The sequence below is a fragment of the Anabrus simplex genome, chromosome 7 (genome assembly GCF_040414725.1).
Source record: "Anabrus simplex isolate iqAnaSimp1 chromosome 7, ASM4041472v1, whole genome shotgun sequence".
NCBI classification, from domain to species: Eukaryota; Metazoa; Arthropoda; class Insecta; order Orthoptera; family Tettigoniidae; genus Anabrus; species Anabrus simplex.
In genome coordinates, this window is record NC_090271.1 from 13098964 (window position 1) to 13387321 (window position 288358).

The 288358-nt window shown below is 39.5% G+C and overlaps 1 protein-coding gene across 1 annotated transcript; it reads right to left on the reverse strand.

Moving 5' to 3' along the window:
* Nucleotides 1-11319: 11319 nt before the first annotated feature.
* Nucleotides 11320-208647, reverse strand: LOC136876862 (cysteine protease ATG4B). Its single transcript, XM_067150621.2, has 9 exons — nucleotides 208533-208647; nucleotides 175352-175516; nucleotides 161723-161900; nucleotides 161558-161637; nucleotides 137201-137364; nucleotides 135226-135304; nucleotides 68106-68260; nucleotides 32676-32826; nucleotides 11320-11445 (listed from the first exon to the last, which is right to left on the reverse strand). The coding sequence occupies exons 1-8, from the start codon at nucleotides 208645-208647 to the stop codon at nucleotides 32701-32703; spliced, it is 1062 nt and encodes a 353-aa protein (XP_067006722.2). The 3' UTR covers nucleotides 11320-11445; nucleotides 32676-32700.
* Nucleotides 208648-288358: the final 79711 nt, after the last annotated feature.

The following is a 288358-nucleotide window of genomic DNA, read 5'->3' on the forward strand; positions in this document are numbered from 1 at the left end:
ATTCTCAGTATCTGCTGAATAGTGTTCACCCCCTTCCCCCACCATTGTAGGAATTTGGATTCCGTTTCCTTTTTATTCCTAACATGTGAGTACAGCTTTTTCCATTTCCCTTTGTGGTCATTACCCTCTTGAAGTATGCCATTCATATAATTCTCTTTTGCTTCCTTTTTTCACTATATTTAGTTCCCTCATTAGTTGTTTTCTAGTTTCTCAATTCTCCCTACCCTCTTCCTGTTTACTATTCTACATTTTCTTTTTAATTTTCTTATTTCTCTTGTATAATAAACAGGGTCTGAGGTCATTTTACCCTTCTGAACAGGTACAAATCTCTTCTCTCCTTCCCAAATGATTCCTTTAAATTTAGCCCAAAGTGTATCCACATTACTCCCTTCACTTATCCAACAACTGAATTGCGATTTAAGGTAACTCGCAATTTCTTGTGTTGTGTGACCCTCTTATTAAGCATTTTTGGTACGAGTCCTACATCCATTATTATAGCCTTATGGTCACCCATTCCTTCAATTACCTCAGTTTTTCAACAATTTCCCATGGTTTAACCAAGAATACATCTAGTAAGTTATTGAGACGAGTCGGTTCTTGTACTACTTGTGTAAATCCTCCCTCCCAAATTAAATTATTTGCCAGTTTCTGTTCATGGGATTCACTTGCAGCTCCATTCCATTCAACTTCAGGCAAGTTTAGATCTCCCCCAATCATTATTGTTGTTTTTATGAGTATAATCTATTATTTTCTCAAATATTTCCATGTCTCTTTCCTCTCTTCCAGGCCTATATGTTGCTTTAATTCCTACCTCCTTCATGTTATCACAAACTAATTTTATCCCTAATATTTTCATCCGTTTCATCGGTAAACCATTCATGTGAACAATAAGTTTCTCCCCTCCCATTGTATCTCTTCGGTCTCTACGACAGACTGTATATCCTTCTGGAAATACTTCTTTATTACCCACCCATTCTCTCAACCAGGATTCCACTCCTAATCTAATACTGTAGATCTGGAGGAAATATTAAGAGTTGCTATAGTAGCCCCTGTGTATAAAGGAAAGGGTGATAGACACAAAGCTAAAAAGTACAGGCCAGTCAACTTGACATGTATTGCTTGTAAGATTTGGGAAAGCATTCTGACTGATTATATTAGACATGTTTCGTTTGGTAGAAGAGAGTTTAGGTTTAGGAAAGCTTATTCCACTGAAGCTCAACGTTTAGGATTCCAGCAATGTATAGCAGATATTCTGGATTCAGGTGGTCAATTGGACTGTATCGCAATTGACCTATCTAAGACATTTGGATAGATGATTTTTTCAGTCAAAACTGATCTGCATTTAGGGCAGTCGCCCAGGTGGCAGATTCCCTATCTGTTGTTTTCCTACCTTTTTCTTAAATAATTTCAATGAGATTGGAAATTTATTGAACATCTACCATGGTAAGTTATTCCAATTCCTAACTCCCCTTCGTATAAATGAATATTTGCCCCAATTTGTCCTCCTCAGTTCCAACTTTACCTTCATATTGTGATATTTCCTACTTTTAAACACGCCACTCAAACTTATTCGTCTATTATTGTCATTCCACGCCATCTCTCCGCTGACCGCTCGGAACATATCACTTATTATTACATGTGATAAATATCATTTATGAACCGTATTGATGATATTTGATTGAAATAATAACAATCAGTTATTTTATTAATTCGACCACCTAATCAATAAAATAAATCTTGTCTTTGTTGAATTACATTGACATTGACATACAGGCATCATCAACCATGGTTTTAACCTTGAAATAAAATCAGGTATCTGATTTACACATAAATAAAATAAAATTAATTTATAAAAACCATATCATTGATAAAAACGCCCCTTGTAGGAACAGATTTTATTACTATTACAAAAATCAATTTCCCTCACCAATATATTCTTAAAAATTTTCAACCTTAAATTAATAAGCACTCCCACCTCTTTTATAACTAATACACGCCCTCCCTTCCCCAACCCCATTCAAGTACAACCAATAGACCCATAGCCACACCCACACTAAAACCGCTCCCTCCAACGGCATCCCACCACTACAATACGCGCAGCAATACACTTTCCTCTTTCTCCTCCCCGCTAATAGCTCCCCTCCAAGCACTACAAACAAGCCCATAGTCACACCTTCGCAAGCAGATCCCCCTCCAATACAAAATACACCTATAACACACGTAGTAGGAGCTCGTCAGTCGTCACCGACTTTTAGCTCATAACCTAACAAGTTACCCTTACCATCGTCAAATGGTAAGTGAACACGATTTCCACCTAAAATTTATTACGATTTTTTTCATATAATTAACACCAAGCTTTTGGTTTCCTTTTACACATTCTACTTTTGAACCAAAATTCAACACGTTAGCTACATTCAACTGTCACATTGCATTTTCGACCAGCATGTCAACAAACCTACATGGCTTAACAACGTTATAGCATCATATCAAATGAGATGGTCCATAGAGTTTTAATATCAACATTGTATATTAACCTTCAACTACAACCTCGTACTTCCTCATCAAAGTGAACCACAACATCACGATATGCTAATGACTTTTGACTTTTATCTTACGTAAACAAATAATTGCAGGTCACTTGACCATCTTTCAACATTATTTTATTCAGCATTATGTTTTGAAAAACAGGATTTTGATCGCCATTCTCATTATTATCTAGTTCTAACCGCTAGTCGGTCAACATCATTTTATAGCAATTTTACCACTTGTCTATCACAAACTGTTGCTTTATTCATTTTACTTATAACAGTAGTCTTCCAATGTCACTATTGCAAATACTCACCAAATGTAAACTTCTCACTCATACCATAGTCTTTAAATCCAATATTATACTAATTTATTCCATACGTTACTTTTCTTTCAAGTCTCTTCAAGGTTTTTTATAAATTAGTTTTATTTTATTTATATGTAAATCAGGTGCCAGATTTTATTTCTAGCTTAAACCTATGGCCGATGATGCCTGTATGTAAGGCGAAATATGTACCATTTTATTAACATGTCAATGTAATTCAACAAAGACAAGATTTATTGTATTGATTAGGTGGTCACATTAATAACATAACTTATTGTTATTATTTCAATCAAATGTCACTTAGTCGAACAGCTCGTCTTCTTCCTCCCGGTTCTTCCCAGCTCAAACTTTGCAACATTTTTGTATCGCTAGGCCTACTCTTTTGTCGGAAATCACCCAGAACAAATCGAGCTGCTTTCATTTGGATCTTTTCCAGCTCTTGATCAAGTAATCCTGGTGAGGGCACCATACACTGGAACCATACTTTAGTTAGGGTCTTACCAGAGACTTATGTGCCCTCTCCTTTACATCCTTACTACAACTCCTAAACACCCTCATAACCATATGCAGAGATCTGTACCCTTTATTTACAATCCCATTTATGTGATAACCCCAATGAAGATCTTTCCTTATCTTAACACCTACGTACTTACAATGATCCCCAAAAGGAACTTCCACCCCATCAATGCAGTAATTAAAACTGAGAAGACTTTTCCTATTTGTGAAACTCACAACCTGACTTTTAACTCCGTTTATCAACATACCATTGCCTGCTGTCCATCTCACAACATTATCGAGGTCGTTTTACAGTGGCTCACAATCTTGTAACTTATTTATTACTCTGTACAGAATAACATCATCCGCAAAAAGCCTTATCTCTGATTACACTCCTTTACTCATATCATATATTTAGGAAAACACAAAAGTCCAATAATACTGCCTTGAGGAATTCCCCTCTTTATTATTAAAGGGTCAGATAAAGTTTCACCTACTCTAATTCTCTGAGATCTGTCTTCTAGAAATATAGCAACCCATTCAGTCACTCTTTTGTCTAGACCAATTGCACTCGTTTTTGCCAGATGTCTCCCATGATTTACCATATCAAATGCTTTAGACAGGTCAATCGCTATACAGTCCATTTGATTTCCTAAATCCAACATATCTGCTATATCATGCTGGAATCCTACAAGTTGAGCTTCAGTGGAATAACCTTTCCTAGAACCGAACTGCCTTCTATCGAACCAGTTATTAATTTCGCAAGGATATATAATCAGAACGAATGCCTTCCCAAAGCTTACATGCAATGCATGTCAAACTTACTGGCTTGTGATTTTCAGCTTTATGTATATCACCCATACCTTTATACACAGGGGCTACTATACCAACTCTCCATTAATTTGGTATAGCTCCTTCAAGCAAACAATAATCAAATAATTACTTCAGATATGGTACTATATCCCAACCCATTGTCTTTAGTATATCCCCAGAAATCTTATCAATTCCAGCTGTTTTTCTAGTTTTCAACTTTGGTATCTTATTGTAAAATCAATTGTTATCATAATTTATGTAAATTTTAGTACTTTAGGATCTGTCACCTATTCTATCTGGACATTATCCTTGTAACCAACTATCTTTATACATACTGCTGACTGAATACGATACTCCTTCCTTTTGAAGATCCTCACATACACAGTCCCCTTGTTCATTAATTATTCCTGGAATGTCGTTCGTGGAACCTGTTTCTGCCTTAAAGTACCTATACATACACTTCCACTTTTCACTAAGATTTGTATGATTGCCAATTATGCTTGCCATCATGTAATCCTTAGCTGCGTTCTTTGCTAGATTTAATTTCCTAGTAAGTTCCTTTAATTTCTCCTTACTTCCACAGCCATTTCTAACTCTATTTCTTTCCATTCTGCACCTTCTTCTTAGTCTCTTTATTTCTCTATTATAATAAGGTGGGTATTTACCATTCCTTACCACCTTTAAAGGTACAAACAGGTTTTCACATTCCTCAACAATTGCATTAAACCCATCCCAGAGTCTGTTTACATTCTTATTTACCGTTTTCCACCGATCATGGGCCTGTTCCACGAATGAACTTCGCAACTTTCCAACTTTGCACATTTCACTTTTCAATTCTTGCAAAGTGCGAAGTCTTTCTGTTCCACCATGAACTAGGTTGTACTTTTCGATTTCTTCGCAAAGTGAAAATTCTTTGCGAATGAGTGATCCGATCGAGTTTATTCCATGAGCAAACTGTATAGGCCTAGTACTCTATGATTTTAATGCTTTACTTTTCGCGGCGAACTTGGCGGCAAGATAGTCGTACAATTAAAGTTTATATCATGGGAAAGAAAGGTTATTACAAGAAGCTGGCTGTGTTGGAAATTGTCAAGGAGATACGTGACATCCTTTTTTGACAACTTTTAAGATAACCTCTCAAATGATGACACACATCAATGTTAACGAGAGTACCGTCAACACATCCACACACAGAAGGAAATTCACCCTCCATTAGAAACCCCGTCGCTATATTGAGTGTATTATCAGGCCAACGTACTGTTAGAAAATATTACATTTACTATAACATCTACGACTTTGGTAACAGTTCGCAAATAATTGATTTTGATGTCCCATGCATTGCTGCTACACCGTGCAGCTGGGCACCATTTACTAACCAATGTAAGCATATAAGAATTTGTTCCTTTCCGGAAAGGAATTGACTACTTTTTGTTACATGTTTCAATAAATGATCGATCATTTCAAGAATATAGTCAGCCTGTGTTGGGGTAATACGAAACCACTCGCAAAATTACGTCAAAGTGAGATTATGAAAATTAATCCTGTCTTTGTACGTTCTCTTATTGGATTCTTCATCACTGTCCTCACTTGATGCTAACAAAAGCTCATCACGTCGTAACGTATTTATATCACCAAACCAAATTCTACGCCGAGAAACTAATGTACATACTTGTTAAATAACATATGAAAAGGGAATCATCTCTTTCCAAGACTTATGAAAATTTTCACTTCATTTCTTTACACTTCGCATTTCTGTGCCAATTGAGGAACATAACAGGCTTGAAAAGTGAAAACATTTCTAACTTTTCACTTTTCACTTTGCAAGCTGAATCTGAAAAGTGATGGTGGAACAAAATCTGAAATGAAAAGTGCAAAGTGCAAAGTAAAAAACTGCAAAGTTCGTTCATGGAACAGGCCCCATATTTACTTTTTAAAAACTGCCTCATGCCTCCTTTATCAGCCATATGGGACTGCCTGATAGTCCTACTTTTAAAACCTTCCTTTCTTTCACATTTATTTTTAACTACCACAGAAACAGCATCGTGATCACTAATACCATCGTTTACTTCGGTTTCTGCATAGAGCTCATCTGGTTTTATTAGCACCACATCCAGAATATACTTCCCTCTAATTGGTTCCATCACTTTCTCAATAAGCTGTCCTTCCCACATTAGCTTATTTGCCGTTTGTTGGTCATGCTTCCTGTCGTTCGCATTTCCTTCCCAATTGACATTTCGTAAATTCAGATCTCCCGCTACAATCACATTATTTTCAATGTCGTTTCCCACACAGCTGATTATCTTATCAAATAATTCTGAATCCGTGTCAGCACTACCCTTTCCCGGTCTGTACACTCTAAAGACATCCAGTTGCCTAGAATTTCATGTTTGCCATTTTTTAACTTTTTCATAGCTTAAAAATTCTTCTTTCACCAGAATGAATACTCCCCCTTCCACCATTCCTATTACTTAATTTTATTCTCTTCCTTACAATACTTCTACAGTTCAACACTAACAGTTTTATGTCATCCCTACTCGACTTCCAGTTCTCTGTACCCTTATCACCGTATCACATTATCATGGAAGACTACTGGCAAAAGCGGGTACAGTCAGACTTGACGAAACAGTGACTAAATGGATGGCTATGTTTCTGGAAAATAGAACTCAGAGAATTAGAGTAGGCGAACGTTTATCCGTCCCTGTAATAATTTAGAGGGGAATTCCTCAAGGCTTCTTGGACTTTTTTGTCTTATATATATCAATGATATGTGTAAAGAAGTGGAATCAGAGATAAGGCATTTTCAGATGATGTTATTCTGTACAGAGTAATAAATAAGTTACAAGATTGTGAGCAACTGCAAAATGAACTCGATAATGTTGTGAGATGGATAGTAACTAATGGTATGATGATAAACGCGGTTAAAAGTCAGGTTGTGAGTTTCACATATAGGAAAAGTCCTCGCAGTTTTAATTACTGCATTGATGGGGGTGAAAGTTCCCTTTCGGGGTCATTGTAAGTACCTAGATCTTAACATAAGGAAAGATCATCGCATAAATCACGCAAGATCACATAAATATGATTGTAAATAAAGGGTGCAGATCTCTGCAAATGATTATGAGCGTATTTAGAGGTTGTGGTAAGGATGTACAGGAGAGGGCATATAACTCTCTGGTAAGGCACCAACTAGAGTGTGGTTCCAGTGTACGGGATCCTTACCAGGAATACTTGATTCAAGAACTGGAAAAATCCAAAGATAAGCAGCTCGATTTATTGTGGGTGATTTTCGACAAAAGAGTAGCGTTACAAAAATGTTGCAAATTTTGGGCTGGTAAGACTTGGGAGAAAGGAGGCGAGCTGCTCGACTAAGTGGTATGTTCCGAGCTGTCAGTGGAGTTATGGCGTGGAATGACATCAGTAGACGAATAAGTTTGAGTGATGTCTTTAAAAGTAGGAAAGATCACAATATGAAGATAAGTTGGAATTCAAGAGGGCAAATATTCGTTTATAAGGGGAGTTAGGGATTGGAATAACTTGCCAAGGGAGATGTTCAATAAATTTCCAATTCTTTGTAATCATTTAAGAAAAAGCTAGGAATATAACAGATAGGGAATCTGCCACCTGGGCGACTGCAGTAAATGCAGATTAATATTGATTGATGATGATTGATTGATTGATTGATTGAAAAGTATAATTTTGCCAAATTTCAATTTTGGAGCTAGTCTAGCAGATTGTGCCGCGTTCTTGGTATTGGGGGGAGGGCGGTAAAATTAGGATTTCAGGAAAGTAAAGCCATAAAATATGCAGATGGTCATTATTACCCTTTAAACGGATAGCTGTAAGAAAATTTCGCCAAAATAGTCAATGTACAGACACACGGTCGTTACGATTTTATTTATGTTGTTAGGTAAGTAATCTCAAATTTTTAGAAATTGATTTCCATTAAGGATGGCAGATTTCCATTAATTTTAGATGTGCATATTTTGCGGTAGTGCAAAATCATGGTTTCGGTTTCGGATAAACCCCAGTAAATGTAGGCATTCTTTAATAATATTGGCCCTAAAACCTACCCAAGGACAGGTGGATTCTAAATATCAAGTTTGGTAGAAATATATCTAGTAGTTTTCAAGTCATAAGAATTCAAACAAACAAACAAACAAACAAATAAACAAACAAACAAACAAACAAACAAACAAACAAACAGAATAACAGACAAACCAACACCAAAGCTTAAAAATATGCAGATGGTCATTATTACACCTGAAACGGATAACTGTAGGGAAATTTCGCCGTAATAGTCATTGTACAGACACACGGTCGTTACGGTTTTATTTACATAGATACAATCTCAAATAATTGTAACACTAAAGAAAAGCAACAATTTCCCCCTTTCATTGTTGGATATGCAAGTAGATTAAATGGGGTGATTAAGTAATGATTAAAATACCTAATACCAATGATCTTATCTTGAATTATTATTATTATTATTGTTGTTATTTAATCTGAGACTAAATTGTGCTTGCCATGGGATACAGAACAATACATAAGTGATTTGCGTGTATTTTAATACATTTCTAGGCGTAGGCTTTCAGTGAAATTTTAAGTGCTGGTCTGTCCATACGGACGTCTATTACTACTGAAAATGTTATTATAGTTGTTACAACCTGGGTTTGAAGTTGATTTTCCAATTTGTATGTTTCCCTACACTTTACAATTACAACATACATTATGACTGAATTGATTGAGAGAATGACTGCATGAATTAGTGAATGATTAATTTCAAGGTTGAATTATGGTCGTGCATGAATGAATGAATATCACTCCCCTCACCCATTCTCGGATAGTCACTAACTGGGCAGAGATGAATGAGTGAATGACTTATGAACTGAATTGAGCATTCTATGTCATTTGTAATTTGGTTTCCAATATGGAAAGATCCTTTTGTCTCCGCTCAAGATTTCCTATAATGTGGATATCTTTGCTGCCAATTCATGGACCCTTTGGATGAAGAGCCCTATCAAATGCCTTTTTAGAATCAAAAAACAACCAGACACTTGGACATAGACTGTTCTTAGGTAAAATATTCAGTGTAACACTGTGTCAATATCGCCAAAAGAATTTCTAAGTGCCAGCTGTGTTTCTTCGAGATCTTCTTCACACTTAGTCTTGATTCCGTTATGGACAATACAGAAGAATGCCCCATCTTGTTGCTTCTTTGGCGGCGTAATATTGATACCAGCCAGCCAGATGGAATGTCTCTGGTGCTCAGGAACAGTTTTGCACATTACGATTTCTCACGGTATATTTCATGGTACCTCAGACATGTATACAGCAAGCACTGTAGGTCAGTTTCAGAGATAGAGATTTAAAATATCAAACTGAAATCTTCAAACTTGTGTCCTTATATCAAGCACTACACTATCAATTACACTACTCAGATATTTCTAACATAATAGTGAAAATTCATGAAACATTGGAATATTTATTAACTGCTAAGCCTTAATTGCAGGTCTGGTTAATTCCTGTGCAGCTTCTATGCTATTACCAGTTATAGCAGTATCGTGATCAGAACCTATGGCGGTAATATTAGGTAGGTTGGATGTAAAAAAGCCATAATATGTTGATACTTTTTCATCAGATAGACATTCTTCGTAATGCATAGCCTATTGTGATGTTATACGGTACAAAACGAAATACAGCGGTATGCCTCTTGTTGTGCGACTGGCAGTCTGAATGTGTTTTTGATTTCCTTCCTGCAAAGCCATTATAATATTGGTAAGTTTCAAAGGTATTCCATGACAATGGAATATAATGTTGCCAAACGCTTGTGATGTATAATAACGCAATACAGGCGCTCTTCTTCTGTTTACTTCACATCAGAAGGAATAGCGGGGTTAACATGTGTGCCGGGTGACGATGTAAAGCCTCTCTGATGTCCAATAGAGACAATATAATTCCTAGTACGAGAATAAAATATGTTCTTAATGACATGGCGAACAACGGAACAGATTGAAATTGGGCGCCAAATTCCAAATCGTGACGGATCACCTTGTATGTATATAAGAATATTTCGAGCTTTTTGGAATAAACTTTGCTGGTTCTGAGCAACCTGAAAGCAATAAGCTATCTCGTCCTAGAACGCATGCACTAATAAATGGTCTCCTCCAGGCGCTATGTCCACCGTGATTTAGTGTAGTATTTTAGTCACCTCTTTTTTGCTAATTCTACAGTAAAAGGCGTCAGTTTCGAGGGCTGCAAATAAATTTAGTGGTAGTATTGATAGAACGCAATATTTATTGATTTAACAATTACAACTTCACTACAGTCCTTCAATGTAGGCACTAGCAAAATTCACCTTTTGCCAAATATCGGGAAGCAGCAGGGGACCGTTTGCACAGCGTTCTCTGTTGATGACAACGACGGAGCGGCCTACTGTGTGGAGTAAAGATGCCACGTCAGGAAATCGGCGGCCTCGGATGAGTTCATTCATTTCCGAAAGAGGTCGAACTCACGAGGACTCATTTCTGGTGACGACGGAGAGTGTTTCAAGACCTCCCAATGCTACCGTTGCAATAAGAGCTTGACAATGTTTGTTACATGATAATGTGCGTTGTCATGGAACACGATAGTGTGATCGTCTCACAACATTTTGATGCATTTTTGTCACGGGCAACCTCGATTTTAATCCACAAACACTGATAACCTTTTAGAAACACGTTTTAGAGCGGTGAAATCGACACCCTTCAATTCAATGCCGCTCAGCAAACACACTCTCAACTGGATGCCCGTCAAATGCACACTACACATCGACAACAGCACCACATGGCCGCACCCATATCCTATTTTCGCATGCCCCATCTCTTGCAAATGTCTGGACTACGTTACCACTGCTTTATTTACAGCCCTGGCATAAAGAATTTGCTTTAGAAGGATATCAATATCGCATATAAGTATTGGACACAGAAAAAATATGACTACAGGAAATGTCATGAGATCTCAGCACAAAGTGAACTGTACCTATACGATCTTAATTGTAATGTCGATTTTGAGTTAACTGGTAAAAGCACGTTCATTTCATTTCTTCCAATGTTTTCTTAGTTGCTCTTATTTTAATAAAAGTACTTAAATTTGATGGCTTACCATTATGAAGATAAGACAAATGGGTTTAATTCCTTAATTTTATTGTCTATGTTATACACATTTACATATTTCTGTATCTATATAAAGAATACTTTCATTATTATTGATGTATACTGCAATCTGGATGCCATATTTCAAAGTTAGTCCACCTGAAAAGTAAATAAATACAGAATTAATAATAATGTTCGTCATCTTTCGGTGTTCTATTCTCAATCCTGGTTTTTATGACCCAATATCTCCTTAAACTGAAACTGTTTTTTTCTCAATTGAAATACGGTAGTGTTAATACCGGACACACTGCGAGATATCGAGTGACTGCGATTTGAGCTCTGTCTAGCGGTGTGACCTGGAGTTATTTAACCTGTCATAAGAGCGTGTAAATTAGATGAAGTTTATTATTTTATTTATGCGTTTGGAGTAACTTTAAATCAGTAAATAATTGCATGTGTCATTCATTCGCATCTCCTCTCAGCGTGAGTGGAAAGATAAGTGTTGTGTTTGGCTGCAGTAATCATAAAGTGTAGAATAATTCGTGGTCTTCCGTTTCCTTCGTGACAAGAATGTGTACGTAAATATTGTGTTAGCATACATTCTTACGATGATAATGATATCTTTGTAGTACTTCGTAAACCCTGAGCTACGCGAGTTCAGATATAATACGGTTATTTCTTATAGTACAGCAGTTAAACTTCAATAGCGATGTGATGTTCAAGTAGGTGTGATCTGTGGTTTTGAAATACGAGAATCCGCTATTAGGCAGAGAGGTGCTGTAAAAATAGACCAAATCAACTTAGATCTAAATGAAGTGGGACTTTATATCATTAGGAGATTTACTGGCATGTTGAATAACAAACTTGGCACGATAAAAGGAATGGAGTATACTATCAGGTTGAGCAATGAAGATAAATTATTTGCTATAGCTGCCCCCCGTCGCGTGGCACTACCCTTAAAGCGGAGCTGGACAAGATGATTAAGGAGGGGATAATCGAACCAGCAGAGGAACCTATACCTTGGTGTACCCCTGTGATTGTGGTCCCATGCAAAGACGGTAGGGTTCGGATTTGTGTGGACTTCACACAGCTAAACAAGTATGTGCAACGGCGAGTGCCAGTTACCCTCAGTTGATGAGTCTCTTGGTATATTAGAGGTTGCACATTTTTTATAAGACTAGATGCATTTAAAGGATTCTGGTAGCTCCTTTTGGACCCCAACAGCTATTAACTCAACATTTATAACCCCATTCAGCTGATTTTTTTTCAAGAGTGTGCCCATGAGTTCACATCTGGTTCAAACGTTTTTCAGGGTGAGGATACAATTCAACTCCGTGAAGGAGTCGAGAAGGTACCGTACTGACTACAGTAAATGAATACGGGATTACCCTCAACCCAAATGTGAACTAGGTGTTCGAAAGGTAAAATTCCCAGACCACACACTAGAGAATAATATATCCTACCTGATACTGAGAAAGTCTAGGCAATACAAAACCTTAAACTCCTCTGATATGAGCCTCAATTACGACGGTAACTTGGAATGGTGAACTATATAATGAATATCTTGCCAAATTGACCGCCCCTTAGGGGGTATTGCTGAACAAGAATCGCCAGTGATCTGGACACATGTACAACAGGAGGCATGGGAGAATATCAAATTCTTACATCCCTGACTCTATGGATATACAGGAAAGGCTTACCTACCAGAGTTACAGTAGATTCTACTTCATATGGGCAGGGAGCCATTTTGGAGCAGTTCCATAAAGAGCGTTGGTTGCCTGTATGCTATTACAAGTTATACATCTCAATAAAAACATATTGTATTGAAAAGGTGGATTTTCAAACAACTTTATTTTGAAAATAATGCAGGTTATGCGTATAAATTCGTAAAAATTAAACCACGCTCTGCTACCAATATGCCACTGATACCGCAGTTACACGACACATGGTAAAGAAAACTTAATAATAAAAGTTAAATTACAAGGTTTTTGGACACTTTAAGACAAACGAAGACGGCAGATGAAACTCCATCGAGAAATAAACAAATGAACATCAGGCTGATCAACTTGACAACTAAAGGAAGGATGTGGAGCAGGCGTGGGAACCCTACCAGGGCCATGGGAAGATGTGCGTTGCGGATTTTAAAAAACAACGGTGGTCCCTTGATCTGCAGATATTTCTTCCAAATTGAATTTTAACCAACCAATAAAAGCAGGTTATCATACCCCCAAATCAAACGAGCTTAGATTAATTTACCAAGGGCTTTTTCCTTAACTCAAAAAGGCTAAAGGAAAGAGATACATTAACATAATACAACTTCCGGAATACAACGATTAAAGGTGGGGTGTGAGGATCGCCGAAGTGGATCCGTTCGCTAGACCGGCGAGAAGCGAAAGACGTCGAAGGTTTGCCTCGCTCTCCGGAGGAGGGCGGATCTGGTCCCGGTCCGATCACCAGGTAACCAATCAGGCCACAGAAGCTTACCTCACGCCACCCAGATTCACCAATAAAACCCTGTCATTTTCTCCAACGGAAATATTTATCGAGAACCTTCCATCTTAAGAAACTAGTAAACAACTAAAACATGCTTCTAGAATCGATAGGGGCGGACACCCCCCTGTTCCGAATGTTCACGCCACGAAAGTTTCACAATGTTACACAATATCACCCACCAATAACGATAACAACCCTTTTCAATTTAGTAACATTAATAATAGTTACATTTCCAAACGACTGTCTTCTTTAAGTCCACCAGTCCAAATGCAAAACACACAATTTTTTTCTTTCTACAAAACCTGTCACAGACTTGTTGAAACATATCGGTAAATGGTACCTGACTTGGTCATTCAAGATTACTACTCGCATTTCCTGGAGTTGGTATACGTAGCCTGTTTGACATCCCAGGCGGTTATAGTGTGATTGAAAAATGTGTTTGTGCATCATGGGGTGCCTGTAATTCTCCGTTCAGATGGAGGCACTCAATTTGTGTCTGAAGAGTTCAAACGATTTGCTGTACAATATGGATTTATATGTGAAGTATCGAGCCCCAGATACCTTCCTGCAAACGGATGTGCTGAGAAAGCAGTAGATATAGCAGAGAGCATTCTTTGACGTCAACCTGGGACTTCTCAAATATAGGAACACTCCATTAGAGTCAGGTATTTCACCTGCCGAGTTGCTATATGGTAGAAATATCTCAGCATAAATTTAACCAATTTCGAAGACACGACTTTACAACAAAACTGCGGAACAAACAATATTTTGATCAAAGGAATGGGAAGAAGGTTGACCTACACCAAAGGACATCGTAAAAATCATGTGTTGGAAGGACATACAACTTGTGACAATAAAGTTCAGTGAATAGTCCTGTACTATCAACATAGATGAACAATGCACGACAGTGACCTTACCGTCCTTCGAAATAGTCCCCTCCCATAACTATGCACTGCTGAGATCGCCGATACATGTCCTGGAAACTTTGAAAGAAGGCTTCCTTTGGGATGGTGTTCAAAAGCCTAGTCACGTTTCGTTGGATATCAAGAATATCGTCAAATCGCTTTTCTTTCAAAGCGAGTTTGAGTCGTGGGAATAGGAGTAAGTCTGGCCTCTAAACGTGCCTGCTTCTGATCGTCAGTCAAGTGATGTGGCACAAGAAGAGAACACGTTTTCCTCTTTCCTGACCTCTGGGTAACGATTTGTCACACGGATTCACGGTTAACCTGCAGTCCATCCGCTATCATGCGCACAATTGTTCGCCGATCGTCCGTGATTAATGTTCTCTCCTTCTCAATGTTTTCGTCACTGACGGCGGTCGCCGGTCTTCCGCTACGGGGGTTGTCAGAAACACTTTCCCGGCCTCCTCGAAAACGGGCGAACCACTCGTACACACACTTCAAGGACAGTGCTTGATCTTCATAAACACATACCAGCCTCGCATGCGTTTCTTTCGGTGTCTTGCCAAGCTTAAAACAAAATCGTAAATTGATCTTTTGGTCGTTCATGTTCCTGTTCGCAGTTCAGAACCAACGCACTGTGTCAAACAGGTCTTACACGGCACACACACGATGCTCAACTGAACAGCGTTGGGAGTAGGTGGTCAAAACCTGCTGCTACGCAGGTGCAGCGTTGCGTGTCGCCAGTGTTGCCGGATCGACAGTTCTGACTTCATTCACCGAACTTTATTGTCACAGGTTGTATTTTTAATGTGTCATTGTGTTATCTTAAATGTGTAATATATACGTCATATATCAAGACCATAGTTTTACTACAAGAACAAGTGATTCACATGTGCAAGTTAAATAAGTTTAAACAGACTCTTATATGATCATAGCTTGTTGTATCAATGAGGATACCAATGGCGTATGCTGCAATCAAGACATGGGCTATCACTAGACTTAGGTTACCCAGTTTCGATAGTTGGTTTAGTGAACGTCAAGACTTAAGGGTTTTGAGCTGCAGCTAATAGCCATCGGAGTAGCCTGCTGTGTTAAGGATGGTTCACAAGACCTAGCCTCTGCTACTGCCAATACTCAACACCTGATCAATGTGGATGGTAGCCAACGAATCAGCCTCATCGTACTATTATTTCCCCTAGCTCGGGGACTGGGTGCTTATGACGTCTTCACAATTCATTTCATCAGGTCACCATCAAGCCTTTCCAGAGGCTATGCATTATTGTTATTATTATTTCTTAATCCATTTGTCCTCTAGGGTTGGTTTTTCCCTCGGACTCAGTGAGAGATCCCACCTCTACACTCAAGGTCAGTGTCCTGGAACGTGGGACTTTGGATCGGGGGACACAACTGGGAAGGGGGACCAGTACCTCGTCTAGGCGGCCTTACTCGCTATGCTGAGCAGGGACCTTGTGGGGGATGGGAAGATCGGAAGGGATAGAGAAGGAAGAGGGAAGGAAGTGGTCATGGCCTCAAGGGATAGAGAAGGAAGAGGGGAGGAAGTGGTCATGGCCTCAAGTTAGTTACCAACCCAACATTTGCCTGGAGGAGAAGTGGGAAACCACGGAAAACCACTTCGAGGATGGCTGAGGTAGGAATCGAACCCTCCTCTACTTAGTTGACCTCCCAAGGCTGAGTGGACCCCGTTCCAGCCCTCTTACCACTTTTCGAATTTCGTTGCAGAGTCGGGATTCGAACCTGGTTCTCCGGGTGTGGCAGCTAAACACTCTAACCCCTACACCACAGAGGCGGATATTATTATTATTGTTTTCTCAGTTGCAAACAATAAGCATGGCCAACAATAAAGTTTGTGAAGTTCGCATGAGCCACATAACCACAAATACTTTTCATACTTACTTAAGTTGAAATACCCCTTTGTATGGATTCTTGTTTTTCTCCTCCTGTTCACACTCTAACCGAGTAAGAGGTGGGATAGGCTTACCAATTTTAATTATCAGCAATTTATCTTCATATTTCAGTTGCGAGAATGGATTATCCAACAACTTACACACGGTTCAGCCATTTCACAAAAGTAACATCACAAGGTCACAGTCAAGTTAAACACTATAACTTCAGATAAACTAAAATTGTTCTGAGATCAACTGAAATATACCAATAATTTCCAACTATAAGCAACCCATAAGATGTCCTGCACATGCAAAAACAAACTCGTGATACTGTAGCACATTGGTGAATCCCATCAATTCGGACACTTCCGGAGAACTTTGAGTCTTTGGGCCTTCTCTTTCCACTGCCGTCTCTCTCGTTAACGGCGGCGATTTGACGGACCAAAGCCTAGCCCAGCTCAAGGTTAGGATCCCCTCATTCCCCGCACCATTCCGACATTCGCCAGCAAGCCTCGCGCGGCGGGTCGAGGGGAGTGGGCCGAAGGCCTGGGCTGTGATATTGGTCTCTGATGCCTTGCTCTCAGAAATACGAGCGACGTTCTTTCTCAATACTTTCAAGTTTTGTAAATGGAAGAATGTGTCAGATGCTTACATTACAATAAGATTTAGATATCTATCGTTCTCATTTGAGGCTTGGGCTTCACTGATAGCCTTGGTAGCCCTCAGTATACGTCACTGGAGTGTACCAATGTGATATATCGGGTTTTGGTGATTGTAAATTACATATAATGTCTCTTCCATTCATGATTAAGGCTGATGACTCAATAGAAGGGCTGAAACTAGTCCTAATATATAATGAATAAATAATAACATATAATTTAAAGTATTGAACAGATGGACCTACTTATCTTCGTTTATAGTAATAATACTTTATTAATGGTAATAACATGTTAATAACAAAGGAATGGGGTGCAAAAGCTTCCACCTCTCCAAGATGGAGAGAAGGAAAGTACGATAAGATTTCCCTGGGTGACCTTAGTAGGTAAGGCTTTTGATTGTGTACCACATGATATTATATCTGAATAATTAGCATATTATGGCATTTCTGGAAATGAACATACAATTTTTAAATCATACATATTTGGTCGAACCCAGTATGTGTAGGTAAATGGAGTGACCCTGAAAGAATCTGAGGTGGAATGTGGGGTGTCCATCCTTGGTCCATTTCTCTTTCTGATCATGTTAAATGATTTAGATGAGAATGAACAAACAAATAGTCTTATATGCAGACGACTACTTTTCTGAGCTCATGTAAAAATATAATGAACTATTGTATTGTCCAAACACACATTAGAATAAGCTAAATCATCATTTCAAATAAATGGTTTTGTCTGTAATTAGTAGAAAGCACAAAACCTAATTGTTAACCTAAGAAAATCAAGGGAATGAATGTTAAACTTCTTGAAGTACATCTTGACCCAAAGCTGACATGGAAATACCACGTTAATCATATTTGTTTCAGAGTATGCTGACTAGTATTCCTACTCCGTCATCTGAAGCATGTCCAGGCTGCCCGAGAAGTCCCCGTATCCCTAGTTTTGTTATAGTCCATGACATGGACTATTGAGTTTGTATAATTGGGGAATTGAATAGTTTTTGTATTGTTATCCCTGCTTTGAAGCTCTCAAACTGTGTTTTTTCAGTTGTATTTCAGTTGTGAAGCCATGGCTGATGTGAGCAAACACAGTATATTATTATTATTAGCGTATGGTAACATACACAAAACAATACAAAGATTAAATATAAATGAACAGTAAGCACAAACCATTATATACATAATTATAAGATATACACATAACATTGAAAACAATCATGCAAGCAAAAGGGTTCAAAGATTTAGACCTAAATTCTCTAGCCATTGTATGGCCTCAGCAGAAGCCATCACAAAGTCCTGGCTAGATCCAGCGAATGCCCTTCCAATGCATTCGGTGACGATATGGTCGATAGTCTGTTTAACTGCACCACAGTCACAGGCTGGGGAAGATCTCATACCTCATTTAAACATCATTGAACCACATCTCCCGTGGTTAGTACGGACTCTGTTGAGGGCTACCCATGTCTTGCAGGGCAAATCAAAGCCAGCTGGAAGATTCTTATAATTGAACAATGCCCGCCATTGAGTCGGAGCTACGCTGTTCCACTCTTGTTGCCAATCTGCTTTTGGATTGAAATCCCTCCCAACAAGTTCCTGTGCTGTTTGAATAGGAGGAGATCTTGATTTGAGGCGGCTGAATCTGACGTTAGCATCTTCATGGATGGGGAGATCAGGATTGGTTAATATCTTGCTGTATTCTCTAAACAAGTTGTTCAATCTTCTAATTCTAGGAGGTTCTATGTGGCTGAGCACTGGCAACCAGAAAAGAGGAGTAGATTTTACTGTGCCACTTATGACACGCATTGTTTCATTCAGGACCATGTCCACCTTTTCAGCATGAGAGCTGTTGATCCATACGGAAGAACAGTACTCAGCTGTGGAAAGCACCAGTGCCATAGCTGAAGTACACAAAGTAGATGCAGAGGCTCCCCATGTGGAGCCAGCAAGTTTGTGAATGATGTTGTTGCGTGACCTTAATTTGGCTGCTAGGTTGGTTAGATGTTTCCTGTATGATAGCGTTCGGTCGAGAGTAACTCCAAGATATTTGGGGTTGGCATTGTGAGGGAGAAGACTTCCATTAAGTGACACTTTCAAGGTGATATTCGCTTGCCGGTTATTTAAATGGAAGAAGCAGGTTTCCATTTTACTAGGGCTTGGTTACAAGCACCACGTTTTGAAGTATGTGCACAAAACATCCAGATCTGCATTTAAAGTTCTCTCTATCACATTAGCATCCACATGCTGACTAATTATTGCCAGATCGTCAGCATAAGCAAACTGACGAGAGCTCGTGACAGGTATGTCTGCAATATACAAGTTAAACAGTTACACTATTGAAGAGCGATTGGAGGTGTGTGTTTGTGAGTGCACGAATGACCACAGAGAGGGCAAACAATGACAGAGATAATGAGTGTGTTTAGAGATCACTTTGGCAAGCCGCCAACACATAAAGCTACTCTGCTCGATTGGGAGAAATGTGCTTTTGCTCCAGGCATTGTCAATGACAGGCCATGTAGTAGATGTAAGAAAACGCAGGAAGAAGCGTGTGCCGTTGTCGTTCAATCAATTGAGCAGTCTCGAATTAAATCCATTCACAAAAGAGCAGCTGAATCTCAAGTACTGCATCAACAATGCATGACCACATTAAAAGAGATTTGAAAATGAAAGGATTTAGACCAATGCATGTGAATGAATTATCTGACAATGGCATGAAGCAGCAACTTAGAGCCTTCCATGCATTGTTGGCACAATTTCCAAATGTCGTGTCTTGCTCAAGAGTATTATTTTCTGATGAATGTGCAATTTATTGGTTCACAGAGGGGGAAATGTGGTTTCCTGATGTAAGGAAAAGCCCCATTATGTGCAAGAGTTGGAAAGGAACGCACCTCATGTTACGGTATGGGCCGGGATGTCATCATGTAACCTGTTCAGACCGTATTATTTTGAAGGGTACCTGAATGGAAATTCTTATTTGCACATGTTACAAACTTGGTTAATATCTCAGCTCCAAGACAAGGTAATCATGGATCATGTGTGGTTACAGCAGGAGAGGGCTCCAGCACATTTTGCTATTCAGGTGCGTGAGTTCCTTGATGAACAATTTTGAGGCTGCTGGATTGGGTGTGCCTCACCAATAACCCATTGAAATGACCACTACAAAGTTTGGACATTACCACGCCAGACAACTCAATATGGGGAGTAATCAAGTCAAATGTGGCTCAATGTCAGTACATGACTAATGAAGAATTGCGCCAAAGTGTGAAGGAAGCCTTTTGAAACATAACTCCTGAGTTGCTCCATAAGATGTCAATGAGGAGTTGGAGATGGATAGAACTTTAATTTTTTTAATTTAATTTTTTGTTTTCTTTTTTAAACTTTACACTTTGTTAAGCAAATCAGGAACAAACTCGTGAGCTTGGGTAACAATTTAGGAAAATCAGAATAGTCAACAAACAACCAATTAACAACCTGGGCTTGAAGCTCCCTAATTACAAATGTTACGTGAGCACTACTGCTCCCTTCAACCAGCAGTCAAGGAGATGGATCTCCCAATTTTTACATCAGTGGAAGAGTGTCTTTACATAATTACTTCCTAGGAGACTATTCTCCAAAATTACAAGCTCCAGGCCTATTAAGGCACCTACCTACATTTCACAGAACCAAATAGTAAACACTGTCTTAATCGCCCAACAGTTTGTTTTACATCAAAAGGAAAAGAATGAAATTAAGTTTAACAGGGGTAACAAGTACCCATACTATGTGGCCTTTAGTAAAAGCGAAAAGTTAAAGTTACTGGCTGAAAATCAAAAGCTTAGCAGGCAAACACTTGCACTAATTTAAATTCACATGAAAATACTTAAAATACTATGTGAGCTTATGGCCCAACGTTACAGAGGCTACGGAGGTGACCAGATGGAGAGAAAGTTTACTAAATTAAGAGATGAATTTAAAGGTTACAAAATCATAGTCACCTCAATATTGAGTTGAGAGGGAATACAAGAGGGTACCTCACTCTTTATTCCCTGAGTTTGTTGAGACTTGTTTGAGAATTTACATTAAGAAATAAAAGTTACATTGTGAAAGAAATTTGAAATCTTCCCCTCAAGCTAGCTTTCAAAGACTATCACATTGTTATGCAGAATCTGCTATTACCTTGAGCTGGTGGACCTTCCGAAGATGGACAAGGGAGCCCTTTCCCCCTGCCTCTGCTACGAACACACTCTAAACCTCTTGACTGGAGTGATCACAAAGACAATATGTCCCGAAATGTCCCAGTTTTTATAGCGGAGAGGAAGGTTCCACATTTCTCTGAATTGAAACCCTGACACACCCCCCAATTTTCATTGGATAGTCAAATAAATATAAAAAATTGTGACTGGTTGTATAAATCTTCTCAGTGGTTAACATATTAAGATGACAGGAAGAGAGAGAAGTGTTGATAACTTTAAAACACCAAAAAACAAACTATAAACAATTCACTTTAGGAAACATTGACATACAAATTTTCTTTGAAAATTAATAGTTCATCTTCACCCCAGACGGCGCACATAAGTTGATAGTAGTGACATCTGTTGAGATATGTTCCAACTATTTCCGAAATGAGCTTCAGATTTACTGTTGTAGGTGGCCTTCTACAAGGCACTAGTTTTAAATGCATGGGGCAGGTGTACCTCCAGTACAAGTATAATTGTTTAGTTTCTGCAGAGCTTAAATTTAAGGGAAGTTAGGGAGAGATGCCGCACTTTCTCAAAAAATCAAAAAAAAATCTTAAAATGAATTTTCATACATTTGTTTTTTACCCGCACATTACATTCATTCATTACCTATACATAAACGTCCATCTAACACCTGTCCAATATTTCACTCTAACGTTATAGTGACAATACATCAATAACCTACTCCACTGAAATGTATCACCACTGAGGAGAGTTGCCGCATTGTCATTTTTGTTTCCTAACATTCTCTTCTCCTCCACAGTTAATACGAAGTTGTTTGTAGAGTGTGCATGTTTCATGCAACCACTTGAGACATTTGCTGCGTTGAATCCAGTCACTCTTTGAAGCTGTTCGGTAGTAGTTTTCCCAACACTCCGTGCAGTTGTTGATGTCTTGGTCCAATGTGAGATTTAGTACCGCACTGTCGTTATTCTTTGCTTTCTAGACTGAGGCCGCTATCTCACCATCAAATAGCTCATCAATTGTAATTAAGTAGGCTGAGAGGATCTCGAACCAGCCCTCAAATCAGGTAAAAACCACTTACCTGGCCGGGAATCGAGCCCGGGGCCTCCGCGTAAGAGGCAAGCACGCTACCCCTACACCGTGCGGCCGGTTTATTTAGGATACAGTACAATAACATATGAAGAAAATGGGCATGTAAACCTTGGTAATCATTCTGCAAGATGCAGCATCTCTCCTTCGAAATGACATGGCATCTTTCCTGAATTTGAAGGAGAGATGCCGCAGTCGGTAAGCACAAAGGGCCTGTTTTGTTCGAGGATTCCTTTGTCTGAATTGAGAAGAATAACATCCTCAGATATCACATTAAACAATACATGATATTTATACCTAGCGATTGCAGTGTTGTAATGTGGTCATCTTACCTTCTTAGAATGTTTTCACACCAACTGACAAGGCAAAAATGTTCCACTCCCATACGTATCCACAGCACTCGAGCAACTGGCTTGCTAGCAAGCTGAGTGAGCATCAGGGATGGAGGCATACAAGCTGCGAAGTTGGTGGAGCTATCTGATGGCATAGTAGTGAACAATGGCTTCTGCAGCATCTCTCCTGAACTTCCCATATATTGATAAAGAAGTGGCATGTAAGATATACTGAGGTGTATATACAGTGAAACCTCAATAACACATTTTCCTGCTTAGCACGTTGTAAATTCAAAGTCCTGGTTCTCATTGCATTAAATCTACTGTATATAAAAATACCTCACTTATTGCATCACAAATTTTTGCTATTACCGCTTTGTACAATCACGTTTTGCTAGCCCTGAAAATGTTACTTGTCATCCCTTGTGAAAGGAACGTGATATCCAACTCGGGTAAGAGCCATCGCCACAGTTGCAAGATTATAGAAAGAGGTCTTCAAATCCCAAACTTCACAGGATAAGTTGCACACTTGGGGAGCAAGCCGTTCGCCTCAGGAGTCACGAATGTTCAATTTTGCTTGCCGGTTAGCAGCGAGATTGCTAAATAATACAGTGAGTCTATTTGTGCTTGTATTCCACATTCCATTCAGAAGTAAGTGTATTTTGTGTTGAGTGGTACAATGAAGTGTAACTAATATTTGTTGTATGATACATCTGGATTAGGAACATAATAGTGTGAAATTGACTAGTGTGGTGCATATTTGTCTTGCGATAGCCTAGTTATGGATACAGAAAAAGTTGTGAAATTCCTTACTAATGACGACAAAATTAAAATCTGTCATAAAGAGGAATGGCATCTGCACCTGAAAGCGCGTAGAGGTCGCGAATGTTGAACTCCCACTTTCGAGTTTAGACTCAATCACTCAAGTTGGTAGAAGTTTATTCAAAATGGCGGCCAAAGTAATTCCTCCTAGTCGCACATGTTCGAGTGTAACCTCTAATTCATTGTCTAAGAGTGTGACCAGAAAATAAAGTGCTAAGCAAGCAACAGCGACATAAAGTGATACAGTTGAAGGACATAATGTCTCAAACTTTTGTAAATAACGGTTCTTTTCAGAACCACTCAACAATAGACACTGGATCTTCAGTCTGTATTTTCCAACTAAATATTGAAAGCTTAAGTCGTGCCAAGTGTGAATATCTTAGAAAACAGCTGAACAACCTTGGCATTGATATCGTCAACATTCAGGACACACACTACAGATGAACAGGACTTTGATAGAAGAGGACAAATATTGGGCTATACCCTAGTCGACGCTTTGCACCATCAGCAGTATGGGGTTGCCACCTATGCCAAATCCAGTCTTACAGGAGTTCAAGTTGTTGAGTCAAGTGTAAAGGATCTCATTTTCGCTATAGTAATACAGGTTAATAACGTAACAGTTATTAATGTGTATAAGCCCCTAGCATCAGATGGTCTCCTAGCATTTTGCCAACATTCAGCCATCTCTGCGTTTACACTGGAGATTTCAACAGCCATCATACTAACTGGCAATATGACACAGTTGATGAAGATGGTGAGGCATTAACTCAGTGGGCTGAAATATCCAAACTGCACCTAGTTTTTTGATGCGAAAAACAAGGGCACTTTCCATTATGCAGGAGAAGAGACTACAACCCCGACCTAACATTTGTGTCCAAGGATTGCTTTGATCAACCTCTCAGTATTACACGTACAATATTATCAAGTTTCCCAAACAGCCAGCATCGATCAGTCCTGTTGGAAGCAGGTATGAAGATACCCCTGGTGACCTCAGTACCTTTACCCAGGTGGAATTTTAATCATGGAAACTGGGATAAATTCTCTAAAGATCTTGATCAGAAGCTGTGTGATATAAATCTAGAACCAACTGCCAGTAACTATGATGACTTCGTCAGCTTAGTCATTTCAGCTGCCAAATCGAACATGAGGTTTAAGAAAATATTATGTGCCCGCTTGGAATCCGGAAAGTGAGGCTCTGTATGAAGAATATCAAACAACAGGCAGCCATGAAGTAGGTTCACAGCTTCTACGGACATTAAACAAGAATAGGAGAGAAAAGAGGGAAGCAACGGTGAAAGACATGGACTTTGCAAAATCGAGCAGAAAAGCTTGGAGAGTCTTAAATCGACTTACTGGAAAACATTATTCTAAAAAGCAGTGCACTAACTTGAGCCCAGATGCCATTGCAAATAGAATGGTTGAAGTCACACGAAAACTGTGAAACGTAAGCTCACCAAGCTCAAACTTGGAACAAAGAAGAATGAGGAACTGTCAACACCATTCTCTGTTCAGGAAGTTGAAGCTGCTATCAAAATGCAGAAAACCGGTAAGGCTGCTGGCCCAGATAATATCTACAACAAATTCCTTCAAAATATGGGTCCACATAGTATAAAGTGGATCACTTCTCTTTTTACCTACATCCTTCAGACTAACAACCTGCCAAAGCAGTTCAGACCATCAAAGGTGATCGTCCTTCTTAGAACTGGAAAGTCGGAGCAGAGACCTGAAAACTATCGCCCAATAGCACTTCTCAGTTGCATTTATAAACTCTTGGAACGAGTCCTCCTCACCACTTACTAAAGCTGTAATCCCCCCCAGAGCAAGCTGGTTTCAGAAGAAATTGTAGCTGTACTGATCTAGTTTTGTCTCTTACCACTCACATCAAGGCAGGCTTCCAAAAGAAGTTAAAATCAACACCTGACAAATGCATATGATACTGTCTGGCGACATGGACTAATCCTTAAAGTGTCGAAAGTAATTCCCTGCTTGAAAATTGCAAACCTAATTTCCATCATGCTCTGTGAGAGAGAATTTATAGTAATCCTAGGTGATTCTAAAAGTCTCAAAAGAAAATTAAATACAGTAACGATCTGCCACAGAGATCAGTATTGGCCCCACCTCTACATCCATGACTTACCATCAACTACAGCTACTATGTTCATCTATGAAGATGACATTGCACTAGTAGCTCAAAGCAGAAATTTTGAGGATGGAGAAAGCATTCTTTCAGCAGACTTGGTTAAAATAGCAACATTCTTCAAGTCTTGGCGTTTGATCCCAAGTGCTTCTAAGACCGAGGTTTCACCTTTCCATCTCAGCAACTGACTCCCAAACTATGAGCCATCTGTTTTATTCTTTGGTGAAAAACTAAAGTACAACCCGTTCCCGAAATATCTAGGAGTCCCACTGGACAGAACTCTGAGCTAAAAGGAACACCTCACCAAGCTCTCTCACAAAATCACTACAAGGAAGAACATCCTGCTCAAGCTTTGTGGCAGTTCCTGGGGAGACTCGGCTGACTGCTCACGATTAACAGGTATCAGGCTTGTCTATTCTGCAGCGGGATACTGTGCCCCGGTATGGCTGGAAAGTGCACATGTGCATAAAGTGGATACTATGCGCTGCATAACTGGTACTGTAAAGTCCAGACCTCGCCAGTGGTTACCCGTACTTAGTCATATTCCACTAGCCCACCTGAGGAGAAAGGAAGCCCTGCTGAGAGAAGCAAAGAAGATTTTGTCATCTCCCTCATACCAGTTCACCAGGAATTTGTTACCCATCACCACAACGACTTCGATCTGGGAGACCAGCAAGTGTACTGGCCGACCGACTCTTGAAGGATAATTTTAATCTAAACCAGAGCTGGCGGGATGAGTGGTCAGTTTTAACATCTGGAACAAATGCTCACGACCTAAATCCAACTCAGAAAATGAAGGGATTCGGCCTCCCAAGGAAACTATGGTGTCGCCCCAACAGACTGAGAACTGGGCATGGACACTGCAATTTCTTATGCCATAAGTGGGGTTGGATGGATTCTCCAAGGTGTGAATGCAGTGAAGAGGATCAGACCATGGGCCATGTCACCTTGTGCTACCCTCTTCATGCCTACTTTTGTCAAGTTGTTTCATTTTCAGGTGGTTTCTAAATTTACTTATTCAGAAATTAGTTTCAACAAACTGAAGAACTTCAAAGTTAGAAAATGATACAAATTAGCAAGGAAGAAAGCAAAGAGAGCTCTTGCAAAAGCCTTTATGAAGATCTAGGTACCAAACAGGGAGAAAGAAAATCATTGGGATTGCACTAGAGACAGAAAGGGAAGACAAGATGTATATCAGGTAAACATGATAAAAACAGGCAAGGACAGGATACTGACCATAAGGTACATAGACTGCATTGACACAGTAATTAACACGTTGAGTGCCAGACCGATTTTCAAAGGATTGCCGTCTAGTGCCGTGAGCTAATAACATCGAGTTACTCTCTGGTGCCAAAACGTTCACAGGCTTAACCAAGCAAATGATCGCTGAAATGAGGATGTATTTATGATATATTAGGTTAACTTATTATATATATTAGGTAAAATATTGCAACCCCATATGGGGTCATATTATTTATTTATTTATTTATCGTGTCAGAAGTACAAAGTATTGGTCATTACGAAGTGTACACGTACACGCGCACGCGCACCCATATGGGGTCGTACTAATACAGTAGTTACTGCCCCGACACTCGGTCATACTTACATTTTCCTTTGCAGGGACACGTTATATGCTGTTGATTATGACAGATGTGTTCGCTTGTTAATATTGGAGCCCTAGAAATGTACGATCCCCCATTTTAGGCCATGAAATGTTTGTAAATGACGATCTTCCGATTTTAGGTTAGGAAATTTTCGTATAGAATGTAGTTATATAAAGTAGTGAAAATCATGTGAATTTGTTAAATTAGGATGTAACAGAATATTATTATAAGGACAATTAGTAGTTACGTAATACTGAACAAGTACATAATTTTGCTTGTATAACTTTTAATTTGAGTAAGAGAACCTAGCAGCGATGATTGTGCAAAATGGGAAACCAGTGACTACTGTATATTGTTGAAGACGGTCATAATTGTTGCAACAGCTGGCTTGGAAACTCGGAGTACAGTGGTGATGTGTATGCTGAAGACAGTAGATCATCAATGTGGATGAACATGCGAGATCGATGGTTGTTCTGTACTGGGTTGAAAATCACTGTAACTGTATACTTCGTCTACATCATCATTGTCCGACTTGCTCGATACCGGTATATCGGCCAGACTATCTGCACTAAGTCTTTTACTGCTCGATTTACTCGTAACGACTTAAAAGAGAAAATGAAACTCACCACACTGCACACTTACATAAACAATCCGTGCACAAGATAGACAATGACCTTGTCACCCTACAAAACACTCTTGACGTACCCATATGGGGTCGCGCCAAATCAGGAATTCAGGAATGGAACGTGGACTATGAACGTACTTAAATAGACGACCAACAGATGGCAGGAAGGGACTTTATACAGCTTCAAAACACATACTTACTGCGCACCCAAATGGGTTCGTACAGTTCTCGATTTAGAACGAACGTACGACCCCATATGGGGACGTGAAGTTCTCTCATGTACCCAAATGGGGTCGCTTGGCACTCAACGTGTTAAAATTGACAGACTTCTGGTGAAACTTACGACCTGACTTTTCACTCCATTTACCTTCATACCATTATCTGCTGTCCATCTCACAACTTTGTCCAGATCTTTTTTGCACTTGTTCACAATCCTGTAACTTAATTACTCTATTGATGGTTATGAATTTCATGTTTTTGGTCCGTATTGAACTGAGAATAATATATAAGTAATAATAATAACAACGTAAACGTTTCCACCTTTTCAATACTACAATATATTCACAAAATTACAAATTACACGGTACTAGTTTCGACCCATCTAGGGGTCATCATCAGCCGTATTGGAGCAAAGATCATTTGTGGCGAAATCCTAAGAAAATGTTATTTTAAAGAATAACAAGTGAAAAGAGATGTTATGGTAATAGTTAATAGTACAAGGAATATACATACTAAGAGGTTTTTAACAAAGAATAAAGTATAAAGGATAATCAATAAACACAAACATCGTCCAAAAACTACCCTCAAAAAAGAAATAACCAAACCTCTAACATTTTCCACCTTCACGTTCAACAATGATATCTACAAGTTAACCAACATCTTTAAGAAACAAGGCGTTAAAATAGCCTTCAAAACCAACAATAAGAACATGAATGTTTTATACAATACTTCACACATCAACAAGACCAGCAGTTTTTTAAAATCAGGAGTTTATAGGATCAAATGTACCACCTGTAAAAAAACCTACATCGGGCAAACCGGGAGAAACTTCATTATCAGATACCACGAGCACACTAACGCAATAAAATACAACAGGTTTTCAGCCATCGGCCAACACATGCAAGATTATAACCATAATTTTACCAATATTGAACAAGACATGGACATCCTCGTATTAGCAAACAAGGGCCCTTTACTCAACATAATGGAAAATTACTACATACACCTAGACCAATACTTTAATACCAGTCACAATCTCAATGAAATCTCAGAGAAACCCAACATACTCTTCGATCTATTTATCACTTTCCTCAGAAACAATAATGCAGCCAACCTAAACTCAATCCTAAATTTAATCAGAGGTACTTTTCCAAGACAGTTACACTTTCTCCCGCACCCTTCAGCCCCACCTTAAGCCCTCTTCCTAAGCCATATTTCATTTCAATACAAGAACTTACTGATTTCCATGATTATAATTTTTACAACACCCCATTTATACTTTATTCTTTGTTAAAAACCTCTTAGTATGTATATTCCTTGTATTATTAACTATTACCATAACATCTCTTTTCACTTGTTATTCTTTAAAATAACATTTTCTTAGGATTTCGCCACAAATGATCTTTGCTCCAATACGGCTGATGATGACCCCTAGATGGGTCGAAACTAGTACCGTGTAATTTGTAATTTTGTGAATATATTGTAGTATTGAAAAGGTGGAAACGTTTACGTTGTTATTATTATTACTTATATATTAATTACTCTATACAGTAAAATATCATTGGCAAAAAAGCATATCTGTGATTCCAATTCTTTACTCACATCACTACCTTGTGGAACCCCCTCTTAATAATTATGGATCAGATAATTTTCCTACTCCAAATCTATAAGTTCTTTTTTCTATAAATTTAGTCAGCCAATATCTCTTACTTTCATCAGCGGTCTCGCCTGATCTACCCTATTAAAAGCCTATGATAGGTCAACAGCTATACAGTTTGACCTTCTGAATCTAAAATATCTGCTATATCTTGCTAGAATCCTACATGCTCAGTCTCACAGGAATACCCTTTCGTAAGCTCAAACTGCCTTCTATCAAACCAGTTAGTAATTTTGCAATCACGTCTAATAATATAATAAAAAATAATACTTTCCCGGGCCTTACATGCAACATGTGTCAACTTGACTGGCCTATAATCATCTATTTTATGTTTATCACCCTTTCTTTTGTACAATGGGGTTACTATAGCAACTCTCTGTTCATTTGGTAAAGCTCTTTCAAGCAAACAGTTATCAAATAAGTACTTTAGATATGGCACTATTGCCTTTCATTTATCCCCAGAAATCTTATCAATTCCAGCTGTTTTTATAGTTTGTATCTCTATTATAATAGGTACATTTCAGTTTTGCTAGTATTAGTCACCTCCTCTGCGTGGACATGATCCATATGTCACACACTTTTTCCTGCCTTCAGTCCTTGTCAGTCCTCGACGAGCTACACCAGGAGGGAGGGCCATCTTGACAGATATTCTGTCTTGCTGCGAGGAGAAATCTGGATAGTTAGTTGTTTTGTTTGCTAATGGATTAACATTGCACTAGATGCACAAGAAAGGCAAAAATCATAGTTCCTCTATATCCATTTCTTTTCAGGTTGGAAAGAATAGAAAAAAGTGACTGGATTGGCAGAAATGAAGAGCACTCTTTTAGCACTCCCAAGGCAACTGGAGCTAGTTACTGATGATTGTGATTATGATGATGATCATGAATTCATCAGTGCCAGAATATGTCTTGTAGAGAAATCAGGCCAAAATGCTTTTTGTTGAAATAACTTGAAATATTTTTTCGACATGTTGACTGTTAAGGAGGTGTGAAAGAAGAGGTATTAATAATAGCTAATGTGAAAGACATTGAGAAACTGTGCCTAGGGCAGCCAGGAACTGAAACTGTACCTCTGTGTCTAGCTATGCATTTTTGCTTTTAGAGAATGGCAGGCTGGAGTGCTGTGTGATGGAAGAATAAATGTCCAACTATAAGTGTGCTGTGTGACCTACAGTGATATGTGGAGTAGAGGCTGGAGGTCCTGCTTCGAGGATGAATCATAAGAACAGTGAATCTCCTCTTCCCACCATCTTTCTATCATCACTTTGGTCTAACCCTCCCTGCTCCTCCACTCCTTGCAGCTATCTCCCCCTTGGTCTTCCTCCTGAGATTCTGCCTTCCATTCCCATCTTCTACTCTCTTCATGTGCCCGTACCATCTAAGCCATCTTTTCCTGCAACAATTCCACTTGTGTTAGTTCTTTAATTTTATTTCTTATCTCTCTTTTTCTTTTTGTTTCTCCTTTCTACTTCTCCAAAATGTCATTGCACTCACCTTCCCTTTATTACTCAAGTTTCTGGAACTAATGTCAGTATTGGGATATAATATGGTTGGTATGCCACTCTTTTGCTGTTTTTTTTTAATGACATCTTTACTCTAACTACACAAAGCCACTCAAATTTGTAAGGAATGTTTCTGATTGTCTCCCCTGCTCACTTATTTCCTTATGTATTAAGCTGCCTAGGTACTCGAAGATCTCTACGTTCCTCAATTGTTCCCCACCAACTGTTACGCCAGCTGTTGGCCTATCCTTCTTCCTGGTTGTAAACACCATCACAAAATTCTTTACACTAAATTTCGTACCATATCCTTGTACTATTTCCTCCCATGCATCTAACTGCTCGCTATTTCCCCACACCATCAAATTGTCTGCAAACAATATTGCTTTCATCTTTTCTTCCTCAATTTCCTCTGCCCGTCTCATCATTACATTGCCCATTACTATAACGAAAAGTAATGGTGAGACTGCACTTCCTTGTTTCTAAACCATTATTCTCTTCTCTCTCCTACTTTCACACAACTTGCACTCCCTTGCTGCATCTTCTTTACTTTCTTTATGGTATGGTTCCCATCTCCTTTGCTTTCCAGGGCCTTCTATATCGTGTTCCTCCATACATGATCACATGCCTTTCCAATCTCCAAAATGGCCATCCATAGATATCCATATTCAAAATACCATTGTTGAGGGTGTCTTATGGTCTGAAGCCTTACTGTTGTTTTCTCAGCTCTCCTTCTCCTTTAGCCCAAATCCGTGTCCAGAACTGTTTTAAAAACAGTGACACATTAGAGTGACTACCGGTACTAGATTGTTTTTACTCTCCATTCTGCTTCCTTCTTATAATAATTGCATGTGGTTACTGCAATTCCGATGAGGGTGGGCAGCATTTGCCATGTACGGGAAACTGCATGTTATTGCAGTGGGTGATCTTGTTGTGTGTGGTGTATGAGTTGCAGGGATGTTGGGGACAGCATAAATACTCAGTCCCTGAGCCAAGGGAATTAACCATTTATGGTTAAAATTCCAACCCGGGTGGGAATCAAACCCAGGGCCCTCTGAACCCAATACCACTATGCTGACCATTCAGCCAAGGAGCTGAACACTTCATTTCTTGAAGAAACTTACAATATTCACATAATGTGCAGGAATGAAAATCGTGCAGAGAAGAGTGCTTGGACTGGAAGTGGAAGTGGGGGAAATAACCCGCCAGAACTTGTCCCTGTATAGATGGGGAGGAGGGAATATCTCTGGCTATGGGTCTGCGAGAAAACTTACCACAAATATTTGCTGATCCTTGTTTCTATACCATGTACTGAGGCCTCTTGTCAACAATTTGAAAAAGAGGGAGATCTCCTGTTGTAATCTTCTTCGCCTGCAGTTGTTTACACAAAGAATCAAAGTCACTCTCTGTACAGCAAAGAAAGCCCTGTAATAAGAGATACATCCAATAAGATATTTCAGTGTGATAATTTAAGTAATTTCTTATCACAGATACATATTCTAATTTGAAGCTGCCTCTGTGGATCCGTGGTAGAGTGTCGGCCTCCGGATCCCAAGATAGCTGGTTCGGATTTTTGAAGGGCGGAAAAAAGTCCATTCGATGCTCCATGTCGTACGATGTCGGCACGTAAAAGATCTCTGGTGACACATTTGGTGTTTACCCGACAAAATTCATTAAATCTCAGCCATAGACCCCCAAGAGAGATCCTGTTTACTCTGTCTGCCATCTAGTGGGCGTAGAGTAAAACGGAACGTCGAAATTGACGAGCAGACAGCCAGATGGCGTCAAATCGAAATGTTTGCACACGGTAGCTGAGGCCATACGATAAAAAAAAAATTCTAATTTGATTGATTTTTGAAATCTATAATTGCTGAAGTTTGTGGATGAAGTGGACAGTGCAGTATGATATGTCAGTAAAAATGAAATGGTGTAGGCTTTTAGTGCCGGGAGTGTCCGAGGACAAGTTCGGCTCGTCAGATGCAGGTCCTTTGATTTGACGCCCGTAGGCGACCTGCACGTCGTGATGAGGATGAAATGATGATGAAGATGACACATACAGCCAGCCCCTGTGCCAGCGAAATTAACCAATTATGGTTAAAATTCCCGACCCTGCCAGGAATCGCACCCGGGACCCCTGTGACCAAAGGCCAGCACGCTAACCATTTAGCCATGGAGCCGGGCGATATGTCAGTGTTATTGCTAAATGGATGCCAGGCTGAGTAGTTCAGCTCAAGTCTGGTAGTATTTATTGAAGGTGCACAACTTGTCCCTGCATAGATGGGGGAAAGATGCAGAAGAAGTGGAAATATCTCTGGCTATGGGTCTGTGAGAAAACTTATCACTAATGTTTGCTGCTCCTTGTTTCTATGTCCTGTACTGATACCTCTTGTCAACTGGACTCATCTATGGACTCAACACAAATATTGGTCATTTTGGACATATTCTTGTTCACCCCTTCTCAACCTCCATGCCGACAGTGGATGAACTTGGACTTAAATGACATCCAAATTGTCATTGTTTACCTCCACGACCCCAGAAACTACGGACTGTGAATTAATATTGGTCCTTTTTATTATTTTTATATTTCACCCAGTCCAACCCTATCCCTAAGGCTGCTACTTGTGTCTTACACCCTACAGTCGTGTGTACTAAATTTAGTTGAAAGTTATCCTGGAACATACAAACATACATCCAAAATCTTAGCCATTTCGGGCATACTTTTTCATCTCTCCTGAACCCTCATACTGATGGAGATGAAATCTAGACTTAAATGGCATTCTGAGTGTCACTATTCAACTGCAACCAGAAAACTATGGATTCAATATTAACATTAGTCACTTTCAATTATTTTTACATGTCACCCCTCCTCACCCCTGCCCCAATGGATGCTAGGGGTGTATTACACCACAGTATTTTTTTTTCATACAGTAAGTCATATGTGTGCGAAGTGTACAAAAGTTCGGATGGAGGTATACTGGAACATACATCCATAATCTCGGTCATTTTGGCCATTCTCTTTCAACACTTCTCAACCTCCATATTGATAGCTGCTGAAGTATGATTTAACCATCCAGAGTGTCACAGCTTAACTCGGCTACCTCGTGAACAATGTATTCAACATTAATGTCTGACATTTTCATTTACTTTTATATTTTACCCCAGCCCCTTTCTTGGTCATTTTGTAAACTTTGTTTTTAACCTTTTCTCACCCCCTATGCAAAAGGAGGCTGACCTTGAACTTGTAAAAAATTCGGAATGTCACTATTCATCTCAGCAACCTCAAAAAGAATGGATTCAACACTATTTTCGATTATTTTTATATCTCACCTACTCCCAACTCTGCAAATAACCTCACTCCTTGTGGGTGGGGTTAACTTCCAATAAGTAACCAGAGGAAACCTGACCCCTACAGTATGTAGGGCTGGTTGAAATAACCAATACAACCCGTGGACCAACAGGTAGCCCAATTCCTGGGGGTTTTAAAATACTGGGACACCCTCTCTCCAGGGGTCATAAATATGGAGGGCCCTTGCCCTGGGTTAAGGGTGAAGACCTCAACGGCATCTACGGTGGAGAAGATGGACTTCGGTATGGTGGAGATGGCGGAAGAGGCAACCCATTCTTCTGGGGTGTACAGATGGAACCTACTGCCTTGTAGGACAAGGAAGGCATCCTCAAAGGCTAAGGGAGTAAACCCTGAAAGAAAATCCTCTTATGCGTTAGGCCTAGCAAGTCAGCAGGAGAGTACTGACTGCAGTCGCTTTCAAAAAGAAAGAGAGCCTTGGAAAGAAGATTATAGACTGGACTGACATGTCCTCTCATACAATTGTAAAGTATGATGACTGTAAGGCTGATGACATACAATGTTCTGAAAGGAAACCCCAAATAAAAAAGAGACCCAAATACCGAATTGGAACTATGAACATTCTATCATTAACTGGAAAAGTAGAAGAACTCCTAGACATAATGGATAGAAGAAAAATATCAATATTGGGATTAAGTGAGACCAAATGGAAAGAGATTGGAAGTAAGATACTTCATGGAGGATATAAATTATACTGGAGTGGACAGGAGAAGGTAGCGAAAAATAGTGTTGGATTCTTAATTAACTAAGGGAATGATGCTACAGCTGAAGTTATCTGCAAAAGTGATAGAATCATTAAAATGTTCATGAAACTGGAGAACACTAAGTACACCGTCATACAAGTGTATGCCCCACAGACAGGCTGCAGTGAGGAAGACAAAGAGAAATTTCGGCAAGACCTGGAAGATACAGTTAATGAGGAAATTATTATTATTATTATTATTATTATTATTATTATTATTATTATTATTATTATTATTATTATTATTATTATTATTATTATACGGCACGATGTCGGGTGCTGGAATCCAGGGTGACTCTGTGGATTTGAATTCAGCATCTATGGAACATGGCCACAATATCACGGACGTGGAGCGCACGCATGATACATGCAATAGTAGTATTGAGCAGAATGCGAAAACGAATTTGAGGCCTGATATTACTCAACAGATTATGGAGGATATGTTAAAAGAGGAAGAACAACTGGAAATTGCCAGGGGCCTTTTGAAAATTATTCTTGCAATTCAGCAGAAAAATATGAAGATGGAAATTCAGCAAGGTTTAAAGAAATTGGAGGAAGCCCTAGATGCGGGATCTACGCATAGAAAAGCTTGGAAAGCAACTAGAGCATTAATGCTAAAGGATTTGCCCGTTCAAGGGAAAGTAGAACAGAGCACCACAAACAGAAATGCAGAACAGGATAAATGGGAAACAGCGTTATCCAAGAAGAAGAAGAGGGAACAGAGGCAGAAGAAGACAGATGAAGATGAAGGTACTCAACCTGAATCAGTACCGGTATCTGAAACTGTTAAAAAGAACGAGCAACGGAAACGTTCAACTATAAGAAGCCGCCCTGAAGCCGTACTTATTAAACCGATGAATGGCAAGACTTTTGCAGATATTGTGAAGGATATCCGCAGTAAGGTGGAGCCGGAAGATAGTGGCGCTGGTATTAGATCGATCAGGAAAACTGTATCTGGAGCGGTTCTTCTTGAATTTAATAAGGCCACGGAAAAGGAGAATAGAGAAAATTTTAATAGAGCACTTAAAGGTGCTCTTGGTCACGATGGCGAAGTAAAGGTTTTGACGCCTAGAACTACATTGGAAATTCGGGATATGGACTGTACCATCACTATTTCCGAAGTAGAGGAGACTGTAAGACGAGAATTAGAAAATCCTAATCAAGAATTGAAGGTCTCAATCACAAATCCGAACAGCAGGGGACAAAAGATCGCCATTGTGGAGATAGAAGATAGCGAGGCACGAAAGCTGTTAGACATAGGCAAAATTAAAGTAGGCTGGCTATACTGCGGAGTAAGACGGTGGGCTGTAGTTCCTCGATGCTTTAGATGTCTGTCATATGGGCATCAAGCACGAAACTGTAAAGGATTGGACAGAAGTAAACTCTGCTTTAAGTGCGGGGAAGCTGGTCACAAGGCAGTAGGATGCAAAACGAGTCCACGATGCATAATTTGCACAGATATAGGCGTTGAAGAGTCAAAACGACATCATGCTCTTGGCTCAGGAAAATGTATTGTGTTTCGTGAAGCACTGGAAAAGGCCAAAGAGCAGTGGTGAATGGTACAGATCCTTCAAGCCAATATACACAGGAGTCTAACTGCCAATGATCTATTGACGCAGATGACCTATGAGATAGGAGCAGACATCTTGATTCTTAGCGAACAATATCAAGACAGAGATCAACCAGGCTGGTTTTCAGACAATCTAGGGACAGCTGCGATATGGGTGCCAGACCTTGGAAAATATTCAGTTATAAAACAAGGATGCGGGGATGGGTTTGTCTGGGTTCAAGTTGAGAAGGTAATTTTTGTCAGCTGTTATTTTACCCCGAATGAGGCTATTTCTGACTTCCAGACAAAACTAGATGGGCTTGAAGATACTCTGCAAGGGATGAACACTACTAACCTAGTTGTTGCTGGTGATTTTAATGCTCAAGCAGTTGAATGGAACATGCCTCAAACAGATGGCTGCCAGATTGGGATTAATGGTTATCAATGTTGGTAATGTGACAACCTTTCGGCGACCAGGATGTCAGGGAACTATACCAGACGTAACCTTCGCTTCTGAAAACATTGCGTCTAGGATAACTGAATGGCGAGTAATTGAAGAATATACTGGAAGCGATCACCAGTATATCACTTTTCGTGTACTTCAAGAGACTCCGCATCTAAGGATTACCACGCGCAAGCCAGAAAGATGGAACATAGCTACTATGGATAGAGAAAAATTTCATGAAGTAATACTAAATGGAATGGACTCTATGCCGGATACATGTCACGGAGGCAATAGAAGCATAATTGCTAATAAATGCGTGGAACACACCATGAGACTCCTTCAGCAAGCATGTGACGCATCAATGACCAGAATCAAACAACGGAGAGGAAAGCGTCCAGCATATTGGTGGAATGAAGAAATTGCTGAGTTGAGGAAACAATGCCTGCGACTCAGACGAAGGACACAAAGAGCACGACATAACGATGAAGCTCTCTCAGTAGAGTATAAGACTATGAAGAAAAGACTGCGAAATACAATTAAAAAGAGTAAAGCCGACAAGTGGTGGGAAATGTCTAAGGAAGTGGATGAAAATCTATGGGGATTAGGGTATAAAATCGTTATGAAGAAATTTGGGATGCTGTCAAGCCCTATCATGGATCCACGCACAATGGAAGAAATAGTACACACACTATTCCCTGATCATGCAGAGAGGATTGATGATGAGGCCGAGAAAGAACTAGTTAGTGTGCCACCTTTTACAACTGAAGAACTGATAACAGCAATTAATTCCCTTAGAAATAAGAAAGCCCCTGGACCAGATGGTATTCCAGCAGAAATACTAAAGGTGGCAGTCGAATTGTGTCCTCAACTGCTGTTGAGAATGTATAACCATTGTTTGAAAGCGGGAATTTTCAGCTTTCGTTGGAAGATAGCTAGACTGGTTCTGATTAGTAAAGGGAAAACTGGGGGTTACAGACCTCTATGTATGCTGGACACTGCTGGGAAAGGTTTAGAGAAGCTATTACAACCGAGAATACTAGCAGCAGTCCGATTAGCTGGCGACCTATCTGACCAACAACATGGATTTCGCAGAGGCCACTCAACTCTAGATGCCGTGAAAGAAGTGGTGAAGACAGCAGAACGAGCTCAAATGGGTAATCATTACTCTAGAATGCTGACGCTTCTTGTGACTCTAGATGTTAAAAATGCTTTCAACTCGGCAAGATGGAGTGATATTTTGGAAGCTCTAAAAAAAACTTTCAAGGTACCAGAATATCTCATGTATATACTGCGAGACTATTTGAAAGACCGTACATTGTTATACGACACGGAAGATGGTCAGAGAAGAAAACGGCTCACAGCTGGTGCAGCGCAAGGCTCAATTCTCGGACCACACCTTTGGAATATCATGTATGATGGTTTGTTACAGCTGGAGATGCCAGAAGATGTAAAACTTGTGGGTTATGCTGATGATGTGGCTGCTGTGATAGTAACTCGTAACCTAGAGCTGGCTCAATTTAAATTGAATCAGGTGATGCGACGTGTCAAAGAATGGATGATAAATCACAAGTTAGAACTCGCAGATCATAAAACGGAAATTATCCTCCTGACGAGGAAAGGGATTAATACTGTTGTACCTATGCAGATCGGGCAGATAGCCATCGAAACAACTAGGAGCACAAAATATCTTGGTGTAACGCTTGATACTAAGCTTACATATTGGGACCACATCCAACGGGTAACAGATAAGGCGGCAAAAACCATGACTGCACTTAGTAGACTCATGGGAAATATCAAAGGGCCGAAATCTAGTAAAAGGCGGCTTCTCATGTCGACTGTTCAATCGATACTGAATCGTTAAAAATTGCGAAATATCGGAAAAGAATTGCGGCTGTACAACGGAGAGCAGCTTTACGAATTGCTTGCGCATATCGTACAGTATCAGAACCTGCGATTCTAGTAGTAGCAGCAGTAGCTCCTATTGACTTATTGGCCTTCGAAAGACAAGAAATTTGGCTCACACAAGAAGAGCTAGGAAGGAAAAGGCCAAAGGCTTTGGCTCTTAGTCGCAGAATGCAATGATGGCAAACAAGATGGGAAGATGATTTTAGAGGAAAATGGACTAAAAGATTGATACCTTCTCTGGGCGTATGGGTTGGCCGAAACCATGGTGAGGTGAACTACTATCTCACACAGTTCTTGACAGGTCATGGATACTTCCGAAAATTTCTTCATAGACTAGGGCTAGCAACTAGTTCGGCGTGCATATACTGCGGTGATATCGATGACGTATTACATACTTTCTTTGTGTGTGTTCATTGGCTGCCGCAAAGAAGATGCTTAGAAGTTATGCAGGGAGAAATGACGCCAGAAGAGATCGTGTCAGTAATGCTACGAAGTCAAGAATCTTGGGACCAGGTGGCAGTTTACGTAGAAAATATTCTGCGTCAGAAGAAGAAGGACATGGATGATTACGACAGACAGTAAAGCAGAAGAAGGAAGATGAAGCACAAGATGCATTAAGCACGACATCCGTCCTGAAGTAATGCGAGAGCGGTTTCCGGGGCGGAGATAAACGTTGTGGGAAAAGGGAGTGTGGTTTTTAGTGGGTAAGAATCTCCACACACTTGTTGAGTGCGGACCCTCACAAGCGTCTTATGAAAGATTTTCCACACTCCCTCGCAAAAAAAAGAAAAAAAATTATTATTATTATTATTATTATTATTAAGGCGTCTGTACTCCAGAGGAGAGGCCTCATTATCACCTCACTGGATCACATCCAGAGTTGTAATTTGGGACCTAGTCCCACACAGGTGACACCTTGACAGTCAACCATGGAAGGTCTTTTAAGGAATACTCCACCGGCTGAACCAAGAGTTCAGAGAAGGCAGCATTCGGATACGGTGGGCTGCCACCTGAAAGATACCGTGAAGTCGGAGGCACGGAAATACCCCAGTACTACATACACGAATGAGACAAAATCAAGAATCAAACCAAAACAGATAACATACTTCTCTACACACAACATAAACTCACTCATGCAAACCGGTAAACTAAAAGTGATCACCGACATAATGGACCAACACAAAATTCTTATCATGGGATTACAGGAAATTAGAAACACTGACCAGGATGCCTTGGAATCTCAAGGGTACAGACTTTATAAAGGTATACCCGGGAAGAGAGTGATGAAGAATGTCCCACAATTTGGAACAGGATTTTTGGTCAGCCTTAAAATAATAAACTCAGTTCAAGAATTCAGATCACAGTCTCCACGACTCTCAACGCTCACCTTAAAGGCATCTAATAAAATCTATACTATAATAAATGCCCATGCTCCCACTAATGATAAAAACAACTCCTCAAAAGACCAGGAGGAAACAGGAGAATTTTGGGACCTATTGGACCAGACCATAGATAACATCCCCAAACACCATATAAAATTATTAATAGGCGACTTCAACGCTCAACTAGGCAGAGAAAGAAAATACCGTGACATCATCGGAAAATGGCCAGCACACAAGAAAACAAATAAAAATGGAGAGAGACTAGTTGACCTGTGTAGAAACCATAATTTAATCTCAAAATCTACATGTTTTAAGAGGAAACCTCAAAAACTCAAAACATGGAAACACCCTGACTACACTAAAGGAGAATGGCAACTGGACCACGTCTGCATGGACAAATACCACCACAAAGAGATCTATAACGTCAGAGTCCTCCGAGGAATAGACACAGGTTCAGATCACTACGTAGTTAAAATTAAAATTAAACTCACTCCCCAGAGGAGACAACAAAAGCAAGCCCTTAAAACTAAAAGAAAAATAGATCCTACCCAGCTAATCAACAACAAAAATTACCAGAAAGCAACTGAAAAAATAAAAATCACAGACAAACTTGAAGACTTAGTACACAACCTTAAACAAATTGCAGAAGACCTAGCTCCAATTAAACCACGTAAAAAACACCAATGGTGGAACAGTGAATGTGATGAAACAGTGGAGAAAAGACATCAGGCATGGCTATTACATCAGTCCCAAAAGACAGAAATATCCTATCAAAAGCTAGTAAAACAGAGAAAAGAAACTACCCAAGTCTTAAGAAGAATAAAAAGACAACATCATAAGGACACCCTGCAGTTAATTGAAGAACAGTTCAGTAAAACTAAATCAAGGGACTACTACAAAACCTTCAGAAAGCAGCTCCAAAAATATGAACCCCCGACCCTACTGATGAAGGATGAAGATGGTAAGCTGGCCCATAACAATAAAGACAATGCAGAAATTCTGGCTAAACATTTCAACAAGCTTTTAAATTGTGAGGAACCTACAGAACTCCTTCATTTGGACACCAACACCCCGATAAAAACATCACCAGAAAACATCAATCCCCCCACAATAAAGGAAGTCTACCAAGCTCTGAATAAATTAAAAAACTACAAAGCGCCAGGAGAAGATCAGACCTTTGCGGAAATCTGGAAATATGCAGGAACCTCAGCAAAAGTTGCCCTCCATCAACAACTTGTCTCTATTTGGATTAAAGAAGAACTACCAGAACACTGGACAACAGCCCTCATTCATCCTCTGCACAAAAAAGGGGACAAAACCGACCCTAATAACTACAGGGGAATCTCTCTCCTAGACATAACATACAAAATATTTTCAATAATCATCCTTAATAGGATAAGTTTACAACTTGAGAAAGAACTAGGAGAATATCAAGGAGGTTTCAGACCCTGGAGGAGCTGTCCTGATCAGATCATGAGTCTTAAGTTGATAATGGACTATAACAGGAGAAGAAACAGAGATATGGTGATAACATTTGTAGATTTCAAGAAAGCTTATGATTGCATCCATAGAGAATCTCTGTTTAAAATTTTAAGACACCTTGGACTACACCCCAAATTAATAAACATGATAAAATTGATTCTCACCAATACCAAGTCAAAAGTGAAGTTTAGGGGTGAAACATCAGAGACATTTGAAATTAAAACTGGACTACGGCAGGGAGATGGGCTCTCACCACTATTATTTAACTGTGCTCTAGAAATGGTAATGAGGGAATGGTTTAGAAAATGTCCCCCCAAAATAAAGATTGGCCGAAAAATCAAAACAAATTGCCTGGGTTTTGCTGACGATTTAGCATTACTAGCAGTGGACATAAAAGAAGCAAAAACCCAGATATCAGAACTTCAAAACATTGCAAATAAAATTGGCCTCAAAATATCATTTGAAAAAACAGAAATTATGCCCCAAAAACCAACACAGCTAAAAGAAGTCACCATAAATGGTAATAAAATCAAAATTGTAACTCAGTTTAAATATCTTGGAGAAGTAATAACACATAACTTAAATGAAAAAATCTCAATCCAAGTAAGAACAAATAGATTAGCTAAAGCACAAAAATTAACATGGGATATCTACAGAAAGAAATGTCTATCAATAAATACAAAAATAAAACACTACAACACAGTTATAAAACCGGAAGCTACATATGCAGCAGAAACACTCTTTTACCTGAATAAACAATCAAAGACTGACAGACTTCAGAAAATTGAAAGGAGGATTGGAAGAACCTGTATCAACAAAAAATATCAGAAAGATGGACGGTGGCGGTTAATACCTAACAAAGTCGTGTACAAAGAGCTAGAACCCATTACAGATACTATGCGTAAGAGGAGACTGGGATTCTTTGGACATATCATGAGGATGCAGGACTCGAGACTTCTGAAACAACTAGTACAACACAATCTCGTCTCAAAAAATACCACAACAGGATGTAAATGGATCCGAGAAGTAAGAGAGGATCTGAAGGAAATAGGCCTTACAACAGAAGACACCAAAAATAGGATAAAATTGAATACAAAACTCAAGAATACAAACCTCCGCTTTACCCTTACACAAAACAAACCAACAACACGCACATTTTCAACTGAGGAAAGGGCACGAAGATCGGAGCGTCTGAAGAAGTACTGGGAGGACCGCAAAGCCCGAACAATCCCTTCAAAGAGACCTGAACGACGGACTGACTAAAGTGATCCTATGTGGTCATAAAAGAAGAAGAAGAAGAAGAAGATTATTATTATTATTATTATTATTATTATTATTATTATTATTATTATTATTATTATTATTATTATTATTATTATTGTTATTATTATTATTATTATTGGAGATCTAAATGCGCAAGTTGGGATAGACAGACTTGGGTACAAGAACATCATTGGTCCATATGGATTTGGACAAAGGAACCCAGAAGGAGAACAACTATTAGATCTGTGCAGAAGAAATGATCTTATAATCAAAAATACATTCTTCAAAAAAAGTGACAGTCACAGAATAACAAGGTACAGTTGGGATGGCCAGTATAGAGCATTGATTGACTATGTAATCATGAATAAAGATGGTGGCAGGTACATCACAGATGTAAAGGTCATCCCTAGTGAAAGCATGGACAGTGACCACAGATTGTTGGTAGTAGACTTCAAAACATAAAACTAATGAAACGCAGAAAATTATTATGAAAAACCAAGGGTTAAAACTTGGAAGTTACAAGAAGTCCAAATAAAGGAAGAATACAAATTAAGGATTCAACAGAGTTTGCCGAAGGGTGAAGTAACCAGCGTTAATGAAGAGTGGAAGGCCTTCAAAGACACCTTTGTCGGAGAAGCCAAAAACCTATGTGGAGTTACAAGTTCTATCAAAAGAAAAAAGGAGACACCATGGTGGAACGATAGAGTGAAAACAGGGACAAGAACGAAATGAACAAGAAATAGAAAGACTTCAAGGAGTATACAGGAACAAGAAACTTGCTGTAAAGAACATTGTAAGGGAAGAAAAAGAGAAGAAATGGAATGAGTTTGTAGACAAACTGGAAGAGGACAGTAGAGGAAATATGAAATTGCTATACAGAGTAGTGAAAAGCAAGCAAAGGGATCAAGAGACCATAAAAGGATTAGAACGTGATGATGGAACTCTGGCACAAGAAGAGAGAGAAATTAAACAAGAACTCAAGATTTATTTCGAAAAGCTGCTGAATGGAGGTACAGAAAACATAACAACGGATAGAGGAGAGCCAAGTCGAGGAACCACAACTGAACCACCAATTACATGGCTTGAGGTTGAAAGTGCGCTCAAGAGCATGAAGAAAGGAAAGGCAGTGGGCATAGAGGAACTAAGTGCAGATATGCTGAAAGCAGCAGGAATTCCAGGAATCCAGTGGCTCTACAGACTGCTCAACAAGATATGGGAGGAAAATACTATTCCTGAGGACTGGAAGATGGGCATCATTGTACCTCTGTTCAAGAAAGGAAGCCGGCGAAAATGTACTAATTACTGTGGTATTACACTATTGTCTCATGTCCTGAAAATATTGGCAAAAATAATAGAGACCCGAATCAGAGATATTGTTGAACCAATTTTGGAAGAAGAACAGTATGGTTTCAGACCAGGAAGGTCAACTACAGAACTATTTGCAATTAAGATGCTAATGGAAAAATACTGGGAGAAGAACAAGCCTTTATTTCTGATATTTTTGGACATTGAGAAAGCATATGACAGTGTACCAAGGGAAAGAATTTGGCAATGCATGAAAGAACTTCAAGTGCGAGACAGCCTCATAGACAAAGTGAAAATGTTGTATAGTGGGAATAGAAGTTGTATTCAAGTAGGATGTGGTTTGTCGGACAGGTTTGAAACAAAGAGAGGAGTGCAGCTGGGTAGCTCATTATCACCACTTCTATTTATTATTGTAATGGATGTAGTAATGAAATCTATTAAAAGGAAAGAACATGGAGATATCAAAGCCTTCACATTTGCAGATGATGTTGCGATCTGGAGTGACTCAGAAGAGGAATTGGGAGAGAGAATGCAAAGCTGGAATGAGGAGTTTAAGAAATATGGTTTAAACATCAGCAAGACCAAAACGGTGGTGATGAAAGTGTATGGCGAAGGAGCAGAACCAATAGTCATGTTAAATGAAGCCCAACTGGACAGCGTTCCAGTTTCCAAATACTTGGGTAGCGTTATATCAAATGACAATCTAGTAAAACATGAGGTGAACATGATATAGATGTTGATTCCCATAGGGAATCTGAAATATTTGTTCCGAATGAGTAAATATTGGTATTATGAGGTGAACAATCGAATCAATAAGGCAACACAATTTTACCACCAGGTAAGACACCTACTGTGGGATGAACAAATACCCATGAAAACAAAAATGACATTGTACAAGTCCTATTATACACCAATTCTTACATACAGTCTCGAAACCACAACAGACCAACAGAGATAATTCCAAACTTCAGGCAGCTGAAATGAAATTCCTACGCACTATGATCCAGAAAACCAGGAAAGACAAGATTAGAAATGAGAAAATTAGAGAAGAAGTAGGAATAGATGATTCTCTCCTCAATAAGATTCAGATATCAAGACTGAAGTGGTTTGGTCACATGAAAAGGATGCCAGTAAACAGAACTGCAAGGAAGGAATTTGACAGAAAAGTAGAAGGAAGACGACCCGTGGGAAAGCCACGAAGGAAATGGATAGATTTAGTTAAGAACGATGTACTGCTGAGAGGTCATGATTGGGACAAGTTGGTGGAGGAGGAATGGTACAAGGACAGGATGAGATGGAGGGGGCTCATATACCACACCCGGGAAACTGGAGATGGTTTAGGATGATGATGATGATGATGATGATGACCCACTCCCAACCCCACCCCTAGTGGTGCTAGGGCTGTCATACCTCCACGCAGTCTGTGTCCTAATAGTAAGTCATAAGTGCACCAAGTTTAGTTGAAATCACTCCCGATGTCCTGAAAAGGATGGATTCAACACCAATACTGGTTGTTTTTAGTTATAATTACATTTTGCCCCATTCCTTAGAGTCTCTACGAGTGTCTTGCCCTTACAGCATTTTTCACAGATAGTAAGTAATATTTGCACAAAATTTAGTTGACAGCTATGCTGGAAAATACATACACCCATAATCTCAGTCATTTTAATCATTTTATTTTTTCACCCTTTCTCACGTTCCATGCCAAAGAGGGCTGAACTTGGACATTAAAAATTACTGGAGTATCACTATTCATCTCAGTGACCCTGAAAACTGTGGATTCTACACTATTTTCAATTTTTATATTTCCTCCCCCCTAAAGGTGGTAGGGGTGTCTTATTTCCATGTGACTAGTCTTCTGATAGTAAGTCATATGTGTACCAAGTTTGGTTGAAATCGCTCCAGTAGTACTAAAAACTATGATTCAAGACTAATATCGGTTGTTTTTAGTTACTGTATATTTATATTTCACCCCCTCCCCTGGTGGTTCTAGGGGTGTTTTGCCCCAGCAGCATTTTTCACAGACAGTAAGTAATATTAGTCTAAAATTTAGTTGCTGGAAAACACGTGCATTCATAATCTCGGTCATTCTGATCATTTTTTTAACCCTTTCCCATCCCCCATGCCAAAAGGGGCTGAACATTGACTTTAAAAATATCTGGAGTGTCACTATTCATATCAGTGATCCCAGTGTTACCAAGGTAACGTTTAAAGCCTTCCCCATTTATGTTTTGGACTGGCTATCACTGTGGAAATAAGTGTCACATCATGCTTATCTTTCAAACTAGTTTTCTACGACTACATCTAAGTCATTGGAGGCCATACTCCTAACTTATTATTTCTACTTGCCTAAGACACTCTGTTTATTTTAACTCAGGAACTGGTTGTGTTTCCGGTGTTCTGTGCCAGATGCCGCTGGACTGGTATCTGCCTGTTGGTAATTCTCCTACTGAAACATGGGTTTCTCATTTGTAATTTTCAAAATGCTTACTCCCAAATTTTGGTTATTGTTATTATTTAATGTTTAAAGTAATGTTCTCGGGAGTAATGTGGTGATACTGTTATGTGGGTGATGAAAAACATAAAGAGTTTTGTGTAATGCCTCAATGAGTTCCCACAAGCATTTATTTTTTATTTTTGCTCCCTTATTGTTTCTCTTTTCTTGGGGGGTTATCCTTTCTCTTAATTTTATCTTATTTATTGGGGATTCATTATTCTTGATTTTGCCTGCACCGTTACTATGGCGATGTTTACAAAAAACTTAATGATTGTTGATGATTCATTGACTTGATGTTGTGGGTCGATTTTTCTTTTGGAGCATGAATTCGATATTCTGTGCTATTATTTGGCTGTACTGGGTTTCTTTACTAATTTTTAAATTACCTTTTCCGGTAATCTTGGTTTATTTTTCGTCCTACTTTGAATGTGCTTTTCTTTGCCTTTTTCTGTCTCTTGATTGAAAACTTTTAAAACTTTGACGCTTGTGAAAACTCACGTCATTAAACCTGAATCGGTAATTTAACTCCTGCCGTAGGTCTACTTAAGGTACCAGATTCTTTTCTTTTAATTTTAATTAAATGACGGCCATCTTCTGAATTTTGAGTTAAGTGTTAATTTGTTTCATTTTTCCTAGTAATCTTACTTTATTAATTGACTTCATTACATTGCAGCTCATTGAGCCTAATTTAATTGTATTGTTCTTCCTCAGTTGTTAAACACTCTTCAATATTTTAAAATGAATTTTTTAAACTACATATCTGGTTGGTCTTTCTTTCAATTAGTCGTACCGGTTAATACTGTACCAGTTTAATTCTACGTATTGAACCATTCAGTTCATGGTCAAGTAATATGGATTTTGGCCCAATGTATTGGAATTGTATGAGACCACCATGCAAGCCCTTTGTATAGCATTTTATTATGTAAGAGGATAAGAGATTGAGTGTTTCTCGTGGGAACATACCATCAGAAGCGTGAAGAAAATTCCAGAGACTCATAAAAGGAATTTATTGCCCAAGCGAAGCCTCTTCATAAGTGGTGTTGGACGCTAAACACTGCATGAATCTCGCGGGTTGATTGTAACTTGGAGAGAAGAGGAAGTTAATTTAATATCTCCAGCTACATATGAGATGCACTGGATCTGATAGGAGAATTGCAACCTGCATAATTTCCCGTAAATTTTGATATGCGACACGGCTATAATTATAAATGCATACGTTAAGGGAGATACTTGACACTCTTTGCGTGGTAGAAATTTCCATAGAGACCTCCCACATTGAAGCTTGGTCACGCGGACGCGAGCCTGATTATATATACACGCCCGCCAAGTGCGTCAGTTTCATTCATCGACCGTACTGCTGCCAGAATGAGGTCATCACGCTACATGTCGGCATACAGAACAGCGTCTTTATCGTCGAGCTGCGTACGCCAAGTTCAAGCAAGCCTTGGGAAAAGTAAGTAATTGACATGGATAATTAAGCTGTACAATTGAAATTACTAGCGTTGATCTGTTGCCTAGAGGAAATATGCTGCTGATTATATGCTGTTTGGCCAGTAACTTCACATTACTTGAGGTTCAAATTGTACCAAACGAACGATACATAGGAGTGTAGGCTCAGGTTATCGATTGGGTTAGAAAGTTCGGTCAGTGTGAAAAGCATGTTATGAAACTGCTATTAGGTCTTGAGAGATGAACAATTTGAGGAGTAGGTCTACACTCTGAAAGTGACCTGATTAACCGACCACATTAGATACGGTGGTAGAGGAAACGGGCATCAAACTACGGACAGTGTGTATAGGACATTTCTTTACAGTTTTCCCTACATCATCCTGGAACGAGATACTGCTCATTTACGTCGGTGGAGCGGTAACCAGAGCTGAAGCAGACAAGGCGTCTTCACGGCATCAGGAGTTGACCCAGAACCATCCAGCACGTCTACTCAACACGACACCGAAGTGGCGAGCATTCAACCATCAGGGAAGCTGCAGGAAATGCAACCGCCAGCCAGGATGTCTCCTGCTACCAACTTGTGTGTGTCGTCACCATCTCAGCCTGTCATGATGCAGTAAATCAGGCTGTCCACTGAGGAGCCGTTCCGTAATGATCACCATCACAGGTCAGAGTTTTCCAATTGTAATAAGCATGCTATCATGAATTCCACTTGACAGGAAAATGTTGGCCGTCAGTCAACATGTAAATATCGTAGGAAATTGTCGTGTATTTTATGTCTATGCCCAGGACTCAAACTCAGTTAGGTTAATAGTAGGTTGCTTGTCGTGTGTTCTTTATTAGTGCGATAACCATGGTACTCGGTAGTATTAGGATTGTGTATTTGTTGTATACATTTTCATGTCGGACCAGCACGGTCACAACAGTTAGGTCGACAGTTATTGTTGATAGGGATGTGTCATGTACGTAACTTTTTGGTTTAATATAGTTCATTGAGTACGTTACTTATCCCTTAACTTACTCGGGTTGACGTGTCAAGAGGTGCGGGTCAGAACATTTGAGATATGTGAGTATTGTGTAACCAGCTGACCGTGTGTATCGATGTAAATGAGGGCTTATCATTTATTCATAATGTGTCATATGAGATGTAAATGCCCTGTGTTGGCCAAGGATTAATTGCGCTGGAGATTGCGCCAGAGAATAGTAATAGACAAGCCCATTGTAGGCAGCCGCGATGTATTGTTGAATTGGTAATGATATAAACATGATGGCAAGTAGCCCATGCATAGTAATGAGGATGAGAAGAAAGACAGGTTTCTGAAGCTGCAGTGAGAGCGAAAGACTTCCGCAGTTTGTTTACTGTTCCCCAGCTGGACGCACCGCTATTCACTTTGTTTTGAGGGGTCACCTGACAGTTTAATGCATGTCTATGCCTACAGATGGAGTATAACTTCGATTTGACACACCCTGAGTAGCTAAGGTCTTAAGGTATGCTGTACGACCATTGGAACCCCATCTACCAAATTAACGTTCACATACCAGACGTTACAAAACATGTTCCCCTAATATTTTGAACTGTGTGAATGTGTTTACACTTCTTAATAATATTCATCAATTTATAATTTCTTTTTAATAAAAAGGAGACAAGGGGTCCTGGGAATCAACCTGGGAGCAGTCATTATGAGAGTGAAATGGGAGTGAAATGCGTTGTTGCCAATCATCTGCAACATGAAAATATTGGATTCAACAAGAGAATCCAACTAGCCTCTTTCACTCCAACTCCAGCACATAACCTGCAAGAGGTGCCCCTTCTAAGCCGAGCAACCCAGTGGAAGATTGGGTACCAATCCCAGCGAACAGATCAGTGTTGGGGGCTTCAAGGCTTACAACCTTGACAGTTGACAAATTGTTACTGGTGGGTAACCACCCTAAACTTTTCTTAACTGTTGCAACACGGAGAAAACGACCAACGGAAAAACTACCCCAGGTGGTATAAAATCCACCTCCAGTTTTGATGGGGCAAGCAAGCCTTTGGATTCTGGGGAGCTTGCACCTTCATGTGAGATGAAGAAACGTTTTAAGTTCTTGGCGACCATCAACATCAACTCCCTCCTAGAGACAGGAAAACCAAAACATACACTAGATGTTTTAACTGAACACAACATCCTGATAATAGCTGTACAAGAGACCAGATTCCTTGATCAAGAGTGATAGAATCACAAGGTTATCGGCTCTACAAAGGGCAACCCGGTGAAAGAATGATGAAGAACATGCCTCACTTGGGGACAGGCTTCATAGTCAGCAACAAAATGATCAACTCCATCATCTCCTTTTCATCTCCAAATGGAAGAACATCCACTATAGCTTTTAAAACTCTCAACAAAGCATACACAGTTGATAACTTCCATGCACCTACTAATGAAACCAACAGGAAAGATATTGAAAATGTCAAACCTTTTGGAGGGTACTTGAAGAGACAATGGACTGGATCTCAAAGCACCACATAACTATTTTAATCGGGGACTTTAATGCCCAGATTGGCAAAGAGAGAAAATTCAAGAACATAGTTGGAAATTACCCAGCCCACAAGAGGACCAACAGGAATGGAGAAAGGCTGATTGACCTGTGCAGAAATTACAACTTAGTCCTCAAATCTACAGCTTTCAAATGCCTTCCTAGGAAAGCCATGACTTGGAGATGCCCTAACTCAATGCTTGGGAAATTCCAATTGGACCACGTAGCCATCAGTAGAAGCAACAGTAAAGAAGTGCTGAATGTCAAAGTATTGAGAAGTGCAAACATTGATTCAGACCACTATCTTTCTTTGATCAAAACCAATTTCATCCCTCTTAAAAGAAGCAGAGAAAACCACTGCATCAAGTTGCAAATTCCAAGGTTCAATCCAGCCAAGCTGAAAGATAACAATAACTTCACTGAGACCCTGGCTAAAAACAAAGACAAAAAAGATTGGTCCCAACTACAGAAGGCACTAATAGATGTCTACCAAACTTTTAAATCTCAAATAACACACTACTCAGCCCCTACACTTCACCTTTGGGGAGCTGACGGATAGCTGAAACTGAACAATGAAGAGTGCACCACAGTTCTAGCAGAGTATTTCAACAACCTTCTAAATTCAAAGGAACCTAAGGAGAAACTGCATTTCGAACCACAGAACCAACAAAGGGGGAGATCCAAAAAGCCATTTCAGAATTGAAATCTAACAAAGCAGCGAGTGAGGATGGAATCATAGCAAAGTTCTGGAAATACGGTGATGAGGAGTCAATCCAAAGTATCCATGAAACCATATCTAATATCTGGGTGACAGAAGTGTTACCTAGTGACTGGACCTCATGTACCATCCACCCATTACACAAAAAAGGCAACAAATCAGATCTCAACAACTAAAGAGGGATTTCCCTTGTATCAGTGACGTACAAGATACTCTCTAAAGTATTACTCACAAGAGTAGAGGCTCAACTAGACTCCTGCATCGGAGAGTACCAGGCTGGGTTTCGCAAGTTAAGGTCATGCGCTGAACAAATCCTGAACCTCAAAACCATCATCACTTACAAAAACCTAAGCGCCTCACCCTACGTGGCAACATTTGTTGACTTTCAGAAGGCCTATGATTCAGTAGATAGAAAGTCACTCTTCCAGGCACTTGCTGAACTGGGACTAGATAAGAAAACCTTGAATCTTGTGAAAGCAACTCTTACCAACACTACAGCCAGAATCAAATTCAGAGGGGAACTGTCCCAGAGTTTTGAGATCAAAACAGGTGTTAGACAAGGGGATTTCCTATCTCCAATCCTCTTTAACTGCCTACTTGAAAAAGTCATTCATGAGTGGACGAAAATGCTAAAGGATGACTCTGGATTGAGAATAGGCTACAAGAAAGACAAGTTAACAGTCAGTTGTTTAGCCTTCGCAGATGATCTTACACTCCTGGTGCTGGGCTGAGTGGCTCAGACGGTTGAGGCGCTGGCCTTCTGACTCCAACTTGGCAGGTTCGATCCTGGCTCAGTCCGGTGGTATTTGAAGGTGCTCAAATATGACAGCCTTGTGTCAGTAGATTTACTGGCACGTAAAAGAATTCCTATGGGACTAAAATCTGGCACCTCGGTGTCTCCGAAAACCGTAAAATCAATCCCACTGGGGGACAAAGCAGTACAAAGCACTAACTCCTTCAAATACCTAAGAGAATGGATAACTCCAAACACGAATGAAGATCAGGTTATGAACAGCAGATTCATCAAATTGGAAAGCACCTACCACCTATGTAAGAGTATATACAACCGAGCTCGATAGCAGCAGTCGCTTAAGTGTGGCCAGTATCCAGTAATCGGGAGATAGTAGGTTCAAACCCCACTGTCGGTAGCGCTGAAGATGTTTTCCATGGTTTCCCATTTTCACACCAGGAAAATGCTGGGGCTGTACCTTAATTATGGCCACGTCCTCTTCCTTCCCATTCTTAGGCCTTTCCCATCCCATTATTGTCATAAGACATATCTGTGTTGGTGCGACGCAAAAAAAAAAAAAGGAGTATGTACAAATCCAAATTCCTCTCCCTTAACCTCAAAATCAGGCATTACACTACTGTAGTGAGACCCTCAGTACTATACGCCTCAGAATGCCTAAACATGGTAAGAAAAGGGCAACTTAAAAAACTGGAGCTGAAGAAAAGGAAGATCCTGAGAAAAATTATGGGCCCTATTAAAGAAGAAGGCAAGTACAGAATCAGGCACAACAACGAACTGTACCAACAATTGGAGAGCATTACAACATCTATGAGGAAGAGGAGATTGAACTTCTATGGTCATGACATGAGAATGGACAATCAGAGGCTCACCTCCAGAATCTTCCACACCATCTCTAGAGGGAAAGCAACTAATGGCAAGTGGGCAAGACTTGTCAGAAAAGAGCTTCAAGAATTGGACATTCCTCCCAGTGAAATCTATGACAGGAATAGGTACAGAACGTTGATCAGAACATCAAACTCTCTCCAGTCACTAACAGAAAAAACAGTACGTCCAGGAGGAGGTGTGAAATGGACTCAGGAGCGAAAAGACATTCACAGTGCAAGAATGAAGGAGTACATAGTTGGTCATAAATACAAATACTTTTGATAATGATGAAACTGTGATAGGACTATTTCTTGACCTTTCAAAGGTATTTTATACTGTTGATCATGAAATATTGTTGCACAAATTATATCAAACTGAAGTTAGAGGAATTGTTAACGACTGGTTTAGATCATACCTGGATAAACGATCCCAGTTTGTTGAAATTACACATTGGAACAGTGTCCAACTCGTTGGCTGAATGGTCAGCGTACTAGCCTTCGGTTCAGAGGGTCCCGGGTTCGGTTCCCGGCCGGATCGGGGATTTTAACCTTAATTGGTTAATTCCTACGGCTTGGGGGCTGGGTGTATGTGTTGTCTTCATCATCATTTCATCCTCATCACAACGCGCAGGTCGCCTACGGGAGTCAAATAGAAAGACCTGGACCGGGTGAGCCAAACCCATCCTGGGATATCCCGGCACTAAAAGCCATACGACATTTTATTGTAACAGTAAAGGGCATAATGAGACATATCACTCTCAGGCAAAAAACATAGACTTAAGTATTCCGCAGGGTAGTATTTTGGGGCCTGTTCTTTTCTTGATCTATGTGAATGATCTTCCTCACAATAATCAAGTAGAAACTGCATTTCTGTGTACCAGTCGTGCCGGCATTTACTGGTACAAGTAAACAAGACCAACAGACAGCAAGAAACCTGGAAAAAACTTAACAGGAAGCGGCAAAAAACTTACCCAGGTTCAGAAAGCAGGCCCGAAAACAGAGGTGACTAGATCGAGAACCAAAGAAATACATGGTAGTAAATAGTGGAACACATGAAAGAAAAACTCTGTTATTTTCTTAAAGGAGATAAATAATTTAATTACTGCGACCAAAAATTACATTCGATAATTAAGAAAACCAATGAGTAAAGTTTAAAAGATGCACCTGATAAAAATCTGGAAATTAATTACCTAAGTGATAAATTGGTTAACCAAAACTCTCAAATTAAGTAACACTTGATGAATTGATTGACTAAATTGAACTTTGAAACTTTGAACTTTGAAACAAGAAAATTAATTCAAACTTAACAAAATCAAATCAATTACAATAATTATTTGTGTTAATGTCCATCGACCAATTTTACTGCCCAACAGAGGGCTAGAGTGATTACCTAAACTTCACAAGATTTTACTTGCAAAACAGTAATTCAAACCAAAATCTTTCTTCACGAATTTTGGTATCAACGTGTTAGTAGGTCAAAGAAAGACCACGGGATTCTCTCCAGAACCAGGACCCAATAGTCGCAATGAGGAATTAAATAATATGCACCAAATGCTTTTTCCAAAATCGCAGGGGCACACAAAATGAAAAGACACGAAACAGATCATCAAATGGCCCCGAAATTACAGTGCGTGCACACATTAAATCAAATTGCTGAGAAGGGCAGGGCAGCTCAAGCCAGTAGGAAAAGTTCATGGTTACGAATAATAATTCAATAAAGGGGATGAATTAAGAGCCAAATAACTCCTAACATAATGATAATGGCATGCTCGTCACAAATTAAAATCATGCATCTATCACCATCAAACATAATTCATTATTGTCAAACCAACAATAGCTCCTCCTGGCAACGGTTGCCATAGAAACGTCAACAACATTTAGTGTACCGAAGCAAGGAAAGAAATACAAAAGTGAAAGAAACACAGAAAAGGTAGCACAAACAGAACTAATCCCGATCCATGGAGATAATCTCACGATCTCAAACCTTAAAATTTTTTAATTACATGATTAAATTAATCTTCACAAAACATCTCAAACATAATTTGCAACGGCAAAATAATTTGTAACATTAGTCCAAAAGTATTTTGCTAGGGGCTTTACGTCGCACCGACACAGATAGGTCTTATGGTGACGATGGGATAGGAAAGGCCTAGGAGTTGGAAGGAAGCGGCTGTGGCCTTAATTAAGGTACAGCCCCAGCATTTGCCTGGTGTGAAAATGGGAAACCAGGGAAAACCATTTTCAGGGCTGCCGATAGTGGGATTCGAACCTACTATCTCCCGGATGCAAGCTCACAGCCGCGCGCCTCTACGCGCACGGCCAACTCGCCCGGTCCAAAAGTATTACTCCCACTTGAAACTGTATTATTCATTGTAGTCATTAAACCCAAAGTTTTCGCTTTCTTTTTTCTTTTAATTCTCACGTTCATTCGAAATGAAGATCCTTTGGAAATGGTGATAGTAAAACAGAAAATTTTTCACTTCGAAATGAAGGTTTAGAGATGATGCCATTCAGCTTCATGGTAAAGAGAAAATCGTAGTTCACTTACTTTTGATCCACGTGAAGAAAACTAACGCATGGCGTCAGTTTGGAAAGCATGTTACTTACATTCCATCAGCAAACAATTTAAGCAGGAAAAAATAACGGACGTCACCCCAGAAAAGGATAATAATGAAAAATCAAGAAAATTAAAACACTTCAGGGCCTTAGCCCATATTTATAGCACATCATCCGGGCATATCTAAATAGAAAAATGCCCAATCAGAGAGCCCACGCACAAGGCTTCTAGCCATCTTGGACCTTGACAATGCACTCAGGCTACGCAACAAGGCAAGCCTGTTGTAGACACCGGTAGATCAGCCTCGCTCTCAGGTTGGCCTGAGGCGGACCAATAGACAACAAGAAAATCGTGACTTACATCAAATTAAAACATTTGAAGTACTCTGCGGACGGACGAAATACAGATACAATAAGCGACATTAGTCGCACAGTACATAAAATAAAACAGGTTCCCAAACAGATATAAATTTCAAGGGTGAGTCACCAAGTGTTTGGGGAGAAAGGCTAAAATTGTGTCCCACCTGTGACATCTGTATGCTGATGATACAAACATAATTAATAATAATCCTAACCCTATATCTATAGGAACTGCAGCAAATACAGTCCTGTCTAGGTTAGAATCATGGTTCAGGAGAAACAAATTAACACTGAACTTAAAAAACCCAATACATGGAATTCAAGGCATGACAAAACTGCAAAAAAAACATAACCTTATATTAAATGCAAAAGCAATTGAAAATACGTTGACCACAACACTTTTAGATGTCCATATAGATGAAAAATTAAGATGGGATTGTCATATTAATAAAATAGGGAAGTCTCTGAGTTCTGTTTGTTTTGCCTTGAGGATTTTGTCTAACAGTTGCAGTGAAGAATATGTTAGAATAGCATATATTGGATATTTCCATTCAGTCATCACTTATGCTATTGGTCTCTGGAGCTGCTACATATCAAATCTTGATTTTATTTTATCTTATTTTTCGAATACAGAAACGAACTATCAGAATTATATGAGACGTAACAGGTTAGATCATTGCAGACCATTATTTAAGAGACTAAGGATACTCCCAATACCAAGCATATACACCACGCAATGCATTCTACATGTGAAAAAAAAACACTTCAGAAAGAATTTTGACAATCACAGTTACCAGATGTGAACAAGAAATAATATTTTTATCGAGCACAAGAGTAAAACCATTGCCTTCAGACAAGTAGACTCTATTGGAATCAGATTGTATAATATGCTTCCAAATAAGATTAAAGATATTAGTCCTGTCAGTTCATTTAGCGCAGCTTTAAACAAATCTCCTACTGAGTAGCTGCTTCTGTAGTACAGAAGAATACATGATGAAGTGCTGGTAATGATGCTATTAATTATTGACTTGTAAACGTTCTTAATATCTAGTATATATCTTAAACATATGTTAATGTCATATTGATTATGTACATACTATTAACACCACACCAATAGATTTTTATTTTTATTTTGTCTTATAAATATTGGTTATTAATATTATTTATTATTTAAAAAATTAAGATGTGCTGTCCTAACATTGAGGTATTTGGTGTTTCTGATTTTTCCTGTTTCTTCTTTTTCAAAATGTTCATTATTGTGCATATATTATTGTTAGTATTAGGAAATCACTCGACAACTCTTTGGCATATTTCAAAATATGTAATTGTACAGTCTATGGAAGCTAAATAAATGAATGAATGAATGAATGAATGATATTGGTTAAAGAAAAAAGCTGCTAGAGATAAGAACAACGTGGTCTACAGTAGGCCCAAACGGAACTAAATAAAATAGGAGACAAGAGCAATCCGAATAAGGAATACCTTTCTTGGACTGCACAAACAAGATTCTGTCCAGAATCCTGTATGGTAGGATTAAAGAACAACTAGAGCGAGAATTAGGTGACTACCAGGGAGAAGCCACATGGAACAAATCATCATTTTAAAATTGAAATACCGTATTGAAAATCTTAAGAAATTTAGGTTTCAACCCACAATTAAATTGATAGAACTCACCTTCAACATCATCGTCGTTTAACTGTCTTCAGTTTCCCGGGTGCGGTGCAAGAGCACTCTCCACTTATGTCTATGCAGTACACTTCTTCTTCTTCTTCTTCTTCTTCTTCTTCTTCTTCTTCTTCTTCTTCTTCTTCTTCTTCTTCTTCAACTTTACACAATTCCACTCCTCTTCCTTGCAGATCATCTTTAATTTGGGAAATCCATCATGTCCTTGGTTTGCCCCTAGGTTGCTTTCCATCCAGATCTTTCTCAAACCATTTTTCTGCTACCCTCTTCAGATCCATCCTCTTCAAGTGACCAAACCATCTCAATCTTCATGTTGCTAGAATTTCACTGAGTGGTTTCACTTGGATGTCTTCGCTGACTTGTTCATTCTGGATCTTATCTCACCTCATTTTCTGCAATATTGACCTCAGGAATTTCATTTTTGCAGCCTGGAGTCTGCTGATATCCCTTCTGTTGATGGTGCAAGTTGCCAGACCATATGTTGTTACTGGTACAAAGTAGGCCTGATACAAAGTTTTCTTAAGGAGTTTGGCTGTCCCCCTGACTTGATGGTACAAATGAGTTCCTTTTTGAATCCTGTTGGTGATTTCATCTGAGCAACGGCCATCTCGAGTTAATAACCAATCCTCATGCCATACGAAATAAATAAATAAAATCTCGAGTTACAATGCTGATCAACTCCTGCTACCTTCTTTCCACCCAGCATAATATTCACACTTCTTCTTTGGCTTCTAACCTTCATGGCTACCATCTTCGCAGAGCTAATTTTTAGGCCAAACTCCTTTAAATTGGTTGTTCCAGGCATCTAGTTGCTGCTGTACTCTATCCTCTGTGCAACCCCAAATCACCACATCATGTGCGAAAGCCAATGCCTCGAAATCAGTACCAACAGCAGTGGCGACAATTCACTGCCTTGTTGCACTTCTAGAAGTAACAAACCAACCTGAATATCCACTCCCTATTTGGACACAGCTCTGACACCTTAACCAACACAAATTCTAAAGTCAAATTCAGAGCAGAATTTTCTCACCCATTCCTCATAAAAAACAGATTTATGACAGGGAGATTGCTTATTTCTTTGGATATATAATGAGAGAACAGTTCTAGGATAACCCAAAGAACATCAAAATTGAAGTTTAAACTGACTGGGATTCACTGATGACCTTGCTCTCCTCTCCAACCATGTTCAGAAACCTGATAACAAGTTAAATCACTACAAGAAATCAAAATCATTGACAAATTTTTATATTTAGGAGAAACAATAACATAACAAATTTATGTTATTGCTAAAGGGTATCGAGGGTAAGACCAGAAAGGATAGAAATAGAAATGAAGAGATATGGAAGAGGACAAGAATCTTGAAACTTCAAGACAGGATAGAAACAACAAAGCTAAAGTGGTATGGGCATAAGGTAAGAATGGGAGAAGATAGTGTGCCAAAAAAAGTTTTTTCAGAGAAGTTAACAGGAAAGAGACCATGAGGAAAACTCCGAAAGAGATGGACAGGTTCAGTGTGGGAGTGCATAGAGAAGAGAGGCGGAAAACCAGAAGATGTACTTAAAAAAAGGAGAAGAGTGGTGGAGAGACAGGCAGCGATGGAGGTCCTTGATTCACAATCTAACCCGGGAAGCTGGAAATGGGAAATGAAGATGATGATGATGAATAAAATATAACCTCAATGAAAAGCATTTATGGCACTGACCACAGCACAATATATCACCACGAACACAGGCAATAGGAAAGGCCTCTCAATAGCTACGAAACTAAACCACTACAATAAAGTTACACAACAAAAAATAACATATGCAAGTGAAACCATTTTCAAAACAACTAACACAGCGGAAATAGACAGAATACTCAAAACTAAAAGAATAATAATCAGAATGTACAAAACTTAAAACTAGTAAGAAAATAGACACTGGAAACTAGCTACTAATGAAACAGTCTACAAGGAAATGGAACTGGTAATGAGGACAATCATTAAGAAGTGACTATCATTCTTTGGACATCTACTCAGGACACCAGGAGAATTATAGAAATACAGTACTATGAAACAGTAACAGCAACAGCAATAGTAGATGGAGTACAGAAATCAAGGAAGATATGAGTGAACTACAAATTACAATAGAAAACTTTAAGAACAAAACAGAAAAAGTAAAGAAACACACACACAACAGATGGCCAATGGGATGGTTGATTTGAGATGAAGAAAGGAAGTTATGATCCGAGAGAATGAAAGTATTGAGCTGACAGGATAGTGAAAAACCCTCTTTATAAAATTTAATAAAATGGTCCACTGAAGGCCATAAATAAATAATAATGATAAAAAAACTGTGATTTGATGGAATTTGATGTTCTTTTAAGAACAAAACTTGAATATTTTCCACATATAATCTGTTATTTAATGTTTCCTTTTTCAGGTATTATTTAAATTTCTGTTATCTTGAATTAGTTTTCAACAGACTGACAGTTCATCTTGGAAGCACAACTTCAAAAGTAATGGGTAAGTACTTAGCTATACCAGAACAACAGCAATAGAAAGACAAATTAGAAAGATAGAAAGCAGCAATGAATCAAGAACTTCAGAAACATATGGACAAAGTGTAAAGAGGAACAACAGGACAATAATGGGACAGCATAATCATCAGTGGGGAAAGAGTCAACGAAAATTTAAATTTAAATTTAGGAGATACATGGTTATATGTAGGGAGCCTTCTCAATGACATGAAAGAAGAAACACTCATCAATTTTCTTCAGAAAAGTGGGTTAATGGACAACATCCAATGCAAAATGCTAGAAACAAGAAGAAGCAAATCATTTAAAATTGCTCTCCTGTTATACATATTTCGTATGGAACAAATGATCTACATTATTTAACACAAATATGTACATAATAAATTAAAAATGAATATTAAGATTCTTCAGCCAGGAAAGTGCTGGAGCTGATGCTTTCATGAACTCTTCCCAAACACCTGTGAAGCTACGCTCTCTACACTCCTGAATGATGTGGTTCATCGTCTGTTCTTGAGCTCCGCAGTCGCAAGCAGGTGAAACTAGCCATCCCCATTTGTGCAGCATTGCTTTGCACCTAACATGACCAGTTCGTACACGGTTTAGTTGGCACCACGTAGCTCTTGGTAGATCAGTTCCTGGAACATGCTGGGAAGGATCATCTAATTGGATTTGAAGAGATGATGAGAAATCTCTCCACCCTTTCTTCCAGACTTCACTAATGTTGAAAGGCCCTGGCTGCTTAATAATCTTATCATCCCAAATAGGTTTCCTGGATTTTAGACGCATGGTTGGTGGATTACTCAATACCAAGTGAATTCGAAGGTGTTTAAAGTCAGGCTAGATGTAAGTTTTCCAAGTTTGAGCAGCAGCTTGTTGTCTTCTCAGTTGTGGAGGAGGTATACTTGCCACAACCATGGCACAGGGGTTGGTCTTAATGTGCCCGTTACGATCCTTAAGGTTTCATTGAGCTGAGTATCCACTCTGTGGACATGAGCACTTCTATACCATACCAGTGCACAGTATTCGGCAACAGAGTAGACCAGTGCAAGGCTTGCCATATGAAGAGTACTTGCATCAGCACCCCATGTTGTGTCGGCTAGTTTGCGAATGATGTTATTTCTGGTCCTAAGTTTTACTGCAGTATTCTCGAGGTGTTTTCAGTAAGTCAGGGAGTGGTCCAGAGTAACTCCCAGGTATTTGGAGTTAGGATTGTTTCTCACCCTTTTTCCGCAGAATGTAATGTTCAGCTCTTGTTTGGAGAGTCTATTGTTAAGGCGAAAAGCTGTGACCTCTGTTTTTGATGGGTTTGGGCAAAGTCTCCATTGTTTGAAATAGTTTTCTAGTTTTTGTAGATCCTATGTTAGGATTTCTTCTCCTTCTTCAAGATAGTTAGTTTGAATTGCTATGGCAGAGTCATCAGCATAGCAGAACTTATTCCACCTGTTCCACTGTTACACCCCTTCTCACATTCAGGAGTTCATCTAGGTAATCCTTCCATCTTTTCCTTATCCCCTCTGGGTGTGCCGGTCATGCTATTATCTCTCCTTTTTTACTCTTTCACCTCCTTTGTGTAGACTCTTCCTTCTTACAAGTCCATATATCTTCATTTTACCACTATACACATCCTCTCCCAACTCTGATGTAACTCCTTCCCAGCTGTTCTTCTTTTCTTCACTTACTCCTTTCTTGCATCTTCTTTTCATTCCCTGATACTTCCATATTATTCCTAATTCACAATCGCCATGCTTTTTTATTTTTCACTGCTTCCTTTACTTTCTTTTTCCACCATGTAGTCTCTGTTTCAGCTATTCTGTCACAAGCACTCCCTGCACTTCTACAGTCTCCATCTCAGTTCTTGGCACGTGATGTTCCACTTTATATTCAAATTTTCCTTTTACTTCCAGATCGCAACCCACTCTCCTAACAGTGGGTCAGCGTGAGCGGGTACAGAGCGAGTAAGTAATACTAATATCATTTCAATTTAACTCAAACACACACACAACAATTTCTCATTCTTTCTTTCTTTTTTCTCAGACACCTTCAATGCATGTTTTCATAAACCAAGGCCATACCATCACCATTCTACATCAACAATAATGATGTAGATGTTGATTCCCATAGGGAACCTAAAATATTTGTCCCGAATGAGTAAATCTATAATACCAATAACGGACCATTATATTGGTATTATAAATTTACTCATTCGGGACAAATATTTTAGGTTCCCTATGGGAATCAACATCTACATCATTTGATGGCCAGGCAGGCATCAATTTTTTAAAATGAGACATAGCTCTCATAGTGCATTGGCACTGCTGGTGGCTTCAAGTAGCCTATGCAGTGGCCTCCATGGTATGCACTAGCCTTGCATCTTGGGTGGTGTGCTAAGTACCAACTGACGAGCCTAACTTAGCACACGAGGGCGAAACGCAGGCAACCAAGAATGAGTTAGCTGGAAAATTTATAATGTCCAATAAAGGACCATTATATTGGTATTACATCAACAATAGTCGACGACGGTTACAACTGCATCAGCAAGTGATCCATAATGAAGGATGTTCCCCCAGCTCTTCTACCAACTTAAATCTACTAATAAGTTTATCCATCTATCCTAAAACACTGCAGGAACATGTAAACTAAACCAGCAAGTTCTAAATAATTTCAATGTCAAACATATTCTCATTTCAACTATGTCTTATATCAGGTTGTTTAAATCAGGGCCGACAATCAAGTTCCGTGTTCCACAAATACATGGTAATAATTCTAAATTAGACCCAAGACCTCTCTGTAATAGAAAGCATCTCAAGCCAATGTATAATTTCAACTGATTACCAAACATTTCTTGTGATTGTGTGGTCATATGTTAACAAGTTTTGTTTTTGTTTCTTCACATATTCCAGTTGAGTGTGGCAAGACCGCTTGACGGGTCTGTGCCGAGTTGCATGGATGCACGACAGCATTTTTACTCATATCCAAGAACGTTAAAGTGTCATGTATTTCATATCTGTACATAAACTTTCAATCAATGTGTATATTCTCAACTACGATAGTGCATTTGTTTCCAATTGATTGTAGCAGGACCAACGGTTCTATTCTAATTCCACTAACACATGACAAATTTTTTGAAACCAAACCAAGAACTTTTGGATGCCAAGTGGTTTGTCTTTGTACATTTAATGTATATATGTTTCAACTAGTTTAATCAGTTGGAGGCAAGACTGTCAAGCCCAGGAACATACTTGAAATGCCAATTCTTTCATATCGTAAGTGTGTTTTCAACCAGTGTAAGAAATTCCAGTATTTCCGTATCTATGAACGCGCGACAGTCTAGACCAGAACCATGTCTTTGTACATTTGTTTCAACGTGTGTGTATTTTATCCAGTTTTTTAAGATAGAAACAGAACTGTCAAGTCTCAGAACACTCTTAGAGAGCCAAGGTTTCATATCATTATAAGTGTCCGTGTCACGTGTTCAACAGTGAATGTGTTTCCAGTGTTATGTGTTCCATGAACACAGGACAGTTGGCCAGAACTACGAACATATTAAGTTCCATGTGCTGCTTGCCATGCATGTGTTGCATTTCAAAGTAATGTCTTGCAACCCACTGATGTTTTTCCAGGCTCCAAGGGAGTCAAAACCAGTCTTCTTATAATTTAATGTATTTTACAATGTGTTGAATGGTGGAACATCCCTCAAACTCTGCCTTATTAGTTAAACATCAACATGGAAATGAAGATCATAACCTACGGCAGCCATACAGTGGCGTGGAAATGACAACAGCTTTGTACACCATGAGTTTGGTATGCAGTTTTAGGTCATTATTCATGAAGACTCTGTGTATTAACCATCCAAATACTGCATGAGCAGCCCCAATTCTTTGATCAACGTCTTGTTCACAGGTACACTGTTTAGACAAGATGCTTCCAAGATATGAATAGTTATCAACCTGTTCAAGTGTTGTGTTGGAGATACTGAAGTCAGGAAGTGTTAATCCTGGGACAGGTTGCGCAAGTACCTTTGTTTTTTTTCGCATTAATGGCAAAGTGATCACATGCAGTTTTAAAGTAGTTGACTGACTGTTGTAGTTCTGCAGGTGTTAGAACAGGAGATGTGGTGTCATCGGCATACTGCAGTTCTGTCACCCGGGTAACCAGAGTACGTCTTTGTGAGCGAAGTCTTGCCAGATTGAAAAGTCCTCCATCAAAAGGAAATTTAATCTCCACACCTAAGTTGTTTGCAGATGATTCATGCAGCATAGCAGCCATGTACAGTGCAAAGAGTGTAGGAGCAAGCACACAGCCTTGTTTCAATCCACGAGTGATTGGGAACGGATCTGATACTGAGTTACCATGAAGAACCTGTCCAGACATGCCATCATGAAGAGTTTGAACCAATTCCAAATAACATTCAGGACATCCAAAATGTCTCAATACTTTTCACACAGCAGATTTTGGTGCTGAATCAAAGGCTTTTTCCAGATCATAGAAAACTAAATACAGAGGCTGCTGTTGTTCTCTGCATTTTTCCTGGAGTTGTCTAGCACAGAAGATCACATCTGTTGTGCCTCTGGAGGTTCGGAAACCACACTGAGACTCAGGCAAAATCCTCTCTGAGATAACTTGGAGCTGGTTTAATAGAATTCGTGTGAGAATTTTACCTGTAATTGACAAAAGCGATATACCACGGTAGTTTCCACATACACTACGATCACCTTTCTTGATGGTAGTGGTGATGGTAGCATTCTTCAAGTCATCAGGTACTTCTTGAGTTTCCCAAATCAAGAGGATGAGTGTGAAAAGTCTAGTCTTCAAGGGTATACCTCCATTTTGAATCAGTTCCAGAGTGAAAAGTGGTGGCAACAGGGGCTCTGGTTAAGAAGCAGCAGGTCGTTATGCTACTTAGGTTCCAAAATGGGTAAAAATAAATAAATACAATGTAAGTTGTAATCTTATACCATTTGTATAGTATTATTTGAAGTAATTCCACATACTGTATATGAGTTGACTGTGTTTGTAAGTACAGGATATATTATAAATAGAATTTTGTAAACAATATAAATTTATTAAGGATGAGCTGTGCGTTTAATAGAAAAAAAATTTTAGCATAAATTGTATAATATTGTATGCTAGGAAAATTTTATTTTCTCTTGTTAATTTAAAATTTAGTGCTAGACAATAATGTATTTTAGTGTATCATTTGCCACCGAGGTAGCCTAAGTTCCAAGAAATGTGATTTCTTCACATTGGAAGATGAATCTTGAAGATAGGATAGGTGGGCTTCCCGTTTGGCATTGATCAGACAGTTAATTTCTTCATTATTTTCATCAAACCAGTCTTGTCTCTTTTTCCTCACAAAACCAACTGTTTCCTCAGCTGACTCAGTGATGACCTTCTGAAGCATGGCCCATTCCTCATTTGTACTATCACTGCTGACTAGATGACTAGCCAGTTTGTCTGAGATTTCGTTTCTGTAATCTGTAGCAATGGATTCAATTTGAAGTTTAGAAGTATCGAATTTCTTTCCGGGCAGGTTGTGGATGGATCTTTTTGGTTTGCAACAGATTGAGATTCGCAACTGGCAAAAAAGGACCTTATGATCTGTCCAGCAATCATCTACGTTTCCTGCGGTCCTTGTAACAAGGACATCTTTTTTATCACATTGCCTGGTGACGATATAATGAAGAATGTGCCAGTGCTTTGAGAGAGGATGTATCCAAGTGGTCTTGTAGTGATTAGGTAGGCAGAACTGAGTATTAGTAATGAAGAGTTTATGTTCAGCACATAAACCAAGGAGCAGTAGACTATTGGCAATACAGATGCCAAGTCCATGTTTTCCCATCAAATTGCCCCATAATTGATCTTTACCAACTCTGGCATTGAAATCACCAAGTAGTAAGAGTTTGTCTCTGGGTGGTACTTTGGTGATGGTAGTGTTCAGCAGGTTGTAGAATTGGTCTTTAGCTTCTACATCAGCATCCAAAGTGAAAGCATATGCAGAGACGAGTGTCACAGATTTGCACCAGAGAGTGGGATTCGGAGAGTATTAATTCTTTCAGTGACTGCAGTTGGAGTTAGGTGATAATCATTCACCAATGTTGTCTTCACAGCAAATCCCACACCATGAATGCAGTGTTCTCCCTCATCTTTTCCCTTCCAGAAGATTGTGTAGCCTGAGCTGAACTCTGTAAATTTACCTTCGCTGGACAGTCTGGTTTCACTCAAGGCAGCAATGTTAATGTTCATTCGTCCAAGCTCATGGGTGACAAACGCTGTTCTTCTCTCAGGTCTGTTATTGCCTTTCATATCAAGTAGGGTTCAAACATTCCAGGTTCCTATAATCAAAGTTTTGGTAATCTTCGTTTTTTGACCGCATCAGGGGTGACCTGCTAGGTGCAGCCTCCCAGCTGGCTGAGAATGTGACTACCGATGTTTAGCCCACATTTTCTAGGGCCTTCCCCATTCAGGGTGGGCAGCGGTGATCCTAAATAGGCCTGCCCAAACACAGATGCAGGACCGAATTCCTGAGTAGTCACGAGGTCTCAGAAAGACGACCATCACACATCTGCTGCCAACATGCAGGTCCGAACTAGAGGCTTCCAGTTTCGCCTGAAAACCTGCCTCCACCATCCTTATCCCATCGCCATTGGACTTGAGTTGAAGGGAGTGACAGCAGGAAAAAGTGCCACAAGCGGGATTTTGTTTAAGGTGTAAGGAAGTGACCCACACACTATGATCTCGGAACAATACCCTGCGGCACAAATGAAATGGGACATGCAGGTTCTAGTACCACGACTGAAACAGACTGCCGCAGACTCGAAATACCATTGAGTTGTGCCTCCATAGCCAGTCCATCTGGCATGACCTCATCCACCTCCATGACCGATGAGAAGCACAAAATGGAGGTTCCTCTGTCCATTTTGCGGTTGGGCCAAAGACACAGATGAGGGATTCCAGTGTCACTTTCTACATGGAGGGGACCATCACCCCACCCAAAGGGGCTCATCTGCCCGAAGCCCTTGGCCCCTACAGGGGTCAAGTTATTTACCGCCACTCGACACTTGGCATTAGCTGTTTTTACAGCTGGTTGCCAAGTCAACTAACCCTGCTCCTTTCCCATTCTGGACTTGGGATTGGACAATGGTGGAGTTAGATGGACTATATTCCTATTATTTTCTTGAGGCTAGTGACATACATGTTTTGTTGCTGTCACTGCTTGCAAATTTAGTTCTTTTTGATATTTTTTTCATTATAGTGATTGTGTTGTGTTAAAATCTGTATCAACGTGTCAAGTCACGTTACTTGTTTTTAAGTCTCAATAAGGAGAAGCCTTTTCTAAGAAAGTGTTCTTAGGAACAGACTTACCACAGCCAAAGAAGGATCCATTTTTGAAAGTTTTCTGCGCATTGCATAATCACAGTGGTATGTTTCATCAGCTGCCACTTGTTCCCACGTACTCTTATCTCCGACTCTGGCAGAGTTCTGCGTAGTATGTGGATCAAAGAAAAACACTTCGTCACCTGTAACAAGAGATGAGCAGACAACTGGAAGCTGGGATTTTATTTAAAAACCTATTGAAGTTGAAAAATATGGATTACTGTAATTTATTATCACTTGGGACCCATTTACTTCTTTATTCTTGTGTAGTTTACTCTCGCAACTTATGCCCTCAAGTTAAATGTTCTTGTATGTCGAAAACCCAAGTAGAGGACCTAGAACTTCATCTGCCATATGGGACTAGGAACATGGCCCTTGAAGAATTCAGGAGTAAGTATATTAGCAGAGGTACATGATTACAATACAAGCTCAAGATAAATTAAATACCAAGCTGAATAATAATAAGAGTTTCTAATCTACGTTCCAAGTTAACTGGGTGATTATATTTACCTTTCTATCCATTACAAAATACAACAAAATTTAATTACAGTAATTATCATTCACAGTAAGGTTACAATATCAAAAAATATTTTTAAAGAAGCATTTTATTGATATATAAAATTATTAAATTGAGCAGTACAAGAGTTAATTTGCTTCAAAGAGAAAGTGAATGTGGAATTACTCAAGTAGTGCAATGTGGCCAATAAAGTTAACAACAACAACAACAACAACAACAACAACAACAACAACAACAACAACAACAACAACAACAACAACAACAACAACAACAACAACAACAACAACAACAACAACAACAACAACAACAACAACAACAACAACAACAACAACAACAACAACAACGACAACGACAACAACAACAACAACAACAACAACAACAATAATAATAATAATAATAATAATAATAATAATAACAATAATAATAATGATGAATATGGCTGCCAAATGCAAGATCTAGTGTGGTGTAAGATCATCAAATATCTATATATAAAGGGAACTGTGCTTTGTTAGCAGCTTCCTGGCAGTATTTATGACACTGTGGCATATGTTTACTGCGTGTGAGTGTTGACTAGTGAATCTGTGATCATTTGATATTGATTTTTAACGTAAGTCTATTGTGTTTTTATGGCATAGGCAATAGTCATCTTGTTTTGCCCTGAATCCATAGACAACATTACTAAGAGAGACACTCGATATTATTATTTACTATATTTGCATTGCCCTAAGTGTCAGCCATTTTGTTCTATCTGCCATTAATGCCATGGAAACTATGACAAAGAGGGAAACTATGCATGCTCTTATCGACGTTGCCAAGGAACTAGAGTCTACACCTGTTGACACCATTAAAATGGACATATTTTTGACGGCATGGAGTAGACTGTACAGCCAGCGACTCCACGCCGAGTGTTAGGTGGCGAGAAATAACCTGACACCCTCAGGGAGCCAACGGCTTCGGGCGGATGAGCTCCTTGAGGAAGGGAGGTGGTCCCTCAGTGGAGGAAATGCCAACTGGAATCCACTGAAAACCTGATGTCGGGCAGCAGCGCCATCAGTATCGACTTGATGCACAGAGCAATTCATGCTCGAGATGGGTCAAGAGCGGGGAGCCTCAAGCATCACCAGAATGACTGGTTTTTCGGTTGTGGTACTGCGGTGTGGAAGAGAGAGTGACCTCACTACACTATTATTCCCATGAACACTATCATGATAGCTGCTTTAAATGGATCTAATTCGGCACTTTTGCGGTTCCAGGCTGCAAAGTGTGAAATGTGCTACTGGGCATGTGCCAGTGGTGGCTCGTGGTGATAGAAATGGGTGGGGCACATTCAACGAATTAGGAACACTAGGAATTAATTAAATCAATTAAATTAATCTTAAACTAATCTGCCATTGAATATATTATTCATTGTACAATTCCTCTGTATGAGCCTTTGGCTCGTTGTAATTAATTAATGAAATAAATATCTATCTATCATCTACCTTCTTATTTCTTGTAGGTTCTATTTTTATCTTTGAACGATTTATGCTAAGCTCTGGTCTTGGTCAGCCCATTTCTTTAGCTAATAATCTGTTTTCGTAATTAAGAGATGTTGTTTGTAAGTAGCTCACTTGATTCATTTTAAAAACACTTATGCTCACAGAGGAATACACTCAAATACATCACACTAATCTTCACACACTTTTCAGACTTACAATGAACATTGACACCGATGGACACGATTAATCTAACAGACGTACAAGGTAAGCACAGGTTTGCTACAAACACTACCTTTGCGCGCGTTAATAATAAATATGCCGACAAGAAAGTGTAGCTGGATGCTATCTAGTAGGCTGTAGGAGAAGTAAGTTCAAAATACGAACCAGCGCTGAAGTGTCACGTCGTAGAAATACTGTGACCGGATCAATGGAATTTGCCATTATCCCCTTCACCCCTCACAGTTCGCAGAATGAGGGGATAATGTTCAGGTATAAGAACGAGTCGGTCCCATCCAGGATTAGACCTTTACTATGTTGCCTAGTTTAGTCCAGGGCTGCTAGAACAAGAACAACCATGGTGAATCATAGCCTCTTGAACTCACTGAAGGTGGTCGTGACAGTAATTGTGCATAATGTTTTTCTGATTTTTATAATAGTTTTAATCGGTGGAGGGGCACGTGACCATGTGACCTAAAGGCAGAACCGCGCCTGGCATGTGCATGTAGGCAACCAGCCTGGAAATGCGAAATTTGCGACTGGAAGAACAAAGCAGAATGTGAGAGGACTTTTAGCTTCAGGAAAACTTCTCCTGATAATACAAGAGCCGGAAAGGTATAATATAGGAGTGGCTGGGCTAAGTGAAACTCACTGGAAAAACAATGGCCATTTTAGAAGTGGTAATCATTGGGTCTACTTTTCTGGAAATGAAGAAAAAAGCTGTGACGGGGTCGCAATTGTGATCAATGACAAACTGAATGGCCTAGTGAAAGGATATACACCTGTTAATGATTGCATTATAACACTAAGTCTCAAATGCAAGCCACTTTCAATCAACATCATTCCGGGTTATGCCCCAACAGCGGATGCGTCTGATGAAATGATCGACCGCTTCTATCAAGATCTTGATGCTACTGTTTCAGCTTTTCCAAGCAGAGAAATAACTATTGTTATGGGAGACTTCAATGCCAAAATTGGTTCAACACAACATGATGAGCATGTCAGAACATCGATAGGAAGATACGGAATTGGAAAAAGAAATGAACGGGGGAACAGGCTTCTTGAGTTTGCAATTCAAAACAGGTTCACTATAACTAATACAGTCTTCAAGCATCACATACGGCACATGTACACATGGACATCCCCTGATGGTCAATATAAAAATCAGATTGACTACATATTGATCAGTTCAAGATGGAGGTCTTCTGTAATGGACACCAAAACCTGTCCAGGTGCAGTATGTGGCAGTGAACATCAGCTTCTTAGAACAGAAATAAAAATAAAACTTCAAACACCAGTTAAAAGATCACACAGGATATCACAAGTAGTTAATATGTCGTCATTCAAGGAATCATTGTCGCTAAGAGCCTCCATATTACAGGATCCAGTAACAACTGCAGAAGGGCTGTGGAATGTTACTAAAAACTGGATAGAGTCCTCTTTGAATGAATCTCGAGTACCAAATACTAGAAGGCAACAGTGAATCTCTGACTTGACCCTTCAGCTTGTAGAAGAAAGAAGGTGCCTTAAAAAATCTGGCATTAACACTAAAGAAAAAAGAGAGCAAATGTCTGATCTTGATAGAAGAATTCAATCTTCTTGTAGAAGAGATAAAAATAATTTCCTTAGTAACATTTGTTTTGAGACTGAAGACCATGCAAATCAAAACCACAGCAAGGATCTTTTTGACAAAATTAGAATAATCACTCGAGAATTCAAACCATATTCCTGGAATATACAGAACTCAAAGGGGGATGATGTTGTGGATATAGAGAATGTTCTGGAAACATGGAGATTGTACTGCCAGGATCTGTACAGTGAACAATGTAATGCACAAGACCAAGTGAAGATAGACAAACAGTCAGATCCTGAACCTGACATCCTCCGAGATGAAGTAGAAATGGTTTTGAAAATGCTGAGAACTGGAAAAGCGTGTGGACCTGATGGAATAAGTGCAGAAGTCTTGAGAGCTACAGATGATGCAGGAATTGAAATGATGTTGAAAATCTGTCAAGCAATATGGAATTATAGAAGATGGCCCGAGGAATGGGTACAGTCAATCTTTGTCCCAATCCACAAAAAAGGATCGAGGAAAAAATGTGAAAATTATCGCTTAATTGCTTTGATTTCACATGCCAGTTAAAGTTATGCTTCATATCCTGCACAAGAAAGTCCAGGCATTCCTAGAGTATCAAATTCCTGAAGTCCAGACTGAATTCATGAAAGGAAAAAGCACTCGAGAACAGATCTTAAGCCTAAGACAAATCATAGAAAAAGCTAGAGAATTCAATGTTCCGGTATACCTGTGTTTTATTGATTACCAAAAGGCCTTCGATACTGTTAAATGGAACCATCTTTGGAAAATTGTGGATGACATGGGTTTGCCACTCCATTTGATTGATCTCATCAAGTCCTTGTATAAGGAAAATACAGCCACTGTGAAGATTCAAAACAAACAGTCTCAGCAGTTTCGTACAAGGGCTGGAGTCCGCCAGGGATGTATCCTGTCACCGTTACTTTTCAATCTCTATGGTGAATATGCAATGAGAACTGCATTAGATGGCTGGGACAAAGGGTTTTCCATTGGGGGATGCAAGATCAACAACTTGAGATTTGCTGATGACACCACTTTGATAGCATCATCTGAAGAGGAGTTGACAGAGGTGATCAAGAGAGTAGAGGAAGCAAGCCTAGAAATTGGATTACGCCTAAATCGACAGAAAACCAAAGTCATGATTGTTGATCGTAAGAACAACAACAGTCCACATATCAAACAGATTGGAGGGTGTGAAGTTGTACATCAGTATGTATATCTAGGCTCCTTACTATCCAATTCTGGTGGTTCCAAAGATGAAATAAAATGAAGAATTGAAATAGCAAAGGTAGCGATGATCCATCTGCGGAAGATCAATACAAAAAAGAAGCTCGTTGAATCTCTAGTCTTTTCAGTCTTCTTGTATGGTGCAGAGACGTGGACCATCCTCAGATGTGATCGTGAACAGAGAAGAAAGCTTTAAAATGTGGTGCTGGAGGAAAATGTTAAGGATTCCTTGGACAGCTCATCGCGCGAACACATCAATCCTGAACCAACTTCAGATAAAAGTTTGTCTATCGTGTAAGGTGTCTCAGCGGATTGTACACTACTTTGGACATATAATGCGCCGATATGGTAGTCTTCAAAAGCTGATTGTTGAGGGCAAAGTCCAGGGAACCAGACAGCGAGGATGAGTACAAATGCGATGGATTGACATGGTGAACGGTGCAACGCCCCTAACAATTGAAGTAAATGACAAGGGTCATAGGGACATGCACGTACAAGACAAATTTCAAAAGAGCAAATAATTCATGATAAATCAGAAAAACACTTCAAGGATATGGACAAGAGGAAGCAAGGAAGGGTGCTGAAGCCTACCCATTAGAGAATAGAGGTGTAGACCCAGGAAATTGCGTAGCAGACACACAAAGGAAATAACACCAAGATTTTCAAAAATATAAAATAAAATATAATTAATAAATAATAATTTACATTACACTAAATTATGAAAAGAAAGAAAAATTCTGAAAATAATGATAAGGTGATAGAAGAATAATAAATTCACATTAAATAAATAATCTGCATGTAAATAAGGTTAATTCTGAAGTATAAATTCATTACATTCCCCCCAGCTACACTGGTGCACCAGCTCCTTACCTTACACATTTTAAAAATATTTACATGAAATAAAATTTAATATTAACACCAGAAAAATAGGTTGTATGGCAAATCAAGGGCCTCTGACAGCACCCAATGGAGGTTAAGTCCCCACAATACCCACATGTGAACACAAATCTCAGCCTAATGTCACCCCACAAGATCTACATAATAAGGAGAATAGCCCAAATAAAAAAAATAATATAACATAAAATCGCAGAAGCAGAAGAAGGCTAGGGCGATAAACAAGACGCCCAAAACATATTAAAATAGAAAGGGCCAGTTAACTTCATAACACCGATATTGAAAAACAAAGTATGACATGAGAAGAAAAACAATGCATTGTCATCCACATGGAGTACGAACAAAATGCTGTTATCTCGGCCGATACAAGACGCAATAATCATCTGTTACATAACGGCCAAGCACCAGAGATAAAACAACAATGGGAAATGAGATAACACCAGAGCCCAAACATCTCGCGCTAGGGCTGCCCAAAACCTTTGACTTAAACCAGCAGATGTTACAGTCATTGTTGAAATATAATGTTAATACTACGCGGGATTACACGGCTCTAATTAAGTAAGTATCACCTTAAACACCCGCAATAGAAATAAAACAAGGAATAGCAACCCAATCCAATAAATAATTACCCATGAGAAAAAAAAATTTATAAGGTTGATAATAATAATAATAATAATAATAATAATAATAATAATAATAATAATAATAATAATAATAATAATAATAATAATAATAATAATAATTGTACCGGGCGGTACACCTCCACTCCGCTAATTTAAAATGTGCGCCTGTGGAAACTCCTCTGCTGGAGGAAGTCTGAACTTTATTTACCCTATTAATTTTCTAGTTTCTCAGAAGATGTCACCACCTGGAAATTTTTGAGTTTGTGAACGGTGTCATTTTCGACGTACTTTTGTTTTGCTTGAAGTAAGAAGTGTGAACTTTCTCTTCTAGAGGACACCACTGAAAAACTACAATAGTGCACCCTAGTGGGAAGAAAAATAACTGTTCTTTGGAGAAAATTTTATTTCAAAAGTTTGTTCTTTGTTAAATTTCTTTCTGTTATTGTTTAAGTTGGCTGTATACCCCTCTCTTTCCCCTTGTTTTGTATTTGACCAATCCCGAATTTCTGTTATTAATTTCTGACCAATCATTGGTATCTTCCCCCAACTTGAATATGTTTCTATACCCTAGCCAATAAAAAGTTTGTGGGAGGGTGTTTTCTTTCCCCTAACACCTAGAACCTTCCGCGAGAGGATATAAACTGCTGATTTTTGGGTCTCCGGGCCACTTCTGTTCCATCTTTCAGTGTATTAAGTACATAGCAGGAGGCGGGAAGCGCCTCTTTCTCCGGCAGCGGTCAACTATAAGGTAATGGCCGATTAATATATTCTTTCTTTGCTAGCTCAGCAGTTTAACTCTCGGGGCGGGTGCGAAGCGTTCCACCATGTAACCTTTTCCTAAAATGTAAATGTAACTACTCTTTTCATCTATTCTCTTGGAAAGCTACATTCTGGGATAGAGAGTGCTAACCCTCTCGAGCTCCCATTCATATTGTTTTGAGGTGAACTTATTTTTTTTCAACCTATTCTTCGTTAATGTAAAACAAATTGTTCTCTTCTTAAGTCACCTCTTTAGTATGGGATTAGCCCTTGTATTAACGGCCTAGCGCCAAGTAGGTCTTAATCTAGTGTATTAGGAGTGCAAGTTCGCCTCCTCTCAAATTGTTATTTTAGAGGTCATTTAATTAACATTCTTTTCGTTTAATAGACCTCAGTAGATTGGGTATTTTACCCCTGTGTTTATGTCTGTTGAAGACAGCTTGAAGGTGGAGTTTGGTGTGGCCTGGGAGAGGCTAAAATTTGAGAGCGAGTGGCTCTTTTGAAAATTGTATGTTGTATGCCTCGAGGAGGCTTTTCAGTGTAATTTGGAGCAAGGGCTCCTAGGTATGAATGGGGTTTTCTGCCCCTCTGTTAAAACTTGTGTTTGGGGTAAAACTGAGCTGATTGCCCAAGCATTGTGAACTCGGGGCGCGAAGCCCAAATTCTGTAAATATTGTAACTACCTTATTTTGACTTGCTATTCTGTACCTGCCATGCTTGTTACTTATTTATTTTGAAAAGAAAATATAACCGTATTAAATTTTAAATTTACTTTACGGGCACTATAATTTCGTAGCTTGAGATCCATTCACACCCGCACCTTCTTTCACCTCTACCTACCGCTAAAACACGGTAACAAGTGGTAGCAGAGCGTGGTTGAATGGGTCTCAATTTAGCCCCTTTTGACGGCTAAACATTGTTTGTTCCGAACTCTAACTATTTTCCCAGTTGCTGGAATTTTTTGAGTTTTTCAAAATTGTTCTGTCACCATGCCCGGCCCTCGCGATGTTCTCCATCTTAACTATTTGCGCAAGGAGGAGTTGATCTATGAATTAACTATCAGAAATGTGCAATCTGGAGGCACGGTTGCAGTAGACACTAACAAGCTTAGAGAGTCCCTTGATTTGCCCATTTCCATCCCCAATTTGGGAGAGAAAGAAATTGATGACTCTCTTTCCACGATCGTCGAGAATATTACTGGGCTAGCTTCTGTAGTTAGTTTTTTTGATGAAAATGATCCGTCTCCTAATCAAATTAAGCGTGTGCAAGGCAGGCTATATCATTTTTCGAATAGGGTTAACGATCTGTTGTCTCTAAAACTGAATGACGTTCAGAGGAAGGAAGCTAGTACGCTCCTGGAAAATATTTCCGAATTATCTAGTAAGGTCACTCAATTGTTAACTGGGGAAGTTCCTCCCAAATCTGATCAACCCACCATAGTGAATGCAGGTAGTGAGGAAGCGCCTCCCAAGGGAGAAGTTAATAGGATAACCGTTGCTGCTCAAACTATCCCTGCCCCATTGGACAACGAATCTGAACGTCGTGCATCTTTGAGTAACATCCGTTCTGAATTAACTTCCTTGCCATTGAAACCTTTACCTACTATGTCACCCGGGTTTAGCAGCTTGCCTCATCCATTGGCAATGTTGCTCAGAGGTATCTCTAAGTTTTCCGTTAATACCACCAGTGATGTAATTTCTTTTTTAAGATTTCTAGTTGAATTTCAGGATCATGCCCTTGTGTTTTCTCTTTCTCCATGTCAAATTTTGCAAATTATCTATCCGTATGCTATTGGTATTCTCTCAGATAAAATCGTAAGAGCCATTGCCGAGCAATCATCTATTGAGGATTTCCATGCCCATTTGCTAGCTAACTTCATCCCGGCTAGGGCCAGGTCCTCCCTTATTCAGAAGTACTATTACCGTGTACAACGCTTGGATGAAAACTTGGCTGATTTCATACAGGACATTAAGTTTTATACTAGGGTGTTTGCTCTTCATTTCCCTGAGGATCAGATTGTACAAGCTATTGTGGAAGGGATTTCACCACCCTACAGGTCATATTTGTGTTTCGCAGCGTGCCCGCAAACTTTCTCTGAACTTGAAGCGTTGGCCGTCTCAGCGGAAGGAGTTAGATACGCCGATTCTTTGCGTGTCGCGAAAGAACCCCCGCCTTCCTTTAGTAATACTCGGCCTCCACCTCGCCGACCAGTCAATCCCCGTAAATGTTATGCTTGCGGGTCGCCTGACCATCTGCGCCACAAGTGTCCACTGATCAAGTCAAGTGGGACAAGGAATGGAGCCGGGTCATCACAAGGCTGTTTTAAGTGTGGGGCCTTCTCACATATCGCCAAGAATTGCCCAAACTCAAATAGCACCCCCTCCTGCTCAACTTCTGGTGCAAATTCCACCTATGCCAATACTAAAAAGTGACTAGTGGCTTCGGCTGAGTCGACTAATCCATCTTCCCGAGACTCAGCCCCTAGTAAACAGGTTGTAAATGCAGAGAACGATCAGCCTTCAAATTCATCTTTTGAATGCCCTAAAGAATGTCTTAGGATTGCGGCGGATACCCCCGCACCTGTTCCTTTTCTTAAGATCGAGTTAAATAACGAGCCTATAACAGCTCTCTTAGATTCAGGCAGTGTTTGTTCGATTATTTCGGCTGAATGGTATTCTAAATTGAAAACGGTTTGTAAACTTCCTGACTATGTCTCTTCTCCTGTTCAATACGTATCGGCTAATTCATCTCCATTAGAAATTCTAGGTTCCTTACTGGTCAAAATTCGTATTTTTAAGTTTACATGGAAAGTTAAATTGTTTGTGGCCAAGCAATTGTGTTGCCCCATTATATTGGGAGCTGACTTTATTTCTCACACTGGTCTTGTGCTCGATCTCCAGTCTAGGTCGTGCACATTCAAATTTGCTTCTAATTGTAAAATCCCACTATTAAAGTGTAATTCTGTGTCATGTTCTTCTATTTCGCCTACCCAGGATGAGATGTTGTTAGACCTTAGACATCTACCTGAGGAGCAGGCTGATAGTATTCGCAAACTGTGTCTGTCGTTTCCCGAGGTGTTCTCTGATACTCTTGGTGTTACTGACCTTATTGAATACAAAATTGAGGTCACGGATTCGATTCCTGTCCGTTTTCCACCTTATAGGCTATCTCCACCTAAAATGAAGGCTCTGAAAGAAATTATCGATCAGATGTTGAAGGATGGTATTATTAGGCCCTCTAAGTCGGCGTATTCATCGCCTATTTTTCTAGTCCCGAAACCCCAAGGAGGCTTCAGGCCTATCATTGATTACAGGGCTCTCAATCGGAAGGTGGTGTTGCAATCTGTGCCCCTTCCTGACCTACATTCTTGTTTTTCATGGTTTCGTAAGGCCAAGTTCTTCACCATCTTGGACTTGAATCAGGCCTATAATCAAATTCCCCTTGCCGAAGAGTCTAAACACCTTACAGCGTTTGCCACGGACTGGAATTTATATGAATACAACCGCGTACCTTTCGGGCTCCCCACGGGGGCAGCTGTGCTCACTAGGCTACTAGATAGGGTCTTCTCCGACATCAAATTCGAGTACTTATATCACTACTTAGATGATGTCGTCGTATTTTCAGAGACTTTTGAAGAACATCTAGATCATCTGCGAGAAGTTCTCGATCGCCTTCGTAAGGCTGGGTTAACTGTTAAGTTGTCCAAGGTTGCCTTTGCTAAGCCCTCTATGTCATTCCTAGGGCATATTGTGTCACCCGATGGTGTAGCAGTCGATCATTCTAGAACACAGGCCATCCGTGATTTTAAACCTCCCAAGGACATTAAAGGTATCGCCAGGTTCATTGGTATGGTGAATTTCTTCAGGAAGTTTATTCCTAACTTCGCTAATAGAGCGGCGCCCTTAAACCTTCTTCGTAGGAAAGGCATCAAATTCGAGTGGGGACCTTCTCAACAAGCCGCTTTTGAAGACCTTAAATTAGCACTTTGTAATGCCCCTGTACTTGCTATGCCTGATTTCTCGAAGAAATTCATTGTCCAAACCGACGCATCGTCGTCGGCGGTAGCTGCAGTCCTTCTCCAAGAGACTGAACTAGGGAGGCGCCCCATCACCTATGCATCTAGGACTCTCTCGGCTCAAGAAGCAAAGTACTCCATATATGAGCTTGAAGGTTTGGCAGTCTTATTCGCCTTAGAAAAGTTCCGTCTCTATCTGGAACACGTCAAATTCGACCTGGAGACAGATAATCAAGCCTTAAGCTGGGTCTTAGGTAGACCGCGTCGTACTGGTCGTATAGCCCGTTGGGCCATCCGTATTTCTGCCTTCCAATTTGATGTTAGACATATCAGAGGTATCGAAAATGTTGTTGCTGATGGACTCAGCCGTATGTTTTCTAACGACGTCGAGACCCACGAACCGGTCGACAGTTCATCACCTTCCGAGTCCATACTATCTGAGGTTAATGCCATCCTAACAGATGCTCCCATGCTTTTTAGGGATATCGAGAAATACCAACGTGAAGATCCGACGCTGGCTCCGATAATGGAAACCCTTTCTTCTGGGGAACATGTTGTCCCTTATGTTCTGAGGAATGGGGTTCTATGTTGCCCTTCGAGGCATGATAAGATGATGAAAGTTGTTGTTCCAGCTGTTCTTGTACCTATGATCTTCAAGTATTATCATGAGACCCCATTAGGAGGGCATCTTGGTATCTTTAAAACTCGTGAAAAAATTCGTGATATGTTCATCTGGAAAGGTATGGACGGTGAAATCCGTGAACTAGTAAAAGCTTGTAAATCCTGTTTGCTTAGTAAACCGACCATGTCCACCAAGGTAGGCCTCTTGTCTTCTCAGCAAGCGTCGCGCCCCATGGAACGCCTGTATATTGATTATGTAGGACCCTTCCCCCAGTCAAAGGGTAATGCCAACAAGTTCATCTTTGTGTGTGTAGATGGTTTTACCAGATTTTCTTGGTTATTTCCGACTAAGCTGGCTACCGCTCAGTCCACCATTACTTGCTTAAATTCTATTTTTGCTTCTTTTGGTCCGTGCCAAAAAATGGTATCTGATAATGCTAAGGCTTTTACATCTAATTTATTTCGTAAATTCTGTTTTGACTTGTCCATCTCTCATGTAACTACTTCGGCTTATTACCCTCAACCATCTCTGGCTGAACGGGTTAACCGTAATCTCAGGTCCGCACTTATTGCCTATCATCATGAAAATCCTTCCAGGTGGGACACGTCCCTGCATTGGATAGCTTTTGCTTTGAATTCGGCGGTTCATGAATCTCACAAGTTTACTCCAGCTTCTTTGATGTTCAAGTTTGTTCCCAACACGCCGCTCTCTAACCTCTGGTCTCTGAGTGACATTCTACCCGAGACAATAGATCCGGACAACATTAAAGATCTTTGGAAGAAGGCTAAAGCCAATCTTAAAGTGTCTCATGAAAAGGTTAGGGAAAGGTATGATCGTGGACGGAGACCCACCCCTTTGAAGGTAGGTGACCAGGTTATGGTCAAGAATTTTGTTCCCGCGGGCAAGCTTGCCCCCAGATTTCATGGGCCATGCATCATTCTCGATTTTCTTACTCCGGTTACATTGTTAGTAAGCAATCCAGCCACCGAGAGGATATCTAGGGTTCACCTGTCCCAGGTGAAACCGGTGTAAATTTGTTTCAACTTGCTTCATATAATTTGATAGGAATATGATGGTTATATTTTTTTTTTTTTTGAGTTCCACTCTTAAGGCATTCTGCTCCTTCTATTTTATTTTATATGTAAGCATTTCTTGTAAACCTCCCCCGATTGTTAAACTGCCATCCTGTCCTTGTCACGGCCATTACCACGCTCCCGTCTCCTGCTCCACTACACACAGTGGCTGGCTTAGATGAAATGCCATGGATATCTGCACGCCGCTGGCCCCTCAATCTCTCTACATGCCTGTACCCTCAAAAGAAAAATGATGGTCCAACACAATTCTGCCGCCTAGCTTTAATGTTTCAGTGCCCCCGCAGCCACGCGGCGCTGTGCCGCGGCTGGGTTCGAGGACGGGCCCCCTCGGCCCCAGCGAGGACGACATGTGCACGGCGAGCCGGAGCTCTCCTCCCGGCCAAGGCTGATGTGCGGCGCACGACCTGCTACTTGCCCGCAGCCTGTATATGTTCACCGCGGGTGCGGCGTGTTTCAACACCTCTGCTCCCCTCATAGTGCGGGCGAGCGGTATCTCAGGGTACTTGAGGGGTCCGAGCGGCTTCCTTTGGACGCAAGCTGTAACGGCCGGTCTGGCCATCCAACTTAGCCTACATCAACTACATAGACATTCCTGTTCAACGTTAATACCGTTTCATGGGAATTCAACAGCAATATTTGGTGGACATTGCAAAATTTTTCTTCACTTTTAAGTATTAAAAGTTTATCCTCAGAATTCAACTACTACAAACAGAAAGACTTTACTTCACTTGCAACAACAAAATTTTGAAACTGAAACAAACCAAATTAAGAAAATCTCATAAATGCTTCTGCAATCTATCTTCATATTCACATCATAACTTGGAACTTGTTTCAAACTGACTTCATGTGTCATCCCTCGTGGAACTTTTGGGGGGGGGAGGTCTGTACCGGGCGGTACACCTCCACTCCGCTAATTTAAAATGTGCGCCTGTGGAAACTCCTCTGCTGGAGGAAGTCTGAACTTTATTTACCCTATTAATTTTCTAGTTTCTCAGAAGATGTCACCACCTGGAAATTTTTGAGTTTGTGAACGGTGTCATTTTCGACGTACTTTTGTTTTGCTTGAAGTAAGAAGTGTGAACTTTCTCTTCTAGAGGACACCACTGAAAAACTACAATAGTGCACCCTAGTGGGAAGAAAAATAACTGTTCTTTGGAGAAAATTTTATTTCAAAAGTTTGTTCTTTGTTAAATTTCTTTCTGTTATTGTTTAAGTTGGCTGTATACCCCTCTCTTTCCCCTTGTTTTGTATTTGACCAATCCCAAATTTCTGTTATTAATTTCTGACCAATCATTGGTATCTTCCCCCAACTTGAATATGTTTCTATACCCTAGCCAATAAAAAGTTTGTGGGAGGGTGTTTTCTTTCCCCTAACACCTAGAACCTTCCGCGAGAGGATATAAACTGCTGATTTTTGGGTCTCCGGGCCACTTCTGTTCCATCTTTCAGTGTATTAAGTACATAGCAGGAGGCGGGAAGCGCCTCTTTCTCCGGCAGCGGTCAACTATAAGGTAATGGCCGATTAATATATTCTTTCTTTGCTATCTCAGCAGTTTAACTCTCGGGGCGGGTGCGAAGCGTTCCACCATGTAACCTTTTCCTAAAATGTAAATGTAACTACTCTTTTCATCTATTCTCTTGGAAAGCTACATTCTGGGATAGAGAGTGATAACCCTCTCGAGCTCCCACTCATATTGTTTTGAGGTGAACTTATTTTTTTTCAACCTATTCTTCGTTAATGTAAAACAAATTGTTCTCTTCTTAAGTCACCTCTTTAGTATGGGATTAGCCCTTGTATTAACGGCCTAGCGCCAAGTAGGTCTTAATCTAGTGTATTAGGAGTGCAAGTTCGCCTCCTCTCAAATTGTTATTTTAGAGGTCATTTAATTAACATTCTTTTCGTTTAATAGACCTCAGTAGATTGGGTATTTTACCCCTGTGTTTATGTCCGTTGAGGACAGCTTGAAGGTGGAGTTTGGTGTGGCCTGGGAGAGGCTTAAATTTGAGAGCGAGTGGCTCTTTTGAAAATTGTATGTTGTATGCCTCGAGGAGGCTTTTCAGTGTAATTTGGAGCAAGGGCTCCTAGGTATGAATGGGGTTTCTGCCCCTCTGTTAAAACTTGTGTTTGGGGTAAAACTGAGCTGATTGCCCAAGCATTGTGAACTCGGGGCGCGAAGCCCAAATTCTGTAAATATTGTAACTACCTTATTTTGACTTGCTATTCTGTACCTGCCATGCTTGTTACTTATTTATTTTGAAAAGAAAATATAACCGTATTAAATTTTAAATTTACTTTACGGGCACTATAATTTCGTAGCTTGAGATCCATTCACACCCGCACCTTCTTTCACCTCTACCTACCGCTAAAACACGGTAACAATAATAATAATAATGATAATAATAATAATAATAATAATAATAATAATAATAATAATAATAATAATAATAATAATAATAATAATAATAATAATAATAATTTTTCTTTTTATGAAAACTTAGTGCAGCATAGCATTAGTTCGAAACATGGACAAGAAGGCCAAAAAACATGAAAGGATGCCCGAAAACCAAACAGAGAATCACAACACCAAACACCAGGGCAAACACAAATACCGCAACATCAGCGATAGATACAAAATTTTAAAAATAGTAACCGCACTCGCCTCCAGGAAATAACACAGAAAACTTACACATATATGCAGGTAAACAAAGAATACCAAGGAAAACAAAGTTACACAAAGGCAAGGGCGAAATTTTAAAAATTACGCAGACAATAATGACCTTCACAGCAACACATGACGTTCACTTGAAACTAGAACGCAATAGCACCAAACTTAGATAAAATTCAAATCATAGTTAAAAACACAACCTATAATATAAATAACACACCCCAAGAACACAACATTAACACAAATAAATTAGAACAGCGTACTTTTAAAGAGGTCATATGACTGAGTAACCGACGTGTTTCGAACCAACACTAATACACTCACTAGTAATTATGTAATAAACTTACATTCTACACCACACAACTATACTAATATAAAAGAAGAATATTAAAGCAAGTACAATCCCCTGCTGGGGCAGTTATACATCCTTAGCCAATACCCGAAAGTAAAATCATAGTTTCATGTGTCGGTAAGCACGCCATTATTGAGCAGTCAACCTTCCACACTTGTTGAAACCAACCAGTCAACAGAGACACTCCGATCAAGGCCACAAGGGGTGACACTGTCCAACATCACAGCATGCCCTGGTGGGCTCTGTCAAAGCACACCTTGTAATCCAGCTCGCACATAGATAGCACAGGAGTACCTATTGCTATCCACAATACAATCGACCCCACTAGATATAACTTGCAGAAACGTTACGCGCTGTCATGTCCCAATAGCCGTACATCCAATGAGTAGTATTACCATCCACTAGTCACATAGTGTTGAATTCCAGTTCCAAATAGATAATGGCAATATTATGAATGATGATATCGGCACATTATCAATAAAGCAGAGTCCAACAGTAAAATGCTTAATCCACAAAATGTTATTTGCGCGGATAGTTCACAAAATTTAATAAGTGTTGCGTAGACAGTTGATAGTCCAAGTATACGGCACAAGTAGCGTATTTTGTTAATAACGCTACAACGGCCCCCTAAAGAGGTCTCTCAGAGCAACCACATTAAAAGCTTTAGATAGGAAAGAATGGTGGAGTATGGTTCATCGGCTAGAGGGCTTAATATTATGATAGTCACGACACCTCAGTCATGAGGCAAAATAAAGAACAAGAAGAAGAAGAAATAATAATACCTCCCCTGTGAACCATGTGACTTTGAAGCAGTTGGGAGCCTTTCGTGTCCCAATGAAGCAGATAACCGAGCTGCAGGTACAACCATATCAGATGGGTATCTGTTGAGAGACCAGACTAAGGAATAGTTCATCAAAAGGGGGGCAGCAGCCTTTCAGAAGTTGCAAGGGCAGCAGTCTGGATGATTGACTGATATGGCCTTGCAATACTCAACATGGCTTAGCTGTGTTGATACTGCTACACAGCTGAAAGCAATGGGAAACTACAGCCGTAACTAACTCCCGAGAACATGCAGCTCTCTCTGTATGGATGATGTACTGTTGATGGCTTCCTCCCAGGGAAAATATTCCGGAGGTAAACTAGTCCCCCCATTCGGATCTCCGGGTGGGGACTACACGAGAGGGGGTGATCATCAGGAAGATGGATACTGTCATTCTGCGAGTTGGAGCGTGAAATGTTAGAAGTTTGAATTGTTGTGGTAGATTAGAGAATCTGAAAAGAGAGATGGATAGACTAAAGTTAGATGCAGTTGATACAAGTGAAGTACGTTGGCAGGAAGAACAGGATTTTGGTCAGGTGACGACCGAATTATCAACACAAAATCAAGCAGGGTAAATGCAGGAGCTGGTTTAATAATGAATAAGAAAATAGGGCAGCAGTTAAGCTATGATGACCAGCATAGTGAAAGAATTATTGTCATCAAGATAGACACCAAACCAATGCCCAGCACAATAGTGCAGGTCTATATGCCTACTAGTTCAGCGAATGATGAGGAAATTGAAAGAACATATGAAGAGATAGAAGATTTAATACAATATGTAAACGGTGACGAGAATCTAATTGTGATGGGAGACTGGAATGCAGTGTTGGCCAAGGAAGAGAAGGTAATAAAATAGGAGAATTCGGATTGGAACAAAGGAACGAAAGAGGAAGTTGGCTGATTGAATTCTGCACTGATCATAATTTAGTCCTTGCCAATACTTGGTTCAAACACCACAAACGACGGCTGTATACATGGACAAGACCTGGAGACACTGGAAGGTATCAAATAGACTTCATTATGATTAGGCAGAGATTCAGAAACCAGGTGTTGGATTGCAAAACTTTCCCAGGAGCAGACATGGACTCTGACTACAAATTGTTGGTCATAAAAGGCCATCTGAAGTTGAAGAAATTGAGGAAAGGAAGGAATGCAAGGAGATGGGATCTAGACAAGTTGAAAGAAAAGAGTGTGAGGGATTGGTTCAAGGAACATTTTACACAAGGACTAAATGAAAAGACTGAAGGAAACACAATAGAGGAAGAGTGGAGAGTCATGAAAAATGAAGTCAGTAGGGCTGCTGAAGAAATGTTAGGATAGAAGACAAGGTCAACTAAGAATCAAAGGATAACTCAATATATACTAGACCTGATTGATGAATGATGAAAATACAAGAATGCTAGAAATGAAGAGGGCAGAAAAGAATACAGGTGATTAAAGAATGAAGTGGATAGAAAGTGCAAGGTAGCTAAGGAAGAATGGCTGAAGGAGAAGTGCAAGGATGTCGAAGGCTGTATGGTCTTGGGAAAGGTAGATGCTGCATACAGGAAAATCAAGGAAACCTTTGGAGCTAGGAAATCTAGGTGTATGAATATTAAGAGTTCAGATGGAAAGCCACTTCTAGGGATAGAAGACAAAGCAGAAAGATTTAATTTAATTTATTGTTGCTACAGGATTTTCATCCCAAGTACAGCAGCGTTCTTTGTGGTACACTGAGAACTCACAAATAATTATTACTTAATATTACCTAGTCTACAGTAACTTAAATCTATTCTAAAGTAATCTTAATCTAATCCTTTTTTCTGAAAACTGAACTACTTTCTATACATTCTACATTGCCATAAGAACAAATTTTAACTACATAAATAAAAGTATCACAATTAATAACAATTACACAGTATACAGTCTACAGCATTAACATTTGGAAACATAAAAAAAAAAAAATCAAAGAACAATACACTGCTTATTATGACATTAACAGGCCGGTGTGATGCTCCATTCTGACTGTGGGATCAATTACATGGCCTTTCCTGCTGTCATGAATTCTTTTAAAAATATTGTTATGTTTGTACTGAAATCAAGAGCATTATTTTTCCCAGATGCACTGTTATAGATACTACATAGTCGGTAAAGTGGTGAATTTTGATGGGCAGATGTTCTAGCTTTTTTATTTAAAAATGTTAAATGACATCTTGAATTTGGGCATGGCACATGGAAATTCAGGAGGGAAAGGAACTCAGGATTATCAATTTGTGAATTTATTATTTATATATAAACTTTGCCGCATCTTTCTGCCTTCGTTCTTCTAAACTCTCCATTTCTAAATTTAACAAAAGCTCGTTGTACAAAACCATTTGAGGATATTGAGATGTTCTTTTAAAATGTAAATATTTCATGTATTTCTTTTGCACCCTTTCAAGTTGATACACATGTATTTTGGACCTAGGGTTCCAAACCACACTTGCGTATTCCAGTTTTGACCTGACCAAGGTGTTGAACAACTTAATACACGTTTTTACGTTTTTAAACGGTTTCACATTTCTTATCACAAATCCTAAAGTTCTACATGCTTCAGTGACCACTTCCTGTACCTGAGGAGTGAAGGTCAGCTCCTGGTCTAATAATACTCCAAGGTCTTTCCATTCTATTATGGTTCTCAGGTCATCGCACCCTAACTTGTAAGTGTAGAGGGAGGGTGCTTTACTTCAGGTGAACGACATGGACACACATTTTGGAATGTTTAGATATAACTTATTTTTTATCGCCCAGTCCGTTATGTTATTCAGGTCTAACTGGAGATGTATATTGTCGCTAATTGTTGAAATGGCTTTGAAAACTTAGTAGTCATCAGCATATATTAGGCAATCAGATTAAATAACTTGATCAGGTAGATCATTTATAAATGCGAGAAATAATAACGGGCCCAAATTAGACCCTTGAATTACTCCTGATTTTACTGCATATTCCTTAGAATTAAATCTTCTATATGACACATATTGGTTCCTTCCACTCAGGTAGGAAGAGAAGAAACATAACAATGAATGAGAGAACCCTAAAGTATATCATGATTAATTTTGCCGAAAGCTTTCTCAAAATCCGTAAATATGACATCCATCTGATCACCGCTCTCAAGAGCTGTGGATATCAACTGCGTGAAATTGACCAAATTTGTAACTGTAGATCGTTTTGATAGAAATCCATGCTGTTTTTCTGATATGTGATGGTGACGCCTTATGTGATTCGATATTTTAAGATATAATACAAATTTAAAAATTTTCGTCACTGCTGATAATATGGATACCGGCCTGTAGTTATTAATCAGCACGGGTTCTCCTGATTTAAATATTGGGCACACTCTTGACACTTTCCATAAGGATGGAAATTTAGACGTTTTGAATTTTTTTTTTTTTTGCTATTTGTTTTACGTCACACCGACACAGATAGGTCTTTCGCGACGATGGGATAGGAAAGCCCTAGGAAGTGGAAGGAAGTGTCCGTGGCGTTAATTAAGGTACAGCCTGGTGTGAAAATGGGAAACCACGGAAAACCATCTTCAGGGCTGCCGACAGTGGGGCTCGAACCCACTATCTCCCGATTACTGGATCCTGGCCGCACTTAAGCGACTGCAGCTATCGAGCTCGGTTTTTAAAAATTAAATTGTAAATGAAGAGAAGGGGGTACTTAAGATGCTCCATGCAACCTTCAATTACATAAGGTGGAATTTGATCAGGCCCCGCAGATGACTGGTTTAAGTTTCTTCATCGCCATTTCAACCTCTTTTATGTTTATAGCGCTGATATTTAAACAGTTTGTATTAACACATGAATTGCTTGGATAAATATATTGCACCATGTCTGGACCATGTACAGAATAGAAGAAATTTACACATCATTCTGCTATATTCTGATCGTTATCTAATATTTTATCCTCGTACTTGAATGCATTGCAATTACCATTATTTTTATTTTATTTTTAACATAAGCCCAAAAATATTTTGTATTACTTGATATATCTTGTTCTACTGATGCTATATACCTTTTATAAGCTGATCTTATCGCCGACTTTACTTCCGACCTTAATATATTAAATTATCTATTGCAATATTCTGAAGTATGCTTTTGTTTTCTAAAGTATCCTTTTTCTTTTATTGTTTTTATTATGTCATCCGTAAACCAAACCGGATACTTCCTAGACTTTGCCTTGTATGTTCGAGGAACCGATTCGTTTATCGCTGAGTATACGTTCGTGTAAAAGCAGTCTACTGCATTATCGACAACAGTGCATTCGTATAATGCTCCCCAATTTATACTTCCTAGCTCAGTGTATAGACATACAAAGTCAGCTCTCCTGAAATTGTAAGCTGTTTGGGAGACTCCATAGCCTTTTCTATGATCTGAAGTGATCTGGAGTTCTATTTCCAGGGCGGGGTGGTGAACGTCTTCAGACAGTATGGGATCATCGCTCTTTATGCATGCTACGTTTGTTACTGACCGACTATTTAACACTAAATCCAAAGTTCTATCATTACAATTTGGAACAGAGTTATATGAAGCCAAATTGTATACGTTCATGAAATTTCTAAGCTCCTGTGTTTGTCTATTTAAATTTAGACCTGTTTTGTTATTACATATTAATGGTATGTTAAAATCTCCAGCAATTATTATATTGCTGTCGTGGATCTCATAGTGAGATTCCAACCATCCAAATACCTCCGAATATATCTCTAACTTTGAAGAACTGTACCGCAAACACACCAGACTTTCCCTTTAATGAGTAATTTTAGAAGCAATCCTTTGAAACCTCTCGTTACTTGCTCAACTTTCAAGACAGATAATCCGCTCTTGACTGCCGTGAGGACACCCCCCTCCCCTCCCCGTCCCGCCAATGGTTCTATCGGCCCTGTACTGCCCACTGTTGACCTCCCTGTCATACACACTAGAGTCAAGCCAGCTTTCACTTAAGATAAAAGTGTCTGTATTACTACATAATAGGTTCTCATTGAATATATCTAATTTTGTTTTCAGTCCACGTACATTTTGATAATAAATTATCAGTTCTATTTTTATCGTCACCCACTAAATCTTTTTTAGACCAACATTATTAATAACAACAATACGAGAACCTTGATTTTTACGCGTTTTTATTGTTCCATTTCTTACCCATAAGAAGCATAATCCTTTTCTCTTCCCTTCTGACATGCTGCTGCCAGCAATTTCCTCCTCTCCGGAGCCAGACTCTCGTTGACATATACCGTGTTGTCTCCAGGTAGCCCAAGGTGTCTTGTGCTCAGATTCCTCTTCACTCTACGACGTTCTATGAAGCTGTCTTTATCAAATCTCCAAACTTCACAATAATTGCACTGTTCTCTTGATTCAGTTGCTTTGGTAGACGGTGGCATGCATCCACCATACTGACCGTCACTTCCATGTCGAGCCTTTCCTACCTGTTTCACAGTCTCGAGCACATTCTCATTTCTACACTCTGGAACATTTTGTATTTCAAGGGTGTTCCGTCTTGAATACTGTTCTGACTCCGTTACCCGATTCTCTAAAGCCTTCACCCTAGAGCGCAATTGAGCATTCTCCTGTGTACGAAACTCAATCTGAGCCACACATTAAGCTATGTCATTCTGCTGATTTTTTAGTAGACACACATTGTCATCCAGTTTGTCATGACATGCATTCAGTGACTTCCCCAGATCAGTTTTTCTCTGGTGCTGTCCTAATTTAATGGCTTGTACTTCTTCCCATAACTTATTTAAAAGTTCAATCACCTCACTTACCGAATACGATGGATGGCAGGAACATATCCAACAGTTGTATCAAGGTAAAGATGTAGATGATTTGGTTCTGGAACATGAAGAGTCTGTTGATGCTGATGAAATGGGAGACCCAATTTTGAGGTCAGATTTTGACAGAGATGTGAGAGACCTAAATAGGAACAAGGCACCTGGAATTGATGACATTCCCTCTGAATTACTGACTGCCTTAGGAGAAACCAGCTTGGCACGGTTATTCCATTTAGTGTGTAAAATGTATGAGACAGGAGAAGTGCCGATTTTCGGCAGAATGTTGTTACACCTATTCCCACAAAAACCGGTGCTGACAAGTGTGAAAACTACCACACCATTAGTTTAGTATCTCATGCCCGCAAAATTTTAACATGTATTATTTACAGAAGAATGGAAAGACAAGTTAAAGCTGAGTTGGGAGAAGATCAATTTGGCTTCAGAAGAAATGTAGAAACATGTGACGCAATCCTGACTTTACATCTGCTCCTAGAGGATCAAATTAAGAAGGGCAAGCCCACGTACATGGTGTTCGTAGATCTAGAAAAGGCATTTGATATTGTTGATTGGACCAAGCTGTTTAAGATTCTTAAGGTGATAGGTATCAGATACCGAGAACGAAGAATTATCTACAATCTGTACAAAAATCAGTCTGCAATCATAAGAATTGTGAGCTTTGAAACAGAAGCAGCAATCCAGAAAGGAATGAGGCAAGGCTGCAGTTTGTCCCCCTCCTTTTCAATGTTTACATAGAACAGGCAGTAAAAAAAATCAAAGAGGAATTTCAAAAGGGAATCACAATCCAAGGAGAGGAAATCAAAACCTTGAGATCTGCCATTGATATTGTTATTTTATGTGAGATTGCAGAAGATCTCAAGAAGCTGCTGAATTGCATAAGACCAATTTCATGCTTTTACCCGTATTGACTAGAAGTAAAAACACGATGACAAATAGTCTTAGTACTGCAACAAGTGCAACGAAACAAAAAGGCATGAAACAAAGGGACACATTCATCCTTAACTTTGCAGTATACAACACATCACGTCTATGTAATAATTCTGACGCCCCTTTAAACCAAGCTTAATAAAAAACTGACCAGTAAATACAGGCTGACTTAAATCAGTTGAAGATTGTGATGACTACAAGTATAATGCATACAACAGAGTATAAACATCCAATGAACCATCCCTTAATAATGACGTAGATCTCAATTAACGAAAACACAATGGAAAAATACTGTAAGTTTAACCTTTTTCCTTTTACTATTTTCGTATGAACATTGAAACTTCGATAAATACACTAACAGTGTTTGGAAAAATCAAGAATCAAATGAGAATTAGCCAAATCTTTCAATTTAATTGGCATATTTACTATGACTTGGACATCAATATTATGTTATTAATGTCCAGTGCATTAATGACACATTTTAATTGTCAAATTCTCTTGTTTACTTTTTAAGTACTGGTGAAATTTTATCAATATTATGTAATTAACATCTAGTCTATTAATGAGACATTTTAATTGTCAATATTTCTTGTTTACTCTTTAAGTGTGTTGGCATTTTATTGTGTAAAACATTTTTAATGTGCAAATTTATTGTAAACAGGACTTAACGAATGATTTAACCTTGAGACAATCGTTGAAGATGCTCGATACAGCGAGTGAAACATGTACCAATTAACGTTTGTATTGTAATGTCCCTTTAGGACAATAAACATTTTATGTATTTAATTGTGAGGCTAATAAATACGAGAATTGTAAATACTAAAAGCTGCTGAATGGTATGGATGAAGTCTTGGGTAAGGAGTACAAGATGAAAATAAATAAGTCGAAAACAAAAGTAATGGAGTGCAGTCGAACGAAGGCAGATGCTGCAGGAAAAATTAGATTAGGAAATGAAGTCTAAAGGAAGTAGATGAATATTGTTACTTGGGTAGTAAAATAACTAACGACAGCAGAAGTAAGGAGGACATAAAATGCAGACTAGCACAAGCAAGGAAGAGCTTTCTTAAGAAAAGAAATTTGCTTACTTCAAACATTGATATAGGAATTAGAAAGATATTTCTGAAGACTTTAATCTGGAGTGTGGCGTTATATGGAAGTGAAACATGGGCGATAACTAGCTCGGAAAGAAAGAGAAAGGAAGCTTTTAAAATGTGGTGTTACAGAAGAATGCTGAAGGTGAGATGGATAGATTGAATCACGAATGAAGAGATACTGAATCGAATCGGTGAGAGGTGATCGATTTGGCTAAATTTGACGAGAAGAAGAGATAGAATGAGAGGACACATCTTAAGACACCCAGGACTTGTTCAGTTGGCTATTGAAGAAAGTGTAGGCAGTAAGAATGGTAGGGGTAGACCAAGGTATGAATATGACAAGCAGATTAGAGCAGATGTAGGATGCAATAGTTACATCGAAATGAAAAGGTTAGCATAGGATAGAGTGGCATGGAGGCTGCATCAAACTAGTCTATGGACTGATGACTCAAACAACAACAACAACAATAATAATAACCATTTTTATTTATTCATTTATTTACTTATTTATTTTTCAAGGTACCTGAGGTAAAGTTCACTGTGGTGCAGTACATTCTAATATTGTAATGACTATAGAGTATTTATAAAATAAATTAATACACTCAAGTAATATAAGCTGTAACATCAAATCAGTCCAACAATAATTTTGATTACATGAATAGATGGAAGTACTACATATTACACATACATTAATATCATAAAATATTAATACCGGTAGACCTATATCATATAAATATTATCGTATGTTATCAGGTTAAATTGTTGTTTTGATTTATTCTTAAATATATATATATTTGTATACAAATTGATTTTTTTAATGTTAAGGTTTTCTGTTTGAATTACATTGTTTAAATGTTTTGTAATGATACACTGTAAGAAACTGTCTGGCCAGGTTCAACGCCGAGTATATGAAAGTAAAACATGACAAGATTAAAAGGACAAACAAGTTCAAATACATAGGTGAATGGATCCAACTCATTGGACTGGATAAAGTGGCAAACAAGGCAAGAGCCAGAAGATAAGATCTGGCCTACAAGCTAACATAACGGGCAATATCCGACATTGTAACTCAGTAATAAAACACCCCAGAGTGCCTGATTTTAAATAAAGAAGGGCAGCTGCAAGAACTCGAAAAGAAGGAAAGGAAGATTCTGGGACCACAGAAGTCTACTGATGGGACTTGGAAGAAATGAGGAGCTCTATAAGGACACAATGCGGACACCGTGTAATTCCATTCAGCCTACATGTTTACAAACTAGCTGGGCCAAGTGGCTCAGATGGTTGAGGTGCTGGCCTTCTGACCCCAACGTGACAGGTTCAATCCTGGCTTAGTCCGGTGGTATTTGAAGGTGCTTAAATACGTCAGCTTTATGTCACTATTTTTATTGGCACATAAAAGAAATCCTGTGGGAGAAACTTCCGCCACCTTGGCGTCTCCAAAAATGTAATTATTATTATCTTCACATACTGTTGACTGAATGCTTCTGCCTTCTGTAAATCCTCAAGTATACACTCCCCATATGCTTCTTGGAACCAGTTTCTGCCTTAAATTTTCTATACATACCCTTCCACCTTTTGCTAAAATTTGTATGACTGTCAACTATGCTTAGCTGACTTATTCACTAGATTCAATTTCTCCTTACTTCCACATCCATTTCTAACTCTATTTCTTTCCTATGCACCTCTTTCTTAGTCTCTTTACTTCTGTGGTACTATATAGTGGGTATATACCTTTAAACCTATCCCACAGGCTGTTTACGTTTTTTTTAAACATTTTCTACTGTTCGTAATTACTTTTTAAAAATTCCTTCATCCTAACCATAAGGTTCTGCCTAATAGTCGTACTTTTTCAACCTTCCTTTCTATCACATTTACTTGTAACTGTGACAAAAACAGTTTTGTGGTCACTTATACCATGGGTATTACTTCAGTTTCTCCATAGAGCTCGTCTGGTTTTACCATTAACACGTCCAGAATATTATTCCCTCTAGTCGGTTCTGATTCAGCTGTCCTTCCCAGATTAACTTATTTACTATTTGTTGGTCATGCTTTCTGTCATTCGTGTTACCTTCCCAGTTGACATTTGGTAAATAGAGATCACCCACTACAATTACGTTTTTTTTCCATGCTGTTTCCCATAAAGCTTATCAAATAATTCCACATCAGTGCCAGTGCCACTCTTTCAAGGTCTGTACACCTGTAAACCTCGTTGCCTATTTTCTTTAGGGGCCTGTAACCTAAGTTTGGACAGAACAGGACAGGACAACAAAGGACACCATCTGTAATCTTCAGTAAGGCTATTTCAGTAGTGTCATTTTTTTAAAGCCAGACTGAACCGGAAGTACTGTAGAAGGTTATGTTTCAAAAAATTAGAATTTTGATATAAAGGCCAAGAGGAGACAATTGCTTCTCCTAGTGCACCGTCACTGCATTGTCCTACATAAGAGGCTTGCATTGGTGTCTCAACGGTGCACTAGCCGCCAGCATCTTGGAAAGGTGTAGCAATCCAACTGATGAGCCCAATGCTACACTGGGGCAAAACGCTGGTAATTTTACGAGCGAAAATGCTTAAGGAGGTTAAATGCTTTTAAGGTTATGTTTGTTTATGGATTCTATTAGCTGTTTTCAAGGACTTTAGACAACGCTGCAATTATTGAAATGGGGCAGTATTCAGGAAAGGAGTTCTTCATTAGGGGAATTACCAGAGCTGCTTTCCACCATGTTGAAATGGTTCCTGTATGTACGTGCATGATGATTGGGAATATTGCATCTAAAATATTGTTTAGAAGAGAGATTGAAATATCATCGCTGTCTTTGGCATTCGAACTGATGGAAAGTCGTAATGGATAATAGCATGAAACGTGAAAGGCGGACGTGTGGTATTTGTTGTTTTAATATTTCAATGATCAAGTTGTGTGTTGTTATGGGATCTGTGTGTACTCTTTCAGCATAGAAAAATGAATTTAGCTCATCTGGTGAAATATTTGGTTTGGTGGATCTGTTGTTCGGTTTTCCAATGCTGGCTGAACGCAACAGAAGCCAGGTGTTCCTTAAATTGAAATATCTGGCAAGTTGCTGAAAGTAAAAAAAATATTCTTATTTCTAATAGCTTGCTTCATTTTATTTCTCTGGACACAGTACTGTTCAAAATTTTCAGATGAGGTGTTACGTCAGAATTGCTGACATTATGCATCTCGAAGGGCCATCATCAATCTCATTTTGTCCGTTAAATAAACTGCAGGTTTACGTGTAACCACAGCCTTATGTACTTGAGCATGCTTGTAGTAAAGTCTGTGTAGAATGAAGTTAAATCTTTTGACTTTAGAGCCAAGGTCATATATGAATAAAATTTCATGCCATGGGAAGGCACACGTGTCTTGTAGGAGGAGTTGCATGTTAAATGCGTTTTGTATCTCTATAGGTTAATAGGTGTGCATTGTGGAACTCAAACTGACTATGCCAAATAAATGGTCATGATGTGATATACCCAAGACTGGGAACTGGCCTTGAGTCAGAATTTTGTCAGAGTTATTTGTTATCATTAGATCAATGAGGGTATCGGAATAGTTGTAGTTGAGTGAACGTGGTTAGTTGGGTTTAGGGTAAGTACAGTCATGTTACAGGATTTAAATATGATATAGATGTTGATTCCCATAAGGAACCTGAAATATTTGTCCTGAATGAGTAAATTTATAATACCAATATAAATGGTCCTTCTTCTTCTTCTTGTTTCCGAATTTGGCCGCCTATGGACCGCATTGAACTTAAGGCTTTCTCTTCTTCTTCTTCTTCTCCTCCTCCTCCTCCCAGAACCTCTTCATTGTTTCACTTCTGATCTTCCTTTCTTTCTCAGATATGACCAGTTTGGGTCTACATTTTGGTGGTTTCTCCTGGAATGTTTTGATGCTGTCCACTCGATTTCTAAATTCTTTTCTGTCTTAGGATTTTGCCACAAATGATCTTTGCTCCAATACGGCTGATGATGACCCCTAGATGGGTCGAAACTAGTACCGTATAATTTTGTAAATTTGTGAATATATTGTATTGAAAAGGTGGAAACATTTAAGTTATTATTATTATTACTTATATATTGTTCAATACGGACCAAAAACATGAAATTCATAACCATCAACCATATTCACTGTAAGTCCACTTTCTATTGCATCTCTTTTTACCTCTTCCACCCACTTCGTCGAAGCTTTTAGTCCAGTGATGTACTTGAATATTTTCTTAGCCATTTCTCATCCATTCTTTCTAGATGCCCATAGAATTTTAGCCTTCATTTTCACATGGTGACAGTGATTTTTTCGGTGTATTTATAGAGGTCATCTTTTTTTCTATTCCTCCACTCCCCATCAGCATTTTTCTGTGGTCCTAAAATTTTCCTTAAGATTCTCCTCTTTTTTTTTTTCGAGATCTTGAAGCTCACCCTTTTTATTCATTGTCAGGCTCTCTGAAGCGTAGAGACCCTCTGGCTTTACCACTGAGCTGTAGTGTCTAAGTTTCCCCTTGTAAGATATTGCTCTTTTGTTGTATCTGTTCTGGGTTAACCTGTAAGCCAATTCTAGTTTTCTAATTCTTGCCCTAATCGCCTCTTTATCCAATCCATTAGGTTCTATCCATTCCCCTAGATATTTACAGTAGAACCTCGATAATTCGAAATCGGTTAATTCAAAATCTCGCCTAATTCGAAGAAGCTCTCGTTCCCCGAAGCATGAGGTATGGTTTTGCATGTTATTTAAGTAGTTTAATTCAAAATACGGATAATTCGTAATTCGAAGAACAATGTCGGTCCCGTTACCGAAATTCAGACTTTTAATTCGAAACTGCCTTTTTATTTTGAAAAAAAAAAGTATTTTACAGAGAAATTTAAATTCAAAATTTCTCCACGTCATGAAAGAACGCGTCTTCCGGAACGTGCTGGGGTAACTGCGCACCTTCACCTACTTCGGCGTGTCTACAGTGTTTCATATCTGCTATATTCGAGCAGAATTGTAATTATTTTTTATTCGGCGTTTTAAAACGCCACAATATCACGTAGCAGGCAGTGTGCGGAGAGGTAGAATCTGCAAACACTGGCGATACCGACAGATGGCGAAAAAGCGTGGCTTATAGCCTATAATCAATTCGTACGCACCAAAAATTATTGTCAGTGCTGATGAAACTGCATTTTAAAATTTTTTTTTTAAAATGCTGAGGCCAAATGGACTTATGGTTATAAAGGAGAGAATTGCCAGCCGGGAAAGGTACTGTGTTGCTGTGCAGTGGACTCGGAAGCGAGACTTCCTTCCCCCGTCATAGGAAAGTTCGAAAAGCCACGATGTTCTAAGGGCGTCGGGCACTTTCCTTGCCAGTACAAAGCATGTAAAAATCCAAACAGTACAGTAATCCAAGAAATAAAGCATTTGCACAGGGGCATAATTTTTCCTCATCTTTGAATAGTGTTTTTCTTCCATTCGTTGCGTGAGGTTATGTTTGCCATTATTTTATACAAGTGCATTATTTGAATAATGTAAATGCACTTTGTTGGATACATTTCTGAAATAGTCTTTTTCACGGCCTTTGAAAAGTTTTAACTGAGAATCAAGGTGATTGCATGCATGAATGGGTCTTAGAAGTGCCATGGCGGAATATCATACAACTATAGTCACTGTACTGTTGTTGTAATGTGGACAGAAGCGAGAGACTTTCTCTCCTCGTCATAGGAAAGTTCGATAAGCCGCGATGATTTAAGGGCGTCAGGTACTTTCCGTGCAAGCACAAGACATCTAAAATGCATACAGTACAATAATCCAATGAATAAAGCACTTGCACAGGGGAGCCAGTATAGATTTCTTCTCGTCTATGAATCATGTTTTGTTTCTTTTGATTTCATCGCGTGGGGTTATGTTTGCCGGTGAGTTATCCAAGTGCATTATTTGAATACTGTAAATGCACCTTGTTGGATACATTTGGGAAATAGATTTTTTCCCATAGCATTTGAGAGCTTTAAACTGTGAATCAAGGTTAATTGCATGCAGTAACAAGTCTTAAGAATATATTGTGACGCCGCAGGGGTTGGCATTTCCGAAGTATGTGTTGGCGGTTAATTCAAAATCACGTAATTCGAAGTCCAATTTTTGCGTCCCGACAACTTTGAATTAACAAGGTTTTACTGTAAATTTCTTAGTTCTTTTTACAGTACCATGCTTCACTTCTAAGTGTCTCTCCCCTTGATGTCCATATTCCATGTATTCCGTCTTCTCATATGACACTTTGAGACCAGTTTTCTCAGCGATCTCATGTAGAGTATTCAGCATAATTTGGGCATTTTCTCGGTTGTGAGCCAAGAGTGCAAGATCATCCGCGAAAGCCAAACACTTAATTTCTAAGTTCTGTACTTTCCTCCCTAAATGTATTCCCTTCATTCCTTTCACTTCCAAGGCTTTTTCCCACGTTCTAATGATTTTTTCTAGAACAATGTTAAAGAAAATTAGTGATAGGCAGTCCCCTTGTCTGACTCCTGTTTTTATTTCAAATGGTTCAGAAATTTCACCGAAGAATTTGACTTTTGAGAAAGTTTCTGTCAGGGTTTGTTTTATTAACATTCTTGTTTTCCTGTCAATTCCAAATTCCTCTAGGACGTTAAATAGAGTCTGACTGTCAATTGAATCATACGCTTTCTTAAAATCAACAAATATTACCACGGTGTTCTGGCTTCTCAAAGCTCTTATTCTGAGAATGCTCTTCAGGTTAAATATTTGTTCTGCGCATGATCTTCCTTTTCGAAAACCAGCTTGGTACTCACCAATGAGATGGTCTGCTTGTTCTTCAACTCTTCTCAATAGTACTTTAGAGAGTATCTTATATGTTATTGGGAGTAAAGAGATGCCTCTATAGTTATTGATGTTCGTCCGGAGATCTTTCTTGTGAAGTGGGTGTATAAGAGCACACTTCCAATCACTGGGGATCTTTTCATCTCTCCAGATTTCCCCTATGACGGCGTGGATTGCTTTTGATGCAGTTTCTCCTCTGAACTTCCACATTTCTGCAATAATTCCATCTTCACCTGGTGCTTTGTTGTTTTTAAGCTCATTTATTATTTCTTTGATCTCTTCTAGACTCGGTGGCTTGGAATCTTGGTTATCCTGTGATAGATTTTTCGTATCCAATCTTTCCACAGGTTCTGCACAATTCAGTAACATTTTGAAGTAATCTGCGGGAAATTGACAATTATCTTTGTTGTTCGTTACTACACTACCATCCTCCCGCTTGAAACACAAACTTGATGGCTGGTATCCCTGTAGTTCCTCTCTGAAGGTTTTGTAAAATGCTCGAGTGTTGTTCTTTCGAAAATCGTCTTCTATCTTATCCATCCTACTTCTGTCATAATTTCTTTTCTCCGATCGTATGATCTTAGATGTTTTCTTCCTCTTTTCCCTGAAAGTTTCCCATCTCTCCTCGGTTTTGTTGGAATGCCACCTCTTCCATGCTTGTAGTCTTCTGTCCAAAGCTTCATCACACTTTCCATTCCACCACCTGTGTTTTCATTTCCTCGCTGGATTCCCCAAACCTTCAGCTGCTTTAAACATTGAGTTTTTGATATCTTCCCAGCTGTTCATATTCAGCTTCGACAATTTTTCACAATATGTCCCTTTGCTTTGTTTCAGAGTATCTGCATCAATTCTAAGCTTCCTCTTGATTCTTTGTTTGGGTTTGTTTGGTTGGAATCTTACTTTAATCTCCGAGAGGTAGTGGTCCGAATCTATGTTTAAGCTTTTTCTTACCTTAACGTTCAAGATTTCCCTTCGGTTTCTGGTCGTAATAGCAACATGGTCGATCTGAAACTCCCCCAGCAACGTGTTAGGAGATGCCCATGTTTTTTCTTGTTAGGGAGTGCCTTGAAGTATGTAGACATGAGTTTCAAGTTAAAATATCTGCAGAAACTGATTAATCTTTCACCATTTCTGTTTGTTCTGTTATGTGCTGGGTAGTCCCCCACAATTTTCCTGTACCTTCTTTCTTTACCTATCTAAGCACTGAAATCACCAACCAAAATTTTCACATGGTGTTGTGGAATTTTGGATGTTGTGTCTTCAAGAATTTACCTAGGATCGTTACATTTGCGTTGATTTTTATTGCCGGTTTTCCTTTGTAAATTCTATAGCCATTAGATTCCATGTGATTTTCATCAAGGTATCTTGTCTCTTGAAGTGCAACTATGTAAGTATCTCTTTCTCTCAAAACATCAGTAAGTTGTTTTAATTTTCCAACTTTTAGGAGCGTGTTGATGTTCAGTGTTCCGAGCAGATGTTTTTGCTTGGTTCGTATCTTCCTTGAGGAGGTTCTGGGAAGCTCCGACTCTTCCCTGCATGACGTTCCAGGCTCTCCAGAATCCAAAGGCCTGGTTGCACCACTCACGGCGGTGGGGGATTTCCGTTTCCGGCTGCCCCTGGAGTAGTCTTTCCTGAAGGTGTTTCCATCATGCCTTACGTTGAAGTTAGTTGGGAGAGTAGGCATTGCCTGCTCCTCCGAATTAAAACTGAGGTTGTAAGCCCCAGAGTTTGGTTCTTCCGCCCTCTAAACCATTGGGAATCTTCCTCTTCTGCTTTAGAGACCGTTGACCCTTTTCTTTTGCCTCAGTTGATCCGCGGGTGTTTATTTGGAGGAACCTTATTCACACCTGTCCTGCATATCTAAAGGAACCTCCCCTATCAGCCATAGGGATGCGCCATGTTGGGATTGAGGCTCCCCCATCCCAGTATCTTATGTAAGATCATATCCAACCTCTGGTTGGTTCCTGGAGTATGTTTGCGGCCGTACCTCTGGAGGACAGACGCCTCACATTGCTTGTCTTAAAGATGGCTGACATTATGGGCCGGCTGTTTGGTCTAAACAACGCCAAGAATTGAAAGTAGAATGCACATCTTCTTGTGGTTTCTATGGTAGCGATGGCAAAGAAACAAAATGGGTGCCAGTTAGGGCAGATAGTTTAGTCAATGATATCGAGTGACTCTCTAGATTGTGTTATCTATGGAATATATAAAGCAATGAATAAGATGGCTGACTCTTAAGGCATAAATATCAATAGTAAATATGAACTAAAACACTATGAAAATAGAGTAAATTCACTAGATAACACTACCACAAACTTGGCACTCAAAATGAATTCACAAATACAAATATAAATGGTCCATTATTGGACATTATAAATTTTCCAGCTAACTCATTCCTGGTTGTCAGCGTTTCGCCCCAGTGTGCTAAATTGGGCTCATCAGTTGGTACTTAGCACACCCACCAAGACGCATGGCTAGTGCATACCATGGAGGCCACTCTGTAGGCTGCTTGGAGCCGCTAGCAGTGCCAATGCACTATGAGAGACTTTGTCTCATTACCAAAAATTGATGCCTGCTTGGCCATCAGATGATATAGATGTTGATTCCCATAGGGAACTTGAAATATTTGTCCTGAATGAGTAAATTTATAATACCAATATAAATGGTCCGTTATTGGACATTATAAACTTTCCAGCTAACTCATTCCTCCTGGTTGTCAGCGTTTCGCCCCAGTGTGCTAAGTTAGCCTCATCAGCTGATGGGTGTGCTATTTACCAACTGATAAGCCCAACTTAGCACACTGGGGTGAAACGCTGACAACCAGGAATGAGTTAGCTGCAAAATGAATAATGTCCAATAACGGACCATTTATATTGGTTTCAAATATGTTAAGCAACTATCTTGAGCAATGAGCTAGAATAACATAGAGGGGCTGTATGCCTGACATCAGCGCTCCTTGCGGAGGCAAGTTCATAACGGGCAGTCACGTTTTGAGTTGTCAAAACAAGGCGAGTTGGCGTGAGAACGTACAATCCGGTGCGTGGCAATCAAACATTGTAAGTTTTAAGAAATGACAAGTTAGTTTCTCATCTTTAAGATGCCATCAGCGTATTGGAGTGAGGTGTTGCGTATGTACAGTGATTGATACTGTTCTATTTTTTTCTGCTTTATGATAAGTGATGATTTCTTGGTACCTGTTTATCTTTCATCATTGAGAGTTCAGTTTTGTGGCCATCTGTTGTTGGTGGTGTATAATTCATTGAAGTTTGATATTCAGATTCTTTTTTCTTTTTTCTTTTTTTTCTTGTAATGGTCCTGAAGGCTACGTGTCATGCTCTGCTTCATGTGCTGGGGGCATTGGTTTGGTCTAGGCCTATTTCAGTCAAACGTACACAAAGCACTGTATATATTGTGATATTTTCTAAGTGTTTATTGTAGATGTCAGTCGCATTAATATTTAAAATTAGGCTACACTTCATAATGGACAACTTTCAAGGTTACCTTTCAGCTAGTACTGACATTCCAGTATGACATGGTAATGGGGAAAGGTGATATGTTCCGTACATTATAATAAATAGTTATATTAAACAATTATAGTGGTACTCATAGAGATGCAATACATTTAAAAATAGGGTCAGAATGAGGTTGTAACCTATTGTAGGTCTCTTTTGTTTTAAGGATTTCCGTCATAAATACAGCCAAGCAGAGTAACACTCTTGGTCCATTTTTGTGGCCTGTTCATGTATCGTTGTGATGTGAGCTTGCACTCGAACCCCACAAACAGCTGATCCTGAGGTTGGCCTCGACATAACATGGATGAAGTGGCGCTATCGCACTCTTCGATTATGAATCCTTTAAGCTTTTGGCTAACGATCTTTAATTTTGCACTAGTGATTCTATAATGCATCTTTGTCATTTGAAAAGCCACGCCCCCTTGCTTATATGTACACTGAAAACATGGTGGACGTTCATTCAGTTAGCTTCAGCCAAGTACTGCTTCTGCCTCTATGTTATTCTAGCTTGTTGGTCTTGAGTCGTACGTAGATACAAGTATATTCATATTGAATTCGCCGAACAGTATGCCATCTCCATAGGCTGATAATCATCTTAGTAGGCTATCTTCTAATTCCAAGAGAAAACAGAATATTTTAAGACTCTTATATTTATACGGGGGTGCCTAACTGAATGAGGGGGGTGTGTGTGTGTGTGTGTGTGTGTGTGTGTGTGTTCAGTCAGATTGTACCAAAATAATTTCTCTGGGCATAGAGACACCACTCTATCCTACTTACTGATGAGGTTACTTCTCCATGGGCCATCATTGCCTGTACAGCTTTAATAATCTACTAGCAAAATACTCATGCTTTGCTACTGTTCTAAACTGAAAGTTATTCAAAGTTTTACCTTTTTGGATGTCCACTATCGGCTGAGCCTGTGAAATTCACTGTCAGTTCATATGTCAAATGATTTTGTAAGAATGATTACTTATTTTCTGATCTAACACTCATTTGAACCCAGTATAGAAGAATTGGAATGTTTCAAACCTTATCTTATTTAACATCTAGGACATAAAAGCGGCCATCCCGTGAAATTTTGATTTTGTATGTTGAACAAAAGAGGAGGAATAAATGATTTGTTTAGGGAGTGAATGTTTTAAAATATTTATTAACATCTAGGATATAGAGACTATCCTTCATGTAAAATATTAAGTTAGTACTTGAAACGATTTTGGAGGAAGGATATTGTGTTTTTGAGAGTCAACCACCATCTAAACCCCTTAGGGGGAAAATATTTTGAACTATATGATATCTTACACCTGAGACATAAAAGAACCTTCTCGTAAAATTGCAACTTTATACGTCAAACAATTCTGGAGGGATCATTAATTTTGTTTTCGGAGCTAACCCTATTTAACTCTTTAATTTTTAAAAATATTTCCAATTTCACACCTAGGTTTTGAAATATATACCACTATTTGGAATTTTGTATTTGTACGTTAAACTGCTTTGGAGAGAGGAATGAATATATTTATTTTTGGATCTTAACCCCCATCGAAAGGGGGGTAGCAGCCTTTCGGTAGTTGCAAGGGCGGCAGTCTAGATGATTGACTCATATGGCCTTGTAATAATACTCAACATAGCTGTGTTGATACTGCTACATGGCTGAAAGCAACGGGAAACTACAGCCGTAACTACCTCCCGAAGACATGCAGCTCTCTCTGTATGAATGATGTACTGATGATGGCTTCCTCCCAGGTAAAATATTCCGGAGGTAAACTAGTCTCCCATTCGGATCTCCGGGTGGGGACTACAAGAGAGGAGGCGATCATCAGGAAGATGGATACTGACATTCTGCAAGTCGGAGCATGGAATGTTAGAAGTTTGAATCGTTGTGGTAGGTTAGAGAATCTGAAAAGGGAGATGGCTAGGCTAAAGTTAGATGTAGTGGTATAAGTGAAGTACGTTGGCAGGAAGAACAAGATTTTTGGTCGGGCGACTACCGAATTATCAACACAAAATCAAACAGGGGAAATGCAGGAGTTGGTTTAATAACGAATAAGAAAATAGGGCAGCGGGTAAGCTACTACGACCAGCATAGTGAAAGAATTATTGTCGTCAAGATAGACACCAAACCAATGCCCACCACAATAGTGCAGGTCTATATGCCTACTAGTTCAGCGGATGATGAAAAAATCGAAAGAATATATGAGGAGATAGAAGATTTAATACAATATGTAAAAGGTGACGAGAATCTAATTGTGATGGGAGACTGGAATGCAGTGGTAGGCCAAGGAAGAGAAGGTAGTACAGTAGGAGAATTTGGATTGGGACAAAGGAACGAAAGAGGAAGCCGGCTGATTGAATTCTGCACTGATCATAATTTAGTCCTTGCCAATACTTGGTTCAAACACCACAAACGACAGCTATATACGTGGACGAGACCTGGGGACACTGGAAGGTATCAAATAGACTTCATTATGATTAGGCAGAGATTCAGAAACCAGGTGTTGGATTGCAAAACTTTCCCAGGAGCAGACGTGGACTCTGACCACAACTTGTTGGTAATGAAATGCCATCTGAAGTTGAAGAAACTGAAGAAAGCAAAGAATGCAAAAAGATGGGATCTAGACAAGTTGAAAGAAAAGAGTGTGAGGGATTGTTTCAAGGAACATGTTGCACAAGGACTAAATGAAAAGGCTAAAGGAAACACTATAGAGGAGGAGTGGAGAGTCATGAAAAATGAAGTCAGTAGGGCTGCTGAAGAAATGTTAGGAAGGAAGAAAAGATCAACTAAGAATCAGTGGATAACTCAGGAGATACTAGACCTGATTGATGAACAACGAAAATACAAGAATGCTAGAAATGAAGAGGGCAGAAAAGAATACAGGCGATTAAAGAATCAAGTGGATAGAAAGTGCAAGGTAGCGAAGGAAGAATGGCTGAAGGAGAAGTGCAAGGATGTCGAAGGCTGTATGGTCCTGGGAAAGGTAGATGCTGCATACAGGAAAATCAAGGAAACCTTTGGAGAAAGGAAATCTAGGTGTATGAATATTAAGAGCTCAGATGGAGAGCCACTTCTAGGGAAAGAAGACAAAGTAGAAAGATGGCAGGAGCATATCCAACAGTTGTATCAAGGTAGTAAAGATGTAGATAATTTGGTTCTGGAACATGAAGAGTCTGTTGATGCTGATGAAATGGGAGACCCAATTTTGAAGTCAGAGTTTGACAGAGCTGTGAGTGATCTAAATAGGAACAAGGCACGTGGAATTGATGACATTCCCTCTGAATTACTGACTGCCTTAGGACAAACCAGCATGGCAAGGTTATTTCATTTAGTGTGCAAGATGTATGAGACAGGAGAAGTCCCATCCGATTTTCGGCAGAATGTTGTTATACCTATTCCCAAGAAAGCCGGTGCTGACAGGTGTGAAAACTACCACACCATTAGTTTAGTATCTCATGCCTGCAAAATTTTAACACGTATTATTTACAGAATGGAAAAACAAGTTGAAGCTGAGTTGGGAGACGATCAATTTGGCTTCAGAAGAAATGTAGGAACACGTGAAGCAATCCTGACTTTACGTCTGATCTTAGAGGATCGAATCAAGAAGGACAAGCCCACTTACAAGGCGTTCATAGATCCAGAAAAGGCATTTGATAATGTTGATTGGACCAAGCTATTTATGATTCTGAAGATGATAGGGATCAGATACCGAGAACGAAGAATTGTCTACAATCTGTATAAAAAACAGTCTGCAGTGATAAGAATCGAGGGCTTTGAAAAAGAAGCAGCAATCCAGAAAGGAGTGAGGCACGGCTGCAGTTTGTCCCCTCTCCTTTTCAATGTTTACATAGAACAGGCAGTAAAGGAAATCAAAGAGAAATTTGGAAAGGGAATCACAGTCCAAGGAGAGGAAATCAAAACCTTGAGATTTGCCGATGATATTATTATTTTATCTGAGACTGCAGAAGATCTCGAGAAGTTGCTGAATGGTATGGATGAAGTCTTGGGTAAGGGGTACAAGATGAAAATACACTGACTGACAGAGCAAATGCAACACCAAGAAGGAGTGGTCAGAACTTTATGCCAATTGCAGGGTAGACTGACGTCACTGAGGTATGCTCATGATGTGAAATGCGCCGCTGTGCTGCGCACGTAGCGAACGATAAATGGGACACGGCGTTGGCGAATGGCCCACTTCGTACCGTGATTTCTCAGCCGACAGTCATTGTAGAACGTGTTGTCGTGTGCCACAGGACACGTGTATAGCTAAGAATGCCAGGCCGCCGTCAACGGAGGCATTTCCAGCAGACAGACGACTTTACGAGGGGTATGGTGATCGGGCTGAGAAGGGCAGGTTGGTCGCTTCGTCAAATCGCAGCCGATACCCATAGGGATGTGTCCACGGTGCAGCGCCTGTGGCGAAGATGGTTGGCGCAGGGACATGTGGCACGTGCGAGGGGTCCAGGCGCAGCCCGAGTGACATCAGCATGCGAGGATCGGCGCATCCGCCACCAAGCGGTGGCAGCCCCGCACGCCGCACGCCACGTCAACCGCCATTCTTCAGCATGTGCAAGACACCCTGGCTGTTCCAATATCGACCAGAACAATTTCCCGTCGATTGGTTGAAGGAGGCCTGCACTCCCGGCGTCCGCTCAGAAGACTACCATTGACTCCACAGCATAGACGTGCACGCCTGGCATGGTGCCGGGCTAGAGCGACTTGGATGAGGGAATGGCGGAATGTCGTGTTCTCCGATGAGTCACGCTTCTGTTCTGTCAGTGATAGTCACCGCAGACGAGTGTGGCGTCGGCGTGGAGAAAGGTCAAATCCGGCAGTAACTGTGGAGCGCCCTACCGCTCGACAACGCGGCATCATGGTTTGGGGCGCTATTGCGTATGATTCCGCGTCACCTCTAGTGCGTATTCAAGGCACGTTAAATGCCCACCGCTACGTGCAGCATGTGCTGCGGCCGGTGGCACTCCCGTACCTTCAGGGGCTGCCCAATGCTCCGTTTCAGCAGGATAATGCCCGCCCACACACTGCTCGCATCTCCCAACAGGCTCTACGAGGTGTACAGATGCTTCCGTGGCCAGCGTACTCTCCGGATCTCTCACCAATCGAACACGTGTGGGATCTCATTGGACGCCGTTTGCAAACTCTGCCCCAGCCTCGTACGGACGACCAACTGTGGCAAATGGTTGACAGAGAATGGAGAACCATCCCTCAGGACACCATCCGCACTCTTATTGACTCTGTACCTCGACGTGTTTCTGCGTGCATCGCCGCTCGCGGTGGTCCTACATCCTACTGAGTCGATGCCGTGTGCATTGTGTAACCTGCATATCGGTTTGAAATAAACATCAATTATTCGTCCGTGCCGTCTCTGTTTTTTCCCCAACTTTCATCCCTTTCGAACCACTCCTTTTTGGTGTTGCATTTGCTCTGTCAGTCAGTGTAAATAAGTCCAAAACAAAAGTAATGGAGTGCAGTCGAACAAAGGCAGGTGATATAGAAAATATTAGATTAGGAAATGAAGTCTTAAGGGAAGTAGATGAATTTTGTTACTTAGGTAGTAAAATAACTAACGATGGTAGAAGTAAGGAGGACATAAAATGTAGACTAGCACAAGCAAGGAAGAGCTTTCTTAAGAAAAGAAATTTGCTCACTTCAAACATTGATATCAGAATCAGAAAGATGTTTTTGAAGACTTTCATGTGGAGCGTGGCAAACATGGACGATAACTAGCTCAGAAAGAAAGAGAATAGAAGCTTTTGAAATGTGGTGTTACAGAAGAATGCTGAAGGTGAGATGGATCGATCGAATCACGAATGAAGATATACTGAATCGAATTGGCGAGAGGAGATCGATTTGGCTAGATTTGACGAGAAGAAGAGATAGAATGATAGGACACATCTTAAGACACCCTGGACTTGTTCAGTTGGTTTTTGAAGGAAGTGTAGGTGGTAAGAACGGTAGGGGTAGACCAATGTATGAATATGACAAACAGATTAGAGCAGATGTAGGATGCAATAGTTACGTAGAAATGAAAAGGTTAGCACAGGATAGGGTGGCGTGGAGAGCTGCATCAAACCAGTCTATGGACTGATGACTCAAACAACAACCACCCCCATTTAACTCTCTGAGGCATTAAATTTGTTTCAAACCTTTTGTCATTGAACACCTAGGATACCATTTGAAATTTTAACTTTGTAATTAAAACGGTTTCATACAATTGCATATTTTGGTCATCATTCCTCACCCCCAGTCAAGAACCATTTAGGGTTTATTGTTTTAAGACCACTTCTTATTTAAAATCTAAGAGAGAATTTTATGATTATAAAGGGCAGCACCGATCTCTGATAAAAATCGAGATGAAACTTCCATTATTATTTAGGCCTAGTATGTGTATTAAGCTTGTGGAATTTAATTTTTAATTTGAGAGGTTAAAATCTTTAAAATTTAGACATTCAACATGCGTGAGAATACCTAGGTGTCATTAATGGTATACAGTCTCAGAAAATGTCGTGTACTAAGCTTAAGATTATTTCAGTTAAAACCCTGAGTTTTACAAATAATTTTTTTGTTTTTGGCAATAAAGAAAAGAAATCCAAAATTTGGTTGAGTACCTTGGCTGTTGTGAAGACTTAGTTTTAGATCTTCAACATCTACAGGGTCCCAATCAATATATATATATATATATATATGAAATATTTTGAATTATATCATATTTGACACCTATGAAATCAAAAGTTCTTGTAAAATTACAAAGTCATATGACAAACAGTTTGGAGAGATGAATAATTTTGTCATAAGTCTGCACTCCCCCAGCCAAAATCCCTTAGGGGTGTATCGTTTTAAGACCTGTTAATATTTAAAATCTAAAATGTATAGGAGCAACCATCATGTGTAATTTTAACCTCATATGCCAAACAAGTTTGAGAGAAATTAATATTTGTGTCATCAGAATTCACCCAGTTAAAACCCCTTCTCTGGAGCCTTCTCGAAATAGCTGATATTGAATCTAAGACATATAGGAGCAACAGTCATGTGAAATTTCAAACTCGTATGCCAAATGGTTTGAGAGAAATGAATGTTTTTGTTTTTGGATATTAACCCCCACTGAATTTTGATGCTAAATTTGTGTTATTTAACATCTAGTTCATAAAGGAGCAATCATTGAGTGATGTTTCAGTTTTGTTTGGAAAACAGTTTCAGAGTAATGTATATTTTGGTTTTCAGGGTTTTACCCTCATTTCATCCCATTAGAAGTGGATTCTTTTTAAACACATGCTTAGTGGGTGTCTACTTCTTCTTCTTCATGTGCCATATCCTCGCAGAAAATATTCCCATTTTCAGAAACGTCAAACCAACAAGTCATAATTCAGTTTTTCATAATATTCACAGCATCTTTCCTCAGCAGCTATCCTTTTCCCCACATCCTTCAGCCCCGTCTTAATCCCCCCTTCCCCTCCCCCTCTCCTTCACGATCTTCCCCTCCCCACTCTCCTTCACAACCTCTTGCCTTGCCCCACCCCTCTCCCCCTGTCCCGCCTCTTGCTCCTTGTCCGCCCCTTCCTTTTCCTTTGAATCTCACAACAGTTAGTCCGAAGCACACACAACAATAGGCCACACACTCTCTCCTTTAATTCATTAATTTAATTTAATCTAATTTATTAGGTTAACTTCACGGGCACCGCAATGAATTGCAAATTTATACCAGACACAATGTATCTGTTTTAACCACATCTTCATGTGCCGTCCTGATAATGTTCAACAACATTTCAGCATGATTTAACAAGCACCACAAGAGCATCTCATTTTATTATGATGTTGAAACACCATCTAGCAGTTCTACGTCAGCGGCGTCCAATGACTTGCATACGGCTAACATCACTCAATTAGATTTCGTGATCGACTACGGGATCAACATTTACCAGTTCCCATTTACAATTGAGTTAGTAATGATTAGCAGTGTTAGAACTAATAATTCTGTGAATATTAATACAGGAAAGAGTCTCAATGATGCGCATACTCAAGATGCAAGAATTTAGTACCTAGTTATTTTCAAATTTACTCATAATTTCATCCTAGTTTTTAATGTCAATTTGTATACGGTATATTTGTTTCATTTGTTTTATGTCATTTGTGTGCATGTACATTTGTTTAGTTATTAGAAGTTTTACATTGAGGCTGAAGATGGCCAGACCTGGCCAAAACTAGTTCCTAGTTAATGTAATTTAGAATATTGCATATTATAGTATTGAAAGGTGGACCATTATGACATTAATTTAATAATTATATTGTGATTACAATTCAATACGGATCAGAACCATGAAGTTTATATCCTATGATTATGTAGAATAGTTTTGCCTGCGCATTGCTATACAGTCAGTCAGTCAGTCATTGCCTTCTTATTTAGATATAGATAAGTTTCATAATAAAAATGCTTCAACCCCTATTTCACTTCTTTTCAATCCCCCCAAGTGGATTTTCCAGAAACAAAGAAATAGGTCTTCATATTTATTTTTAAAGGAGATCCCAAAACCCAAACTTCATATCTCTAACATCTTCAGTTTTATGATTTACAGTAAGTATGCTCATAAAGATAGTTCAACTCCTTTTTCACTTCTTTTCACCCCCTCCCCCTTAAGTGGAACTTCTGAAGACAAAATAATACGTGTTTCTTTATTTTTAAAGGAAATTCTAGTACCAATTTTTACATCTGTAACATCTTCGTTTTTTGAGATATATGTATCCTTATAAAGAGAATTCATCCCATTTTTCTGTCCTTTCCACCACTCACCCCACCATGTGGATTTTCCAAAAACACAAAATGTTACGTATTTCCTTATTTTTAAAAGAGATTCCAAATACCAATTTTCACATCTGTAACATCTTCAGTTTTTGAGGTACGTCTCTTCATTAAAAAAAAATTCAGCTCCTTCCTCACTTCTTTTCACACACCCCCATTAAGTGGATTTTCCGAAAACAAAAAATATGTGTTTATTTTTAAAGGATATTCCAAATTTTAACTTTCATGTCTTTACAGAAACATATGAGTAACAACACACTAAAGGTTTCCACCTATTCAATACTTCCATGGCTCAGGCGGTAGCGTGCCGGCCTCTCACCGCTGGGTTCCGTGGTTCAAATCCCTGTCACTTCGTGCGAGATTTGTGCTGGACAAAGCGGAGGCGGGATAGATTTTTCTCCGGGTACTTCGGTTTTCCCTGTCATCATTCATTCCAGCGACACTCTCCAATATCATTTCATCTGTCAGTCATTAATCATTGTCCCAGAGGAGTGAGACAGGCTTCAGCAGCCGGCACATTTCCTATCCTCGCCGCTAGATGGGTCTTCATTCATTCCATTCCTGACCCGGTCAAATGACTGGAAACAGGCTGCGGATTTTCATGCCTTTACACTGTTAAGTATTTGATATGTAGATAACCTCATTTTAAAAATTAACCCCTCCTTTTCACCTCCTTAGCGATGGCATATGCAAAAGCCCTTCCTTAGTGAGCACCTACACTGTAATATAAATGTATCCCCAAAATCTCATTTCTTTATGTCCAGAAAATTAGGGTCGGCAATGATGAATCAGTCAGGACAAGTTATTTTATATATATATTGTACCAGGAAGGCATAGGCCCTGGCACATATGTGTTGTAAAATCTTTATTCATGAGAGAACTTTTAAAGATAAAAATTTCATAATGTTCCGTATTGAAAAGTATCACAATGAAATTGAAATAATACACTGAGTGGCACGAAAAACGCAACACCCAATAAATGAAGTGTAATTATCTATTTAATCAAAGTGAAGCACTTCAACCATTGTTTTTAGACGGGGTATGCTATTGGCGTTGCTTTGCGAGTAAACAATGAAGCGTTGATTGTTTACTGCACTAGCCTCAATTATTTTTTCCCGTGCAACCTCGAAAACACATCGTTGGATGTGAGCCAATAATGTTTTCCCACTCTTGTAGCGCTTATTGTTGTACCTTTAATTGTTCCCCTTTCAATCACACGTGTTGGATCTTTCTGTGATTCTCTTAATCAGCTTTCTGGAGTAAATATGACGTTAAGCCTTGAACAAGCTGCGAAAGCTGTTGCTTTGGTGGAAGATGGTCGCAGCATGCATTACGTTGCAGAAGTGTTGAGTACTACACCTTCTACAATTTCCAGAACCGTACAAAGGTACAGGGAAACTGGAGGCTTTGCAAGGAGACCAGGATCAGGCCCGAGAAGAGCAACATCGGAGAAAGATGACCACTTCTTACAACTTCAAGTTCTCCGCAACCGTCACACCACCGCTACTGAAGCACGAAATCGATTCCACCAAGTTTGAGGGGTCAATGTTAGTGAGAGAACCGTTTGAAGAAGACTGGAAGAAGCCAATCTTCAGTTCAGAAGACATGCTACAGGACCAGAACTCACCAGAGAGCATCGCACAGCTCGACTGCATTTTGCAAGGGAACATCTTGGCTGGACAGTACAACAATGGGATCAAGTGTTGTTCACCGATGAGTCGTGATTTGGTCTCCGATCACCTGATGGAAGAGAGTGTTACGATTTTAGTTCTTTAGCACAGATCAGTTTTAAAACACGTTTTCTCAAAAAAAAGGAGAGGAGAGTCTCCCTCAATCATATGACAGAGCACAATGTTTATGTGTCAGGCCAAGCAGAGTAACTGGAAACGTGCACGAGGCAGTGCGCAGTAGTCGTGCAGAACACAAAACAAGGCCCTTCCCCAGAGGTATTCCGTAGTAGGAGCATAGGAATGAAAAGGGGACACCAAACAAATAATAAGCCCAAGGGATCAGGTTTTAAGAATCATGACATATATTGTAACAACATCAAAAGAAAGCTTATAAACACGGTACATAGCAATTAAAACTCATAATCTTTGGTATAAGTCAGGTACTGGAATAGTAGACATGTTAGAAGATTAAGTTAAGAAAATAAGGTGTATGTACAAGTGCTTTGTGAGAATTATAAACAGATGACAAGATTCAAATAGTTACAATGGTATCAATATCGTAGCAAGGACGTACCCTGAATATACTTCAAAAAAATATTACTAGTGGAATGATACATTCAGTAAACATTGGGATAGCAATGCGAAGAAACCACCACATTGATATTTCACAATATTTAATCCCCCGAAAACAAATTTCATTTAACTAGAAGAACAAGTTGACATTAATTTTAAAACCATAAAATAGAAGAAAAGTTATGAAAATTCGCAGACCATTACTAATCTTTTAGTGCATTATTAATTTCTCATAGAAGAAGAAGAATAGGAAGCAACAAGGGCATACACTGGTAGAAGGAGAGGTAGGGAAAATGGATAAAGAAAAAAACAAAACACAGGTAAGGGCATTAAGGGAACAGGCAGGGATCAGGCTGCAAAACCCCGTTGAAGGTTAAGTTCATTTCAACACACGATGTAAGGTTCGAGCTCGCTTATTGGTCCGCCAAGGAAAACTCCCCAATCACAGTTGTCAACGTTCACAGAAATGAAGGAAGTGCTCCATAGAGTAAGTAAAGTCCAAAAGGGACCGAAATTTTAAAAACTTGATATTTGTAACAAAGTCTGTGAGGAGCTAGAAAGAATATCCACATGAATATGTAAACTAAAACATGAGTCTGCTCACCCAGCGAGATGTAGAAGGTTCCCACACAGGTTAAATAAGTCAGCACGGACCAGCCGCGGACAATGTAAAACTCCCACTGCTTACAATAGCATAATGCACACACCTGATCGCCGATCAAGGCAAAACGGCAAGTTTATATAGGTCGGAGAGCCAGGCGTGGAATGTGCGGGAACAATGATGACGTCAGGGGGTGGCGGAGAGAGGAAAGCAAGCACACACACACAGTCGTGAGGCAGACAAGGCAACGGATGGATGGTAAACGTAGCAGTCCAATGTCACTAGCGATGAATATGCACGAGGTAAGAAAACATATATATCGGGAGCATGTTACAAGAGAGGGTCTGAAGAAGGCCAGGGGAAATGTATTCCCCTTGCACATTCTCATCCAGGACGCCTTTTCACGGGGGTTTTGTGAGGGTGTGGGCAGGAATCAATACAGCTGCAAGGACGGATTTAGTCTTCGTGGAGCATGGGAACCTTACCGCACATCGGTATGTGGAGGAAATCCTTCTAGAGCATGTTGTGCCTTTCGCTCCATTTATTGGTGATGGTTTTACACTAATGCACGACAATACATGCCCACATGTTGTGAGAATTGTGCAACAGTTCTTGGATGAAACAGAGATTCATGCTATGGTTTGGCCTGCTCGAAGCCCTGATTTGAATCCCATTGAGCATGTTTGGGACCAGCTGGGGAGAAGAGTCTGTCAGCGCTATCCAGAGGCCCTACAGGACCTACGGAACGCCCTCCTGGAAGAATGGGAGATGATTCCTCAACAGAACATTAAAGCATTAATCAGGAGCATGCCTGAAAGGTTGAATGCCGTCATTGCTTGCAAGAGGTGGCAATACACGCTTTTGAAGATGCGAACAGAGGTCCTCGAGATAGTCTCTGAGGTCTGTGAAGTGTGTAACATTAAAACAGAGTGCATTACCTTTATGAGCTTATTCCCAATTTCCTTGAAATGTGCATCTCTCGCTTAATTTGTTCAATTTGTTTATAATCGTCTTTTCTTTTCATTGTTAGACCATTAGATGGGACCTACGACAATATTCCATCATAAGATGGTGGATTAGTGTCATAAATTTAGAATAAATTTCAGTTTTTGAAAGAAATTGAGGTGTTGCGTTTTTTGTGCCGCTCAGTGTAAATAAGGTAGTTCAACCTATTAAATACAAATAAATACAAAATGTAGTGTTACATTCCTATTTAATTATAAGCAGAAGCGGTACCGGTTTCGACCCCAATCCGGGTCATCATCAGTCGAATAAAAAAAAATTTCATGAGAGAACGGCTAAGTTACGATGTACGAACAGCTGTGCGACAGAACGTTCTCATCCATACTGCACTGCGTGAGGAAGACAGCATAAGAGGGGCAAGGTCGAGTGACGTCAGCACCGCATGCATCTCACCTCCCTGCAGAAATGTCTCGAAACAATTTTTATACTTCTCAATGACTTAACCAATAAATATGAGACAAACACCAAATTGTAGCTTACATTTTAAGAGTATAACATTGCAAATTTGAGATTAATCCGCCTAGTGGTTTCAAAGATATAACGAGTTGAAGTTTGGGAAGGATATCCACCCCTCTGTCGCCCGACTCAGAGAGCTACTACCAGCCGGATATAAATAGGTCGACGACCCGAGGGTATAGTCAGTGTATCTTAAACTCTACGACTCATGACTACACATCACTATGCTCCGTCGTGCTTCGCGAGAGATATGAAAGTTACACTCTAGAACTTAGAATTTGTGCGAGGTCGTCGCAAGTGAAATTTCAACCGCGTCATGACGTGTGAAATGTTATAAAATTTTATCTGACTGAATCTTCATTGTATAAGATTTATGAGTGTCTTAACCAAGTGAATTTACGATAGAGACTGTGCATTGAAGTATAATTGAGAAGTCAAGTGATTCATTTACAAGTTGACTGTATTATGAACTTTGCCATTGACAGCGACAGCATACTAGGACATTGTGCGTGATAAACTGAACTTTCAATTTATGACAATTTAATTAATTCTGAGAAGCATTTCTTGTGTACTATTACGATTGTGAACTGTGTGAAATACCATTCCACTAGAATATTCAATAATTGACAGGACTAAATGTGACTATTTTTCACATATTTTCTTGAACTTTCGATTATTACCATGAGAAACTAACTAAATGTTAAGGATATTTTATGGAAATATTAGGTCATACAAATTCGCGTGATGCAAATTCAGTCACAAAAACCTCTTAATCTATGAACATTAGTATTGAAGAGACTGTTCTAGGAGCGATATTAATAGCATTTTCTGGAGTGTTTCATGGACTGTGATGGTTACTCTACAAGTGAATTTAAGACATAATCAGTGACTGTTATGAACTGTGACAGTGTTCAATTCATGTTCTATAAACTGTGAGTGAAAGACTGTGCTTTCCATTTTGAATATGACTGTAGGTCATTACTGCATTAACTTGACTTATGGATCACACTGTAGCATAGACTGTGATATTCTGAGTCACGTATTTAACATCGTAAAACAAAAGTGAGAATACAAACTGTGCATTAAGACTTATGTCAGTGTATAATGCAACTCTTTAACGATAATTAAGAGTTCTACAACCCATTATATTGTGCCAATTGAACTTTCCGTGTTTTAACATTTCTCTTTAAAAGAACATCGGAAATCTTGGCGAAGTGTCGTGATATTACACTGCGTAGCATGTCATCTCCAGCGTGGGATCATTCGTGGTTTCTTCAAGTGTGTTTTTGATGAGGGATTGATTATGATTTCGATGAGGGATGATAACGTGGTGTCTTCATTGGATGAAACTTGTCACGCTGCTGGTGTCGAGTTCGAGTCTTGGCTGCATGCTGCAGAAAGTTCCAGTCATCAAGCCGCAGGACAGTACTTCATCAATCCTTATAAGCAGATTACAGGTGTGATATAAGTGTTTTTCATATATTTTTTGAGTGAGTAATTCCACTTAGACACTAACTGACTTTTAACAAAGCAGTCAATCATTCATAGTGCTACATTCGTCAAAAGAAAAGTGCTTTGTGTGGATTCTAATCCTACTGTTCCTAATAATTGTAGGAGGTTATTAAAAAAGGCTTCAGGTCTTATTTTGAACTACAGATTTTTTAAAATTGGTGTAAATTGAAGTCATTTCATTTAGATGAACTATAGGACTTGCCATAAAACAAGTGCACTATTTTATTTTCTTGTAAAATTGGTTTAGATGAACTGTAGGAGTTACAGCAAGTGATTGAAAACATTTATTTGAACTATCAAATTATTAATGGAAGTGTGTGTTAATATTATGTTTAAAAATCTTAGAAAAACTGTAGTTTTGCATCACAAGTGATGGACTTAATTTCTACGCAATCTAGAAATTTGGTTAACTGAAGTTCTACGTACAAAGTGTTATTTTGGAATTTAAATCTATATAAGAGATCCTAGATGAACTGTAGGGTGTTTAAGATCTTGGAAAATTGGTATTCATTTCAGTATACATTTTAAACATCAAGTGGATGTCTCAGAATATAATAGTGCCTATATTCCATTTTTGCATTCTGGAGAGACAGATTGAAAATTCAATCTTGATAAATCAACCGCAGGGTGATTTACGTGAAAATATCAATAAATATTGTCCAAAAAGAAAAAAAAACTTAGTTATCATCTATTATTCGCCCTGCGAAACTATCCTTCTCTGTACCTGCTCCAGTAAGTAACCGCACACTACCTGAGATCCTTCCCATGCTCTGGCCCCATAATCTTTTCCTGGTACAATATATATAGATAAGAAGATACGGTATATACAAAAATGAATGCCTGTTTGTCTGTCTCAAATGGACTAAAAAACTACTGGACCAATTTTGCTGAAAATTTAACAATTTTTTCATATTACTCCTGTTAGGGTTTAGGAAGTGGTTTGAATGAAATCCAATGGAGAGTTTTTAATGAGTAATTTTATGTAATGAATTTAATTGCAAAGCCGCACCAAGACTGGATCGACTTGATGGACAGATTATTACTAGGCGGCAGCAGCTTACGCTATGTTAGTGTAGTCCAGTAAGAAATGCAGTATATAGGAGGATGGAAACAAGCTACCATGTTATATAAAGTACCTTCCTTGCTGGGAAGTTCATGACCATGCCTGTTGTTTGGAAATAGCAACCCAACATGCTGTGATCGAGATGTACTTTCATGTCACAGGACCAACTCTGATAGGTCTGCCCAGTTTGAAGAATGTAGCTATGTATTAGATGGGAAAAATATTTAAGAAACTGTGAAAAATGTAGAGTTATCACCCACTCCTAGCAAAGAGCAACTGGACCGGGCGAGTTGGCCGTGCGCGTAGAGGCGCGCGGCTGTGAGCTTGCATCCGGGAGATAGTAGGTTCGAATCCCACTATCGGCAGCCCTGAAAATGGTTTTCCGTGGTTTCCCATTTTCACACCAGGAAAATGCTGGGGCTGTACCTTAATTAAGGCCACGGCCGCTTCCTTCCAACTCCTAAGCCTTTCCTATCCCATCATCGCCATAAGACCTATCTGTGTCAGTGCGACGTAAAGCCCCTAGCAAAAAAAATTCCCAATGAGCAAAGGCAAGTACGTAACATAAAAAATAGAAGTATGTGGATTATGAGTATAAATTCCACATCTCCTCCTAAACCACTGGAGCAATTTCAACCAAACTTGGTACACTAATGACTTACTTCTGGAGACAAACACTGGGGTAGGGAGGGTAAGTCACCCTTAGCACCTTAGGAATGGGAGTGGGTAGGGGTGACATATAAAAATAATCAAATCTTCGGGGTCGCTGAGATGAACAGTTACACTCTGGATATCGTTAAAGTCCAAATTCAGCCCCCATTGGCATAGTGAAAATGGAAATGTCCAAAAACGACCAAGATTATGAAAATATGTGTGTGTATGTTCCAGCATAGCTCTCAACCAAACTTGGTACAAATGTCACTTACTATCTGAGAAAAAACATTATGGGGCATGACATCCCGAACACCTAGGCGTAGGGGTGAAATTTAAACATAATCGGAAACGACCAATGTTAGCGTCGAATCCACAGTTTTTGGGGTTGCTGAGATGAATTGTGACACTCTGGATGCCATTTATGTCAGTTTTCAACACCAATTGGCAGAGGGGGTGCGAAGGGGTGAAAAAGAAAGTGTCCAAAAATGACTGAGATTATAGACTTATGTGTGTATGTTTCAGAATAGCTGTCAACCAAATCTGACATACATGATATGACTTACTATCTGAAAAAGTACTGTAGAGGTAAGACACCCTTAGCATCCCTAGGAGTGGATGTAGAAAGGGGTGAAATATAAAAATAATACAAAATGACCAATATTAATGTAGAATCCATAGTTTTCGGGGTCACTGATATGAATAGTGACACTCATGATGTCGTTTAAGTCCAAGTTCAGTCCCCATCGCCATAGAGGTGAGAAGGGGTGAAAAATGAAAATGTCGATAATGACATAGATTATGGATGAATGTGTGTATATTCCAGAATAGCTCTCAACTAAAATTGGTACACATTTGACTTACTTTCTGAAAAATTACTATGGGGGGGATAACACACACTAAGCTCTGCTAGGGAAGGGGTGAATTATAAAAATAAGCAAAAGCGACTGATATTAATGTCAAATCCATAGTTTTCGAGGTTTCTGAGTTGAACTGTGACACTCTGGATGCCGGATAAGATATGCTTCACCTGCAGTGGGAATGGAGATTGAGAAGGGGTGAAAAAAATGTAAAAGTAACAGAGATTATGGATGTATGCGGGTATGTTCCGGTATACCGCTTAACCAAATTTGGTTCACATATGACTTACTATCTGAAAACAAATACTGTGGGGTTTTGACACCCCTAGCGCTCCTAGGGGAGGGAGTTAAAACAACCTATGTTAGTGTTGATATCAGGGTTGCTGACTCTCCAATTACAGTTTAAGTCAAAGTTCAGTCCTCAGAGGCATGGGGTTAAGACGAAAAAGAATGTCCAGAATGGCCGAGATTATGGATGTATGTGTATATGTGTTCCAGCAAAGCTCTCACCCAAACTTGGTACACATATGACTTACTGTCTGAAAAAAAAACTATGGAGGTAAGAAATTCCTACCCCCACTAGGGTTGGGGATGACATGTAAAAATGAGGGTTGAGGCTCTGCTCATGGGGAATTCCATTGTTAGATATGTGGGGAAAGTGTGTGGAGGAAAGGGAACCAGGGTAGAGTGTAATCCAGATTAGACTGAGACAGATGTTGAGGAAAGTAGAAGAGAGGGAGGAGGGGAAGGAGAAGGTGGTAGTGTTTCACATTGGTACCAACAACTTAAGGCAAGCTGGTATAACTACCAACATAGTTGGAGATGTGTGGGATCTGGTAAATGCAGCACGGGTGAAGTTTAAGGAAGCGGAGATTGTTATCAGTGGAATACGGTGTAGGAGGGCTACTGACTGGAGGGTGATTGGGGATTTAAATGAGACTATGGTGTGGGTATGTGGGAAACTGGGAGTGAGATTTCTAGATCCTAATGGGTGGGTAGGAGATGCTGATTCAGAATTATTTGATAAGATAATCAGCTATGTGGGAAACAATATGAAAAGGAATGTGACTGTAGCGGGAGATCTCAATTTACCAAATGTCAATTGGGAAGGTAATGCAAATGACAGGAAGCATGACTAACAAATGGTAAATAAGTTAATATGGGAAAAATAGTTGATTCAGAAAGTGATGGAACCAACTAGAGGGAAGAATATTCTGGACAGGGTGAACTTACCAAGAGAGATGTTCAATAAATTTCCAATTTCTTTGTGATCATTTAAGAAAAGGCTAGGAAAACAACAGATAGAGAATCTGCGACCTGGGTGACTGCCCTCAATGCAGATCAGTAGTGACTGATTTCAACTGATTGAAAACCAGATGAGTTCTATAGAGAAACCGAAGTAATAGATGGTATCAGTGATCATGAAGATGTTTTTGTCGTAGCTAAAAATAAATGTGATAGAAAGGAAGGTCTTAAAAGTAGGACTATTAGGCAGTACCATATGGCTGATAAAACAGGTATGAGGGAGTTATAAAGAAAAAGTAAATATGGTCGTGGGAAACGGTAAATAAAAATGTAAATAGACTGTGGGATGGGTTTAAAGCAATTGTTGAAGAATGTGAAAACAGGTTTGTACCTTTAAAGGTGGTAAGGAATGGTAAAGACCCACTATATTATAACAGAGAAGTAAAGAGACTAAGAAGGAGGTGCAGGTTGGAAAGAAAGAGTTAGAAATGGCTGTGGAAGTAAGGAAAAATTGAAGGAACTTACTAGGAAATTGAAGGGAAGTATAATTGGCAGTCATAAAAATTTTAGTGAAAAATGGAAGGGTAAGTATAGGTACTTTAAGGCAGAAACAGGTTCCAAGAAGGACATTTCAGGAATCATTAAACAACAAGGAGAGTGTGTATGTGAGGATCTGTAAAAGGCAGAAGTATTCAGTCAGCAGTATGTAAAGATTGTTAGTTACAAGGATAATGTCCAGATAGAGGGGGTGACTAATACTAAAAAAGTATTAAAATTCACCTATGGCAGCAACGACATTTACAGTAAGTTACAAAGTTGAAAACTAGAAAAGTGGCTGGAATTGATAAGATTTCTGGGGATATAAATTGGTTGGCATATAATACCATATCTGAATTACTTATTTGATTATTGTTTGTATGAAGGAGCTATACCAAATGAATGGAAAGCTGCTATAGTAGCCCCGGTGTATATGGAAAGGGTGATTCACATACAGCTAAAAATTATTGGCCAGTCAGTTTGACATGCATTGCATGTAAGCTTTGGGAAATCATTCTTTCTGATTATATTAGACTTGTTTGCAAAATTAATAAGTGGTTTAACAGAAGGCAGTTAGGGTTTAGGAAAGCTTATTCCACTGAAGTTCAATTTGTAGGATTCCAGCAAGATATAGCAGATATCCTGTGTTCAGGAGGTCAAATGGACTGTATTGCGATTGACCTATCTAAGGCATTTGATAGGGTAGATGATAGGAGACTACTGGCAAAAATGAGTGCAACTGGACTGGACAAAAGAGTGACTGAATGGGTGGCTAAGTTTCTAGAAAATAGAACTCACAGAATTAGAGTAGTTGAGGCTTTATCTTCATTTTGCACTTGCTTCAGGATTTCGACTCATCACTAAACTGAAGGTTTTAGTTCGGCTGATGATCATTCCCATTCTTTCAAATTCTTGTTGCCAAATATCTAGTTTAGCTTGAACTTCTGATTCTCTCTCACTCCGTAAGCATAACATCATCAGTAAATACACGTGCATTTCTCAAGGCAGTATTATTGGACCTTTATGTTTTCTTATATATATATAAATGATATAAGTAAAGAAGTGGAGTCAGAGATAAGGATTTTGCAGGTGATGTTATTCTGTAGAGAATAATAAATATGTTACAAGATTGTGAGGAACTGCAAAATGACCTCGATAATGTTGTGAGATGGACAGTAGGCAAATGGTATGATGATAAACAGGGTAAAAAGTCAGATTGTGAGTTTCACAAATAGGAAAAGTCCTCTCAGTTTTAATTACAGTGTTGATGGGTTGAAAAGTTCCTTTTGGGGATTACTGTAAGTACTTAGGTGTTAAGAAAATGTCTTCATTGGGGTGATCACATAAATGGGGCTGTAATTAAAGGGTACAGATCTCTGCACATGGCTATGAGGGTATTTAGGGGTTGTAGTAAGGATGTATGGGAGAGGGCATATACGAAGGTTGGAACTTAAATAGTGGCAACACTGCTGCAGAGACGCTATGCAACGGAATGTAATATTATTGCTGACAGCACACATTGGTTACATACCTACCTTATCTCAGAGCAAAGGGACTCGCCCTTCCCACACAACCTGCGTGTACACAAGCGAGAGAGAAACAGTCACTTGTGAGCTGGTGGTCTAATGTAACGTTGTCACTATGTTTTCCAAACAGGAACAATGGAGCTGGATCAAGATTGAATGTGCCAGAGGTCGTACAGCACAACAGTGTCATCGAGGTCTTCAAGAGCCTTGCGGGGAATCTGCATTGCCTTATGGAATAGTGGCGTGTTGGGTAAAAGCCTTCAACAATGGTTGGCAAACTGTGGCGGACATTCATCGGGCAGGTCGTCCCATGAGTGAAGAAGTGCATGCTCTTGCAGTGATCAAAAGCAGGCGATTCATAAGCATTCGCTTCAGAACTGTTGCAGAGATTCGACAGGCAGTAGACCGCTCCATTCGCACCATCAACAGAACAGGCTCTGCTAAAGGTATCCTACGACTTCCACATTGCTGGCAATGGGTTATACACAATGCTAGTGACTACACTGAAGGAAAGGTTGCTAACATGTATCTCTTTTGTATCTGTTGTAAATAAATAGTTGCCACTATTTAAGTTCCAACCTTCGTATGTCGCTGGTAAGACCTCAAATGGAGTTTGGTTCCAGTGTATGGGGTCTTCACCAGGATTACATACTTGATACAAGAACTGGAAAAAATCCAAAGAAAAGCAGCTAAATTTACTACAAAAGAGGTGCGTTACAAAAATGTTGCAAAGTTTGGGCAGAGAAGGCTTGGGAGGAAGGAGATGAGCTGCTCGACTAAGCGGTTTGTAATTCTAATATATCACACATAAATTTATTAAAATCCACCTATATTTTAGAATTACATAAAATTCAATACGGATCAACCATGAGATTGATTACATTTAATAAACGGTATGTTCCGAGTTGTCAGTGGAGAGATGGTGTGGAACGACATTAGCAGATTAATAAGTTTGAGTGGTGTCTTTAAAAGTAGGAAAGTACACAATATGAAGATAAAATTGGAATTCAAGAGGACAAATTGGGGCAAATATTCATTTATAGGAAGGGGAGTTAGGGACTGGAATTACTTACCAAGGGTGATGTTCAATAAATTTCTAATTTCTCGAAATCATCATCATCATCATCATCATCATCATCATCATCATCATCATAGGGACGTTAAGCCTTGAGCAGACACCATGGTGCTATTTGACAGGAGTAGGCTATGTGCCGGCGCCGGGTTTCACCCTCTCCCTGCTATCATATATCACGTCATTCATTTCATCTCATTAACTCCTCTGATGAGGTTGATGTCAGGAAGGGCATCTGGTCATGAAAACCCGCCACGATATATTCATCTCACCTCATACCCGACCCTGTAAGGAAACGGGACAAGCGTTGGACAAAATCATCATGATCATTATCATCATCATCATCCAGCTCTAGGAAGCCGGGTGCAGGTGTTTACGAGCCTCTTCCAGTTTACATAAAATCAGCTTCATGGTCCGTATCGCACTTCAATAGATTCACAATTAAGTATTTATTTATTTTCCACCTAGTCGATACAATGATTGCTTAAGGCAATTTTTAATGGTCAAAAGTGGTACATGTTTCGTATATTATCAACATCTTCAGCCACATAACACTGTTTAGATGTAAAATATATAAAATTGACAAAGTAATGCTTTAGAGGAAGTGTCCTTAAAATTAACATAAGATTGACAAGATTAAAACAAACAAATAACTCAAGAGAAAATATATAAATTATTTCTACAATAGAAAGCAGTCGTCAAGGAAACACTTGTACAATATTCCATATAGAAATTGTCCTAATAAATATTCTTTTCTTAATAATTCATGAAAAAAGATCAATTTATAAATTAAAAATTATACAATTTATAAGTAATTATCGAAATGAAGAAATCCTGATATCACAGTGCGGCTCTTATTATTAACGTAGATGAAAATATAACTAATTCCTAGTTGTCAAATCTTATTAAGCCTGCTTTCCTTAGGAACAGTAACTCCTGTCATTCTTTCACAGTTTTGCGCCGGGTGTAATATTGATGATGCGTTCTTCCTTGCTCTTGCACCTGAGGAGGTGGAGGAGCGGGGGATATAGGTGTGTCAAGAATTTCCTTGCTGTCACTTATAGCTTCAACTGAGGAGGAATAAGTTGTAGGGCTATCTGTAGGTGGAGAAATTCCAATTCTTTTTTCTTGATCCTTCTCAAGCATTTTCAAATATACTAGAATTTGATAATATAATGGATTCTTATATTCTACAGCCTCATTAAGGTTATCATTTTTCTTTACAAGTTGGTCTAGATGAATGTACAGGTCTTCATATGTGTTCATTAAGCTGCCCTTTTTTAACTTTTTTATGATGGTCAGGTCTTGTTCTATATTGGTAAATTTATGACCTGTGGCAGTCATGTGTGATCCCATTGCTGAGAATCTTCTATGTTTTTCAGCATTCACATGTTCCAAATATCTAACTTTAAAATTGCGGCCAGATTGTCCTATGTATGTATTCTTACATTCAAAGCATGTGAGTTTATATATACCGGAATCAAAAAATTTATCTTTTTCCGAGAGATTTATTGTATCATGGTTGAAAATACTATGTTTCATGTTGTTATTGGTGGAAAATGCAATTTTGAAATTTTTTCTCTTAAATAAATTTGTTATTACATGAATGTTTGGATTATTATATGTGAACTTGATATATTTTTCAGTTTTACTAGGTTCGACTGCTAATTTAGATTGTTGCTTCTCCGAAAATTTATTAATTATTTTATCAATCATGTTATTGTTGAAACCATTCAAGAGGGCTTGCTGTCGGATAAACAACAGTTCTTTATTCCTTTCAGATTTGGATAAAGGAATACTAAACGCTCTGTTAACGTAACTATAATATGCTGATCTTTTCTGTGCCTCAGGGTGTAACGAGTTGTTCTTGATAGTGGTCAGTGTGAAAGTGGATTTTCTGTGTATTTTGAAAGAAAATCCTTTTTCTTCTCTTGTTGTGACTATGTCCAGAAAATTCAGTGATTTTTCAACTTCTTCTAAAGTGAATTTTATATTGGAATCCAAATTATTCAATATATTTAAAACTTTATTGCTATCGGTGAGTCTGTTATTTATTATAGCGTAAACATACCGTGTCCAAAAATCCAAACCCTCTATTTGATTAATAATTTTCGTGTGTTCCAAATAGTCCAAGTATATATTAGCCAATATTCCTGATGCTGGGGCTCCCATTGAGAGTCCTTTTTGTCGGTAAATTATATTATTAAACGTAAAATAATTTTGATTTAACACGAATTTTAAAACATTAATAAAATCTTCAATTTCTAATTTGTTCTTCGTTAAATTCTTCTTAATGATTCTGATAGTGTCTTCTATTGGAATGTTTGTATACATGTTGGTTATGTCAAACGAACATGTCGTGTGAGATGATCCAAGTTTAAAATCTTTAACTAGATTGCAAAAATCCACTGAGTTTTTGATAGGTGTTTTACAATGAAATACGTATTTACTTGATAAGAAATTATGTATAAATCTAGAAGTTTTATAAATGGGGCTATTTTTGAAATTTATGATAGGTCTAATCGGTTCTCCCTGTTTATGTAATTTCAGTAGTGCTCTCGCAGTCGGGAGTCTAGGGTTCATATTTATTAATGTTTGCACATCATGTTCATTAAACAAGAAAGACGTGCTTTTTAATAATTTTTTAAGATCCCTCTGAATACGTGATGTTGGGTCTTTATCAACTGTACTAAACGAATTGTTATTAAAAAATGTTTCTGTTTTTTCAATATAAACATTTCTATCTAGGGCTACAACTGTTCCTCCTTTATCTGCTTTTGTGATAATTAAGTTATTTAGTTTGATTTTTTGTTTCAAGTTATTAACCGCCTTGTTGGCGCCTCGAAGTGATTGTAAACCTTTTACTAAAATAGGAATTTTCTTCTTAGCTTCATACCTTATGTCATTCTGTAAGTCTACAGGTAGATTCTGTATTGCTGTTTCTGTTTCAGCTAATGTGGTGATTAAATCATAACTTTTGTTTGAACTTGGCCAATTGAAATTAGGGCCTTGACTTAAAATAGAGGTTTCTTCTTCATTAAATTCTATCTCAGACAAGTTTTTAATTGGAGGTGGATAAACACTATTTTAAGTGTGTTCTCTATTTTTTCATTGATATGTTTCTGGAAAGAATCCCATTCCAGAGGAAGCAAGTTCAGTGGTGCTGAGAGGTGCGCGAAGTACATTTTCTCATTAAGAAGTTTCTTTCTTTTATACATAAATTGAATTTCTCTTTTTAAAAACTCAGTGGATTTTTGCAATCTAGTTAAAGATTTTAAACTTGGATCATCTCACACGACATGTTTGTTTGACATAACCAACATGTATACAAACATTCCAATAGAAGACACTATCAGAATCATTAAGAAGAATTTAACGAAGAACAAATTAGTAAGCATACCAGAAATTGAAGATTTTATTAATGTTTTAAAGTTCGTGTTAAAACAAAATTATTTTACGTTTAATAATATAATTTACCGACAAAAAGGACTCTCAATGGGAGCCCCAGCATCAGGAATATTGGCTAATATATACTTGGACTATTTGGAACACACGAAAATTATTAATCAAATAGAGGGTTTGGATTTTTGGACACGTTATGTTTACGCTATAATAAATAACAGACTCACCGATAGCAATAAAGTTTTAAATATATTGAATAATTTGGATTCCAATATAAAATTCACTTTAGAAGAAGTTGAAAAATCACTGAATTTTCTGGACATAGTCACAACAAGAGAAGAAAAAGGATTTTCTTTCAAAATACACAGAAAATCCACTTTCACACTGACCACTATCAAGAACAACTCGTTACACCCTGAGGCACAGAAAAGATCAGCATATTATAGTTACGTTAACAGAGCGTTTAGTATTCCTTTATCCAAATCTGAAAGGAATAAAGAACTGTTGTTTATCCGACAACAAGCCCTCTTGAATGGTTTCAACAATAACATGATTGATTAAATAATTAATAAATTTTCGGAGAAGCAACAATCTAAATTAGCAGTCGAACCTAGTAAAACTGAAAAATATATCAAGTTCACATATAATAATCCAAACATTCATGTAGTAACAAATTTATTTAAGAGAAAAAATTTCAAAATTGCATTTTCCACCAATAACAACATGAAACATAGTATTTTCAACCATGATACAATAAATCTCTCGGAAAAAGATAAATTTTTTGATTCCAGTATATATAAACTCACATGCTTTGAATGTAAGAATACATACATAGGACAATCTGGCCGCAATTTTAAAGTTAGATATTTGGAACATGTGAATGCTGTAAAACATGGAAGATTCTCAGCAATGGGATCACACATGACTGCCACAGGTCATAAATTTACCAACATAGAACAAGACCTGACCATCATAAAAAAGTTAAAAAAGGGCAGCTCAATGAACACATATGAAGACCTGTACATTCATCTAGACCAACTTGTAAAGAAAAATGATAACCTTAATGAGGCTGTAGAATATAAGAATCCATTATATTATCAAATTCTAGTATATTTGAAAATGCTTGAGAAGGATCAAGAAAAAAGAATTGGAATTTCTCCACCTACAGATAGCCCTACAACTTATTCCTCCTCAGTTGAAGCTATAAGTGACAGCAAGGAAATTCTTGACACACCTATATCCCCCGCTCCTCCACCTCCTCAGGTGCATGAGCAAGGAAGAACGCATCATCAATATTACACCCGGCGCAAAACTGTGAAAGAATGACAGGAGTTACTGTTCCAAAGGAAAGCAGGCTTAATAAGATTTGACAACTAGGAATTAGTTATATTTTCATCTACGTTAATAATAAGAGCCGCACTGTGATATCAGGATTTCTTCATTTCGATAATTACTTATAAATTGTATAATTTTTAATTTATAAATTGATCTTTTTTCATGAATTATTAAGAAAAGAATATTTATTAGGACAATTTCTATATGGAATATTGTACAAGTGTTTCCTTGACGACTGCTTTCTATTGTAGAAATAATTTATATATTTTCTCTTGAGTTATTTGTTTGTTTTAATCTTGTCAATCTTATGTTAATTTTAAGGACACTTCCTCTAAAGCATTACTTTGTCAATTTTATATATTTTTCATCTAAACAGTGTTATGTGGCTGAAGATGTTGATAATATACGAAACATGTACCACTTTTGACCATTAAAAATTGCCTTAAGCAATCATTGTATCGACTAGGTGGAAAATAAATAAATACTTAATTGTGAATCCTCTTCCAGTTTGTCGTGTCCATCCACAGCTGATGTTCTACCTTTGTTGCCAATTTACGTCATGTTTGGGAAGGTCTTTGAAAATTTGCTTTTCCCAACTATCACAAGGCCTCCCTTTGGGTCTCTTACCAACAACATTCCTTTCATAGTATGCTCTTGGGGTCCTAATTGGAGTCATATTTCTTGTATGTCTATACCATCATAATCTACTTAAGTCTAAGATTTCCAACAGTATATATCAATGTTTATAGTATATATATAGGGTATATATAGTATATATATATATATATAAATGTTTATAGGATATATACTTCAATTATATTTGTATTATATATTTACATGCCTAGAAGCATATGCAGGCTTGATCATTGAACTATTCACTAAATTTCATCAGCATTTAGAAGCACAGTGCCCGACATTACGTATGTTATGCTGTTCTTCAAGCACTTGCATCTTACTTCATTTAAGTGACTTACCTTCGACTTCTATATAATTTTAGAACTTCAAATTTATTAAATTGTATTATAACTTCATGCCTAGCAGTATTTTCAGGCTTGTTCACTAAACTATTCACCAATTCTCATAAACATTTTGAAACACATTGCCGGACATTACGCATGTTATGCTGCTCTTCAAGAACTTGCACCTTGCTTCATTTAAATGACTGATCTTCGACTTCTTCTGGATTTTAAGATCTTACATCGTGCAGTGCTAATCCCTATAGTGTTATAGTGCTTTTTGAACTGTTTTTAGTGTTACTTATTGTTTTCCTATGCATTGTTTGATATTTTTATTTAATCGGCTGATGATGACCCAGAATAGAGGTCGAAACCGATACAGCTTTTAATCAAATAAGAATGTAACATTACATTTCTTATTTTCCTTGTATTGAATAGGTTGAACCACTTTATTTCTTGTTTTCAATTTAATTGTGATACAGTTCAATATGGAACATTATTTTTAGTGCTTCAGGATTTCGACTCATCACTAAACCATAGTTGTTTTACTCGAGCTATAATGTCATCTGGCACTTCTTTACGTCTCAGACATTCCCATATGTGCTTTCTTGGTACATGATCATATGTCTTCTCAATATCCAAGAATACAACTATAACCGTTTTATTCTTATCCCAGTATTTTTCAAAGAGCATTCTTGTTGAAAAAACGAGGTCTAGCGTTGATCTGTTCGTTCTAAATCCATGTTGTTCTTCCTCAAGTTTAGGTTCAACAAATTTTTTTATTTTTCTCTCCAGGATGGTCTCGTATATTTTTAACCCATGAGATAGAAGGGTTATGCCTCTATAGTTGTTACACTTCTTTTGGTCATCTCTCTTAAATAGTGGAATAATCACTCAACTTCCCAAATTTTATTTAGTACTCTGTACAACCATTGTATTCCAGGTTCTCCAAGTGCTTTGATCATGTCCACACTGAACTCATCCAATCCTGCCGACTTGCTGTCTCCACTTCCAGCCAGGTCAAACTTTCTACACTATAATTTACAGCGTTTAGAGGGTCATCTTGTGTGTCGTCAGTTGTATTACAGTTCAGTAAGTGATTGAAATAGCTACTGAACTCCTGTAATATTTCATTTTCATTTCTAGTTACCTCTCCGTTTGGAAGCTCTACTATTTATTTATTTATTTATTTATTATTTATTGTATGGCATATACATGAACAGTACACTAAATTACAGATTCATATCTACATTATTTACATAGGTGTGTCCTCATCCCAAGGACGGCAGCTAATAACACTAACCGTTACGCTACGGAGGTGGACACATAGGTGTGTGATAGTACTGTTATCATTTCTTTTGTTTTGAACAATGCTATACAGGAGCTTCTTGTGTTTGTCTTGCCCTATTCTATTGGCAAGATCTTTGCATTTCCATTTCTCAATGTCAACTATTCTTTTGACCCTTAATCTTTTTTCTCTGTAAAATGATAGTTTATTCTCGATTTCACTTGAAAACATTTAAGAAAAGGTTAGGAAAACAATAGAAGGTAATCTGCCACTGTGCAACTGCCCTAAATGCAGGCTTATTGATATAAAATAATGAAAAATAACCAATATTAATTTCAAATCCATTGTTTATGTGTCTCTGAGATGAATTGTGATGCTCTTAATACCGTTTAAACTTACGTTCAGCCTCCATTGTGACGGGGGCTGAGATGGGGTGAAAAGTAAACAATCTAAAATAACTGAGATTAGTGTTGAATGCACAGTTTTTGTGGTTGCAAGGCTGATTGGTAATAGTCTTAAAGACAGTTGAAATCGTGTATACCATATCTATAGCGCGACGGGTAAGTTCATACATATTATTTTTTGAAAGGATCAAATATTTACTGGTTTTACTTGAAAATGGAATAATTTAAAACTCGAAATTGAACACATATAAATAACTCTAAAACTACACAATAGATTATAAAATATTGATCATAGTCATCATCATCATCCTAAACCATCTCCAGTTTCCCGGGTGTGGTATATGAGCCTCCTCCATCTCATCCTGTCCTTGTACCATTCTTCCTCCACCAACTTGTCCCAATCATGACCTCTCAGCATTACATCGCTCTTAACTAAATCTATCCATTTCCTTCGTGGCCTTCCCACGGGTCGTCTTCCTTCTACCTTTCTGTCAAATTCCTTCCTTGCAGTTCTGTTTACTGGCATCCTCTTCATGTGACCAAACCACTTCAGTCTTGATACCTGAATCTTATTTAGGAGAGAATTGTCTATTCCTACTTCTTCTCTAATTTTCTCATTCCTAATCTTGTCTTTCCTGGTTTTCTGGATCATAGTGCGTAGGAATTTCATTTCAGCTGCCTGAAGTTTGGAATTATCTCTATTGGTCAGTGTTGTGGTTTCGAGACTGTATGTAAGAATTGGTGTATAATAGGACTTGTACAATGTCATTTTTGTTTTCATGGGTATTTGCTCATCCCACAGCAGGTGTCTTACCTGGTGGTAGAATTGTGTTGCCTTATTGATTCGATTGTTCACCTCATGTTTTGCTAGGTTGTCATTTGATATAACGCTACCCAAGTATTTGAAAACTGGAACGCTGTCCAGTTGAGCTTCATTTAACATGACTATTGGTTCTGCTCCTTCCCCATACACTTTCATCACCACCGTCTTGGTCTTGCTGATGTTTAAACCATATTTCTTAAACTCCTCATTCCAGCTTTGTATTCTCTCTCCCAATTCATCTTCTGAGTCACTCCAGATTGCAACATCATCTGCAAATGTGAAGGCTTTGATATCTCCATGTTCTTTCCTTTTAATAGATTTCATTACTACATCCATTACAATAATAAATAGAAGTGGTGACAATGAGCTGCTCTGCTGCACTCCTCTCTTTGTTTCAAACCAGTCCGACAAACCACATCCTACTTGAATACAGCTTCTGTTCCCACTATACAATATTTTCACTTTGTCTATGAGGCTATCTCGCACTTGAAGTTCTTTCATGCATTGCCAAATTCTTTCCCTTGGTACACTATCGTATGCTTTCTCAATGTCCAAAAATATTAGGAATAAAGGCTTGTTCTTCTCCCAGTATTTTTCCATTAGCATCCTAATTGCAAATATAAGGTCTGTAGTTGACCTTCCTGGTCTGAAACCATACTGCTCTTCTTCCAAAATTGGTTCAACAATATCTCTGATTCTGGTCTCTATTATTTTTTCCAATATTTTCAGGACATGAGACAGTAGTGTGATACCACGGTAATTAGTACATTTTCGTCAGCTTCCTTTCGTGAACAGAGGTACAATGATGCCCATCTTCCAGTCCTCAGGAATAGTATTTTCCTCCCATATCTTGTTGAGCAGTCTATAGAGCCATTGGATTCCTGGAACTCCCGCTGCTTTCAGCATATCTGCACTTAGTTCATCTACGCCCACTGCCTTTCCTTTCTTCATGTTCTTGAGCGCATTTTCAACCTCAAGCCATGTAATTGGTGGTTCAGTTGTGGTTCCTCGACTTGGCTCTCCTCTATCCGTTGTTATGTTTTCTTTATCTCCATTCAGCAGCTTTTCGAAAGATCTTGAGTTCTTGTTTAATTTCTCCCTCTTCTTGTGCCAGAGTTCCATCATCACATTCTATTGCTTTTATGGTCTCTTGATCCCTTCGCTTGTTTTTCACTACTCTGTATAGCAATTTCATATTTCCTCTACTGTCCTCTTCCAGTTTGTCTGCAAACTCATTCCATTTCTTCTCTTTTTCTTCCCTTACAATGTTCTTTACAGCAAGTTTCTTGTTCCTGTATACTCCTTGAAGTCTTTGTATTTCTTGTTCATTTCGTTCTTGTCCCTGTTTTTGTTTCTCCTTGTCCAGTGCCTTCTTTATTTGGTTTCTTTCTTTCACCGCTGTTTTCACTCTATCATTCCACCATGGTGTCTCCTTTTTTCTTTTGATAGAACTTGTAACTTGTAACTTCACACTTCATTAACTGGCAATACAAATCTTAAACATTCAAAAACTATCCAGGCAATGCCAGGCACTACAGCTAGTTATAGATATATATTACCTTTTCCAATTTAGGTAATAGTTCTGATCATGAAGTTATGGTTAAGAAGTCATGGATAAGAAGAGCAAGTGCATCCTTATAACCAAAGTTAAAACAATTTTCTTTAAATATTAATTTGCTACACCTCTACACAGTTGTCTGGATTTATCAAATACAGTACAGCGATTTTTTTATTTGAATATTGCGATACATCTCCAATGTTAATAATCTATAGCCTTGCAACCCCAAAAACTGTGTATTAAACAATAATCTCAGTTATTTTAGACTATTTACTTTTCACCCCATCTCAGCCCCCGTTATAGTTGTGATCTATAATCTATAGCCCCGTCGCAATGGAGGACGAATGTGGGCTTAAACAGTATCGAGAGTGTCACAATTCATCCTAGAGACACATAAACAATGGATTTGACAAAGGTAAAAAATGAAGAAAACTTAATCTTTACCAAGTAAGGACATACACTATTTTCCTAATTTTTCATCTTATGATTTTCTTTACACAGTTTACTTCAAGAATACTACCGTACATATGTCAAAACAAACTGAAATAGAACTGGACCATTATTTAACACGTGTTCATTACGTATGTCATATAAAGTCTTCTTGATGTCATTGTGTTTTTCCTATTAAATGTTCCGTTTCATGTTTCCATCTTTATACAACTTGATCTCACACATCTTTGTTCATCACATGTTCCACTCAACTTGCTAAATACGTACTCACCTACACAGCCAAAGAAGTACAAAGCATGGTTCGGTGTTCCGCCAAGCATCCCCATACTGTGTTCGAGCATGAAACATCGCTGAAACATTTAAAGGATATTAAGTGATGAATATAATTCAGTAGAAATGCAGATCATAATTCCACATGTGATTGTTCCATGAGCAATACAGTTTTAAAAAACTTAGAAATTAGATACGGTAATTATTTGATAATACTCGTATGATTACAAGTGACAGATTTCAATTGGTCCACCTTTTCAATACAGTGAGACTATTCAATCCCACATTGGTTCATCCTCAGCTACTGATAATTGTTGTTAGACATCTTAAAAGTCTTTAAAAAAAGTAGGTGGTCACATAAAAACTCGTAAGAAGAAATATTTCAGACTAAAAAAAAGACACCGCATGTTTTTATTAAAGTTTTAAATGTTTATGTTGTTTTCCTCATATCATTTTTATTATTTTTCTATGTGACCACGTATTTTTTAAGACTTTTAAGATGTCTACAATAATTATCAGTATGAGGATGATGCAGTGTGGGTCAATGTAAAATATGACTATCAATTAACTGTGTGACTGTACTGAAAGGAGGACAATTAAAATAATTTCTTTTTAAGGCAGATTTAATGTAAAAAAATAAGACTACAGTTGTAAGAACAATGAGTAGCCACTCAATCTATTGACCAAATTTTTGTACATTTTCCAAGGATTGTTTCTGAAGGTGAGAGGCATTGGAAATATTACCTGGGGTGATAATTTTATAAAAGTCTGTAATTTGCATTGTAAGGAAACTATTAACTAACCATGGTTTTGGACCTTTATATGGAGGTGGGTCACATTGACAATGAGAACAATGCCCAAAGGTTAAACAAACTTTCATGGCAATCATAGGCACCAGTATTTTCTGGTGGTGATGATTATTCTTTTAAGAGAAAGTTCCTTCAGAGCATAAGAGGACTGATGTGCCATTGAAATGCAAAGAAACCCTTTACAAAAATTACTTTGTACCAATCCTGATATACGAAGCAGAAACGTGGGTAAAAACCAACACCCAGGGAGCAAAATGGCATGGATGGATCATGTAAGGAATGGAGATGTAGGAGAGAGGCTCACACCCAAAAGAAGATGGTTGGAGCAGGTGAAGGCAGACCTGCAAAGAAGAAGAAGGACAAGAAGAAGAATACGGTGATTGAACAGAAGTAGTGGAAGAATAAAGCTGATGAAAGTCATTGATCCACAACCTGACCTAAACTTTATTGGAGAAGGAAAAGAATATAATTGTCCTTTTAATTTTGTTCCTAACTATATTTAATCATTATACCTTCTTTTTGTTCTCAATAAATGTACAGCACTTAGAAAACAAGGAACTTCTTTAAAATCCTGAACAATGTGCAATACTGTACTGTACTTAATTTGTTTTGATAGAAAATTAAGTAACTTTTTCACTACATCTTTGTTTTAATAATTCTCTAATCTGATAACAGTTATAATGTTAACTAATAGAGGATAGTCACTGGCTGCTTTGTTAAAAAAAAAAAAGAGACTAATTTAAGAGGATCTGAATGCTTCATAGTGGTAGGAACTGCAACTCCCACTGTGGATCAGTCTCAGCCTTCAATGAGGTAGTTGTGGACACTCTGTGTTATATGATGTTGCCATGACAATGAGGTAGTTGTCGACACTCTGTGTTATACAATGTTGCCATGTAAAAGATCTCATGTTTACCTGAAAAAATTGACTAAAACTCAGCCACAGGCAGTGTTCCTATTGTGATACAGCCTTGTAGGTCTTGGCTCTCATTTGGATGAGTGGAGCTCAAACAGGCCTCAGATCCTGACCTCACAGTGAATCAAACCCACAACCTCTGTGTAAGAGGTAGGCTTGCTACCACTTGACTATGGAGCTGGCCTGTTAAATTATACAAGTAATAAAAAAAAAGAAAAAAAAAAGAAGAGAATATGAAAAATATTTCTCACCTTTAATAGCTCTAAGTAGTGTGGAAGAATGTTCTTCATTCCCAGGCGAAGTGGTATAATTAGCAGCAGAGGACTCCAGGGACCTCGAGGTGGAGGTTTGAATTGACTGTGTCTATGTTTTGCAGGTTCTGGTTCTGTAGGTTGTCTGTTCTTGCAATCATGCTCTGTGGAAACAGAGGTATGCTGAACATAGTGCAAACATATCCTAGACAACTAAACAAAGACGGGAAGAATTTGATTGATGTGTGTTACTTCTAGTAGATATTTTTGAATTTAGGGCTCATCTATAGAGTGTTTAGAAATGTGATGGATTCTATTAACTGTTGATAAATTTGACCATAGTAGACATGATAGACATGATATGGGCTTGTCAAGGAAACAAGATGAAACTCTTTAAGTTTCGCAGAGAACGCCTTCTTCTCTTGGATGTTCTAGTAAAAAAGAAACCGGACGGCTCCTTTTGACATACCATCTATCGTAAGCCTACTTAGACAAATTGCTACCTCCATGCAGATTCTCACCACCATCCTGGGCATTCTCACGACACTCACCACGCACCACGAGAGCAACATGAATTTGTGAGCCATCAAATATCCAGGAGATGGACACACTCCAAGTCACGTTCAAGGGCAATGGCTACAACGATGTACAGATTCACAGAGCCCTGCATCCCAGAGGGACAACTAAACAAAGCTCACAGAAAGAAGAAGTGAAGGGAACTGCCTACCAGCCTTACATTCACAATACTACAGACTGAATTGCTAAGGCCCTCCGCAAGCACAATATAAAAACCGTGTTTGGCACTGTCACTAAAATTGCTCACAGCTTAGGTAAAAGCAAGGACAAAGTGTTCCCACTATTACATCCTGGGGTGTACAAAATTTCCTGTCCTTGCAGCAAGGTATACATTGGCCAGACATGCCAGTCCATTGCGACTCCCATCAAGGAACACCAAAGAAATATCTGTCTCAACCAGCCAAACAAGTCAGCAATAGTTGTCGGGTCAAGATGTCGTGTTCCAAGATGTTTCAGCTCTTACACTAAACACTACAGGTCTAGGATTATACGGGAAGCTGTGGAAATATGTAAAAATCCTAACAATTTCAACTGGGACACTGGCTATCAATTAAGTAATATGTGGGTAGTTCTCTTCCCTCTCCTTTCTATATTATTATTTTGTTTCGGAGTTTTCCAAATTTGTACATTTGTCATCACCAGTTGGTTAATTCCAAGCTGTGTTCATAATGTGTGTACACTGGTTATGTCTCACATCATTATCATCCTCTCATTTTCTCCACATACTTCACCTCTCTTCTATTCTATCCTGGTGCCTTTTGTTGCATTTATTTTATTTTATTTCATTAGTTTCTATTTATTTCTTCTGCCACATTTGTCCCTGATTCGTCTGATGTCCTTTCTGTCACTCCTCATGCACACATGGTGTAATAGAACATGGAGCTGTAAATCTGTATGTTTTCTAATAATAATAATAATAATAATAATAATAATAATAATAATAATAATAATAATAATAATAATAATAATAATAATGGCCTTCTCTAAGGCCATCTATGTACATCTATATAAACAAACTTGAAGTGGTGCACTACAAGATACTTCGGTCTTCAACTGTAAGATGTCTCTACCTTAGCTTTAATTGCTCCCCTACTGGGATATACTGTAATTATTTTATAAAGAAAATTGTATATTTGATGTTTGTTAACCTGGTTCTTTGGACTTTTTTTAATGTACTAAAGTTGTCAACACTTCAACTGGTTCCTTCTTGATTGTAATCAACCCATCTGATTTTGGATATATCTTCTTTACTCAATTAAAACCAGGGGTGTATATAGGAATCTAGCTTATCAGTAAACAGTTCTGGAAGCTTCCCCTAAAAGTACGGTACTATAAAAGCAGGGGGCTTTAGGCCTGTATTGTCTTAATTGCTCCAGTGATATGAGCGCAGCGTGCCCTAGGGGTGGCAGGGGCATGGCCTGCATGAGGAAGGCCCAGCAACTGAAGGTAATGGCAGAATTTTCAAAGATATGTGATATCTCCTGCAGATAGTGTGAGGGGAAGGTTTCAAGTTCTTTTATTTAATGTAAATTTCTAAATTTGGTGGTTTAAATATAGAATTTTCAGGAAGTCTGAGGACTCTGTTTTAATCCCTACTGGGAAATTTATAAGGTAAGGGAACCAAGAGTGATTACCCTCAGTTGGTTCCCATTCAACTTGGCATGGGGTGACTAAAGTTTTCATTCCTCTACATTTCTTAAAACTTATTTGGCAATAATGTTTCTCATTTAGTCACCCCGTTGTAGTATAGGATAAGCCTCTGTATCGCTGGGCCATAAGCCCAATCAGGGTTTTAACTATTTCTAAAAGGAGGGCAAGTATTTCGCCTTACAGCCTTTTGTTTATGGCCAGTCATGTACAACCTTTTCTTTTTACACTAAGGCCACTTAGTATGGGCAATTATGCCCCTGTACATTTATTTTGGTGTGTAGAGCTTTTCTGGTGTTAGTTCCCTTTGGCAACAGTGAAACCTGTAACTGTTGAACAATAGATAAGCCCACATCAGGGCAACTTGGTGTAAATACTTTAGTGCGCCATAAGAAATTGATGTCTCTGCAAGGCTGGACTATGGTGTAGTTGGAGTGTAGACTCCTATCAAGTGTACTTTTCTGGAGCATTTCTTGCTCTTATAAAATATTGTACCTAGCAAGAGTAATTTGGTTCTTTTCTGTGTAATTTAACAATTTGTAATTCCCTCAAGTTTTTGTACCCGATATTCGGACTTCTAAGTCCACTGTATTGTTAGAGCTGATGAGCTCATTAATATTGTTGCTATTCATTCACACTTTCTATTCCTCAAATTTTAAATTACAACAACAACAAAAAAAGGAAAGAAATAAAATTTCAAAATTTGTTATATTAACTTCTGCTGTAGTTAATTCCTTGTCCAACCACAAAATATCTCAACAATAATAATAATTACATAAATTACCCTTAAATCGGGTAATAATGTAAAACTTTTATGTGTATGTTCAGTCCTCAGCCCGAAGGCTGGTTGGATCGTCAACATCTTCACTATCAGCTGTCATATATGGCCTAGCCATCAGTGGAGAGGCATACTAGGGAAATAAGGAGTGAGATAGTTTCCCGTTGCTTTCTTCACCGACTCAGAAGTTGCTATTAAATATCAGTCTGCCAAGCCCACTAAAATGCATGCATCTACCGACCCTATGAGCAACATTTTCATAGCATTCATAGCAGGGACTAGCTGCATAAGGAATGGCATTACCAGCATCGCTCATACCTCAGTCATTTTCATATTGTCAAAGCCAAGGATAAGACTGAAACAGGTCAATGAAAGTAACAAATTTGTTCTAGCCTATACCAGAAGACATAGTGCATTGTAAACACTAGGACCCACCAGCAAAGGCATAACACTTTTATACCCAAGTAAATTATAGCGTACATTTACATTTCAGACTTAAGTTTTCATAACCAAACATGGTACATCGTCTCAGTTTTCAGAATTACAGGCAGACACATCACTCAATAAAGAAACATATTTATGTGTTTCCTTTCTTTCTCATACCCACAATCCTTTCTAACTTTACAGGGTTAATTCAATTCTCAGTTATATAGTTTGTACCTTGGATTGAATCAACTATCCATTACACTGTGCCGGCCCCGTGGTGTATGGGTAGCATGCCTGCCTCTTACCCGGAGGCCCCGGGTTCGATTCCCGGCCAGGTCAGGGATTTTTACCTGGACCTGAGGTCTGGTTCGAGGTCCACTCAGCCTACGTGATTAGAATTGAGGAGCTCTCTGACGGTGAGATAGCGGCCCCGGTCTAGGAAGCCAAGAATAATGGCCGAGAGGATTCGTCGTGCTGACTACACAACACCTCGTAATCTGCAAGCCTTCGGGCTGAGCAGCGGTCGCTTGGTAGGCCAAGGCTCTTCAAGGGCTGTAGTGCCATGGGGTTTGGTTTGGTTTGGTATCCATTACACTAAAGAGACCTATGTGCAACATATTTACAAATATAGTGTCACCTTGTAGTTTGGGGAGATAATGAAGGAGAAGTACAGACACAAGTTGATTTATGGAATGAGAAGATAAGAAATTTTGGAATGAAGATTAGTACTGCGAATCATGACGAGAGGTAACCATGTGGATGAGGAAGTATCCCAATCTTAAAATTATGCTGAAAGATATTTCAGGTCTAGTTGGCTCTGCATTTACCAAGTTGTGCAGAATGGAGCTTGCTCAGTCAGCATATTCCTGTTGTGGCATCTATCCCCTGAACTGGAATATCTTCAGCGACTTAGATTTCTACGCGTCCTTGAAAGAGTTGTCGCCAACAGCTGCTAAAATTCCTTCCAATAGCCAGCTTCCTTCAATCCAGGCATCATCTGAAGCACAACCAAGTACAAAAACATTCAGTCCTTCAGCTTCACCATGCATAGCATCCACTTTCACGGCCTCTAGGAATGAAGATTCAGCTGGGCTTAATCAAAATAAATCTCCGAGTGCAACTCTGCTTCAGGAAATTAGTCCTCTTCCAAGTTACACTATTGAAAATGTAAATCTGAGGAAAAGGCATGGAGACCAGAGTGAAGTTCTAACCTCCACCCTTTTCAAACAAAAGAGTACAAAACTCAGTGCTGTGAGAAACGAAAAAATCTGCAAGAAATGGTGCAACCAAAGGAGGAAGCTTGCGAATGTACAAGCAGAGCTAGAAAAAAAAGTAAAAAAGACTCTGACATTTGATTGTGAAAAGACTGACTGCATCATCTGTGGGGAGAATTTTAGTGAAGACTGGATTCAGTGCATCATGTGCAAGGGTTGGATGCAAGAAAACTGTGCTAATCTTGAAGAGGATTCCCTTTATTACAAATCTGACATTTGTGTTAGAAAGTAATGTAATGGTACAGTGTAATAGGAAAATAATACAACAATACTGACAGTGTCCGATACCGTGTGCCATATTTTTAAAATTATGAAAACTCAAGTGTTTATAAATACTAAAATTTCATTCCTGCCATTACTTGTTGTGGATTAAAACATTGCCCCTATTTATTTATTGATTATGTGAAAAGTTCAATCTTCATACTTGTGATCATTGGAATTATCAATACGAGACATGGAGCTACTAGATTATGAGATGGGTATGTGTCGAGAGAGCAGACTAACGAATGGTTCATTGAAAGTGGGGTAGCAGCAATTACAGCTCTCCGATAATTAAATATGATAGCCGAGTAAATACCCAAAGGGAGCGATCATAGTAGTGCAATGCGATCAATAATATCACAGCAGAGATTAAAAAAAAAAAAAAAAAAGGCGCAGAGAACTAGGTCCGATGATTCGTTCAATTGGGGCAAACAGGTAATGTTTCGAAGTTAAACTCGTTGTGACCTATTAAAGTACACTGAACTAGGGCCCAAAATGACACGTGTTAAAGCGAACAAAGGGGTAAGACAGTCACACAATAGCCCATCTCAAAATTTAATGTGCCAATGAACAAGTCATTATTCAAATGTCAAGGAAAAACAAAACGAAACAATCCAAATGAATGGCCATAATTGCCTCGCCACCAAAGTTTCAAACATAGACCCACACTCTTACCATAATTTGCAAATCCATCACAAGGTCCCAAGAAGAAACAGCTTCGATAATGAAAAATTAAATATATTCACAAAGCAGCCTTGGAGACGCATTACAGGCCAAGAAATACCTTCAAAAATAATATGTATATATAGGGGCGATTCCAATCAAACACAAATACTCTAAGGTAGATCATCTTATTAAAAGAAGCAGCATAATCAGCAAGGCTGAGGCCCAGATGACTCATACCAGTAACGCGACCAAAGTCAAAACCGACTAAAGCCGCACATGATAAAAGAAAACAAACATCCTCTCATAGGATGATCATAGCCAGACGGTAAGTATCGTAAAAAAAGAAGTAAAGGGCATAGACCATCAGCATAAAACTTGGAAACAAGCAAATAAAATTACAGATTCTCCACGAATCAATGAACAACCCCCTTTGAATCTTTTATAGATGTCATAATAATGCAAGGAGGCTCCCTTAAAATCCTTTGCCATGATTTTTGCCATAGCAGCCTGAACAAGGAAATATATGAATTTAAATTTCAAGAGGCAAAAGAAAATGGGTACAAGTTGGAACTCCCGCACCATCTTGGAACAACAATGATAAGCTCGTTAGTTAACATAATTTCCACGATAAGATAATGAAAACAGAGTCCACACATCCAAGCAAACAGTGAAGTCAGTCAAAATAATATATTATACATAAAAATGCAGGAGCATTTCACAGCCTTTCGGAATAATTGATTCCTATGGCCTTGTAATAACATTTAACATGGCTTAGCTGTGTCGATATTGCTATGTGGCTGAAAGCAACAGGAAACTACAGCCATAGCCAACTCACAATGACATGCAACTCTTTGTATGAATGAATGAAGTAGTGATAATGGCTTTCTCCAGGATAAAATATTCTGGTGGTAAAATAGTCCCCCATTAGGTCCTGCAGATGGGGACTACACAGGAGGGGCAATCCAAGACCAACCACAATACAGTACCTCAGACCTTAACCGACCTATCAAAACTGTCCATAATGGCGGCAACTGGAGTGCTAGCATGTGTGTTTTGATTTGTGTAACTTGTCTTGTTACTAAATATTTATGAAAATTTTATTATTATTAATCGTACATTATATTTATTTATGGTCGTAAAAAGGCTATAGATACTCTTTCAGTGTTGTAAGAAGCTGTTTGTTCTCAAAGAGAACATTATCGGTGATGATTAGGTTAATGTTGATTTTCATTTTCTTTTCTGGAAGTATTTTCTTTATTTTTAGTTATATATGCATTATGTTCATAGTTTAATGTGCTGTGTGCCTGGATGTAAGTAAGAGCTTCAGTGTTCCCGTTTCCAAAAGACCTAGTATTAAGGCAAAAATGGGTTAAGAGCATTCGTAAGGAAAACTTCGAACCAAATGATAGGCCTAATAATGTTGAGTGCTTTAATCATCTTGAAATCAAATTTATTGTTAGGGAAGATATTATATGTCCATAGAAGGTGGTGATCTAATTTGAGTGCCGTGCAAACTTCCAAAGTTAAAACTAATGATGCCTATCCTAGCATTTTCCCCTATCAGTCAACATACTGGTACCTTGCTATAAAGAAAATCATATCAGTCTCAGAAAGATCCAGAAAATCATGACCAAGATTTATGATTTAGAGACTAAAATAATCTTAAACGGTGATACTAGAATGATGTGATTAATTTTCAACATTTTATAATGAACGTGCATAAACTAAACCATCAATTCTGGTAACTTTTGAGGGGAGTAGCCTACTATCTACTGCAGTTTTTTTTTTTTTGCTAGTTGCTTTACGTCGCACCGACACAGATAGGTCTTATGGCGACGATGGGACAGGAAAGGCTAGGAGTTGGAAGGAAGCGGCCATTGCCTTAATTAAGGTACAGCCCCAGCATTTGCCTGGTGTGAAAATGGGAAACCATAGAAAACCATCTTCAGGGCTGCTGACAGCGGGATTCGAACCCACTATCTCCCGGATGCAAGCTCACAGCCGCTCGCCCCTGACTGCACGGCCAACTCGTCCAGGGCAAGATGTATGATACAAGAGAAGTACCATCTGATTTTAGACAGAATGTTGTTATACCTATTCCCAGCAGTGTGAAAAATACTGAACCATTAGTTTCGTATGTACCGAGCTCGACAGCAGCAGTCGCTTAAGTGCGACGAGTATACAGTATTCGGGAGATAGTAGGTTCGAACCCCACTGTCAGCAGTCCTGAAAATGGTTTTCCACGGTTTTCCATTTTCACACCAGGCAAATGCTGGGGCTGTACCTTAATTAAGGCCACGGCCGCTTCCTTCCTAGTCCTAGCCCGTTCCTGTCCCATCGTTGCCATAAGACATATCTGTGTCGGTGCGCTGTAAAGCCAATAGCAAGAAGTTTCATACGTCACGCTTGTAAAATTTTAACTCGTATTATTTACAGAAGAATGAAAAGACAAGTTGAAGCTGAGTTGGAAGAAGATCAGTTTGGCTTCAGAAGAAATGCAGGAACACGTGAAGCAATCTTGACTTCACATCTGATCTTGGAGAATCGTATTAAAAGAAATAAGCCCACATACATGGCATTCATAGATCTAGAAAAGGCATTCGATAATGTTGATTGAACCAAACTATTTGAGATTCTGAAGATGATCAGGATCAAATACCAAGAAGAAAGAATTATCTACAATCTGTACAAAAATCAGTCTGCAGTGATAAGAATTGAAGACTACGAAAAAAAAGTAACGATCCAGAAAGGAGTGAGGCAAGACTGTATTTTGTCCTCACTCCTTTTCAGTGTTGAAATAGAATGGGAGGTAAAGGAAATCAAAGAGGAATTTGGAAAGGGAATCACAATCCAAGGAGAGGAAATTGGAGATTTGCTGATGATATGTTATTTTATCTGAATCTGCAGATGATCTGGAGAAATTGCTGAATGGTATGGACAGAGTCTTGGGGAAGGAGTACATACATAAGTGATCTCAGTGATGGCAATTTACTCATTTCGGATATTAATATTAGAACTAAAATGAATACACAAAGGAATTACGTAATGCAACCTACAAAAGACTATGTCCCATCTATGGAAAAATACATGTCTCAAATACTAGGAATATTGTAAGTGATGATTATAGCTCTGCTATCATAACAAATTAATTATTTTAAAGATAGAACTGTTTTAGTTAAAAATAAAAGTTCAAATCCAAATAAGAAAGTTAGACCCTTTTGCCCATAGTTTAATACAGAGCTGTTAAATTTAATCAGACAAAAATATATTATATTATAAACCTAGCAAGATACCCGTGCTTCGCTACGGTATTATACTGAAATTTATAATTGAATGCTTATTGTTTTAGATATATAATCCGCCGAAATTTGCGAACTGACTCGTTTTCTGCGAGAACCCACCAAAATTCCCGATCTGACTGGTTTTCTATTATTTCACGGCACGTTTCCTCCCATTTTTCAATCTTCCTTTCCAGCAATCGATTTCGTACTTCCCGGGCTAGGCTCAGGTATTCCTCCCGGTCAGTTGGGTCCGTAAATCTTTGCCATATTTTCCTATAATCGTTTTTAATATGGATAAAATCCTTCAGGAGATCCGGCGTGGTGTCATATTGGGTGCCTTGGCGACACTGAACCCGCGGCCGGACTGCATTCTTAGTCATTTGTCCAGGAGCCGTTACCAGCGGGGTCCGCACATTTGACGACGGTCCGGAATATTATTATTATTTTTATTATTACTATTATGTGTTGCTGGAATGGCTGATGACAGGGAAAACCGGAGTATCCGGAGAAAAACCTGTTCCGCCTCCGTTTTGTCCAGCACGAATGTCACATGGAGTGACCGGGATTTGAACCACAGCACCCAGCTGTGAGAGGCGGGCGCGCTGCCGCCTGAGCAACGGAGGATACTTATAAGTACATTAATAACAGTACAATCAATTGGATACACCCCCTTCTACACCCAACCACCGTTAAGTTTATTTACCGCCACCCCCCCCCAAAAAATATTAAAATAATGCTTGTTTCTTTATGTTTAAGGGAGATTCCAAACACCAATGTTCACGTCTATTACCTTCAGTTTTGAGATATAAGTATCCCCATAAAAATAATTTACTTTTTTCACTTCATTTCACAATACTCCCCCCCCCCCCCCCGAAGTGAATTTTCCCCTCAAAAAATACTTGTTTCTTTAATAGTAAAGGATCTTCTAAATACCAATTATCACGACTCTAACTTCTTCAGAGTTTTTGATTTATGTGTCCTCATGAAAGGAATTCAACTCCTTTTCACTCCCGCCCTCCAAGATGGTTTCCACACCAAATGCGTTTTTCTTTGTTTTTAAAGGAGATCCAAATACGAATTTTCACGTCTGTAACAACTTTATATTTATTAGATGTATGTATTCTCATAGAATTAAGTCAATTAATTTTTCAATTTTTTCACACACACCCCCCGCCTTCAAGGGATTTTCCGAGAATACGTGTTTCTTTACTTTTAAAGCAGATTGCAAATATCAAATTTCACGTCTGTAACATCTTCATTGAGATATCAGTAGGCTAATTAAAAGAATTCAACACCATTTTCAGTCACTTTTACACCCCCCCCCCCCTTCCACCTGAGTGGTATTTCCGAAAACTAAAAATACACGTTTCTTTATGTTTAATAGAGATAAAAAAATACCATTTTTCACTTCTGTAACATGTTAAGTTTTTTTAGATATACTGTAAAAATTCTCATTTTAAAATTTCACCCCTTTTGAGTTCCCCTTAAGCGGAGTTTCCAAAAACAAATCACCTATGTTTCTTTACATTTACAGGAGATTCCAAACACCCACTTTTTATGTCTGTAACATTTTACGTTCCCAAGATATTCTGTGGATATAGTCTTTCAAAAAATTCACCCCAATTTGTCACTCCTGTTTAACCGCCATTAATTGGATTTTCCAAAAACTAAAAATACGTGTTTCTTTATTTTTAAAGGAGATCCCAAACACCAATTTTCAGGTCTGTAATATCTTTCATTTCTGAGATATATGTATCCTCATTAAAGGCATTCAACCCATTTTTCACCCTTTTACACTCCTCCTATTAGGATTTACAGGAAACAAAAAATACATGTTCCTTTATTTTTAGAGGAGATTCGAACTACCAAGTTTTACATCTGTAAATTTTAAAGTTTTAAGGTGTAGACACACTCATTTTAAAAAGTTCACCCCCCCCCCCTTTTCACCCTACAATATTTGGATTTTCCAAAAACGAAAAAAATACGTGTTTCTTTACTTTTAAAGAAGATCCAAAATACCAATTTTCAGGTCTGTAATATCTTCAGGTTCTGAAATATAAGTAGCCTCATTAAAGGCATTCAACCCATTATTAACCCTTTTACACCCTTCCTATTGGGATTTTCCGAAAACAAAAGAATACGTGTTCCTTTATTTTTAAAGGAGATTCTAAATACCAATTTTTACATCTATAAACTTTAAAATATTTGAGATATAGATATACCCATTTTAAAAAATCACTCCCTTTTCACCCCCCCCCCCCCCATTAATTGGATTTTCCACAAACAAAAATATGTGTTTCTTTATTTTTTAAGGAGATCCCAAACACCAATTTTTAGGTCTGTAATATCTTCAGGTTCTGAAATATAAGTAGACTCATGAAATGCATTCGACCACTTTTTTCACCCCTTTTCACTCCTCCTATTGCGATTTTCCGAAAACAAAAAAATACGTGTTTCTTTATTTTTAATGAAGATTCTAAATACCAATTTTTACATCTGCAAACTTTAAAAGTTTGGAGATATAGAATCACTCATTTTAAAAATCCCCCCCATTTTCACCCTTCCATTAATTGGATTTTCCAAAAACAAAAAAATACGTGTTTCTTTATTTTTAAAAGAGATCAAATGTACCAATTTTCAGGTCTGTAATATCTTCAGTTTCTGAGATATAAGTACCGGTATCCTGATTAAAGGCATTCAACCCATTTTCCCCCATTTTCACCCTTTTTCACCCCTCCTATTGGGATTTTCTGAAAACAAAAAAAATACGTGTTTCCTTAATTTTAAAGAAGATTCTAAATACCAATTTTTACATCTGTAAACTTTTAAAGTTTTGAGATATGGAAACACTCATTTTAAAATTTCACCCCCCTTTTCACCCCCTTAGCGACGGAATATCAAAAAATCCTCTCTTAGCGAGCACCTACATCTTAATATAAATATATCCCCAAAATTTCATTTCTTTATGTCCAGTAGTTTTGGCTCGGCGATGATGAATCAGTCAGTCAGTCAGTCAGGACAAGTTATTTTATATATATAGATTAAAAGACAACAGATGAGATTTTGTATGGTCTGGCTATATTTCACAGCAGTTAATTCAAGATTATAAAAACATACATAACAGGGTTACTAGAATGAAAAGAGATCTAGAAAACAGATATTATATCATTAGGTTAAACAGTACAACTAATCATTAGAAAGTTAAACATTTAAACAGCTAACAACAGTAATAATGAACTACAGTTGAAAGTAAATGATAAGTTGGTGAATAATTCAAGTCACTATTGATGACTATTCCACTAATATACCTAGATATGTCTTTAGCTAAGAACATTCCTCAATCTAAATACCCTCACCTCGAACCCGGCCCATCTAATTCCTTATTTTTAACCCCTACTAATGAAAGTAAAATTTTGAAAAAAAATTGATAATCTTAAAAATAGTTGTATTGTAGACTGTTTTGGTATTAGTAATATTCTTATGAAGAGACTCTAAATTTATATCATACCCACAAAGTTAGTTAATAAATCTCTATCAGAGGATAAAGTACCAGCTAAACTTAAAATTTTCAGAGTTGTACCAGTCTATAAAGGCAAAGATAAATTTAGTATTATTAATTATGGAGCAGTCTCGGTATTACCTTCTTTATCTATGATTTTAGAACAAGTGGTTAAAGAAAGATTATTAGATTTTGTTATATACTGTAATACAGGCTCTTTTTCTTATTGAAAGCGACTGAACTCAATACTCTCCTGCTGACCTGCTAGGCCTAATGCATAAGAGGATTTTCTTTCAGGGTTTATTCCCTTACCCTTTGAGGATGCCTTCCTCGTCCTACAAGGCAGTAGGTTCCATCTGTACACCCCAGAAGGATAGGTTGCATCTTCCGCCATCTCGACCGTACCGAAGTCCATCTTCTCCGCCGTAGATGCCGTTGAGGTCTTCACCCTTAACCCAGGGCAAGGGCCCTCCATATTTATGACCCCTGGAGAGAGAGTGTCCCAGTATTTTAAAACCCCCAGGAATTGGGCTACCTGTTGGTCCACGGGTTGTATTGGTTATTTCAACCAGCCCTACATACTGTAGGGGCCCCCTATCCGCCACCTGGGGACGCGCTCTGTAGGGGTCAGGTTCCCCTGGTTACTTATTGGAAGTTAACCCCACACACAAGGAAAGAACATGGAGATATCAAAGCCTTCACATTTGCAGATGATGTTGCGATCTGGAGTGACTCAGAAGAGGAATTGGGAGAGAGAATGCAAAGCTGGAATGAGGAGTTTAAGAAATATGGTTTAAACATCAGCAAGACCAAAACAGTGGTGAAGAAAAGTGTATGGGGAAGGAGCAGAACCAATAGTCATGTTAAATGAAGCCCAACTGGACAGCGTTCCAGTTTTCAAATACTTGGGTAGCGTTATATCAAATAACAACCTAGCAAAACATGAGGTGAACAATCGAATCAATAAGGCAACACAATTTTACCACCAGGTAAGACACCTGCTGTGGGATGAGCAAATACCCATGAAAACAAAAATGACATTATACAAGTCCTATTATACACCAATTCTTACATACAGTCTCGAAACCACAACACTGACCAATAGAGATAATTCCAAACTTCAGGCAGCTGAAATGAAATTCCTGCACACTATGATCCAGAAAACCAGGAAAGACAAGATTAGGAATGAGAAAATTAGAGAAAACGTAGGAATAGATGATTCTCTCCTCAATAAGATTCAGATATCAAGACTGAAGTGGTTTGGTCGCATGAAGAGGATGCCAGTAAACAGAACTGCAAGGAAGGAATTTGACAGAAAAGTACAAGGAGACGACCCCTGGGAAGGCCACGAAGGAAATGGATAGATTAAGTTAAGAACGATGTACTTTTGAGAGGTCACGATTGGGACAAGTTGGTGGAGGAAGAATGGTACAAGGACAGGATGAGATGGAGAAGGCTCATATACCACACCCGGGAAACTGGAGATGGTTTAGGATGATGATGACTGTAATACATGTTTTTATAAATTTCAATATGGTTTCTTACCTCACTTGAGTACCAGTAATGCTATTGAGGACTACAACAAGCCTTAGATTCAGGTATGTTAACAACTGGCTTATTTAGATCTTAAAAAGGTTTTTGAAACAGTTGTTCATAAAATTCTATAAAATAAATTTGAAGCAGCAGGCATTAGAGGTTCTGCACTGGATTTGTTTGTTGATTATCAGTCTCTAACAGGGAGCAGTTTGTAACATGTAATAATACTGAGAGCTATGCAAATACGATCTCACTTGGTGTTCTCAGGAGTCTGTGCTAGGGCCTTTATTGTTTTAAAAAAAATCTATATTGAGGATATTGGTAACTTAGGTTAAATGGAAGACTATCGATTTTTGCTGATGACACTAATATTTTCTATATAGGCTTTAGCAATCATGAAACTGAACATACTATGCAGCAGGATATTATATTATTTGAAACATGGCTTAATTCCAATTGATTAACCATTAACCTAACCAAAACAAACTACATAATATTTTACAAACCTTTATATGCATTGAATGTGGATACAAATATGTTTTTCTTCAATCATAGAGTAATGAGAGTGCGGAATACTAAATTTTTAGGACTGATTATAGATGATAATCTATTGTGGAGTAATCAGGTGGAGACTACCTGTAATAAAATTATCCCTGTGATCGGTATCCTTAGTGGATTGAGATATAAATTCTCTCGTGGGATGTTCAGGGGTATTTACTATGCTCTTATTGAAAGCCACATCTCTTATGATACATGTCTGAGCATGCTGCAGTAAAGAATTACCAGTAGTTAGAAAGGTTATGATAAATGTAAGAAATTTATTTCTCTTCCACCTATTCAATACAACTCAATATGTTAGAGTTAAATCCTCATTAAAATAAGAATTGGTACATGTTTTGTCGTTTCCTATTTGGCATCATCAGCCATATTATTACCTCAAACCATATGAGGTACCTGGTTAAAATCAATCTAAAATCTACTACAAAATTGAATATATAAAAAAAGTACCAAACCGTATCAGGTACCTGGTTAAAATCAATCTAAAACATACATACATACATTATCATTATAGACTGTTATGCCTTTCAGCGTTCAGTCTGCAAGCCTCTGAGAATTTACTAAACGTCGCCACAATCCTTGATTTGCAACTAGTGTTGTGGCCTCATTTAGTTCTATACCTCTTATTTTTAAATCGTTAGAAACAGAGTCTAACCATCGTTGTCTTGGCCCCCCTCTACTTCTCTTACCCTCCATAACAGAGTCCATTATTCTCCTAGGTAACCTATTCTCCTCCATTCGCCTCACATGACCCCACCACCAAAGCCGGTTTATGCGTACAGCTTCATCCATCGAGTTAATTCCTAAATTAGCCTTTATCTCCTCATTCTGAGTTCCCTCCTGCCATTGTTCCCACCTGTTTGTACCAGCAATCATTCTTGCTACTTTCATGTCTGTTACTTCTAACTTATGAGTAAGATATCCTGAGTCCACCCAGCTTTCGCTCCCGTAAAGCAAAGTTGGTCTGAAAACAGACCGATGTAAAGATAGTTTCGTCTGTGAGCTGACTTCCTTCTTACAGAACACTGCTGATCGCAACTGCGAGCTCACTGAATTAGCTTTACTACACCTTGATTCAATCCCACTTACTATATTACCATCCTGGGAAAACATACAACCTAAATACTTGAAATTATCGACCTGTTCTAGCTTTGTATCACCAATCTGACATTCAATTCTGTTGAATTTCTTACCTACTGACATCAATTTAGTCTTCGAGAGGCTAATTTTCATACCATACTCATTGCACCTATTTTCAAGTTCCAAGATGTTAGACTGCAGGCTTTCGGCGCAGTCTGCCATTAAGACCAAGTCGTCAGCATAGGCCAAACTGCTTACTACATTTCCACCTAACTGAATCCCTCCCTGCCATTTTATACCTTTCAGCAGATGATACAAGTTAACTACAAACAGCAAAGGTGAAAGATTACAGCCTTGTCTAACTCCTGAACCAAGAACTCATTCTACCATCAATTCTCACTGAAGCCCAATTATCAACATAAATGCCCTTGATTGATTTTAATAATCTACCTTTAATTCCATAGTCCCCCAGTATGACGAACATCTTTTCCCTCGGTACCCTGTCATATGCTTTCACTAGATCTACGAAACATAAACACAACTGCCTATTCCTCTCGTAGCATTTTTCAATTACCTGGCGCATACTGAAAATCTAATCCTGACAGGCTCTCTCTGGTCTGAAACCACACTGGTTTTCATCCAACTTCCTTTCAATGACTGATCGCACCCTCCCTTCCAAGATGCCAGTGAATACTTTGCCTGGTATACTAATCAATGAGATACCTCGATAGTTATTGCAATCCTTCCTGTTCCCTTGCTTATAGATAGGTGCAATTACTGCTTTTGTCCAATCTGAAGGTACCTTACCAACACTCCACGCTAATTTTACTACTCTATGAAGCCATTTCATCCGTGCCTTCCCACTATACTTCACCATTTCAGGTCTAATTTCATCTATTTCTGCTACCTTACGACAATGGAGTTTATTTACTATCCTTTCCACTTCCTCAAGCATAATTTCACCAACATCATTTTCCTCCTCCCCATGAGCTTGGCTGTTTGCAACACCACCATGGTGATTTCCTTTTACATTGAGAAGATGTTCAAAATATTCCCTCCACCTCTCCAGTGATTCCCTGGGATCTATTATGAGTTCACCTGAATTACTCAAAACACTGTTCATTTCCTTTTTCCCTTCCTTCCTAAGATTCTTTATTACTGTCCAGAAAGGTTTCCCTGCTGCTTGACCTAGCCTTTCCAGGTTTTTACCAAAATCTTCCCATGACTTATTTTTGGATTCAACAACTATTTGTTTCGCTTTGTTTCTTTCATCTACGTACCAATCCCTGTCTGCCTTGGCCCTTGTTTGGAGCCATTTCTGATAAGCCTTCTTTTTACGTTTACAGGCTGCTCTCACTTCATCATTCCACCAAGATGTTCGCCTTTTCCCATCTTTACACACAGTTGTTCCTAGGCATTCCCTTGCTGTTTCTACTACAGCATCCCTGTATGCCACCCATTCACTTTCTATATCCTGAACCTGCTTACTGTCTACTGTTCGAAACTTCTCACTAATCATATCCATGTACTTCTGTCTAATTTCCTCATCCTGGAGATTTTCTACCCTTATTCGTTTGCAGACAGATTTCACTTTCTCTACCCTAGGCCTAGAGATACTTAGTTCACCACAGATCAGATAGTGGTCTGTATCATCGAAAAAACCCCGGAAAACTCGTACATTCGTAACCGACTTCTTGAATTCGAAGTCGGTTAAAATATAGTCTATTATGGATCGGGTACCCCTAGCCTCCCTTGTGTAGCAGTGAATAGCCTTATGCTTGAAGAATGTATTCGTAACTCCTAAACCCATAATAGCAGTGAAGTCCAACAAACGTTTCCCATTCCCATTAGCTTCCATATCCTCCTCACATTTACCAATCACCCTGTCGTATCCTTCAGTTCCATTTCCAACTCTCGCATTGAAATCCCCATTAGCACTATTCTATCCTTGCTGTTGACCCTGACCACGATGTCATTCAATGCTTCATAAAACTTGTCAACTTCATCCTCATCTGCACCCTCATATGGTGAATACATGGACACAATTCTTGTCCTAATTCCTCCCACTGACAAATCTACCCACATCATTCGCTCATTTACGTGCCTAACCAAAACTATGTTGCGTGCAATGGTATTCCTGATAAAGAGCCCTACCCCAGACTCTGCCCTTCCCTTTCTAATACCCGTCAAGTACACTTTATAATCTCCTATCTCTTCCTCCTTATCTCCCCTTACCCGAATATCACTTACTCCTAGCACATCCAGATGCATCCTCTTTGCTGACTCAGCCAGTTCTACCTTCTTTCTTCCATAAGCCCCATTAATATTGACAGCTCCCCATCGAATTCCATTTTGTTCGCCAAGTTGTTTCCAAGGAGTCCCTCGCCTGTCAAATGGGAGTGGGACTCCATTACTCCCATAGGTCCAAGGCTTGCTTAAAGTGTTCTGAGCTTGGTAAATTCATGAAGCAGGATGCTGCCCTACTTGCATATAGTCCAAGTGAGGATCTCTCCTCTAACGGGTTATGGACCACTGGTGAATTTTGTAGTCCTAGCCGCCTGAGCACAAGGAGGGCCACGACTCAGAATATGTCGGAGATGCCCACTCCCATTCCATAGCAACTGGACTCTCAGGACCACTTACTAGGCCACTCAGCCGTTGCCCATGGTTCACGAACTAGGACGTGACTACAGTAACCCACAAACATGAATCTACTACAAAATTGAATATATAAAAAAAGTACCAAACCGTATCAGGTATCTAAAATCTACTACAAAATTGAATACATTAAAAAACTTCACTTAAAAAAGCTGTCATTATATGAGTAACTTGATTTAGGTACAAGTGAAAATTAACAGTACTGATGGCCTTGAGCCATGGTCAATGTTGAATATGAATGAAAGTTTTGTTACAAAATGATGGAAGTGAGTATAGAACAATACAAATGATTATATATCAACTAATAAGGAAATGCACTCCAACACTGAGCCATTTTTCGTAATATTGGACCTTAGCATCTGTACTTGATATAGTCTTATTCAAAAGTAGTGAATAAGTTCTAATTTTTTAGTTTGTAACAACCCCACAAAGACGTTATGTTTATGTCATAGTTCTACTTCAGCACCTATGTTGAATTATTTATTAGAGAACAACTTAATGAGGCTGTTGAAATGTCATTAGACCATCTTCTTCTGTTGAGCAATATTCTGTGTTGATAGTGAGCCTAGCGCAGAAAGACGTTCTTTCATGTCGTAATTCTACTTGAGAACCTATGCTGAATAGTTAATTAACAACTTAAGGAGGACTGCTGAAGTGTCATTGATTATCTTTTTCTGTTGAACAATATTCTATGTTGATGGTGTGCTTCTGTTGTTAGGGTGTTCAGATGTTGGTTTACAAGTTGAAAGGGGCTGTCAAACTGTGGTATAAGTTACTAATGTTAAACTGTCCAATGTATACAAGCTCTGAAAGGAAGGAGAAATCCACAATTAATTAGGTTGAGAAAAAGAAAGAAAAAAAAGGAGGATTTACGCGTAAACTTTCAGCCTGTGGTGTTAACGCTTACCTTTAATATTGTTGGACTGTTGTCTTGTTATTTGAGAGGTTTTTGAAATACTGGCAGTCACTAACATTCTGCTCCTCATATTGTAAGTGTCTCGTCTTGGTGGAGGGGGAGTGGACTTGAGAAGGCTTGCGGTTGCCACATGGGGAGGAGTTGTGTGCATTCGGAGAGGAGGAGTGGCGTGATATGTTTATCGGCTTAGTGGGAGAGCTTATTGATATTGTCTTAAAATCATCGAAAAAATGTTTGTCTTGAAGATTTAACTTATTAAACAAAATTATTATTTGATCATATAGAGGGCTTTTGTTGTCTATTGGATCATTTAGGTTTTTATTTATGTTGTATTTCTGGTCCAAGAAAATGTACAAATTCTCGAACTTGGTCATGAGTCTGAATTTTTCAATTCTGTATCCTACTGTAGATTCTACTGTAGAATTGGAGTCTAACAACAGTAAGAAATTGAGACGAAGCTCCCTTCCCAAACATTGACCAGCAATCAGCTTCAAAGTTCTGCAATAGACTCAATTTAGGGCACATTAAGCAAGCTCAAAATAAATAACAGCCTACCTGGAAGGAGTGAAAGAAAAAACATTCAACAACAATTTGAACAGTGTCATGAAGCCAATCATTTTTAAAACCTTTTAACCGGAAGACAAACAGACATTTTTAATGTAACAAAGTGAAACTTTTAACAACTATTCCAATGAATAGATATAGTTTTTAAGTTGACCAACTATGTAATCATCCAGTCTCATTTCATTAACCCATTAATCCCCACAATGTTTTAACATCATTTTAATTTAATTTGTATTCAAGTAGTCTTTAAGAGGATCAATGTACTTGCAAATAATGTGTTCAGAAACTTAGCGATTCACCTAAGCTTAACAACAGCTGAAGATGTTCCCAAGTGAGAACGAAACATGTGCTGTTTACAAATAATAATTTGCTAAAAAGCAAATAAAAAGTATCAAAAAGGTGGAAGATTTTCAATTATTGTAACTCTCTGTGAGGTGAGGCATGGTCAGTGAAATGAATCCTCTCTCTCATTATTCTTGGTTTTCTAGACCAGGTTCTCCCTCTCACCCCCAGATATCTCCTCAATTGCAATTACTTAGAGTCACTTAGGTTGAATGGACCTCGAACCAACCCTCAGGCAGGTAAAAATTCTTAACCTGGCCAGAAAACGAACCCTTGACTTCCGGGTGAGAGGCAGGCATGCTAAACTTGGCCCACGGAGACCGGCATTTATGTAATGATAGAAGACTGTATGTGATTAAAAGGTTTAGGAAATAAAGTGAAAAGTAAATTGAAGTATGATATGGGTGGAGAATAGGACGGAAAGACATGTTTAGGTCCAAGAAGTTCCATGAAAAAGACAGGAGGTTGAGGAATGTCGTCGGGTTCATTGGGAAAAATTTCCACAAAATGTTCTCCTGAGACATCATCAACATCATCATCTTTGTTGTCACGAGTTTCATCTACCACCATATTCACAGTAGCTTTAGAGCCATTAGATACAAATAAACGTCTCTTCTTTAGCTGCGGTGATTCTGGGCTTCGTCGCTACTCTCTGAACTAAATTCACTATCGCTCTCCGGTAAATCATCCGCGTTAACTTCACATTGTTCCAAATACTGCATTAATTTATTGTCATCAATATCTGCTGAGAAAATATCACATGAACCACTTGCCATTTTGCTGTCATAAATCCACTCACTGCAAGGAGCAATCTCTTACTAACTGGTATTTGTAAACACCGGAAACGACACTCTAACACCCGTCTTAGAACTGCCAAAGCAAGGTCAGGCACACAATAACGTGTAGCCCCTTTACTACAGGTTGTCACACAAGTATGCACATCACTATAGGTTGCCTCAAAATTACGTACATCACAGAATTTTAAGCTGGCTCTGGAAACTTCCGATTGGATTTTTAAAGGCCGATCTGATTGGCTTTGGCAATTTAAAGGGCGGTTGCTCGCACAACCCCCTGGCTCCAAGAGGGTTGAGATACAGAGGACTTGTTCAGTTGGTTTCTGGGGGCAGTGTGCAGTAAGAATGGTAGTGGTAGTGAATATGACAAACAGATTACAGCAGATGGAGTAGTACCAGTATAGGGTGGGGTGGAGAGCTGCATCAAACCTGTCTACGGACTGATGGCACGACAACAACAACAACAACAACAACAAATTCACTGCTATCTTTGTTCTGCTTCCTATGAAAACATTGTTGATGACTTCAACAGAAATATTTCCTATTAAATAGAGATTTTCTGAATATTCTTGACATCTCTCCAGTAAAATGTCGTATGGATTTTAGTGCCAGGATATCCAGGTGCAGGTCTTTCTATTTGACGCCCGTAGGAGACCTGCGCGTCGAGATGAGGATGAAATGATGATGAAGACAACACATACACCCAGCCCCTGTGCCGTAGGAATTAACCAATTAAGGTTAAAATCCCCGACCCAGCCGGGAATCGAACCCGGGACCAGCTGAACCGAAGGCCAGTACGCTGACCGTTCAGCCAACGAGTGATTCCCTAGGATTTACAATGAGTTCAACTGATTTTCCCAATACACTATTCATTCAAGAAGGAGAGAAGTTCAGGGACCGCAACTGGTGGAGAAGCCTCGTTTGCCGACCCATCGCTTAAGATGGAACGACGTGGGATATGTACTATTCATTTCCCTTTCCTAAGATTTCAAGTGACAAAATCATCCATTTCCTTGAATACTGTTTCTAAATGCATGTAGATAATATATCATATCAATCTTTATCAGTTTATGTGTTCACGATGTCATATTGATTTTGTATGTTACTTTAGTTATTTGCTTGACTTGAAACACAAAAATCTATAAAACCCAGTAGCTTACACATTTTTAACATCCAATTAATAACATTTATAACATCAAAAATATCATTTCCATTGTAAAATGCTACAAAATCCTAGATGCTAACATAACTAATTGTGGAAAATGCTAAAGATTCTGCACTAATATATAAATGCACTAAAGCTCCTTGTACCGGGCAGTACACCTCCACGCCGCTAATTTAAAAATTGCGCCAGGTGAAACTCCTCTGCTGGAGGAAGTCTGAACTTTATCTACGCTGTTAATTCTTTACCTTCTCAGAAGATGTCACCACGTGGAAAATTTTGAGTTTTTGAACTGTGTCATTTTTGATGTGTTTTTGTTTCGCTTGAAGTAAGAAGTGTAAACTTTCTCTCCTAGAGGACACTACTGAAGATCACCAATAGTGCACCCTAGTGCGGAGTCAAAGAACTATTTTGTTGGAGAAATTTTTATTTCAAATGTTTGTTTCTTGTTAAATTTCCTTCTGTTATTGTTTAAGTTGGCTGTATACCCCTCTTTTTCCCCTTGTTTTAGGTTTATCCAATCCCGAATTTCTTTTAGTAATTTCCGACCAATCCGATGTATTTTCCCCCAACTTGGATATGTTTCTGTACCCTAGCCAATAAAATTATTGTGGGCGGGTGTTTTCATTCCCCTAACGCCTAGAACCTTCCGCGAGAGGATATAAACTGCTGATTTTTGGGTCTCTGCGCCACTTCTGTTCCATCTTTCAGTGTGTTAAGTACATAGCAGGGGGCGGGAAGCGCCTCTTTCTTCGGCAGCGGTCAACAACAAGGTAATGGCCGATTAATAACTTCTTTCTTTGCTAGCTCAGCAGTTTAACTTTCGGGGCGGGTTCTAAGCGTTCAACCATGTAACCTTTTTCTAAAATGTAACTACTCTTTTCATATATTCTCTTTTAAAATGACATATCGGGATAGAGAGTGCTTAACCCTCTCGAGCTCCCACTCACATCGTCTTGAGGTGAACTTATTTTTCTCAACCAATTCTTCCGTAATGTAATGTAAATTGCTATTAAGTCACCTCTGTAGTATGGGATTAGCCCTTGTATTAACGGCCTAGTGCCAAGTATGTCTTAAGCAAAGTGTATTAGGAGTGCAAATTCGCCTCCTCTCAAATTGTATTTTAGAGGTCATGTATTAACTTTCTTGTCATTTAACAGACCTCAGTAGGTTGGGTATTTTACCCCTGTGTATACGTCCTTGGAGGACAGCTTAAAAGTGGAGTTCGGAGTGGCCTATGATAGGCTTGTATTTTAAGGGGAAGTTGCCCTTTATTGAAAATTGTGTCTCTGCCTCAAGGAGGCTTTTGGGGTGTAATTGGAAGCAAATGTTTCTGGCATGTTTGGGGGTTTTCGGCCCCTTTGTTGTATGGTGTTCATTGTAAGGTTGGGCTCATTGCTCAAGAATTATGTTACTGACTTTTGAAGCCCCAAATGGGGTACCTATGTAAATGTATTTTTCAATCGTGTTTCGGCTACTAAGTACCTGTTCTATTTGTTGTTACCTAATTTTGAAAAGAAAATATAACCTTGTTAAATTTTAAAATTAATTTCACTTTAGTAGCTTGAGACCTATTCACCACCCAGCACCTTCTTTCATGCATAACTACCACCAAAACACGGTAACACTCCTATCATTCTTACATCATCCAACCTGCAATGGTTTACAAGGTCTGTTCAAAAATAACTGAACTCTGAACAGTTTATCTGTAGGTTAATTAAAATTGCTCTCCCCTCTTGTATTAATACATAAATGTCTTTACTTATGGAAGGCAATTTGGGGAATTTCGCACAGTTCTGTGTGCGATTTCAGTTCGATCTCTTACTTTGACTGAAATTTTTGTCCTTTCAAGGTGAATTTCAGTTTGGGGAATAGGAAAATATCTTCTAAGTGGTCAGGTGAGTACAATATTGTTTGTGTTCTTCAAAAATTAATGAATCATATGTGAGCTTGTGGAAGCTCCAGCTGTTTTTTCTCCACAAGTCTGGTTTTTTTCTCTGAAACGTCTCAAGTCTTTGAGATAATACAAGTAGTTCTCCATTTGATCCTCAGGTAAGAATTCATGGTACACAACCAGTGATGTCAAAAAATGGCTATCAAACACACTTTCTCGTTCAACCTTACCATTACACTTTCTATGGTGTCTGTAAACATTTTCCGCTCATAGTATTCAGACGATCACAACACACTCGCAAACAGCTGCTGAGTGATAACTAATTATTTTGGAAAAAGCTGGAAGAATACTGTGGTAGTTTTTGAACAGACCTCATACATTCAGAATAATTGAAAAAGCCTGTCTAATTTCTATAGAAAATGCATGTAAGTTATTAAATACATACTGATTTCATTAATGATGACCGTGTTATGGAGAGCCACATGAACTACAAACTTGGTCCAGTACTCATGAAGAGACAATTTTCTGAAATAAAATATTTCACATTTCAACACAAAGAAGTTACAATTCACATAGTCATCTGTAAGTACAGTACAGTATATGGTCTTACTTGAGAACCTGAGCTATATTGTTGGGACTAAACCACTGTCCAACTTTCTTGCCTTCCTGTGTTCCCATCATTGCAATTTGATGGACCGAATAGCGCTCCATGAAGTGGTCTTCAAACAAGTGAAGAATTTTTAAGTAAGTTTGATCTTGAGTTTCTGGTGTCCATATCCAGTCTGCACCTGTGAAGAAAATATCAGCTGGTAACAGGACTGTAAAACATTGAACTGTATGACTGCATCAGAGTGAGGCTCAGCCAGCTCCCTAACTTGGAACATGAGAGCACCTTTGGGGATGGCTGGAAAGGGTCAGGGGGCAGCAGACTTCTCATTGTGCAGCTGTTGTCAGCCAGTTGTCAGATCATAGTTTCTCAAACATTGTCTCCATGTATTGAAAAACTGGTTCATGAAAAGAAGGATTTCAAAAATTAGGAAGAGCAAACTCTAGTAGCCACGGAAGTGACAGAGTAATGTTTTACTGCATGTTTCGTTTTATGTTTCATGCGATTCAGCTGAACAAATTTTTAATTTTTTAAATTTACTTACAGGATGTAACATTTGTTAAAAACTGACATTCACTGCATAATTCACTTTATGTTTAATTTCTTCTTCCTCTTCCTCCATTTTAGCTGACTTTGGACCACATTCGTTCAATTTCAGTTGCTTCTGGGCTTTGATCCACCACTTCTTCATTCTTTCTCACAGCCATCTCTTCCTCTCTTCCATCCATGCTGCTTGGGTCCAGCATCTTAGAAACTCCCTGTTGCTGATTTCTGATCCTCACATTCCCATTTCTTTCAAGTCTTTCTTCACCTCCTGTAGTTTTCCTTACTGCCTACTTGATCAGTCTTCTCAGGTCCATATGAAGAATATAGCTCTCCTCTTTTGGATGGTGTCTGAGATCTTTTCTGTCTTGAGGTACAATTCTTTATTTCTGTATGATCCATCCTCTGTTCTATGGGGTCCCAGTCATCCACCAGTTCCAATTTTTTGACCAATACTGATTTTGTACGTTTCAAACATTCAGCTCCATATAAGACTCCTCGATGGATCACTGTCTGGTAATGTCTGAGTTTGGCATCGATAAAAATCTTCTTGCTGTAGGTGTTCATAATTAGTTAGTAAACGACAAGTTCATCTTGTTGATTTTTTATATCAGTTCCTCTCCCAGATATTTAAATTTCTTCTCTTTCTGAATCTTTTCTCCCTCTACTGTCATAAATCCAGATGCTGTTTTGATGTTGATCATGTGCTGTGTCTTCTCATAGAAGTAACGCTTTGTGTGAAATGCTGTTCATTGTAAAGGAAGATACCCATTTCACACACAACACGTCATCTTTGGCCTGCCTTACTTGCTTGTTCCTGAGCTCCTCTGTTGGTTCTGACAGAACCCCAATGACATCTGTAAAGGTGAAACAGTCAACTTCAATTCGTATGTTCTTGTATCTCCTTTGTATACCACCTATTCCTTGCAATTTTTGGTGCCACTCTCTAATCACTTCGTCAAGAGCTTCCACACTCCCACCCTAATGCTAAAAAAAGAGCCGTGTATAGTATGATCCATAAAGCCCTTAACATCCCATTATCTCCCAAAAACCTCAACAAAGAAATATACATCACTCACAGAATAGATAGCAATAATGGTTAGAATATGAAATTTGTAACATATAAACTATGCACAGTAGAGCTTTCCACCTATTCAACACCAAGATTCTACTGTGCATAATTTATATGTTATTCGCTGTTCAATACAGACCAACAACATGAAATTCATAACCCTTGATAGGAAACTTGTGAACAAAATTACTTCTAAAGTAAAACACAAACCCAAGTCTAACCTAGTTAAAGAGGACAAACCCAAAATAAATATGTCCACCTCCGTAGGGTAACGGCTGGCACTATTAGCTGTCGTGTTGTCCTCAGGGGCCCGGGTTCGATTCCTGGTACTGCCAGAAATTTAAGAATTGCAGGAGTGCTGGTACGTGGTTAAAATTGTACATGCAGCTCACCTTCAATGGGGGTGTGCCTGAAAAGAGCTGCTCCACCTCGGGACGAGGACATGAGTTTACTTTACTTTACTTTCAATAACACCAGCACTTACAATATTAACAATTTATTCAAAAGACGTAATTTCAAAATAGCATTTAGAACATTTAACAATAATTCTTTTATTTTTCATAATTCTATGTCAGTTAATAAATCGAACAAATATAAGCACTCAGGTATTTACGGACTGAAGTGCATCAACTACATATGTAAAACAGGCAGAAGTTTCAACACCCATTATATTGAACTTACAAATGCAGTAAAACATAAATGCATAATGAGGCAGCATATGGCTCATCACTGTCAGATAGAGAGGATCTCATGGTCACTACACCACAGCAGTCTGCTTGGTGTTCACTCATCACTGTGAGATAGAGAGGATCTCATGGTCACTACACCACAGCAATCTGCTTGGTGTTCACTCATCACTGTGAGATAGAGAGGATCTCATGGTCACTACACCACAGCAATCTGCTTGGTGTTCACTCATCACTGTGAGATAGAGAGGATCTCATGGTCACTACACCACAGCAGTCTGCTTGGTGTTCACTCATCACTGTGAGATAGAGAGGATCTCATGGTCACTACACCACAGCAATCTGCTTGGTGTTCACTCATCACTGTGAGATAGAGAGGATCTCATGGTCACTACACCACAGCAGTCTGCTCGGTGTTCACTCATCACTGTGAGATAGAGAGGATCTCATGGTCACTACACCACAGCAATCTGCTTGGTGTTCACTCATCACTGTGAGATAGAGAGGATCTCATGGTCACTACACCACAGCAGTCTGCTTAGTCATCACTCATCACTGTGAGATAGAGAGGATCTCATGGTCACTACACCACAGCAATCTGCTTGGTGTTCACTCATCACTGTGAGATAGAGAGGATCTCATGGTCACTACACCACAGCAGTCTGCTTAGTCATCACTAATCACTGAGAGATAGAGAGGATCTCATGCTCACTACACCACAGCAATCTGCTTGGTCATCACTCATCACTGTGATATAGAGAGGATCTCATGGTCACTACACCACAGCAGTCTGCTTGGTCATCACTCATCACTGTGAGATAGAGAGGATCTCATGGTCACTACACCACAGCAATCTGCTTAATGTCCACTCATCACTGTGAGATAGAGAGGATCTCATGGTCACTACACCACAGCAATCTGCTTGGTGTTCACTCATCACTGTGAGATAGAGAGGATCTCATGGTCACTACACCACAGCAGTCTGCTTAGTCATCACTCATCACTGTGAGATAGAGAGGATCTCATGGTCACTACACCACAGCAATCTGCTTGGTGTTCACTCATCACTGTGAGATAGAGAGGATCTCATGGTCACTACACTACAGCAGTCTGCTTAGTCATCACTCATCACTGTGAGATAGAGAGGATCTCATGGTCACTACACCACAGCAATCTGCTTGGTGTTCACTCATCACTGTGAGATAGAGAGGATCTCATGGTCACTACACCACAGCAATCTGCTTGGTCATCACTCATCACTGTGAGATAGGATCTCATGGTCACTACACCACAGCAATCTGCTTGGTGTTCACTCATCACTGTGAGATAGAGAGGATCTCATGGTCACTACACCACAGCAGTCTGCTTAGTCATCACTCATAACTGTGAGATAGAGAGGATCTCATGGTCGCTACACCACAGCAATCTGCTTGGTGTTCACTCATCACTGTGAGATAAAGAGGATCTCATGGTCACTACACCACAGCAGTCTGCTTAGTCATCACTCATCACTGAGAGATAGAGAGGATCTCATGGTCACTACACCACAGCAATCTGCTTGGTCATCACTCATCACTGTGATATAGAGAGGATCTCATGGTCACTACACCACAGCAATCTGCTTGGTGTTCACTCATCACTGTGAGATAGAGAGGATCTCATGGTCACTACACCACAGCAATCTGCTTGGTCATCACTCATCACTGTAAGATAGGATCTCATGGTCACTACACCACAGCAATCTGCTTGGTGTTCACTCATCACTGTGATATAGAGAGGATCTCATGGTCACTACACCACAGCAATCTGCTTGGTGTTCACTCATCACTGTGAGATAGAGAGGATCTCATGGTCACTACACCACAGCAATCTGCTTGGTCATCACTCATCACTGTGAGATAGGATCTCATGGTCACTACACCACAGCAATCTGCTTGGTGTTCACTCATCACTGTGAGATAGAGAGGATCTCATGGTCACTACACCACAGCAGTCTGCTTAGTCATCACTCATCACTGTGAGATAGAGAGGATCTCATGGTCACTACACCACAGCAATCTGCTTGGTGTTCACTCATCACTGTGAGATAGAGAGGATCTCATAGTCACTACACCACAGCAGTCTGCTTAGTCATCACTCATCACTGAGAGATAGAGAGGATCTCATGGTCACTACACCACAGCAATCTGCTTGGTCATCACTCATCACTGTGATATAGAGAGGATCTCATGGTCACTACACCACAGCAATCTGCTTGGTGTTCACTCATCACTGTGATATAGAGAGGATCTCATGGTCACTACACCACAGCAGTCTGCTTAGTCATCACTCATCACTGTGAGATAGAGAGGATCTCATGGTCACTACACCACAGCAATCTGCTTAATGTCCACTCATCACTGTGAGATAGAGAGGATCTCATGGTCACTACACCACAGCAATCTGCTTGGTGTTCACTCATCACTGTGAGATAGAGAGGATCTCATGGTCACTACACCACAGCAATCTGCTTAGTCATCACTCATCACTGTGAGATAGAGAGGATCTCATGTTCACTACACCACAGCAGTCTGCTTAGTCATCACTCATCACTGTGAGATAGAGAGGATCTCATGGTCACTACACCACAGCAGTCTGCTTGGTGTTCACTCATCACTGTTTGATAGAGAGGATTTCATGGTTACTACACCACAGAAGTCTGCTTAGTCATCACTCATCACTGTGAGATAGAGAGGATCTCATGGTCACTACACCACAGCAGTCTGCTTGGTGTTCACTCATCACTGTGAGATAGAGAGGATCTCATCGTCACTACACCACAGCAGTCTGCTTGGTGTTCACTCATCACTGTGAGATAGAGAGGATCTCATGGTCACTACAGCACAGCAATCTGCTTGGTGATCACTCATCACTGTGAGATAGAGAGGATCTCATGGTCACTACACCACAGCAATCTGCTTGGTGTTCACTCATCACTGTGAGATAGAGAGGATCTCATGGTCACTACACCACAGCAGTCTGCTTAGTCATCACTCATCACTGAGAGATAGAGAGGATCTCATGGTCACTACACCACAGCAATCTGCTTGGTCATCACTCATCACTGTGATATAGAGAGGATCTCATGGTCACTACACCACAGCAATCTGCTTGGTGTTCACTCATCACTGTGAGATAGAGAGGATCTCATTGTCACTACACCACAGCAATCTGCTTGGTCATCACTCATCACTGTGAGATAGAGAGGATCTCATGGTCACTACACCACAGCAATCTGCTTGGTGTTCACTCATCACTGTGATATAGAGAGGATCTCATGGTCACTACACCACAGCAATCTGCTTGGTGTTCACTCATCACTGTGAGATAGAGAGGATCTCATGGTCACTACACCACAGCAATCTGCTTGGTCATCACTCATCACTGTGAGATAGGATCTCATGGTCACTACACCACAGCAATCTGCTTGGTGTTCACTCATCACTGTGAGATAGAGAGGATCTCATGGTCACTACACCACAGCAGTCTGCTTAGTCATCACTCATCACTGTGAGATAGAGAGGATCTCATGGTCACTACACCACAGCATTCTGCTTGGTGTTCCCTCATCACTGTGAGATAGAGAGGATCTCATGGTCACTACACCACAGCAGTCTGCTTAGTCATCACTCATCACTGAGAGATAGAGAGGATCTCATGGTCACTACACCACAGCAATCTGCTTGGTCATCACTCATCACTGTGATATAGAGAGGATCTCATGGTCACTACACCACAGCAATCTGCTTGGTGTTCACTCATCACTGTGATATAGAGAGGATCTCATGGTCACTACACCACAGCAGTCTGCTTAGTCATCACTCATCACTGTGAGATAGAGAGGATCTCATGGTCACTACACCACAGCAATCTGCTTAATGTCCACTCATCACTGTGAGATAGAGAGGATCTCATGGTCACTACACCACAGCAATCTGCTTGGTGTTCACTCATCACTGTGAGATAGAGAGGATCTCATGGTCACTACACCACAGCAATCTGCTTAGTCATCACTCATCACTGTGAGATAGAGAGGATCTCATGGTCACTACACCACAGCAGTCTGCTTAGTCATCACTTATCACTGTGAGATAGAGAGGATCTCATGGTCACTACACCACAGCAGTCTGCTTGGTGTTCACTCATCACTGTTTGATAGAGAGGATCTCATGGTTACTACACCACAGAAGTCTGCTTAGTCATCACTCATCACTGTGAGATAGAGAGGATCTCATGGTCACTACACCACAGCAGTCTGCTTGGTGTTCACTCATCACTGTGAGATAGAGAGAATCTCATGGTCACTACAGCACAGCAATCTGCTTGGTGATCACTCATCACTGTGAGATAGAGAGGATCTCATGGTCACTACAGCACAGCAGTCTGCTTAGTCATCACTCATCACTGTGAGATAGAGAAGATCTCATGGTCACTACACCACAGCAGTCTGCTTAGTCATCACTCATCACTGTGAGATAGAGAGGATCTCATGGTCACTACACCACAGCAATCTGCTTAGTGTTCACTCATCACTGTGAGATAGAGAGGATCTCATGGTCACTACACCACAGCAGTCTGCTTTGTGTTCACTCATCACTGTGAGATAGAGAGGATCTCATCGTCACTACACCACAGCAGTCTGCTTGGTGATCACTCATCACTGTGAGATAGAGAGGATCTCATGGTCACTACACCACACCAGTCTGCTTGGTGTTCACTCATCACTGTGAGATAGAGAAGATCTCATGGTCTCTACACCACAGCAATCTGCTTAGTGTTCACTCATCACTGTGAGATAGAGAGGATCTCATGGTCACTACAGCACAGCAGTCTTCTTGGTGATCACTCATCACTGAGAGATAGAGAAGATCTCATGGTCACTACACCACAGCAGTCTGCTTGGTGTTCACTCATCACTGTGAGATAGAGAGAATCTCATGGTCACTACACCACAGCAATCTGCTTAGTGTTCACTCATCACTGTGAGACAGAGAGTATCTCATGGTCACTACAGCACAGCAATCTGCTTAGTGTTCACTCATCACTGTGAGACAGAGAGAATCTCATGGTCACTACAGCACAGCAGTCTTCTTGGTGATCACTCATCACTGAGAGATAGAGAAGATCTCATGGTCACTACACCACAGCAGTCTGCTTGGTGTTCACTCATCACTGTGAGATAGAGAGAATCTCATGGTCACTACAGCACAGCAATCTAGTTAGTGTTCACTCATCACTGTGAGATAGAGAGGATCTCATGGTCACTACAGCACAGCAATCTGCTTAGTGTTCACTCATCACTGTGAGACAGAGAGGATCTCATGGTCACTACACCACAGCAATCTGCTTAGTGTTCACTCATCACTGTGAGATAGAGAGTATCTCATGATCACTACAGCACAGCAATCTGCTTGGTGTTCACTCATCACTGTTTGATAGAGAGGATCTCATGGTCACTACAGCACAGCAATCTGCTTGGTGTTCACTCATCACTGTTTGATAGAGAGGATCTCATGGTCACTACAGCACAGCAGTCTGCTTAGTCATCACTCATCACTGTGAGATAGAGAGGATCTCATGGTCACTACACCACAGCAGTCTGCTTAGTCATCACTCATCACTGTTTGATAGAGAGGATCTCATGGTCACTACACCACAGCAGTCTGCTTAGTCATCACTCATCACTGTGAGAGAGGATCTCATGATCACTACACCACAGCAATCTGCTTGGTGTTCACTCATCACTGTGATATAGAGAGGATCTCATGGTCACTACACCACAGCAATCTGCTTGGTGTTCACTCATCACTGTGAGATAGAGAGGATCTCATGGTCACTACACCACAGCAATCTGCTTGGTCATCACTCATCACTGTGAGATAGGATCTCATGGTCACTACACCACAGCAATCTGCTTGGTGTTCACTCATCACTGTGAGATAGAGAGGATCTCATGGTCACTACACCACAGCAGTCTGCTTAGTCATCACTCATCACTGTGAGATAGAGAGGATCTCATGGTCACTACACCACAGCAATCTGCTTGGTGTTCACTCATCACTGTGAGATAGAGAGGATCTCATGGTCACTACACCACAGCAGTCTGCTTAGTCATCACTCATCACTGAGAGATAGAGAGGATCTCATGGTCACTACACCACAGCAATCTGCTTGGTCATCACTCATCACTGTGATATAGAGAGGATCTCATGGTCACTACACCACAGCAATCTGCTTGGTGTTCACTCATCACTGTGATATAGAGAGGATCTCATGGTCACTACACCACAGCAGTCTGCTTAGTCATCACTCATCACTGTGAGATAGAGAGGATCTCATGGTCACTACACCACAGCAATCTGCTTAATGTCCACTCATCACTGTGAGATAGAGAGGATCTCATGGTCACTACACCACAGCAATCTGCTTGGTGTTCACTCATCACTGTGAGATAGAGAGGATCTCATGGTCACTACACCACAGCAATCTGCTTAGTCATCACTCATCACTGTGAGATAGAGAGGATCTCATGGTCACTACACCACAGCAGTCTGCTTAGTCATCACTCATCACTGTGAGATAGAGAGGATCTCATGGTCACTACACCACAGCAGTCTGCTTGGTGTTCACTCATCACTGTTTGATAGAGAGGATCTCATGGTTACTACACCACAGAAGTCTGCTTAGTCATCACTCATCACTGTGAGATAGAGAGGATCTCATGGTCACTACACCACAGCAGTCTGCTTGGTGTTCACTCATCACTGTGAGATAGAGAGGATCTCATCGTCACTACACCACAGCAGTCTGCTTGGTGTTCACTCATCACTGTGAGATAGAGAGGATCTCATGGTCACTACAGCACAGCAATCTGCTTGGTGATCACTCATCACTGTGAGATAGAGAGGATCTCATGGTCACTACAGCACAGCAGTCTGCTTAGTCATCACTCATCACTGTGAGATAGAGAAGATCTCATGGTCACTACACCACAGCAGTCTGCTTAGTCATCACTCATCACTGTGAGATAGAGAGGATCTCATGGTCACTACACCACAGCAATCTGCTTAGTGTTCACTCATCACTGTGAGATAGAGAGGATCTCATGGTCACTACACCACAGCAGTCTGCTTGGTGTTCACTCATCACTGTGAGATAGAGAGGATCTCATCGTCACTACACCACAGCAGTCTGCTTGGTGATCACTCATCACTGTGAGATAGAGAGGATCTCATGGTCACTACACCACACCAGTCTGCTTGGTGTTCACTCATCACTGTGAGATAGAGAGGATCTCATCGTCACTACACCACAGCAGTCTGCTTGGTGATCACTCATCACTGTGAGATAGAGAGGATCTCATGGTCACTACACCACACCAGTCTGCTTGGTGTTCACTCATCACTGTGAGATAGAGAAGATCTCATGGTCTCTACACCACAGCAATCTGCTTAGTGTTCACTCATCACTGTGAGATAGAGAGGATCTCATGGTCACTACAGCACAGCAGTCTTCTTGGTGATCACTCATCACTGAGAGATAGAGAAGATCTCATGGTCACTACACCACAGCAGTCTGCTTGGTGTTCACTCATCACTGTGAGACAGAGAGTATCTCATGGTCACTACAGCACAGCAATCTGCTTAGTGTTCACTCATCACTGTGAGACAGAGAGAATCTCATGGTCACTACAGCACAGCAGTCTTCTTGGTGATCACTCATCACTGAGAGATAGAGAAGATCTCATGGTCACTACACCACAGCAGTCTGCTTGGTGTTCACTCATCACTGTGAGATAGAGAGAATCTCATGGTCACTACAGCACAGCAATCTGCTTAGTGTTCACTCATCACTGTGAGACAGAGAGGATCTCATGGTCACTACACCACAGCAATCTGCTTAGTGTTCACTCATCACTGTGAGATAGAGAGTATCTCATGATCACTACAGCACAGCAATCTGCTTGGTGTTCACTCATCACTGTTTGATAGAGAGGATCTCATGGTCACTACAGCACAGCAATCTGCTTGGTGTTCACTCATCACTGTTTGATAGAGAGGATCTCATGGTCACTACAGCACAGCAGTCTGCTTAGTCATCACTCATCACTGTGAGATAGAGAGGATCTCATGGTCACTACACCACAGCAGTCTGCTTGGTGATCACTCATCACTGTGAGATAGAGAGGATCTCATGGTCACTACACCACAGCAGTCTGCTTAGTCATCACTCATCACTGTGAGATAGAGAGGATCTCATCGTCACTACACCACAGCAATCTGCTTGGTGTTCACTCATCACTGTTTGATAGAGAGGATCTCATGGTCACTACACCACAGCAATCTGCTTGGTGATCACTCATGACTGTTTGATAGAGAGGATCTCATGGTCACTACACCACAGCAGTCTGCTTGGTGATCACTCATGACTGTTTGATAGAGAGGATCTCATGGTCACTACACCACAGCAATTTGCTTGGTGATCACTCATCAGTGAGAGATAGAGAGGAGCTCATGGTCACTACAGCACACCAGTCTGCTTGGTGATCACTCATCACTGAGAGATAGAGAAGATCTCATGGTCACTACACCACAGCAATCTGCTTGGTGTTCACTCATCACTGTGAGATAGAGAGGATCTCATGGTCACTACAGCACAGCAGTCTGCTTGGTGTTCACTCATCACTGTGAGATAGAGAGTATCTCATGGTCACTACACCACAGCAATCTGCTTGGTGTTCACTCATCACTGTGAGATAGAGAGGATCTCATCGTCACTACAGCACAGCAGTCTGCTTGGTGTTCACTCATGACTGTTTGATAGAGAGAATCTCATGGTCACTACACCACAGCAATCTGCTTGGTCATCACTCATCACTGTGAGATAGAGAGGATCTCATGGTCACTACACCACAGCAATCTGCTTGGTGTTCACTCATCACTGTGAGATAGAGAGGATCTCATGGTCACTACACCACAGCAGTCTGCTTAGTCATCACTCATCACTGTGAGATAGAGAGGATCTCATGGTCACTACACCACAGCAGTCTGCTTAGTCATCACTCATCACTGTTTGATAGAGAGGATCTCATGGTCACTACACCACAGCAGTCTGCTTAGTCATCACTCATCACTGTGAGAGAGGATCTCATGATCACTACACCACAGCAGTCTGCTTGGTGATCATTTATCACTGGGAGATAGAGAGGATCTCATGGTCACTACACCACAGCAGTCTGCTTGGTCATCACTCATCACTGTGAGATAGAGAGGATCTCATGGTCACTACACCACAGCAGTCTGCTTGGTCATCACTCATCACTGTGAGATAGAGAGGATCTCATGATCACTACACCACAGCAGTCTGCTTGGTGATCATTTATCACTGGGAGATAGAGAGGATCTCATGGTCACTACACCACAGCAGTCTGCTTGGTCATCACTCATCACTGTGAGATAGAGAGGATCTCATGGTCACTACACCACAGCAGTCTGCTTGCTGTACACTCATCACTGTGAGATAGAGAGGATCTCATGGTCACTACACCACAGCAGTCTGCTTGGTCATCACTCATCACTGTGAGATAGAGAGGATCTCATGGTCACTACACCACAGCAGTCTGCTTGCTGTACACTCATCACTGTGAGATAGAGAGATGGTCACTACACCACAGCAGTCTGCTTGGTCATCACTCATCACTGTGAGATAGAGAGGATCTCATGGTCACTACAGCACAGTGGTCTTTTTGGTTGTTACTCATCATGTTGAGATGGAGAGGACTGAAATGAAAGAGAGGATGTTCTTAAGGATGATTCTAGGACACATCAAAATTCTGAAGGTGAATATCACGTGACGTTAAATGAAAAAATTAGAAAAGCTGTCTCCTGTTGTCTTATGTTCTACAGTCATGTGTCTCGAATGCCTAAGATGGGAATACCGTGTAGGATTTTTTATCTTCTCATGACTTTGGACAACTGCAATGTGGGAGAAGCTGATACACTGTTTCATGACAGAAAGGAGTTCAGGATGTGGGAACACTGGATAAAAGATCTTCTAGAAAGAGTGAGAAGACGACCTGGTGCAAACTGATCCGAGGGCCACTATCAAGATGAAGGAGTACTGGCTGACATGTGTTAACTATGGTCATAAGAGACAATTAAAGGAATGTTTAAAAACAAAACATTGTAACAACCAAAACAATGGTAACAATAACGCCATTGTTCAGAGCTGGTGTAGCTCTTTTCAGGCTCATCTCCAATGGAGGTGAGCTCCATATATCTTTCTGACATTATACTAGCCCTCCTGTTAATCTTAAATTTCTGGCAGTATTGTTAATCAAACCTGGGTCTCCATAGATAACAACTAATAGTGCTAACTGTTATACTATGAAGGTGGACATAGTAATGGAGTAGACTGTACTGCCATCATCTCAATGCCACGGAGGGTGGGATGATAGTCCCCACTGGAACCTACTCTATGTTAGGAGCAGCCTAATGAACTGCTCTAAAATGCTTTGTGAGAGTGACAACTCCAACATAATCTTAACCAGAAAATGAAGATGTTACCCATAAATCAGCTTCAGAGAAAGCTATGGCTTTCACTAGAGGCAACACGCAGTTCTTTGCGCTGGTTGAACTCTGATAGGTGGGCTAATAGGAGAGAATGCCATGAAAGTGGCAATGACCCTGAAGAGAGGACTGATCTCATAGGGAAGGTTGGATTAGGGTGTCTAGGTAACAGTTACCTCATGCAGGCATTTTTATTTGGTGCTGCATAGACTACCTGCACGTCAATTTTAATGTTCTGTTTTACTCTTCCACCATGGCAGAGAAAACGGAATTCTGATGAGCGATCTGTGGCCAGAGATCTTTTACATGCTAACATTTTACTAAGTTTTTTTCTTTTGTTAAGACTAATTCTCTTATAAGTAATCTATTGAGTCTCATAATTTATTTTGATTGAATCGCACTTGTCAACCTTCACAAGTGTTCCTTAGAACCAGTTTACATGGAGATATTTTTTAAGCCAATTGTATTTTACTGGTATATTTTAACAGTTCAATGACTCTACTATGTTTACGGCTGACAGTGAGTAAAGTAAGTGACATCAAGCGTACTTTATCAAGTTTTGTATTTTTGCCTCTTGTAACTACATTGATCGGACAAAAACGGGCATTCTTGTAATTTTTTCATCAATTTTTTAGGCGGTCATATTGACAAGTGGACTGGACTGCTCCTTTAATCAACCAGAATTTAAAAATATTTCATGCTCATTGCAGAATGATATACTCACCCATGTAATATGTTGTGTATGCTCGAGCGAGCATCATTTGTCCACATCTCAACATGCATCCCCAACCTCTATCTGATGTGTACGTCGTCTCACCAATTGGATCAAAACCTCGTCGATATGTGAACCATAATGTGGAACGAATGTGTGCTCGAATTACTTTGATATCTGAAAGAATCGTGCTTTATTTCACAAATAAACAGCCAGAACTATTCAAGTACATGTAACATGTATGAGATACATTCATTTTTATTTTTCTTTATTTATTTATTTATTTATTTATTTATTTATTTATTTATTTATTTGGGAAACCAAAACAGCCGAATTACAGAGTTCCACAATGAAAAATATATTTTCAATGGAGTAGCAGAACACAAACATAAAAAGAACAAGTGAAAGAACAATAAAGAAAAATAATCTAATGATAAAAATAGCGGAACAAATTTAACAACTAATGAAATAACTGTAGAGACACAACAATTAACAACAAAACATAAAGACAAAATAAAAGAACGAGGAAAATAAAGAGTGAAAGTAAAACGAAGAGAAGTACTTATAGCTAGGCAGAGTAAGATACAGATATGACACAAAAGTAACGGTATACTACAGTATAGGTTAAGTTAAGGAAGAATCTATAAGGAGGCATACGAAGAAAAAACATTCAAGTTCCTGTCAGAAGATAAAGAGTTAAGGAGGGTTGGAATGTGGATAAATAAAGTTCTTTGAACAAGAGAGAGGTGAGAATATGGAATATGAAGGAGTGGATTTATTCTGGTTTTGTGAGTTTGGACACGTAGGGAAAAGAAAGATGCAGTTTCAGGAGAATGAAATAAACCGTTAACAGCATTATATAGGAATCTAAGGTCGACTACTTTCCAGCGAGTAGATAACGGGCGAAGATTTAATTTATCCAGTATCTGATCACTGCTCGACTTTCAACAATCAGATACTCTGACTCTAACAATGGCATAGAAGAATGACTGCACAGGGTCAGTGTGATTCAGATTAGTGGGTGAAGAGGTAGACCAAATGGGAGACATGAATTGAATAATCAGTAGGATGCAAGATACATAGTAGGCTGGTAGGCTCTGAGGGCGTGGATATCATTTATGTTAGAAAACCCATACAACAAACTGAGAAGTGACATGACAATCCATACACACAATATTTCATTATTACACTATTACCATACAGCTATGAGGGAGACAACAAAAATAAAAACAGACCCGAGACATCTCCTGCTATGTAACCTATTCCTTGCTCTTCTTCCAGTCATTTCCAATGGCAATCTGCCTCAGATCTTCACGCATATAAAGTCTTCCTTTCTTGGATGTTCTAGTATAATGTCCGATAACGAACCATTTATATTGGTATTATAAATTTACTCTTTCAGGACTATATCATTCTTAGGACATACCGTCTATCGTAAGTCTACCCACACAAATTGCTATCTTAATGCAGATTCTCACCACCATCCAGCACAAAAGAAAGGCATTCTCACGACGCTTACCAAGAGGATATAGATGCTGATTCCCAAGGGATTCTGAAATATTTGTCCCGAATGAGTAAATTTTTGGTAAAGAGACAAAGTCTCTCATAGTGCATTGGCACTGTTGGTGGCTCCAAGTAGCCTACACAGTGACCTCCACGGCATGCACTAGCCAGCATCTTGGTAGGTGTGCTAGGTACCAACTGATGAGCCCAACCTAGCACACGAGGGCAAAACGCTGGCAACCAGGAAGGAGTTAACTGGAAAATTTATAATGTCCAATAACAGACCATTATATTGGTATTATACTCACCAAGAGGGCGAGACGAATTTGTGAGCCATCAAATATCCAGGTGGAGATGGACACGCTGAAAGTCACGTTCAAGAGTAATGGTTACAGTGACTTACAGATTCACAGAGCCCTGCATCCCAGAGAAATGACCAAGCAAAGTTCACAGAAGGAAGAAGTGAAGGGAACTGCCTACCTGTCTTACATTCACAACACCACAGATCAAATTGCCAACATCCTCCGCAAACACAATATAAAAAGCCGTGTTTGGCACTATCACCAAAATTGCTCACAGTCTGGGTAAAACCGAGGACAAATTGTACCCAGTTTTACGTCCTGGGGTATACAAAATTCCCTGTACTTTCGGTAAGGTATACGTTGTCCAAACACGCCGGTCCATTGGTACTCGTATCGGGGAACATGACCGAAATATTCGTCTCAACCAGCCAGACAAATCAGCAATAGCTGAGCACGCTCTATCGTCAGGTCATGATGTCGTTTTCCAAGATGCTCGAGCTCTTACCCACACTAGACACTACAGGTCCAGGATTATACGGGAAGCTGTGGAAATACGTAGAAATCCTAACAATTTCAACAGGGACACCGGCTATCAATTAAGTAATATGTGGTTGCCAGCCATTAAGGATTTACTTAGGTAGTTCCCTTCCCTGTCCCTTCATTATTGTAATTTCATTTCAGTGTTTTCCAAATTTGTGCGTTCCCCTTCCTCAGATGTTTCATTCCCGGCTTGTGTCAATGTCATACTTTCATATGTGCGTACACCTGTTATGTTATGTGATCCTCTCAGACTGATTTTGATTGTTCCATCAGCTTCCGCTTTGAACACTAGTGCTGTACCGCATCTGGGGAGCCATCTGGTGATGAATGAACATACCTATTCCACTTCTATTATACCGTTTAAATTCAAACCTCATTGTTTGAGAAGCCCTTCTCGTGGGCAGTCAAGATTATCTTCTGTGAAACAAAGAATTTCACCTTATTTCTTGTCACAGCATAAGCCTGAAAGCCTATATTATGTTTACAGTATAAGTATGGGCCATGAAATCATCGATGGCGACATAGCTGGAGATGTTTGGGATCTGGTTTTAAGTTTAAAGGAGCAGAGATTGTTATCAGTGGGATACTGTGTAGGAGGGATACTGAATGGAGACTAATTGAGGATTTAAATGAGTCTATGGAATGGGTATGTGGGAAATTGGGAGTGAGATTTGGAGATCCTAATGGGTGGCTAGTAGATAGGGATCTACACTCAGGTGGCCTTCACTTGAATCGCAATGGTAGATATAAGGAGGTTTGTTTGGAAGAGTTATAAGGAGGTACAATCAAGGAAATGGGGTGGACCAGGGAGCAGTGATGACAGTATAGTTTCTTACAATTTGTTTTATGTCACACCGACATAGGTAGGTCTTATGGCAACGGCGGGATAGGAAAGGCCTGGGAGTGCGGCCATAGCCTTAATTAAGGTACAGCTGGGGTGTGAAAATGGGAAACCACGGAAAACCATCTTCAGAGCTGCCAACAGTGGGTTTCGAACTCACTATCTTCTGGATGCAAGCTTACAGCTGCACTCTCCTAACCAGATATTGTAATAGGAATTGAATCATTGCTGAGAAGTGAAATTTTGGATTACAAGATATTAGAATCATTCTGTATTGACGCTTTTCACTTTACAAAGGAAAAATTAAGTGTATCTTCCTCATTCAATACATCATATAATTCCATTATTAGATGAAGTAATCAAATTCAAACATGTTTCAACTCGTTTGAGCCATCTTCAGTGAAAAAAACATAATACAAGCTAAAAATGTGCCATAAAACATAATGAAGGAACAAATGAAAAAACAAAAGAGAGACATGACGGAAATAAAAACAGCACAATATACAATATTTACATCATCATATGGAGCAATAAACAACTTGCTGTGATAAAATTCACTGAGAAAGGGGGTTAATACAAAACATAATTGAATCTAAAATCTTCACAACTTATAACACAGATATTATTACACAATACAATATTCTATTAATCATAGCAATAAGTTCACTAACTCAGGCGTTTATAGACTCAATTACAATAATTGTGACGCATTTTATGTCGGTAAAACAGGTAGGAGCATACAGCATGTTAATGTCCATGGGACAGCACATGGGTGATACTAACAACTATAAGTTCACCAATATCGACCAAGACATCAAAAGTCTCTAAGTTACAGAAAAAGGCCCGCTACTCAATATTATGGTAAATTTTTTTATCCATCTGGAACAGATTTTCAATCCTAACTTCAATGTAAATTAAATTTCAGAGAAAGCAAATATTTTATCTTTTAATTCCTATCTTTAGTAATAATGTTTCAGATAAAAATAATTCTTTCTTTTATAATCTTTTTAAATTCCCCTCTCAGCAGCAGACTTTCTTTTCGCATCCTTCAGCCCCACCTTAGACATCCCTTCTTTCCTTCTCCCCTCCCTTCCTTATCACCTCCCCTCCTCTCCCTATCCACTCCTTTGTTTCCATGGCCTGCTCACTTCCTCTAGCATGTCGGTGTTTTGTACTGTATATTTCACTGTAGAGGTGAGTCTCATGAATAATTTCTCTCTTGTTTAATTTCTTCCCTGTTTGTTTATTCATTCCTAATTCTGGCTATCATTTCCAGATTTACTTCATTGCCTGACGTCCTAACTCAATATTATGACAAGAAGATCACAACCATAAATTTTGTTGTTATATATATTTTAATGTTATAATTATTCCTGCAACATTGTCTTTACTTTATATATGTATGTTTTAGTTATCACATGATCTGTTTACTTTTTATTTTGGCTGACGATGGCCACTGAGTGGCTGAAACTATTTATGTAATATTATTTACTTGATATATTGTATGGAAAAGGTGGACGCACTTGGCAATTTATTTCTTATTTTTTATTATTTATTTATTTATTTATTTATTTATTTATTTATTAATACATCCATAACAGGGTATATCCCCAATTACAATGGATGGTACAAAATACATTCAATATATAAATGGTACCTATATGCACAAAATAATATATAACAATTAAAAAACCAAGACTGCCATGACTAAATTAAGAATAATTTAAACACATTTTCAATAAAACATACAAACATATAAAATATTAAAGTTAAAGAAGATAAAACAAATTAGCAAAGAAAAAAGGAACATATTCATAAGAATAGCAAATACACAAACACCTATACAATGGAAAAATAATAGTGGCATTACATACGTCATATTTCAGTGCTGAATTAATTTCCTCCAATAAATTATTCATTATAATGTAAATATTGTTTTAAAATTTTCAAAAATAAAGGAAGCGATAAAGCAAAATCTATTTGTCTGCTGTCTGAAGATATTCTGTTATGTACTTCACACATTTTTACAACAGGTGAATTTTTATGATGTGAGGTGCTTGAGAAGGGGCAGTAAAATGTTTGTTTCAAACGAAGATTTACCCTCTTGGTATTGAAGTTGATTCTTTTAAGAAACTCTTGGCTATCTAATATTCCATTAACTGTCTTGTAAGAAATATCTGTTGAGCTAATATTCTACGTGTACTGAGCTGCATTAAACCAAATTCATTTAATAGAGTTCTATAAGAAACTCTTTGATGAATGATAATCGGTTATATTTTTAAAAATATAAATATCGCAAAAACTTGTTTTGTATTTTTTCTATCTCGAGAATACTGAAGAGCACACACTACACATGATGACTGAATGTTTCGAGCTGTCAGTGGTGAGTTGGCATGGAGTTTCATTAGTAGAAGAATAAACTTGAGTGGAGCTTTTAAAAGTAGGAAAGATCACAATATGAAGATAAAGTAGGAATTCAAGAGGACAAATTGGGGCAAATATTCATTTATAGGACGAGAAGTAAGGGATTGGAATAAATTATCAAGGGATATGTTTGATATATTTCCAAGCTCGTTGAAAAAGCAGTAAACAATTATAAATACGAGGTAAACAACTGACAGTGAATCTGCCACAGATCATTGATGACTGATTGATGATGGTTGCTCCGTGAAAACTGCTCCCAAGTAGGCCTACTTGAATGCACAGACCCCCCACTGGTATCATCAGAAGTTGTTTCCTCTTGAGAAATATGATTTCATACTTTTTCTCGGGTCTATTTTATCATTTTCCTTGTGAAATGGGTAGATTATTGCTGTTTTTCTGTCTTCTGGGATATCTTTCTTGGCTCATATATCGAGGGTTTAAAGTCATACAATTTTAACTCTAGAAAACACCATTTCAAGTTACAAACAGGTTCTCATAGACAAAAATCACCCCTATCGGTTGTAAAACTGACACACTCTTGGGGTCAATAATATAGAAAATAGCAGAATGTTAATACCAACAAATTTTCATTGTTTTATTGTCAGACAACCTTATCTAGACATATAGTTTTTTGACAATGAATTAGAAGTTCATTAAATGGCATGTAGATAGCATTCTTTGACTTTGTTTGTACAACACAAAGTTTTGCTAACTCAGCTTACTGAACTGAAGCAATTGCTTTGGCCGTTCGTTGACAGATCGATGTCCATCTTTATGTAATTGAATGTTACAGAGCATCTTAGAAGAATTGCCTTCACAGCATCAAGCAATATTACTGTAACTATTATCAACTTTATCTTCAGCTACAGATAGATTGACTTCTGCAGGTTGCCCTATACCTCTAGACAACGGAGATATAACATAAATAATAATAATAATAATAACAACAACAATAATAATTGTTCCGAGGTATCTGTGGAACAGCAGAGGTGAAAGAAGGTGCGGGGGTGAACAGGTCCCAAAATACGAAATTAAAGTTAAGATAAAATTTAACAAGATTATATTTTCTTTTTAAGATTAAGAAATAACAAATAGAACAGGTACTCAGTAGCCAAAACACAATTCGAAAATGTACAATTACAATGATTACAGGATTTGGGCTCCGAGAGCCAGACACCTAATTCTTGAGCAATGAGCCCAACCTTACGCTATACAAGTTTCAACAAAGGGGCAGGAGCTCTTGCTCCCAATTACACAGCAAAGCCTCCTCGAGGCATACAGAAACAAATTTTAAGAAAGAGCGACCCGCTCTTAAGTTCAAGCTTATCAAAGGCCACACCAAATTCAACATTCAAGTTGTCCTCCAAGGACACATACACAGGGGTAAAAATACCCAACCTACTGAGGCCTATTTAGAGAAGAAACAGAAATATTACATGGCCTCTAAAATACCAACTTGAGAGGAGGCATTCTTGCACTCCTAATACACTTTATATAAAACCTACTTGGCACTAGGCCGTTACTGCAAGGGCTAATCCCATACTAAAGAGGTGACTTTTAGAAGGAAACAATTTACATTACGTTAAGGAAGAAACGGTTGTGAAAATAAGTTCACCTCAATGCAATATGAGTGGGAGCTCGAGAGGGTTAAGCACTCTCTATCCCAATATGTAGTTTAAAAGATAGAATAGATACTAAGTGTCTTTACATTTTAAGGGAAAAGTTACAGGGTGGAAAGGCTTTGGACCTGCCCCGAGAGTTAAACTGCTGAGCTGACAAGAAAAGAAGTTATTAAACGGCCATTACCTGGTAGATGAACTGCTGCCCGAAGAAAGAGGTGCTTCCTGCCCCCTGCTACGTACTTTACGCACAGATAGATGTTACTGAAGTGGCCTGGAGACCCGAAAATCAGCAGTTTATAAACCCTCGCGGAAAGTTCGAGGCGTTTCAGGAATGAGAACACCCTCCCACAAGAATTTTATTGGCTAGGGTTAAGCAACATATCCAAGTTGAAGAAGATACACCTGATTGGTCATAAATTAATTAAAGAAATTCGGGATTGGCTAAATTTAAACCTGGAGGGAAGGAAGGGGTTAATATTGCCAACATAAACAATAACTGAAATAAATTTAACAAAGAACAAACTTATGAACACAAAATTTCTTCAAAAACATAGTTCTTTCACTTCGCACTAGGGTGCATAATTGTATTTCTTCAGTAGTGCCATCTGGAAGAGAATGTCCACACTTCTTACTACAGGCAAAACAAAAATACATCGAAAACGACCCAGTTCAGAAACTTCAAAATTTACAAGTAGTGACATCTTCTGAGAAACTAGAAAATTAACACAGTAGATAAAGTTCAGACTTCCTCCAGTAGAGGAGTTTCAACTGGCGCAAAGTTTGAATTAGCGGCATGGAGGTGTACCACCCGGTACAGACCCCCCCCCCAAAAGTTCCTCCAAGGGGAAACACAGAAGAAAATAAGGTCCAAGTTATGATGTTGATATAGAAGTTAATTGCAGAAGTATTTACCAACAAATTTTCTTAAAATGATTGGATCCAGTTTCATAATTCTTTGATTACTATTGATGTAATGTCTTTGTGCTTGTAGAGGTTGAAATCAGAAGGGAACTTTTAGTTTTTAAAGTTGAGGAAAAATTTTCTAAGTCCACCAGATATTGCAGTTGGATTCAAAACTGTAGTAATTGTTGATGTTAACTGTCCATGTAGCTGATTACATATATCCAAGGTTGATTAAGTTAGACGGCCAGACCGACCGCTGCTGCTTGTGTCCAGAGGAGGCCGCTCAGACCCCTCAAGTACCCTGAGATACCACTCGCCCGCACTATGAGAGGAGTAGTGGAGTTGAAGCACGCCGCGCCCGCGGCGATCATGCACGTCGCGGGCCAGTTACAGGTTGTGCGCCGCACATCAGCCTTGGCCAGGAGGAGGACTCCGGCTCGCCGTACACTGGTTGGCCTCACTGGAGAAGGGCGGGCCCGTACCCTGCCTCAGTAGCGGTACGGCGCCGCGCTGCTGCGGGGGCACTGAAACATTAAAGCTCAGATCAAAAATTAGATGTATGGCTTTTCAGGCGTTTGCTCTATTAACCAGCATTTCGTCTTAGGTCTGACACTAGACTCGTCAGAGTGGGATGTGTCAGACCCTACCCACTTATGCTGGGGTGTATGCAGGTGAACTTATCAGAAGCCTCTTATGTGGCACAGTCTGATAACTGCATACGGGAGATAAAACTCCACAATGGAATTAATGCCTGCCTAGCAATTCCAAACGGTAATTCTAAATTCCCATGGAGGGAATTAGATATTTTTCCACCAATAGAGCATATCAAAAATCAGATCAAAAATTAGACCTAAGACGAAATGCTGGTTAATAGAGCAAACGCCTGAAAAGCCATACATCTAATTTTTGATCTGATTTTTGATATGCTCTATTGGTGGAAAAATATCTAATTCCCTCCATGGGAATTTAGAATTACCACATTAAAGCTCGGCGGCAGAATTTTGTTGGACCAGAATGATTTTAGGGTACATTCATGGTGGTGGAACTGAGGGACCAGCGGCGTGGCGATATTTATTTAATTCCCATAAGCCACAGTTTGTAGTTGAGCAGGAGACGGGAGCGTGGTAATGGCCGTGGTAAGGACAGGATGGCAGTTTAACTGGTCGGGGAAGGTTTACAATAAATAATTACACACAAAGGAAATAGATTCCAAGGGCAGAAGGCCTTAAAAGTGAAACCCCTCAAACAAAAATATAACCTTCATATTTCTTTCAAAATTATATGAAGCAAGTTTACACAGAAATTACACCGGTTTCACCTATGACAGGTGAACCCTAAATATCCTCTCGGTGGCTGGATTGCTTATCAGTAAGGTAACGGGAGTAAGGAAATCGAGAATAGTACACGGCCCATGAAATCTGGGGGCAAGCTTGCCCGCGGGAACAAAATTCTTGACCATCACCTGGTCGCCTACCTTCAAATTGGTGGGTCTCCGTCCACGATCATATCTTTCCCTAACCTTTTTATGAGACACTTTAAGATTGGCTTTAGCCTTCTTCCAAAGATCTTTAATGTTATCGGGATCTATTGTCTCAGGTAGAATGTCACTCAGAGACCAGAGGTTAGAGAGCGGCGTGTTGGGAACAAACTTGAACATCAACGAAGCTGGAGTAAATTTATGTGATTCATGAACCGCCGAGTTCAAAGCAAAGGCTAACCAATGCAGGGACGTGTCCCACCTAGAATGATCTTCGTGATGATAGGCAATAAGCGCGGACCTGAGATTATGATTAACCCGTTCAGCCAGAGATGGTTGAGGGTAATAAGCAGAAGTTGTCACATGAGAGATGGACAGGTCAAAGCAGAATTTACGAAACAGATTAGATGTAAAAGCCTTAGCATTATCAGACACAATATATTGACACGGACCAAAAGAAGCAAAGATTGAATTTAGACAAGTAATGGTGGACTGGGGGAAGGGTCCTACATAATCAATATACAGGTGTTCCATTGGGCGCGAAGCCTGATGAGAAGACAAAAGGCCTACCTTGGTGGACATGGTGGGTTTACTAAGCAAACAGGATTTACAAGCCTTTACTAGTTCACGGATTTCACCGTCCATACCCTTCCAGATGAACCTTTCACGAATCTTTTCACGAGTTTTAAAGATGCCTAGATGCCCCCCTAATGGGGTTTCATGATAGTACTTGAAGATCATAGGTACAAGAACAGCTGGAACGACAACTTTCATCATCTTATCATGCCTCGAAGGGCAACATAACACACCATTCCTCAGTACGTAAGGGACAACATGTTCCCCAGAAGAAAGGGTTTCCATTATCGGAGCCAGCGTCGGATCTTCACGTTGGTATTTCTCAATGTCCCTAAAGAGCATGGGAGCATCTGTTAAGATGGCATTAACCTCAGATAGTATGGACTCGGGAGGTGATGAACTATCGACCGGTTCATGGGTCTCGACGTCGTTGGAAAACATATGGCTGAGTCCGTCTGCAACAACATTTTCAGTACCTCTGATATGCCTAACATCAAATTGGAAGCCAGAAATTCGGATGGCCCAACGGGCTATACGACCAGTACGACACGGCCTACCTAAGACCCAGCTTAAGGCTTGATTATCCGTCTCCAGGTCGAATTTGACATGTTCCAGATAGAGACGGAACTTTTCTAAGGCAAATAAGACTGCCAAACCTTCGAGCTCATAGATGGAATACTTGGCTTCTTGAGCCGATAGAGTCCTAGATGCATAGGCGATGGGTCGCCTCCCTAGTTCAGTCTCTTGAAGAAGGACTGCAGCTACCGCCGACGACGACGCGTTGGTTTGGACGATGAATTTCTTCGAGAAATCAGGCATAGCAAGGACAGGGGCATTACAGAGAGCTAATTTAAGATCTTCAAAAGCGGCTTGTTGAGAAGGTCCCCACTCAAATTTGATGCCTTTCCTACGAAGAAGGTTCAAGGGCGCCGCTCTATTAGCGAAGTTAGGGATAAACTTCCTGAAGAAATTCACCATACCAATGAACCTGGCGATACCTTTGATGTCCTTGGGAGGTTTAAAATCACGGATGGCCTGTGTTCTAGAATGATCGACTGCAACACCATCAGGTGACACAACATGCCCTAGGAATGACATAGAGGGCTTAGCAAAGGCGACCTTGGACAACTTCACAGTTAACCCGGCCTTACGAAGGCGATTGAGAACTTCTCGCAGATGATCTAGATGTTCTTCAAAAGTCTCCGAGAATACGACGACATCATCAAGATAGTGATATAAGTACTCAAATTTGATGTCGGAGAAGACCCTATCTAGTAGTCTAGTGAGTACAGCTGCTCCCGTGGGGAGCCCGAAAGGCACGCGGTTGTATTCATACAAATTCCAATCCGTGGCAAACGTTGTAAGGTGTTTAGACTCTTCGGCTAGGGGAATTTGATTGTAGCCCTGATTCAGGTCCAAGATGGTAAAGAACTTGGCCTTACGAAACAATGAAAAACAAGAATGAAGGTCAGGAAGGGGCACAGATTGTAACACGACCTTCCGATTGAGAGCCCTATAATCAATGACAGGCCTGAAGCCCCCTTGGAGTTTCGGGACTAGAAAAATAGGTGAAGAATACGCCGACTTAGAGGGCCTAATAATACCATCCTTCAACATTTGATCAATAATTTCTTTCAGAGCCTTCATTTTAGGTGGAGACAGCCTATATGGTGGAAAACGGACCGGAATCGAATCCGTGACCTCAATTTTGTATTCAATAAGGTCAGTAACACCAAGAGTATCAGAGAACACCTCTGGAAACGACTGACACAACTTACGAATACTATCAGCCTGCTCCTCAGGTAGATGTCTAAGGTCTAACAACATCTTATCCTGGGTAGGTGAAATAGAGGAACATGATACAGAATTACACTTTAACAAGGGGATTTTACAATTGGAAGCAAATTTGAATGTGCACGACTTACTCTGAAGGTCGAGCACTAGACCGGTGTGAGAAATGAAGTCAGCTCCCAATATAATGGGGCAAGACAAGTGCTTGGCCACAAACAATTTAATTTTCCATGAAAATTTAAAAATACGAATTTTGACATATAAGGAACCTAAAATTTCTAATGGAGAAGAATTAACCGAAACATATTGAACAGACGATGAACAATAGTCAGGAAGTTTACAAATAGATTTCAATTTCGAATACCATTGAGCCGAAATAATTGAACAAACACTGCCTGAATCTAAAAGAGCTGTTACAGGTTCATTATTTAACTCAATTTTGAGAAAAGGTACAGGTGCGGGGGAGTCCGTCGCAATCCTAAGACATTCTTTGGGGCATTCAAAAGATGAATTTGAAGACTGAATTTTCCCTGAATTTTCGACCTGTTTACCAGGGGCTGAGCCTTGGGAAGCTGAATTAGTCGACTCAGCCGAAGCCGCTAGTCACTTATTATTAGTGACATTGGTGGAAGTTGCACCAGAAGTTGAGCAGGAGGGGGTGCTATTTGAATTTGGGCAATTCTTGGCGATATGTGAGAAAGCCCCACATTTAAAACAACCTTGTGATGAACCAGCTCCATTATTTGCCCTACTAGATTTGACCAATGGACATTTATTGCGAAGATGGTCAGGCGACCCGCAAGCATAACATTTACGGGGTGTGACTGGTCGGCGAGGTGGAGGCCGAGGATTACTAAAAGAAGGAGGGGGTTCTTTCGCGACACGCAAGGAATCGGCGTATCTAACTCCTTCCGCTGAAATGGCCAATGCTTCAAGTTCAGAGAAGGTTTGCGGGCACGCCGCGAAATACAAATATGACCTATAGGATGGTGAAATACCTTCCACAATAGCCTGTACAATCTGATCTTCAGGGAAGTGAAGACCAAACACCCTAGTATAGAACTTAATATCTTGGATGAAATCTGCCAAGTTTTCATCCAACCGCTGTACACGATAATAGTACTTCTGAATAAGTGAGGACCTTGCCCTAGCCGGAATGAAGTTAGCTAGCAAGTGGGCGTGGAAGTCTTCAATAGATGATTGTTTGGCAATGGCTCTTACTATTTTGTCTGAGAGAACACCAACTGCATAAGGATAAATTATCTGGAAAATTTGACATGGAGAAAGAGAAAAAACAAGAGCATGGTCCTGAAGCTCAACTAAAAGCCTTAAGAATGAAATTACTTCACTGGTGGTATTAACAGAAAACTTAGAGATACCTCTGAGCAACATTGCTAATGGATGAGGCAAGCTGCTGAACCCAGGTGACATAGTAGGTAAAGGTTTAAGTGGCAAAGAAGTTAATTCAGAACGTACATTATTCAACGAGGTACGGCGTTCAGACTCGTCCAATGGGGCAGAGGTTGTTTGAGCTCCAACGGTTTTCCTATTGACTTCTCCCTTAGGAGGCTCTTCCTCGCTACCTACATTCACCGTGGTGGGTTGATCAGTTTTGGGAGGAACTTCCCCAGTTAACAATTGGGTAACCTTACTGGACAATTCAGAAAGATTTTCAAGAACCACACTAGCTTCCTTCCTCTGAACGTCATTCAACTTCAGAGACAACAGATCGTTAACTCTATTAGAAAAATGAAATAACCTGGCTTGCACACATTTAATTTGATTAGGAGAAGGATCATTTTCTTCAAAAAAGGTAATTACAGATGCCAGCTCAGTAGTATTGTCCGTGATCGTGGAGAGAGAGTCGTCGATTTCTTTCTCTCCCAAAGTGGGGATGGAAATGGGCAAATCAAGGGACTCTCTAAGCTTATTTGTGTCTACCGCAACCGTGCCTCCAGATTGCACGTTTCTAATAGTTAATTCATAGATCAACTCCTCCTTGCGCAAATAGTTAAGATGGAGAACATCGCGAGGGCCGGGCATGATGACAAAGCAATTTTGAAAACAACCGGAAAAATCAAAAAAATTCCAGCAACTGAGAAAAATGTTAGAGTTTGAAAACAAGGCAATGTTTAGCCGTCAAAAGGGGCTAAATTGAGACCCATTCAACCATGCTCTGCTACCACTTTTTCCGAGGTATCTGTGGAACAGCAGAGGTGAAAGAAGGTGCGGGGGTGAACAGGTCCCAAAATACGAAATTAAAGTTAAGATAAAATTTAACAAGGTTATATTTTCTTTTAAAGATTAAGAAATAACAAATAGAACAGGTACTCAGTAGCCGAAACACAATTCAAAAATGTACAATTACAATGATTACAGGATTTGGGCTCCGAGAGCCAGACACCTAATTCTTGAGCAATGAGCCCAACCTTACGCTATACAAGTTTCAACAAAGGGGCAGAAGACCCCAATCATGCCCAGGAGCTCTTGCTCCCAATTACACAGTAAAGCCTCCTCGAGGCATACAGAAACAAATTTTAAGAAAGAGCGACCCGCTCTTAAGTTCAAGCTTATCAAAGGCCACACCAAATTCAACATTCAAGTTGTCCTCCAAGGACACATACACAGGGGTAAAAATACCCAACCTACTGAGGCCTATTTAGAGAAGAAACAGAAATATTACATGGCCTCTAAAATACCAACTTGAGAGGAGGCGTTCTTGCACTCCTAATACACTTTATATAAAACCTACTTGGCACTAGGCCGTTACTGCAAGGGCTAATCCCATACTAAAGAGGTGACTTTTAGAAGAAAACAATTTACATTACGTTAAGGAAGAAACGGTTGTGAAAATAAGTTCACCTCAATGCAATATGAGTGGGAGCTCGAGAGGGTTAAGCACTCTCTATCCCAATATGTAGTTTAAAAGATAGAATAGATACTAAGTGTCTTTACATTTTAGGGGAAAAGTTACATGGTGGAAAGGCTTTGGACCTGCCCCGAGAGTTAAACTGCTGAGCTGACAAGAAAAGAAGTTATTAAACGGCCATTACCTGGTGGCTGAACTGCTGCCCGAAGAAAGAGGCGCTTCCCGCCCCCTGCTACGTACTTTACGCAGAGATAGATGTTACTGAAGTGGCCTGGAGACCCGAAAATCAGCAGTTTATAAACCCTCGCGGAAAGTTCGAGGCGTTTCAGGAATGAGAACACCCTCCCACAAGAATTTTATTGGCTAGGGTTAAGCAACATATCCAAGTTGAAGAAGATACACCTGATTGGTCATAAATTAATTAAAGAAATTCGGGATTGGCTAAATTCAAACCTGGCGGAAGGAAGGGGTTAATATTGCCAACATAAACAATAACTGAAAGAAATTTAACAAAGAACAAACTTATGAACACAAAATTTCTTCATAAACATAGTTCTTTCACTTTGCACTAGGGTGCATAATTGTATTTCTTCAGTAGTGCCATCTGAAAGAGAATGTCCACACTTCTTACTACAGGCAAAACAAAAATACATCGAAAACGACCCAGTTCAGAAACTTCAAAATTTACAAGTAGTGACATCTTCTGAGAAACTAGAAAATTAACACAGTAGATAAAGTTCAGACTTCCTCCAGTAGAGGAATTTCAACTGGCGCAAAGTTTGAATTAGCGGCATGGAGGTGTACCACCCGGTACAATAATAACAACAACAACAACAACAATAATAATAATAATAATAATAATAATTCATACCAGCGATAAAACAGATAGATGTCCTTAAGGAATGCGTTGAGAAAACTGAATTACAAATCTCATTTGTGAAGATCAACTTTATTTGCACTATATTTGACATTCAATCGATCAATCAATCAATCAATCAATCAATCAATCGATCAATCAATTGATCAATCAATCAATCAATCTATCAATCAATCAATCAATCAATCAACTGCAGGAGGCAGATTGTTGTTTTCCTAGCCTTTTCTTAAAATGATTGCAAAGAAATTGGAAATTTATTGAACATCCCCCTTGGTAAGTTATTCCAATCCCTAACTTCCCTTCCTATAAACGTATATTTGCCCCAATTTGTCCTCTTGAATTCCAACATCATCTTCATATTGTGATCTTTCCTACTTTTAAAGACTTATTCATCTACTGATATACTCCCACACCATATCTCCACTGACAGCTCGGAACATACTGCTTACAATAGAGTTAAAGTAATGTATCATTAATGCCCACCTTTTCAATACAAAATATACAGAGTTTAAATTACATAAATGCTTAGGGACTAGTTACGACCTAATATTAGGACATCATCAGCCTAAAGCAAAATTAAAACATAAATACCAAAGAAATCAAACAATGTAAAGACACATAAGGTCTCGTAAATGTACATACCATGTGAGATATTGAGAAAAGAATTATAGAGACGTGCAGCACTATGTTAAAAAATAACTCCATGACAGAGATTCATAAAAAGTCCAGTGCGCATTAAGAAGATGTTAAAGATAGGAATCCTTGAGTTGCTGGATAAGGAGATTAGTATACGCTGGCTCCTTTAAGATGCTGTTATCCAACTAAAGAACAACTGAGCCAAAGTCACGTTGTTTATTTACGATTAAAGTCCAGTGCGTCGTACAGCATTAAAAAGTTGTTAGGGATGGATATCTTTCAGTTGTAGGTCAAGGAATTCAGTAAATGCTTGCTCCTTAAATGTGCTGTTGTACATTCGAAGAACAATGGAACGAAGTTACATCGTTTTTCAAGATATTCATAGACGTAAAAACACATAGATGCTAGAAAGGCTCTTCTGTTTTTTGGAACTTGAAGGAAAGCGATTGTTGCATGTGGAGGCTTAAGAATCCAGAGATGCGCTACACTATGTTAAAAAATAGAGATCCATAAAAAAGTCTAGTGCGCCGTATAAAAGTAAAAAGTTGTAAAAGTAATCCTTAAGTTGCTGGTCATGTAAATCGAAAAAGGCTGGCTTCCAAGCGATGCTGCTGTTAATTCAGAGATCAGTTGAAATTGTAGTAACATTGTCTTCACAAGATGTTTATAAACTTGATATACCGGTATATGAGGATGCGAAGTATGATGCTAGAAGAAAGTTCTTCTGTTTCTAGAATCTTGAAGGACGATGGATGTTACATGAGGAGGATTAACATACAAGGATTGGGGCAAAAGTCATGGCAAATATTTTTTTCTTGTAGATATGTGAACGGATCACAAACGTATATGTGTCGTGTGGAAGTTCTGCAGGCATAGTATGTTTGCAGAACGACAGACGGCTCTGTGATAGCTGGTAGTAGCGCAGCGAGGGCTGTGAAATCAGTCAGTTGGTGAGTGTTGTGCGAGATGGAAGTAACCCTTGTTGAGCAGCGCGCTTACATCAAAATAGGGAGAAATGTGATGCAATGTCACAGTGAATTAGTGGAAGCCCTTGGAGATAATGCCCTACCATACCATACAGTAGCATGGTGGGTAGGAAAGTTTCAGCAAGGACGTGTGTCAACCAGTGATGAGCAACGTTAGGGATGACCTGTCAGTGTGCAGACTGACGTGGCACGTGCCGTCATTGAGCAGCTCCTGGATGAAGACAGACGATGGACGCTACTGGAGTTAGAAAGGGCAAGTGGCATTGAGAAACGCACCATCCACAGGATATTGCATAATGAGCTGCAACTGCGCAAAATCGCATCGCGGTGGATACCGCATGCAGTGACGGAAGTTCAAAGTTGGGTGCGCTATGCAATATGCTCTGACCACCTTCATGCCGGCAACAGGACGGCGATCAATTCTTGTCATGAATAATAGCCGGCAATGAATTTTGGGCCAGGCCATACGAACCAGAACTGAAACATCAGTCCGCGATGTGGCGACATGCTGGATCACGAAGGAGGCACAATGTCCGTCAGAATCCTTCCTGAGTCAAATGACGTCGGGGGTGGCTCATTGTTTGCCACCTTGTTCCACGTGGCAGAACAGTGAGCGCACAGTACTATAGGGACTTCCTGGTGCGACAGGTACGACGTGGCGTTCGGGAGAAATGTCCGGATCTTGTGGAAAGTGCAATAATCCTGCATGACAATGCAAAACCACATAAAGCAGAGTGTGTAGGGCAGCTACTGGGACGCTGAGGATGGGAAGAATTGGAGCACCCACCGTGTGTTACGATATTTCAGTGCTATTCATTGTCCACACATGTAGTTAACACTTTGTCCTTTCATCTGTATATGTCACATTTTCTAACCAGACTCCTATGTTCAAGGAAAAAAATAGTTGCCATGGCTTTTGCCCCAACCCTCGTATATTAACATATATGGAGTTAAAGTGCTTCTTGAACTACTTTTAGTGAAAGACTAATTCTTTACTTGTAGTTTTCCCATGCATTGTTTTATAATTTTATTTAATCGGCTGATGATGATACAGAATAGTGGTCGAAACCGGTCCCGCTTTTAATCAAATAAGAATGTAACATCCTTGTATTTCTTTATTTCTTGTTTCAATTTAATTGCATTTGAAACTTGGCAATAATTTGTCCGTCCCTTAAGACACTTGTTATTCAAATGTTATCAAAAATAATAAAAACGTAATCTTAGTAACACCTTGTTCATATAAAGAACTTGTAGAAATGTGTGTTATATATCTCATTGCACAAGTGGTCTTAAAAGGCTTGTTGTGTTCGTTAAAATTATACAATGATGTATTGAATAAAATTATAAAGTAAAAAACGGTTAACAGTAATTGGTTGGCCTTCCGTCTTCTCTACTGATGTAATACATGTGAACTAAAATTTCTCAGTTCAATTGGAAGGATTTGAATCAACCTGAAGCTAAATCAAGACAAAGAAATTGTATGTGTTAAAATATAATGGACCTGGACAAGCTAAAGGGTGTGTAATTTACGGTATATGTGGCTCACCTTGGACAGCGTGTTGAGAAGCATCAGTTTGGGTGAAGGTACGGACTAAAACTGATGGATGGAGTGTAGTGAGGTAGGTTATATCTGGAGGGGAGAGGTGAAGGGGAGGAGCGGGTTGGGGGAGAAGTGGGTTGGAGGAGGAGAGGACAGGAGGAGGAGTTTAAGGCGGGTCCTGTGAACAGTGTGGTAGAGGTTTGTAACGTGATAGGGTATTGTGTATCGCGCTAAATATTGACCATCTATTTGGGAGATCAATACATCTAAAAACTTTAATTATAAAATCAAAGAGAATGTTAGTTTTTTCTGAGATTTCGTTTGGGTTCGAATTGGAGTTAAAGAACTGATCCAAGTGAATGAAGCATTCCTCTGTGACGTCGAAAACAGGGCCTTTATTTACATTCATAAGAACCTCTAAATCCTGTTTTATGTTACTGAAGTTATGCTTGAAATCTTGAATGTGTTGTCCGACTGCCGAGTATCTGTTATGTTTTATAGCATTTACATGCTCCGTGTATCTGATTTTGAAGCTCCTCCCGATCTGTCCGATATACGAGGACTCACAGTTTTGACATTGGAATCTGTAGACATCCGACTTTTGATAAATGTCAGTTTTATTAATTGAGCTGGTATTTCACTCAATCAATCACTACTGATCTGCATTTAGGGCAGTCGCCCAGGTGGCAGATTCCCTATCTGTTGTTTTCCTAGCCTTTTCTTAAACGATTGCAAAGAAATTGGAAATTTATCGAACATCTCCCTTGGTAAGGTATTCCAATCCCTAACTCCTATAAACTTCCTACAAATGAATATTTGCCCCAATTTGTCCTCTTGAATTCCAGCTCTATCTTCATATTGTGATCTTTCCTACTTTTAAAGACACCACTCAAACTTATTTGTCTACTGATGTCCTCCCGGTATGTAATATACTCTTTACCCAAGACTTATGATGCCGTATAGATCTTTGTTAACTTGTATACTAATAGTTAAATGAGAACATTCTTACTTGTTGTTGACTGTAGTTTTGAATATAGACTAATTATTGAAGAATATATGGTGAAGAATATTCTCGATTTTTGCAGTATGAGAATACAAGTTAACAAAGATCTATACAACAACATTCAATTATGAACTCTTTATAACTCCTTCAACAAAATTACGGAGACCGCGAACCCACTACGTAAATAACGAGACTAATGGATTAGTTGGATCCAACTTTATAATCTACATAGCGCCATACTACAGTTAAATATCACGACTTTTCAACAAGAAAGTTTCAATGTCATCTCAAGCAGCTACTAAGTTCCATTAACCTTCTCTCCAACATGTAAATCAAGTTGCTTCCAGCCAAATTTCACTCGAACTTTGATACGGCAACTTTAGCCATAGACCTTCTTGTTATTATGTGGTTAAGGCCTAGTTTGTCTAATTTATAAAATCATTTTTTAAAATTACTAGTGTAATATCATACCAACTTAAAATTTTTTCTTCACAAACATTTTAAATGAAGTTTTAATTGTAAATTATTATTTAAGAACTCATAACAATTTCTCACATTGTATAATTTCACTCTAATCATATATTCTCATTTTATATTTTTTACCATGACAATCAGGATCCTGATTTTTATCTTTAAGTATGAGTGTAAAAAGGCTGATGATGCCCTTTTAAAGGGTGAAACATGTCCCTTCAAATTTTAATTTAATAGGATGTAAGTCCTAATTTTGTAAATTCTATTGTATTGAATAGGTTGATCCTAATAAATTTTAGTAATATCTTAAATTGACCTACATTTCAATACGGACCAAATATGAAATTTGTAACATGCTACTCTTTTGTCGGAAATCACCCGGAACAAATCAAGCTGCTTTTCTTTGGATTCTTTCCAGTTCCTGAATCAAGTAATCCTGGTGAGGGTCCCATACACTGGAACCAAACTCTAGTTGGGGTCTCACCAGAGACAAATATGCTCTCCTTTACATCCTTACTATAACCCCTAAATACCCTCATAACCATGTGCAGAGATCTGTACCCTTTATTTACAATCATATTTATGTGATTACCCCAATGAAGATCTTTCCTTATATTAATACCTAGGTATTTACAATTCTCTGAGTTCTATTTTCAGTCACCCATTCAGTCACTCTTTTGTCAAGTCTAATTGCACTCATTTTTGCCAGTAGTCTCCCATGATCTACGGTACCCTATCAAATGCCTTAGACAGGTCAATCGCGATCCAGTCCAATTGACCTCCTGAATCCAGGATATCTGCTATATCTTGCTGGAATCCTACAAGTTGGGCTTCTGTGGAATAACCTTTCCTAAACCCAAACTGCCTTCTATCAAACCAGTTATTAATTTCACAAACATGTCTTATATAAACAGAAAGAATACTTTCCCAAAGCTTACATACAATGCACGTCAAACTCACTGGCCTGTAATTTTCAGCTTTATGTCTACCATGCTTTTCTTTATATACAGGGCCTACTAGAGCAACTCTCCATTCATTTGCTGAAGTTCCTTCATGCAAACAATAATCAAACCAGTACTTCAGATATGGTACTAAATCCCAACCCATTGTCTTTATTATATCCCCCGAAATCTTATCAATTGCAACTGCTTTTCTAGTTTTCAACTTTTGTATCTTACTGTAAATGTCATTGCTGTCATACGTAAATTTTAATATCTCTTTAGTATTAGTCACCTCCTCTATCTGGACATTATCCTTGTAACCAACAATCTTTACATACTGCTGACTGAATACTTCTGCCTTTTGAAGATCCTCGCATACACACTCCCCTTGTTCATCAATGATTCCTGGAATGTCCTTCTTGGAACCTGTTTCTCCCTTAAAGTACCAATACGTACTTTTCCATTTTTCACTAAAATTTGTATGGCCGCCAATTTTCCTTGCCATCATGTTATCCTTGGCTGACTTCTTTGCTAGATTCAATTTCCTAGTAAGTTCCTTCAATTTCTCCTTACTTCCACAGCCATTTCTAACTCCATTTCTTTCCAACCTGCACCTCCTTCTTAGTCTCTTTACTTCCCTGTTATAATATAGTGGATCTTTACCATTCCTTACCACCTTTAAAGGTACAAACCTGTTTTCACATTCCTCAACAATTGCTTTAAACCCATCCCAGAGTCTGTTTACATTTTTATTTACCGTTTTCCACTGATCATAGTTACTTATTAAAAACTCCCTCATGCCTGTTTTATCAGCCATAGTCCTAATTTTAATATCTTCCTTTCTTTCACATTTATTTTTAATTACCACAAAAACAGCTTCGTGATCACTAATACTATCTATTACTTCGGTTTCTCTACAGAGCTCATCTGGTTTTACCAGCACCACATCCAGAATATTCTTCCCTCTAGTTGGTTCCATCACTTTCTGAATCAGGTGCCCTTCCCATATTAACTTATTTGCCATTTGTTGGTCATGCTTCCAGTCGTTCACATTACCTTCCCAATTGACATTTGGTAAATTGAGATCACCCACTACAATCACGTTCCTTTCCTTATCATTTCCCACATAGCTTATTATCTTATCAAATAATTCTGAATCAGCATCTGCGCTACACTTTCATGGTCTGTACACTCCAAAGACATCAAGTTGTCTATTATCTTTAGAGATGAGCCTTACCCCTAGAATTTTGTGATTGACAATATCTGGTAAGTACAATATATATCTATTAAATTACTTAATTCTATTCCTTTCTTTACAATACTTCTACAGTTCAGCGCTAACAGTTTTATGTCATCCCTACTTGATTTCCAGTTCCCTGTTCCCTTAACACCGCTCCCTAGGCCAGCCTGTTTCCCTGAATGTACCTCCCTATAACCCTTCTAAACAAATTTCCTAACTTATATGTACCACTGCGGTTTAAGTGAAGGCCTTCTGAGCGCAGATCGCTATCTCCTACCCGTCCATTAGGATGTAGAAATCTCACTCCCAGTTTCCCACATACCCACTCCATGTGTTGTTGTTGTTTGAGTCATCAGTCCATTCACTGGTTTGGTGCAGCTCTCCATGCCACCCTATCCGGTGCTAACCTTTTCATTTCTACGTAACTATTGCATCCTATATCTGCTCTAATCTGCTTGTCATATTCATACCTTGGTCTACCCCTAGCGTTCTTACCATCTACACTTCCTTCAAAAACCAACTGAACAAGTCCTGGGTGTCTTAAGATGTGTCCTATCATTCTATCTCTTCTTCTCGTCAAATTTAGCCAAATCGATCTCCTCTCACCAATTCGATTCAGTATCTCTTCATTCGTGATTCGATCTATCCATCTCACCTTCAACATTCTTCTGTAACACCACATTTCAAAAGCTTCTATTCTCTTTCTTTCTGAGCTAGTTATCGTCCATGTTTCCCTTACATACAATGCCACGCTCCACACAAAAGTCTTCAAAAAATTTTTTCTGATTCCGATATCAATGTTTGAAGTGAGCAAATTTCTTTTCTTAAGAAAGCTCTTCCTTGCTTGTGCTAGTCTGCATTTTATGTCCTCCTTACTTCTGCCATCGTTAGTTATTTTACTACCCAAGTAACAATATTCATCTACTTCCTTTAAGACTTCATTTCCTAATCTAATGTTTCCTACATCACCTGCCTTCATTCGACTGTACTCCATTACTTTTGTTTTGGACTTATTTATTTTCATCTGGTACTCCTTACCCAAGACTTCATTCATATCATTCAGCAACTTCTCGAGATCTTCTGCAGTCTCAGATAAAATAACAATATCATCGGCAAATCTCAAGGTTTTGATTTCCTCTCCTTGGACTGTGATTCCCTTTCCAAATTTCTCTTTGATTTCCTTTACTGCCTGTTCTATGTAAACATTGAAAAGGAGAGGGGACAAACTACAGCCTTGCCTCACTCCTTTCTGGATTGCTGCTTCTTTTTCAAAGCCCTAGATTCTTATCACTGCAGACTGATTTTTATACAGATTGTAGATAATTCTTCGTTCTTGGTATCTGATCTCTATCATCTTCAAAATCATAAATAGCTTGGTCCAATCAACATTCTCGAATGCCTTTTCTAGATCTACGAATGCCATGTACGTGGGCTTGTCCTTCTTGATTCGATCCTCTAAGATCAGACGTAAAGTCAGGATTGCTTCACGTGTTCTTATATTCTTCTGAAGCCAAATTGATCTTCTCCCAACTCAGCTTCAACTTGTTTTTCCATTCTTCTATAAATAATACGTGTTAAAATTTTGCAGGCATGAGATACTAAACTAATGGTGCAGTAGTTTTCACACCTGTCAGCACCGGCTTTCTTGGGAATAGGTATAACAACATTCTGCCGAAAATCGGATGGGACTTCTCCTGTCTCATACATCTTGCATACTAAATGAAATAACCTTGCCATGCTGGTTTCTCCTAAGGCAGTCAGTAATTCAGAGGGAATGTCATCAATTCCAGATGCCTTGTTCCTATTTAGGTCACTCACAGCTCTGTCAAACTCTGACCTCAAAATTGGGTCTCCCATTTCATCAGCATCAACAGCCTCTTCATGTTCCAGAACCAAATCATCTACATCTTTACCTTGATACAACTGTTGGATATGCTCCTGCCATCTCTCTGCTTTGTCTTCTTTCCATAGAAGTGGCTTTCCATCTGAGCTCTTAATATTCATACACCTAGATTTCCTTTCTCTAAAAGTTTCCTTGATTTTCCTGCATGCAGCATCTACCTTTCCCGGGACCATACAGCCTTCGACATCCTTGCACTTCTCCTTCAGCCATTCTTCCTTCGCTACCTTGCACTTTCTATCCACTTGATTCTTTAATCGCCTGTATTCTTTTCTGCCCTCTTCATTTCTAGCATTCTTGTATTTTCGTCGTTCATCAATCAGGTCTAGTATCTCCTGAGTTATCCACTGATTCTTAGTTGATCTTTTCTTCCTTCCTAACATTTCTTCAGCAGCCCTACTGACTTCATTTTTCATGACTATCCACTCTTCCTCTATTGTGTTTCCTCCAGCCTTTTCATTTAATCTTTGTGCAACATGTTCCTTGAAACAATCCCTCACACCCTTTTCTTTCAACTTGTCTAGATCCCATCTCCTTGCATTCCTTCCTTTCTTCAATTTCTTCAACTTCAGATGGCATTTCATGACCAACAAGTTGTGGTCAGAGTCCACGTCTGCTCCTGGGAAAGTTTTGCAATCCAACACCTGGTTTCTGAATCTCTGCCTAATCATAATGAAGTCTATTTGATACCTTCCAGCGTCTCCAGGTCTCGTCCATGTATACAACCGTCGTTTATGGTGTTTGAAGCACGTATTGGCAAGGACAAAATTATGATCAGTGCAGAATTCAACCAGCCGACTTCCTCTTTCGTTCCTTTGTCCCAATCCAAATTCTCCCTCTGTACTACCTTCTCTTCCTTGGCCTACCACTGCATTCCAGTCTCCAATCACAATTAGATTCTCGTCATCTTTTACATTTTGTATTAAATCTTCTATCTCCTCATATATTATTTCTATTTCTTCATCATCCACTGAACTAGTAGCCATTGTTGCTCATGTCCGTAGGTTTAACCTTAAAGTGCCCTACACGTGATCCCCGGGTGGTGCTAAGCGAGCAACAGCAAACAGACGACCAGACATATTTCTTTCCTGGTCAAGATACAACATTAATGAACATGACTTCATTATCCAAAGGTCATTTTCAGGACCAAACTACTACTACTACTATTAATACTACTAATACTGCTACTACTAGGAGGAGACTGGGACTTACTGTCCGTATTTGCCAACTTAATATAGAAGGCATTAGCCGATCCAAGAGTGAAGCGCTGTCTAAGCTGCTACTTTCTTATGAAGTTGACTTAGTAGTTATCCAAGAAACTCATGCTGCAGATGATCAGCAGTTGAGAACAAGAGGAAAGATTCCAGGATATGATCTTCTGGGAGCTACCTATCATCAAGCGTATGGTAATGCCACCTACGTACGCTCCACCATAGATAATGCCTACCTTATCTCTTCCAGTACAAGCGAGGATATTCATGCTGTTGTTACTCGAATAGGTGACACTGTAGTCTCAAATATCTATAAACCACCGAATGTCAAGTGGCCTAGTCAAGTTTTAGATGTGCATCCACACCCAGCTGTCTATGTAGGAGACTTCAACAGCCATCATCAGGAGTGGAATTACAGAACCAACAACGACAATGGAGAGGCGCTAATGGGTTGGGTTGAAATTAATGACCTTTTCCATGTTTTTGACGCCAAGGATCGAGGTACTTTTAGATCTGCAGCATGGAGATTAGAGTATTGCCCTGACCTATGCTTTGTGTCTAGAAACAAAGACGATAAATCCTTACCAATCATCCGGAAAGTGCTCACAGACTTTCCTCATAGCCAGCACCGACCAGTCCTCTATGAGCTTGGAATGCAGATTCCTCTAGTTTCAACTACCCCACGACCACGCTGGAACTTCAGTAAATCTAACTGGTCTGCCTTTACAGAGGATCTTGACAATGTTTTGCGAAAGATACCACAAACAAGTACAGGATATGAGAGATTCGTGGGAGCTGTGATATCTACAGCAAAAAAGCACATCCCTAGGGGCTTTCGTAGAGAGTATATCCCTGGATGGAGTGAGGAAACAGATAATCTTTATCAACAATACATTGATAGTGGTGATCACGAAATTGCAGATCAACTTTTACATAGCTTAGATTCTGCAAGAAGACAAAAGTGGATCTCAAAAGTTAAATCTCTTGACTTTACAAAATCCAGTCGTGAAGCTTGGTCCCTTCTCAGGAAGCTGGGGGATGGAAAACCCAATACACAAATGAATTCAGAAATTCACCCAAACAAAATTGCATCTCATATAGTCACGACATCCAAAAGTAGCAGGGATAAAGTATTCACGAAACGAATAAAGAAGAATCTGAAAATCCTGAAGGACAGTGTCCCAGATACATCAGAGTACTCCAGACCTTTTACTGAGAATGAGATAACTATTGCAATTGCTGATATCAAGCCAGGCAAAGCACAAGGTGTGGATGGTATTCACCCAGAATTTATCACTCATTGTGGGGATAGAGCTAGAGTAAGGTTGTCCACCTTCTTCACGAACATCCTACAGAGTGGGCAATTGCCAAAACTATTCAAACAAACAAAGATCATAGCCATCTTGAAGAAAGGCAAAGCCAGCGATATACCAGGGAGCTTTCGACCTATTGCCCTGCTTAGTGTGACATATAAATTACTAGAAAGGCTCCTTCTCAATAGAATTGGCCCAGAGATCCTCGAGAAAATCCCAGTGGAGCAGGCAGGATTCAGACCGAACAGAAGCACTACAGACCAAATAATGTCTCTCACAACTTACATAGAAGCAGGCTATCAGAGAAAGCTTAAGACATCAGTGGCTTTTATTGATCTGACAGCAGCCTATGATACAGTCTGGAAGGATGGCCTACTCTTCAAGTTTCTGAAAGTGATACCATGTAAGACGACTGCCCAGCTCTTGAATAATATGCTAAGCCAAAGACTTTTCCAAGTACATATGGGGAATACCTGTCTCCTTGAAGCAGCAAGCCTGAGGTTGTTCATGTATCTCAGTATGAAGGCCATGACTCTCACCAGCCGTGACCAAGAAGAAAAGCGTTGGACGAAATCTTCAAGGAAATGACTAACAACAAGTAAGCAAACAGCTGGTTTCCGTTGCTCTGGTACATCAGTGAGTTCGGAAGTTTTCTTCATGTCGCTGGCAGGCCAGGTTGATGGTGGCTGGTAGTGCCAGGATGGTCCCGCCCGCCATAACAGATTGTCTTGAAGAAGATGTGGTTCAATCCCTCTCGAAATGATGTCAGCTGGATTGTCCTGTGACGTCACATGGTTCCACTGTTCTACAGATGAAAGTTGTTGCATCTCAGACACTCGGTTACCAACAAACGTTCTCCAAGATGCGGGCTCTCCTGCAAGCCAAGCTAGTACTATGGTAGAATCAGTCCAATAGTAGTTTTGTTCAATTTTGAGGTTAAGTGCAGTTTTAACCTCATCCATTAATTTTACAAGTAGTAATGCACCACATAGTTCAAGTCTAGGGAGGGAAATCTGTTTCAGTGGTGCTACTCTGGATTTGGAGCTTAACAGCACTACTGTTACATTATCCTTGACATCTATACTCCGTAGGTAAACAGATGCTCCAAAGGCCCTTTCTGAAGCATCAGAGAATCCGTGTAACTCATATTGTTTAATCCCCCCGTTTCCCGTCACTCTTTGAGGGATGCAAATGTCGTTGAGTGATGGCAAATACGCATGAAACTGTTCCCAAGTAGTTAATAGCTCAGGAGGCAAACTCTGATCCCAGTCCACTTTCGCCTGCCATAAGTGTTGCAAGAAAATTTTACATTTTATTATTACTGGACCTAAGAGGCCCAAAGGATCAAAAATGGATGAAGTGCAGGATAACACACTACGTTTTGTCCAGGTTGTGGTCTTCTGGGTGTGACTGGTAGCTACAAACTGGAAGATGTCCTTTAGAGGATGCCACAGTAGTTCCAAGGCCTTAATGGTACCCTGTTCCTTGTCATCCAGACTCCAAGGCAGTTGTGATTTTTGGTGCTCAAAAGGTATGTGCTCTTAAAGAGTGGGATGGTTAGCACACCATTTATGAAGAGGAAAGCCTGCGCTACTGAGTAGTTCGATCAGCTCTTGTTGCAGACTGAGTGCATCTTCAATGGTATCTGCTCCACTCAGAACATCATCAACATAGAAGTCTCTTTGTAATGTCTCCGACGCTCTTGGGTATTGCAGTGCACAATCGTTGGCAAGTTGTACCAGGCATCTCATGGCTAAAAAAGGCGCTGCTGAGGTACCATAAGTTACAGTGGAAAGTCGATAAATCTGGATAGGTTCATTCGGAGATGAACGCCATACAATGCGTTGCAGATCTTGGTCATCAGGATGAACTAGAATTTGCCTGTACATTTTTGTTACATCTGCAGTGAAGGCATACTTATGTGTTCTAAATCTGAAGATGATAGAATACAAGTCTTCTTGCACCGTAGGTTCAACCATCAAGATATCGTTCAGTGAGTAGTTACTAGTAGTTTTAGCAGAGGCGTTGAAGACGACTCTGACCTTAGTGGTAGTGCTGGACTGCTTAATTACAGCATGATGCGGCAGGTAATATGTTGGCTTATTAGTTTGCGTTGTCACAAGTTCCATGTGATGAAGATCAGCATATTCTGTCATGAACTCAACATAGTCCTTCTTCAAGTCTGGTTGGCGATGTAACCGCTGTTCAATTTGACTGAGGCAACGAGTGGTGTATTTAAATAAATCCCCAAGTTCCTCATGGTGTGGTTTAATTGGCAGTCTTCCGGTGCTATCCCTAGTAGTGTTGTTCACAAAGTGTTCTTCGCACTGACTTTCTTCCTTAGAACGCAGGGGAGACATCTTTACTTCCTCTTGTTGCCCAAATCGTTTGATCTGTATGTGCAGTTCATTGCCGTGCACAAGACAAGACATTACTTTCTTGCTGGTAGACTTTTGAGAGTGTGGTGGTATCTTGCCTGATAAGATCGAACCAAATTCAGTGTCCTGTAGTACAGGATGATTTTCTCTCGTGAGTTAACCATGACGCAGTATGTCAAAAAACACAGAAGCCCCCAGTAGTAAATCAACTTCACCTGGTGTACTAAATTGAGGATCCGCCAAGGGAATGTCCTGTGGTAGCTGCCAGTCAGACGTGTCAAGCAGCACTGTAGGGAGCTGACCAGTTATGCGAGGAAGTACAGCACAAACAATAGGGGTAGTGTAGTCTGTGACCCTAGATGTAACTTGGATTTGACAAATATGTGATGATTCAGTTGCCTTAGTATCACTAATTCCCCTTATAGGCATTGAGTGCCAACTCAATTCAATCCCTAAGCGATCTGCCAAACGCCTGGACATGAAATGCATTTGAGACGCACTATCAAGTAGAGCTCGGCACTGATGTGCATTCCCACGTTTGTCTGTGACCACTACGAGAGCTGTTGACAATAGAACTTCTACATGAGTATAGTTGCTCTTCACAGCACAGTAGGTTTTGCTGCTGAGTCTGGTTGGTTTCTTATGTTGTAGAAAGTACTCTGCTCCTTGTGCAACCGAGTATGATGTCTATTATTGCAGATTCGACAATTTCCTGAACTACACTCCTTTAAAGTATGATTAGCACCCAGACAGTTAAAGCAAAGTTTACACTTCTTGGTGAAATCTATTCTATTTCCAACGCTGGCTTCACGAAACTTAGGGCATTTTTTTTAGGGTGTGAAAAGCCTTAAAAAACTCACAATGAGTTGCTGTTGTGACAAAGGACTTCTTACTGCTCTTATCACCACCATGTTTGGATACGACCTGTTGCTTGTCGCTTTGGTGTTTTTTGGGGTTGATTAGCTCCAGAACTTGACAACTATTCTCCAAGAAAGCTACTAAATCCTTCAGGCAAGGTAACTTCTTATCTGAGGATTTAACTTCCCACTGTTTTTTTGACCGAGGCTGATTCGATCTAGCACTAAGTGAGATAACAAAATTTCATGCAGAGGCACATCTATTTCCATTACTTCAATAGCGCTCAGGTTGCTCAGCAGTTGATTTAGTAACACACTTAAATCCTTAGCTGATTCTGTTTTAACTGACGGAAGATCTAGCCTTTGTTAACGTGTAGGTCTACAATCAATTTGGGGTTATTATATCTCTGAAAGATTAATTCCCAAGCTACCTTGAAATTGCTTTCAGTGACAGGCAAGCTTTCAATTAATTTATGAGGTTCTCCCGATAAGCATGATAGTAGGTAATTCAGAAATAATTCCTGTAAATTTTGGCAGTGAAATTGTAGGGAGTCTTCTTTCATGTATGCTACTGGTATTTGAAGAACTAGATGTTGCGGGGGAAGTTGCATTCGAATTTGCATTCAACAGAGTTTCCATCTTAGATTCTATTTCTAGGATGAGTTCTTCAGTGGATTCCCTATCTGCATCATGAACTTCTTCGGTATCGCTAATTTCTAACTGGATTTGAATATCGTTGTATTCCTCCTTACTTGAACATGGCAGCTTCTGCCTAACTCGAATATTATTCAGATTTGAGACTTCATTAAATGTACTGACAAAACTAGCTATACGCTTTATACGAGACTTAATAACTGCTCTCTTTTTTATGAGACCTCTTCGCTGGACAGGATCCATGGTGAAGGATAACAAGAAATAATGGATATATTATAAAGGACTGGGAATGCCAGACTACTTACAGATCAGGAGGATGTATCCTTCCACAACAGCACTGCGCAGCTGGGCTGCACTCTGGTGGTCACTTCTGGAACTACTGCCATGGATCTGGATTACTACTCCTTGGAATCTCCACCAATTGGGTTGACAAGACTGTATTCGTCCACGCAAGATGGCGGCAACACACGCTTCAATCTCGAAGTTTAAAATGAATGAGAACTGTATTAGAACTCATTTAATCACATCACAACTCACAGTGTTTCATGTAGAAAATGATTGTGAATCACATACACGGCACGTTAGTTGAAGTCACTCATTTGTACCTTACTGCGCAGTACTTAGCACGTGGGTGGTTGTAAGTTTGGAGGTAAAACGAACACATTCGTACTTACACAAATGTAAACACTTGTCAATAAACTGTAATCACTAATAGGCCTAAATGCGCAGATTATGAGATGTAATATCGTCACATCGGGCACGTTTTCGAGTTGCTTACTCATGTTGAACGAGGCCTAGCTCTTCCCACAGTCCACGAAATGTACTTCATTAAGTGCAAAGGGAAGGCCAATATAATGTACATTACATACTTCATTTATTCACAAAACTATTTACACTGTACAAAATATACATTAGGACGCCATGGTCCATGATGTAGCGCACAAACACAATACTGTTACCCACGCTCGTCCAAGTCTCGGAACTCACTGACGCCGGTGAGGCGCGTGACTCTGCCCCCCTTCCACTGGGGCTGTAGCAGTCTGATTGTGCTGACCTCTGACGAAAAGAAAAATACATGGTGTTCAACACTTGTCTACAAAAAACAAAAATGGATAAAATAAGGAATGTGAATATCCGACAACAGCTTGGATTGGAAAGAAGCTTGCTGGAGACTCTAGAAGTGAAGAGATTGCAATGGTATGGTCACATGAAAAGAATGAACCCTCACAGGACTCCTCGAACATACTTTGACGACAATGTTCCTGGGAAGAGACCAAGAGGAAGACCTCGTGATGTTTGGGGAAAACACATAATGAAGTACCTTGAAATTAGTGATGCGAACTGGTGTCTCATATATGAGCAGCATCTGTGGATAGATAGAACAAACTGGAGGAGGCTCGTACACAACCGCACCCGGCTTGCTGGAGCAAAGAAATTATGATGATGATGATGACGACTGACCTATGGTTCAGCAGCCTGGACGTTGACTAAGCGGAACCAAAGTAAGATACAAGCAGCTGAAATGAGGTTCTTGAGGAGTATACAGGGAAAGACAAGGCGAGATAGAATACAAAATGAGGAAATAAGGAGAAGCATGGGAGTGTGTATACTTCAAGAAGAGATTGATATAGCAAAGCTAAAATGATGAGCATACCGGGAGAGAGAATACCAAAGAGAACATTCATGGATACAGAGACTGGAAAGAGGCCTAGGGGTTGGCCTAGAATGAGATGGAGAAGCTCTGTTATGGACTGTTTTGCAAATAGAGGAGTCGATAGCAATAAAGTCCTAGAAGAGGAATGGTGGAAAGATCGAGTAAGGTGGAGGGCTTTGGTACACTACCCTACCCGGAGAGAATCTGGAAAAGGGAATGGATGAAGAAGAATATCTCTCAACTTAAAGCAGCAGTAACAAAATAAATGTAATGATACATGTTTTATTTCAGTTTCAGTTCTATATTTAGAGATAATGTTGTTTGACTGTAAACCGTCGATATTCCCTATCACTCTGATCATAATCACACACAACATATCAAATTGCTTCTCACAAAAGAACAAAAAAATATGTTAATGTAAATGGATCTCACAGAAATTTCATAACCATTAATTTCCTACATGCACATCAAGCAAATGCTCAGACCATACCTTTATTAAGGCTAAAGCCATTTTCTTCCCAATCCTATCCCATCATTGTCAAAAATCTATCTGAGTTAGTTAGACATCAAGCCTCTTGCAAATAAGAGTTACTAGACTACACGAAATTCCCATGGACATCCAAAAGTAGTGTTCTTGTTTGATAGAAGGTACATTATATAAACTAATGAAATAATCACACTTACCATGTGGAGGTTTGTACTCTTTCCCAAGAATCCAAATAGTCTCCTTAGTTTTGGGAATATCATCAGGTATTATTGCACCCTCGTACGGCAAGAATGCCTCAAGCATGACATCCATCTCTAGTTGATTTCAATTCGAAACATTCACGCTGTTATGACAAAAGATAGAGAGATCAACATTATAATTATTCTCTCCCTTGTCATTTACATTCAATTCAGCTGGTAGGTTTATAGATATATCAATATATATCAATATGAGTGTTAGTCAAAATGTAAATTTTTTCCACTGTTTTGTAGGTGAAGAGGTAAGAACAATGTTTTATTTTTGACATAATCACCAAAGCTATTCAAGCATTTGTCATAGCGGAAAATAAGTCTCTCGTATCCTTGAACAACTGCTCGCTGAAAACCATTTCATCAACATCACGTTTGAATTCTGGCCTCTACTTAATGGGAGTAGCGGAAGTATTAAAAGACTATTTCTGTAATTGAGTGGCATTTTTCAAAAAACTTACAATTCTAGTTAAATATAAAATAATTCCAATAATTTTGGTACCCAGATTAGATTAGATTTGTCTAAAGTTTCAAAGTTAATGGCAAAGAGGTGAGATTTTTCAAAATATGTCAGTTATAATTTTAATGTTATGGGGCGAGTTGGCCACGCAGTTAGGGGCGCGCAGCTGTGAGCTTGGATACTGGAGATAGTGGGTTCGAATCCCACTGTCGACAGCCCTGAACATGTTTTTCTGTGGTTTCCCATTTTCACACAAGGCAAATGGTGGGGCTGTACATAAATTAACTCTCTTGGTGCCAGGCTGTAGTGCGAGCACCTGCCCTTTAAATTGCCAAAGCCGATCAGGTCGGCCTTTAAGAACCCTGTCGGAAGTTGCCAGAGCAGATTACATCGGCCGGCTTAAAATTCCATTTTGAGGCAACCTATAGTGATGTGCATACTTTTGTTACAACTTGTAGTAAAGGGGCTACACGTTATTGTGTGCCTGACCTTGCTTTGGCAGTTCTAAGAGGGTGTTATAGCTTTCACAAGAGTCGTTTCCTGTGTTTACCGGTCTGTAAGAGATTGCTCCTTGCAGTTAGTGGATTTGTGACAGCAAAATGGGAAGTTCTTCACATGATATTTTTTTAGCAGGTATTGATGACGATAAATTAATGCAGTATTTGGAACAATGAGAAGTTAACGCGGATGATTTATTGGAAAGCGATAGTGAATTTAGTTCAGAGAATAGCGATGAAATTATACCGGACACACCCGTGGAATCACTGCAGCTAAAGAAGAGATGTTTAATTGTTTCTAACGGCACTAAAACTACTCTGAATATGGTGGTAGATGAAATTACTGATAACGAAGATGATGATGATGATGATGATGTCTCTGGAGAACATTATGAAATGTGTCCCAATGAACCCGACAACATTCCTCAACCTCTTGTCTCCTTGTCCCTCTGTCTGATTCTCCACCCGTATCGTACTTCAATTTACTTTTCACTTCCTCTCTGCTAAACCTTATAGTCACATATATTCCTCTATCATTATGTAAATGCCGGTCCTCGCGGGCCAAGTGTAGCATGCCTGCCTCTCACTTGGAGGTCATGGGTTCGATTCCCGCCCAGGTCAAGAATTTTCGTCTGGTCCTTGAGGGTTGGTACGAGGTTCACTCAATCTAAGTGACCCCAAGTGATTGCAATTGAGGAGATATCTGAGGGTGAGAGGGCGACCCCGGTCTAGAAAACCAAGAATAATGACAGAGGATTTGTCTCACTGACCATGCCTCACCTCGTAAACTGCAGGTCTTCGAACCGATCAGCGGTCGCTTGGTAGGCCAAAGCAAATCAGGGCTTTAGTGCCATAGATTTCTTAATTACGTATATTCTGTTGTATTGTAAAATTATTTTTCAAATAGATACTAGAACCGAAAACGAGAAAATGATTTTGCTGAAAACAAAAACTATATCAACTATTATTTTCTATTTTTGAATAATTCAGAATTATTTTTATACTATGTTTTCCGCACGTAGACAGTTTCTTGTTAGTATCTGCCATACATCAATACATATACGCAACTTTTATTGGTGAGTAAGATTGTCTTGTTTTTACTAGTGACATATGTTTGAATTTTTATTTTTTGTTTTTATTTTTCTCACTCAAATTAGTTATTCTATAGAATTTTATTTAGAAATACATTATACATAATTATGTATATTCTTTTGTATCGTAAATGATTTTTCAAAGTAGATAGAGAGAGAAAGTGCAAAAATGTTTTTCTCTTCCTAAAAATAAACGATATCGACAACTATAATATCAACATTAAAAGGTTTTTGACTCTCTATATCACTCTTAATCAGTTGTTTATTCTATGTAGTCGATATGTAGAAAAGTTCATGCTGGTATTTGCTATACACCGGTAGATATACACGAAATTTAAAATACATGTATTTCCTCCACTGAAAATGGCCTGGCACTTTACAGTAGTAGAGTGGAGGCGGAGCTCTGGCCTCTTCTAGCTGATGGTGAGCGGCCGACCAGATCGGCCTCTGGGTCCAAGAGGGTCAAGGCCGCAGCTACTTCCTTCCCATTCCTAGGCCTTTCCTATCCCATCGTTGCCATAAAACCTATCAGTGTTGGTGCAACGTAAAACAAAGAGAAAAAAAAGAAAATCTATTAGGCATACTGACTGCATTGTAGGAGAATCTAAACTAAATCTAAAGGTTCAATTGCCATCTCTCTGGTTGTAACTCATGTATTGGTATTTCAGTAAATGAATGAAGTATTTTTATTTCCATCTCACGTTGCCAATTTGCTGGTATGGTATTCTCACTAAATGTTCACACAGGCACACACATGAACACACATATACTCTCTCTCACATGCACACATCATCATCATCATCATCATCATCATCATCATCATCAAATCCAGATCTCATCCAGCTAGATCATTTCTAATCTGATCAATTCATCTCTTCTTTGGCCGACGTCTTGAGTCGTGGTGGTGATTATTGTTTTAAGTGGAAGTACGACAAGGCAACCATCGTCTATATAACACTAATCAGAGAGAAAAATTGAAGGCATCTCTCACTTCGAAAAATGAAAATATCGGCCAAAGGAAGACAAGGGTCAACAACAGCATGAAAATGAAAGACTCCCTAGGCCTCGGAGCCTAATACTGCCGGGGTCGGAAAAGAACAAGAATTGACCAAGGGAGGTCGGATAGGATAGATGAAAGTGAGAAGCCAGGCACAAGTAAGTGGAAGCAATGCCAAGACTCAGCTAAGGGCCCCGTGGTTGCCAACCCACGCTCCCAAGTTCAGAGCCCCTGGGGCCCCTTCTAGTTGCCTCTTACAACAGGCAAGGCATACTATGTGTGTTATTCTACTGCCCCACCCACAGGAGGAAGCGACCTTTTGATCTTTTGCCTTCAAGTCTCTTCTCACACGACACTCCAGATGTTCCTTGTGGGTCCTTTCTTTGAGATGACCAAACCATTTCAGCTTGGTTTCGATACAGATCTCATCAAGGTTTTATCTCACTTGGACAACATGGCGTATCTAGTTTCCTATTTTCTCCCTCCTTGTTTTCTGAATCATAAGAACTTCATTTCGACTGCGAGTGGAAGTGAAACATGGATGATAACTAGTTCAGAAAGAAAGAGAATAGAAGGACCATAGGCAAGGATAGGAATTGTGCCACCTGTCAAGGCAGTATTATTGAACATTTTCATTTTCTTATATTCTTCTTCTTTGTTTTGCCTCATGACTGAGGCATCATGACTATCATAATATTCAGCCCTCTAGCCGATGAATCATACTTCGCCATTCTTCCCTATCTAAAGCTTTCAACGTGGTTACTCTGAGAGAACACTGTAGGGGGCCATTCACCATGTCAATCCATCGCATTGGTACTCGTCCTCGTTGTCTGGTTCCCTGGACTTTGCCCTCAACAATCAGCTTTTGAAGACTACCATCTCGGCGCATTATATGTCCAAAGTAGCGTACAATCCGCTGAGAGACCTTACACGACAGACAAACTTTTATCTGAAGTTGGTTCAGGATTGATGTGTTCGTGCGATGAGCTGTCCAAGGAATCCTTAACATTTTCCTCCAGCACCACATTTCAAAGCTTTCTATCCGTTCACGATCACGTTTGAGGATGGTCCACGTCTCTGCACCATACAAGAAGACTGAGAAGACTAGAGATTCAACGAGCTTCTTTCTTGTCTTAATGGTGGTGATGTTATTTTTCCAGATCTTCTGCAGACGGATCATTGCTACCTTTGCTATTTCAATTCTTCGTTTTATTTCATCTTTGGAACCACCAGAATTGGATAGTAAGGAGCCTAGATATACATACTGATGTACAACTTCACACCCTCCAATCTGTTTGATATGTGGACTGTTGTTGTTCTTACGATCAACAATCACGACTGTGGTTTTTCTGTCGATTTAGGCGTAATCCAATTTCTAGGCTTGCTTCCTCTACTCTCTTGATCAGCTCTGTCAACTCCTCTTCAGATGATGCTATCAAGGTGGTGTCATCAGCAAATCTCAAGTTGTTGATCTTGCATCCCCCAATGGAAAACCCTTTGTCCCAGCCATCTAATGCAGTTCTCATTGCATATTCACCATAGATATTGAAAAGTAACGGTGACAGGATACATCCCTGGTGGACTGCAGCCCTTGTACGAAACTGCTGAGACTGTTTGTTTTGAATCTTCACAGTGGCTGTATTTTCCTTATACAAGGACTTGAGGAGATCAATCAAATGGAGTGGCAAACAGATTTTATCCAAAATTTTCCAAAGATGGTTCCATTTGACAGTATCGAAGGCCTTTTGGTAATCAATAAAGCACAGATATACCGGAACATTGAATTCTCTAGCCTTTTCTATGATTTGTCTTAGGCTTAAGATCTGTTCTCGAGTACCTTTTCCTTTCATAAATCCAGTCTGGACTTCAGGAATTTGATACTCTAGAAATGCCCGGAGTCTCTTGTGCAGGATATGAAGCATAACTTTACTGGCATGTGAAATCAAAGCAATTAAGCGATAATTTTCACATTTTTTCCTCGATCCTTTTTTGTGGATTGGGACAAAGATTGACTGTACCCATTCCTCAGGCCATCTTCTAGAATTCCATATTGCTTGACAGATTTTCAACAGCATTTCAATTCCTGCATCATCTGTAGCTTTCAAGACTTCTGCACTTATTCCATCAGGTCCACACGCTTTTCCAGTTCTCAGCATTTTCAAAGCCATTTCTACTTCATCTCGGAGGATGTCAGGTTCAGGATCTGACTGCTTGTCTATCTTCACTTGGTCTTGTGCATTACATTGTTCACTGTACAGATCCTGGCAGTACAATCTCCATGTTTCCAGAACATTCTCTATATCCACAACATCATCACCCTGTGAGTTCTGTATATTCCAGGAATATGGTTTGAATTCTCGAGTGATTATTTTAATTTTGTCAAAAAGATCCTTGCTGTGATTTTGATTTGCATGGTCTTCAGTCTCAAAACAAATGTTACTAAGGAAATTATTTTTATCTCTTCTACAAGAAGACTGAATCCTTCTATCAAGATCAGACATTTGCTCTCTTTTTTCTTTAGTGTTAATGCCAGATTTTTTAAGGCACCTTCTTTCTTCTACAAGCTGAAGGGTCAAGTCAGAGATCCACTGTTGCCTTCTAGTATTTGGTACTCGAGATTCATTCAAAGAGGACTCTATCCAGTTTTTAGCAACATTCCACAGCCCTTCTGCAGTTGTTACTGGATCCTGTAATATGGAGGCTCTTAGCGACAATGATTCCTTGAATGACGACATATTAACTACTTGTGATATCCTGTGTGATCTTTTAACTGGTGTTTGAAGTTTTATTCTTATTTCTGTTCTAAGAAGCTGATGTTCACTGCCACATACTGCACCTGGACAGGTTTTGGTGTCCATTACAGAAGACCTCCATCTTGAACTGATCAAGATGTAGTCAATCTGATTTTTATATTAACCATCAGGGTATGTCCATGTGTACATGTGCCGTATGTGATGCTTGAAGACTGTATTAGTTATAGTGAACCTGTTTTGAATTGCAAACTCAAGAAGCCTGTTCCCCCGTTCATTTCTTTTTCCAATTCCGTATCTTCCTATTGATGTTCTGACATGTTCATCATGTTGTGTTGAACCAATTTGGCATTGAAGTCTCCCATAACAATAGTTATTTCTCTGCTTGGAAAAGCTGAAACAGTAGCATCAAGATCTTGATAGAAGCGGTCGATTATTTCATCAGACGCATCCGCTGTTGGGGCCCGGAATGATGTTGATTGAAAGTGGCTTGCATTTGAGACTTAGTGTTATAATGCGATCATTAACAGGTTTATATCCTTTCACTAGGCCATTCAGTTTGTCACTGATTACAATTGTGACCCAGTTACTGCTTTTTTCTTCATTTCCAGAAAAGTAGACCCAATGATTACCACTTCTAAAATGACCATTGTTTTTCCAGTGAGTTTCACTTAGCCCAGCCACTCCTATATTATACCTTTTCAGCTCTTGTATTATCAGGAGAAGTTTTCCTGAAGCTAAAAGTCCTCTCACATTCCAAGTAGCCACATTCTGCTTTTTTCTTCCAGTCGCAAATTTCACAGGCTGGTTGCCTACATGCACATGCCCAGTAACACATTTCACACTTTGCAGCCTGGAACCACAAAAGCGCTGAATTAGATCCATTTAAAGCAGCTATCATGATAGTGTTCATGGGAATAATAGAGTAGTGAGGTCCCTCTCTCTTCCACACCGCGGTACCACAACCGAAAAACCAGTCATTCTGGTGATGCTTGAGGCTCCCCGCTCTTGACCCATCTCGAGCATGAATTGCTCTGTGCATCAAGTCGATACTGATGGCGCTGCTGCCCGACATCAGGTTTTCAGTGGATTCCAGTTGGCATTTCCTCCACTGAGGGACCACCTCCCTTCCTCAAGGAGCTCATCCGCCCGAAGCCGTTGGCTCCCTGAGGGTGTCAGGTTATTTCTCGCCGCCTAACACTCGGCGTGGAGTTGCTGGCTGTACGGTCTACTCCATGCCTTCAAAAATATGTCCATTGTAATGGTGTCAACAGGTGTAGACTCTAGTTCCTTGGCAACGTCGATAAGAGCATGCATAGTTTCCCTCTTTGTCATAGTTTCCATGGCATTAATGGCAGATAGAACAAAATGGCTGACACTTAGGGCAATGCAAATATAGTAAATAATAATATCGAGTGTCTCTCTTAGTAATGTTGTCTATGGATTGAGGGCAAAACAAGATGACTATCGCCTATGGCATAAAAACACAATAGACTTACGTTAAAAATCAATATCAAATGATCACAAATTCACTAGTCAACACTCACACACAGTAAATATATGCCACAGTGTCATAAATACTGCCAGGAAGCCGCTAACAAAGCACAGTTCCCTTTATATATAGATATTTGATGATCTTACACCACACTAGATCTTGCATTTGACACCTATACAAATGATATGAGGTAAGAAGTGGAATCAGACATAAGGCTTTTTGCTGTTATTCTATAGAGTATAATAAATAAGTTACAAGATTGTGAGAAACTGCAAAATGACCTCGTTAATGTTATGAGTAGACCTGGGATTTTAAGGCAAATGCCTATTTCGTTCCTTACAAAATAACATGATTTTTGTTAAATATGTTGACAATTCATGATAAATCCCTTACATTAATAGAGTTTTATGGTGACCTAAAATGCCTATTTGGACCTTACTATTTTACTGTCTAAAATGCCTATTTTCTACATTTAAAATAAAATTCAACTTCTGTAATTTTTACAATCACACAATGGACATCCCTGGAACGAGCAGAATAGCAGAGGGTGGGTTTTTCACAGAAATGTGTTCTTCCCAGACAGCTGTCACCAAAGGAATGTTGAGTGAAGCGTGGAGGTGGAGGTTTAGCTCAGAAGAACAACGAGCAGGTCGTAAAGGACGTACTGTGTCGAGTGACGGGGTGAGGGGGAGGATTATCTAGGAAGAACAAGGAGCATGTAGCAAGAAGGGACATAGTGTGTCAAGTCGCCAGTGAAAGAACATCTGTTTAAGTGAATATAGTTCATCATGCTTAAAACGAAATCATCTAAGAGTGCTCTTATACAACAATGGCTTGTACAATTTCCAGGGATGACTTTTGATGGCAAGATTATTTTCTGTCAGTACTGCAATAAACAGGTATGTGCATATATCTTAAATTTCATATTAATCTAAAACTAAGGTTTTGATATTGGTTCCTCTAATTAATTGTAGAGACCTAGTCCAGGCGACCTGGGTTTGATTTCCGATATTGACAGTAATTTAGAAATCTATGAGGTCTGGAACGGTGTTGACCCAGCATCGTGAGGACACCTGAGAAGCTACAGTGAGCAGGGGTCACGGAGGCAAGGCAATACGGCTGAGGGATGTATCGTACTGACCACACACCACCCAATATCTGCAGGCCATGAGCTGGGGAGCAACTGTTATTGAAAGCCAAGGCCCTTTGAGGACTGTAGTGTTCTTGTTCTTAATGAACTTTATAGAGTAATGATGGCTTCATTTAAATAGTTCAAAATTACACATTTTATTCAATAGCTCACCTTTTCTATTCATCATCTTAGTTTCTAATTGACATCACTTTATTGTGTTTTAGATTTCACACGAGAAAAAATGCCACCCTCGGCAGCATGTAGATACTGCCAGTCACAAAGCGAAAGCAGCCATGAAAAGTAACATTAGACAGACTCTGCTCACACAAACTATATCTCCTACAACCCATAATGGTTTCTATGCCGATATGTGTAGAGCCCTAGTTGCAGCAAATATCCCCTGGAATCCTGTGCATAATCCTGTTTTCAGAGATTTTTTACAAAAATACACCAAGCAGCACATCCCATCAGCATCTACATTAAAAAAAGCTACTTAGATATTTGTTACAATGGGGTCATTTTGTCAATCAGGGAGGATATTGGGGAGTCTTGCATATGGTTATGTGTGGACGAAACCACCGACTCTGTGGGCAGGTACATTGCTAACCTTATAGTAGGAAAACTGGAACCCAATCAGGCATCTACCGCTCACCTTCTTTGCTCTAAACAGCTTGAGAAAGTCAATAGTCAAAGCATTGCATACTTCATCAACAAGGGGTTGCAATTGTTGTATCCTGGAGTGTTGATGATTCTAAAGTCCTTCTCCTCATCTGCGATGCTGCTTCCTACATGATTGCCACTGCACCTCTCCGGAAAACTATCTATCCTTCTTTAATTCATGTTACTTGCATGGCCCATGCCTTGCATAGACTCGCAGAAACAGTTAGGGCCGAGTTTCCTGCAGTAAATACTCTTATTTCAACAATGAAGAAAGTGTTCTGTAAGGCTCCATCAAGAATAGCCATCTTTCGAGAGAAACTCCCCTTGATTTCCCTTCCACCACAGCCAATCATCACCCGTTGGGGTTCCTGGATGGAAGCTGCCTTGTATTATGCAGAACATCTTGAGGAAATCATGACTGTGATAGGCAATTTGCCTTTAACGGACAACTCTGCATGTGTGTCGTCTGTCAAAGAGCTGTTAATAAACTTAACCATGATAGGTTAATATTGTGTTTGGTCCGTATTGACTGGTCTGAATATATAATATAACTATTTATAATAGTTTATTTAAATCCGCCTTGATCAATACACTCATTAAATGAAAGAAACACTATTTATTAAACCATACACGTTTCAGAAAATCTCAACCATTCCCTTCATCAGTGGTTAGATCAAAGAATAACACAATATGACACAATCTTTTGTTTTACAATTTGAAGGAGTATTGTGTCCCAATACATCATATCAAAGAGTAAAGAGAACTTATGAAATATTATAAAAATGATCAATACATACAATTCTCATTCAGAGACATTGCGTATATTGAGGCAAATTTTTCATTTCTTCCAGTCACCATTACAAAAATGGAGGAAAAAGGAAAGTCTCAAACAGCAATTTTCTCTAATAGAGGAAGCTGAGAATAACATACAAAGTGCTAGGGGCAAGGTAGAGGATAAAATAAGAGACAAGTGGTTTAGTGTACTGCAGAAGAACCCAGGTTATTCAGTGCTGAAAAGGGTACATAAGGTAATGGATGGGGAAAAGTAGACTTACCAAGTGAAATTGAATTGAAAAATGTAGGTAAGTTTCCCTATGCCCCTCTAACATCTGTGAGTGTGGAGCGCTCTTTTTCTGATTTCAAAATGATTTTAACAGACAAAAGACACCGCCTTACTGTGGAAAATTTGGAGAAGATTATTGTTATGTACTGTAAAGCAAACTACAAATGAAAGTACTGTAGGAATGTTCCTCACAAATAATAAACACATACTCCATTTGCGTTTACACCATTATTGGATGCCTACAGTGCTGTAATTGTGTACAGTGATTTTAGTATTAAGGTTTTAGATCAGTACTGATGATATATCGTATAATCCATAAGTTGTTTTGACACACAACTTTTTTATATTGTTTTTTATAAATGTCTTTTTTATTCTGTCCTAATTTTGCAGTTATTTTGGTTAAGAATAGGGATATCACGTTTGTTAAAGTAAAAGAGTATCACGTTACAGTTTAAGTGTATATTGTAATATTTTAAAGTCTATTACCTGCCTATCCACACATTTTAAAAACATATGCCTATTTTCTTTTTGAAAGCATATTTACTTGTTTTAAAAGCCTATTTTAGGCATCTAAAACTAATTTTTTTAGAGCCTAAAATCCCAGGTCTAGTTATGAGATAGACAGTAGGCAATGGTATGTTGATAAACGAGGTTAAAAGTCAGGTTGTGTGTTTCACAAATAGGAAAAGTCCTCTCAGTTTTAATTACTGCATTGATGGGGTGAAAGTTTCTTTTGGGGATGATTGTAAGTACCTAAGTGTTAATAAATGGAAAGATCTTCATTGGAGTAATCACATAAATGGGATTGTAAATAAAGGGTACTGATTTCTGCACATGGTTGTGAGGGTATTTAGGGGTTGTAGTGAGGTTGTAAAGGAGAGGGCATAGAAATCTCTGGTAAGATCCCAAATAGATTATGATTCCAGTGTATGGGACCCTCACCAGGATATCTGATTTGAGAACAGGAAAAAATGCAAAGGAAAGCAGCTTGATTTGTTCTGGGTGATTTCCAACAAAAGAATAGCATTACAGAAATATTGCAAATTTTAGGCTGGGAAGACTTGGGAGAAAGGAGACGAATTGTTCAACTAAGGGGTATGTAATACCAATATAGTTGGTCTGTTATTGGGCATTATAAATTTCCCAGCTACCTTTTTTTTTTTTTTTTACTCATTCCTGGTTGCCAGCATCGCCCCAGTGTGCCAAGTTTGGCTCATGCGTCATGGTGGGTGTGCCATTTACCAACTGATGAGCCCAACTTGGCACACTGGGGCGAAACGCTGGCAACCAGGAATGAGTTAGCTGGAGAATTTATAATGTCCAATAACGGACCAACTACATTGGTATTATAAACTTATTCATTCGGAACAAATATTTCAGGTTCCCTAGGGGAATCAACATCTTTATCATAAGGGGTATGTTCCGAGCTGTTAGTGGAGACATGGCGTGGAATGACATTAGTAGACAAATAAGTTTGAGTGCTGTCTTTAAAAGTAGGAAAGATCAGAATATCAAGATAAAGTTGGAATTCAGGAGGACAAATTGGGGCAAATATTCATTTGTAGGAAGGGGAGTTAGGGATTGGAATAACTTACGAATGGAGATGTTCAATAAATTTCCAATTTTTTGCAATCGCTTAAGGAAAAGCTAGGAAAACAACAGATAGGAAATATGCCACCAGGGCGACTGCCCTAAATGCAGATCAGTAGTGATTGATTGATTCCTTTACTGATGGTTGGGATGTCTGCGTGAACAGGGAGGTGAGGATTTTTCTGTAGTTTTATGTATTCCGTACAAGTGCTTTCTCCTGCCACATAGGAAGAGGTGGTATGTGGCCACGACTGGCTTGCATTGAAATATCCTGTAAAATTTTGAGGCAATTTTTACCAGAATTCTGGACATGGTTACTCTTAACACCTGGTTGTTACCCAAACCAAAACCCAACGACACTGCTGTAATTTCGAAGGCGTATTGCTGTATTTTACTTAAAATCAACAAGTAGGGAAGTCATTCAATCATAATGCCTTGAAGTCAAGTCCAGAAGCCGTTTGATGATGTGCGTTTTGATGGGACGGACCAGCATATATACACAAAAAACAAAGAAAGAAGATGCCAGGTGATGAACTGTTCTTCAAAACGTTTGGCATTCTGCAAAAGTGACACTTTGTTTGAAATGATTTGGACTATACCATTCAAAGTAGACTCATTTATTTCATGGGTATTAACCCAGCCTGGTCGACAACATATTTCTAATGTTATAGGGCAAAAGACTGGGGACATTAAAATTGTTTTATGGTTTATTTGTATATGAAATATATGTATGCCTCGGGATGTACAACTAGTTTATGGATTTATACCTTATTTCATATAATATGGGGTGGGAAATTATTATCCCACTGACCGTTCCAGATAGGTAATGTTTGTCTGTGGGTAATGGGATTATTATTATTATTATTATCCCACTGCCCACACACAAACATTACCTATCTGGAACGGTCAGTGGGATAATAATTTCCCACTTAAAAATATATATGACAATACACTCATTGTGTATTATTTACTTTATTGACATCAATATAATACAATAATATAACATATTACATGGCCTATGGAATAAAAAAATATAATGAAAGCATGATTTACATAATGCAACATTACATTTCATGCATATCATGTTATTGCATTTCTCCTTCTGCTTGGTAGCCTACTACACTGTGCACAGTGAAGATATGTTTTTATTAGCTCAGGTAGATGGCTGCCAATATCTGATAATCTCACTGTAGTTTTGATCGTTACTTGTCCATCAGACCTGTTTCTCTTCCTTCCACACCCATTCACTGGGGAATAGCCAGGGCGTTTCTTGCTTGAAAATGAGTGACCTAAACTTCAGGTGTTTGTCTTCTCTTTCATTTCTGCTTTGTACACTATGTATGAAAGATAACATGAACCTATAAGATACTATGTATAGGAATTCCAAACATAATAGGTTGTGTGGGTTGAACATTGTTTTTGCTTACCAGAGTACTGGACATGGTCTTCAGCGTCCAAGTCTCCACCTTCCTCCGAGTCCACAACTTGTTCTTCCGATATTTCATCCAACCAGACTTGAATCTTCACTTCCTTACCGGTATTCAGAGTAGTAGTAATCAGCCTACAATTAGTTCCAAAATAATACTGTATTACAATTATTTTTATTACTATTATTATTACCAAGCTACTAATAGGGAAACATGCTCTACCTATGTTTATAACTTGAAACCACTTATTAGGGGGACTAGATTGCACAAACACTAGTCCAACCAAAATTAGGCCTAGATCTTACATAAAACCCAAGTACTAAGTGCAAATGACTATAACATCTTTGCCTGTCATCATAAGGAGAAACTTAAAACAGTTTTAGAATAATGAACTGTAGTAAGTTTGAAAAATGTGTAAATAATTTTGAAATAGCATCTTATCACCATTGTCCCATTTTAGCACTATTGTCCCAGGTAAATGATTCCATAACAGTAATTTCCATTATCTTTGGCCAAAGAAACCTCTCATAGTAAGTAATTAAGGTAATGTAGCAACCAAACATAGCATTACTTTAAGAAATTTGAGTTTATTTCTTAAGAACACACTTAGCTGAACGAATTTATACACAAAATGAAATAATTTGCCTACTAAGAATTTGATTTAACTCAACACTTAGGCCTACATAGGTTGACATATATTGTATTCCTAGGTACCGGTACTTCAGAAAGGGCTGCTACAAATCAATAAAATGAATTAAATTACCTATCTAAACAAAAAAGAACAGAGAATGCTCTAGAACCTAGATCACATAAAATTATCTAACTTTGGCACTTGAAAATACCCCTCTTGGAAAGTAGTTTTGGTGGAGATGTTTTTCTTACAACTAACGACCAGAGTATACCTTCACATCTTTCTTCTGAGGCCACTTCCAGCATTTTCTAGATTTCTCCATACAATCAACTGTAGGGCCTTTGACCGAGTCAATCTTCAAGATCAATCCAGGATATTCCTGTTCGTCATAAATGGCAGTTACAAAATTGCCCACTTCCAGAACAGCAGATAGGTCTACATTTTGGAATAGTCTTACATCAGTAGGCTCTTCCTTCTCACAATGCTCATCTTCAGAGATCTGCAATTCTGATGATGAATCCTGAACACTGAAGTTATCGGCAGCAGATTCAGAGTCTGACGAATCAGAAGTCTCTATTAATTTTCTGGGCCTTCCCTTCTTTTTGGAGATAGAACGGTCTTCACTTGAGACAGAGGCACTAGTAAGAGAAGATGCAGGTGAAAATTGCAAGAATATCAGACAGATACTCTTCCCTGGTGGGAACATTTAGTTTTCTGCGTTTCCTCTTCTCTGTTGGTATCTCGCACTCATTTCTCTTCTGGATCAGGTGTTGTAAGAAGTGTCGCTGACTTCCTCTACTGAAACTTCTTCAGTTGGTAGAGAATTCAAAACAGAATTCCTACTCCACATTTAGGGAATCCAGATATCAAATTATTTCTCTTATCATTCTGCTCCATCTCTGACATTAGCTTCTCCAAAAGTAGTGGGGACACATCTTTAGGCAGCACCTCATATTTCTTTCCATTTGGTGCATCCTACCACTGCCTCAAAATGTTTCTCCAAGCTTTCTTCACAGCAGTGAAGTAAGCCACATCGAGTGGCTGTGTGAGGTGCGTGGATCTTGGAGGCAGACATACAAATTTAATGTTGTTTTCTTCACACAGTTGCAATACATCAGGATTAATGTGCAAAGAAAAATAGTCACCAATCACTAATTTTATTCCTTTTTGTTTCTTCAGTCATGGTAACAGAAGTGTCCTAAACCAATCCTCAAATGTTGCAGCATCAAACCATGCACGCTTTGATCGATTGTAACAACATCCTGCAGGCCCACCTTCCGTCCATGTCGTCCACAGATGTTCAGCTCGATAAACAACATATTATGGTGGCAACAGTTCCCTGACAGCGTTGCCCCAAAGCATAACAGAGGTCGAAGTTTTTGAGCTGTTCATAATTTTCTCGACATATTTCACTCCCTTCTTGCAAATCACGTTTAATGTGCCTGGATTGTCACTTAGATTGGTCTCGTCATAGTTCCATGTGTTTTCTGGGGGCACATTCTTACTGAAACCTCTAAGTGATCAAAATATTCATTAATCACGGTCGTGTCCACTGCTGCTCTCACACGTTTAATGTTACTGCAAAGTCTTGCGGTAAGTTCTGCTTGGCGTCTAAGGAATGATTTAATAAATTCATAGCCAGGTATATTGTTTCTGAAGCATTTGACAACAAGACCTTTCTTGTCTAAATAGCCTTTAATAATAAATCTAAGATCCTTTTCAACAAGTGGGAAGCCAAGTGATGTGATTTACAAACATTTTCTCTTTCTCGGGACTAAATACTCTTGGATGACCATGTTGCTTCACAAATTTCCCTTTCAGTTTGTTTTTTAAGGTGCTTCTAGTAATTCCGTAGAGATTTGAAGCAGTTCTCTGACTCTTTCGGCCTGATCTAATTTCTTCTCAATACTTTTCTAGATCTTCTGTCGTATAATTGGCATAATTTCTTGCCCCAATCTTCCTTTGATATCCACGAACCATATTGCTTTCATCTACACTGTATTAATATTATAAAGAGGAAAAATTTGTATATTTGTTTGTAACGGATAGACTCAAAAACTACTGAACCGATTTTAAAAATTACTTCACCTATAGAAAGCTACATTGCCAGTGAGTAACATGGGCTGTATTTTATTTTCAAAACTATTCAAGGGGGTTGGGGGGGCCATGGGGGGAGATATAAAAATAACAGGCTAATATAGGCGAAATATTGAATTTGTCGTACAAGGACGAGACAAAGCTCATTTTAAGCCCCTTGATGCAAATAACAAAACTTGGTAAGCCCTATGGGCTCGAATACCATGTCTTAAGGCCCTAAAACCAACCGTTATGGAGATATTGGCACCACACTACCCCTGCTCTAGGAATGGGATAAAGAAATGAACTGCCGTAACCATGGCAATGTCAGCTCCAGGATTCTACAGCACTGAGATTATGCATGTACGTTTGGGCATAGCTGCCAACCAAAATTGGTACACATATGACTTACTATCTGGAAAAAATATACTGTTGTGTAAGACACTCATAGGACTCCTTTGGGTAGGGATGGAAAGGGGGTGAAGTATAAAAATTATATATATATCAATGTCATTGTATGTATGTAAGTATGTATGTACAATATCTCCTCCTAAACCACTGGAGCGATTTCAACCAAATTTGGTACACTTATGACTTAGTATCAGGAGACAAACCATGTGGGGGTAAGACACCCCTAGCACCCTTATGGGCAGGGGGTGAGGGGAGTAAGTATTAAAAATAATGTAGAATAATATTGAATCCATAGTTTTCGTGGTCACTGAAATGAATAGTGACACTCCGAATTTTTTAAAGTTCATGTTCAGCCCCCTTTTGGGCGAGGGTGAGTGAGATATAAAAATAATCGAAAATAATGTCGAATCTACAGTTTTCGGTGTCACTGAGGTGAAGGGGGGCAATGCAGATTTTTTATCTCTTAGGAGTGAGGGGCGACAGGGGTACAGTCTCACTGACAGTTGAAATCCTGTACATCGTATCTATAGTGCAACGGCTAAATACATATAGTTATCACTTATTCATTTTTGACAGGATCAAATACTTCCCAATCAATTCGAGCTTCCATAAGGACAAAGTTTTACTCGAAAATTAAATAATATAAAACTTGATAATTCTAAAACTACATAATAGACTGTAACATATCAATCTGCAAGTCAAAAAGGAATTCTATAAAAATTCATTTCACACATAATTAACTGGTAATACAAATCTTAAAGGTAAACATTCAGAAAGTATCCGGGCAACGCCGGGTACTACAGCTAGTCTGCAATAAATTAAGAAATTAAAATTACTTGCAAAATGACCTAAGCAAAGCTCAAATTGCTTCTGAGTTACTTGGGGCTTCTTTGGCTCAGGACAAAGCAGCGGGCCAAAGTAGCCCCAAGTAAGGTGGAGACCGGCTCACTATATGATCAGGTCTTAATAAGTAATAAACGAAAAATATTAATTAATATCATCTTCACAGCACATAACGACGGGTTTAGAGGATTGAATTGTCTACTTACCAATTTTCTCCTACTTATGTGAGTCAGTTTATAAAACAAAGTAGGAAGCCAACATAAAACATACTTCTTCTTGGTTGTTTGTGAACAGTAGCACTGCACTCTGGTGGATGATGATGGAAGCATTTCAAATATCACAAAACCTCAGTGGTGCTCACACCTATGGCTTAGATTAGGTATTACGTGTAAAGGTTGTGGTATATGTGTGCAATAAAAATAAATAAGTTTTATTTTCCTGTGGGCCAAAGTAGCCTCATAAGGGCAATGTAGCGTCAGTTGACGGTACTGGTATTCTGAATGACACAACGGATGGATCATTATTATATTTGTGGCACAAATAGATTTGCTCCTTGAATAAAACTTGACAACCTACATCTCTGAAGTACATACTAACCTTTAGAAACCTTCTGTCTTCAGTATTTCACACCTTCTTCCCACAAACACCGTTTCACTGCAGCTGAACACAATGAAACTGCCACCGCACGGACGCTAGTAACCACTGGGATATATATTTCCCACCTAGTGATCTAGGTCAGACGTCATCATGTTGCTCTAGGGAGCTAGTGTTACTTGCTCCGCTCCGGATAGGTGTCAGTCACGTGACAAGAGAGCAGTGGACAGGCGGGTTGCATACCGTGGCGGTACTGTACTTGCCGCTCGGAAATGTTACCATATGAACAACAGCAATGAAATGCATACCGGTACATAAATAAATCATCTCTGAGGAATTATCGAACATTATAAGATAGAGTTGCATAGGGTAATATTAAATGTGTTATTTTTAAGTTTTTCTAGTAATGCTATGCTTTCCTGGCCTTCATATTTATCATACTTGTTGGAATGACATAAGGAACAACAGTGCTGCAGATTAAATTTTTTATGTGATTCAATATTTTATTACATATTAAACATTTTGTGTGTTATTTCTTGAAGTATCAAATACTCTTCCCAAGAAGGTTTGAAACTTGTTTGCATCGATGACATAGGCTGTGCTCAACTCTCTTCCATAGTAAACGCAACATTTGCCGACTAGGCTTGAACATTGTGTGGTGTGAGGATAAAGGCGGGAACACACTAATGTCAAGTTCAAGCACATTGTGTCGCAATCTAACCTGTCCAGAAATATGAGCTATAACTTTGCACCACTGACCTTCAGTGCGTACTACGTCACGTACTTCCCCTACTTGCTCACTAAGCTGCTCTCGTTCATCAAGGGCAGGGAGCAAACTGGCTCCGAGGGCATTTCACTCTTGATTGATGATGCCTGATCTAGGTGGCAGTAGCGATCGGGTTATTAAGTTTGAAATGAAACTGCACAGCCCTCTTACGCTAGCAAGTGGAACTGCATGCTCTGAAACACCTGGGAAGATTATCCCTCCCAAAACCGTTACGTATATACGAGGTGAGAAGATAATATCCCAAAGACCTATAAAGAGTTTGAAATCTTACTTGGGGTGTGTCTCAGAGGAGAGATGTGTTCACTACGATGTCCAGGAACCCACGATCCTGCCCCAAGAAATACATTTACTTTTATAACCTAATGACGAATATTACACGTCATTATCATTTCCTATTGCCCAATGTAAAGTCGCACATGATCTCATTCCTGTCAATAATGTTGATCATAATTCGTTACCAACCTCAGCACAATAGAAGCGCAAGAAAATGTAACACTAATGTGCTGTTGTCGTCCTTATATCACGGGTCTTGTTCAGATCCTATTCTAACCATCCGCACAGCGAGAACAAGTCTTCACCAATCCTATAACAATAATCACCACTACCAACTATCCAAGCACCACTCACTCATTAGTTCCTAAGTATAGAGGTTGGCAGCACTGAGCACCACTTGACAACATCCTTCCCGAGAAGGCCGTGAGCGCTTCGAGCATACAAATAGATAGAAAGGGCGCTCTCTATGTTTCTACTGGCAAAGCATGGCACCAACATCAAGCTCCGAACGATCAGCGATGTAGAGCAAAACAAAGCAGTCTTCCACAAGAAGAAATGTTTTGAAATCCTGATTTAAGTGTGCTCCTTATGATTAATTGATTTAAACTATTGAAGATGGAGATAAATGCAATTCCCTTGGAATATTTCCATCCCTTTTTTTATGAAAAGTGTATCATTATATATGTGTGATATTCTGATGTGTTTATGCATCAGTTAAGTGATACGGTGACATGAATAGGTCTCACGTTGTTAACATATTTTAGTTACTTGTCTCCTAATTTCACAAGTTTAACTTTTCTCTGTAATATTTGTCTGAAATAGTTATTTCTAAAATATTGTCACAGTGCTGCAAATAATAAACTCAACAAAACATACCGTAAACTGGGGTGAATAGGGACAACTTTTTCAGTTTTTCCTATATATCTTAGCAATAAATAACTTAGTATTGAAAGTTATATTTTGTAATGTCCCCTAGATTGTTCATAGCACATAACATAAATCTGCTTCTCCCTTCCCCTGAACATATATATTTACATATATTCATGTCCCTACTCACCCCAGGTCGGGGTGAAAAGGGACAGGTGTTTACTTTTATTGTAATCCCTATTCAGCCACACAGAGGGGTGAATAGGGACATCATTTACCTCCTTAAAAATAAATTGTCAACATTTATTACAAAATTAAAAACACAAATATTAATTTTAAACCTTTTGCTGTCATTTTAATGGCACAAGGACACAAATTACAAATTCTGAAAGGATGGCTGACCTAAAATTAAAAAAATGATTTTCCAAATAAAGCAGTCACTTTGAAAGTAGGTTTGGCTTGAAGGTGTAATGTTCTCTTCGCACAGTTGGTGGCTTTAAAAAAGCAAGTTCATCAGCTTTTGAGAATTGGTATTCATCACGCACATCAGAGAACATGAAGACATCTGGACATTTGGTTGAGTGGCGAAGAAAAGTGCACGGCATTTGTCCTTTTCAAGTTCTTGTAGAAGCATTCCAATGAATATCTTCACACCCTTATCATAAGAAAATTGGACCTTGACCCAGTCTCCTTCCTTCAGATCGTTTATTCCTTCAACTGCTTTCTCCACTTCACCATCTTGTCCTTCTTCATCACTCGAGTCTATTTCATTTTGAACAGATTCTTGTTGTTCTGGATCATCTTCATTAGCTTCCACAAAATCACCCACCTAGAGTCACACTCAAATTTTCAGATAAACATATTTATTTTGTACATTTTTCATCTTGTCCCTATTCACCCCAATTTAATGGAAAAAATATGCCTCCAACAAAAAAAAAAAAAAAGAAAGAAAGAAATAAACAGCTGATTTCAAAATAAAGGTACATTAACATCTATTATGTGAAAATACGCACAAAAACACACCCAAATGAGAATAGTATTGCAGTAACACATCAGTCTAGCCACAAGCTGATATCAGTCAACATTTTACACAGTATGGAAATTCTACGAAAATTAACATCTCATTAGTAGGTCTGCCGACACAAGAAATGAAATATTACAATTTTGGCATCAAAACATATTGTAAACAACAGATTATCCATCTTAAGTGCACTGGTACTATCACCAAAGACCAAAACACAAGTAAGCTGCTTAATTCAATTTAATTTTCCCAGTTTTTGTCCCTATTCACCCCAGTTTACGGTACCAATAACCTTCATTTCTAATAATGCCGATTTTATGCTGGTTAACCTTTATAAATCAAGAAACATGACCAATAATAAGGCAATCATCCTATAATAATTATCATCAAGGAAACTTTGAAATTATCAATACTTAATGCTGGTGATAACCTCAAGGTTGTGTTGTTAAAAAAAAAACAGCTACCCGGTATCACCATCATCAACACTTATTCACAGACCTTCACATTGAGTTTACTGATACTGATACTGCCTGATGATAATAACCGGTATTGTTTTACAGGGCCTAACATCTAGGTTATCAGCCACTATCAGATATCAATACTGTAAGCACACACACCAAAAGTTGTTAAACTGTTCTAAATGCTCAGGATATAGCCTATCAAACTATAACTGAGTTAATTAAGCCTAATCAGATGTAACATTGTCCTGGTTCATGGCTAAATGGTCTTGTCTTGCGGATATTTATTTGGGAACCAAATACATTCTTTCCCAGTCACGAGTCCAATGAAATTTTTTCACTTGTATCACAACAGCACACGTTTACATCATTAATAACCAGTTTTAGCACGATTACACTTAGATATATAAACTGAACGAAGCACTATGATATCGTGTATGGCTAAATGGTTATAGCATGCAGGTCGGGAATTTTAACCATTCTTCTTCTTCTTCTTCTTCTTCTTCTTTGTAGGATTTTCTTGGGCGCTGCTGAAAAGCAATTACCCAATCGCAACACTTATTATCATAAATCTTCAAGAGAAACAGACTGAGGTTTACGTATGAGGGATAGAGTTGTTCAACACTTGTAGAAACACTCGGGTTACAGGTCGAGAACGTGACGTCAGCATATGTTATAGCAAAGTGATTGGGTTACAGTTATGTAGAGGAGGATGCGAGTTAAGAAGCTCATAAGACTCACTAGAGTAGAACGCAGCCCAGAAGGAGTTTTGAAGAGGGTTGCGCAGTAACATTCGCGTGCTTTGTATTATGACCTGTTTTCCGCTGAGCCAATAGAATCATTTCAGTAAGAGGTGCTTGTTTGTGCGGGTCACGAGTGAATGTGCTCGAGTTTTATTTGTAAATATCATAATCAACGAATTTAGGGAACTATTTGCGTGTGTACGATAGATCCAGGAAGAGCAAAAAGACAAGTATTCCATCGAAAGGCGAGGGAAATAGTATTTAAAATGTATTTGTATTTGGTAAGCATGCAGCAGCAGGCGTTCATTGGCGGAGAAGGTGAGGAACGCCATGTTGCCACGCTTCAAAAGAAGACAGCACTCGCGTGTGGTATCGACCTGCAAACAGCACAGAGGATAAAATAAGCTTCGGAAATAAAAATAATGCGGTGTTCAGGTCGCCAGAGAAGAACCCTTAGAGGAAGAAGCCAGTGACGGTCCTCGATGATTTCATTAAAAATGTTCTGCGTACAACAAAATTTGGTATGTATAAAAACGGCGAATATCCTACGGCATTGAAACTGGACCGTCCATTTACCTTCCTTAATATCTCGAAAATTTTCCTCAACACATTATCGGGATTTGATGTTAAAAATTAATTTGGACTTTCACGAAACTTTTAAGCCCACAAAAATATAGGTCATCGCTTTGGAATTAAAGATATAACTGGATAAAAAATGTTTACACATAACATGCTGTTATGAGTAGCCACATCGGCATCACCGCAGCTCATACTTCTGTCTCCCTCTGCGCAACGAAACCGCCTTCCGGGCTGCATTCTACTCTAGTCAAAATAATTTAGAGTTTAATATGACAATTATCCAAAAATTCTTGAATAGCAAGAACAAGTGAAGGTGTAGGCGAGCGACCGTTGTGGGTACTTGCATTTTTTGTGAGTGTAAAGTGTGGAAAAAACGTTTTTTTGTAGGGCGAAATGGGAACATTGAAAGAATATGTGAGTAATGTCGGCCATACTATTATTACATGAACACATGGGTGAATCCGCTAACTTTAATTTGAATTTATAAGCCGGAGTTAGAGCATGATTAAAGAGTAATCTGATAATTGTTGTAATATGTCTTCGTGAATATTTTGTTGTTGAAAACCATGGGAGACTAGCAATACTTGGTTGCAGCTGATAGTAATATTTTCATTTGAGTTTCGCCTATTGTGTCCAGTAGAGATGGGGAATCTGATTCTTTTAGAAGAACCGATTCATTTGAACCGATTTACTAAAAATGATTCGTTCATTCCAATACCACGTGACGGGGAGCCGAAAGCGAAACCATGGACTCAGATGAACCATTCCGTTATGTTCTTTATAACTGCTACTGCTTTACATGTTTATAGGTTACAAGAAGTGAAGTGTTCAAGGTATAATAATAATAACTGATAGCATTTTATCAAGAGTAATATCCTTACAGTCGAAAAATGCTACACAACTGTCTGACTAATCCTTTCCAAACTTAAGTAGCTACCGTTCGAAACTATACGAGAATCGAATTTGAAATTTGTAGTAGATATGAACATTTTTGTGGCCATGTTTCACGCGTTAGCTCACGAGAACAAGAACGTGAACGGGAACCTTGAAGTAGTGGTGGGTCGAACTAGCTCTTTCGATGGAGCTAGCTCATTCGCTCCCGCTCCCAGCTGAGAGTCGTTCAAAAGAGTCGACTCTTGGGAGCGGGAAGGTTGGAGCGAGCCGAGGAAGTCGGCGCTCTCCGCCTCCAGGTTCATTCGTTCTTCCGGTCTAGGGCAGACGGCTCTGTATGACTACCGTTCGCTCTTCATGACTTCCGGCCGCTCTTTATGAGTTCGGGAACGAACGAGATAGCGCAAATAGTTTACATTTCCCACAACAGATAGCAACACAATGTCCAATTTGGCACGCTACTTTTGGAATAAAACAAATGAACAACTAAAATATGCACTGCTGGCAACATTGACAATTAATCCAACGATAAAGTTTTATATATATAGTAACGAAGAAATATATCACAAGTATACAGTATTAATGGATGACATCCGTATTTGATGACATCTAATATTACTTTGCCAAAGTTCCATTCTTCTTAAATGATATCTTTCAAAGCTGAATGCGCCATACGAGACGTATATTCGAGATATTGGCACTACTTACACGTTAATAAAGTATTATTTGAATGTAATGCCATGTAAGTTACTGTGATAGATATTAAGGCATGAGTTATTTATTAATTAGAGCCCAAAATAGTGTTATTTTACATTTTATATACTACTCATGACTCCAGTTTTTATTTGAAGGAACGAAGTAGCGCGAGATAGTTCACGTTTCTCACAACAGACGGCAACACAATATCCAGTTTGGCACACTACTCTTGGAATAAGACAAATGAATAATTAATATAAACATTATTGGCAACATTGGCAAATAATCCAGTGATAAAGCTTTGTATACAATAACGAAGAAACGTATCACAAATATACAGTATTAATGGATGACATATATTACTTTACCTAAGTTCCATTCTTCTTAAAATGCTGTCTTTCAATATTACATGTACCATACGAGACGTAGTAGTGCCGTTTGGTCGCATGAATCTACTGCAATTTCCTGTTCACATAGTTCACATTTCACTCAACAGATGTCATCAGAATATTCTTGGTTTCGACTGGTGATACAGAAAGTTTTTCGTTGCACTGTCCACGTTGGAAGAACAGATTCTTTCATTCAATAGTGCAGTGTAGGAAACATGCGATCTAACGAAAATAATGGAAAATACTATCAGCACAAAAGTACATATAACCACGTATAGCATCTATTACTACGTTCTGTATTGTTTTCTTTTTTCGCGTACAGTATGTTACACACTCTTCCAATATTTTTTCAAGAACGAGTACACCGTAGGAGACGTATATGTTTGACATACAGTATTGACACTCCTTACACGATTACACTACTTCTTCCACCGTTTTTCCCACACGTGTGGGGTCGTGGGTGTGAACTGCTTCGCACATGTGGAGTTGGCCCCCATTTTACGGCCGGATATCCTTCCTGACTCTAACCCTATGTGGAGGGATGTAATCACTATTGCGTGTTTCTGTGGTGATTGGCAGTGTGGTGTGTTGTCTGAATATGAAGAGGAGAGTGTTGGGAAAACACAAACACCTAGTTCCCGATCCAGAAGGATAATCAGAAGAGATTAAAATCTCCGACTTTGCCGGGAATCGAATCCGGGACCCTCTGCACTGAAGGCCTCAACGCTGACCATCCAGCTAAGGGGTCGGACTCCCTACACGACTACACGTTAATAAATAATTAATTCAAAATATACTAGCCTATATTTTAAAGTCAAAACTAGCGTTATTTTATATTTTCCTTAATTCGATTTAGAACTACGGTATATCATTTTATCCACTGCACCGTAAAACCAAATGATGTTGGCAATATGTTGATTCATAGCTATGACCGCATTTAAGAAATAGGTGAGGATTTGTCAGAGTATTTCTTAATTATTTAGACAGAATAAAACTACGCCCTTTCTACTTGCCGGATGGTATATTCAATATTCTGAATAGTGACTGTTGTTCGTGCATAGTTTAAGATAGTTAACTCGAACTTAGTGTCATTTATTTGCTCTTAATCTACTGGATCTACAGTACATCCTTCATAGATTATGAGTGACTGGTACGTATTGCTCAATGACATGTTTACTTCATTTTCTTGTTTCGTTAGGTAGCAGGCTGCCAGAACTATGGCACAAATAACATACATGGCCGACAGACCACAACCACTGGCGCACTGAGTGCGGGAAGAGGCTAGTCTGGGTAGTCTATAAAAAAAAGCGGCATCTGTATGTCACGTGATTATCTGAAGCATGGTATTGGCTAGAAATAAACGAGAGTCGATGTGACGAGCTAACTCTTTCTTGGAGTTGCAGTTGATAAAAGAGTCGGCTCGTACTAGCTCTCAAGGAGCAAGGATGGAGCTAGCTCATACAAGAGTCGACTCGTACTTGAACGACTAGCTCTCAAGGAGCGAGGAGGGAGCTAGCTCTTACAAGAGTCGACTCTCAATGTCCAGTGAGTCGTTCAAAAGAGTCAGTTCGTTCATGAACGACCCATCACTAACTTGAAGTAAACTTAACCTAACATTTCGCAACGAGCTGGAAGTTGAGTGCATATTAAAGTTCCGAGAAGTGTGCGACTTGAAACTACGTGATAATTTCTTATTTTAAAAAATATTTTTTCCTGTAAGGTTAGGTTAGGAGTATTTGACTTGTGGACCGGACTTTTAGTTCAGGTTAAATAAAAAATAACAGAGTCGTTCTTCACAAGTAGTCATTGATTCAAAAATGGTGGATACCCGATTTGGCGATATGAATCAGAACGAACGAGGAACCAAGGAACGAGTTGCCGCTGCCATCTCTCGATTCAGATTTCGATTCACAAACGAGTCGATTCATTACGTTCACTGAATCAAGACCAACTACAATATATCAGACCTTAACCGACCTATCGAAACTAACCATAATGGCGGCAGCTGGATTGCTAGCCTGCGTTTGTTTAGTGTAAGCCGTGTTGTTACCAAATATTTACGGAACTTTGAATATTATTAATCTACATTATACTGTATTTATAGTCTTAATAAGGTTACAGATACTCTTTCAGTGCCGCAAGAAGCTATTTGTTCTCAAAGAGCTTATTTATTCCAACAATATGCTGATGAGGTTAATGTTGATTCTCGTGTTCTTCTCTGAAAGTTTTTCTTAATTTTTAGTTACCGGTACCTATGCAATATGTTTATAGTTTAATGTGCTGTGTGCCTGGATGTAAGTAAGACCTTAAGTGTTCCCGTTTCCAAAAGACCTAGTATTAAGACAAAATTGGGTTAAGAGCATTCGTAAGGAAAACTTCGAACCGAATCATAGGACTAACAATGTTGTGTTGATTAATCATTTTATCATTTTTGAAATAAAATGTATTGTTATGGAAGACATTATATACCCATAGAAGGTGCTGATCTAATTCGAGTGCCGCGCAAACTTCCGAAGTTTAAACTAATGATGCCTATCCTAGCATGTGCCTTATCAGCCAACGTACCTTACTACAAAGAACATTAAATCAGTCCCAGAAATCATGACTAAAATTTATAATTTAGAGACTAAATTAATCTTAAACGGTGGCGCAAGAATGATGTAATAAATTTTCAACGTTTTAAAATGAACATGCGTAAACTAAACCTAACCCCATTTCCCGTGGAGTGAACATGAGGATTGTGTTCTTTTATACAAAATACAATTATGCCATCAATCCTGGTGAGTTTTAAGCTGACGAGTGCTTTAGATGGTCAAGTGTATCATACAAACATCGCTTGTACCTGCTCAACAGTACAGGTGGATTTTGGAGGGTTGAAATTTTGTTGGAGAAATTTGTTTGCGTGTTTTACATAATGGGTTGTGGTTAATGGTGGTGTTACATTGTATTCCATATAAGGCTACCGTAATAATGTTCTTACCGGGCGAGTTGGCCGTGCGCGTAGAGGCGCGCGGCTGTGAGCTTGCATCCGGGAGATAGTAGGTTCGAATCCCACTATCGGCAGCCCTGAAAATGGTTTTCCGTGGTTTCCCATTTTCACACCAGGCAAATGCTGGGGCTGTACCTTAATTAAGGCCACGGCCGCTTCCTTCCAACTCCTAGGCCTTTCCTATCCCATCGTCGCCATAAGACCTATCTGTGTCGGTGCGACGTAAAGCCCCTAGCAAAAAAAAATAATGTTCTTTATTGACATCTATATATCGTATTTGCTGACCGGAGATTCATATGTGAAATATTTTTATACTCTCTGTCTGTTTCAACCTGACGTTGATACAATAATTCTCCTTTCGTTATTTTCCCCCTCTGAAATTTAATTTAAACTTACAATACGCTTTAACGCTACTTTTGGTGTTTAATTATTCATATTTTGAGTTAGTGAGTTGCATTTCATGACGTTCGACTTGTGATATTTTCTTTAGGTGACTCGAAATAAACATGCATAACCTTTCCCTCAACCTCTCATATCGCACGCCGATGTCCGCCATGTTTATTCTGGATTACGGTCTGATGTAATTGTAGTTGGTCTTGACTGAATCATGATTCAATCGTTCAGTGCAATGATTCGTTCATTTTGAATCACTCGTTCAGAATCTCCCCATCCCTAGTGTCCAGTTGTGCTGCCATTTTTGTTGAATAACAAGTTTAATAATCGGCGTGAAATCTATGTAGGGAAGGGCTATGGAAGCATTTATTCCGGTTCCGGATGCAGCTTGTTTTGCCATTTTATCAGCCTTATCATTACCTGCGTTGTTCGAATGACCTTTTATCCATGTTAACGTTATATCAGCGCCATTTTCATCGAGTTCAAATAAAAGGCGGCGAATATTGCAGACGTACCAATTTTTATAGGACTTATGTGACATTAAACTTTGAAGCACACTTAAGGAATCTGTAAAAATGATCGCTTTGGAGACTTGGTTATTTTTTAGGTATAGCAAAGCTTGTCGTATAGCGAAATCCTCAGCAGTAAATATTGAGGGAGGGTTTGGAAGTGTGTATTGCTCACAGACGTGTAACTGCGGAATGTAATATGCGGCCCCTGTGCCCACATTTTGTTTGGAACCATCTGTATATATTATGAGAGTAGGACTGAGATCATTTATCGTCATTTTAAGTGTTAGTTTAGGTATTTCAGAAAGTTGCATTGTGCTGTTATTAAAGGAAATGTGCTGAGACACTACAATATTAGGTTTGTAGTGCATAATATTGTATGGCATTGTATTGTATGGAAGCGAAATATTTTGTTGAATGCTAGTATGATATTGACACGTCAAGTTGAATGCGTCTAACAAAGCAGGAGTTCGTGATTGCTGTTGAGAACGTTGCCGATATTTCTCCAGTAATTGTAGTTTGGGTAGGATGTCTAGCTAGCGCCATGCGGGGCAATAAAAATTTAGAAGTTAATACAAACGGCGATAGTGGAACGGCATGTCACATGTTTCAACAAGTAACGCATTAGTAGGGGAGGATGGTAAAGCGCCTATACATAATCGGAGTGCTCGATGCTGAATTACGTTGAGTTTGTGAATAAGAGTGGAGGAAGCAATATCAAAATAAAAGGATCCATCATCTAAAATCGAGCGTATTGTATGCCAATAAAGTAATAAAGCCGTTACGGGATCAGCACCCCAGTTTCGTCGAATTGTTAATTTCAATATATTGGTAAATTTTAGAGTCTTTTTTCGAAAGGTACTCGAAATGGGGTTTCCAGGACAGTTTATTATCTAAATATATACCAAGATACTTGTGCACCCGGACTATCGGAATTGTAATATTTGCAATTCTGAAAGAGTCTGTAATTTACTTGCGTTTATGCGTGAAAATCATGGCCACATTTTTGGTAGAGGAAAGTTCCAAACCATGCTCGTTTAACCATGCTTTAGCAGTAGTTAATGCTCGAGTAATATTAGTTCTGCAAACTTCCAGACTTTCATGAGAAGAATAAATGACTATATCATCCACATATAATAGTATTCGTGCATCACGTATTACGATACCTTCTAAATCCTTTAAGTACAGAGCAAATAATAGGCCTCTTAAAATGTCGCCCTAAGGAAACCCGTTAGATGCGTATCGTACGTTAGACGTAGAGGTTGGGCATGCGAGTTCCATTCGCTGAAAATATAAAAGATGGTGGAGGATTTTAATAAAATTAGCAGGGAGGTGTAAGTTATGAAGTTTCGACAGTAACATGTGTATGGGCACGTTGTCATAGGCAGCTTTAATATCAAGGAAAACAGCAATTGTTCCATGTTTGCGTTGTTTTGCTAGCACCAAATCCGTTAATAATATATTAATGGGACCCGCTGTGCTTCTCCCTTTTATAAAGGCATATTGATAGACGGGTAGCAAATTGTGATAAGGGAGACACCATAAAAGCCTTTCCAATAGAATACTGAGGAAGACCTTTCTTAAACATGACCCTAAACAGATTCCTCTATATTCGATGAGATTGGTAGCCGAATTTTTTGGCTTCGGTATGGGCACAAGCGTAAATGTATTCCATGCAGAAGGAGGAACATCGGAGTTTAGTATTTGATTGTAATACGCTATGATGATTGCATGTGCATGGTAAGGAAGATGGGAGATCATTTTATAGGTAATATAGTCCGGTCCAGGAACAGAAGTAGGTTTCTTTTGGAGTATGTTAAAAAATTCTGGGTAAGATATAGGTTGGGAAAGTGTGAGAAATTTATCTGGAAGAGGCACTGTAGTATACTAGTGAAATTCTTGAACAACAAAATCCGGCGTTAATGTGTCGTAAAATTGGGAGATGCTTGCGAAGTGTGGTTGGTCGAGTGTATTGCATCCCATATGAGCTAGTTTTTTATAGCAGCCCAAATATCCTTAATAGAGGTGTTTCTATTGAGGGTGTTAATAAACCATTTCCAAGATTCTCTTCGCCTTTCGTTGAATACTTTTCTCAGGTGGGCAGTGTACTTTTTATATTGCAAATAATTAGCAGGTGTGACATTTTGGTTTAAACTTCTGAGCAGGCTGCGTCTTTGTTTCACCATAGCAGCGCATTGCTTATTCCACCAGTGAATATTAAGATGATTGTGAGGCAAATTTAATGCGATTTGAAATATAATCATGAAATAGGCCAAAATCAAAATCTTGGAGATTCCGTGTTCTACACTGAAGTTGTAAAACTATGTTCTGCGGATGGAGTTGTGTTATAATGTCAATAATTATAGGAAAGTGATCACTTAGATGAGTGTCTTTGTGCGTGTACCACATTGATTTATGGACGATATTTTCGGAGCAAATTGATAGATCTACTGCACTATTAGGGTTTCCGGGTGGAGATAGCCGCGTAGGGGAGCCATCATTTAAAATAAACAAATGGTTATTTAAGACAGCATTAAGAATATGACGTCCTTTTGTTGTGATATCGACACATCCCCAGTCAATGTGATGTCCGTTGAGATCACCTGCTATTATTAAACTGTCTCGGGCTGAAAACTGTGAAAAATAGTGATGCCATTGAAAGGCGCTGCCTTGAATGGAAGGCGGGCAGTAGAGGTTCACGATAAGGAAATGTTGCACTCTCACAGCCAAGGAGTATGTGTCAGGAATCGTGTAAGGTAGCAAGACGTTAGTGTATGGTATTTGCGACTCAATTAAAGTGAGTACCCCACCGTAGCCACAATCATCGAGTCGTTCAACATTATAATCGCGGACGGAAAAGGTGGAGTCAGGTTTTAACCATGACTCTTGTAATATAATAATATGGGGATGATATTCTTGGATGAGAAGTATGAATTCATGCTTCTTTGGAGTAATACTTCTACTGTTCCATTGCAGTATGCGCATTCTCCTCTACTAAAAACTGACTAACTTTGTTAAAGAGGATTTTTAATAAATGAGCCCATTGAGGCTGTTCACCCAGAACGTCTGCTAATCGCTTGAAGTCTTGCAGTATTTCTGCTTGAACATTCTTTATTAATCGCGGGAAAATGGGGCGATCAGATGAAGTCTGAGGACCTTCTGTAGGGGAAGCTGTGATGGTTGACTGTTCCACTTGCACCTTTGGCGGTTGAGTCTGTGAAATAGATACCCGTGGAGCATAAGATTGCGTAAGATCGCGTGATAGCCTGCCCTATCAAAGCCTGGCAGGGGAGCTGGTCGAATTAGTCTTTGAATTACTTCAGTAAATTTTCGTTTACGAGGAGTCTCACGTGGAGACGTCGAAGTGCTTGTACTAAGCTGTGGAAATAGATGTGGGACGCTAAGGGGGGAAAATCCTGTCGGATGGAGTTTTTCTTGTGCTTCCTGGAAGGAAATATTGTCCACACACATCATGGGCTTGACTGCGATTTTTTGCTGATGAACTTCACATCTATCGGATCCTACACTGTGATTTAGCCCACAATGTAGGCATTTACATATTACATCAGAACATGTGTGACTTTCATGATTCTTAGAGCAGTTAAAGCATCTCGGGTATTTTGTTCTGCAGTTTTTGGCTGTATGCCCATATCGTTGACACTTCCCGCAGATAATAGGGCGAAAAATGAATGCCTGAACCTCTAGTATTACGTGAAAAATAGTAACAAATTCTGGTAAAGTTTGGCATTTGAAGGTTAATTTTATCGTTCCCGTAGGAACAAAGTTAGCTTCTCCATCAACTGACACACGTCGGTTGAGCCGTTGGGCTTTAACTATAGGAACGGGGGATTCAATGTACTTAATAATGTCCTCCTCAGTTAATTTCCTATCGACTCCCCGAAATAATCCAATGCGATACAAGCTGGAGTCCTGAATGAACGCTGTAAGTTTATGAGAATTCAAAATGGGGTGTTTGAGAAAAATGTTGGCATTGTTAGTTGAGTCAAATAGAATTTGAATACGCTTTGCACCTTTCGGTTTGATAGATTTTATACCGACAATTTTACTATCGTAGAAGAGCCTACCAAGCGCCATGGGATGAATATTTCCAGTGTTTTTCTCATCAGCTGACTCAACATAGATTACGTACGGACCGCGATGTCCTGAATAGTAGTAAATCGGATTAGTTATAACAATCTCATCAGACTGTATATTGGATAAAGTGTTTTCACCACCGAGAGCAGATGTGATGACACTATTATTGGTTGACCGCACTGTTTCTTCATGATCAATATTACTAGAAATGTCCATGTCCGGTTAACGGTTAGTACCACCACCCCCACTATCGAAGAGAGCCATACATATACTGTAACGCTTGCACTATAGAATACTGCACTTGACGCACACGAACCAATTAGGAAAGTGGAACCGCACACTACCACTGTTCGAAGCGAACTGAATTTTAACCATCATTGGTTAATTTCCCTGGCACGGGGGCTGGGTGTATATGTTGTCTTCATCATAATTTCATCCTCATCACGACGCGCAGGTCGCCTACGAACGTCAAATCAAAAGACCTGCACCTGGCGAGCCGAACCCGTCCTGGGATCTCCCAGCACTAAAAGCCATACGCCATTTCATTTCATTTCAGATGTAACATTCATAAAACTACCCTTAAAATGTACAGTACAATATGATGAAAGACAGGAAGCTATGTAGCCCACTACAACTCACCAAGGTGTTCCGGAAATTCAAAAACCGTTGGTACTGATCCTTTAAGAAGAAATTGATGGCCAAACTTCTCTTTGTCGAAGCGGCTAGATTCAAAATGCTTTGAACAAAGTTTACTAAATTCTGATGGCTGAAAACCCTCTCCCTTCATATTCCTGACCCATTTCTTCCGCATTTTGGGGTCTGAAGGGAAACTGAAATAAGTGAATAACAGAATCAGTTATACTTAGTGGGTGATATCCAGCAATGTATCCCACAACAACCCATTGTTATTCCCCCTCTCCCAACATTTATATCTTACGTTAAATACATGTTATTGTTAATTCATTTGAGTGGCTTGGGAAATATTGGCCATCATCCCCGTATACTTAGGTGTTTGTTGAATTTGTCTCATAACCTTGTGTGTATAACTAGTTTTAAAGGTCTAGGATTCGGGTAGTGGTAGGGCTTCAAACAAGGTACAATCCCGGTATTTTCCTGGAAGGAGTATGGGAAAAGTCGGGGAAAACCACTACTCTAAGGATGGCCACTGTCAACACCGGGATTCGAACTTTCTGACTTTCTGACTTGTACTCGTTTTCTCTGGCAGCCTAAATACCGTATGAAATCAAGACAGTGACTTTTCAATTACAGATTTCAATCCTTACCTGTGGAAATATATTTTGCTCGCCTTTTCAAATCTCTGACTGCTATTGTAAGCAGAGTAAGATATGACCATTTTTGCTATATTCCTTCAGACTGGTGTATTTCACTTATCACATCAACGAAAATATGTGTTTTTTAATGTTTGTAATATATTAAAATTGTATAGAAAAAGTCTGGTTTGTCGATAATGAATCCCTGAAATCTCTCCGCTTACGCCGATGGCCTGCACAAATTAGGATAGGTGCCCATCATCAGCTGATTTGTATCTTGGCGCCGTGTTCTGCTGGCAGCGCCCTCTCCATCTATTTGTATGCTCGAAGCGCGAACGTGTAAACCACGGTCGACTTGATGCGTCGCTCTAGCTACGCAGCGAGGGATCCAGTCGGCCGTGGTGTAAACAAACGACAGTCTTCCTCTTCTTCTTGAAGGTTATGAGCTCCTATCTTGTCTTGTCCTGTCTTTATAATTTGATGGGCTTCGCGTAATAGCGGTGTACCCAGTCACAGATCCTATAATAAAACTCAAAGTATGGATTATGAGCTCTTATATTTCGCCAAATACAGTAGAGACAATACGCGACACTCAGCGAGATATCGAGTGACAGCTTTTAGAGCTCTCTCTAGTGGATTGACCTGAGAACTACTGATTCTGTCATAAGAGCACGTGTGTTTGTGTGTAAAGATTTTGGTGTTATTTATGCGTTTTCAGTGAGTTGACATGATTAAATAGTAGCGTGTGTCATTCCTTGATATCTCCTCTCAACATGAGGGGAAAGTTAGGTGCTGTGTCTGGCAGCAGTAACTATGAAGTAGAGTAGAACGCGCGGTCTTTCTTCAGTTTCCCTCGTGACAAGAAAATGTAAGCAACATTGTGTTTGCATGTATATTCTTCCAGTGACAAAGAGATTTTTATAGTACTTCGTAATCTTCTGACCTGCTCGACCCATATTTTAACTGGCTTAAAATGTAATACGCATATTTTATTGTATAGTGCAGCAGTAAACAAACGAGTGTGGCTGGTTGTGTTCCAAGTTACCCCATTTGGAATGCCGTACGGTAATGCGTTGTCAAGCACTGAAGAAAATATGGATAATTTAAGAAATGTACATATTTTGTTGAAACAATATGATAATGCAAATTTGCTTCACCCTAATGTAATGGCATTATGACAAGCACTGCTTATAGGGAAAGTTTGAACTGTGCTTTGAACCACGCCACAGCCGACTGTATGTCTAATGTACTACAATGTTTGCATTGCAACCAAAATCATGTAACGGGTTCTGCAGAGTTCCAGGTACATAAGAGACAAGTAGACATTAAGAAATTATTGTGTAACGAGAATATATCATTTTCTGAGGCTGCTTCTCGTCTATATCCCACACACATTGCTTCAAATGATACTCTTCAAACTTCCGCCCCCTCCCTACTCATGCATCTCCAACTACTGTTGAAGCTCTAATGTTTTCCTGCATTTCGCAGTTTTGTTCCTTCAGAACGATGTAACGTAAGATCCCATCGGATCAAGTGAAGTGGAAGTTTACTCAAGTTATTGTTAAAGATTTGCCTCCTAAACCAACCCCAGGTTATGTTAGAATGGACATATGCAACTTCTTCAGCACTATCATCTACCTCGGCAAGTACGGATTCGGTATCAGAAAAATCCCAATTCCTCTAATCAGCCTCTCCCATCTACATCTCGACAACTCATACCCCAGCAACCAGCACAACAAGCCGATTTGCCAGTTCCACACAATACTCGAAAGGAACAGGTCTTACATTGTCTTCATACGCTCATGTTGCTACTACCACCCTTACTTAAGGATCAACCCAATATGTTAACTGGCGAATTCCGTGATAGCCCACCAGCTCTTTTTTTCGCTCAAGACAATGAAAATTCTACAATGGAATGCTAGAAGTATACGAAATAAATATCATGAATTGAGAATATTATTAAAAGAAACAACACCGTCCATAGTAGTACTGCAAGAAACTTGGCTTGCACCCGATAATACTCTTTCTATGCCTTCTTTCCGTATTGAAAGGAAAGACGGCATTGGGTATGATGGAGTAGCCTTCCTCATACATCAATCGTTATCCTATCAACTCTTTCATCCACAATACCAAATACCACATACATATGTCCTTGGTATCATATACCACAATATATATGTCATAAATATATATAATGCCCACCAGATCACTATAGCCCATATATGCAATGGCATCAATTTTTTCAACAATTCCCCGATACTATACAGCTTTTTATTCTATGTGATATGAATATTCACCATACCCAATGGGGTTTCAGGGTTGATATACCTAGGGGTACTCACTTCTTGAACTCCCTTCATCAAAGTAACCTAGTTATTCTCAATGATGGCTCCTCGACTCGACTCACCCCACCTGGCGCACCTCCAAGTGCAGTTGATATCTCACTCTGTAGTTATACTATCGCCTTCACAACTACATGACGTACTTTAAGTGACACCCATAACCGTGATCATTTTCCAATCTTCATAACATATGGTTACGGATCAATCTTGCAACCCCCTTTGGCCAGTAAAGTAACTAGTTTCACACGTTCCTTACATAATTTTGATCCCGCGGTGGTCAAGACGTTCACGCTCCAACAATTCGAGTTACATCCTGCCGACAAGATCAATTTTAATACGATTTATCACATGATGTATCAGTATCTGGAATGTCATCACCCTTTTAAACCAACATCTGACACAACGTCTCACAATATCGCTGGCCTCAGATGGAGGAATGCTGATTGCCATCAATTAATACTTAAAAGGAAGAGACTTTTCAAATCTGTAGAAAAATACTAACCCGCTCGAATTATGTTAGTCTGAAACATCATATAACTACACTCCATCGCATATTTGACCACAAAACGACGTCAAGCTTGGCAAACGTTTATCAATTCATTTAATAAACATCTATCCGTATCACGTTTGTGGAACGCGGTCAGAGTTCTGACGCGCGTCTCCACACTAATCCCTCGCCCTTTCATTGAGCCCGACATATTAGAAAAACTCCTTAGCTCATTAACTCCGAATACGGTGGTTCCACCGTTTATACCAGAATGCAACTCTTCTGCACGCTCATCTACGGTCTTTCTACAGTCCATCACCCTGAGTGAGCTCACAGTTACAAAAATGTACGACGTCCACACTGGGTCCAGACTACATTAATTACATGCTCAAAGCACTACCTTATGAGGCCTTACAAGTAGTTGTTAACCTCTACAACCATTTACTACAAACTTCCACCCCTGTAGACGAATGGAAAATATTTTTCCTAGTACCTGTTCCCAAACTTCGTTTACCGTTGAACGATGCCAAAAATATTCGAGGATTAGTATTAGCATCTTGTATACGTAAGACATTTAAAAAATAATGTTTCAACGTTTTGTCTGGTACTTAGAATATTACGCATTAGTCCCCAACCACCAGTATGAATATTTTAAAGGTCGCAGTTCTCACGATGCCATAAATATCCATATAACCGACATATTATTTGCGAAAACACGCAAATACCATACTGTTGCCATGTCCCTTGATATCCGCGGGGCGTTTGATTTAGTCCCGTTACATATGTTATGGGCCTTCTTATCACGAAAAGATATTCCAATTTCCTTCATCAATCTACTACGCAATCTCTAGACAGTGCCCGTAGTTAAATTACAAAAATAATGAACAAAGTGCAGAATTGGCTATGAGCCCATGGCTTATCCCTATCTCCACCTAAGTGTTCTGCACCCATTTTTACTCATAAACGTAACTACAACTCAGAACCTCTAACTTTTGCCTCGTATGAAATACTGATAAATACACAGCATAAATATCTTGGTAATGTCCTAGAATTAAATTTAACTCGCTATGTGAATTATTTCAGAAATACGGCTGCTACATATATAAAACTGCTCAAAGATATTACTCGTCGTTCACGGGGGCAGATCTTACCACGGCCAAGTCAGTGTACTGCGCTGCAATACGAGCGCTCCTAGATTATTGCTCACATATCATTGATTTTGCCAGTCCCTCAGTATTTAACACCCTAAACACCATTCAACATCAAGCTCTTCGTATTTGTTTTGGTGCATCACCATCTACACCGACGAATGCTTTGCAATCTGAAACGGGGGAGCCACCCCTCCACATTCGCCGACAATATCTTGCTTCAAAGTACCTACTCCGACGTTTTATAACAGTATCTAATTCTATTGTCCCAAAACTGCAACTACTGTTTGAACGTTACACCTCTTCTAATATGCGAGGTAAACGAATCCCTGCTCTAATAGGTGCATTTCAACACGTATCAGCACTACAAACAAATTTCGAAAGGAGTGCGCCCCCCCCCCCCACTATACCGTATCGTATGAAGTAGTAAAATACTCCCCAACAACTATAAAAGCTATCTCTGCTCGTTTTGATATGCTCCCGTATAGGATATCTACTTTTTCAACAACCTCTAAAATATTTTAGTATCTCCTATTCCAATATTGGCCATAATTTCTATATAATTTCTATATAATTTCTATTCTTAGAATGGCGTGGAATAGGTGCTGCGTTTTATTATGAACGAACTCAGCACATTGAGCTATGTAATCTAAACTCATATTTCTCTATCTTCTCAGCGGAACTCATTGCCATAAGACAAACACCGCTGTATATAAAAAAGAATCTCTTCCAAATGCAAAATATCTTCACAGATCTCTTATCAGCGTTACAATCACTAGCGTTCTCTAAATTCACTCTTAATTGGTATGTTTATAATGTTAAGCAGCTACTATATGAACTACATACATCTGGCGTACATATTACGCTTATATGGATTCCGACTCATAAAAACATTCCGGGTAACGAAACAACGGATAAATCAAACAAAGAAGCTTCAATGCTCACCACCCCTCCCATAACATTTATGGTTCCTGTAACTGATTTAATTCCGGTGCTCAAGAGCAATCAAACATCAACATGGCAACAGTTCTGGAATGAATCCGCATGTATAAAAGGGAAATTCTATCACAGACTCCAACCTTCCCTTCCTACCACACACTGGTATAAAAAAAACATACACAAGGCGCCATATAATTAATATCATTCGTCTACGTTTCAACCATGCCCTCACACCTCTCTATAAATATTGCTTCAACATTGCCAATCAGCCTATGTCAATATGGTTCAACTGATGCGAACTCAAATCATCTAATTTTACAATGCCCGTTATATAACCCCGTTCGAACACGGTTCTTTACAAGTCTAATATATTTAAAACTCCCTCTCAACAAGTGTTGACTGTATTGTTTGCAACCCTACCCCGGAGATATTACATATATTAAACAGATTTCTGGATGAAGCTAAAATTATGCTATCAGTAATTCCAACATAATATCTTCCTCACTAATAGTCTTGTTCTTGAACACTTCTCACTTTTTCTTTGTACTCTCCGCCAATTCTGGTTTTGTTTCGGTTCTTTTATTTTTCTCCATAGCTACTGCAGCTACTGCGACTCTTGTTGCATTGCTACCGTCTTTTGTCATTCTTACCACACGTTTTGGTGAGTCATTCTTTTGTCAGCCAGACCAAATATCATTCGTTACGGATTTAGGGTATCACGTCGATCTTAATAACACACCCTTCCGGTATTTTTTCACATATTCCTTGATCACTACATAAATGTCAATCCTCCGATGAGTGTTCTCCCCTCCCCAGTATGAACTCCTTTACTGTCGGTGATTCCTGTCTTAGTGTTATTCCCAGTTGTAGATCCGGTCATGTTCGTTTGGTAATAAGACGCCAAGATGGATCACTTATAGGAAGGGGAGTTAGGGATTGGAATAACTTACCAAGGGAGATTTTCAATAAATTTCCAATTTCTTTGCAATCATTTAAGAAAAGGTTAGGAAAACAACAGATAGGGAATCTGCCACCTGGGCGACTGCCCTAAATGCAGATCAGTAGTGATTGAAACTAACATGGGGAACGACATTACAAAAGATTAGAACCTTATGTCCTATGTTTATTTACCCTTATGACTTTGTTGATTCTCACTACTACTAGAGATTATAAGTTCAGAGTACTTTCTGCATAGTTGCATTAAACCTACATACTAATGAAAGACCCCCTATACAGCATTTACCAAGACGTTCAAAGTCTTTGTCAAATAAGGAAATTGTGGTACAATGTTTTATTAACCATCATAAATTGTGGTTAATAGTGTTGTGAAGTGTTTAATTCTGATAAGTATTGGAACTGGTTGTCAAATGCCAAGCCCATTCAAATATTAAGAATAATAATAATAATAATAATAAGAAGAAGAAGAAGAATCTTGTATTCATATGTACACCAATAAGACTGAGTCAAAATAACAAAATGATCACAGAGAAAACGCTAGTGGAAACATGAACGTATGACCTTCAGAAAGATCAATGTGATACTGAAGTTTACAGAACCAGTTTGGAGTCGTCAATGAACTGATTGAGGTATATCAAGAGTGAGATTATGCAATAAACAGGAAACACTGGTTGGAAAATGGCATTTAAAGCGTTCAAGGCGGGACAAATGTGTTCGTATATAGGACATTGAAGTACTCCCTCTTGATCACCACATATGCAGTGAGGCAGGTATTTTGTATTGAGGTGTGAGAGCATGATTAAAACGTAAACGAATAATATTTGTTATGTGCCGACGAGAATAGGAACCTGTCCTGTACCAAGGTTTGGGGGAGGGAGGGGGGATGTGGGGTTGTGCTTCATAATAAATCTTCCTTTGTTCCTGGCAGTTTTGCACCAACCTTCTTGCCAAGAATGATATGCGCTATCTTTTATAAGGGGATAATAATCAGATGGCGGGGTAGCTATGGTAAGGGGAGGCGTCATAAACCTAGCAGCACGCGTGGTAGCATAATATGCCAGGTCATTGCCAAATAAATCTGCGTGCCCTGGCACCCAGACTAATGTAAGATAAACTCCGGATTGTTCGAGTTTGTATAGTAGATACTTAACATAAGCATAACATAACATAAATACCAATTGAGGGATAAGGATACAGCGATTTTAGCACACTTAGAGCATCAGTATAATTGGTTACTTTAGTAAACGCATGATTTTTAATAAAGAGAAGGGCCTGTCGTAGTATATAGCAAATAATTCGGCTGAATAAATAGAGAAGTCATTTGGTAGTTGCTATTGTTCAGTGACATGAGTATTGGATACAAAGAACGCAGCTCCGACTCCATGCAGGTATTTTTTAACCATCTGCATATGTGTAAAGGGGTAATCTCAATTATTTGTAGCCTGCTCTATATCAGTTGGGCCATGTAGTGTCCAGCGAAAACTCGGTGCTGGTGGGACAATGATGTGTGCAGTAAAATAAAGACTACCTAGTGAAAATGAGTATGAGGGTAGCTCAGGGGTTCTCAATAATAAATCGCGATAAATATGTAATGCATTATAAGAGAAATATATTGCTGGTGTTCGGCGACTTCTAGGGGCATGCAATTGATAATATTCATGAAGTAATTGTAATTTTGGGACAAGTGGGTTAGTCGCGAGGGCAATTTTTTAAATGAGATATTTCTGGGCTAACATTTGTCGGCGGATCAGTAACGGGGGTTCGCCGGCCTCTACAAGTAGAGCGTTTGTCGGGGTAGTTTTCAGTGCTCCCAGACAAATACTGAGTGCTTGAAATTGTATTTAGTTGCGTTAAATTGGAAGCGGGCGCGGTATCAATAATATGCGCACTGTAGTCAAATACAGTAAAGACAATACGCGACACTTCCAGATTTAGCCTTGTTAAAATGGGAGACAAGTCGCAAGTAGCGCTCCTAGTGGCTTGACCTGAAAATTCACGCTAAATTCAAATATCAGTGGAAATGTATATACGGAAATGGATAAATAAATTACGTCTAGAAAGAAAGTGTTACTAAGATATTAACTTCAAAGTTGCTAAAGCAATGCTGGATAAATGCATGAAGAATTATTTAACAGGTTATTATTTAAAGACTGAAATTAGACATATAATCAAGATGTGAAATGGACTGCTGTGAAAGGGCTTGATGTTTCATTTATTCATTACTTTTTTAGCTTTAGCATTCCTGCCTGAACGTTCACGGCTAGATTTTTCTTTTTTCTCATTTAAAAGCATTGTATCATCATATTAAAACACTTGTAAACAAAAATATCGTCACATTACTTACACACATGATTCAATGAAGTTACATTTAAGAGCTGAACAATTTTCCTTTTAACTTGAAGCCTACTATCAAAACGAAAATCTATAAATTTAGCCTCAAAACATTCAAACTTTCCCTATAAGCAATACTTGTCATAATGCCATTACATTAGGGTAAAGCAAATTTGCATCATCATATTGTTTGAACAAAATATGTACATTTTTTAAATCACCCATATTTTCTTCAGTACTTGACAACGCATTACGGCATTCCAAATGAGGTAACTTGGAAGACAACCAGCCACACTCATATGCATATGTATTTTCCTGAATTAAATCGAACCCTCAGATCACACCTACAACAACACATCCGTATTGAAGGTTAACTGCTGCACTATACAATAAAATATGCGTATTTTATTTTAAGCCAGTTAAAGTATGGGTTGAGTAGGTCAGAAGATAATGAAGTACTATAAAAATATCTTTGTCACTGGAAGAAAATATATGCAAACACAATATTACTTACATTTTCTTGTCACGACGGAAACTGAAGAAAGACCGAGCATTCTTCTCTACTTCATAGTTACTGCAGCCAAACACAGCACATACCTTTCCCCTCATGTTGAGAGGAGATATCAAGGAATGACACACGCTACTATTTAATTATGTCAATTCACTGAAAACGCATAAATAACACCAAAAACGTCACACAAAATACAGGTGCTCTTATGACAGAATCAGTAATTCTCAGGTCAATCCGCTAGAGAGAGAGCTCTAATAGCTGTCCCTCGATATCTCGCTGAGTGTCGCGTATTGTCTCTACTGTATTTGCTGTAATGCATATGCGATCGGACAGTAGCTTTATATAAAGACATAGCCGTCACCGGATCTGCTCCCCAATGCCGACGCGTAACTGTTTTGAGTACTTTGAGGTATACATCAGCTTTGTGATGTAAGTTGGAGATATGCTGTTTCCAGTTTAGTTTATTATCTAATATTACCCCAAGGTATTTGTGATGGTGGAAATGGGTATTTCGTATCCATGAATAGAAATAGGGGAGTGATCATAGCTGCGCTTGTTAGTAAAAATCATAGCCGAGCATTTCGCAGTGGAGAGTTGTAAGCCATGCGAATCTAACCAAGTTATTGCTTCGCTCATCATGTGTGACAAATTGTTTCTACACGTGTCTATACTATCATGTGAGTAAAAGATGGCAAATCAAGTAAACGGGCCGAATGCATAATTAGCTGCTCAAAATCACTCATATAAAGTGCGAATAGTATTGTACTGAGGATATTCCCTTGAGGCAGACCATGAGAAGTTTTGCGACTAGGGATAAGGTGTTGAGTTGATTTAATTTAATTGCGAGTGTACGATACGTAAGCAATTGTAAGATATGTAAAAAGTTAAGTGGGATACCTCTTAAAGCGAGATTGTCCCAGAGAAGGTGAAGGGGAACGGAATCGTATGCGCCTTGAATATCTAAAGCGATGGTGCTTTGTTTACGATGTCGCGCTAGTAGACTATCAATGATAAGAGTATTAATGGCATCATGCGGGCTTCGCCCCTTCAGAAAGGCACATTGATATTTGTGAACAAGATTATACTTCTCTAATGTCGACATGAATCTCTGCAAAAGTATGTTTAGAAATGTTTTACGGAGACATGAACCCAAAACTATCCCACGATAGCTGCTAGGCTCAGACGGTATCTTGTGTGGTTTGAGAATGGGTAGTAGAAAAAATCCATTCCATTGTACAGGTGTGAGGGTGGTTATGAAAATATTATTACAAAAGGCAAGAATCACTTGTTTAGCGTGTGGGGGTAATAAGCGGAGCAAAGGGCCCCGTGTACGATTAGAAGTTGTAGATAAGACCGACTCTCATTCATGGGAATGGATGGGTGGAAGTAGGATTGAGAACTGGGAATTGGAGGGGACATCAGGGGAAACTAAAGTAGATACCACGTAATCCTGAGTTATGGAGGTAAGAAAGAGGACAGAATAGAGCTGGATGGTGCATGTTGTGAGGCGCGTGTAAGAGCTCGGACAGCATTCCAAAGTTGGGCAGCGGGAATGTATTTAGGGATGCAATAAACGCTTTCCATGTCGCTCGTGTTTTAGCTTCGAGTAAGCAATATGATGTTCTAAACGCAGATAATGGTGGGGAGTTAAGTTTTTACGGTAAATTTGAAACAAAAACGACGCTTTTATATTAGTTGATGACATTCTTTGTCTCCCCAGTGTATATAATGTGATGGACTCGGTGGGAAGGCAGTAGCTATCTTATATGTGTGAAAGGTATTAATGTAATCATGAATAATGTTTAGAAGTGAAGAGTATGTTAGCATATGACCGGGCAGTAGGCTGAGCTGAGTGGCGAGTTATTTGATGTATATATTCGTGACGAAATTTAGAAGTGAGCACACATTGCTATCACTTGCTGGGTCAACAGGTAACGGATGTGGTCTTCCGAACCCATAAGTAATGACAATCGGGAAATGATCGCTGGAGTAGGTATCGGATAATGTGTGCCACGTGGTGACTGGAACAATAACACGACACAAAGTGAGATCTACGTCGCTGGGAGGAGCTCCTGGTGGAGTTAGTCGTGTAGGTCAACAATTATTGACTATCGTTAGGTCATGTCGGTGGGACGCATTAATGAAGTGGGAGCCTTTGGGCCTGTCAGAGACGCTTCCCCATATGGTATGGTGACTGTTATAGTCGCGCAGGAAAAAGATCCTCGACGTATTATCAAATTGTTGAAAGAATTGAGACCATTGTGTTCCAGTAATGAATATGTAGGGGGGGGGGGGGGGACAATGAATGTTAATTGACTATCGTTAGGTCATGTCGGTGGGACGCATTAATGAAGTGGGAGCCTTTGGGCCTGTCAGAGACGCTTCCCCATATGGTATGGTGACTGTTATAGTCGCGCAGGAAAAAGATCCTCGACGTATTATCAAATTGTTGAAAGAATTGAGACCATTGTGTTCCAGTAATGAATATGTAGGGGGGGGGGGGGGGGACAATGAATGTTAATAATATGGAGGTCACGATGAGTAATACCTATTACGAAAGTATTCGTAACTCGGTTGTGGATATGAAACGTTTGATAGGGCAATTTGTTATGAATAAGTAGAGCCACACCACTATAACCCTGGCCATCACTACGTTCTATATTATACCCTTTAATATTAAAGTCGGTATGAGAAGAAAACCAGGTTTCCTGTAAGGCAGAAATTAGGGGAGTGGTTTTGTAATAAGGAATTTTAATTCGTACTGTTTATTAAGAACGCTCCTGGCGTTCAACCGTGTGATTTTTATCATAGACGGCAAGAATATTATGGATACTATCCCGTAATTGATAGATTACATTGGAGAGTTGGGGTTTATCCCCCAGCATTTGGATGAGGAGTAGCAGGATCTGATGTATTTCATTTTGTAGATGGTCCCTTTGACGTTGTACAGGATGGACGGCTGGAGGGATAGGAGCTCTGTTGGACATCCCTCGTGCTCCGGACGGGGAAGGATGGGGCTGAACTCGGGGTGTAGAATGAGGCTGAAAGAACGTGGGGTGATTTGGAGGCATTGATGGTGGCCTGAGGAGATTAAGGTATCCTTCTCTATTTTAACCATGTGGGGGTGTAGGCCTGGGTTGTTACATAACTACCTGAGTGAATTTCCGTTTGCGTGGATTTCTACACGGGAGCGTTGGAGTTCGCAAGTGAGTGGTAGAAAAAGTTGGGGGTTCTGATCTGGATAATATGCTGGGGGTTGAATTTTAGACGTGGCTTCCTGAAAAGTGATGTTTTCCGTATTCATTAGCTTTTTAACAAATGTTTGATGTTGGAGTGCTGGGCATTCTGGCGAACCGGTTAAATGGGCCCTTTGACAATGTGTACATTTGCTAAATATTTCAGAACACTCAGTTGTGAGGTGTTGGAGCGAGTAGTGCCAAAACCTAGGCGCCGTGGCTCTACAATTCCTGTCAGTGTGACCATAGAATTGGCACTTCTTGCAAATACGGGGAGCAAATGTGAACAGGTGGACGTCCAAATGGACGTGGTACAATGAAACCTGTTGAGGTAGATTTTGTGTACGAAAGACAACTTCAATTGATCCGGTGGGGATATAGTCAATACTGAGTCACTTTACGATTTAGTCTTTGTATAGATTTAACTGGTAACGGTGATTCAAGATTTTGAAGAATTGCTGAGTCAGATAAGTCCTTTTCCATTCCTCGAATTATACCGACGCGCAAGACGTTGGAACTAGGAATATACGCTTTAGCATTGAGAGTTGCAAGGATAGGATTGCGAAGAAATTCATTTGCTTGTACAGCATACTGAAAGACTACCTGTACCTTTTCGGGAGATAGATTTTACACCAATATTATTTTCATAGAAAATAGGACCCAAGGCCATTGGGTGTAAATGACCGATGTTCTGAGTACCATTTGATTCTACATATACAATGTAAGGGCCGTAATGAGATTATTGATACCGTACTGTTCTTATTCGACTGGGGGCGTAGGAGGTTTACGATGGCTATCACACGAATCTGTTGGTGTTTGCGCTAAAGTATTAGGTACTTCGGGTGTGTTAACTGGTGTATCGTCATCCATCCGAACAATTTCTTCTCCTATTACTACTAGTGTTGAAGGATCAGGGGCTTCCTCTCTCTCACTGTTGGCTGCCATTCCAAGTACTTTCCACTACTAGAAAATGCACCGTACGTAATGACACGAACTGTTTAACTCCACTCCACACACGATACTCAATACAACAAGCACCGCTCACTCCACGAGACAATTGATGCGCTGTCAAGCAGGAACTAGTATGAAAATACAGACTCAATTCAACCTCAGTTTCAAACACAGACGATATTGCACAACCAAACGACAGTCGTTACGCGGGTGTGAAAGTCTTGTCGACCGGGCTGGAATAATGATATTTTATGCCTTTGTATGTGACGAGGTTAGAGCTCACGGCTCTCTCTTACACTTAACCACAACATGCAGTACATAGTAACATAACACTGCACACCGTCTCTAGAAACTACCTTAATTAACGGAGTAAAATAGTATTATAGTTATTTTGTTAATGGTTGATATTATCTATCTGCATTACCTAACAATAGTTCTAAATCATACTTGTTCTCATTCAACATTCATACAAGATGTTCACGCATTAAAGAGGAAATCTCGCCAACACCGTTTAAATGAGGCTATTGGAGTGCTGTTACGTATAGCCTACTGATAGGGAGTTTTCAGAAATTTTATTGTCATCTCATGTTATAAAACCGCTTTTTTTCTACTGTTGAGCTTTCCTGGTCACAGGAATTGTCAATAAAGAAAATAAAACAAAACGTGAATGGAAGTTTATTTTTATATCGCCGACGGCACTTTATTGCAACGAAATTTAAAAATTGTGTTTATATTCTCAACTATGATCTTATTTTTAGTAACAACTACGATGTTTACCCATCTTCGTATGGAAAAACATGTTGGTAAATAATAAGTTAAAGAAAGACTGGGAATTAGAGGAGCATATGTGAATGTATACATTTAAACGGGTGGAGACTGGTAGCTTCCCTTCAGGCACCTATCGTTCGCGAGTTTTACCCACAGCCTGTCTACATTTTACATAATTCCAGTGAACATAGAGTTTTTACGTCCTAATGTAAAATTCACTTCACATGCACCTTTCTTTCTAGAACTGACTCACTCATTGCGTGTCCGAGGAGTCTCGCTAACAGATATGATCACAAGGTTCACTTCTCGCTGCAAGTCGTGATTATACACAGCACAAAACTTAAAAAGGACTTGCTGAAATTAATAATGGAACGTATTATCCATTACGGCAAGTGTTGTACAAGCTAACATTAGGAATACAACACGCTACGTAGCGTCAATAAGCCACTGGAGGTCTAGAAACATTACCAGCATGTCAGATCTTTCCTTGGTTTATATAAGCTATATCTAAAAATAATTACCTTTCAATGGTCCAAATTTAATGCTATCGTTCTTAAATGAGACAAGAATTCCTCTTGCAAACCGCAGGGCAAAAGAAAGTATTTGAATCCCCGTTGATGCTGCTTAATCCAAAATTTTGATCAATACTTCCTTTCGGAACGGTTACATACTTTCTAGCGAAATTTCAGTGCATATTGCACACAATTAGTAATTAATTTACAGAAAATGTTTCTGGCCTCGAAGGCCTAGCAATGATTCCACTTTACATCAGTTGTAGATTTCCATCAGATCTGAAACAAATATTTAACAATTGCTATTTACAAAATGTGCATTATAATGGCGTTCATCTCTGAATACATCAGTACACTGCTTAGGATTTTATTAAAATATGATAAAATGTTACTACGTTAGACCTTCAAAATTTCCACTGTTTGGTATGTTGCCTACATTAAAACCAAGCAAGATTTGGAGCACATAAACATATAAACAAATCGAGAGCTCACCTGATATCAAAGAGACAACATATAGGCCACTGCAGGCTTGGTGCATTTACTCGTTGGTGCTGTGATACTCCCAGAAGTTGGTTATTGCTACGTCTTGGGTCATGTCGTGGAGTGGAAACAACGAGCGGAGTTTTTTCGAAGTTCCTTGGAACTGAATAACAACACAGTGATGGCGGCACATACTACAACCCATTCCCTTGATTTGAGAAAAAGATCTCTTCTGTGGAACTGCAGGTCCCAGGACTTAAACTTTGTCCCTTTACATGTACGTGTCAATAGAATAGATTTAAGGGCAGAGAAACTTACCTAAGATAAGTCTCCTCATACGTTTAAGATGTTCGCTATCGGGGATAAGTTCGTATCTGGCCATGTATAGAATACATGATCAGAATAAAAAAGCTCCTACTCTAACACTCACTAGTTTTATCTGTTATATAATAACCAGGGCCCTCGGGTTTTACGCCTGGTAGGCAATTTAGAAATTTGGGGAAGCCTTCTAACTGTATGCCGCGATCGTGAGGACCGGCAGGGATACGACGTGAAACACCCAGAGCTGACTTATCTATAAAATGTCATGTCGTCCGTATTTATAGGGACGTATGTAGTTTACGTAGGTTCATATGTCGTGGGGAGATTGTCATAAACGATATGACCCTACCCTGAACCACTTGTAGCGCTCTTACATAGGTTTAAAGGATGTATCCCCAGGCTTCGCAACTGTACATTGAAATGAAATGTCGCATGGCTTTTAGTGCCGGGATATCCCAAGACGGGTTAGGCTCGCCAGGTGCAGGTCTTTCTATTTGACTCCCGTAGGCGACCTGCGCGGCGTAATGAGGATGAAATGATGATGAAGACAACACATACACCCAGCCCCCGTGCCATTGGAATTAACCAATTAAGGTTAAAATCCCCGACCCGGCCGGGAATCGAACCCGGGACCCTCTGAAGCGAAGGCCAGTACGCTGACCGTTCAGCCAACGAGTCGGACAACTGTACATTAAGACAGGCCCAAGGAAGGCAAAGTACCTCTTTTTGAGCCGAGTAGAGGGTACAAGGAGCACATACGGATAGCCTGCGCAATGTGATCACGCCAGAGGGGTGTATCATTTAAAGTCAGGGGTGGGACGTCCAATTTTCTTCTAGTGAACATCATGGCAAACATTAGCTTTCATTCTGTTAATACTGAAGTGGAATAAGGAAAGGAAAGCAACCCACAGCGCAAGGTTGAAGGTTGAGTTAGGAACCACGTGGTCCAAGGGGCTCTTTCTTACATGAAACCTTGAAAATGCCCTCCCTTATCATCTAGTATCAAGGCATTCACCGATGATCGCTGGTAAACTTCAGACTTGTTAGTTCCTGGAAGCTGTCCAAACTTTATCCTACCTCGCGTAGAATTTGGTCTGCCTTAAATAGAATTTCGACCAACCATAGCAGATGCGCAGATGCTCACCATAACTGGCATAAATTACAGTCTCCAAATTGTGACTGTGGAGCTGACAGTATTATACAGGACTGAAAGACCAGGTCCTATAATGGCGACTTCACAGACTTCTTGATGACAACTTATGATGTCATAAAATATGTCCTCAGACCTCAATTTACATATCTTAGCATAGTATTTACAATATAACGAAAGTATTGTTAATGTTATATGCCTAATTGTAATGTGTAGCCATACATTAAATAAATAAATAAATAAATAAATAAATAAATAAATAAATAAATAAATAAATAAATAAATAAATAAATAGCATTGATACATGCATGAACCTGCAATCCCGAATGTGCTGGAGAATTGCGTATGCATTCAACATTTCATGCGAGGAAGAGTTTCATGTGGTATGCCGGTACGTTCTGTGTAGATTTGTAGGAAATGAGTTCTAACTTGGGAGTTTAGCTCCCCGTTACGTGCAGTGAACCCCTGCTACCCCAGCGTTGCTGGGACATTTTGTTATTATCCTTAGAAAGTTTCTTTATCAAGTTAAAACAAACTCCAAACAATTAAGTCAAGGCAAGTACAGCTGTCTCAATAACACGTTCATTTTACCGTAGTCCAGGTCTCTCCAGCGAGCTAGTATTCTTTGCCGGCGCGAAAGAGAGCTACCCCCAGCGAAATTCAAGTCGCTTGGTTGACGTGTCCTTCTCTTGGGGAGGCGGGGTGGTAACTGTGGGCCTCAATCGACAAGAGATGGGGAGATTCTGAACGAGTGATTCATAATGAACGAATCATTGCACTGAACGACTGAATCATGATTCACTGAACGAAATGAATCGACTCTTTTTTGAATCGAAATCTGAATCGAGAGTTGCCAACCACAACTCATTCCTTGGTTCCTCCAAGATCTGGTTCATCGTTCGTTCCGATTCATATCGCCAAATCGGATATCCACCATTTTTGAATCAATGGCAACATGTGAAGAACGACTATGTTACTTTTTATTTAACCTGAACTAAAAGTCCGGTTCACAAGTCAAACACTCCTAACCTAACCTTACAGGAAAAAAATATTTTTTTTAAATAATATGAAATTATGACGTCTTTTCAAATCACACAATTCACGGAACTGTAATATACACTCAACTTTCAGGTCGTTGCGCCGTTGTTTGGTTAAGTTTACTTCGAGGTTCCAGTTCTCGTTAACTACTGTGAAATAACTTGTGGAACATGGAAGCCTCCCCGTTCTCGTTCTCAGCCATTAGTAAGAATCGATATTTTTAAATTTTTTTTTTGTCATGTCATGAAATGTATATGCAAGTTGAAGTGAAATAGCTAACCATGATTTCTTTGTAGTATGTAGGCAATACAAGACTATTAAGGTACGAAGGGAGCAAATAAAGCAAGGCATAAATCCTCCAAAGTGATAGATTCTTCTGAATGTGTTATGTACACTAGCTACTATCTGACACATAACCTCAAGTATTTTGGAGGCATTTTCATAAATTGTTCCACATTTCCCTCTTTGGCGTTCGCCTTTCTGGTTTCTATGGTTACTCTGAGGAGCGGCGGTATATTAAGGGGCAACCGTACTGAAAAGCACAAGTCACCGAGCAAGTGGCTGCGCGGTTTGCTGTCAGCTTGCACTCGGGAGATCGTGAGTTTTAACTCCACTGTCGGCAGCCCCGCTTCTGTCCCACTCCTAGCCCTTTCCCATCCCATTGTCGCCATAAATAAGACCTATCTGTGTCGGTGCGACGTAAAGAAGATCGCATTTTTTAAAGACCGTCAGATGCTTTACTTCGATAACGCATTGTCTTATTGGCGGCAATGCACTATTTAATAATAATGTTACTGGCTTTACGTCCCACAAACTACTTTTTCGGTTTTCGAAAACGCCGAGGTGCCGGAATTTTGTCCCGCAGGAGTTCTTTTACGAGACACCAAATCTACCGACACGAAGCTGATGTATTTGAGCACCTTCAAATTCCACCGGACTGAGCAGGATCGAACTTGCAAAGTTAGGGTCAGAAGGCCAGCGCCTCTACCGTCTGAGCCGCTCAGCCCGGCATAGTTTTCTGGTATTTACTGTTTATGAAACGTTAATCTTGCCAGTTTGACAATGATCCGTTTGAGGATGACATTAGATCCATAGTCTTACATGTGGGCACAGATTTGTTTCCTATTATTTCACTGCCTAAAGTTGCTATCTAGTGAGTATAGCCTGCGAACATAATGAAAATTGCAAGGAATGTTGTTAAGTACTATCTAAGTTCAAAAAAACGGAACGTAGCAGTTCCTTTGTCGCGGTTGATTATTTCACAGTCAGATGATCACGTTTACATTTGGTTTCATATATTTTAAAATTATTTTTTCGGTAAAAAAAAGAATTAAACGTAAATAACTGATGGTGAGCCGCTGTCAATATTCACTTCGAATTGCCTCAAAAAGGTTCATATCTAGTCTACATTTCAAAATCGATTGTCGTATAATTTTGAATGGTAGCTTCTTAAGTTTGGAAAGGATTAGTCGGACAGTAGTGTAGCATTTTTTCGACTTTAACCTCTTAAAAGGATATTACTCTAGTTAAAATGCTAGCGATTACCATTCCACCATTTCTTGTAACTTGTAAAGCGGTAGCAGTTATAAATAACATAACGGAATGTTTCATCTGAGTCCATAGTTTCGCTTTCGGCTCTCCGCCACGTGGTAATGGAATGAACGAATCAAATGAACGAATCAAACGAACGAATCAAATGAACAAATCATTTTGGTGAATCGATTCTTCAAAATGAATCAACTCCCCATCTGTACTCGACATTCACACGAGCGTCTAGCCAGGGCCTCTCAAACGCCCAAAATCTCACGCGTGCAGATCGAGGCGCAAGAGCTCCGTGCACTGTGCACCGATGCCGCTCGACATGGCTCGGATCAACGCTACGTCTCTGGGCCACTCGGCTAAGCTCGGCTCTACTCGGCTATACTCGGCTCAACTCAGCCCGGATTTGGAGCGCTACGGCGCAAGTGGGGCAGAGGGAGACAGGCGGAGCGAGCGAGACAGGCGTGAGGAAAGAGAGAGTAAGCGCTATAGCTCTGAATCGAGGAGTGGGGGGTCTGCACTCTGGTCAACCAAGCTAAGTCGTCTTTTGCACCGTGCACAGTGCATGCACCACGCGCATGCACACTGAGAGGCCCTGTGCTAGATATTCAAGGGAAGGGAGAACTAATGTCAACAATACACAGGAGAAGAGCTAAATTCACTGGCCACATCTTGCGACATAATATATTTCTTACAAATCTGCTGGAAGGGAAAATCAAGGGGAAGAAAGTCCGACGACGACCGATGAAGAAATTCCTTCAAGACTTGACACAGAGTCTTCATTATGAAACGAGGAGCTGAGGGCTGTATAGACAAGGCATTGCCTTTAGGGCCGATGGTGATCTTTTTCGTTTACGTGAACGCATTTCGTTGAACTACATTCGTAGATTTATTATTACTGTTGTTGTTTATTTTGGATTAAATTTATGTTATTGATTTCATTGTGCAAAGTATGGATTGAATTCAACAGTATTTTGTAAGAATTAATTTTTATTGATAAATGATAACAGACTAAAATCGTCTGGAGTGATAAAGACGCTGCGTAAATTCAGATAATTTACTACAGATAAGAATATCTTAACCCATATTCCAGACCTTTAAGTCAGAGTAACCTCCTGTGAGACCCATTTAGTGCTAATGCAAAAAGTGTGGAATGTTGTTCAGAAATTAAGTAGTGCGAATAGGAGTGTGTGGTCATTGAGGTTGACCTCGTTAGATTTCTTTGCGATGTAAAATTCGATACCTTCTTTAATATTCAATGATTTGCTTTTATTTTCGATGAGTAACATTTGTAGATCTCTCTTGATGTTTGTGAGGTGCTGTGGGTTGTCCTACATGTGCTAATTTGCGTGATTTGACGTGACAAAAGTGGTGATGGTGAGGAACTGCAACGGGGCAACCATTCTCTATTAACACTAATGAGAGAGAACAAATGGGAGGGGTTTCTCACTTGAAAAAATGAAGGTATCGGCCAAAGGAACACGAGGGCCACGAAAGGCGTGAAAATAAAGGACTCCCTAGGGCTCCGTACGTAATTCTGTCGGGGTAGGAAAATAACAAGAGTTGATTAGTGGAAGTGGATAGGATAGATGAAAGTGAGGAGCTTGGCGCACGTAAGTGGAGCCAATGCCACGACTGAGCTAAGGGTCCCTTGGTCCTCAACCCACGCTCCAGCTATGGACAATATCTGAAAAAACACAGATGATCCTTTTTACATCTGATGGATTCAGAATATAACATCGTGGACGCACTAATTCCTAAAGATTTCCAGGCTTCCCTAATTGACTGACTACCATCACACGTGGAACTTACCACTCTCGCCCTAGCCTTCTGTAGTTGCATCCCTCTACTGCCCAAATGATTTTGTTATGTTTTAAAAAATATTCTCTGCCAATATATTAAGTAAATATGTTGTAAACTACACATAAATGCAGTTTTTATTAAATTTTCATTTTTGATTTTCAAAAATTAGGTTTGTGACTTCCAGGTCACACTGGGCAGTAATGTTCTGATATGTCCCTTGAATGGGATTACTTGCTCATCAACTGACAGCCTCTCATCTATGGTTATTGTTTTGAAATTATGCACTAGAGCCTGTAAAACTGGTCGAATCTTGTAAATCTTATCATCTGGATCAATAATACTATTGTCATTGAAATAACGATTTAGTTTTATTTGTTCCCACCGATTCCGGGACATTGCATTAGCAACAGCAGGTATTCGATTCTCAGTTTTCCAATACATCCGAGATGACGGTAGTCCACAGAGAGACATAAATAGACAGCATCCAAAAAATTGTTCTATTTCACTTTTGTCCAACTGTAAGGCTTTTGAAGGATTTCTCTGCACAGAGTATAAATTAGATTGAGATACTTCTTTTTCTAGAATATTATCATCTACTAATTGTTTGAAATATGTTATTGGTGACTGAATAACATCTGGTCCACAGGGAAGTTTTCCTTTCCATGGTGGAATAGGCATAATCGAGCGACTAATAATTGCCTTCCACGAACATTCAGTAAGATTGGGTGCTGCATTTTCAATGTCATTATCAGGTCCCATTCTTTCATCTTCATCTTTACCTTATACTCCTGCATTTTCTTCTTCATTTGTATCGCTGTCATCGTTCTCTGGAATAATAATATTTGGAGTTTCATTTCTACTTATTTCAACATCTTCATCTGAATAAGAAGCTAATACAGAATCTTCTGATTCATATCCAGATATTGGCTGAATCTGGACGTTATTTTCCTTCCTTTTAGGCTTTCCATAAAAGGACCAGACATTCATGACTCCTGGAACATAAAATGAGGTTATGGTGCCATTATTGCCCAATGTGACTTTGAGGTTACAAAGCTTTACTTTTGAATTATAAGCTGCGAAATCAACTAATTTATAAAATAACAGTCTCATAAAGTATTCAAGATGCTTACCTTTGGTTTCTATATTTTTTATGCATATAATTTGTTAGTAATAACACAAAACATAATTGTAAAACTAGCTGTCCGCCATGTGCCTGGGAAATGCTCCCAACCGTACATTTAGCGCTTACTGGTGGCTTATGCGTGTAACTATTAAACTATAAACAGTTGAAAATCATGACAGCCATACTGTAACTTGAAAGTTACACTGAGAAGTAGTGGCTCAATTGCATTCTAACAGTAGAAAATGTGTACAAAATGATGTGTGACTTCAAAGTCACATTGGGCAGTAGAGGGATAAATGAATTAGAATTTTAGCAAGGATATCTCCTGGAGTAGAATTTCTGATTACATAAATGGCGATATTTTACACCCAGTTCAGCAAACGAGCTACAAACATAAAAAATTGCCATCTGATTTCTTTGACAATCTGGCGTTAGTTCACCGAAATCGACGAAGCCATTTACTTTCAGTCAAGAACCATTAAATTGAATCTGTTTAACCTCGGCGAATAGAACTCCCCTGTACGGTTAATTCTCACCATTTTATCCTCAAAGTAACCTGAAATAGCACGTCATGTACAGTATACAAAGAGGATTGACACCAAAGGGACATTTAAGTCTTTTGCAGAGTTTCCTCGAATGGCTTTGTGAGGAAAGAGGTTGCAGATTATGCCGCAGACAGTGCCTATATGCTTTAGGTAACTTTTTCTAAGTAATAACCTCTCTAAAAGAAAGTTACTACTGTATGTCATACCACTGGGATATTTCACTTGGCATTTCTTTGACATAGTGTCTGTAATATTTTTCTGCTCCTTACTAAGAAACTTATAATGCTTAAATATAAATTCCGTTTTCTTAATTTAACCCTGTGGAAAATTAATCGTAGTTTTGGCTGTAGAAAGACTGCACGTAGCTCGCAGAGTTGCGTTCTTTAGTCGCCTCTTGAGAGACAATATTGTCAGTAAGAGAACTAGACTGGCCCTGGATTTCACTACGACGAGGCTGACCGGGCGGGTTAGCCGCGCGGTTAGGGGTGCGCAGCTGTGAGCTCGCATCCGGGTGATAATGGCTTCGAACCCCACTGTCGGCAGCCTGAAGATGGTTTTCCGTGGTTTCCCATTTTCACACCAGGCAAATGCTGGGGCTGTACCTTAATTAAGGCCACGGCCGCTTCCTTCCCTTTCCTGTCCCATCGTCGCCATAAGACCTATCTGTGTCGGTGCGACGTAAAGCAAAGAAAAAAGTACCTAGGCTGACGTTGAACTTGAACTTCACCGCTTAGTGTTATCATCACTGCTTCGTTCACAACGTGATTCTAGAATCTTGTCCTCTTGATACTGTCTTCATTCCTTTTCCTACTAGGTGCCTTTCGTGATTTTAACCCAGTGGATAGGTAATTCGGTAAATTTTGAAAAAATATGAGGTAACGGCCGCTCTTTGTTTTAATTTCCACTTCACACGAGCAAGTTCCACATTTTCAGCATTGACTACGAAACCTACCGCCTTTATATTTAAATCTGCCGAATGATGCACGCGACCGATTCTGCTTTTAGCCGATAGACGTATCTTTCCGCGGAATAATTGTCGTCCACTTCGCAGAGAGATTATTTTCTGTTGGCGGATAAAAGTCGTCTGCCATTACGCTTTCTTCCGTAACCCAATTTACAACCTGGAATGAAACAGTACATTTTCTCGAAATAAAACTAGTTGATAGCACGCACAAAGCACCGCACAGACACTGACACAGTCTTTCGGAAAATATAAACACTTAAAATAATCACCATAACTTCACGCACGCATGTCGTCAATTTGATGCACGTGCTGTTGTGACCGCAGCGCCACACTCTGGCGGGGCCAGTAACGACAGTGATCACGCTAGGTATTCTATTCGTCAAACCACGGTCAACTACATCTACGCTGCATCAAGTCGGCCGTGGCAGTACTTCCCTCTTATAGTACACACTGCCTCCTGTTTAGGCTGTCTTATGGCTCTACGCCTCTGTATTCGGGAGACGGAGAGGGACTGGTTCTCACCGTTGGCTGTCCTGAGAATGGTTTTCCGTTCTTCTGCACTAAGGCGAATGCCGGAACAGTCCCTGTTATAGGCCACGGCCGCCAACCCTCTCACCTCCACCGAATCACATCTCCTGGCCTGAGAGACGGCGTTACCGTCCAGGAGGCCCGCCGTCCCCTTCAGGGGCGGAACGACATTTTACTAGTAGAAACAAATTACCCGTTTGCCAATAGAAACTCATTGCTTTATTTTAATCTGTTGTGGACATATATGATGTTGCACTTTGTTACTTGACATTTGAGTTCATTCATATTATGCTACCATTATTATTATTATTATTATTATTATTATTATTATTATTATTATTATTATTATTATTATTAACGTACCGGTAATTTAAGAGAAATTGGAAGACATTATGGGGGAAAGTGACATAAAATAGAAAAGATTTCAACTAGAATATCTTACTACAATACAACTTCAAAACTCTCAGAACAGGTAAACTTGTATTTCTTCTTAACTGTTAGCATCCTAAAACTTTTCAATGTTACCACAAAAGAGCGTTAATCTATATTTTTTAACATAATACAATTTAATTTTTAGTATGCATCCCAAATTTCAGGTACACTTTACTAGCGAACTATTAAATATACAGAGCTGAAATTAAACATTCTATTTACACTGACTGACAGAGCAAATGCAACACCAAGAAGGAGTGGTCAGAACTTTATGCCAATTGCAGGGTAGACTGACGTCACTGAGGTATGCTCATGATGTGAAATGCGCCGCTGTCCTGCGCACGTAGCGAACGATAAATGGGACACGGCGTTGGCGAATGGCCCACTTCGTACCGTGATTTCTCAGCCGACAGTCATTGTAGAACGTGTTGTCGTGTGCCACAGGACACGTGTATAGCTAAGAATGCCAGGCCGCCGTCAACGGAGGCATTTCCAGCAGACAGACGACTTTACGAGGGGTATGGTGATCGGGCTGAGAAGGGCAGGTTGGTCGCTTCGTCAAATCGCAGCCGATACCCATAGGGATGTGTCCACGGTGCAGTGCCTGTGGCGAAGATGGTTGGCGCAGGGACATGTGGCACGTGCGAGGGGTCCAGGCGCAGCCCGAGTGACGTCAGCACGCGAGGATCGGCGCATCCGCCGCCAAGCGGTGGCAGCCCCGCATGCCACGTCAACCGCCATTCTTCAGCATGTGCAAGACACCCTGGCTGTTCCAATATCGACCAGAACAATTTCCCGTCGATTGGTTGAAGGAGGCCTGCACTCCCGGCGACCGCTCAGAAGACTACCATTGACTCCACAGCATAGACGTGCACGCCTGGCATGGTGCCGGGCTAGAGCGACTTGGATGAGGGAATGGCGGAACGTCGTGTTCTCCGATGAGTCACGCTTCTGTTCTGTCAGTGATAGTCAGCGCAGACGAGTGTGGCGTCGGCGTGGAGAAAGGTCAAATCCGGCAGTAACTGTGGAGCGCCCTACCGCTAGACAACGCGGCATCATGGTTTGGGGCGCTATTGCGTATGATTCCACGTCACTTCTAGTGCGTATTCAAGGCACATTAAATGCCCACCGCTACGTGCAGCATGTGCTGCGGCCGGTGGCACTCCCGTACCTTCAGGGGTTGCCCAATGCTCTGTTTCAGCAGGATAATGCCCGCCCACACACTGCTCGCATCTCCCAACAGGCTCTACGAGGTGTACAGATGCTTCCGTGGCCAGCGTACTCTCAGGATCTCTCACCAATCGAACACGTGTGGGATCTCATTGGACGCCGTTTGCAAACTCTGCCCCAGCCTCGTACGGATGACCAACTGTGGCAAATGGTTGACAGAGAATGGAGAACCATCCCTCAGGACACCATCCGCACTTTTATTGACTCTGTACCTCGACGTGTTTCTGCGTGTATCGCCGCTCGCGGTGGTCCTACATCCTACTGAGTCGATGCCGTGCGCATTGTGTAACCTGCATATCGGTTTGAAATAAACATCAATTATTCGTCCGTGCCGTCTCTGTTTTTTCCCCAACTTTCATCCCTTTCGAACCACTCCTTCTTGGTGTTGCATTTGCTCTGTCAGTCGGTGTAAATAGAATGTTTAATTTCAGCTCTGTATATTTAATAGTTCGTTAGTAAAGTGTACCTGAAATTTGGGATAAATACTAAAAATTAGATTCTACTGTATTTAAAAATATTAAATAGCTCCGTTTTCTTGTAAAATTAAAAACCTTTGGGATGCTAACAGTTAAGAAAAAGTACAAATTTACCTCTTCTGCGAGCTTTTAATATATATTGCATAAATGGAGTAAGATACTCTAGTTGAAATCTTACCTATTTTTATGTCACTTTTCCCTGTAATGTCGTCCACCTCCGCTTAAACTGATTTTGAAAATATTTCGCGGTTGTCTAATGGGCTGGCTAACTTGTTAGCTGAATGCTTGCAATCAAATGTACTAGAAACTGAAAATAAGTGCAGCGAGTAATATGAAAATGAGCCTTTCGAAGACTAAAATGATACCAGTACGGAAGAACCGTGAGAGAACTGACCGTCAGGTCAGAAATACGAAACGATAACAGGTGGATCATTTCAAGTTTTTAGGATGTGTGTTCTCCCAGGATGGTAGTACAGCAAGGTGCAGCTCGATCAACAGTATTTTGTAAGAAAGACGGAAAGACGGACAGGAGTGAAATCTGGGACGACTTAGGATATAAATGCTAAACTAGAAATAACAGACATAGAAGTAGCGACAATAATTGCTGGTGCTAACTGGTGGTAACAATGGCAGGAGGGCACTCGGAATGAGGAGATACCCACTAAGTAAGGAGTAAGCTGTACGCATAAACTCGCTTCGCGAATGGAGGAGGATTATAGCTTACGTAGGAGAATATAAAGGTAAGAGAAGTAGAATGGAGACCAAGGTGGCGTTGGTTAGACTCAAAGAGCACAGAGTATTGTGGAGATAGAGACTTGCAGACTGAACGCTTATATTTACGTATGCACATATGCGTGTATAAGGAAAAGGTATTTAGTCTATCACTAATCACTACCTCAACGCCTTCCTCCCCGACGTACGGCGAATCAGCGGTAAGAACAACAGCACCAAGTTTGTAGAGTTGCCAGTGAACAAATTAGAGACGAGTCCAGCTACATTGTAACTAATAACACTTAGTTTGTGCACTGTGCCGTGTAGACATGAGCAGGGTCGGACTAGAACTTTCAGGAAATGCATCTCTGCTCTTTAATTATTCAAACGAGATGTGGTAATTGTTTCGACATCATTTAAGGCTCGTCTTGAGGCTGTAAGCAACTTGGTACAGAGTTCGCTCGTATCTGTGGCGGTGTGTGAACGTAACGTGTTATTCCCTATAACCCTTCATAGGGATCAAAGACCCACTAATACAGTGCCCAAATAAATGTTGAATATTAAAATTCCACACGATACATGTCACGCTACCTCAGACATGTGACACATAGTGATGGTAAACCTAGATTAGGGACGATAGAAGGCAGTTTAACGTCATCACTTGTATGGACAGCTATTGACAAGAAGGATGTCGCCGCTTGTATCGGGGTGATGTCTGCACACTTCAGAGAGACACAAACGGCTGATTATCGACAACACAGTTCGCAGGGAGGATGGGTATTATTGCTTTCACCGCGTCGTACTGCCACTGTATCCCATCAGGAGAAAGGTATCAGGGCAACTCATGTGCGGTGGGCAACAACACATAGTCCATGGCATGAGGAACAGTCATCTTTCACGATGGGATCACTGAAAGCTTTCACCTATACAAGAGGAGCATTACAGTCTCGAGTTGGTCCTTCATTAGCAGCAAGAGGGTTGGATCATGTCTGCTCCACGTGCACCTCTAATTCCTATTCAGGGTAACATGGCGGGTCTGGTGTATTTACACTGTGGGTGAGAGCCTTACACTAGTGCTCGTGCTCATCGAGCGAGAATGGTTAATCCATTCCTTGAAACGCATGGCATATAGTGCAGTGGCGTATCCTGGAATCTCCACTGAGGCATGCAACTAGTAACCATGCAGTTAACACAATGTATTAAGTAAATTTCAATTCTACTCACCCTAATTACATGTAGGTGAACTCGAGCCAAACAGTTTTACTGTAAGTTTCCGGATTGAACGTGTGTACACAATTCTTGTTTTCTCTTTTTAAATTTACGAGGGTCCGCCTCTGTGGTGTAGTAGTTAATGTAATTAGCTGCCACCCCCGGAGGCCCGGGTTCGCTTCCCGGCTCTGCCACGAAATAGTAAAGTGGTACGAGGGCTGGAACGGGGTCCACTCAGCCTCGGGAGGTCAACTGAGTAGAGGTGGGATCGATTCCCACCTCAGCCATCCTGGAAGTGGTTTTCCGTGGTTTCCCACTTCTCCTCCAGGCAAATGCCGGGAAGGTACCTAACTTCAGGCCACGGCCGCTTCCTTCCCTCTTCCTTGTCTATCCCTTCCAATCTTCCCATCCCCCGCAAGGCCCCTGTTCAGCATAGCAGGTGAGGCAGCCTGGGCGAGGTACTGGTCATCCTCCCCAGTTGTATCCCCCGACCCAGAGTCTGAAGCTCCAGGACACTGCCCTTGAGGCGGTAGAGGAGGGATCCCTCGCTGAGTCCGAGGGAAAAGCCAACCCTGGAGGGTAAGCAGATTAAGAAGAAGAAGAAGAAGAAGAAGAAGAAGAAGAAGAAGAAGAAGAAGAAGAAGAAGAAGAAGAAATTTACGATGGAAGGTAGAGGTCTCGCGGCTTTAACTATTTGCATCTTTTCATCAAACGAACGGCCAGTAAATGGCTTTTCAAACTGATTTACAATTATATCCGTTTTAGACTCATCCATCGTTAATACCACATGTGCGCAAAACGACGAATAGCACAGGAACAGCACACACAGAATGAACTCACTAATCAGCAAAACACACAATAAATTAACTCACTAGTTAGCCACATCTCAAGCACTGGAGGTAAGTCACCCCAGTGGCATTGGTCAGTTTCGTCACGTTGGGTTCTCGCTAGGGGGTAATCTGTGTGTCCCGTTCGCTGTAAACATGTCGATTTTCTCCAAGTTGCTAACAGATGGCAGAGGGTAGCACGGGTATGGGGTGACAAATTCTGACCAAGTTTCAATTGCAGCGACATCGTTCGGAGGGTTTCAGAACTACGTCTGCCACTGAATGCAATTTTAAGATTGAATGCCTTACGTCGTTAACTACTCCATTTGCTGTCTCTTTCTTCCGAGAGTGGAGTAGACGGCGAGACTACACCAGCACCACACGTAATCAAGCAACGGAACTAGTACAGTTGCGCGGACCTTTTGAACTTCTGAGAGATGAAATCGTTAATATTTGACCTGAAACAACCTAAAATCGTAAATCAGACAGTTCTTTGTGTTATCATGACGCATGCAATGAATGCCTTGCATTCAAGGAGAATACGCCCCTGATATAGTGAATGGTGTGACCGGCAAATTCTACGAACATGAACCGCTTCGAACAAGCATGACGTGCACTGAAGATAGCAACAACCCGCCGTTCTAATTCTCATGCTAATCTGCCCTAGAACAAGTTGGATTCTTTGGTGCTGAGTGTGCTTCATCGTGTTCAAGCCTTACTTCTGGCCATACATGGTACAGATCTACCATGCCACGAATAATTATTTTGTGTTTGAAGTTCCACATAACCGAGCTCGATAGCTGCAGTCGCTTAAGTGCGGCCAGTATCCAGTATTCGGGAGATAGGAGGTTCGAACCCTACTGTCGGCAGCCCTGAAAATGGTTTTCCGTGGTTTCCCATTTTCACACCAGGCAAATGCTGGGGCTGTACCTTAATTAAGGCCACGGCCGCTTCCTTCCCACTCTTAGACCTTCCCTGTCCCATCGTCGCCATAAGACCTATCTGTGTTGGTACGACGTAAAGCAACTAGGAAAAAAAAAGTTCCACATAACCAACTTTGTGCTTTTGTTGCATTTCTCTTGTTTTCGGCTCTGTTCAGTTTGCTATGAATCTGTTAGATATAATAATAATGATAATAATAATAATAATAATAATAATAATAATAATAATAATAATAATAATAATAATAATACAATATAGCATCAAAGGCAGGCCTCCAGACATCCTACGAGAAAACCAAGTACATGGAAAATCTACGTCAAAATAGCAAAAGAACTCCGCTAGAGATGGAAAACGGCACAATTTCACAGGTGCCCTCCTTCAAATACCTTGGAGAAATTATACTACCATCAGGATTAGACAGTAGTGCCAATGTAGAAAGAAACACCAAACTACATAAGGCATACAGACTGACGTGGAATTACTACAACAAAAGAGTCATATCGCGTAATGCAAAATTACGACACTACAAGACAGTTGTATTGCCCGAAGCTTTATATGTCTCAGAAACCATATGCTTAGGTGGTCACTCTAAAATTACAGAAATTGAAAAGCAGGAGCGGAAAATTCTCAGGAAAATTTATGGTCCTACGAGAGAAAATGGAATGTGGATTAAGAGGAAAACAGCGGACCTCTACTCCTTCACCGACAGGTTTACTGATGCTGTACGGAAAAGGCGCCTTAATTTCAATGGCCATATCTACAGAATGAACAGCGACAGACTAACTAAAAGATTATTCAAAGTAATCAACTCAAAGAAGGTCAAAATAAAATGGCTAGAAGAAACTAAGGCGGACCTCCAAGAAATAAATATTACAGACGACATCATGGAAAATCGTGGAGCTTTTAGAACCAAAGTAGCTAATCATAAATTTAGGGAGAAACCAAAAAAGACAACTGGTAGGAAGTGGTCGACAGAACGCAAGATGCAACACAATGCATTCATGAAGAGATTTTGGGAGGATAAGAAGGCACAAACCATCAAACCAACTAACAAGTTCAAACGCGCTCTATGAATGGGCATAACGAAGGAATAATAATAATAATAATAATAATAATAATAATAATAATAATAATAATAATAATAATAATAATAATAATACCGGTAATAATAATTGTTACCGTGTTTTTGTGGTAGTTATGCGTGAAAGAAGGTGCGGGTGTGAACGGGTCTCAAGCTACGAAATTATAGTGCATGTAAAAATTACCAAGGTTATATTTTCTTTTCCAAATAAAGAAATAACAATCATGGCAGGTACAGAGTAGCAAGGCAATAAAGATACAATTACAATATTTACAGGATTTGAGCTTCGAGCCCCAGCCTCACACTTCTTGAGCAATTAGCCCAGTTTTACCCCAAACACAAGTTTCAACAGAGGGGCAGAAAACCCCATTCATGCCTAGGAGCACTTGCTCCAAAATACACAGTAAGGCCTCCTTGAGGCACGCAGAAAACAAAATTTTCGGGAAAAGAGCAACTTGCTCTCAAAATTCAGGCCTGTCAAAGGCCACACCTAATTCCACCTTCAAGCTGTCCTCCAAGGACATATACACAGGGGTAAAATACCCAACCTACTGAGGTCTATTAAATGAGAAGAAGGTTAATTACATGACCTCTAAAATAACAATTAGAGAGGAGGCGATCTGCACTCCTAATGCATTTGTTTTAAAACCTAATCTGGCTCTAGGCCACTAATGCAAGGGCTAATCCCATACTACAGAGGTGACTTTAGAAAAGAACAATTTGCTTTACGTTAACGAAGAATAGGTTGAGAAAAATAAGTTCACCTCAAAACAATATGATTGGGAGCTCGAGAGGGATAAGCACTCTCTATCCCGATATGCAGTTTAAAGATAGAATAGATACATTTTAAGGAAGGTTACATTATGGAAAAACGTCGGACCCGCCCCGAGAGTTAAACTGCTGAGCTAGCAAAGAAAGAAGTTATTAATCGGCCATTACCTTGTTGTTGACCGCTGCCGAAGAAAGAGGCGCTTCCCGCCCCCTGCTATGTACTTTACACACTGAAAGATGGAACAGAAGTGGCGCAGAGACCCTCAAATCAGCAGTTTATATACTCTCGCGGAAAGTTCGAGGCGTTTCAGGAAGGAAAACACCCGCCCACAATCTTTTTATTGGTGGATAACGAAAACCCCTACACAAGATGAAGAAACACATTATTGGTGGAAAATTAATTTAAGAAATTCGGGATTGGCTAAATTCAAAACAAGGGGAAAGAAAGGGTTAATATTGCCAACTTAAACAATGACTGAAAGAAATTTAGCAAAGAACAAACTTTTGAAATTAAATTTTCTCCAAAAAACCAGTTCTTTCACTCCGCACTAGGGTGCACTATTGTTGATCTTCAGTAGTGTCCTCTAGAAGAGAAAGTTCACACTTCTTACTAAAAGCAAAACAAAAATACGTCGAAAATGACACAGTTCAAAAACTCCAAAATTTCCAGGTAGTGACATCTTCTGAGAAAGTAGAAAATTAATACCGTAGATAAAGTTCAGACTTCCTCCAGCAGAGGAGTTTCAACTGGCGCACATTTTAAATTAGCGGCGTGGAGGTGTACCGCCCGGTACAATAATTGTACCGGGAGGTACACCTCAACTCCGCACATTCAAAAGATGCGCCTTAAAGAACTCATTCTATCTAACCAAACGTGAAACTGCTACTACATAAAGTTGGAACTTTAATCAGAAGATGTCATTGCTGAAGTATTTAGGAATTATGTTATTGTGAAGTTGCCTAAACTGACTGGATTTATTTGCTTTGTGTTTGATTACTTCAAGAAGTTTAAACTTTCCTCCATAGAGGTCATTTCAAAAACTCTGGTCATGCACTCTGATGCAAGGTGGAAGAACTTATAATTTAAAGAAATTTTGTGTTTATTGGTTTTCTCAAGTAAATCTAGTTTCATTTGTTTTTATACCATCCTAGGTTTGCAACACTTCTCTCCTTTTCCGCCAGTTTTGAGTTTAACCAGTTAGGAATTTTCTGTAATTATTTTTCAGCCTATCACAGGCTTCTTCTTGGCTTCTTGGGTGTAACTTTTGAATTTACCAATAAAATTGAGAGGGTGTGTCCAGACTAGTCCAGAATCTTCTCGTTCCTTCCTTTCGAGTATATAAGCTGAGGCTTTTCTGGCTACCTTGTCTCATTGATCGTCGTCTTTCTGAGTGTGTATGTTAAGGCAGGAGGCGGGGCACCTCATTCTTCGGCAGGCAGAACAACAGCCAGGTAATGGCTACGTAAATTCTATCTTTCTTGCTGTCTCCGCAAATTTATCCGAGAGGAAGTTCCGAATTTCTAACTATGTAACCAGCCTTTCTAAAATGTAAAATTTCGTTCAGCTAATGTAAAAATTTCATAAAATCTTGAACTGCAATTCGGGGATAGAGAGTGCGTTACCCTCTCGAGATCCCCTTCAACTTGGTTTGAGGTGACTACAACTTTGTAACTGTTTTTCTTCTTTTCCGTAATGCATTAATTTAACCTCCATTCGTGTCACCTCAGTAGCTTGGGATTAGCCCCTGTATCACAGGGCCTAGAGCCCCGTTAGGATTGTATTCTACATTTAGGAGTGCATGTATACGCATCCAGTCATTTTGTGTTCGGGTCAGTAATTTATCCTGTTTTTCTTTTCCACGAAGGCCCAGTAGGTTGGATACTAGATAACCCTGGATACTAACTTTTGTTAACTGTAAACTGCGCCCAGAGAGGCCAGAGATCTTTATTTTTTTTGTAATGTTGCCTTGAGTAGGCTGTAAGAAATTGAGAGCAGGTAAGCTCTTTTCTGAGTTTTTTTAGTTATAGTGAGGGGTCCCTCTGGAAGGTTAAATATTGTAACTTCTGGAGCAAGTGCTCTTAAATGAGAATATTTCCGTCCTTGTCTAAACATTGAGATTTCACAAGTTTTGTGAACTGGATCTGGTATCTCAGAATTCGTAAACTAAGGTCTTGAAGCCCCAAATCTGTAAAAATTCACTAATCTTGGATTTTCCAAATCTTGTTTCAAGATTGGTATTTGTACCTGTCATTGTTAAGTTTGTTTTTTGAAAAGAAATATAACCTTTTAAAGTTTTAATTCAATTTCTAATATAGTAGTTAGATCCATTCAAATCCAGCACCTTCTTTCATCTCTTTCTGCTCCACGGATAACCCAGGATCAATAATAATAATAATAATAATAATAATAATAATAATAATAATAATAATAATAATAATAATAATAATATATTATTATATTATATTATATTATATTATATTATATTATATTATATTATATTATATTATATTATATTATATTATATTATTATTATTATTATTATTATTATTATTAGTATTATTATTAATGTGTGTAAGAGATAGTTAGGAGTTGAATTTCTTTTAAGAATTATTTATTAATGTTATTAGAGGAGTTATGTGTATAAGAAACCGAGTATTATGCTGTAAATATATAAACTATGAAATAGCTGAATAAATACTACTACCGTACTACTATTTTTAAATAGGTGACTGAATGTTTTTCTTTGTGTATACCCTTCGTTATCTATATTTATAACGCAGAATGTCTGTTCGTCTGTCTGTTCCTTATACAAATCCATACCGTCCCATTAATCCAAACCAAATTTTGTACACTTACCTTTTATGACCTTGAGGGTAACCCCATCTACAAGAAATTTTAACAGCCCTCTCCATTCCATAGATTTGGGCGTTTAGGCACGTTAACATAATCTAATATATGCGAAATGTCGAATTTTCTGTACAAGGACGAGACAAAGCTCATTTTAAGTCTCACGATGCGAAGAATAAAACACGGTGAGGCCCCTCGGCCCCCGAAAACCATGTTATATGGGCCTAGAACCAATCGTTATGGGGATATTGGCATAACACTACCCCGCTCTAGCAATGGCCAGCCGTAACCATGACAACTTCAGCTGAATGATTGTAGGGTAGTCCTGGTGTTCGAAGGAGGTACGTATGTAAATGTAGGCTAGGTCAAGGAGAGATTCTGACTGTCTAAAGGAAAGCACTGTGGGGGTGGAGTTGGGGAGGGATTGGCATGTGAAAATAGGTGTATCGATAGGTTTTGGGGTCGCTAAGATGCACTGTGGCACGTCCAAGTTGAGCAGCATAGGCACGGGGATGAGAATGGGTGAAAAAGAAGATATCTAAAATAATTGAGATTACGGATGAATGTGTGTACGTTCCAGCACAGCTCTCAACCAAACATGGCGTACTATCTAAAAATTACTGTGGAGTCAGGTCTCCCCTAACACCGTGACCCAGTCGGACTGGAGGTTGAGAAGGGGTGAAAATGGCCAAGGTTATGGATGTAGGTGTTATATTCCAGCATAAGTGTTAAGTAAACTTGGTGAACGCATTACTTACTCTAATAAATGGGTGCGAAGAAGCTGAAAGGATCAAAAATATGGATCAGGAAAGAGCTTGATCAAGAGAAAATGAAAAATATGAAAACGCTTCGCTTTCATCTACAAAAAGCGCGTCAATCAGGACTAAAAGCTTACACCCGCGGAAACAGACTCGTGGTTGTGATTGGCATACTGTAGTGGAGGAGGCAGTGGTCGGTGAACCAGCTACGCGAGGTGGAGCAACAGCTATGCGGAAAGTCAGGGATATGAACAGCGAGCAAGACCCAGCTGAGTCAACAGCAGCAGAAGTAGAAACAGCTGCTGCAGGCGTAGCTGATCAATGCGGAAGGGGAGGCCACGACGACCCAGAGTCAAAAGGGAGTCATCACTAGGAGCCCGGATTTCCATGCACTATCAAACCTCAAAATATGCATGCATTCATGCACTGTCATATGGCAAACATGCACAATAAACTGGAAAATATGCACTATCAAAATTCGGTTCCGTTTGATCATTGTACAACAATTACCGTAATTTCTTCAAATTGTCTTCATTTAAGCTCATCCATTCATCTGTCAGCATATTTTAACACAAAAAATGACCTGTCTACATCATAAAGAACGGACAAGTGCATACTTAAATGAAGACATTTGGGACAAAGTGAGATCAAATTATACGTCTTTTTACCGAGCTCGATAGCTGCAGTCGCTTAAGTGCGGCCAGTATCTAGTAATGGGGAGATAGTGGGTTCGAGCTCCACTGTCGGCAGCCCTGAAGATGGTTTTCCGTGGTTTCCCATTTTCACACCAGGCAAATGCCGGGGCTGTACCTTAATTAAGGCCACGGCCGCTTCCCTCCACTTCCTAGCCCTTTCCTATCCCATCGTCGCCATAAGACCTATCTGTGTCGGTGCGACGTAAAGCAAATAGCAATAAAAAAATTCGTCTTTTGCATTTTCACCATAATGCGTCTATTATACGTTTGACGAATTCAAAGTCAGGATTTGAACGGATCACTTTGTTCGACAGTTAAAATGAGCCGTTATTTAATAATGCACAATTTAAGGTTCAATTTATAGCAAAGCATAACTTATTCTTAAGAATTATAGAGATCGACGCGGGGCCTTCCGGCTAACGACAATGTTTACTCAAACGACAGATAAGAAAATGCTTAGTTAATTGGATTATAAGACCTCTACCGTATGTATATATTAACCTTGGCTGTCACATAGGATGCCAGGAATACATTATCATCGTCTCTCAATAGTAGACATACTGTATGACGTGGAAAAAAGGTCCCAAATTCTGCAAACAACATACATAAAAGGCACTATCATGCAAGTTAACATTATATACGGGTTAGTCAGGAGGAAAGTCATATTATGCAATATTAAACGTCCAAATATTCATTGTTAAATCTAAAATCTTCAAAATATTCATTAAACAAGAATTTTATCCTAAGAAGGCCAAAACATGCAAACATGCAGGGAAAAGGGACGGATATTTGGAATCGTTAAGCCATAAAACGAATATTAGCAAAATTTGAGAAGTGTGACCAGCTTATTTAAAATCATGCATTTGCATGGAAATCCGGGCTCTAGTCCTCACCAATCGAAACAAGCAGCACAGGAAGGAGTGGTTCCAAGGAGGGATACCATCTCAGGAAGACGAAAAGCCAGCGTTCAACTTAAAGGACATTTGGGCTAAAAAGGGCTGACGAGTACTGAGAAAACCAGGGGAGTGGAAGAATGAATCATTAGTTCCCCAAGTGGATTTATTATTCAATTAGAAAAATAAACAATTACCAGGACTAGAGCTGCGAACAAAGCAGATATACTCGCAAATACACAACTAGGTTTGGTTGTAGGAGTAATAAATACTGAATAAACTGGGAAATATTGAGGTCAGGGATTTCATGCGGGATAATGGGATTACGGGTTTGATTGAAACGTGGATGACTGATGGATATAAGTTGCAAATACCGGGATGTAAAATCTGGAGTAAAACGAAGCAAAGAAGGAGTCTGAAAGGGCTCTGTCGCGCTGTAACCAGGTAGAGATGTGGGAATCAGGATTTGGATAAAAATAACTAACAGAAAGCAGGAGGAAAGATAAATTTTCATAGGTGTTTGCTACAACCATCCCTTGGGGTCTCCCGTTGAAAAAAATCCTTCTTTGATGATCTTATTGGAGAAACAAACGAGAAGAAATTAAAAAATGAAGCAGGAATAATTACAATGGGAGATCTCAGTGCAAGGCTGGATGAAAACAATCCAATGTACGATAGAGAAATAGATGACATTTTAATAGAAGCAAGGAGAAGCAAAGGTAAAGTATGTAATAAGAATGATGAGAAATTATTAGAAATGTATGCAATAGAGGAATTATACATTCTGAATGGTGGATGGGCGGGGGATACAATAGGAGACTTAACGTATATTGTTGCGTCGGGTGGATACGCGATGTACCTAGTGTTAGCGTCCCGGGAATCACTAACTTGCAAGAAAGATATTCAGGTACAGAACTGGACAGCATCCCATCATTTCCCGGTTGTTATTCGATTAATGAAAGATTCATTAAAACCAAAAGAAAAACGCTACATTAACTATGTACAGAAACAACTGGTTAGGTATAGATGGAGGGAGGATCATAGAGACGAAATTAGGAACTATTATAGGGGAAAACTTTTGAAACTTGGAAGTTGGATATTGAGAATATGATAGAAAATAACATTGAAGAAGCAATAACATTGATTGAAAGATCAATAACAATAGCAGGGAAAACATGATTGTAAGAAAGAGTAGGGAAAATAAACAAAATTTATGGTACAATGATGAGTGTAAGAAAAAGAAAATCGAAGTGGTAAGGGCACTAAAAGTATTTAGAAATGAGGGATCGCAAGACTTAAGGATAGCTTTTTGCAAAATGAGGAAAGAGTACAAATATTACTGAGTGAAAATAAAAAGAACTGGCAGGCCAAAGAGGTAGATTTATTAAACATGTATTGTAAAGAAAACGAAACAAAGAAAATATGGAACAAAAAAGCAAAATTGGTAAAGAATATAAAAGTAATAATAAAGAAAGCATAAGCAATCAGGAGTGTTTAGTATGTTTCAAAGTTTTATAAGGGGGGGGGGGGGGTAAAGTACATGGAAAATGAACGAAATCCAGACTGGTATGCTTAGATATGTGGAGTACACTCTCTCTGCATTAGACGACCCAGTAACAACAGGTGAAGTAGTAGCAGACATTTTGATAAAACTGAAGTGGGGTAAAGCAAGTGCTATCAGTGAAATCACTTATGAATTTTGGAAAGAGGTAAAACAGCCAGATGCTGGAAATAATAACTAGAATATTCAACATCTTTGATGGTAGAACAAATCCAAGTTTTTTGGCAAGAAAGAATTATATACCGGTACCCAGTATACAAAATGAAAGGGGGGGAGTTCCAAGACCAACAACTATAGGGGTCTGGAAGACACTTTAGGAGCAAAAGTCAAAGGAATGCGTATAAGAGCAATTAAGATTGCAGATGCCCAGCAATGCTGTAAGGAGTTGCATCACCAGTGCAGAAAAATGGCATGAAAATAAATACCACAAAAGCCAAGCTGAGTGGCTCGGACGGTGGAGGCGCTGGCCTTCTGACCCCAACGTGACAGGTTCGATGCTGGCTCTGACTGGTGGTATTTGAAAGTGCCCAAATACGGCAGCCTCGTATCGGTAGATTTACTGGCACGTAAAAGAACTCCTGCGGTACAATATTCTGGCACCTCCGCGTCTCCGAAAACCATAAAAAAATTATTTAGTGGGACCGAAAGCCAATAACATTATTATTATTAAACACCTTAAAGACAAACTGCGCAATAATCTCGAAGTTCCTAAAACTTTTCCCCTTAAAGAATAATGACCGGCAGAGTTGGCCGTGAGGTTAGGGGCGCGCATCTGTGAGCTTGCATGCGGGAGGTAGTGGGCTCGAACCCCACTGTCGGCAGACCCGAAGATGGTTTTCCTTGTTTTCCAGTTTTCACACCAGGCAAATGCTGGGGCCGTACCTTAACTAAGGCCACGGCCGCTTCTTTCCCATGCCTAGCCCTTTCCTACCCCATCGTGGCCATAAGACCTACCTGTATCGGTGCGACGTAAAGCAAGTAGAAAAACAAAAGAGATTGATGATTCAGGTATAGAACAAGTCAAGTCTTTCACTTACTTTACAAGAGGACGGAAGTTAAATGCCGAATTGCTCAGGTGACAACAGCTTTTAGACGAACTTACTGTGTACCAGTCAACTTGTGCGGTCACACAGTACGCCACTCCAGTTTAATTAGAAGTGTATTGAAAGTACAAATCCCAGTTACTGAAGTGGAAAATATAGAGGAGGAGTGGACCAATTTTAGAAAGGCGTTTGTTGGTGCAGCAGAGAGTGCTTGTGGCAGGACATCTACGAGAGTGAAAGAAAAGGAGATAGCCTGCCGAGAATGGAACCGAGATCAAACAGAAGAAAGCAAAAGGAAGTATCTCAATAGCAAACGGAGATGTAAGAAGCTGGTAGGAGAAGAAAAGAAATGTTGCGAAGAATTTACACAGAAAATGGAAGTGGATGTGGCAGTGAAAGAATGCTGTATGGACTTATAAGAAGTAAGAGGACTGTAAGAGTTATCACAAAGCTAGTAAAAAAGGAAGATGGGAAACTGTTAACACACCCAGAAGAGATAGAGAGAAGATGGAAGGCGTATTTTGATAAATTATTGAATGTGAACAACCTGTACAGGGGAGATTTGCTCATTATGGTAATGGACGAAATTGTAAAGGAAACAAAGGAAGCCTATGGAGATGATGATGTGATCTGGGGAGAACAACAACTAGACGTGCTGATCGAAAAAACTGAGAAGTATGGCATGAAAATCAGTACAGAGAAAAGGAAGACTATGGTGATGTCGAGAGGGGAAAGGCAAGGAAAGGGCACTGTGAAAATTGGAAGTCAGAGTGTGGAAATTGTGGACAGCTTTAAATACTTAGGAAGTGAATGAATGTAAAATGCTAGGGTGGACATGGAGATTAGCAGGAGGGTACAGCAGGGTAATGCATTCTACCAAAGTGTAAGAAAACTTATTTGGAGCAAAGAAGTACCAAGGAAAAGTAGAAAGATAATGTACAAAATGTACTATGTACCCATACTGACTTATGCAGCTGAGACTAGCAGGCAAGAGAATAGAATTCAAACCAGTGAGATGAAATTCGTAAGAAGTATGATAGGAAAGACAAGGAAAGGTAGAGTGTGCAATGAAGATCTTAGAAAGGAAGCTGGGATTGGAAAGCTAAGTGAGAAAGTTGAAAAGAATAAACTAAGGTGGTTTGGACATGTAAAGCGGATGGGGGAGAATAGAATTCCAAGACAGATGCTGGAGGCAAAGTGAGAGGGCAAGAGAGCAAGAGGAAGACCTAGAACAAGATGGATTGAATCAGTGAAGAGCGGCATAAAAATACGAACTTTAGACTGGGTCAAGATCGTGGAAGAGGAATGGTGGAAGGAAAGCGGAAGATGGAAAAGTGCCATAAATACCCCGACCCGACAGGAGCTGGATAAGGTGAAACGATGATGATGATGCGGTAAAAGTCTTCATTGGAAAAAGCACCCACGAAGAAGACCTGGAAAAATTTTTTCTGGAACGAATTCTAATTCCCAACCAAGCCTAGAATTATGTGTGAATGCAGGAGCCTTGGCAATGACGATCTTGTTCGTTGGCTCATGTGGCTTTCACTTCAGCGACTTGCCGTTCCACCCTGCCAAGAACATCCTCTCAGGGCATCCGGCCGTAAAAATAGGCCGAATCCACTCGTCCACGAAGAAGAACGATATTCTGCCGCGAGCCACTTCTGTCAGTGGTATTTCATTCTCATCCTCTTGAAGCTATGTCCTTCGATTTTGCAATGTTTTGACAATTTACCGGTCTCATTACCTTCTTTCGTATGTCTCATTAAGGTTGACTTCTTTCCTAGCGCTCGTCCCGCTGGACGCGCTATATCTTCTCCAGTTTACTCCATCTGGCCTGAGGTCTGCCACTGCATCCACCGTTTCATTGACTGGTAAGATTAACTTTCTTCTAATTTTTCCCCGGTAAAGTTACTCCAATTTATTTTCTGACTTGCAGTCGTTTAAGGGGGCTCCAGATACTCTCAGCTGGGGGACGTGCGTTGGCTACCACGGGGCTCCTCTTCCTTATGCCAGCCTCTTCGCCTTCAACCTCCTTCCGTCAGACTTGTTTCGACCCCAGCGGTGTTAGGTTTGCGTGTGCCTTTCCTTTTATTTTATGGATATATTCATTCTTCGAGTATTTTCCCTTTTGATTAGTGTTCATTGTACCCGTAGCTGGCGGGTTAGGTGTTTTACAGGCGCGGTTGCCCGGTGGTGCTTCCTGTAAATCAATCATGGTCGCCAAGTTGGGAGCACCTGGATAAGTAATGCCAAGCTATGTTGTGCTATCTCACAACTACGCTAGATAGCCGCTTAAAGATGGCGTATTACTTGAAGATGAGACTTCTGCTATTGGTCGCTGTGGTGAAGATGAAAAGAGAGAAGAAAAGAAAGAGGAGAAGATCCTGTATACATGAAAAGGGAAGGAGAGTAATAATTCATGGTGAATTCCATCATTTCATTTAATAATTGCATTGGAATGATGGATGAAACATTATTTTTATCTAAATCAGGGACTTCCCTCCATCACCGAGGATGATGTTAAGAAAAATGAAGTACCCAACTTACAGAACGTAGGGTAAAAATGCATATAAAAGAAATAAATGATCCGTAGAATAAACTTCCAGAGTTCAAATAATTTCATAGTTATCTTTAATAATTTGACAGACAAGTATATTTTTGTATGTTTCAATTAGTCCTTCTTCCTTTCATCCGCGTTCCATACTGATTAACACGCACAAAAACATTAAGCAATAAAATAGCTACTGTAGTGAGACAATTCACGAAAGCCACACACATGAAACGACTATTTGCAAGATGCCGGGCAAATAAGTAATCGTGCGCATGCGCGAAGTCAACTACACCTATGAAAATCGCCTCCTTGGCGATCTGTAAAGTTTAGCTTAGCATTGCTTACGATAGCGTAGCTTTCTGTGTGTGGTGGCCTTTGCTCGCCTCTTTTGTTCAGTCGGTATCCAGTACCCTTCCTTCTCCTCATTCCAGAAATATTTCGAGGGCTGATAATCCTGTTCCCTGTTCCACAGAACATCATCACGATGATTTCTGAGACGTTTTAAAAATTGTCAGGAAGGTAGTGCGTATTTAATTCCCTTCACTTTGTAGTGTACACGTCAGCCGGGGGAAGTCACAAAAATGTTGTGTATAAAGAAACGGACGGACGCTATTGTGCATGCCAATAAGTTTTGAGGCGCCGCGCCTCGAATATATGGTTCTCGTGGGAACGATTACATCGTATTGTTCAGGGAAACAGCCTCCCTCACATAGAAACGTGACTACATAAACATATTAGAGAAACAATTTACTGAGGATATTCCATCTCTATGAATATAATTTACATTTTGTCCCTACATTATGGAAGTGATAATTTTGTTTGGCTAAAAATCTTCCCATGTCAAGCAACGGTTCAGTTTCTGTCTGTCTGTTTGTATGTACGTGTGAGAGGTGTCACTCCTCCTCCGCATCACCACTGATCTGTATTTAGGGTAGATTCCCTAACTATTGTTTTCTTAGTCATTTCTTAAAGCGTTTGAATGGTCACGGTACAGGTCTATGGGCCCCGGTTCGATTCCTGGTCGAGCCGGAGATTTTAGCTGTATATCGTTAATTGCTCTGGCTCGGGGACTGGGGTTTGGTTCGTCTCGTTCCTTCATGCTACCAACCACAGAGACATACAATAGTGAATATATCGTTCCATGCAGGGTTGGTGTCAGGAAAGGCATCCGGTCGTAAAGGTCGGCCAAATTAACACAAGTGCCATCCTCAAGAACGACGGGGAGGAGGAGATGCAGAAGGAAACGGGACGCTGAGCTGTTGTGAGCCACACAGCCGGACACAACAATTCCACTTCACATGCGTCGTTTAACTAGTTTTTGTCGATTTTGAGAAAGCATTCGATTCCATGAAATGTGGAATGCTACTAAAACTTTTCAGTTGTTGGACAAGATTATAAATGTGATACAGGCAATCTACTGGCCAGGTTGAATATCAAAGGTTGCTGTCACAACTATCACTGAGGAAATGTGTTAGAAAGGGACAGAGACACTTGAATTTTGTTTGGGGAAGCACCATGACATCTTCATAAAACTTTAAAGCGGCAAAAAGCAGGCTTGTCACGGCTTGGAAATAAAGCCAAATCTACTATCCCAGAGGGTTATTTGAGAAAATAAAATCATAGCAATATTCCTCGTAATTTTTCGAACGTCATGACGTATCTTGTGACACTGTTAACAAATTCAATAAAACAGCATTTGCGCCTGCACCGTGGGAACGAGGTGACTAGCCAAATACCAATCTCAAGTGTGTTTGCCACCAGTGAACCTCCTGGCGTGGCGTGCCCTGCTACTTCCTATAAGAACTGAGAGATTTGGAGGGAAGCATCTCATTCTGTTCCAACATTTGCTTATGTGCGGTCGTGAGTATGTCGGTTTGATCACGAAATTGCGCCATAAACTTTGTATAGAACAAAGACCAAACATTTATTCAGTGTGGTCGTGAATGTACTAGTTCGGCCAATAATAGCGCAATGAACTCTCCGTAGAACAGTTTGATTAAACAATGTCATTCTGATACTTTACTGTGCGGTCGTGAGTGTGTAACGGTATGACCGATAATAACGCCGTATGCATAGACTTCGTCGTAGAAGCTGTATGGGCAAACTATTTAAATAAGTAAATGCGGAGTGCAGATAGGGATATAGACTCGAGCAGCTGCCAGACTTATATGCGTGTGCAGTTGCGCACGAGACGGTAACATTTATGTTTCAACTAACTAGGCTATCATTTCTGCCTTCAGTTAAAATAATTTCACACACAAGTTCGCGTGCAATTGAGCAGTAGACAGTTAGCAGTTACGCTTGGCTTTACATATCGCCAATTTCTGCTTTAATGCCCATGAGAGTGAGTAGGAGCATTCTTTGTGCAACGCAGTAGACTAATTAGGCGTCTGCTTGCAGCCAGGACCTGGAATCCACGTGAAGAGCAAGAGACGTTCCTACACTCACCATGAACTGAAACCAGAACTGCCAAGCCAGGATGACGGTAGCCTGATGATGGGCTAAACAGAGTAGCCGTGCCCGCAGTGGATGCGTCATGAGGTCATCAGCAATGAAATAAGTGAAAAGGTGTTTTGGTATGTGTTAATTAAACCATTCAGGCAACCTTTTAATGAAAGTAAGATGTTGGTTGAGCCCTTTAGGCTACCTTTCTATGTAAATAAGATGTTGATTAAGCCCTGCTGGCAATTAGTTAGTTTTCGCAGGACTATTGCATGTGTAGGTAGTGTTTTTAGCTTTGCTTCATGGGTAATAAGGGAGATGGGTATAACTTAGGTTTGTTACTACGTAAATATTTCATTTATTCCTTTATGCATATTAATGTAGTTAGTTGTACAGTTAGTGTCTTCAAATGGAAAGTTCTGCCAACTTAATGTGTCGAATGGGAATTTATTACAAGGTGTTAGTTAACTGAAAGATAGAATTGGCATGATTACATGTGTCTGCATGAATTTCAGAGGATTGGGATAAGCAGTGTGCATGCATTTGTAACATCGAATCGGTAAGGATTTTCTAAATTTTTCCGGCAGAGTTTTTCCACAACTGTGCACTCGATCCGAACCAGGGACTTAGGGGCAAAGTGTTATATTGGACGGATGATACTCCGAGGATTATGTGAAGAATTAACACATAGAAGTGTTTTTAGTTAATGAGGTGGACCCGTGATGAGATCAGGCACATAGGCCTTAAAGGGAATGATAAAGAATGTTCCCATGTGTTATGGAGAGGGCCAGTGAGCCAAGTATATACCTGCTTTAGAGAAGCAGAAGATTTAAAGTGTGGCATTTTGTCGAGGCAGTGTCAGCTATGTGGAACTAGGCCGTGTAAAGGATCTGTTTATATATTTTTTGTCGTTTGAGACGACCTTCCCCATCCCACTCTGCCAGCGGCCAACGACACAGTATAGCACCCCGGGCGAGGGTGAGATACTGAAGACCACGAGTGAAATGTGTTTCTTTCCGTTTAGCTGGTTTTTAATTTTCAGGTGTGGCAGAATCTGTGTCTTACCGTGTCTTGTCATATTGTGTGCTCATTTGTGCTGCTTATATTTTGTTGAATTGTCGTATGTTTCGTTGATTAGAAAGTGAAGTAGCACGAAAGCTACCTAGTTGGTTGTTGGTTCAATTCCATCCTGTGTCGTGTACCGACCTCCCAGGGACTTGAACCGGAGGACTGCCAGGTGGACGGCAGCCGGGAATTCTCAGCCGAGACTCGAACTCAAGGTGTCCAGGGAAGCAAACTAGTATCAGAATAGTAATCATCGATATGAGACACCTTGTAGTATCTGAGTAATTGTATAATAAGTATAATAATTATAGTTAGATTTAATAATTGGAAAGCAGAAGGAAGCTTTCAGTTAAGTATTGGAGAGCAGTTTGTGAAACGCGCTCACTTACGAAAGCCTGTTGACCACAACAGGATATTTACTGTGTATCAACAGACAGAGCTGGTATGCGGGTCAGGCGGCCCGCCTGGTGCCCGACAAAGGAACAAAGCAAGGAATGAGGCCAGTCAAGGCCAGTACAGTTGCACTTTAGAGAAAACAAAGACAGATAAGTACAAAGTAAGACAGAAGACAGTAGTGCCTAGATGGCAGCACTTACTGTGACAATTATTGAGAATAGTTACTTGAGGGCGCCACTGACAAGGTGATCAGTTTGGTAACGCCCATAAGACCAACCCCCTAAGGTAGTTGGAAGGGATCGACCCTTGATTCTAGGAGAGCCGATATAACCCGTGGCCAAGATGGCGCGAGGCTGTCTCCGGACCAGTAATTCGTACTCTAAAGACTAGGCCTTCTCCCAGCCAGTAGTTCGTACTTGTCAGAACGAGATTCTTTTCGAGCATAGCCCAAGTGCCGCAGGGCAAGATTCAGAGATACGCGTAGTAGAAAAGT

Excerpts from the sequence above, each read along its gene's own strand:
- LOC136876862 (XM_067150621.2), bottom strand. The coding sequence starts at position 208,647 with ATGGATGTCATGCTTGAGGCATTCTTGCCGTACGAGGGTGCAATAATA. Across the intron at positions 135,305-137,200 it reads ACTACTTAGAGCTATTAAAG|CGATGTTTCATGCTCGAACA; the intron begins GTGAGAAATATT and ends TAAATGTTTCAG. Across the intron at positions 68,261-135,225 it reads GTACTTCTTTGGCTGTGTAG|GTGACGAAGTGTTTTTCTTT; the intron begins GTGAGTACGTAT and ends CTCTTGTTACAG.